The sequence below is a fragment of the Xiphias gladius genome, chromosome 23 (genome assembly GCF_016859285.1).
Source record: "Xiphias gladius isolate SHS-SW01 ecotype Sanya breed wild chromosome 23, ASM1685928v1, whole genome shotgun sequence".
Classification (NCBI taxonomy): Eukaryota; Metazoa; Chordata; class Actinopteri; order Istiophoriformes; family Xiphiidae; genus Xiphias; species Xiphias gladius.
Window position 1 is genome coordinate 1 of NC_053422.1, and position 230,000 is coordinate 230,000.

The 230,000-nt window shown below is 40.5% G+C and overlaps 12 protein-coding genes and 1 long non-coding RNA gene across 22 annotated transcripts; 7 read left to right on the top strand and 6 right to left on the bottom strand.

Moving 5' to 3' along the window:
- Positions 1 to 6,095: 6,095 nt before the first annotated feature.
- On the top strand, positions 6,096 to 20,240 carry polr2b (RNA polymerase II subunit B). Its single transcript, XM_040119883.1, has 25 exons — positions 6,096 to 6,265; positions 7,023 to 7,095; positions 7,629 to 7,779; positions 8,253 to 8,365; positions 8,483 to 8,702; positions 11,590 to 11,748; positions 11,991 to 12,155; positions 12,296 to 12,492; positions 12,715 to 12,834; positions 13,641 to 13,827; positions 14,243 to 14,386; positions 14,606 to 14,745; positions 15,686 to 15,797; positions 15,994 to 16,148; positions 16,451 to 16,649; positions 16,795 to 16,963; positions 17,342 to 17,438; positions 17,525 to 17,619; positions 17,781 to 18,031; positions 18,220 to 18,309; positions 18,436 to 18,543; positions 18,759 to 18,872; positions 19,293 to 19,453; positions 19,675 to 19,870; positions 19,993 to 20,240. The coding sequence occupies exons 1-25, from the start codon at positions 6,247 to 6,249 to the stop codon at positions 20,080 to 20,082; spliced, it is 3,525 nt and encodes a 1,174-aa protein (XP_039975817.1). The 5' UTR covers positions 6,096 to 6,246; the 3' UTR covers positions 20,083 to 20,240.
- A 767-nt stretch (positions 20,241 to 21,007) lies between these two features.
- Positions 21,008 to 31,296, bottom strand: igfbp7 (insulin-like growth factor binding protein 7). The gene is made up of 5 exons (XM_040119014.1): positions 30,772 to 31,296; positions 30,184 to 30,293; positions 24,926 to 25,033; positions 24,147 to 24,273; positions 21,008 to 21,540 (listed from the first exon to the last, which is right to left on the bottom strand). Exons 1-5 carry the CDS (start codon positions 31,208 to 31,210, stop codon positions 21,518 to 21,520), a joined length of 807 nt encoding a protein of 268 aa, XP_039974948.1. The 5' UTR covers positions 31,211 to 31,296; the 3' UTR covers positions 21,008 to 21,517.
- A 3,985-nt stretch (positions 31,297 to 35,281) lies between these two features.
- On the top strand, positions 35,282 to 42,372 carry LOC120785235. The gene is made up of 3 exons (XR_005706574.1): positions 35,282 to 35,410; positions 38,738 to 38,783; positions 41,365 to 42,372. It is a non-coding gene; the product is annotated as an uncharacterized LOC120785235 (long non-coding RNA).
- On the bottom strand, positions 37,784 to 49,392 carry LOC120785233 (cytochrome c oxidase assembly protein COX18, mitochondrial). 2 transcript variants are annotated; one of them, XM_040119772.1, is made up of 7 exons: positions 49,199 to 49,392; positions 43,583 to 43,914; positions 40,118 to 40,218; positions 39,830 to 39,984; positions 39,584 to 39,699; positions 39,400 to 39,507; positions 37,784 to 38,077 (listed from the first exon to the last, which is right to left on the bottom strand). In XM_040119772.1, exons 2-7 carry the CDS (start codon positions 43,880 to 43,882, stop codon positions 37,916 to 37,918), a joined length of 942 nt encoding a protein of 313 aa, XP_039975706.1. In that variant the 5' UTR covers positions 43,883 to 43,914; positions 49,199 to 49,392; the 3' UTR covers positions 37,784 to 37,915. The 2 variants fall into 2 exon arrangements, with proteins under 2 accessions (XP_039975706.1, XP_039975704.1); XM_040119770.1 differs by having other exon boundaries at positions 43,478 to 43,914; positions 49,199 to 49,390.
- A 1,815-nt stretch (positions 49,393 to 51,207) lies between these two features.
- selenot2 (selenoprotein T, 2) lies at positions 51,208 to 54,392 on the top strand. Its single transcript, XM_040119773.1, has 6 exons — positions 51,208 to 51,471; positions 52,554 to 52,664; positions 52,820 to 52,946; positions 53,031 to 53,118; positions 53,372 to 53,507; positions 53,887 to 54,392. Exons 1-5 carry the CDS (start codon positions 51,266 to 51,268, stop codon positions 53,491 to 53,493), a joined length of 654 nt encoding a protein of 217 aa, XP_039975707.1. The 5' UTR covers positions 51,208 to 51,265; the 3' UTR covers positions 53,494 to 53,507; positions 53,887 to 54,392.
- A 12,159-nt stretch (positions 54,393 to 66,551) lies between these two features.
- On the top strand, positions 66,552 to 71,946 carry rnf4 (ring finger protein 4). Its single transcript, XM_040119149.1, has 8 exons — positions 66,552 to 66,762; positions 67,223 to 67,283; positions 70,127 to 70,334; positions 70,640 to 70,719; positions 70,913 to 70,925; positions 71,008 to 71,122; positions 71,318 to 71,369; positions 71,487 to 71,946. Exons 2-8 carry the CDS (start codon positions 67,272 to 67,274, stop codon positions 71,634 to 71,636), a joined length of 630 nt encoding a protein of 209 aa, XP_039975083.1. The 5' UTR covers positions 66,552 to 66,762; positions 67,223 to 67,271; the 3' UTR covers positions 71,637 to 71,946.
- A 4,023-nt stretch (positions 71,947 to 75,969) lies between these two features.
- Positions 75,970 to 81,487, top strand: sqstm1 (sequestosome 1). 2 transcript variants are annotated; one of them, XM_040119758.1, is made up of 8 exons: positions 75,970 to 76,403; positions 77,018 to 77,113; positions 77,689 to 77,969; positions 78,655 to 78,811; positions 78,954 to 79,022; positions 79,411 to 79,592; positions 80,786 to 81,005; positions 81,090 to 81,487. In XM_040119758.1, exons 1-8 carry the CDS (start codon positions 76,235 to 76,237, stop codon positions 81,251 to 81,253), a joined length of 1,338 nt encoding a protein of 445 aa, XP_039975692.1. In that variant the 5' UTR covers positions 75,970 to 76,234; the 3' UTR covers positions 81,254 to 81,487. The 2 variants fall into 2 exon arrangements, with proteins under 2 accessions (XP_039975692.1, XP_039975693.1); XM_040119759.1 differs by having other exon boundaries at positions 79,411 to 79,547.
- Positions 81,488 to 81,696: 209 nt separating this feature from the next.
- Positions 81,697 to 91,460, bottom strand: LOC120785229 (MRN complex interacting protein). Of its 3 annotated transcripts, XM_040119763.1 has the most exons (8): positions 91,293 to 91,460; positions 86,478 to 86,537; positions 85,313 to 85,419; positions 85,125 to 85,179; positions 84,850 to 84,974; positions 84,532 to 84,562; positions 83,845 to 83,993; positions 81,697 to 83,796 (listed from the first exon to the last, which is right to left on the bottom strand). In XM_040119763.1, exons 1-8 carry the CDS (start codon positions 91,350 to 91,352, stop codon positions 83,487 to 83,489), a joined length of 897 nt encoding a protein of 298 aa, XP_039975697.1. In that variant the 5' UTR covers positions 91,353 to 91,460; the 3' UTR covers positions 81,697 to 83,486. The 3 variants fall into 3 exon arrangements, with proteins under 3 accessions (XP_039975697.1, XP_039975694.1, XP_039975695.1); XM_040119760.1 differs by having other exon boundaries at positions 81,697 to 83,993; positions 91,293 to 91,458; XM_040119761.1 differs by having other exon boundaries at positions 81,697 to 83,993; positions 86,478 to 86,587; positions 91,293 to 91,423.
- A 1,017-nt stretch (positions 91,461 to 92,477) lies between these two features.
- LOC120785163 (TBC1 domain family member 9B) lies at positions 92,478 to 114,428 on the bottom strand. 2 transcript variants are annotated; one of them, XM_040119602.1, is made up of 23 exons: positions 114,311 to 114,428; positions 111,799 to 111,909; positions 111,442 to 111,560; positions 111,129 to 111,360; positions 110,008 to 110,266; positions 109,410 to 109,617; positions 108,904 to 109,101; positions 108,443 to 108,589; positions 104,786 to 104,936; positions 104,466 to 104,680; positions 103,849 to 103,966; positions 103,050 to 103,252; positions 101,470 to 101,552; positions 100,764 to 100,893; positions 100,273 to 100,371; positions 100,043 to 100,111; positions 98,349 to 98,589; positions 97,884 to 97,949; positions 97,261 to 97,329; positions 97,041 to 97,094; positions 95,152 to 95,196; positions 94,643 to 94,740; positions 92,478 to 94,564 (listed from the first exon to the last, which is right to left on the bottom strand). In XM_040119602.1, exons 1-23 carry the CDS (start codon positions 114,426 to 114,428, stop codon positions 93,947 to 93,949), a joined length of 3,651 nt encoding a protein of 1,216 aa, XP_039975536.1. In that variant the 3' UTR covers positions 92,478 to 93,946. The 2 variants fall into 2 exon arrangements, with proteins under 2 accessions (XP_039975536.1, XP_039975535.1); XM_040119601.1 differs by having other exon boundaries at positions 92,478 to 94,570.
- A 3,305-nt stretch (positions 114,429 to 117,733) lies between these two features.
- Positions 117,734 to 149,469, bottom strand: rnf130 (ring finger protein 130). 3 transcript variants are annotated; one of them, XM_040119756.1, is made up of 10 exons: positions 149,227 to 149,469; positions 148,542 to 149,069; positions 146,192 to 146,501; positions 133,872 to 134,063; positions 129,734 to 129,984; positions 127,576 to 127,647; positions 126,472 to 126,554; positions 126,121 to 126,217; positions 125,413 to 125,599; positions 117,734 to 122,260 (listed from the first exon to the last, which is right to left on the bottom strand). In XM_040119756.1, exons 3-10 carry the CDS (start codon positions 146,469 to 146,471, stop codon positions 122,148 to 122,150), a joined length of 1,275 nt encoding a protein of 424 aa, XP_039975690.1. In that variant the 5' UTR covers positions 146,472 to 146,501; positions 148,542 to 149,069; positions 149,227 to 149,469; the 3' UTR covers positions 117,734 to 122,147. The 3 variants fall into 3 exon arrangements, with proteins under 3 accessions (XP_039975690.1, XP_039975691.1, XP_039975689.1); XM_040119757.1 differs by lacking the exon at positions 148,542 to 149,069; XM_040119755.1 differs by having other exon boundaries at positions 148,542 to 149,469.
- A 5,953-nt stretch (positions 149,470 to 155,422) lies between these two features.
- si:ch211-132p1.2 (proteinase-activated receptor 4) lies at positions 155,423 to 161,736 on the top strand. The gene is made up of 2 exons (XM_040119148.1): positions 155,423 to 155,817; positions 158,765 to 161,736. Exons 1-2 carry the CDS (start codon positions 155,712 to 155,714, stop codon positions 159,826 to 159,828), a joined length of 1,170 nt encoding a protein of 389 aa, XP_039975082.1. The 5' UTR covers positions 155,423 to 155,711; the 3' UTR covers positions 159,829 to 161,736.
- A 3,199-nt stretch (positions 161,737 to 164,935) lies between these two features.
- Positions 164,936 to 190,835, top strand: tbc1d2 (TBC1 domain family, member 2). Of its 3 annotated transcripts, none has more exons than XM_040120344.1 (17): positions 164,936 to 164,978; positions 168,239 to 169,358; positions 169,659 to 169,767; positions 173,469 to 173,589; positions 173,877 to 173,986; positions 174,852 to 175,102; positions 176,331 to 176,600; positions 177,614 to 177,742; positions 178,508 to 178,618; positions 178,776 to 178,948; positions 181,785 to 181,896; positions 183,207 to 183,407; positions 183,557 to 183,744; positions 184,001 to 184,121; positions 185,644 to 185,829; positions 188,085 to 188,206; positions 189,621 to 190,835. In XM_040120344.1, exons 2-17 carry the CDS (start codon positions 168,240 to 168,242, stop codon positions 189,820 to 189,822), a joined length of 3,525 nt encoding a protein of 1,174 aa, XP_039976278.1. In that variant the 5' UTR covers positions 164,936 to 164,978; position 168,239; the 3' UTR covers positions 189,823 to 190,835. The 3 variants fall into 3 exon arrangements, with proteins under 3 accessions (XP_039976278.1, XP_039976277.1, XP_039976279.1); XM_040120343.1 differs by having other exon boundaries at positions 164,937 to 164,978; positions 168,236 to 169,358; XM_040120345.1 differs by lacking the exons at positions 188,085 to 188,206; positions 189,621 to 190,835 and having other exon boundaries at positions 164,937 to 164,978; positions 168,236 to 169,358; positions 185,631 to 185,817.
- Positions 190,836 to 203,074: 12,239 nt separating this feature from the next.
- slc44a1b (solute carrier family 44 member 1b) lies at positions 203,075 to 228,858 on the bottom strand. Its single transcript, XM_040120538.1, has 15 exons — positions 228,820 to 228,858; positions 226,835 to 226,977; positions 220,150 to 220,286; positions 216,732 to 216,825; positions 216,481 to 216,650; positions 214,863 to 214,952; positions 214,615 to 214,763; positions 211,646 to 211,832; positions 210,955 to 211,123; positions 208,710 to 208,866; positions 208,500 to 208,583; positions 208,289 to 208,426; positions 206,897 to 207,133; positions 204,113 to 206,049; positions 203,075 to 203,848 (listed from the first exon to the last, which is right to left on the bottom strand). Exons 1-14 carry the CDS (start codon positions 228,856 to 228,858, stop codon positions 205,627 to 205,629), a joined length of 2,217 nt encoding a protein of 738 aa, XP_039976472.1. The 3' UTR covers positions 203,075 to 203,848; positions 204,113 to 205,626.
- Between the last annotated feature and the right edge of the window lie 1,142 nt (positions 228,859 to 230,000).

Here is a 230,000-nt window from a genome sequence, read left to right on the forward strand (position 1 = left end):
CATGCCACTAAATGCTAGTTAACTGTGTCCTGCTTTTCTGTCCAACTTTCTGTGTGGCGATTGGGCAGGGGGTTTCTAGGCAACACTCATTGTTGCTGGACAGAAGTCGAGGCAATAGCGGGAAATAAATAAGTAGGCTACGTAATCACAGTGGATCTAGCTAAACCAAGCTAAGTTAGCATCAATTTTTGGTGCAGAAAAGACCGCAACTACATCGCTCATATAACGCCAGCTCAAGTGAATTCAAGCAGTTCAGACACATTATAGCTCATTTAAAATCCATTTTCCTCAGACAAAACATTCCCAAGAGTGACATTTTGCTGTCTAGTGAAAACGTTCATATTCGGGATATTTGTCACTTACCAAGCCTCGAAACATCGTGCCACTAAATGCTAGTTAACTGTGTCCTGCTTTTCTGTCCAACTTTCTGTGTGGCGATTGGGCAGGGGGTTTCTAAGCAACACTCATTGTTGCTGGACAGAAGTCGAGGCAATAGCGGGAAATAAATAAGTAGGCTACGTAATCACAGTGGATCTAGCTAAACCAAGCTAAGTTAGCATCAATTTTTGGTGCAGAAAAGACCGCAACTACATCGCTCATATAACGCCAGCTCAAGTGAATTCAAGCAGTTCAGACACATTATAGCTCATTTAAAATCCATTTTCCTCAGACAAAACATTCCCAAGAGTGACATTTTGCTGTCTAATGAAAACGTTCATATCCGGGATATTTGTCACTTACCGAGCCTCGAAGCAAAATGCCACTAAATGCTGGTTAACTGTGTCCTGCTTTTCTGTTCAACTTTCTGTGTGGCGATTGGGCAGGGGGTTTCTAAGCAACACTCATTGTTGCTGGACAGAAGTCGAGGCAATAGCGGGAAATAAATAAGTAGGCTACGTAATCACAGTGGATCTAGCTAAACCAAGCTAAGTTAGCATCAATTTTTGGTGCAGAAAAGACCGCAACTTCATCGCTCATATAACGCCAGCTCAAGTGAATTCAAGCAGTTCAGACACATTATAACTCATTGAAAATCTATTTTCCTCAGACAAAACATTCCCAAGAGTGACATTTTGCTGTCTAATGAAAACGTTCATATCCGGGATATTTGTCACTTACCGAGCCTCGAAGCAAAATGCCACTAAATGCTGGTTAACTGTGTCCTGCTTTTCTGTCCAACTTTCTGTGTGGCGATTGGGCAGGGGGTTTCTAGGCAACACTCATTGTTGCTGGACAGAAGTCGAGGCAATAGCGGGAAATAAATAAGTAGGCTACGTAATCACAGTGGATCTAGCTAAACCAAGCTAAGTTAGCATCAATTTTTGGTGCAGAAAAGACCGCAACTACATCGCTCATATAACGCCAGCTCAAGTGAATTCAAGCAGTTCAGACACATTATAACTCATTGAAAATCTATTTTCCTCAGACAAAACATTCCCAAGAGTGACATTTTGCTGTCTAATGAAAACGTTCATATCCGGGATATTTGTCACTTACCGAGCCTCGAAGCAAAATGCCACTAAATGCTGGTTAACTGTGTCCTGCTTTTCTGTCCAACTTTCTGTGTGGCGATTGGGCAGGGGGTTTCTAGGCAACACTCATTGTTGCTGGACAGAAGCCGAGGCAATAGCGGGAAATAAATAAGTAGGCTACGTAATCACAGTGGATCTAGCTAAACCAAGCTAAGTTAGCATCAATTTTTGGTGCAGAAAAGACCGCAACTTCATCGCTCATATAACGCCAGCTCAAGTGAATTCAAGCAGTTCAGACACATTATAGCTCATTTAAAATCCATTTTCCTCTGAAAAAACATTCCCAAGAGGGACATTTTGCTGTCTAGTGAAAACGTTCATATTCGGGATATTTGTCACTTATCGAGCCTCGAAGCAAAATGCCACTAAATGCTGGTTAACTGTGTCCTGCTTTTCTGTCCAACTTTCTGTGTGGCGATTGGGCAGGGGGTTTCTAGGCAACACTCATTGTTGCTGGACAGAAGTCGAGGCAATAGCGGGAAATAAATAAGTAGGCTACGTAATCACAGTGGATCTAGCTAAACCAAGCTAAGTTAGCATCAGTTTTTGGTGCAGAAAAGACCGCAACTACATCGCTCATATAACGCCAGCTCAAGCAAATTCAAGCAGTTCAGACACATAATAGCTCATTGAAAAATATATTTTCCTCAGAAAATATACTGATATAATACTTACTTTCCAAGAGTAAAGTAGCTCTATAACGGATGCCCCACTTTTCCACTCTTTTATTTTAAATGGTTGCAGTGCAGTTCGATTTGATGAACTCTGAGAGGGGAGGGCATTGTGGTGCCCCTGCCAAGCAAAGTGCAAAGGCCAAATGTAGCAGGGAAAAATATTTAATAAAATGACACTGAATGCTTGTGTAGTGTCCCTCGCTTGTCTCAGCTTTCATTATTTGTTTTTGTTTTTCTGTCTTGTGTTTCTGTTATTTATTATATTTTCTAACTGAAAGTTATATTTTAATGTGGTTTTAAAAAGATGGCTGTAATTTAAATATAAATTAAGAATAGATCGCCAAGAAAAAGACATTCTTTTCAATGAATACGCGGTTCATTGAGACAAGCATAAAATAACACAAACACTGACTGAACAGAAACAATAATCACTGTTGTGTCATCATCTGCAGGTTACCATGAAGATGACACCATGTGCTTTCATTGGTCAGAACATCAGGCACATAAAGGTCCACTTGATGGTTTAATCTGTGTTATATTTTCAGTTTTATTCTCACATCAATTTGATTTTTCTCCTCACCTGCATAGTTCATTTTTATTCCCGGTTTGTCTTCACTTTTTCTGTTTGATTTCAATTTATTTTCTATTAAATCTTTGTCAGTTTGTGTTTAAGCTTTATTTCAGTTAAAGTCCGTGAATCTGAGGTAATACATGATAATGAACCTCTAAAGTATTTTCATAGTTTAGGATGATATCAGGTAATTTGAAGAACAGACATCAAATGCACTGTTATCATAATATTTATTGAATTTCCTTGCTCTTTTACCTAACCACCGCTAACAGACAGTGAACTGAAGAGTGCAGCTGCTTCATCATTGTTTGTGACTGAAATGAAGCTGAGTCATACTTACCGGTGTCCACCACAGACTGTAGATAGATAAGACTATAACTTTCACATGTGGGATCTGACAGGTGAGACTGTCACAATATGAACTCTTATGAACAATAAAATAAATAACCCAGGTAACCTTTGTAAACTTTTTTTTTTTCCTCTCAGCTGATTTGATGAATCATGACTGTTCATGTCCTATTAACTTCAACTCTTATATTAATCATTTAAGATTTGGTTCGTCAGTGAACTGAATGTTTGATCTGATTCTTTATTTGTCAAAAGAAATAAAAAAAGTTGTATTTTACTTGACAATTTATTTAATATTAAACTGGAGGCAAGACAGATTCATTTAATGTGTAAAACATTTTGTTTGTTGACTTAAGTTAAAGTTTTATTTCAGCTCAGAGACAATCAGTTGATTATATTCAGATCAACTGATTTCAATCTTAATTCCTCTTTGCTTTATATGTTTCATATTATTTTTCTGTGTTCCATGTTTAACATGCAATATAACGCTGTCCTGTGTGATGTCTTATACTAACATTAATATTCTCTTTTTATTATTGCTCTGCAGGCTTATAAATGATTTTTCAATTTTATTCTTTTATTCAGTTTTTAGGTTGACTCTGTAACATCTGTCCAGAGACTACAGATGGAAAAATCAGTATGTTTATTTATGTTAAATAAACCTAGAGATAAAGAAAATAATTCGATTTTATAGTCAAACAGACTGTGGGGCATGGTAAGAAGTTGATGATGTCTTCCACTCATTGATCTTGTTTTCAGACTTCTGGCAGCTGGACCTCCTGGCTTATTAAAAATCATTCACTGGCAGCTAGATTTGGTTGTTTCAACTAAAAGAAAGATCGTAGATGTTTTCACTTAATTCTGATAGGGCATTTTCACAGTGTGAAGCACAAAAAGGGTTAACATTGACATTGCTTTCCACCACTGGAGATTGGTTCGTTTAGGTGACACTATCGCTCAGTCTCAGAGCCTCCCCGAACTCCTCCCATATGAGGGTTTTTGTGTCCGGGACTGCTGCAGCTGCAGCCCTTGTGGCCTACCAGTACCTGTCTGCTGCTTAAGAAGACAGGTAGCCTGCCCAGAAAACCGCCTTCATTTTTACAGCTTCCCTTACCACCAGTGTCCACCAGCGGATTCTTGGGTTGCTGCCATGACAGGAACTAACAAACTTCTGACCACAACCCATAACAGCTGTGCCCACAATGGAGGCTTTAAACATGGCCCAGTCAGATTCCATGTCCCCAACCTCCCCAAGGATGTGTGCAAAGTTCTTCCAAAGGTGGGAGTTAAAGACCTCATAGGCAGGGGCCTCTACCAGACGTTCCCATTTCACCCTCACTACACGTTTATGTTTCCTGGGTTTGTCCGGCTGCCTCTGCCTCTATCTGATCCAACTCAGCACCAGGTGGTGATCCGTTGACAGCTCTGCTCCTCTATTTATCCAAGTGTCCAAGACATACAGCTGCAGATCAGATGATACAATGACAAAATTAATCTTGGGCGTAAGGTGTTGTGGTACCAAGTATACTTATGAACCACCTTATGCTCAAACATGGTGTTTCTTATTGCCAATCCATGGCTAGCACAGAAGCCCAACAGCAAAAGAACCCTCAGGTTAAGATCAGGCAGGCTATTCCTCCCAATCACCCCCCTCCGGATTTCTCTATTGTTGCCCACATGGGCGTTGAAGTCCCCCAGAACAACTACAGTCCCCAGGTTGTGCCCTTTCCAAGACCCTGCCCACAGACTCTAATAAGGCCATATATTCCAAACTGCTGTTAGGTGCATAAGCACAACAAATGCAAATTCAACACTTGGAATCAATTCCAGACCTTTCATCTATTTAATTTGCCATGAAACTCTGAGGGAACATGCCACACCTGGCTATGAACTGATTGTCAGTCAATTCTGTCCAATTACTTCCGAGCCTGTGAAAACGAAGGGATTATGTATAAAAATGGCTGTAATTCCTTAATGGTTACTACCATATTTTTGTTAATTGCCGGTTAATTTCAGATGATGAACAGCCTAACTACTGATCAATCAGATCACTGGAAACATGGTGACATCATTCTTACAGGATCCTGACAGGAAAAAAAGAGTTTACAATAAAGTAACAGATAATTAAGATCAATAGATATTTGCATATATCAGTAAAACCAGTTTGTTCGCCATGAAACCACATGTCCTACTTTAAAACACAGTTTATAACACTAACAGACTAACGAATGTGATTTTGATGACACTTTAGGTGAACACAGTCTTAATGAGCTCAGTCAGACTTTATCAGAAATTTTATTTCTTTACTTCAGGACCTTTTAGACAATCTGGACTCTTCTTCTGTACTTTAGAAGAAACTTTATTTGAACTGTCTTTAAAGGTATTATTACTTTATTACAGTCTGTCCATCATGAGTGAAAACCCAACAAAATGTCACTTAAGAAGATTTATAGATAATCCATTTATTTACATATTTTCAATACTCCCTGTAGATTACTGAGCATTTTGAGCTGACAGTATATAAAACACATATTTAATCATTGTCTCACTTATCCAAAGCCTTTCTTTTATATTATTACATTATTATTATTTGTGGCGTTTCTACTTCTGCCTCTTCTTCTCTTCTAGTCATGCGATCATATTGTTTATATTTCATCCGGTGTAAATCACTCTTTACTGCTGAAGTTACATCATTTACCTGCAGTTGTCTCTGTTTTATTATATGGTGGACTCTTCACTGGAGGTTCTGGTGATGTTTCATGACACAAGTAAACCAGTTCATAACCAGATTCATAACACAAGTTATTATCAAGATCACTGATGTTACAATCCCCTTCGTGAGTCAAAATTATGTATATTTAGATACGTGTATAACTATATGTGTACATTATTTACTTGTCTACAGTCTGTGACATTGGGTCGAGATAACAGCTGGTTCAGGTGAAAGCGGCAGTGTCGTGTTCCACACTGACGAGGGAAACGGTGCGTCATTTCTGCGTCCGGCCTCACTAATGAAGAAGAAGAGCTCGGAAGTAACATTCAATTTCCGGGGTACGCCGTTGGCCGCTCCTTCGTGTCGGAGTTTTCATTTAGTGGATTTTTGTATTTTCCGGAGATAAGCATGTACGATCAGGACGAAGGTGAGGAGTTATCACTTGCACAACCCGTTACAAAACTTTATCGACGCACAGCCTGGCTAAACTCTCTTAACACTAATGTTAGTTAGCTGTTAGCTGCTGATATTAGCATCTCCTCTGAAATCAGTTGAACACATGCTAACATCAGTAACATCCCAAAACACAGGCTAACGTCAGCGTCATCTGCTAACACCAACCCTCACAAACCAACATGCTAACAACAGCTAATGCGAACGGCGCGATGCTTTGTTTCAGGTAGCATGCTAACAGGCTAATCAGAAACTGCTGTGATTAATGGTTCAAAAAAAAAATGCACACGACCTCAATTAATACACACACACACACGTTAAAATACAGAAACACTTTAAAATACACACAAACACGTTAAACAATACACATTGTGTCTGATGAAAAAAGTACTCAGTACCAGATACTGCAGTAAAATGACAAATACTACTGTATAAGAGTACTGAATACATTATGACAAGTAAAGTGTTACTGCAGTAAAAGTACAGAAGTATTATCAGCAAAAAGTAATTCACGCTGCTACAATCAATATTTATCTGAATCAGGACTGTGATGTTTACGTGTCTGTTAGTTAAAACGTTAATGTTCGTTAATGTTCACACTGTTTAAAATTATCTTCAGTTTCAACAAACAGCAGAAGCAGAACAAATCTCTAAGCTGAGGGGTCAGCTGACAGACAATGATCAGTGGGAATATGTGTTGATTAGTGATATGTCTAATGTTTATTCGTCAGATAATCAATACGATGAAGATGATGATGAAATCACTCCAGATTTGTGGCAGGAAGCATGCTGGATCGTCATCAGGTAATCTGGATCTCACTTCACCTGTGTCGATGTACTGTAGAGAAAATCCTGATAATCATGAATAGTATTGATAGACACTTGAACAGATCATTAATAAAACGAGAAGCTGCGGACATGCTGTCAGTTAAATGGACTCTGCTGATGTTTGAAGCTTTTATACTAAAGTGACTGTCTTTAACTACTGTCGGTTAAATAGAACAGACTTTTATTTTATATATCTGTGATTCTGACATTTAGTTTCCTGCTTAAAACTTTTTTTGACAGACACTACCAACAGATAAGTGAAGATATAATTGATCAATAAAACAAACACATGAAACAACCCTCGCCATGGATCTGAACAGAAAAGAGTTTTTCTTACAGATCAGTTTGGTTCATTTATTGTCTGTTATTGTGTCCAGGTGAAAGTGGTGTTTAAAGGCCAACCAAGAATTAACAAGACTTCCTCTTCTCTTCCAGCTCATATTTTGACGAGCCTCTCTGTGGTTTCTTCCAGCGCTTATCTTGACGAGCCTCTCTCTGTTTTCTTCCAGCTCTTATTTTGATGAGAAGGGTCTGGTGCGACAGCAGCTGGATTCGTTCGATGAGTTCATCCAGATGTCAGTTCAGAGGATTGTGGAGGACGCTCCACCCATCGACCTGCAGGCTGAAGCCCAGCACACCTCAGGGGAGGTGGAGGAGCCGGTGAGCAGCAAGACATGACCCTTGACCTGGGCCTGGATCTAGATCAGGACCTGGTTTAGGGGCTTATAAAGTGTTTACAGGAAGTTGTTTTAGTTGTAGGTCGGTGTGGGAGGGTCCTGGTTTTATGATAACTAGTGCAGTACGGGTCAAGCTGGATTGTGACCTTTAACGATGTCATCAGTGACATCATCAAACGGTTTTGGTTTTGTCTAAATCGAAAGCGTGGTTACCATGGTAACAGCACGTGCAGCTAAAAATACATAGAGGAATCTTTCGATTTTTCTTGAGAAGCACTCATCCAAAAAATGTCAGTCGACACTGGACTTTCTTGGGTCCTCAGCAATACACCCATCAAGTTTTAAGTCGATGAGCGGTTTTCAAGAAATTGAAATACAAGCAGACAGATATTTCTCATTTTATTAGTAGGATTAAAGCTCCTGTGATATCACTCTGACCTCTATTTTGTGTTTCAGCCTCGTTACCTACTGAAGTTTGAGCAGATTTATCTGTCGAAGCCCACACACTGGGAGAGAGATGGAGCTCCTTCTCCCATGATGCCCAATGAAGCCCGACTACGAAACCTCACGTAGGTCTCACCTGGTCTGTCCACTCTCACCATGTCTCACCGGTTCTCCCCTGGTCTGTTCACTCTCACCTGGTCTCACCGGTTCTCTGTTGTTTCTGTGACATCCTGCCCCCCCAGGTACTCGGCCCCCCTTTACGTTGACATCACGAAGACCATAATAAAAGAGGGGGAGGACCAGCTGCAAACCCAGCACCAGAAGACCTTCATCGGTAAGATTCCCATCATGCTTCGCTCCACCTACTGCCTGTTGAGTGGCCTGACGGATCGAGACCTGTGCGAGCTCAACGAATGTCCGCTTGACCCCGGGGGTTATTTCATCATCAACGGTTCTGAGAAGGTATACTCTGACATCATGTTGTCCCATGTGACATCATCCAGAGGCTGCATGCTAAGCTAAGTCGACATTTGCTGGCTGTAGCTTCATATTTACTGTACAGACAGGAGAGTTGGACATCTCACCTGGCCTGTTCTCTCTGCATGAAACTGAACATCGAACTCTCAGACAGAAAGACCATATGAGGCTTTACCGAAATGTTGAACTGTTCCTTTAAAACTATTGCAAAGTTAAAAAAAAATGTAACACTCTGTGAAATCAGGAATAGGGTTAGGGTGTGGAAATGTTTACCTGTTGAGTTTCTCTAATGAAGTCTAGGATCAGAAACCTAAACTCTAATTTAAAGAGATTTAATTCAGGATTTAGAGATGGAGGCATTTGATTTGTACAAAGTTCTGGGGCCTCATTTATAAAACCGTGTGAGGAATCCAAACCAAAAGTTTATGTCCGCAAAAAAGACAGAAAAAATGTACGCCAAACAATAATCAGATTATAAAACTCCATTTATAAATCACAGCCAACTTGAAAATGTGTGCACTTCGGTGAGCCTCATATTCTGCCCACAGTTAACCATAAATGGTCAAGGCAAGTCCCTCATGAGAATTGATATACATGTTGTTCCTGTTGTTCAAACCAAACTAAACAAAGTTTGAGGGGCTGATGACTGCAACAGCTGTTAATGCAAAAAACAGGACGAAGTGCTCAGACATGGATTTGGATGCCTTCAATACTTTACTGTGCCATCAGTCTGGACTGGTCGGAGCAGGCACAGAGACAGAGGCAAAGCTCACCGCTAGGTATTTGCTATGCATCTGTATAGACATACAGTACATAAATGATGAGACAACGCACTGACTGTCTAAAAAAAACAAAACACAATATTTAAATCCAAAATCCAGTATATACAGATAGGTAGGTTAGTATTTGGACAGTGACAATTTTCATAATTTTGCCTCTGTACACCAACACAGTATTTGAAACAAAGCCATCAAGATGTGATTGAAGTGTAGGCGTCCAGCTTGAATACAACGGGTTTAACAAAAATATCACATTAACTGTTTTACTGAATTACAGCCATTTTTATACAGTCCCCCTCATTTTCAGAGGCTTAAAAGTAATTGGACAGTTGACTGACAATCAGTTTCATGGCTTGGTGGGCCCTTTTCCCTCGTTATTTGCTGAAAACTTAAGCAGATAAAAGGTCTGGAGTTGATTCCAAGTATTGAATTTGCATTTGGTAGCTGTTCATGGGACTCTAAATATATGCAGTCCAAACTAACCTATCAGACAGATGGCAGAAACTTTTGGAGTGGCCAAATCAACAATTTGGTACATTCATAAAAAGAAGTAATGCACTTGTGAGCTCAGAAACACCAAAAGGCCTGGAAGACCAGGAATGGCAACTGAAGTGATGATCACAGAATTCTTTCCTGGGTGAAGAAAAACCCTTCACAACATCTAGCCAGGTCAAGAACACTCTGGAGGAGGTAGGCGTATAATTGTCAAAGTCTACATTCAAGAGACGCCTCCATGAATTTAAATACAGGGGGTTCACCACATGGTGCAAACCACTGGTAACACTCAAGAACAGAAAGGCCAGGTTAGACTTCGCCAGAAAACATCTAAAAAAAACTGCCTATTTCTTGAACAAGATTCTTTGGACAGATGAAACCAAGATTAACTTGTACCAGAATGATGGAAAGAGAAGAGTCTGGATCATTAGCCGCTCCTATCCCTCTGCAAAGGATACGCTCTGTCAAACATGATGGAGGCAGTGTTATGGCATGGGCATGTATGCCTGCCAATGGAACCAAGTTACTGGTGTTTATTGATGATGTGACTGCTGATAGAAGTAGCAGGATGAATTGAAAGACCCAAAAACAAGCAGCAATTGAAGGTTGCTTCAGTAAAGGCCTGGCAAAGCATCTCAGTGAAGGAAACTCAGCATCTGGTGACGTTCATGGGTTCCAGACTTTAGGCAGTAATTGACTGCAAAGGATTTTCATCCAAGTATTAAAAATAATCCTTATATTTATAATTGTTAGTTTGTCCAGTTACTTTTGAGCCTATGAAAATGAGGGGGTATGTATAATAATGGCTGTAATTTCTAAAGAGTTAATGCAATATTTTTGAAAAACTTCTTGAATTAAAGCTGAAAGTCTACACTTCAATCACATCTTGATGGCTTCATTTCAAATCCATTCTGGTGCTGTACAGAGGCAAAATTATGAAAATTGTCTTGTTGTTCAAATATTTACGTACCTAACTGTAGGTGTTTCTCTCATTTTCACAGTTGAGAAATTTAGGTTTTGGGAAGGTATCAGGTAAGGTGCTTGAGAAGGCAGAGTGTTTTCATCATACGGTCTGACCCACGATCCTCTCCGCTGAACTCTTGAGGGTTTGGGAATGTGGAGTTGAGCCACAACAGCCGCTTAGTAGTTTAATAATAGTCTAATAATGAGTCACAAAGAGAAAAAAAAACAAAGGAGATTCTGAAATAATTAGTGTCTTACAATCACAAATGTAAAACAGCTGCAGCTTAATGTTTATCATATTGTGGAAATGATGATGATTGTTGGTTTGATATGAAGTGAAGGTACACCTTTGAAAAGGATCGAAATAAAATCTGACTTAAATTCACCACTTTACCATCTATGTCTACAAAATGTTCATACACCAATACAGGTGCGTAAATTTTCCCGTCTAGTTTGTATTTATAAATCCCAACATTTCCGTGGGAAGTTGAATGCACGTGTTTCACAGTTGGTTTAAATGAGCCCCTGATCTGTAAACTGGACTATTTTTGGTTTTCTGATCAGTAAAGTGGTGTGATGGTTGTTTTTTTTTTGTTGTTTGGTTGTTTTTTTTTTTTTTGGTTTTTTTTCTTCAGGTGCTGATTGCTCAGGAAAAGATGGCCACCAACACAGTATATGTCTTTGCCAAGAAGGACTCAAAGTACGCCTACACAGCTGAGTGTCGGTCCTGTTTGGAAAACTCATCCCGTCCCACCAGCACCATCTGGGTCAGCATGATGGCCAGAGGAGGACAGGTGAGTCTTCATTTTCAACAGGATACATAAGTCATTATTATTATTAAAACATTACCTTGATCTTTTTTAAATAATTGTGTTTCAGTAAATTTTATTTAAATCATCCAGTCTGTTAGTATGCCATTATTCAGATGTGACCGATTAATTGGTTGTCTCACTCAGGGAGTCAAGAAGTGTGCATTTCGTCAGAGAACGGATGTGATTGATTAACTTATTGATTACTGATTGCTTGTCTCTCTCAGGGAGTGAAGAAGAGTGCGATTGGTCAGAGGATCGTATCCACACTGCCATACATCAGACAGGAAGTTCCAATCATCATCGTCTTTCGAGCACTGGGCTTTGTGTCAGACAGAGACATCCTGGAACACATCATCTACGACTTTGACGACCCCGAGATGATGGAGATGGTCAGTCTGATTACTGGTTATTGGTCAGTTATTGATTGTGACTTTATCTGTTAACTGGTCAGGCAGTAAACCTGCAGGTAGTCAGCATTAGTCCCGCATATTGTGTTGTAATGTCACATATGTTGTCACTGTGTTTCAAGGTGAAGCCATCTCTGGACGAAGCTTTTGTGATCCAGGAGCAGAATGTGGCACTGAACTTTATTGGTTCCAGAGGAGCGAAACCCGGAGTGACAAAAGAACGAAGAATCAAATATGCCAAAGAAGTTCTGCAGAAAGAAATGCTACCACACGTCGGAGTCAGCGACTTCTGTGAGACCAAGAAGGCTTACTTCTTAGGGTGAGTCCCACCTGAGGTACCACTGTGATACACCTATACAGCTGAGAGACAGGTGATGTACAGGTGTGTGTGAGACCAAGGAGGCTTACCTCTTAGAGTGAATCCTCAGATAACAATACAGATGAGTTCCAGGTCATGTTCCAGGTATCAGTATCAGTGTGTAATCAGTGTGTAATCGGTGTGTATAAATGTGTATATGGCTGTGTATTATTGTGTCTTCAGGTACATGGTCCACAGGTTGCTGCTTGCTGCTCTCGGCAGACGGGAGCTGGATGACAGAGATCACTACGGCAACAAGAGGCTGGACCTTGCTGGGCCACTACTGGCTTTCCTGTTCAGAGGGTGGGGCTTCTCACTGTCTTCATCTCTGACCTTTAACAATGAGAAAACATATACACATATAAACACTCTTATACACATACACAGAACTGTGCAGAGATAAGGCCCTGTAGATGTTTAAGTTCTTCTCCATTATCAGTCCCATCAGGAGGCATCTGATTGGTCCCAGATTAATTCTGGAGCAGGTAATGAAGCCCAAACATACAGTCAGAGTCATGAAGAACCATCTTTATAGACATGAAGAACCAGTAGTGCTGCAACAGATGGTCTGGCTCCCACAGAGCCCTGATCTCACTGTCATGGACTCAGTCTGGGATTACATAAAGAGACAGAAGACACTGAGACAGACTAAATCCACAGAAGAACTGTGGCAAGTTCTCCATGATGCTTGGAACAACCTACCATCCAAGTCCCTGAAAAATGTGTGCAGGTGTACTGAGGAAAACTGGTGCTGTTTTAAAGGAAAAGGGGGGTCACAGCAAATACTGATCTGATTTAGGTTTTTCCTCTTTACTGCACTTTGTAGGAAGTTAATTGAGAAATGAAAACTATTCATTGCATATTTTTTGAAATCATCCTCTTTACTTTTAGTGTGTGAAACCTTTGCACAGTATTGTATGTGTGAGTGTGTATGGAGTGCTTTATTATTCCCCAAGGGAAATTACAGAATATACACAAACACACATCAGTATCTACTTGATTTTTTTTTTTTTAAATGTCCCGCATGTTTAATGAGGTGTTATCAGGTTTAATTGAGGTAAATTGACATAATAAACCTGTGTGAAACCTCTTTTCTTCTAATTTTTCAGCATGTTTAAGAACTTGCTGAAAGAGATCAGGATTTACGCTCAGAAGTTCATTGACAGAGGAAAAGACTTTAATCTGGAGCTCGCCATTAAAACCAGAATCATCTCAGACGGACTCAAATACTCGCTGGCCACAGGAAACTGGGGTGATGTCAAAAAAGCTCACCAGGCCCGAGCCGGAGTGTCACAGGTGAGAACAACTGCCTGCAGGTCTTTGTGTGAAACTTGTAAAGGAGCAGTGTAACGTTCATTCACCACACATGTTAAGTTTTTATCAGTTAAACTGAAGAGCATCAGTTTGCTGAAATAATGAAATCTTCAATCCAGAGAGTTGTCCTCACAGCTGAGCAGGTCGACCGCTACATGGGAGTGTTTTATTAAAGTTTTCTCACTGTGTTAGAGCTTATATTCAGATTTAATCAGGTCAATGTGTGCAGACAGACAGACGTTTTCAGATTACTCTTCATCATTAATATCATCTTTTTTTTTTCATTTGTTTATTATATATTACTATTATTGTTATAATTACCAATATACATCTTTGTGGTATTTGAATTATGCTGTGTTCTCTTTCCTTTCTCTTTTCTTTGATTTTCTGTTTGTAGGTGTTGAACCGTCTGACCTTTGCATCCACTCTGTCCCATCTCCGCCGAGTCAACTCTCCAATCGGCAGAGATGGCAAACTGGCAAAACCCCGACAACTGCACAACACACTATGGGGAATGGTGTGTCCAGCTGAGACACCCGAGGTAAAAGCACAAGACATGCAAATATCTGAAAATTAAGATATTCTGACAGCACAAGACCACCAGCAGTCTTAATCCAATTTAATTCAGGAGACAAGTGTAAATGTGCCACAAGGAATTTTGCAGCAGGTTTCTTGTGGGTACTTAAAAGATGAACTCCACCTGAGCTTCATTCATTGATCAGATTGATTAGTATATTGATGAACACACACTGTTTTTCAGGGTCACGCTGTGGGTCTGGTGAAGAATTTGGCCCTCATGGCTTACATCTCTGTGGGCTCTCAGCCGTCTCCCATCTTGGAGTTTCTGGAGGAGTGGAGTATGGAGAACCTGGAGGAAATCTCACCTGCTGCTATCGCAGAGTCAGTCACTTCAGTTTAATATTTTATAACTATCAGAAATAACAAATATCAGTAATGTCTGTCACTGACTGACTGGGTGATGAAGTTACACTATTGGTCTGCTGGTCGAGTGCTGGAGTTTCCCAGCTGGCCGCTTCTCTTTCTAAATTAATTGATGTGAAAAGTTTCTCTTACCTGATCAGGGGGACATTTACAAGCAGTGTTGCCAACATAGCACATTTGTTGCTATATTTACCAACTTTTCAGACCCTTTAGCTAATCTAGAGACTTTTTGGACAAACCTTGCCTACTTTCCGTAGAAGAGAGTCGCAGTCATAGTTGTAGTTTTAAGATCAGTTACCACTTCGCCTAGCTTCTCTTGAATTTCCTCTCTTATGTCGGCTAACCCTTTTTTTCAAATTCTCTGATTCTGTTTCGGAAACTGCCCAGTCCAGACTTCATCTCCATGGCCATCGTCTTTATGTCTGCAGCTCTGTATTTTTGCCATGTCCATTATTCTCTCCATGTTCCTCAGCCATGGCCCCCTCGGTTATTATTATGATACTCTTCTCCACTCTCTGGGCCATCTTTCCCTTGTCCTTCTTGTATTTTTCAACTTCTATTATTAATTAAGATAAAGTTAAAGAATACTTTTATTTAAATTGGGGATTAAACTCCAACCGACTGGGAGGGATTGTTTATGGGTCCATGTGCTTAAGCTCTCCGACAGAAGATTGACAGCATCACTTTGTCAGAATGAAAACAAAAATCTAGAATATGAAGAGTTTTTTTCTGTAAGCTTGGACTTTTTCAATAACTACTGCAGTTAGTTAGATTAATTATCATTAATCAATAATGAAACGTTCAATATTTAGATTACACTTAAACTGACCCGGTACTGCAACTGTGTGACTTATATGTGAGTCATATTTGGTTTTTATTCCTGTTTTCAATGCTTTAGTGCTACTAAGATCTTTGTGAACGGCTGCTGGGTCGGAATCCACAAAGATCCTGAACAGCTGATGAACACACTGAGAAAGCTCCGCAGACAGATGGACATTATCGTGTCTGAGGTAACTAAAACCATTCATTTCTAACTAAAAAAACTTGTGTTTACATACCCAACAGTTATATCCATACTATCAAACAGATCATCATGTCCATCATATGATTTGATGACAATAAGAAATATATAATCCGTCATCAGGTGTGTCCTTTAAACAGATAAATATCTCAGCCCATTGTTCCTGCTGGTTCTGAATGTTTCAGGTGTCGATGATCAGAGACATCAGAGAACGTGAGATCAGAATTTACACAGACGCCGGACGAATCTGCCGACCGCTACTGATTGTTGAGAAACAAAAACTACTGCTGAAGAGACGACACATCGACCAATTGAAGGAGAGAGAGTACAACAACTACAGGTGAGATAGGGAAAAACAACAACAGCAGGTGAGACAGTTTAAAGCTTAGATAGAAAACAACTACAGGAGAGACGAGCAAGTACAGTATGACAATTCCTCCCTTAGAATTTGTTGATTGTTCCCATACAGTTTTCTCGTTGTTGCCCTAAGGTTCGATAATTGTCCCCTTATAGTTTGCTGATTGTTCCCTCAGATTTTGCCAGATAATCGTGTAGATTTCATTGATGCCTCCTGAAGCATTTGTGGATGGTTCCAGTTAGTGTTCTGTTGGCTGACCAGTTGTTGTTTGTTGTTTGGGACAGCTGGCAGGACTTGGTGGCAAGCGGTGTGGTTGAGTATATCGACACTCTGGAGGAGGAGACGGTGATGCTCGCCATGACCCCTGATGACCTCCAGGAGAAAGGCGTGGCCTACTGCTCCACCTACACCCACTGTGAAATTCACCCATCCATGATCCTTGGAGTCTGTGCTTCCATCATCCCCTTCCCTGACCACAACCAGGTAAAAAATGAGGGAGGTTAGGTCTGAAGAAATAAATGGAAAATTAAATCCTGTGACGTGATAGTGAAGGATGATTATCTCTCTGTTATGTTTAAATTAACACTTTTCTCAGTGACATGTTAAAGTTTTGTTTGTTCTTTTTCAGTCTCCCAGAAACACGTACCAGTCTGCTATGGGTAAACAGGCCATGGGCGTCTACATCACCAACTTCCACGTACGAATGGACACACTGGCTCATGTGTTGTACTACCCTCAGAAACCTCTGGTCACCACCCGATCCATGGAGTACCTGCGCTTCAGAGAGCTGCCAGCAGGTAACACACACCAGTGCAGTCAGACCGATTAACGCAGAGCTGCCTGCAGGAAACTCGGACCTGAACAGTTGGACTGATAAATTAAACAGTTCAGAGAAATCCCAAAAGATTTCAGTAAGTTTCATATATAAAGAAACAGGTAAAGAGCCGTGATGCTCTTCAGGTGTTCAGATGTAGAAAATGAGGAATGAAATTGACATCAAGCCAGTTGTTTTCTTCTTACATCAACTTTAAGGTGAGATTCAATACTTATTTGAAACCAGGTGAGTTTATTTGTGTTAAGTCCGTGTTTTCAGTTAACCTGTTTGCCGTGCTCGCTGACTGGCAGGCAGGGCTCTTCCTTGTGTCTCTAATTTAAACATTCTTCATGTTTTTCAGGTATTAACTCCATCGTGGCGATTGCCTCTTACACAGGATATAACCAGGAGGACTCTGTGATCATGAACAGGTCGGCTGTGGATCGAGGCTTCTTCAGGTGAGTCTCTGCTGTTACTAACTACTACACCTCAGTGTTTGTTTCAGTCTGCAGTTTTTATTTAAAGCTGTTGTTTCATCCTGCAGGTCTGTTTTCTATCGGTCTTACAAAGAGCAGGAGTCAAAGAAGGGTTTTGATCAGGAGGAGATCTTTGAGAAGCCGACACGTGAAACCTGTCAGGGTGAGAACTGATTAAAAACTGAACATTTAAACAGAAAATCCGCTGATTGCTGTTAAGTTGTAGTCTAGTGGTTGCAGTATAGAATCACCTGTCAATCATCTCAGGTATGGTAGCAGCGTTCAGTCACAGATTGTAGTTGGACAAATTGAAATTGTCCTCAGGTATGAGACATGCCATCTACGACAAGCTTGATGACGATGGGCTGATTGCACCTGGAGTTCGTGTGTCCGGTGAGGATGTGATCATCGGGAAGACGGTGACTCTGCCAGAGAATGACGACGAGCTGGACAGCACCAACCGGCGCTACACCAAGAGGGACTGTAGCACCTTCCTGAGAACCAGCGAGACCGGCATTGTGGACCAGGTGATGGTGACCCTGAACCAAGAGGGCTACAAGTTCTGCAAGATCAGGGTGAGGGGACACAGCACCACACCTGACAGGACACAAAACACCTGTTACACCCGAGACACCTGAAACTACACCTGTGACATCTGAAGCAACACCTGACAGAACACCTGAGACACCTGACAGAACATCTGACACTGAGGCGATGACATTGGTTTTGAGTTTTTTTCTGACAAGCTTTCTGTCTCCTGCAGGTTCGTTCAGTCCGGATTCCTCAGATCGGAGACAAATTCGCCAGCCGACATGGACAGAAAGGAACCTGTGGGATCCAGTACAGACAGGAGGTAATTGGGAAGGGGATCGTCTGATTGAGCGTCTGTTTCTGATCATCTAATTGGTCATCTGGTTCTAGGCATATGTGAACTGAGTTTGCCTCTGACGTTTTGATGTTTGTGTGGTTTGTGTTGAAGGACATGCCGTTCACCTGTGAGGGAATCACACCTGACATCATCATCAATCCTCACGCTATCCCATCCAGAATGACAGTTGGCCATCTGATCGAATGTCTGCAGGGCAAGGTAGTAATCAATCATTATATCCTGTATTAATCAATAACTGTAACGCGAGCACCCTGATCACAAGGTTATAATCAGTTATTATATCATGGTAATAATCAGGATAATATGGTAACGATGAGTCTCTCTCTCTAAAAGTTTGAATAGTAATAATCATGAATAGTATCAATAAACAATCAAATGTATGTATTATACATTATTTATTTTTGTCATTTCAGGTGTCTGCAAACAAAGGAGAGATTGGCGACGCAACACCATTTAACGATGCCGTTAACGTACAGAAAGTGTCGAACCTGCTGTCTGAATACGGATACCACCTGAGAGGAAATGAGGTCAGTGTGAGGTCACAAGTTTTACTTCCTGTTAAATACATGAACCCTGTGTCTGTTAGAGTGTGATGACGTCACTGTGACATCACTGTAATGTCGGTTCAGGTCCTGAACTTTCAGGAATGATCATCATCATATTTAACGCAATTTAAAATCTTTAACAGAGACATTTGTTAAATTTAAGATGGATAACAGCAGACAGTACACCTGTCGAGGTGAGCCCCACCTCTCCCCCAGTGCATGCTGGGATACATTCTGTAAACAGTCAAATATATCACCTGAACAGGTTTCAAACTGCTGAACATGAACACGTCTGTCTGTCACTGATGATTGATTATTGATCTGTGATCAAGTTCTGTATAAGGGGTTCACGGGGAGGAAGTTGACACCTCTGCTGCAGACTGATTATTGATCTGTGATCAGGTTCTGTATAACGGGTTCACGGGGAGGAAGCTGACATCTCAGATCTTCATTGGTCCAACGTATTATCAGCGTCTGAAGCACATGGTGGATGACAAGATCCACTCAAGGGCCCGGGGCCCTGTCCAGATCCTCAACAGGCAGCCGATGGAGGGACGTTCACGGTGAGTGACACACCTATCTGAGTTACCTGTCTCCACTCACAGTGAGACACTCACACGGGGACTTTCAGGTGAGACAGACGGCCAGCAGAGCACAGATGGTGCCCGCTCCAGGTGCAACCAAGCTTCCACACTAACTGCTACTGTTTATGGCACCCGATTCCACAAACTCTGGCCCTCACCTGTCTCTCCTGCCTGTCTTTCTCTCACCTGTCTCTCCTCAGTGACGGCGGTCTGCGGTTCGGGGAAATGGAGCGTGACTGTCAAATCGCTCACGGAGCAGCTCAGTTCCTCAGGGAGCGTCTGTTCGAGGCGTCTGATCCATATCAAGTTCATGTATGCAACTTGTGTGGACTCATGGCCATTGCCAACACACGGACGCACACATACGAGTGTAGAGGCTGCCGCAACAAGACACAGGTAAATATGATCAATAACCAATCACAACGAGAAACAGATAAACATGATCAATAACACACAAAATCTGTGTTTATAGCTGTCTCTATCAGCCTCTCTTTTTGTCTCTCTCTGTTCGCTGCCAGATCTCTCTGGTCCGGATGCCGTACGCCTGTAAACTTCTCTTCCAGGAGTTGATGTCGATGAGCATCGCCCCTCGTATGATGACATCATAGAGTGGCTTGGCCAATCAGAGGCCTCCCTGCAGACTTTAAGTGTGACATCATCAGCAGGAAGTGAGAGTAGAAGTTTAGTTTGAGGTTTTTACAGTTTCATGTCGTCATCTCAATTTGTTTTTGTAAAAGTAAAATAAATCTGATTTTCTTCTAATGAAGTTTCTGGGTCACATGGGTCTGTTTCTGACTCCTCATTGGTTACACACAAACAAACAACATGTCAACAGACGGACAACAGACGTGTCAGACAAACATCAACAAATCGACAACACATCAACAACAGACAAACACGTCAACAGACAGACAATACATCAACAGAGGCTGGTACTACAAAGCAGGAATTGTGGTTAGCGAGGTAATTTCAGGTTTAACCCTGGGTTTTCAGGTTTATGGCGGTGATTCACTTCTTAAATACTTATTAGACTCACGACCAGGTTGTGGGAGAACTGATTCAGTTTAACTGCAGAATTTAAGTTTTGACACTTTATTTTACAAAAACATCACTAATAATTTATCAGGAGGTTTTCATGAAGGAACTCCTTAATACAAACAGTTATTAGCCATTGTTGAAATAGTAATGGTTGTAAGTATTATTACAGGTACAATTGAGACATGTTTAACTTACACAACAGGTTGACTGAAAATGAATTTTCATGATAAAAATTTAATTTTTCTGTTTTCAGTTCAACAAGTATGAAGAATAAAAGTTTCTCTCAAAGAAATTTAGACATTTTCTGAATATTTCATTAAAAAATGTTTCCAGAAAATTTCTCAGTAAGTGAAAATATTGGATATGGGATGAGTTTCACAAAATAAAAAATACGAACATTATTACTGTGAGACATTTTATTTTATTCAGAGAAAAACATGAAAATATTTTCAGTTTCCACCAAGAAACAAACTGAAGCTCAGAGAGAGAAAAGAGTTTAATGTTAGCGTGTTTCAGGTTTTTATTCCAACATGAAGCCGACACGTTAAATTTCCAGGAAACTTACACAGTGAAGCATCGGTGCTGTTATTATGGTGACCTGCATCAGTGATTTAATCTTCAAATCAGATTACAGTATTTCCAAAATAAAAGTGGGATTGATTTCAGTTGCTGCTCAGAGGGTGAAAACAATAAATGATGAAAAACATAAAACGTTAAAAGAAGAAATGTTCATTTTAACAAAAAGTTTGAAACCAGAAAGATGTGTTTTCTGTTGAAAGGAGGAACTGAATCTCACCTTTATAACAGAAACTGAATCATTAAACTCATAAACGACTAAACTACAAACTTTTAACTAAAATTAAAACAAAGTGTTTCAGAACCAAAGAAAGAAAATAAAGAAAGATCAGTTTTACTATCAGATATATTTCACTCAAAGTTAATTAAAAAAAAAGATCTTCAGCTATTTCCTGTGATGACCATCTTCATTGATCTCTGATCAGTTGATCACAGTTCATCTTCTTTCGTCACTGGAAGGAAATGATATAACCAGTAAGGATGGCTTAACGTTTATTATTTTTTAAATTATTACCTCCAACAAGGAGGTTCTGTTTTCACCTGTGTCTGTTTGTTTGTTTGTTTGTTTGTCAGCAGGATTACGGTAAAACTACTAAACCAATTTGCACCAAACTTGTTGGAGGGATGGGGCATGGACCAGGGAAGTACCCACTACATTTTGCTCCAGATCCGGTTTAAGGGACAGATCTAGATATTTTTTTTAATCAATTTCCTAAACGTTGAAAGGTAGCACATTTTTCCGACATTTTCGTCAGTTTCTCAGTAAATAATGTATGGATCTTGATGAAAAAACATGCATTTATGGTGTTTAGATTTATGAGTTTATACAATTTGGTGCAAATCCAGATCATTTTCCGATCTGGTGGAAGAAAATGCACAGTCTACTATTTATGACTTACTGTGTTTTATGACAAATCATTTATGTTATCAGACCACTTCCCTTTTCCTTTTATTTTTCTATTATAAGAGTTAGACATTGGTGTAGGATTGTTTGGCCTAGGCAGAGGTGTGTGCTCTACTGAGTGACGTTCTATTTCATTCCAGTGAATGTACCTCTCTTTGTGTGTGTGTGTGTGTGTGTGTGTGTGTGTGTGTGTGTGTGTGTGTGTGTGTGTGTGTGTGTGTGTGTGTGTGTGTGTGTGTGTGTGTGTGTGTGTGTGTGTGTGTGTGTAGGCTATAAGCATGTTGTGTTTGTTTGTGTTTGTGTTCAGACCTGTGAAAGCATTTACCAAACTCACCTGCTCACACCTGATGCAGTTTAGTTTGTTTTTATCAGTTTTATTTGTTTGGATTTCATGTCTCTTTCACTTTGATGTAGAAATCTGCTATTTACATAAACATCAGCACGAACCTTTTGAACCTGAACTTTAAAAAATCTCTTGGTTCTTTGAGGTTCTGCTTGTTTCAAGCTTCAGATAAACGTTATTAGAGAATTGAAGACACATGATGTGATTTTGAAGATTAAATTATTCTTTTGGTGAAAATAATTTTTCATTGCTGCGATAAAACATGTCCTGATGTATTAACACTGAATGAATTCAGCCTGAAAACCGGACAGAAACCTAAAATTTTCTTCAGTTGTTTGTTCAAATCAAAGTTAGGACATGTCGACTTAACTGTCATGAATCATTTCTAGAACTTAATCACCTGTAAGATCAGGTGTATTTACTCTCTGTTCTTCCCTTGTTTGAACTTGTATCTGGTCTTTGGTCAGCAGGTGAAACTGAATCCAAGTTCTGGTCTGAAAAGATGGTTTGAACATGTTAAATAATAACATAATGTTTAATCGGTGGGATGTTTGTTTAAATACACAGGTGATATTCTGACTCTGAAGGTGTGTAGCTCTGTAAACTCTAGATTGTTTTTACAGTGTGATAAATCTCCATTATGTTTAAAATATAACTACATTTGTCAGTAACGTTAGGGAGCGTTGGTATTTTCTAAATCAGCAGTGAGATATTTTTGTGACCGCTGCAGAGATATATTTTCTCTTAGAAATGAAATTATGAAAATTTTGTACCGTGGGTTTCTTTACCATCACTTCCTCTTCATCTGAAAGAGGAGAAACGGGAGCAGCATGATGTTTTTAGGGATCAGATACAGATCAGACCAGTCCTGAAGGACTGAACTGGATCAGGGAGCTGATCTGGACTCAGTCTCATGTTCTCTCTCAGTCTATTGACTCTTCATCTCATCTTTTCATCATTTGTTTATTTTTGATTGTTTATCACTTTAGTTTTTTTTTTTTATGTTGTTGTTATTACCATTCCAGAGGCCTTTACCAAGAAGCAGGATCTGTGGTTATCGAGCTAACTTCAGGTTTTCAGGGTTACAACGCTGGTTCACTTCTTACCGTGGTACATTGCCATGGTTACTAATGCTGCACACCTAACCTGCTCCGGAGCAGGTTATGTTCGAGATAACAGATCAACGTGTATAAAGGATCCGCCTACTGAACAATGAAATCTCTTGGAAAATGGCGTCACCATTCATAGAAGATCCCACGGAGCTCAGTGCACGGATAGTAAGAGGGTCTCTTAGGAGGGCAAGAGTGTTCAGAGACCGGCAAACCTCTTTGGCTTTCCTTGAATAGTTTTATATGAGCAACCCTCATTACTGCAGAGAGCCAGCTCCTACATACACACATGTAATTGTAATCAGGTCTATTTGTGTCCTAATGATGGGGCAGTGATATTATGAGCCTGTTAACTTACACATTCACACAGTCAGGTATTTTTTAGCCAGCTGTCCTACCTGCATTTGGCAGCTGCAGCTGTTGCTTTTAGCCTGGATTATGTGTTTAACTTCTTCGTATTTGTCTAATATTATAGTTTGCTCTTTGTTTGTAAAATATGCTGCTCTGGTACCAGTAGACGTGTCCATGTTTGCAATTGGTTGTATGCTGTAAACACTGCCCCTTTTGTGTTTTATGTATTGTCAGGTTCAGTGAAGCCAGAGAACGGAAAGATAACTTGTGTATGTTGAACTTGCTTCGTAATACAGGCCTCAGATGATAATGCTTGTTTATTTGTTGTTTGTTTGTCGATGATGTCGTTACCTGTCTTGATGATGATGTCATCGATGGACTGGACCAGATGAATGGCTCCCACAGCTGAAGCTTCACCTTTAGAGTTGGTGGCGTGACACTCATATGATCCTTCTTCTTCCTTGGTCAGAGGAGAGATCTGAAATAAAAACACAGCAGTTCATTCTGACTGGTCCAACAGACAGCTGGAGCCATGACGTCATACAATGTACAGTGCAGATATCTATGTGTATGATAATGTATAACACTTAGTGTTTGTTTGTCTTTATATATTGTGTACTGTATGTGTGTATATTATTATTCATGTTTATTAATGTGTATAGATTTTGTTTATATACGGTATATAAAGGTGTGTGTACTTTATAAAATGTATATCACTGTCCTATATGTGTAAGATTTTAATTAAGAAGACTAGAAGCTGTAATTTTTGCCAATAGGGCTTCTACAAAGTACTGAATTAAAGATCTGAATACTTTTGTGAATGAGAGCTTTCAGTTTTTGATTTTTAATAGCTTTGAAAAAATTTTAAAAACATGATTTCACTTTGTCATTATGGGTTATTTAATTTTATCAATTTAAAATTAAATCTACAACACAATAAAGTGTGGGTCTGAATACTTTCTGAAGCCATTGTATGTAATGTATAATGGATATATAATGTGTATATACAGTATGAAAATGTGTATATATACTACATTTATGTGTATATATAATATATATATAGTATATTAATATGTATATACCTGAATAATGTGTATATACAGTAAATATACATAATATTGATAACTAACCAACACCCAGCCGGTCACTTCATGTTTTTCCGGTCCTCCTCTGGTCTGAATTGCCAGATTGTCTCGGTCGCCAGGAAGAAGCTCCATCTTCTTCTTCCCACTGAGGACCTGAAGGAAGACACCCCAGATCATCATCTTGAAACATCCCCTTCCTTAGAGGTTTGTCTCTGACTTGTTTCTAATGTTTATTTTTGAAAGATAAAAGAACAGATTTAGTCCCAAACACACAGATGTATTCACTCACTGTGTATCTGTTGCTGTGTAAATTTTGTGTATTGTCAGACAATTTTGGTCCAAATTAAACTGTGATTTCATGTGATGTAAATTTCTTTATGTTTATTGATCTGAGATCAGCTCAGTTTTTAGACGTCAGTAAATCAGATGATCAGGCTGCATATGCTTCACAGAGAATCCGAAACAACATGTAGGTTACTCTGAATCTCGTCTTCTTGCAGAAACAAAAAATATAATCTGAGTTTTATTTAGTTAATTAATGAACTTAATCCCTGTTGGACTGGAGGGACGACCCACTGAGGAGCCCTGAGCCTAGGGTTTGACACCACTACTGCACTTTAAACAGATTGAATGTTTCTGAATAGTCAGATCAAAGTTTATCCTAAGTAACTGTTTAAATTAAAACCTCCTCTGAGTCTGTCTATCCATACAGAAGATCTGTCACCTGCTAGAGGCTAATGATGATGATGTCACTGTGTCTGTTCCTCACTTTGGTCCACAGATAGGTGTGTCTCATAAATCAAAGGATGAGAGAGAATCTGTCTCAGTAATCTGGATTTCAGTCTGTTGGTTTCAGGTAGTTTGATAAGTTTGTTTCCTTCAGACTCAGTCGACCTGTACAAACTCATCCTGATGACTGAACATTTTTCCGTCGTCCACTCCATATCTGACAGACTCAAAAACAGGCCGCAGCTTGCCATCCTGCAGTTGTTTGGAAAATTACTCGCAGTCCCATCTTCAGTTTTCTCTGCAAGTTCAAGACTCGGCAAACAGAGTCTAAAGCTGCTGACAGACACACTGACACCCAAACACACCTGAACACCTGAGGCAGGAGGCGACATATGAGCTCATCATCATTTCTACAATGTCTGACTGTTTTTAATCCTCTGAAGACACCAACAAAAATGAAAAATAAGTCTGAATAGTAATAAAACATTGATATTTCCTTACACTAACAACAGTGAAATGGAGGAGCTGGTTCAGAGTTTATATCAGTGTTATCATAATTATTGTTTCTGATTTCAGAGTTCACGTCATCATTTTACTGAGAAACTCTTATTTCTCTCTGACATATCCAACTAAAAAATACAGAGTCTGAAAACCAGGAAAACACGGAGTCTGTGGTTCACTATGATCAAACTCAGATATAATGGATATAATGTTATTTTATTAGTAGTATTAACAGTTTTAACCCTGACAGACCAACTGATGACAAACTTACCCCCATAAGTTTATTTATATTTAAAGAGTTAATTCTTTCATTATAAGTGATATCCCCACTTTTTTCCAACATTTTGGGAAGAAATTCAGGCATGTTCATACGATTATGGAAATGATGAAGATTTCTTTTTTCCGCTTTGTTGATTTTTAAGAAACAAAATGTTCTTGATATTGTTTCATACCTAAGCAGACATTTAAATTGATATTTGTAGCTGTGTTTTAATACACTCACCAAGCACTTTATTAGGAACACCTGTACACCTGCTTATTCATGCAAATATCAATTACATTACTAGTATTTCTGAAACTGCTGATCTCCTGGGGTTTTCACACACAATGGTTTCTATAGTTTACTCAGAGTGGTGTGATAAGCAAAAAAACACCCAGTGAGCAGCAGTTCTATCAACACGTCAAACCTTGAGGAGAATGGATTACAACAGCAGAAGTCTACGTCAGGTTCCACTCCTTTCAGCCAAGAACTCAAATCTGAGGCTGCAGTGGACACAGGCTCATCAACACTGTACAGATGAAGACTTGAAAACATAGCCTGGTCTGATGAATCTGTATATCTGCTGAGGCAGCAGATGGCAGGGTCAGAATCTGGCATCCACAGCATGAATTCATGGACCCAACCAGCCTTGTGTCAACAGTCCAGGCTGGTGGTGGTGTAATGGTGTGGGGAATGTTTTCTTGGCACGCTTTGGACTCTTAATACAAACCAATCCTTGTTTGAATGCCACAGCCTGTATGAGTATTGTTACTGACCATGTACATCCCTTTATGGCCACAATTTACTATCTTCTAATGGCTACTTCCAACAGGATGATGCTCCAGGTCACAAAGCAAAGTCATCTCAAACTGGTTTCATGATCATTGAAAGTAAGTTCAGTGAACTCAAGTGGCCTCCCCAGTCTCTAGATCTGAATCCACTAGAACACCTTTGGGATGTGGTAGAACAGGAAATTGAAAACATGAATGTGCAGCTGACAAATCTGCAGAAATAATGATGCAATCATATCAACATGGCCCAGAATCTCCGAGGAAAGTTTCCAACATCTTGTGGAATCCAGGCCACGAAGAACTGAGGCTGTTTTGAGAGCAAAAGGAGGAACTACCCAGTATTAGTGTGGTGTTCCTAATACGGAGCTCGTTTACTGTAAATATTGTGTTGTAAATATACTGTTTATAATCAGCAGAGTTCACTGACATTACGTTTCATTGGATGATAGAGGAGCTCCTGTCCTCTGATTGGCTGTTTTGTAAAGGTTAGAAACATCCTGTCTCAAAAAGATGCAGAAAAACTAGCCCATGCATTTGTTACCTATAGACTGGACTTCTGTAACTCCTTATTATAAGAATGTCCCAATTACTCTGTGAAAAGCCTTGAGTTGATCCAGAATGCTGCAGTGTCAGCACTGACAGGAATTAGGAAAAAAGATCAAATTTCTCCTGTGTTAGCATCGCTTCAAAATCTGGAATAGAATTTAAAATCCTCCTCCTCACCTACAAAGCACTTAATGGTCAGACACCATCATATCTTAGAGAAGATATGATGGTGCTTGAAAACAACAGTATACAAAGCTGTTCCTGGTCCCTCACCCCCAACCCCCTTCTCTTCTCTTCCCCATTTCTCTCCTCTCAACCCGACCGGTCGAGGTAGACGGTCCCCACCCTGAGTCCTTTTCTGTAGGAGGTTTCGTCCTGTTAAAGAGAGTTTTCATGGTGGGAACTGTTGGGTTACTCTCTCTAACATTTTCAGGTCTCGACCTCTGTAGAGTGCCTTGAGATAATGTATGTTATGATTTGGCGCTATATCAATAAAATTAAATTGAACTGAATATTTGGAGTCCAGCTGAGGTTCGGTCTGCAGGACGTTTTGGTTCTCTCTCAGACTAAAAATAAAACCTCCTCAATCATTCTTTTAAGTTCGACTGTGATTAATTTCCTGTTTTATAGTTTCAGGTTGAGTCTCTGCAGACTTTGATTGTTTCAACAAGCAGCAGAAGGAAACAGGAAATCAGCAGAAACAGGAAGACCCATGGAGAGTTGAGGCACTGAGGCTCCGAGAAATCACATCTCACATGTTTATGTTTATATATATATATATATATATATATATATATGTGTACAGTTAGGTCCATAAGTGTTTGGACAGCGATACAATTTTCCTAATTTCGCATCTGTACACCACCACAATGGGTTTGAAACAAAACCATCAAGATTTGATTGAACTGTAAGCGTCCAGCTTTAATACAAGGGGTTTAACAAAAATATCACATGAATTGTTTAGGAATTAAAGGCATTTTTATATATAGTCCCTCATTTTCATAGGCTCGAAAGTAATTGGACAATTGAGTTTCATAGCCAGGTGCGGCCTATTCCTGCGTTATTTCATGACAAATTAAGGAGATAGAAGGTCTTGAGTTGATTCAAATAAATTAAATTTGCATATGGTAGCCGTTCATGGGAACTCTCAATATGCGGTCAAAGGAGGTGTCGATGTAAATGAAGGAGGTCATCACTGGGCTGAAAAACAAAACTAACCTATCAGACAGATGGCAGAAACTTTTGGAGTGGCCAAATCAACAATTTGGTACATTCTTAAAAAGAAGTAATGCACTGGCGAGCGCAGCAACACCAAAAGGCCTTGAAGACCTCGGATGACAACTAAAGTAGATGTATACAGAATTCTTTCCCGGGTGAAGAAAAACCCTTCACAACATCTAGCCAGGTCAAGAACACTCTGGAGGAGGCAGGTGTATCATGGTCAAAGTCTACAATCAAGAGACATCTTCATGAAAGTAAATACAGAGGGTTCACCACAAGTCACAAACTACTGGTAACACTCAAGAACAGAAAGGCCAGGTTAGACTTTGCCAGAAAACATCTAAAAAAAACTGCCTATTTCTGGAACAACATTCTTTGGACAGATGAAACCAAGATTGACTTGTACCAGAATGATGGGAAGAGAAGAGTCTGGATCATTAGCCGCTCCTATCCTTCTGCAAAGGATACGCTCTGTCAAACATTATGGAGGCAGTTTTATGGCATGGGCATGTATGGCTGCCAATGGAACCAAGTCACTGGTGTTTATTGATGATGTGACTGCTGATAGAAGTAGCAGGATGAATTCTGAAGTGTATAGGGCTATACTATCAGCTCAGATTCAGCTAAACGCTACAAAACCGATATGACGGTGCTTCACAGTACAGATGGATAATGACCCAAAACATACTGCGAAAGCAACCCGAGAGCTTCTCCAGGCAAAGAAATGGAATATTCTGCAATGGCCAAGTCAGTCACCTGACCTCAACCCAACTGATCCTGGTTTTCACTTACTGACGACAAAACCGAGTGCAGAAAGACCCACAAACAAGCAGCAACTGAAGGTGGCTGCAGCAAAGTCCTGGCAAAGCACCTCAAGGGAGGAAACTCAGCATTTGGTGACGTCCATGGGTTCCAGACTCCAGGCAGTCATTGACTGCAAAGGATTTTTCTCCAAGTATTAAAAATAATCCTTATAATTATAATTATGTTAGTTTGTCCAATTACTTTTGAGCCTATGCAAATGAGGGAATAGGTATAAAAATGGCTGGAATTCTTAAACGGTTAATGTGATATTTTTATTAAAACTCTTTGAACTAAAGCTGAAAGTCTACACTTCAAACACATCTTGATGGCTTCATTTCAAATCCATCATGGTGGTATAAAGAGGCAAAATTACGAAAATCGTGTCACTGTCCAAATACTTATGGACCTAATTGTACAAATGACTGACTGATGAGCTGCTGAGACAAACTCACCTTCTTCCAGGTGAGGACAGGTGTGGGCACCCCCACCGCCTCACAGCTCAGGTACACCTGAGAGCCACTCACGTTGTAGACTTCACCTGGAGGAGTGACGATGACTGGGGCTGCAGACAGACAGACAGACAGACAGACAGGTCGGTGCCAGTCATAGTTAAATTACAAATAATTTACATGATGTTTGGTTGAGGAGAATCAGGATGAAACAGGATGAAACAGGTCGCAGGAATCTGTAAATCCTCAGTGACCTCAGAGGAATTCAGTTTGCTCTGAGCGGCTCAGTGAGGGTTTTCATGTAGAAAGGAATTCGGTGTTTTCAGAGGGATGAAGAAGGATTATCAGAGATCAGTCTCTGTTCCTGTCAGACCGTCAATGAGGCGGGAACACGTTGTCAAACACAAACAAATGTACAGTGTTCATTGATCAGTGATCAGTGATTCATCTCATCCATACTGCACACATGGTCATTGTCTCTCACCAGTCTCACCTGTAACCTGTGTCTCACCTGCGCATGATCTGTTGACCTGTAACCCGTAGTTACCTTGCCTGGCAACAGCAATACCCCCTGAATGATGTCAGTCTCACCTGTGGCGCAACGGCCCTTGTTCTGGATGTTGATGGGTTCGTTGCCCTCGGTCTGGGCTGTCAGGCTGGCGCTCTTCAGTGCGCATCCGCTCCTGTACGTCTGCCCGTCGGTCCCGCAGACCTCGTAGTTGGTTTTACAGACGCAAACTCCCAACTTGTTCTTCTTGTCCTCGTCGCTTTTGACGCACTCCAGTCCGGGGCCGCAGCGGCGCGCTGCCGCGCGGCGGCCGCCGCACAGCTCCCCCTCCGCAGCGGCGCAGACCGAGCAGCAGCCGCAGGAATCCAGCAGTGATCCGGCGGAACAGCCCTCCGCCGGGAGAGGAGCGCACTGAGCTGGGTCACACGGTCCGCAGCCTGGACCCGCCGAGACACGCACAGAGAACACCGGGAGGATCAAGAGGACCGGAACCAGACACAGAAAAATGATGAGAGACTTCATTATGGTCTGATGGAGATCTCTGACCTGGACTCTGGTCTGAACTCTGTAAAAGTTTCTTACAGTCTGAAGTCTGATCTGCAGACTATGAACTGTTAAAGCTGCTGACCCCGCCTCAAACCAAAAACCGATCCCAGACCTGCTGACAGTCACAGACCAGTTGTACGGAGGAACAAAATGGACCAAACAACTGGATTCTGCTACTGGCCCACTGCTGCTACTAATAATAATTACACAAATAAAAATAATGAATGAAAAGGTTGGAATGATAAAAAAAGTAAATCAAAATTAAAACCAGCGACTGAAGCTCCAGGATTTAAATTGAGTTGAGTGATGAGAATATTTCATGTTCAGTATCAGAACTGAATGGATGTCTCTGACTTCAGAGTTTTTTTTTACAAAAACAGCAGTAGTTTCTCTCTGATTCTCCGATTTTACAAACCCAGTCAATGACAGTTGATACTTTAATAACATAATATTAAATTAGCTTTAAATTGAATAATTTGACAGTCCTGCTGTTGATGTAATGTATTTTTTTTAGAGCTTCACAGGTAGGCAAGTAGAAAAAAAAAACCAGAATAACACATGTAACATCAGATTCAATCTTTACTTCAAACTGACGTCACCATGCCAGACGTTTTATGTCTTTTCATTAAATTTAAATTAAATTGAATTAAATCAAATCAGGGTCAGAATGAATTTTACACAGAATATCATCACAAACAGAACCAACAACTGTAATTTACCAACAGATCAGATTAGTTTAACAAGAAAATGTAAAACCAAACATATAAATATTTGTGTGGTAGATAAAAGAAGGATTCTGACTCCATTGACCCATAATCAGCAGTTTTATGGATTAATGTGGAAAACAAATATCAGATTGTTACCAGGTCACAGCAGAGGAGTTTCTTCTCATCACAGCCGTTGATCTGACTGATTGGATCTATGTGATTGAAGTGATGTGTTTAAATGACGTTTTGCTCAGCTGAAAAAAATGAAAAACTGCTGTTATTCATGTTTTATATGAGTCCATCCTCTAAGGTTACAAATAAACTAAGGATTCATTAAAAGTCATGTGATGATTTTTTTTTTCAAAGTGAGTCATTATAACGGTTTTGATTTTCATATTTTCTGTCTTTTTTATTCTTTAAATTTTCATGGCAGCAGGGAGCCTCCATATTTAACATCTCACCAGAGACTCAGTTTGATATGTAACAAACTGAGTCAATAAAAAAATTACTGACTGACTAATCATTGATTTCATACTTAAAGTTTATAATGTATTTGGTAGTTGATGGAGACATTTAGGAGACATTCAGGAGATATTTCAGAAAAATTTAGGAGACGTTTCAAAGATTGTTTCAGAGATGTTTGGGAAATGTTTCAGCAACATTATAGAGACACTTAGGAGATGGTTCAGAGATGTTTAGAGGACACTTCAGAGATCTTTTGGAGAAATTTAGGAGAGGTAAAGTAGTCAGAACACTAAGAACCAGGACATGAAGCACACAGTAAAGCAACATAATGTTTCTGGCAACTGAAAGGGGGAAAGACAAGGCTAGATATTAAACAGCCCCAGCTGTATTTAGGATTGGGTATTATGTGGAACATTTTGTAGGAAACTCGACTGATGGCCTGTATAGGTCTGGAACAGTGTTCTTAGACTGTTCCTTGAAAACTGTGACAGGATGGCAGGGAGGGAGATGGAAAGTGAAAATAGCAGCGTGGAGTTTAGTGAGGAAGATGGGAGGAGGGAGAGGGAGTGGGAAGAGGTGGTGAGAGGGAGTAAAGCCATGAGGGACAAATAGTCATAGGAGAAAGAAAAAAGCGTAGGTGGAGAGAAGAGGAGATGAGGAGAATGGCCCAAAGGCAGGATTTCTTAATGTAGTGATGAGATTTGAGGGGGAAGTGGGAGTAAAGAAGGTCAATCCGCCTAAGTTAGCAAAAATCATCAGAGGGCAAGTTTGAGCAGTGAAACATGAGTTTTACGATATGGAAACTTGGTAACTGGACCTAATACTGAAGGGCAAGAAGATGACTAGTGTTGGAATTAAGAAGGGCACTGGACAAAACAGGAAAGACGGCACCTGGTAAAGATTAAATATGTTTTAGCATGTTAAAATATCTAGCTGTACAAAGTTTGGAGAGATTATTGCGAAATGAGAGATTAATGTACCTCTTGGAGAATAGAGGTATGGTGGCTACGTATCAAAGGAGATTCAGCAAAGGAAGGAGCACTATGGACCCAGTGTCGTGTTGAGAGGATGAGATAAGGAAAGCCCAAGTAAATAAAGTGACAGTGGTTGCAGTGTTATTTGATGTTGAGAAAGCCCTTGATATGTTCTGGAGAGAGGCGCTTCTAATCAAAATACACTTAAGGGGAATCGTGAGGAAAATGTTAATTTGGGTTATGGACTTTTTAGATAAAGGAATTATTCAGGTGAAGATAGGGTGAGAGTTACGACCCAAGCCAAAATGCTGTAGAAAACAGGTGACTTCAGGGGCGTGGATAAAGCCCAACTTTATTTTCCATTATGAAAAACTATATATTTGTAAATATTCCAACTAATATGGCGAAGTCATTGTTTGCAGATGACAAGGGTTTGTGGAGAAGAGGGAGAAATGTTGAACATATAGTTAAGAAATTGCAAGATGGAATTAATTAAATTGGAAAATGGGGAACAAAATGGGCATTAAAATTTTCAGTAGAAAAAACAAAAGCTATGTTCCTCACAAGATAGAAATTCAGGGAATGTATGTTGAACCTTGATGGAAATAACTTTTTTTGGGAGTGTATTTTGATGCGAGATTAACATGAAGAGAGCATATTAGATATGTAGTTCATAAATGTAAAAAAAATGATAAATGTCATTAGGTGTCTTGCAGGATTGGATTGGGAAGCTAGTATTGAATCTTTGAAATATATTTATGTAGCCTTAATAAGATCAAGATTAGATGGAAATAGTTTATACGGATCAGCAGCAAAATCTGTGCCTGCAGGCCTGGATATTATGCAAGCTCGGGCTCTGTGTGTTTAGGAGCAGTCAGAACTTCCCCAGTGTGTGAACTCCAAAGTGAAGCAGGTGAAATGCAATTGTGGTTACATCGGAAACAGCTGGTGGCCAATAGGTCAATCTAAGGGGGCATGGAGATAGTCAGCCAGCCAAAGGGGTGCTGCAGATATGTTGGGAGAAAGTGAGGACACAAAAAAAAAGGTTTGGCTGGACAGGAGCGCAAATGGAAAAAATATGGTTGTATACAATGAAGAGTTTGGCGCCTGTTAGACCCCTCTGGATATTAGAAAATCCGTCTGTAGATTTGGAATGACTTCATATTAAACATAGTAATAGGGCCGTAGATTTACCAGGGAATACTATAGTTGTAGGGACCATAAATGTAAAGACAGTGTTCAGATTTTTACAGATGGAATCAAAAGATCCACAAACAGATGCAACAGGATCTGCAGTTGCGGTGCCCCGTTACAGAGTGGGATTCGATAAGGGAACATCTGATTGTTTGAATATTTATACTGTTGAACTGTATGCCATGTTGGTGCCATTAGAATGGACTGAAAAGGTTAGTTGCAGCAATATAATAACATGTAGTGATTCTGTGTTGGCCCTTGCAAGCATTAAGACAGGTATAGCCAGAAGTCACCTGGATCTGCATTACGAAATCTTGTTTGCTAATTCAAGAATAGTTGGGCAAGGGAAAAATATCACATTCATGTGTGTCTCAGCACATTCAGGAATCTTTGGAAACCATAGAGTAAACAAATTGGCAAAAGAAGCAGTCAAAAAAGAAATTGTTGAAATCAATATTAAATTATCAAAACCACAGGCCAAAGGCATTGTGTAGAAAAAGGTACATCAGCAGTGGCAACAGCACTGGAATAACGCAATAAAAGGGAGACATTTGCACTCAATTAGAATGTGGACACAGTGTTCAAGGGAGGAATTGTGTACTTAGTTTTTAAGGCTGGAGGAGAAGGACAGCTTTAAAATGAATGGATACTGAGGGAGAATAAAAAAACTGAAGGTGGCAGTAATGCAACATCACGGATGCCAACTGCCATACAATCTCGAAGAAGAAAAAGAAGAATAAGGTGGTGACCCCAGGGGGTCAATGTTGAGACTGAAGCTTCGGTCCTCCTTGATCGTCCAATCTTTGTGAAACTTTGTGAAATCTGTGTTAAGACCGGTAAGCTTAGACAACCTTGGTTTTCCTTTGAACATTTTGTAAATAATTCAGACACTTTGTATATAGAAGGGGGCAGTCGGGGTGAATCGCTGTTTTTGTTTCAACACTGTTTTGTTTAGCTGTGGGGGTCAGGGTTGGCAAATGTCTTTTTGTTTGTTTCTTTTGTTCACTTAGGGATTAGGTAGGACTCCTGTCTGGAAGATAGCTTTGTTTTGTTTATAGTTTTGGCCTGTGGTTCACCCTGAATTCCAGCCTCACTGCCTGTAAATAACACTCACTGTGTAGCAATTGATTGCTCACTTTTGCATTTATTTTTGCTCTCCACTTCTTGTCCTTATGTTGTGCCCTCAATCCCCCAGACTAGGGCATAACAGTACAAATAGAGACTAATTAAGTAAGGAGACAAAAGTCCACATATATCCAAGCGGCAAGTCAAAAAGAGATTGTGACAATAATATTACATTCAGTGGTTTTATTTCATTGATAGGTATTTGTACTATGTTGACTTCAAGGTTTTTGATCTCTGTGATACCTATTGAGCCTGTTTTTCATTGGGTTCAGGAAATTTACAAGTTACAGCTTGTAATGACTTGGTTTGTTTGATTGCAACATACCCTGAAGTATATAAAAGAGTGCAATCATAATTAATTTCATCATTAAGCAGTTTGAGGTGATAGTGAGATGATGGAGCCCTGCTCTACTGGAAAAGCCTCGAAGAAGCCAACTGTCACAAGACAGCTAAACTAAACTTCAGAAACAGTGCCGTGATCCCTTCAACTTGCATTCCAACAGCAAACAGAGTTGTTCAGTTGTTCAGACATAAATAAAGAGAAATCAAGGGACCTTACAACATGCACAAAGGTTTATCAAGCCTCGAAAGAAATGGTGTCCCCCATGAGTGATAAAGGACTCAGAATTCACTACTATTCACTACTGAAACAGAAAGTGATGAAGATACACAGTGACTGAATACAAAGAGTACTCCCCAACATCTGCAGCAACCCATTTTGAATTGTTTTTTAATATTACTAGCTGATGATGTCAGAGGTTAGTTAAGAAAAACTTGAAATTTGGAAATAATATATGTGTATTGAGCTAAGGAACTAAGATTAATTTTTTGTCCAGAAACACGGAACAAGATGACATTATCTAGTGTGCAACAAACCATTACAAGCTGTACCTGGCAAATGTCCTGAATCCAAAGAAAAAAAGGCTCAATACCTATCACACAAAGATAGAAAACCCGAAGTCAACATAGTACAAATATCTACCTTTGAAATAAAACCATTTTTCACACTTTTCACTGGATGGATACTACATCCAGTGAAAAGTGTGAAAAATTAGCTATTTTCAAAAAATTATTAAATGATGAAGGATTTATCTTTAAATCTTTTATATATCTAAAATAAATATCAGCACTTTCCCATAAAGTTTCAAGGAAATTAAATCAGTCCATGGGAAAATACACAGTCATCTTAAAAACATCTTACATCTTAAAAAACATCTTACAAAATGGGTTTTTCAGCTTTGAAGCTATATTTAGCAAGACCTGTAGCACTCAGATGCAGGACCAAATAAATTCTAGATAACCTTTCAGAGATATTTAGATGTTTCACAGATATTTCAGAGTTATTTAGGAGACATTTCACAGATATTAAAGAGACATTTTTCCAGCAGGATGCTGATTTTCAGCTCGTCAGTAGGAAAACAATAAACAGGAAATGTTCCAGAGCCAGCGGTCACATTTATTCTTCCTGTTATTGTTCAAACACTATTCATTTCAGTATTTACAGTATTCAACTGCACACATTATACACAGTTTCAAGTCATGTTTTGACATTTTAATACTGAATATCACAATATTATGAATGTTTATAACAAGTTACCAAGTTTGAATGTGTAAAAGTCTGAATGTAAAGAGACAAACTTAGTTTAAATTCCTGACCTTCAAACACAAACTAATCAAAGTGTAAAAAAATGAAATCATGCTCTTCATCACATTGTTTCATCATATCACTAATATCATCACAGTATTTGTTATTGAACATATAGATCAATAAACTGTGTCCACCAATATTTTTCTTCTGATTTTAACATGATAACCACTGAACAGCAGTAAAATATAACAAATGATCTCTTTATAACCACTGAGAGACGGAAAGACACACTGTTGTTGTGTACTTAATGTTTGTTAGTGTAAAAGTGGTTTAATGTATTTTTTCATTATCACAGTATAACTTGATCTGACCGTGTTTAGATTATTATTTAATTGGTTAGTTATTTATTTTATGCATCAATCTAGCAAACAAACCATGATAAAAACTGCTATCCATTAGCAGTTCGATTTTTAGCCCTGAGAAGTGTCTGCAGGTATTTTTTTCAGAATTCGTACAGAAAATCAATTTGAAACTATACAGTGAGAAGGACATGACCCCCACCCCACTCCACTGACAGCTGCTGAGGTTTGATGTGTTTGGGTGGGGAAACAGACACAATGAGATGATGCTATTTGCAGTATTTGTTGATGAATGCAGACAGCAGGTCTCTGTATGGAGAGTCCGATTGATGAGTTTGGAGTTTGAGAATTTTGTGGATCCAAGGAGAACGAAGGAGGAGGTTGTGACTGAATCCCAATAGACTGGAGGCAAACCAGTAAAGAGCCATGGACTGGGGGGGTTGACAGGAAAGGAGAAACAAAAAACAAAGTGATGTTAGAGAATGAAGGCTGCTGGAGGTTCTGAGTAAAGATCCACAGACACCACACAGGACAATCACTTCACTTAAAATAAAATAAAATAAAATAAAATACAAAATGAAATAATATAAAAATATAAATTAATAAAATGACATAATAAAACAAAAAAAGTATGATGAGTGGAGTCACTCACAGGGTGAAGTCTGGATCATCAACTGGTGATCAAACATTAAGTATTCATGTTTTACCAGCTTTAACAGCTGTTACTAATTAAGACTAAGAATAATCACAGCTCTTACTACTTTGAAGACTTGGAAGGAATTTAATAAAAGCTATTGATTGTATTTTTTTTCACAAGTAGCATATGAATTCTTGAATTATAGCCAAAAACATGTTTTGAGAGGTCACGGTGACCTTGACCTTTTACCACCAAATTCTAATCAGTTCAACCTTGAGTCCAAATTAACGTTTGTGCCAAATTTGAAGAAATTCCCTCAAGGTGTTCCTGAGATATCGCGTTCACGAGAATGAGGCGGATATACACTGCTGTCGCTTGCGCGGAAGGACACAAGGCAGGAAGTTTTTTTGTATTGTTCAGTCTTTCTGCTGAATTTTCACTATAAAACTTCCAGGAACATTTTCTGCTGGAGTGAACTGAGTGGCTGATGCAGTTAACTGGTAAGCCACTTGTAATGTTTTTTATTTTGAAAAAAGTCTTTTTGCCCAAAGTTCATAGCACAGTTGTCCAGCTTAACACAGTGAAATTGACTGCTTTGTGCAACAGATGAATTTGGACGTTTGTCTGAAGTCTGACTAGGAGTTTGATCTGAGCCAGAGTCAAAGTCTGTCTTTGTGAAACTGGCCCCATATCAGAGTGGATCAGGCCGGATGTAATCTGGACCAGCACAGGTCCTGATTCAGGTGTCAGTCACTGTAAAGACTTTTATCCTCTATCAGAAACATGTTTTCAGAGCTGCAGGTCCTGATCTCAGACAGATAAAACATGTCTGTATGTGTTTAATCACAAACACGTGATTGCTGAGAGGAATGTGTGAACAGATCTGAACATGAAACCTGCAGAATGAAAACTCTGCATTCCTTCTGCACCTGAACCTGGATTCGCTCGGAAACCTTCGGACTTTTTAAATCTGATGTTTCCACTTCACAGATGACGAACAAAAATATAAAAACCTGAGTCTGACAGGTGAAACATGAGACTCACGAGGCTGATACAGGAATTTGGGGGGGGGGTATTATTGAAGATAACACTTTAGTACAAATGTTAATGTCTCACAGAGGGGACTGTAGCAGCGATGGGGATCATCAGGACTGAGAATCCTCTGATGGAGTTCAACAACAGCTTCTGGAACCGACTCGGATTGACTCTTTGAAGAGAAAACACCTGAAGAACAAGAAGACAGGAAATTAGATAAATAACATCACAGGTCAGGTAATCACACACTTGCTGACAGACTGACCTCCACAATGAGCAGGTTGGTGAGTCCTAGGCAGACCGGCAGGATCCAGGTGGAGTCAGGTGAGGTGAGGTCAGGGAACCACAGAGTGCCCCCTGCTGCCAGATCACACTGCAACGCTGCACAAATAGTAAACAGGTTTAAATCCTGGTCCAGGACTGATCCGGAGTCAGCTCACCGTGTCATGAAATCCTGGACCACGACTGATCCAAGACTAATCCAGACTCTGGTCCAGACTCTGATCCTTACCGGACTGATCCAGGCTCAGGTTTCGGAGGGCCAGAGAAAGGCTGATCCAGAGGGGCAGCTGAACCCAGACCAAGAGACTGGCTTTGAAGGGGTGACAGTTGTCTCTTATGTAGAGCTGAGTAACAATACGACGCAGGTTCTTCTTGAACTGGAGCCTGAACAGAGAACAACAGAAACCACACAAAAACAGACAGAACAGGAGCGAAGAGTTGAGGAGATAAAGTAAATTCATCTAAAGAGAGAAGCTGCAGATAAAAACAGACTGACAGAGGTTTGTTTGTTTCTTACCGGCTCTGTTTGTTCGTCCAGCCTCTCTCTCTCGCTCGGACTGAAACTTCGTATCGAAGTCTCTTTGCCAACTCAGAGATCTCCCCCTGCAGCGCCTCCACCTGAACATCACCTGGAGGTTACTATGGTTATCGTGATGGAGGAATAGGTTACTGTGGTTACCGTACTGCTGGGCAATATGGACCAAAGATAATATCTTAGTATTTTTAGGCTGAATGACTGTCGCCGGTACAGAGCCATAATAAAAATAGGCCTATCCCTGAGAATGCTCCTGCAATTGTTGTCAGCAGCATAATGAAGTTTAACACAATCTGAGCATTGCAACCTGTTTACGACATTCTCTATAGATGACAAGATTTTGCTGCTCATCTGGTCTCTTTAATCCGAACCATCTCCAAATAATTACCAGCCGTGGCAGCGTGGTGGTGTGATCCCATCGCAAGGTGGTCTCTAGTTTAACCACTGCTTTTCTTTTTACAAACCAGGTCTTCTTCGGCAGTGTGGACAGGCGCTGTGTCTCCCTAGCCAATTTCCTTATCAGCCCCCCCAAAACCTAACCGAAACAGCGTTAAATTACACGCAAAAAGCATAAAATGTGTAGAATTGATAAACAAAATGTCCCTGAAAGTGACGTGTTATTTAAATGTAATCCCATCGTAACGCATAGCAGGAGAACTTGTGAGCGAGTGGGGGTGGGGTTGCGTGGACAGCGTGAGAGAGGAGAGATGCAAACACTTGCGCGGCTTTTTAGGAGAAACAGGTTATGTAACGTAACATCAAACTATATTGATATAAACGGTAATGTCTGATCCTGTATCTCGTTAGAAAATACAGTATATCGATATACCTTAAAAAGTCAATATACTGCCCAGCCCTAGGTTACCTTGATGGTAGGGGGGAACAGGAACAGATATTTAGGTGGCCATGAGGGTCTGTGTGAACTTTTCACATGCAGTCCAAAATGTCTGACTTTAGACTGAACACGCCAACAAACATGCAAACAGGATCAAGTATGCAGACAGAAAGTGTGGTATAAAGAGGTCAGTTTAAATGTTCTGGTTTAGATTACACGTGAAGAACAGGTTAGTGTGGTGAACTCAGAGGAAACATGTCACATGTGCTCCACATTTACTGTCTGAATTCTACATTTTTGCTTTATATAGAGCCTCAAACATGGCTGAAACTACAACTAAAATCAAACAAGTATGTCATTGTTAATTTCCTGTTTATTGGATCTGTGTCATCAGGAAGCCTGAACTCCAAACACTCAGACCACGTCCACATGAAGCCATCTAAATGTTTACAACTCGATCTTTGTCCAGACTAACAGAGTATCCAGGTGGTTCTACTAGAGAGCTCTGTCCACAGTCATACACCTGAACAAAAGAAAAACAGTTAAATCTCTTCTTCTCGTCCTCTTTTCAGTTAAAGAAAACATGGTGAGGAGTGAGACAGTCTGTTAAACCTGCATTCAGTCTCCTGTTCTCTGTGATTACCCTCATTGTGTTTTAATGCAGATCAATGCAACGTGTAGTTGTTCTCAATTACAGATTTTTCTGTTTCTGTTCTCAGATAATGAATCAGGATGAAACAGTGATTTAATCTCAAAAACAATACGTGTTAACCAACAGTCATTCCCAAGCTTGGATACAACTAAATCTATGATCGATCACAGACAAAGTTAGAGACAACAGAGCCTACAGTTTAGCATTAACACACTCTGGTTCTGGAAAAACTCAGTTTTAGTCTGGATGGAGGAAAAAGATGTTTACAAATGTAACCAGTTTAATGTGGACGTACTCTGAGGATTGAAGTCAGAGTAAATACCGTCTGACAAGAGGAGAACATCTGGAGGAGGAGCAGGAGGAGCAGGAGGAAGGAGGACAGCGGTCGTGGGAGAGTGTGGCTGATGTGCGCATTCCAGGAATATTTCATTCCTCCTAGGACAAACTGTTTGAACTCTGATCTGAGTTCAGATTTACAGACATGAGAGCAGCTGAAGAGCAGCAGAGCACTAATCTCAGTTTGTATGTTTACCTGTTCCTGTTTACATATTTACACATTTAAATATTATAGAACAGCACATAAAACATTATTATGATTTACTTTGAATTAAAGTGTTCCTCTGGTGTTATTCTATATCGGCCTTAGCATTAAATCTCATTTTCCGACTCAAACCAATAGTGTGTTACTTTCTGACTTCCCTCCTCTGTTTGTGGCTCTCAGCTCCAAGCACATTGGTTCCTACTGAAGATGTGTCTTTAAAAACACCTCACAAATGTATAGTTTCAACTTTAAAAAAGACTCAGTAATTTTCCTAAAACAGCTGCTCACTGTAGTTTTTAATAACACAAACAAGAGGAAACACTGCATTTGTTGGGGATTATTTTCAGTGGTGGATTAATCCACATATGGTGCTGTAGTGAGTATCTGGGGCAGCAAGACAGTTTGTGTGGGGCTGAGTCTAAACAAAATAAAGTGTGTGTGTTCATGTAATGAAATGTAATGTAATGTCACCCACTGTGGCTCAGTAATGTGTTTTTAAAAGTTTCTGAACAGCAATGGAGCTCTGCGGCTCAGAGGAAATAAGATATATAAGGCACTTGTTAGTGGGAGACCTTCAGTGTTGAGTCTGTGTGTGGGATTAAATACAGAATATCAGCAGAGTCATAATTGAAGTGCCAACATGAATTATAAAGTGAACATTTATCACTATGTTTGCATGTGATGTGGTGTGTGGATGCAGAGTGATAAAGCTGCTAACAAACATTCCAGGTCCTTGGTCACTGGTCCGCTTCATCTGATGGATTAACATCAACTTCTGAGGTCAGATGTATAAAAAGTGAACAAACATCTGGTCCCAAATATAAACTGATGTTTATATTATGTGCGTTATTATCATTATCATTAAGAGCTGTCTCTCTGTGGGTGGAGGTTCAGTCAGACATGTGGCAGCATGTTGCCCCCTGCAGGAAATGAAGCTCAGTACACTAATACTACAGTACCACTAACAACAACACTATGCGTTACAGTACCACTTACACTAACCGTAACAGTAAGAGTAACACCAACGGTAACACCAGCAGTACTAACACAAAACGTACCATTAACACCAACACAACCGTAACAGTAACACTAACACTAACACCAACGGTAACATCAAGTAACAGTAACAGTAGCAATAAAAGTAACAATAACAGTTACAGTTACACACTGGTACTTGACTCTGTACACTGGAAACTGAACCTGGACACAAACAGTGGTCCTGGACTCTGGTGTACTGGTATTGTAGACTGGTACTGATGCAAACTGTGAGGTGGATGTAAACAGAGCCATTTCCCCCCCCTCTCCAAAACTCACCTTAGAGATGATGACCAACTGGTAGGCGGCGAGCGGCAGAGTAACAAGCGTCCTGACTGACAACGTTGCCACGACAATACTCAGCCACCATGGCAACCCGCTCACCTGCTGCACGCTCACCAGGAAGTGTTCACACATGTGAACCGGAGCCGAGTCCACCAGGCCACTGTACCAGCCAGACACACCTGTACCACCTGCATCACCACCACCGACACCTGATGCAGTCCTGACAGGTGACCTGTGAGAGTAGACTGAGGGGAGTCCAAGAGACAGAGGCACAGACCAGGTCAGACCAGATGCAGGTGACTTCCTGTGGATCACAGCTGAACAGACTCTTCGAAGAGGAACCTGCAGGAGGCGGAGCTGCAGGAGGCCGGACATCACCGACCCCCCCACACTCAACATGGTGACCCCCCCGACCCCCTCCCTCAAAAGTCCTGAAACACAAAGAGACAAACAAGGTGGATTAGAAGAGTCCAGGATCCTGATACTGAATAAAACATACTGTCAGTGAAGAGCCCATTTACCAGAGTATTTCTTCATCCTGAACCTCAAAACAGACCATTACAGATTTGGATCTTAGACCACATGGACATTGAAACAGGGCTGATCAGGTAAAAACACCTGAGTTCTCATGTTTCAGACACAGTTTGTTTCAGTGATCAGGATCACAGTTTCACAGCACATAGCCAAAAGTATAAGGAAACTGGACCCTTGCACTCACAAGTGATTCCTATGCACATTAAACATACATTTGGCCACATGGTGTAACCACAGTCACACCTTTGGAGAGACAGAGTATTAGTGATGTGATGTATGATCCAGAGGCTCCGAAACTCGTGTCCAGTATGTTCGACCGTTTCTGCTGAAGGTTTGTATCGAGGCTTATATCGTTTTTCATCAGAATCACATGATCATTTCAACACAAGGTTCAAAACTCTCGGATTCTTTCAGTCATGGGCCACGTACTGCATCAGGCAGGCGGCTAAAGGATGGATCTGTCAACATTTTACTCTGTGTACTGCTTTTTAAACGAATCTTTTTATTACTATCTTTTTCATGTCATTTTCTCCTGTTTACAGATTTTCTAAATAGTGGCTCACATGTAACTATTTATATCAATGTGTTATTTTTAGTTTTTATTCTTCATGTATAACCCCTTGAATGTTATCTATCGATCTATCTATCTATCTATCTATCTATAAGTCATACCAAGTGATGACTATGATAATAATAACTACACTTTATGAAAAAGTAGAAAGACATATAAGCATGCTTTGTTCATTCAGTAGCAGAACTAACTGCTGCAACATATCATTAACAGAAAAGATTTGATATTTTGTGATTTGGCTCTTTATTATTTTTACCAGTTGGTATCACTAGTGAACACTGAGTTAAATGAGGTTTCAACTAATTAATATTTTGGTGATATAACTGGCTGCAAAGTGTCAGTGCTTCAGGAAAGCCCTGTTTCTCTTCCACTAGTGTATAAACACCTGAGTGATGTCAGTGAGTTACCTGAGCTTAAACTTGAACACATTAAACACTGAAGCTGAGGATGATCCAGGTCTGATTGGCGGCCTCACTTACAACCATTGTGTACACACAAAACGGGGCCTGGATAATACTTGCCACACAAAAGTTGGGATCCATAAAAACAAATTTGACCGGAGAATGTGCGAACCTGTACGGAAACTCTGACACTTGTATACAAACATTTTGGAGATGGGATATTGGCAGGCACATGGTGAGGTTGTGAATTCAAGCCAAATTGTACAAATTCACACATTTAATTTCACTTCATATCACATCACATTACTTATAGATCAACTTTATCAAACCAGCAGTGTTATTTGTGCTTGCGATAGTGAAAGATAAAGGCCCACTTAAATCTCAAATCAAAGCCCGCGCAATATTTCATATGCGCTGTCTCACAGTCGCATCCCCCACCCCCAGAGCGCAGAGGGGAGGGCCGGACTATATGCTGCTAACACTCGTGGTCAGCTGTTGAGCCACTGCAGCTGTTTAAATGCTCGGATGATGCCAGGATTTGGCAGGTGGCAGGATTCAGGAAAGTCTGGCTTCTGCCTTTCCCCGATATTAAGCCTGATTATACTGAGTCCCTCTCACCTCAACCATGTTAACTAGGCTAACTAGTTAAATTATCATTATCAGTTGTAGAAATCCACGGTAACATCAAATAGCATTTAAGAATTGTAGAACAGAGTGGCAATAGTATTTAATAACATCTTCTAATACTGTGCATATATCACCAACTATGATTTTACTTTTCATCTGGTCGCTGCAGTGAACATGACTGTGCTGTCAGGCGAACAGAGCCACTGGAGACCCGTGATGGCTTCCACACACTCTGCCTTCTACAGCCACCTCACCTGACACCACCTGCATTTATCATCAACTGAGACAATGAGAGAAACACCTATATGCTGAACTTTGGAGTTAAATACAGTGTTTATTGTGTTTTTTAAAATATTTACTATGTAAGTTCATCAGCTATGTACGTGTTTATAGCCTATAGATGCTTAACAAATATGAAGAGGTGAGCTTCAGTATCTCTGTGCATCCGCTGGTCAGTCCATACTTTGTTTAACCTCGGAAACTATCCTGTTTTGTTGTAGCCATCAGTCCTCAGATTTTGTGTCGTTCGTACCAGAGCCTGCATTCTCCGCAGGAACAATATATATATCGATATTTATGAGGGATTTGCATTGACCATTTATGGTCAATTGTGGGAGTGTTTTGGGCAGAGCATTGGCCCTGCCAAAGTGTGCACATTTTCAAGTTGATTGAGATTTATAAGGGAAATTGCATGCAGGTGTGTACACAGTTTTATAAGTCCGATTACTTTTTTGTGTACGCCACTTTCAGCTTTTGTGCACATGCACACTTTTAGTATGGATCCTACAAACTGTCAATCACCACACGATGCAGCCGCTTAGGTCTCTGTCCAACTAGATCCCCACCCCGACGCTGACATCAAACACATTCACATTATATCACAGCCAGATCTCAGTCTGTCGCACATCAAGGCTAAATTATGAATACTAATGATTTAACTGTCAAAGTAGCATGAAGCAAAGTTAAACCCTTTGGTACCAAGTGCAATGTGAGGATTTTTAAATCTCTATAGATCTGACAGATCAATAACTATCGCCTACTATGGTTTTGTGTATTCTGAATATTGATTAATGTTTGAGCGAGGGGTCTAATCAGCTGATTTAAACAGCACACTGATGTGTCTGTTATATGAATGTAGATGTTGATGTAAAATAAAAAGTGATGTGGAGTTTAAAAATCTGACAACGATCAAAGTTTACCTGCTTAACACATTAACTGTTTACCACGTTGCCAGTTTTACACTTTACCAGATTAACATGTTACCTTTTTAACACATTACCAGTTTTATGGAAAGCCAGCTAGCTCAGAAATACATTATTTTTAACACATAAACAAGAAGTAGACAACATGCAACAGTATTGTTAATGCGTTGTTTACCAGTCAACGGTTTGATTTTTCACACATCAACAACAGGTAACGTGTGATCTCAGACATCAATTTCATATAATGCCCGCTTGTCCAGTTTGAACAGGCAAGTGTCATAAATTCCCATTGATTGCTGAGCACTAGAGTTAAAAAACTTCTTTAAACATAGGGGTTGCCTGCCACTATTTAACATGCTAAGGATCCTCATTTCTTTCTCCTTTTCTTCCTTTTTTTTTGTAGCCTACAAAAGTAAAATGTTTGGATTGCAATTTTATGATTAAATTATTTACAGCAAGATAAAATTGCTTTCTTTTGCTCAACTGCTGCCCTTTTTTGATAAACAAACAAATTATTGGACATTCTATCTTTGACACCATTCATCAAACTTTAGCTCTCTACCATTAAAAATATTAACAATTGTGCGGGGAAAAGGATACAGCAGTTGTACGCTACTACCTTAATGTTGGTTTATGATACAGACTATTGTAATGAATATCTCGCTTTGGAAAACAACATACATTTTTTTTAGAACATTTTAATTTAATTTAGGGCTATGACCAGCAGAGGGCATGCTAGCCTTTACTCTTAATCCTGATGAAATGGTAAAATGACAGACAGGTTAACAAGAACGCCCAGATTATAACTAGGTACTTGGTGCAGGAACCCTATGAACATATTTTAAGATGAAATCCCATACGCCAACGAACAATTTTAATGTGCTGTCCCTCAGTCTTCCCCTTCAAGCCTGCCAATTTTTAAAAACAAGCTCTTGAAGCTTGGATGACTGCTTTCAAACATAATTTTTCTCCACACTGTTCAGATTAAGGGTAGCAATATTTCTCGAAAAGAATATTACATTGTTATAAAGAAATACAGTATCAAAGTTACTTTTTCTCAACAAAAATGCTTCGTTGTATGGCCCTTTGAACAGATAAATTCCCAAGCTCTTAGTTGGTGGGAAAGACCTCTCTGATTGTATATGTAATAATCACAAATTCAGAAAAATACTAACATCAGATCAGAGTTGTTTTCCCAAATCGACTCTTTTATGGAAACTAACTTTTCCAGATATCTCAGTAGAGAAATTCAGTCAGACCCTAGTAAGTCCCTCACTCCAAATAAAATAAAAGAAGTTCACATGAATATATTACATAGATACTGCCCTTGTAATAAATTATTACATACATTTAAAGGAGATATTTATCCAGTATGTTCTTTCTGTAAAACAGAAATGGAATCAATTTATCGCTTATTGTATGAATGTACTTTCTCAAGAGATCTGGGTTGAAGTTGCTCTATTGATAAGAGATTGACGCCAATATTAGAAGTTATGGTCTTGTTTCTTAATTTTAATACAGGCTCACAATCTACTAACAATGCTATCAAATTTAGTTGTCTTGTCGACAAATAGCTAGGGCTGTAGTAAACCAAAGAAAAAATGGACGACTGAAATTGTACCTTCTCTCAACCAATCGATCCGGGAAAAAACATCTGAACGTAATCTCTAGATGAACTAAACCGGCCGCAGTGCACTGAATGTACTCTACCTGGTGGCCTTATTTGCCAAAATGAACTAGAAATAAACAATCAAAGGTAGTATTTGGAGCATATTAAATCATTTTAACCTAATTATTTTATACTGAAATGTTAACAACAGACTCAGAGAGATGACCAGTGAGCACCTGCCCTGAAAATAGAACTATATCATCTGGTGATCCCTGCACAAGATCTACTGAGGAATATACACTCAAGGCCTCAAGCGTTAACAGGAAAGTTGACGGAGAATCCTAACGCAGACAAGTTAGCCTACCGTTTTTAGATGATCTGCCATATTGGTTGTTGAGCTTTGATATGAAAACTGCGTTTGCAAAATTTACGCTCGACTTTTATGTCATCTGTTTTAACAAAATGCAGCCACGCCTACGATATCTTTGGTGTGTCCAAAGTGGTCAAATGGCTCAGAATTATGTGAAACTGGTGTCTTACACGATGTTAACGTGTGAAAAATCAAAGCTTTAACAACGCTTAAACAACGCGATGTCTTTGTTGTCTACGTGTTGTTTACCTGTTAAAAAAGCTAGCTGGCTTTCCAAACCTGTTTCACACGTTACCTGTCAGACAGAGCACCATCATTAAACCAGCAGTTATTACAGAGCACAAACTGAACCAAACTCACTGACGATAATGCAAATGTGGGTAAATGAGACATGAACGAACCTGTGCGAAGTCAGCCGTCAGGTGACCTGTTCCCGGGTTTCAGAGGAGAATAAATTACTAAAACTCAGATTTTTATTTTTTATTCTTTCACCTTCATCCCTCCATCCACCAGCAGCACAGCGTCCCACACATATGACGGCACACTGTTTACCGCCGCGTGGCGAGTAAATGTGACGTCATACAGAGGTCGTCAAAAATAAGTCTGAAAAAAATGAAATATAATTAATCAGAAAAACTATAAACACAATTCACGCCTAAGATCAAAGACCAGCTAATCATCTGACAGACAGATTTACAGAAAACGTTAACTCACCCAAATCGAACCGGAAATAGGTTTTCATACTTTCACAATAAAAGCACGAAACACTAATGTGTAAACGCAGTTAGCAGCATGTCGGTTTATATGATATAAAACAAAAAAATCCATGTCTTATTAAATGCGTTTATTCTGTTTTTTGTGTCTGAACGTTACTGCTAATGGAACAAGCAAAAAGACTGATTTTTAAAATGATTTACAAAAATATTTTCATGTAATAACTTCATAAGGGAGACATTGTATTTTTTAAATGTGGTCTTTAGAAACAATTAAACAGAGCATTAGCACCTGGAATAGCGTGTGGTGAACATGTGATTTGGACAGAAGGACACCTCAAACAAAACAAAGACATTTAAAGCTATTAAATTATTAAGGGTATTCAAATTAGAACCCCAGAAGTGGAAGATGTATTGGGATCCTTTACTTCAGTAAAAGTAGTAAAACAATTAAAAAATACACAATTACAAGTAAATGTTTTACTTCAGCAGAAGTACAAAAGTCTTTCTACCGAAATTTTCTTAAATTATCAAAAGTAAAAGTACTCATTATGGGGCAGATTTAGATATATATCATTATATCGTTTAGTTATTATTATTATTTTATTTTTTATTCTTTCACCTTCATCCCTCCATCCACCAGCAGCACAGCGTCCCACACATATGACGGCACACTGTTTACCGCCGCGTGGCGAGTAAATGTGACGTCATACAGAGGTCGTCAAAATAAGTCTGAAAAAATGAAATATAATTAATCAGAAAAACTATAAACACAATTCACGCCTAAGATCAAAGACCAGCTAATCATCTGACAGACAGATTTACAGAAAACGTTAAGTCACCCAAATCGAACCGGAAATAGGTTTTCATACTTTCACAATAAAAGCACGAAACACTAATGTGTAAACGCAGTTAGCAGCATGTCGGTTTATATGATATAAAACAAAAAAATCCATGTCTTATTAAATGCGTTTATTCTGTTTTTTGTGTCTGAACGTTACTGCTAATGGAACAAGCAAAAAGACTGATTTTTAAAATGATTTACAAAAATATTGTCATGTAATAACTTCATAAGGGAGACATTGTATTTTTTAAATGTGGTCTTTAGAAACAATTAAACAGAGCATTAGCACCTGGAATAGCGTGTGGTGAACATGTGATTTGGACAGAAGGACACCTCAAACAAAACAAAGACATTTAAAGCTATTAAATTATTAAGGGTATTCAAATTAGAACCCCAGAAGTGGAAGATGTATTGGGATCCTTTACTTCAGTAAAAGTAGTAAAACAATTAAAAAATACACAATTACAAGTAAATGTTTTACTTCAGCAGAAGTACAAAAGTCTTTCTACCGAAATTTTCTTAAATTATCAAAAGTAAAAGTACTCATTATGGGGCAGATTTAGATATATATCATTATATCGTTTAGTTATTATTATTATTTTATTTTTTATTGTTATTTTATAATAATAATAAATGAATCTAGGAAGTAACCAGTAACTGCAGCTGTCAGATAAATGCAGTAAAAAGTTCGACATTTGCATATTTATACTCTAGTGCAGTACATGTATAAGGAAGCAGAAAATAATACTAATCAAATAAAGTGTAAGTACCTTAAAATTGCATAAAAGCGCAGTGCTGGAGTACAGGAGTACTGATTTACTGGAATCCTCGACAATCCTCCTTGTTCCTCTCTCATTTTGAGTTTTATTGTGAAGTTCGGACCCCCCTTCCCCTCCAGTCACACAGCAGACATGGCGGAGTACAGCCAGGCAGGCCTCCTGGCAGCTCTGCTCCTCTTCACGGCTCTCACGATCCGGGACGTTTACCTCGGTCGATCGAGCGTGCAGCGCGGACATCCACCGGCCGACAGCCCTGGCCTCTCCCCCGCGGACACAGAGCCCGGGAAAACCGCCAAGTCTTCCCTGTACACTGGGCCAGTTCTCAGGTTCCAGTACTGGTGAGTTCGTTAGCACGGAGGCTACGGGCTAACAGCTAACAGGCTAATAGCTTGTTAACACGTCAGATAGGTTCTATAAAGACTGAAACTGACTGGGACATAAAAGCTTTATAAATCTCTGTAATTTATAAAACATAATTTCTTTACGTGTTGTCTCCGGACAGTCTTTGATTGAAGCTAAAACAGTTCATGTGAGATAACAAACAGATGTGATTTAACTCCGGTCAGACTCACAGAGTAGCACTAATAAATTTGTTGTAAAGCAGAAAATTCCTACTTTACAGCACTTGGAACATCGAATGTTTGACTTTTTGGCCCAGAACTCAATTAACATGTGAAGCGATAATCAGAATACGGCAGATGAATTTCCTGTCTGTCGACCGATCTATTCATCAACTAATCATAGCAGATCTAGTTTTGTGTTTCTCAGAGCACAGATCTCAAAATCCAGACCCATCAGATTATGCCTTTTCAGTTTTTATGGCTAGTTCGATTTTCCAGTTATTTTAAAGATTTGGATAATGTGTAAAAACTGAAAAAATGTGATGATAGAGACAGAATCTACTCAGTCAGATTTAGATTGAGATATTTTGTTGGATCGATAATCAGCAAAGTGTCAGTTCAGATTTAACTTCATATTGTTTTGTTAAATTTTATTTCTTTTTCTTATACCTATTTTGTTTCTTCTTGTTTTTATTTATTTAACTAATTAACTTCATTAATTTAACTTGTTTTGCCTTGTTCTGTAATAAAATCTGTTTTCTGACTTGTACTAAGACTTTAATACAAACTTAAATGTCCTCCTCAAGACTGTAAACCTCCTACTTCTCAGAGACCACAACAGAGACATGTCCTCAGTGCACACTGAGTGTCCTCTCAGTGTCCATAGTGTCTTTAGTGTCTTCAGAGTCCTCTGTGTCTTCAGTTCAGATAATAGAATCAGTTCTATTGTTTCTCTATTTTAAACAATTTAAATATTGTCAATAGATGCTGTCTCCAGAAAGATCATGAATACAACAGTTTATTATGGCGGAGATCACCTGAGCTCACCTGACAGGTGTCACCTTATGGTATATTTTCAGTATCTCCTGAGGTTACAGCAAAGTGTTCCAGGAATACTCTCACACCATCAGCAAACTGTACCCGGACATCCGCATTGAGGGAGAAAACTACCCCCCAACCCCCTTCAACAGGTGAGCAGTGACATCACCATACTACCCCACTGTGTGTGTGTGTGTGTGTGTTGGGGGGAAGAGTGGTCTCTATGGGTAAACAACATGGATATGTCAGAACTTTTTTCTCCCTCTCACTCTCACTCCCTCCCTCTTTCTAACCCCCCCCCCCCCAGGTATGTTGGTAACCTGATCTCCTACCTGAAGCTCCTCTCCATCCTCCTGATTGTGTGCGGTCAAAACCCCTTCCTCCTCCTCGGCCTCCAGACTCCCAGAGCCTGGACCTGGAGTCAGGACAACAAGGTAGCTTTTACCACTGTTACCATGGCAACAGACAGCTGGTTACTATGGCAACAACTCTAACATCACATGACTGTGTTTACTCAGATCTTCTCCTGTCTCATGGCCTTCTTCTTCTGCAACATGATGGAGACTCACTTCCTGTCGACTGGAGCCTTTGAGGTCACTCTGAACGGTGAGTCTGATTGGTCCAAAACATCATGATGTCACTGAAAAGTGAGGCTGATTGGTCCAAAACATCATGACATCAGTCTGAACTGTAAGTCTGATTGGAGGAAGACAAGGAGTAGGTAGAGGTAGAGGTGGGGTTTGGTCCAGTAGATGCAGTTTTATCTGGAGCGATCTGGTAGGTGTAACGGTGGTTATCATCCCCTCTCTGACTTTAACTTCCTGGTGTAATGGTGATTATCATCCTCTCTGTCTCTCAGACGTCCCTGTGTGGTCAAAGCTTCAGTCGGGTTATGTCCCGAACATCCAGGAGATCTGTCAGATCCTCGACAACCACCTAAAGATGAACCAGGCGGATCACATGACCTTCTCCTCCACTTAAAGCTACACACACAGGTAAACACACAGGTAAACACACAGGTAAACGTCTGCAGCTAGACCATTGGTGTATCAGTCACAGTCATGTGATCTGTGATCTAATAAAAGACAACAGAGGGTTTAGTTTTCATTTCTCCTCATGTTGTTCTGAGCGGCAGAAACAATGGAATAAGAGTTGCTACCTGGTTACCATGGTGATCTACCTGGTTACCACAGTGATCTTCTTGGTTAAAACTAATCCAGCTTCATGACAATGTAATCCTGAGTTAAGACCAAACAGAACTAATAACATTGATCTGACTTTATGGTACAGACTTCAGGTCATGTGACCTTGTGTGACCTGTCTCTCTCTCACCCCTCTCTCACCTGTCTGACTCTTACGCCTGTCTCTCCTTAGCCGTGCTGTATTCAGGTGTCCCAGCACAGTGGGACGTTCAGCCGCTGGCATTCATGAAGGTCTGGCCCTAAAGCAGATTCTGTGGGGCCCGGCCGGATGTACCCCGCCACGAAATGAGCGCACCCTTTGCACCTGGTCACAGCTCAGCACTACAGTACCCACAATACACCTGTCAGCAGGTGGAGTCCGCTGTGCTCACAGACATGCTGAGGACTCTGCTGGTTTCTAACTGTTTTTTTTGGTTCAGGTTTATTTTATTTATTTAGTTTGAGGTTCAGTTTTGTCAGCAGGAACAATATTAAACTATGGTACCACTGTTAGCATCATGCTAATTAGCTGCCATCTGGACAGGAAGTACCAGACAGGAAGCAGAAATAAACAGAAATGTAATGAATAATTAAAATGCAGATAAATGTGTTCATTGTCAGTCTGCTATATTTGAATTAATGTCATCTTTGTTCAATCTGTAAAATGTCTGAAATAAAAATAAAAGTTTGAGTTTGTGACTTTGTCTTACAGCAAAAAAAACTTTGAATTCAACATGAAACCAATGTTAGGTTTTTAATGTGAAACTAGGAAATGATTGTGTTTTTACTTTAAAACTGATTAAAATAATTGAAATTAGACAGATTCAAATGATCACTGGGTTATTTTTTCAGTCCAGTTATTCATGACTTGCATGTTATTTATAGATAACATCTTTATATAAAAATAATTTCATATATTTGTGTTTTTAGCTTTCGATTTCTTTCTGCTGTTTGTTTCTACTAAATTCTACTTGTCTCTTGTTTCTGCAGCTCAAATATTTTTCTCTTCATCTTAAGTTCCCCGAAATATCCATAAGTAAATAATCAAGTTTTGAGAAGAACATCTGCAGTTATTTATTAAACAGTGATAAACTGATGAGTTTCATCAGGACAGTTTGATCAGATTTTATAGACAGAAAACTGGAAAGAAACGTTTTTTTTACTCCCCAATAGAGCTACTCATTTCAAAGCAGGAAACCACAGACAAATCTGTAAAATAAAAAATAAAGTGTTTAGCATAAAATGTTGTCATATAAAAGATAATCAATTAAAGAGAGGAGCTGATGAGAAAAAATGTTTTCACGGTCTTTAAAACCACGATGCTCATCCATGTTGCTGATATTTTTCAGTAACCTGAACTCAGAACAGATGATACTTGAAAACCTTATTTATATCAGTGCTGAGACACTGATGGATTTTTTGGAATAAAAGCTGACTGAACTCAGACTGAAAATGGAAAGTTTAGATTCATGTTTTCAGATTTAGAGATGAGTGGAGTTTAGTTTTTTTCTGCTCACAGTGATGAAAAATTTGAAACATTCAACAGTATCATGTTTTCGAAGTCTATTGGTCTGATGATCCACATAAAACACTGAAGGTAAAATACATTAGAACTATTTTCTACTGATAAAATACTTAAGATAAAAACTGCTGATACACAAACTAAGTAATAATGGTTATGTGTATTATCTTTATCAGATGTTTATTATTGCTAAACATTTCAATTTTGATTTTATTACTGATAAAGTAAAATCAGATTTTTATTTATCAGGTACATGTATTAATAATCGTCTAAACATTTTATTACTAACATTCATTATGTTTTTTTATTATTAGTACGAGAAAAAACCCGATAGTTATGTAAGCAGAGGTGACCTGATAAAAGTGAACACCTGTATGTGACAGGTACCCTGATGGTCATCCTCAAATTACAGCAGTTTGACCCAACTGATGAATCTGAAGTAAAGAGATGAAATGAGACAGACATCAAGAGCAGAACACCTGAAACACACAGGACAGGTAAATAATGTACACTTGTGTGTACATATATTTTTTATATTTCTGTTTTTTTTTATTATTATTATTATTTCAGGACAGGTTAGTTTTTTTCCAGGGGCCGGAGGTCTTTACTATGAATCAGGATCTGTGGTTATTGAGGTAACTTCAGGTTTATCTCTGGGTTTTCACGGTTACCACTATGGTTTTCTTCTTACCAGGGTACATCACCATGGTAAGGAGCAAGTTAACAGCCCAATACTGAACAATCAGTTCACTGGAAAACCAGAGTCATCATTCCTACAGGATCCTGACGGGACAAAAGAGTTTACAATTAAGTGACAACTAATAAAGAGCAACAGATATTTTTATAGATCAGTGGAGTCATTTTGCTGTTTGACGCTTTCCATGTGTCACTCTGGTTTGAAACACAGCTTCTAACAAACAGAGGGAGAGTTTATCACATCGAATAACTACATAACTATAATAGCTTCACTTTATTGAACAAAGATTACTTGATTTCTGACATGATCCCTGATAGTGTCGATGATTTTACTCTGATTCTATCACTGCAGCAATACGATTAGGAGAGTCTGATGGTAATGGAAATGAAAACTAAACCATCTGATGTCTTTTATTAGAAACATTATCCACACACTGTTAAATATTTCCCATGATTGATGAACATGCCAGTCAGATGGACCTCAGATATGAACTACTAGAAACCGTCTGTCATTAACTTTTTTTTCTTAAAAAAAACAAAAAACAAATTTTAAATCTGCATCAAATATTCGTAATAGTTTGTTCATCATCAAACAAAATGACAGAAATACTCAGTCAGCAAGAAACTTTGTAATAATTTCTGTACTTATATACTCTATATCCTTAGCCTGACTTTAATAATTTCTATAATAATTCATAATTTAATAATTGTACTTTATTCATGGTTCTGACAATGTTGCTTGTAATTTACACCTCTGTCTCTTTCACATGAACGTGCTCATAGCCAGACAGGAAAACACAGAGTTAACGGAGCCAGTTGATAACCAGCTTCCTGATACAAGTTATCCGGGACGGCCAGTGTTAGGTTCAGTGAAGCCAGATAATGAAAAGATATCCTGGATATGTTTAACTTCCTTCATAGTACGGCCCCCGGTCACAGATGAGTGTTTACCTGGTCGTAGGTTAGTTTTAACCTGGGGCCTGTACAGTGAAGTAAGTTAGGCAGAGCTTTTATACGCATTGATCTGTTATCTAGAACATTACATGCTCCAGAGCAGGTTAGGTGTGCAGCATAAGTTACCATGGCGATATACCCAAGTAAGAAGTGAACCCCCATGTTTACCCTGAAAACCCAGGGTTAAACCCGAAGTTACCTTAGTAGCCACGGATCCTGCTTCATAGTAAAGGCCCCAGTCACAGGTCAGTGTTTACCTGGTCACATTTTCTGCGGTGATGTTTGACGCTGCTTTTGTCTGAACAGAAGCTGCAGGATTCAAAAGGACAAGCTTGAGAAACACAAACAACACAACAGTTTGCTGCATGATTCACATTGCCTGCAGCTCACCCGAACATCTGAACACTTGAATTCCTGAAGATTTTACTCTTCCTGTGTAGTCAAATTTATAGAAGTAATGTGGTGTTTGGTAGGTGTGAGACTCTCACTTGTATTATTACTGCATGTGGTCAAGTCAAACATCGTCATAACATAACATAAGTAGGATCAGAGGAACAGGGAATCTGCAGTTTACCTGGTATGTCTGGACAGGTAAGGACAAGTGGAGACATGGTGGACAGGTGAGGACAGATGATGACAAAGATATTCTGGTGTGTGTGAATATTTAAAATCAAGTTTCCACTGTTACTCACCTGAGATTATCTGCTGCAGGTAATAAGTGTTGTTGCCATGAAAACAGGACTTGTTGGTGTTGTGGATTACCTGGGAGTTGTTGGCGTCTATTTCCTGTTTCCTGTTCTGTTCAGTCTGAACATTGAATTTAATTCTTAATATACAGCTCAAAACTTTATTTTTAAGTAGAATTTTTATGTGCTCACTGCTGAAACTTTGTGGTTAAAACATTAGCAATAAGTCAAACACTGAAAGAAATTAGAGTGGCAGTTAAAACAGAGCCACTGAAAGAAATTTCAGTTTAAGTGAATGAAGCTGAGGTGTTGGTTGAAATGAAAAGACTGAAATGAGTTTCCAAGTGTAGCTGATAAACGGAACAGGCGCCAGTTCAAGTGTACAGTATAAACTGTTGAAGCGTAAACACTGAAAGCAGGTGGAGTAAACTGTGTAAATGTGTGTGAATGGAGGAAGCGTTGGAGTTAGAAGAGCTGAAGAAGTTTCATTGTGAGGATCTGAGACCTGGAACGTTTTGAAGTGTCATCTGGAGAATAAAAATCCGGTTGGCAGTTGTTGACATAATGTTGAAAATGTGATACTGCGAGAGACAACGAGTTTGTCGATATGTTGAATCAAATATTATGTTTGGGGTGTGAGACACGTATGAAGTTCTCGTTTTTTAGAAAGTTGAACAGTTGAAGTTTTGAGTGCTTAGAGACGGAGTAATAACAAAGATATAAAACTAAAACTCTAAACTTTAGATTTCGGCCTTTGACTCTTAGTTGTGTCGCAAAGACAGAAAAGTTTTCAGGTGAACAGATGATGATGACTTGTCTCACCTGAATGTCACTTGCTTCCTCAGACTCAGACTGGGGTAAAGACAGGAGATGCTGACGAGCTGTGGAGCTCTGTCTCTGGGTAAACTCTGCTCACTGTCCCCCCTTGTCCTCTGGACTTCTGTCCTCTGAGACAGCCGAGTCAAACCGTCACTCTGATCTTCAGAGCTGGCTAAAACTGTCTGAACCTCTCCAGCTGAGAAAAGTTCACCTTCGTATGGAGGAGCACTGGGACATCTGAGGGCAGTACGAAGGTATTTTGTTAACTTTATAAAGTCGTGTGTGAGAAAGTTTCATTCTCGAAAAGGTTCCCCAACAGGAAAAAGAAAAACTTTGCAGAGCAGAGTCCTGCTGTCAGATATCAGCTGTCTGGAGACATGTTAAAGATGACTTCTCGCTCACCTGAAACTATTTAGAAATATTAATATTGCTGCTGCTAATACTGTGTCATCAGAGCAACATGAAGTTTAAACTGATTTGTCAGATTATTTTTTCAGTCTGACAAGAATAACACATTCACATTATGCAAGTTTAAATATTCAACACCTGGATGAATGACTTTCCTACCTGAAACAAACACAGGGCATCAGCAGACAGTACCTCGAGTTCACAGAGTCCAAACACCACAGGTCTGAATCTTCCTCCTCTCTTTCCCTCCCATAGACTCTGGGGGAGGCAGTCGGTCTGAAGATGACGGTATCCAACACTCTGATCCCATCAATCTTATCACTGTGATGAGTGTTCACCTGGTTTTCTTCCTCCTCACCTATTTGCCCCTCCCTCTCCTCTTCCCCTGGGGGGGGGGGGGTTTGAGCCTCAGGTGGTTCATAAGTGTATGTGTTACAAGACCACCTGAACACCTGAGATCAAAGGTCGACTATCAACTTTGTAATAATGTCATCACATCTGCGGCTGCACGTCTTGGAGAGGAGCAGAGGTGACAGCTGATCAACACGTCTTGGTGAAACAGGTATTGGGGAAAGCAGTCCCAGATGATCTGGTAAACCCAAATTAGTAGTGTGGATGAACTGGGAAAGTCTGGCAAGGCCTCTTTCAAATGAGGTCTTCAACTCCCACCTTCATTTCTGCTTCATCCCAGTGAATTTTGGGGACATGAAATCTGAGTAAACCATGTTCAAATCCTCCATTGTGGAGGAGAATGCTCAGAGTTGTGGCCAGAAGATTATCAGTTCCTGACTTGGTGTCAAACAGAGAACCTGCAGGTGGAAAACAGCAGTGAAGGAGGCCATCAATCTGAAGAAGGAAACCACACCAAACGGTTAGTCCAGGTGAATCCTTATGTAGCAGACAGGTATCAGGAGGTCTGAACAACTGCAGCTTCTGAGGAACAAAAACTCGGGTTTTGGAAGCGTTAAGAAGGCCACGGAGAAGGACTTTCAATTGGTCTCAGAGACGATCCGATAAACCATCAAAAGGGCGAGACAGGACTTTGTTCAGGCTGTTTTAAGCAGGGAGGAGAACTGCTGACCTGGACTGAGGATACTGTTGGATGGTGGAAGGAAACCCTTTGAGGAACTCCTGAAGCTGACTGACTTGTCCCCCATACAGGAGACAGGGCTTCAAGACTTGGGGGAAGACTTGTCCATTGACAGAGGTCAGAGGTTGTTTCAAAAGGTCTACAGTGGCACCAGGTGTGGAAAAGATTCACCCTGGGATACTGAAGAATCCAGACATTGTTGAACTGTCTTGGTTGACTCCTTACTGTTTCATGGAAGTTGGGGACAGTAACTCTGGAATAGAAGACCAGAGTAGTGGTTCACATTTTAAAGAAGGGGACCGGACCTCCAGCTAAGAGGGTATCACACTGATCAACCTCCCTGGGAAAACTTCTGTCACGCTGCTGAAAGGAGACTCTGGCTGATTGTTGAATCTCAGATTCACGAGGACTAATGTGCATTCTGTCCTGGTCCTGGATCACTGGATCAGCTGTTTACTCTTGAACTCACTACGTTGAAAGCTGAGTTCAAATATGTGTTCTCAGCAGGAAGTCAAACAGGTTCTAAGTGGGTTTTGGATTCCACTAGGGTGGATCCTGTCACAGATCTGAGACTGTTTACCTATCTGTCTGTTCACCCATCTATTTGTTTACCTGTTTGTTTACTTTTCTGTCTCTTTATCTGTCTGTCTCACCTGAGCGTGCTCAGTCTGGTGGTCAGAATCAGATCTGGATCAGATCCATCTTTCCTGGTCTGACCGATCAATCCTCCATCCAGACCTCTGCAATAGAAACACAAGAAATCTCACCAGTATGACCATAATGACGAGTAGAAGCAGAGTAGAACCTGAAACAGTCACATGACTCTTTAATGGTCACTTAAAAAAACACATAGATGTTCAGTTATATATTTCTCAGTCACTTGGGCAAGTCCGATATGGAGGCTTTGACAAAGTCAAGAAATTAAACTTTTCCTGTTTATTTTAACGTCATGGTTTTTGTGTTTTTAATTATTTAAATTTTAATGTTCAGTTTTTAGTCATTTTTAATTTTGAAAAATCATTTTAAGTAATTTTGCCCACCACCAAAAATAAAGCCACCTGATTGAATACTGGTGCCCCTTTCAGATTGATTAACAGGTCTGTTAATGCGGTGAGTAATAAAGCTTTAATAAAGTTTTCTGACAACGTTAACAGTTTAATTACATCATCACCTGACGTCCATTAGCAGAGCGTCCTGCTGATGTGGGGCAGAACTCAGCATCTTTGTGATGACAGTCACATCATGAAACGCCTCTGAGGTCCAAGGTCGAATCAGCACATTTTTCTACCTCCTGCAAAATAATATACGTGTATTGAGCCAAGGAACTAAGATTAATACAGTCCTGGTTAAAATTAATGGTACCTCTGAATTTTAAGTAAAGAATTTAGAATATGTTCAGAAATAAATGCAATTTTGTATAATCAAAATATTTTAATAAAATTTCCAAAGTAACTGATCAAAAAAAACTCTTTCATATAGTGAAATCAAACAAAAATACAAACATAAAATGTATGCTGCACACAATTATTGTCCCCTTTTGATGAATTTAAATTAGTTCCTCAAACAAATTAAAAAATAAATAAGACTCACCAGTGCTTTATTTTCACATGTACTGAATTAACCAATGAATAATGGTTTTACCCCAAAAAAGGGGCTGATTATTTCCAGTTTCTTTTTCACAATGGCAAAGACAAGAGGGCTGTTTGAGAGCATCAGAAATGACGTTATCAAAAAAAACGAACAATTCCAAAGGCTACAAGGCAATCGCCAAAGATCTTCAAGTCCCTGTTTCAACAGTTTCTAAAGAAGTTTCACAGTCATAAAAATGTTAAGACGCTTCCAGGATGTGGTGCTAAGAAGAAAACTCAATGAGAGAAGTCTGTGAAGGTTGATGCTGATTGTGGAAAAAAGTCCACACAAGACATCTAAACAGCTTCAGGCTGACCTTAATCAATCTGGAGTGGTGGTTTCATCTAGTTTGTAACAAACCAGTCCATTAGAAGCAGTAACTTGCAAATGTCCTGAACCCAAAGAAAAACAAGCTCAAAAGGCATCACAAAGAGATAGAAGACCCTGAGGTCAATTTACTACAAATATTTACCTATTAAATAAAACCACTGAATGTAATAGTACTGTCACTGAAAACTAGTCGACCAAATAACTTCTAGATGTGATAGAACTATATTAATACTACATAGAAACAAATTTTGGTTCCAAGAAAGTGAAAACTAGTGGAGATAATATTAAAAAAGGAAAGAGTCTTTGTTTGGGTAAAAAAATTAATTCAGTTACTGTAAAACTTTCAACTCTTTGCATGAATACATATTGTAAATTATCCTTAGGGTTTCTTGGTTGTTCAATACAAATTTCAATCCAACTTAGTGAAAAATAAGCAATTGTGAGGCTGAGAATACAAATACAAAGAATCACAGAAATTATTAAATTCAGCTCCAGGGGCTAAACTTCATAGATTCATAACTATAAAAGTATTTGGAATAGAGTTATAGGATTTTGCAGGGTCCCGTGAATTTAATAGAAGTTTTTACATGAATTTTTTTAAGACAATCCAGGACGTGAACTGGGAAAAGTTCTGAAATGTTGGTGAGTTGGCATGGAATGACCCCATATGAAAAGTGACCTCAGAACTTATGTTATGATTTGGCACTATGTAAATAAAATGGACTTGACTTAACTTGTTTTAACAAAGGTCGTTAGTACTACTATTACTGTTAGTACTACTACTTAAATCTATGAATTTAATGATTTAACCTGTCCACCAGGGAGACTTGTTTGTGACTTTACCGTCCTTTAGTTTTGAGTCAGTTTTTGTTTTCTTAGTTCTAACCAGGGATTTTTAAACATACTTATTCCTTTAAGATGATACTGTCTCCCTCTATTCACAATCACTACTGCAGTGCCCGTTCAAAATGTGCATTTTGGTAGGGCAACATTCCATGACGCCACACGATGTCTCATAAACTGTGACATTGTGCGCCAGAATCCAGGACTCGATTGTGATGTCGTAGAACCCTTTGTCAGTTGGATGGTTGTTGTTGTTGTTTTTTATTTCTGTATTTTTAATTTTCTTGAGAACCGCTCACCCAAAAAACTTCACAGTTAACACTGCACTTCCTTGGGTCCTCAGCATCATACCCCCCAAGGTTGAAGTTGATCGGATGAGATGTTGTCAAGAAAATCAAAATACAGACAGACAGACAGACAGCGATCTATCCATTTATTAGTAGGTTTATAGATAAATCTCAGTACTACATCCTACTGTAATACTTTAGATAATAAAGTTTTTCTAACATCTTTGAACCTGAATTATCTAAGTTTTACCTTCATTTATCTACCTAGGTTAGGGGGAGACATTAAGGTAAAAGACAGTAATGTGTTAAGATTTAAATAATTAAGTAATAAATTAACATGAAAGCATCTCTTATTATTTGCCCTGGACCGTGTTAAAATAAATGAACTGCTTTAATGCCATTCATGGGGAGAGAGAAACACAAGGTCTCTCTCTTACTGGTTAGGTTTAGAGTTAGTCAGTTGTCTGTTTTTCAGGTCAGAGTTCAAATTGACATTAGAGGGTCAACATGAGGAAATAACAACTCAAGTATTGTTCTTATTAGATGATAATAACAGATCTAAATGATTTATTATTCATTAATGCAGTCATTAGTTGACACTTATAAACTCTATAAACTGTGGGTGAATTAATATTATTAATTATTAATTATTAATATTATGAATTAATGTGTAAATTAATGGGAAAGTCACTTAAACCCCTTAAAATCTATTTTATTTGATAATTATGGATTTTTTTTAAAAATGGAAATGTTTTTAAGCAGTTTAGTTTGTGGTTTTAATAATCCCTGATATACACTAACAACCCCTTACCTAATTAAGTTGTCAAACAGGTACTTCCAATTAATTTGTAAATAAAGGAGAAAGTCATGTACCCCCTTCACTTAATTTGTTAATTAAGGGCTTTTCAGAGTAAGGCTCATTTTTAAGGTCTTTTGTGTTTGTCTTCTTTTGTGAAATTAAAGGATCGTAGGTGTTTGGTCAGAGCAAATAAGATGAAACTCATCAATTCATTTATACTGTAAGTGCCTACATTTTATAAACTGTGTAAATTATCAGAGGTTAAATGAACTGGAAAAAAAATCTAAAGAGTTCAGACCAGAGTCCAGATGGATAAACAACCTGAAAGTTGTTTAATTAATGTCTTATACCTGATGTATAAAGCACCAGCACCAACGATTTATTAGCCACTGAGAAAGTCATAACTGATAAACTCGTTATAAATATTGACTTATTAGAAAATGATACCAAAATTTATTATGACCAGGTTTAACATCAGTCTGATTCATCTGATGCTGACAAACATCAGATCTTTGATAAACTTCTATAAACCTGAACATCATCAAACTAAAACTCTGAGGAGATGAAAATCTGACAAAAACTTGAGGAGACAAACTTGTGTTTCAGATGTTGTGTCTCATGTTTCTGCAGTATGTGGACTCTGAGAACGAAATGTCTCTGAGTCCCAGGTTTAAGATTTCTAACGCTTCTATTCAAACTCTGTTAAACTGCCGGAGGACACAAGCTGAGACAGATACAGGAGCTGAGGAAGGATCGTCCCTTTATCTATAAAACCATTAACACCAGTCTCTCACTCCAAGTTTATCCTGTAAACAGAACTACACCTTTGCAGTTTAATCCACCTGTTCTTCATAAAGGCGACTGTCCTAATGTCTAATGTTTCTGTTGTTGGTGCCGTAGTGAAGTTTTCTGTGAAAGATTAATGTTATTTATTTATTATTTAGTTATTTACTGTTGGTGTGTTTCATATGTTTATTTTTCAGCTGTAGACGTCTCGTCATTGTTCTTTAATAACCACATTTAATATCATATCATACTGATCTAATTAAGATTAAGATTAAATTTAATTGTCCCAAAGGAAATTTGTCTTGGGCGTATACTGCATCTGCTGTTGAAAAAACAAATAACATAATACATAGTACATGCACATTTGTCATCCATATACACACGCAAACACACAAACACACAGCAAATCCACACACTCTTACACACTCTTACTAACCATTGTACATTCCCTTCATACAATGTATCTTCTTCCAGAATAAATAGGTACAGTGTTAAGATAAATAAATAATAAAAAAAAACAGCTTACATGGCTTTGACTAGCTTTTTGTTTAAAGCTTTGATGGATAGGGGGACAAAGGAGTTCTTAAAACCTTTCATCCTGCACTTGAGGATTCTAAAGCGTTAATGCCTGAGGGGAGAAGCTGGTACTCAGGGTGGACGACATTGGTGTGGTCGGAAATGTATTAATTCAGGATTTCAGCTGTACACCAAGGTTCCCAGGCATTGCAGCCTGGTTCGCAAACCAGGCTACTATGCCATTGAAAATTATGCTATCAACTACAGCATGGTAGAAGAGAAGAAACGCTTTCTGGTTAACACCAAAGGGGCCTCAATCTGCAGAAAAAGTCCAATCCCGTTTGAACCCTACAGCAGACATTATCTACCCGAAGTGGTGCACAGGGTGAATAGGACTGGTGAGCTAACGCACCCCTGAGGGGTGCAGTGCATCAAACAGGTTCCTGTTCACCGTGACCTGTTGGGTGTAAGAACCATTATTTCTATTGGGTCAGAAATGAATGGTACCGCTTGATAATGAATGAGTTGACATTCATCTGCTGCAGTGTCTTCAGGAGAACATGACGTTGCAAAGTATCAAAAGCTGAACTGAAATCCACAGACAAAAGTGTAGCATAGGTCCTGGGCTTCTCTAGATGTTTAGTCACTAGGTGGACCGTGCTGTTGATTGCATCATCAATTTGTTGCTGTCAGTAAATTAATATCAGCTGATATAAGCTGAACTGTCCCTTTAAACACTGAGCATCAATTTTTGTTAATTCTCAGTTATAATGATATAAATATACTCCAATAAAAATCACAGTAATAATTATCATCATCATCATCATCAGCATCATTACAAAAGTTTTTTCCGTCTTTGGTTTTTTGAACCACCTCCTGATTTTATTCATAACTGCTGAAATAATCTCTGCGTTTCTGTCTTTACTCTCTGACTCTCTGAGATTTTACCTGTACAGGTAGACTGGACGTGGGTGGGGCTTCACACAGTTCTGACCATATGTCTCTTTGTGCTTCTAATGTGACACCTGATCCAGGTACAGGTACAGGTACACAGTGTTCCTGTCAGGGAAAACATGTGAACTACTGCCCTCATCAATAACTGATAATCACATATGAATTACTGATGATCCCAGATCAATAAATGAAAATCAAACATCAATAACTGATAATTGCTGATCAATAACTGATCATCACACATCAATAATTGATAATCACACATGACTAACCGATTTTCACTCATCAATAACTGATAATTGCTGATCAATAACTGATCACCACACATCAATAACTGACAATCACTGATCTATAACTGATGATCATGAATCAAACTGATTCATCAGGTGAAAAACTGAAGTTAAGTACTGTTTTGTGTTAAATACTTTCACTACATTAAACTCAGAGTTGAATGAACTGAGGATCTGCTGCTGACTGCGACCAGACGTGGTTTGAATCTGTGCTTCACTGTACGGACTGAAGGGGGCGCCGACGCGCCTCTACGTCTCTAACTAACTTCCGTTAGAGAAGAAGAAGAAGAAGCCCCGGAAGCAGGCGATAGTAGCAGCCAGCGTTAGCATCAGCTGTTCGGCAGGAAAAAAATCAGTCAGGTGTTGTTATTCTGAGATTCTGATGTTTAGAACTACACACCTTAAAACTGCTGTGGAACTACACCTGCCAGTTGCTAATAGGAGAGGAAACACACTGACGGTAATATTAAAAAGCTAACTGCTAACTGTTACCGGTGTTTTGTCAAAATCTGTTTCCTTCCGAACTCTGAGACTTTAAACACCTGAGCACAGAGTTATCCCCACCTGTCACCTGCCACATGTACCTTACACTTAACGCACAGTACACCTTTTATACGGCGCAAAGAAACATTAAAAAGAAAGGGAACGGATTTTATTACAACACCTGTTACAGCTGCTGCTAGCTAACGGCGCCAGAGAGATGCGAACAGTTTTTATTTTGACAGTTTAACAGATTAAGTGTAAAGTGTTAGGATGGTTAGTCTGAAGCTATCTGATGCTAACTGAAACAAACTGTCTGATAAACTCTGAACTGCACTTTAATAATTTATAATCTGAAGAGTCGGTCTGAGGTTACAGTGATTTAATGCTGTGTGATTAGTCTCTCATTAACCCTGTCTGTCTCTGTTTCCTGTCCTCAGGGTCTGCAGAGTTCTCAGGGTCTTCAGAGTCCTCAGTGTCTCTGATGATATGAGCAGCTCTGTAAGTTGAATTCTTTTTCTCGCTTGCAGTTTGTAGTTTGATCTGCATCAGCTGAACATGTTTCATCACTTCATTTGTTCATCACTTCATTACTTCATCTGAATTGAATAATCTGTGATCTTTATCTAACCTTCAGTAAAGATCTCAGATCAGTGAACCAACATTAAAAGTTTAAACATCAGAGATGATGGGTCTTATCAATACTTCCCATCAGTCCAGTGCTTCATCAATAATCTTATGAGTTCTTTTTATTACTGTGCAAAGAAAACTCAAAAAAAATCTAGAAACAGGATTTATTAAAATGTATTTATAATTTTTATATAGAGCTAAATCAATTAGTTGATTAATTGATTAGTCAATCGACCCAAATTAATCAGCTACTATTCTAGCAATTGATTAATTGTCTGATTTGGTTCCATCTTCCTAAATGTTTTTTTGTTTTACGATAAACTGAAAATAAGACATCTTAAGATTTTTTACAACTTTCAAAACAAATCATCAGTTAATCAAGACAATCTGCAGGTTAATCAATAACGAGAACAAAATGTTATTTCTAGAGCATCACCAGTAATATGTACAGACACAATCCCAAAATGACCAGAAGAATATTTGCCTGGAAACATGTGACACTAACCTGTGTTTGTCTACAATTACCTGAGAGTCTAATAAGCTGTGGTTTCTTTCTGAACTGGAGGAAACTTCTCAACAGCTGTTTCACATGAGTTGCTGTGATCAAGGTTTTACAAGATGCACAGTAACCAGGGTAGTAAGCAACTAACCCTCTTCTTCATTACTTATCATTTTCTCAGTCAATTATATAATGTGTCCAAGGTGAACAAGGATGGAGATGATGCCGTCTGTACGAAAGTAACTAATGCTGAAGTCATTTTTTCACTCTGCTGATCTCAGTCCTGTGTGACATTTATTATATTACATTACAATAGTAATCTGTTAAATACCTGCAGATCTGACCTGAGATCAGTTGTACATTTCTCTGACAGTTCAAGCTTTTCACTGAGGGACTGACATCATCACATTAATCATTATGACTAACTGTCTCTGCATTTAATGGTAGACAGGTGACTGGTCTGTGTCATCTCTGTGAAGGTGAAATAGAATAATCACCAGTGTGCAAGAGATTTAAAATAAATGAGGATTATGGATTATAGATTTGATTTTAAATATTTTATCTATTTATAAACAGTGTTACAAGTAAAGTGTTGATCAGGCTGGTGCGTTTTATCACACAAACCCTTAATTATACATAAATCACCAGTTTACCAAGTAGCCCATCGATTGTCATGGAATCCCCTTCAGTTATGTATTGATTTTGAATTGATTATTGCAGCTGGTGATTATTCAAGAGAGATGATAAGATTAAACTTTATTGATTCCCAACAGGGGAAATTTGCTTGTTACAGCAGCTCAAAGGTAGAGGAAAAAAGAGTTGAGTGGGTGATAAATAAAAACTATATACACTTACCACATGAACAGATATGATCTGCTGGTAATACGCTTGGATATTGCACTGGAAATTAGGTAATTGCACAAAAAGGGAAAAAAAATGGTAAAAAGTGTTATTGCACAAGGGTGAAACATAAAATAAATATGATGATAAATAAATGAGAAAATGATAAATAAAGTAAGCCTAACCCTAACCCTAACCCTAAGTAGCTGTGGTTTTATAAGTAGTGGGTGATGGTGAAAGACACAACAACAATGCCACAGTGTGCTGCTGTTAAAAAGTCTGACTGCCATCGCTAGCGCTCCTTACAATGTGGGTGTAGCAGTCTATTGCTGAAGGACCTGTTTAAGGCCCCACAGTCTGATGCAGGGGATGAGAGATGTTGTCTAAGATGGATGACAACTTGGCTAACATCCTCCTCTCATCCACTTCCTCTCTAATCTAGAGGACAGTCCAGGGCAGAGCAAGTCCTCTTAGCCAGTTTATTGAGTCTTTTTTCTGTTTCCGTGCTTCAACCTCCCCAGCAGACCACTGTGTAGAAGACTGCTGATGCCACAACAGTGTAATAAAATATTCTTATCCTGCACCCTCCAAAGGACCTTAGTCTCCTCAGCAGATGGAGATGATTTTGTTCCTTTTTGTACAGGGCATCTGTGTTTTCTTCCTAGTCCAGTTTATTGTTTAGGTGAACACCCCGGTACTTGTACATTCCCTCCATCTTGATATCGATTCCCTGGAAGTTTCACTGGTGTAGTCTGGGGCATCTTCTTGCGGAAGTCTATCACCGTATCCACAGTCCACGCAGCCAGGTGGCAGTCTACTCCCACTCCCTCTAGCTTCCCCCTGAGCAGTGATGGCTGTATTGTTCTGAAGACCCTGGAAAAGTCAAAAACCATGACTCTTGCAGTGCTCCCAGGGTTCTCAAGGTGTGAGAAGGATCTGTGCAGTAGGTAGATGACTGTCTCATCCACCTCAATGCCCAGTTGATAGGCGAATTTCAGGGGGTCCAGCTTTGAGCTCACCTGGGGTCGAAGTCGGTTGAGCACGATCCTTTCCATGGTCTTCATCAAGTGAGAGCTTAAGGCCATCAGTCTGAAGTGGTTGGGCTCCCTGGGGTGCACAGTCTTCACTGGAACCACACAGGATGTTTTCCACAGGACTAGAGCTTTCTCCAGACTAAGAGTCAGATTGAAAATGTGCAGAACTAACATGCACTGTAACTGTTTAACGGATCTGAGCCTTTTTGATTTAATAAGATCAGACTTCTAGACAGATACCTGACCAGTCCTAAATAGTTTGGTGAACATGACTCCAGGTTACCTGATCAGGTGGACGAAGCCCTGCCCACAGCTGTGATGTTATCTCTGTGTGTGTTCAGGCTCAGAGGAAGAGGAGGACCACGGGGAGTCCTCTGGTTTCCAGACCCAGCACCAAGACCAGCAGATCGGCTAACGCTAGGAGGACGGCTAACGCTAATAGAGCAGCTAACAGGACGGCTAGCAGGACAGCTAGTGTAAGCAGGATGCCTGATGGTGACACTGCCCCCCGCACAGAGACCATCGATGTGATGGACAACACTGAGGACAGTCAGTACAGATCAATATTCTTCTCTTATTGATTAGTGTTGTCAGGATGAACCATTAATCAATAATAATACTCGTGATAAAACTGATTCAGATACATTGATACAGAGCCACAGTTCTGATCTGTGATCAGTAATCAATTACACAGTAGAAAATATTTTGAAATAAGTCTGTCCTTGAAACACCAAATAAACTGACCCAGGAGCAGCCTTAAAGTGATGTTCACAGAAATAAACTTTTATTTACTTGCTCACATAATCAATAACTGATGTATATGTGTTCAGATAATAAATAACTGATGTGTTCAGGTGTGGAGGAGGTGGTGGATCTGACCTGTGAAGGATCAGAAGCTGCTGTGGTTGACCTCACAAACAACGACTCAGTACTGGTAATATCATATATAACGTGTATATATGTGTGTGTATATATGTGTATGTATGTGTGTGTATATATGTATACGTATATGTATGTTGGTTAGTTAGTCAGTCAATCAGTATCTGTGTGTTCAGAGTTTAACAGTTTATGTTGTTGATGTAAAAACTGATTCTTCTTCTCCTGTTTCTGCTGCTGCTGTGATCCAGCTGGTGGACGAAGGTAAAACCTGTTTCAGACGACATGTTGTTATAAAGTTTATTTAAAGGGACAGTCCAACATCTGTCTGGGTGTCCTCCATCAGGTCCTCAGAACAGGCGAGTCCCAACAGGTGAGAGTTACATCGTCAGCAGTGATGAAGACGAGGACACACCCCCTGTCCTCAAGGCAGCCATGGTGTCCTCTGTACACACCTCCAGGTATTAGACTGATCCCACTCCCCTGCACACACTTCCAGGTATTACTGTTCCATCATAACATTATCTTTATATCAGAACCAGGTATTAGAGCCCAGTATTCTTCCACTAGTTTTGGGATCAGTCTGTTGTTACGGTAGAATGAGTAGAGTGTAAACTAACAGTAGACTCAGTAGAGTCCCCCTCTCTGTGTTTCAGGTCGACTCCGGGGATGGTCAGCTGTCCCGTCTGTCTGGACTCATATTCTGAGGTGAGACTAGCACACTTGATACACATCTGGAGAGCAGTTAGAGTCCTGCGCTCAACTTGGCTGGTTTGGACATAAGGTAGAATCCTGTGCTCTGATTGGCTGTTATTTCCTCCACAGATCATCGACAGCGGCCGATTGGTTGTTTCCACTAAATGTGGTCACGTGTTCTGCAGTCAGTGTCTAAGAGACGCTTTGACATCATCACACACCTGTCCTACCTGCAGGAAGAGACTCACCCACCGCCAGTACCATCCCCTCTACATCTGACATCACTTTGACATTACCACAAACCTTAACTGCTGTTGGACGACATATTTCCAGTAACATCATCAGATGTTTTTCGCTGCTCAAACTTTTTTATTATTTCAGGTTTTTTTTTTTTTTTTTTAAATCAGAAACATGAAACCTTGAGTCAGAGTTGATTGATTATTGCTTGATAATTGATATGTTTTCGTTCTTCAGTTTTCAACTCAGACTTGTGTTTACGTCTCTGATCGTCTCTTTAAATGTTAATTTTCTCATGCAATTCCTTCATGTGTAAAAGTAGAAATAAATTCTATTGATTTCTGTGAAAACAGTTTGTGTTTTATAGTTTTGATTCCGGTTGAAATGTCATCAGAAGAACCAATCATGGTTCACACATGTAACGTCTGATTTATATAACGCTGTAACACACAGCCAGTCCAATACATCTGAGCTCTGGTTTACACAGCAGATTACCGGGTAAACCAGTACTGGAAGAAGTGCTCAGATCTTCTACTAGTAAAAGTACTAATACCACAGAGTAGAAATACTCTTACAAGTAAAAGTCCTTCATTTAAAACTTTACTGAAGGTTCGTCATCAAAATAAACTTGAAATATCAAAAGTAAAAGAATTTGTTATGCAGATTAATGTATATTACTGGATTATAATCATTGATGCACTCATCACTTTAATGTTGTAGCTGGTGAAGGTGCAGCTGCTTTAATGACTTTATACTAATACTTTATACTAATACATCATTTATTTACAACTATATTTTTATTAATCATCTGAATCTGAAACCAGTAACTGCAGCTACCATATATAATGCAGTGCAGCAAACAGTACAATATATTGGAGTACAAGAAGAAAGTAGCAGAAAATGGAAATACTGAATTAATGCCCAAGTACCTCAACAGTGTGGTAAAGAACAGTGTTGAGGTACTTAGTTCCTTCGCTCTGTTGGACTCAAGTAGAAGCAGTGAGGAGGAGCTGCAGGTGGACTGAAATCTGTTCAGAGTATCTCAACTGTCTTTCTGTGTGAAATTTAAAAACTTAAGGCCCTGTTCAGACATGGCATTGACATGCTTTGAGGGTGATCTGATCGCAAGTGAACAGCTCTAAGTACAGGTGCAAATGCACCCAAGGAACATCGAGGAAACATTGAGATCTGATTGCTCAGACCGCATTTGGAGGTGGTCTGGGACACATATGGCCACATATGTTTAGCAGTGTGTATGTGAATGTGTCCTGGGCCACATTAAAGGACCACCTACTCAACTGACATCCTCTGCGTAAGCAGATGTACGTATTCATTCGTATACACATACAAGTCGTACAAATCTCGTAAACTGGCTTTGTCCACGACGTCTGAAATTTTCTAGAAGCCCATAGATAGATATTTTAAGTGTGTCAAACTAGAGTGATATATTGGTCAGCTGATAAAATCGGCCAGTATTGACTTATCACAGATACATTGGTATCAGTGTGTATGTTGTCCAATATGCGCCGATATGAAAACCTTTTTTTTTACATAACATAATGCAGAAAAAGATGCTTTGGGTAATTTATAAATTGTGTCGTTGCATAGTTTGTCCAACAGAGCGCGCTCCGACTCCACTGTATACAATACTCTCAGCACTGTCCGCAGCACATGTTGCAGAATAGCGACACAGTTGAGCAGACGGTGGTGCTGAGTCAGGGGGTGTCTTCCCGGTTAACTAGTTGTTAAATAGTTTACTAGTTTGTGAATTACATGGCTTGAAAGTTAATAATCAATGACCAGTGTAACCAGTATTACCCTAACACACACACACACACACACACATATATTTAAATATCAGCTGACGTATCGATTAATTTATTTTTTTTGTGACTGATCGGGCTCTAGGTCCTACATCTAGAACATGCCATGGAGAAGACCCACTCTGCATTGTTTTTTTATTTCTTCTTCTAATTTCCGGAAGACGAGGCACAGGAAGTGCATTGCTGCCTCCCGCCGGTTAAAATTAACGACACATTTGGTCTTTGGAAATAGAAACGATTTAATTGTTTATTTGCATATAGAGCGCGGAGGTGACGTCTGATCACAAGTCGTCACTAATGCCACGTGTGAACCGACGTCTTTACAGCGATCCACCTGTGATCGGATCGACTGAGACGCATGTTAATCCGGGTCTGAACAGGGCCTTATTTCCCACAGAAGTAACAAAGTTCTTTCTCTGAAAACAACTAACAGTCTTATAGGATTTGATAAGTAATCAATAGTTAGATTAGTCAGATGGAGATTGTTTGTAGTTTAAAAAGCGATCATCATATGAGGAAGTCAAAATGTGTTTACATGTATCAGTGATTAAAAAATATAGAAATTTATAATAAAACACTCTGAAAGAGGCTGCGATGTGTATTTCTACACTGTGGTACTGGTACTTTTACTGTAGTAAAGTACCTGAATATTTCATCTACCACTGCTGCTGTTCAGTTTGTTTTCATGTTGAGCTTCATCTTGTGACTCTGACTCACTGCAGACTTACGGGTCACAAGACTGATGACTCACTGTCACCTGACCCAAACACTGCTGCTGATTGGCTGCTGAGTGACGTAAACTTCTGGAAATATAGAGCTAAAAAAAAAAAGAAAAGAGTTCATATGTCCAAAAATAAACTAAAAATTACAGCTCATAGATCAGTGAATTACAGTCAGTGAAATGATCTGAAGCGTTTACATGCGAGAACAAGGCAGAAACAAAAATAAAAACACAAATGCGCAGTCAACAGGAGGATTAATGTAAGAAGCTCGTGTGCAGGAGCAATAAATGACTACAAAGAGTAAAGAAAAGTGAAGATGTATGTTCATGTTATTTCACTCAATCTCAGGTTTTAAAAGTATTTCAGGTCTTCAGTGATTTCTTGTGTAATTCTGTTTAATGAAATTGAAGAGCTGAGTATCATTAAACAGGGTTAGTTTTTGTTCCTAAAGATACATTTTATTTATTTTACACAAAATTAAAAGTCAGCAGCAAAAGAAAAATAAAAAAACAGACACAGAGAACAGAAAAATAACTTAGAAAAAACAGAATGCTATAAACTTTGTGAAAATTAGCATGAAAAACTAAAATAAGACATTTCAAATACAATATAGACCATGAAAAAATAGTACGAGTATGGACACAAAAAATATCACAAATGAAGTGATAAAATGAGAAAAAGATTAAAAAGATAAAATCCCAGTTTGTTTAAACAATTTAAAATATCACCATTAAATCACAAAACCTGTTAATATTCAGTTATATAATAACATTAATAATAATAATATTAATAATATCTGATGCCAGTGACACATTTATTGGTGGAGATCATCCATGTATAAGTCACAGTGTGTTAGAAACTTTAACACCTGGAAATTATGTTAAAAACAACATTATTAACAAACAAGGTGAAAGAGGTTTCCTTCAAAATAGGGTTAGGATTAGGGTTAGGTTAAAACCAATATTTGTTTATGAAAATAGTTGCTTTGTTGACTAACTAATTGATTAATTGATTAATGGTAATCTCTTAAAGGATAATGACTTTGTTCACAGAAGAAATTAAATGGTGGACTTCAAAGATAAACTTGTGACATTTTATATATTGTGGATCCTCTTTTGATTTTTAGGAAGTATCACCCACACCAGCAAGTCAAACCACAAACTTAATTTCAGTGTTTATAATGCCACTTTTAGTTTATATCAGGACACCCTGAAACTGAGTCAGAACAACAGGTCATATAAACTGTATCATATAAAAACCCTCAAACACAATAACAAAATGTATGACTTATTTTTATATCAGCCTTAGCAGATAGCATACATCCCGTTTCCCCGTGTCTTTAATGTAAATTCTACTTTATCCATTAGACTATATTAAAAAAATTATTATGTTTTTTTTTGTTTGTTGAATTGATAGTTTAATGAATCGAAAAGTTTATTGTGACAACAGCATGACAGAGCTAGATTTAGTGAACTCTGATAAAGTGTTAGAACTCTATTAAACTTGTCTGTTTACATGTCAGGCTCTATGGAAACACATTATATTTAGATGTTTAATCCTAAAACTTTACATATAAATGTTTAATATCATTCAAAGATTTAAACATGAGTAGTTAGCCATCTTGTCTCAATACGGTGATTCAGCGGTATTGTTTCTCATTCTGAACTTTATACAGAATCAATCTGATTGGTCCACAGACAGCGGGGAAATCCCCTCATTGGAATGTGCTTAGTCATTCCTCGGCTTCTCATTGGTCGACTGGGCGGGGCTCCGTGAGGACAACCAATTAGGGGCTTTGTCAATATTTACGTCTCCAGACAACTGTGACGTTTGTTGCGGAAGTAAACATAAACTAAACTGAGAGGATTTACCGCTGCGTCACAAAGTTTCTCACTTTGTTTCAGAGCCTGTAAAAGTGTGCGATTTCTTCCCGGAGTCTAGTTCATTGTGAGCGGTCAGCGCAGAGTCCGAGTGTTCAGTGTTTGGCTTAGTTTGGTCCGGTTCGGAGTTTTGTAAAAGTGTGTGTTTTCAGCTCGGGATTTGGTTCGGTTTGGTCCGGTCCAGAGTGTGTAGTGTACCTAGTTCCCACAGCAGGATGTCAGTGACGGTGAAGGCCTACCTGTTGGGAAAAGATGAGTCGGTGAAAGAGATCCGGAGGTTCGCGGTGGATCAGGATGTTTCCTGCAGCTTCGAGTACCTGAGCAGGAAAACCGCAGGAGTCTTTAATAACCTGAAAAACAACGGGTTTAACATGTATTACAGAGGTAAGATATTTAAATTATTATATAACAATAATCTGAAAGACAACAAGGGTGAAGACGGACCAACATGTGAGTGTGTTCAGGGCAGAAACAGTATTAGATTTATTTTCTTTACTCTGGTCAGTAAAATTAAACTGACTCCTCTGGACAAAAAGGATTTAAATTTTATATAATGCTATATATATATATATACTAAAGTCATCATCACATGTTGGTGTACAAATATTATAAAACTATATAATAGCTCTAACATCATGCTATTATTGTAATGATCTAGAATAATAATTATCTTTTTATCTTAATTTAAATTTCTCCTAAAACACATTGTAGAATTAGATTCTCATGAATTGCTCTGATTTTGTTTTTAAATGACATTTTATTTACGAAATTATCCTTTATTATAGTCTGTTTATGTACATATTCACAATACACTGTATATTTCTTTGTTTGATGTTTTCTGTAAAGGACTTTTAAACTTTTTTGGAAGGTACGACAAACTTATTATCGTTATGAATATTAAACAGAATAATCCGGATATTTTAGACAGACTAAAGTATTTCTTTATTATATTGGAGTGGAGAGGATACTGTATAATGATGATGATGATTATGATTCAGATGAAGATGGAGACCTGGTGGCGTTTTCCTCTGATGATGAACTGATGATGGGTCTGGCCTGTATGAAGGACGACACCTTCCGCCTCTTCATCAAAGGTACATGATCCACACACCTGAAACTCACCTGGACCTCACCTTCCTTCATGTTCATGTCTGTTTGAGTTAAAGATGTCTTGGATGTTCAGGATTATTACACTTTTACTTGCTTATGTACAACATATATGATATATTATTTATTATTATTATTATATACAGAATTTAAGTGTTTTCACTCTATTCCCAACGCCAATTTTAAGTCAGTGCTTTTTATTTATCTGCAGTGAAAATTAAAAGCGGTAATACAATTGTGTGTTTAAATTCCCTTCTTTTATTTTGAAAGTCATATAATGAAGAATTTTTATTCAAGAAAAATTGTGATATTGTGTTTTTATAAATAGAAGGTCACACAAACAAGTAAACAGGAAAATATTGTTTTCCTTGAAATATTCTGACTTTTTTGGTGAATATCAGATGGTGCTCGGTCGTATCGGATGAATATTATTAATTATAGATAACAATAGTATTATTATTATTTTTTATCACCAGTTAATATTCTGGTTTAATCTAGAAAATAAAAAACAAACTGCACTTTTTCTGTTTGTTTCTAATAAAGTTTTATTGAACTCTTCTAGAGAAGAAGGAGCACCGTCGGGACTTTCCTCTCCACGCCTTCCCCCCCTTCACCTTCGGCCCCCCTCTTCCTACTCCACCTGGAGCTCCTCAGCCCCCGACCCCTCACCTGGCCCCATCCCCCGCTCTGCACCCTAACGTTACCTGTGACGGCTGTGATGGTCCGGTGTTGGGAACTCGCTTCAAGTGTTCGGTTTGTCCGAACTATGACCTGTGCTCCACCTGCCAAGCCCGAGGGATGCACACTGAGCACGCTCTTCTGCCCATCTGGCACCCGTTGCAGGTGAGGGGCATCATGGGAAGGAAAAGGGCAGGGGGGGCAACAGTAACCACCAGAGGGCAGCAGCTGATATTATGATTTTAAATAATAGCAGCTGCTACAAACACAGTTAATCACAGTATTAATATAAAAATTTACATATTTTGAATATTATCTATCTCTTTTGGACATTAATTAAATTTGTTTATCAACTTCAGTTATGTACAGCTTCAGACACAAACACAGCAAACTGAGACTTTATCTCCTCGGTCTGTGAGCTTCTACCGACATTTAATTTTGTCTGTTTTTACTGTAATATTAACTTTAAATCAAAAAATCGAGAATCAAGTCAAACAGAAAACAAGGTCAATTCATAATAAAAACCTGCTATCCAGTCTGACTTCCTGCACAGATTTTTCAAATTAAAAGCCTTGCAGCAGCTGTCCAGCTACAGTAGTGACGTCATGATGGGGACATGTTTTCTAAAAATCAGTGTGAGCAAATGAGAGGAAATAAAAACATTCAAACTGTCACAGCCCTGAAACTGTAGAATTGATCACTGTTCATCCAGACTGCTGAGTCTCTAACAGGTGATCTCACCTCCGGTGACCTCATTTTACCTCATAGTACCACTTTTATTCAGCCCTGTTCTGTGACTGCCAGGAGATGATGTTTTCTAGTGTAAATATACTTCTCCGTCTGTCAACAGTGGTTTCCTCGGGGGAAGTGGATGAAGAGGATGAGACACTGCATGTGGAACCAGAACCTGAACCTGAACCAGACTCAGACCAACAATCATGACCAGGAACAGGAACAGGACCAGGACCAGGACCAGGCTGGATCCTCCAGACCTGCAGCTGACTCTGGTCAGTGTCAGGAACTGTGATCTGTCTAATCTGATTGTACTTAACCATCTAATCAATAATCAATAACTTAATGTTGTGACTGATGACCTCTGAACTCTGTTCACTAATGACATCATCAGTGACCTCTGATGTCTGTCCACAGCCTCCCAAGCCAACGTGGACTTCCTGAAGAACATTGGGGAAGGCGTGGCAGCCATGCTGAGCCCGCTGGGTGAGTGATAACACTGTTCACAACTGAGATTGATGAAGCATTCTGATTGGCTGTCACTCAGGAAGTGATGGTGCCCTTTCCAAAGTAACAGCGCAGTTTTAAGGAGTGTTACTCCATTAATCTGTTTTAGTCAGTTTAATGAGTACTACTTTACTATTTTAAATCCAGTTTGTTTTGTATTCAGAAACATAATTAGTTTTATTTTAATTATTTAAATTAAGACAGGAAATTATTCTGCTGCTTGTCACATGACAATAAGATGAAACTGAAATAGATATAAACAGGTTTTACAGACTAAACAGTTAATTGGGAAAATAACTGATTATTGATAATGACATTAAATGTTATTCGTTACCTGGCCTCAAACAGGAAGTGATGTCATGTGCAGGTATCGATGTGGACATCGATGTGGAGCATGAGGGGCAGAGGACAAAGGTGACCCCTCCCTGTCAGAGCGGGGGGGTGGAGGCCGACGTGGAGATGGATGGAGGCGGCAGTGAGGGTGGAGCCAGCGAGGGCTCAAAGGTCAGCTCATCTTCATCATCATCACCATCATCAGAAACAGCTGAGGTACGGGCCGGGTTGGACTAACGTGAGGGGCCGCGGGGCACAGACATGTTGTTAACTGAATAAATGATCAGTTGATTAATCCATTACATAAAATTAATTGGCAACAACTTTGACAATTGACAAATTATTTATGTCATTTTTTTTAATTTTTTAATATAAAAAATATAATATTCACCTGCTCCAGCTTCTTTAATATGAATCTTTGCTTGTTTCTCAGTTTTCTGCAACAGTAAACTCAACATGTTTGACATAAATATAAAACTTCTAAAAATACCAGACTCAATGTGTGAACATCAGTGCAGAGAAGTAGAGCGATGCACAGCAGAGTCACCGAGCTGGATCCAAACAGAAAGGAGTCTGTACGACCTTCTGGTGATTTCCGTTAACTGTTCAGATCAAAGTGTTTTACAGTCAGTTCACACAGGAAAACTCTCTGAGAGGAATTCATACCTGAAATTAAGAGTGAAAAGAAATTAAACATAACAATAATAATAATAATAATTATTATTATTATTATTATTAATTATTATTATTATTATTATTATTATTATTATCATAATCTAACTGGAAATGGAGAAATCTCTGTCTGTCCAACCGCTCACCCGATTGACTTAGTGATTTCATGGGTTATACTGAGGTGTTTTTTTTTTTCTTTCCCTCCAATATTTTTTCAACCTTAATTCATGTAAATGGGATAGACAAAATATTAGGAACATCTCTCAGTATAACCCAGTACAGTTGGACAGCAGCACAAATTACAGGTTCCAAAATGACCATTAAGATCAACATCCTCTTTCAAACAGATTCAATAAAAACTGATCATTATTATCCTCCTGAAGGAGGGTTTATTGCAGCTGTGTTGTATCAAACTGCATTAGTTTTATCTAGATGCACCTCATCAGTTGGCAAGTGAGTATGTGTCACAGCAATGCTTTCGAATTTGTGGTCCAGCATTTTCTGATCAGGTATCTAACAAACAGGGTCCATTATTATAATAATTATTATTAATGTCATAACAAAGCAGTGGAAATTAGATGATGATGATGATGATGATGATAGAATACCATGGAAACACAGGTTTTTGTTCAGAGATAATCCTGTGAACTCAAATTAGCCAGGTGTGAACATGACCCAGGTCTACCTGCGACTAAAATAACCAGTATGTAACCAGACTGTGACTGTGTGGTCTTCAGGTGAGCAGAGAATCTGATGAAGAGTGGACTCACCTGAGCTCCAGAGAGGTCGATCCCTCGACTGGAGAACTGCAATCCCTCCAGCCCAGGGACCAGGACCAGGACCAGGACCAGGACCAGGACCAGGACCCCCCCTCAGGAGGACACCAGGGGCTTCCGGGGGACCAGCAGGGTCCAACAGGTCTGAGGGAGGCAGCTCTGTACCCCCACCTGCCTCAAGGTAAGACCACATCCTGCACCTGAGTCTGAGCTGTTTGAGACTTTATGATGTCCCTGCTGACTTCTCCTGTCCCCCCCCCCCCAGAGGCAGACCCCCACCTGGTGGAGTCCCTGTCCCTCATGCTGTCTATGGGTTTCACTGATGAGGGGGGGTGGTTGACTCGACTCCTTCAGGCCAAAAACTTCGACATCGGAGCCGCACTCGATGCCATTCAGTACGCCAAACAGCCCCGCCCACACCAGCCCTGATGATGTCATCACTGACATCATCACCTAAACTAAACCAGTGACATAACCAGAGATCATTTATACTGTTTCCTTTTAAACTGAGACTATCTGTCACCTTATTGTTTTCATTAATCAGTTCTTTCAATCAATACTTTAACCCATCGATTAGTGTTTGTACTGCTTAATTATCTTTATTAGTCACTGACATGTTTCTGTTTTCTGTTAATCTGAACAATAAAGACATGAAGAACTGAACAGCTGTAATTTTCTTAAACTCAACGTTGAACTGATGCGCAGTCGTCTGTGTTATTGATCAGTTCTAAAGTAATCAGATCAATAAATGAAATGATGAAATATTTCATCATTTCAACTAGAACTGAATCTGTGTTTCCTCAGGTCCACAGTGTCATAACATTACATCATACAGAGATTAAACGATTACTCAACAGGAAATTAATCAGATGTTATTTTGATAATCGATTTATTTAGTCAGTTTTCAAACAAAATAGAAAATATGTGTGAGAAATAGTTTTTCTCCCGGTCATCTATGATATTTAGAGCTGCAACAATTAATCAATTCAAAGAAACTTAACTTTAACTATTCTGCTGATCGATTAACTGAGAGTCATTTTTCAGTTCTGATGGTTCTAGGTTCTCAGATGTGTTTTTGCTTTTCTCGGTTTTAATAAGGAATGACAGGAAAGTAAACTGAAGATTTTTGGGTTTTAGTTCTTGATCAAAAAAAACAAAATAATTGATGATGCGACCTTGTATCCTTGGATACAGTGACAGGAATTTTCAACAGTTTTCTGATGTTCTATAGACCAAATGATTAATTGCCAAAATAACTAATAATAAAATAACATATTTGGGTCTTGGACTGTTGATAGAATGAAAAATGCAAATGGAAGACATTGCCTCAGCCTCTGTGAAATTATGTTCCACATTTTCCACTATTGTCTGATGTTTTTTTTTTAGACTGAAGAACTACTGGATCAATAAAGAAAATAATCGTTATCCGCAGCTTTGATATGAACATCATGTCTGTATCAGTGTAGCTGATGTAAAGAAGATAATTACTGACTTACTGTTAATCAGCTCTGATTCACTGCTGCTGTTCATATGTTGTTCTAATCCCAGTTTTGTTTTTTTAAATCTGAGCTGCAACTGAACAGTATTTTCTTTGATTAAGCCGTTGATTATTTAATCAATCAGAGTCAAGTGTGACATCTTCAAATGATTAGTCTAAAACTCAAAGATCTTCACCTTACTTAGATAAAATCAGAAAAACTGAACATCTGAGACACTGGATGAGTTTTTTCATTTTAAAAAATTACTTTAACAATTAATCAATCAGCAGAATAGGACAGTCAGCTGATTTATTTTGCTCAGATTTTTAAAGTTCCTTCCACTCATGTGATGTTCAATCTTCCCTTTGATTGAAGTCTGTTCGTTTTTATTTCCGTCTGCTGAAGGATGACTGTTTCTCTGTTCTCACCTTTCACACCTGGATGTATGAGATGATTGGAAGATAATCCTGGTCACAGTGAAGTAGGGATTAACAGTATGTACAGACTGACAGAGAAACTGTTTTAATGTGTAACTGATGAGTAAAAATTAATGAGTAGCTGCAGGTTTAAGGATTTTAAACAAGTAAATGTTGTGAAATACCACATGACACAAATGATTATTCAAAGCACAGAGTATTTTTATAGATCCTCAAACATCGATATCAGTATCGTTCGGGTTGCACTGAAGACTAAAAGGTTTCAAAACAGAAGTTGGAGCAGCTGCAGATGTTTACTGTCTGACAAACAGGAAACTTGACCACAGCTTCAGATAATGGATTATTAACATTATCCATTAATCTGCTGATTAACCAGCAGTCGTTTATCTGAAAAACTTCAGGAAATGATTAAAAGTGACATCTTCAGGTTTTGTTTTGTCCAGAACCCAGAGATTCAGTTACTAAGACAGTAGCCCAAAAATATTCACATTTGAGAAAACCGGAGAATTTGACATTCTCTCTTTAAAAAAGGCTCAGAAAAAAATACATATTAACAGGCAAATGGTTGCAGATCTAAACTGAACACGACAGAGGTTCAGATAAAAAAGATTCTCACTGTAGAATAAACTGAACGTTTCAGTCACTGTTAAACTGTCCTGTTAGTTTCAGTGTTTCTTTATGACCTGTTTGTTCGTTTATAACCTCAGCAGGATAAATCAAAGGAACGATTTTACCTCCCACACGGGTTTAAACCCTCTGTTCTGACAGAAACTCCTCGTCGTCAAAGCTGAACTCATCTCCGATCTCAAACATGGACAAAACAGGACGCAGAGGGGGGGCGCTGCTGATGGCGTCACCACAGGACAGAGAGGTAGCTCCACCAATCGGTTGACTCCTCCCACTGAAAGAAGGCTCCTCCCCCTCCTGCACCTGACAGCCAGTACTGAGGAAACGAGTCCACCTGGAGACTGGACCACTAGTCTGGCTGGGAGGATTAATTCTCTTCATGCTGGGAGGACTGGTGCTTGCCAGATTAAAAGGACTGGACCGGTTCAGACCGGGAGGACTGGTGTGGGTCAGACTGGGCATACTGGAAAGGTTCAGATTCTGAGCACCGGTGTGGGTCAGACTGGACTGGATCGGACTGGTCGGACTGGATTTAATCATACTGGGAGGACTGGTGTGTGTCAGACTGGTGCTTCTGGTTGTGGCTGATGGTCTAACAGGTTTCCTCATCAGACTGGAGCAGTTTGACTGCAGAGAGAAGCAGGAGAAGGTTTGGTTCTTTAAAAGGAACAGTCCAATGTAAATAAGTCTGTATGTAACACGTACATAAAAAAAACATGACAGATCATTTTAAAAATTAAAAAAAGAGGATCATCAACACTTTAAGCAAAAACTGGTTTATGGTGTTTGAAGGTGTGGGTGATCCGAGTCATGTGGGTTTTCGGATTAATTAGATCACAGAGTCAAGTCTCAGTGATGACCTTGTGTATGCTCAATTTTTTCATTACAATAATAAAATAAGAAGGTTTAAGTTCAGTCCACATCAGTCCAGAATCATCGTATTTACATAAAGTCATGAAATAAATGTAGAATTGTTTCTGTTGATCATTAAATCCACACAATTCACAGGTGTTGCTTCTGTTCAGTTTTAAGTTGTACTAATTTAGTTGGTGACTCAGACCAGCTTCAACTCACCTATACTCACCTGTACCTGACTGTTCTGCGACTGTTCTCACCTGTACTCAGAGACTTAAAGTTTAAGTTGTTGGTGATGTCAGCAGGTTACCTGCTCAGGTGTGTCTGTTCTCTTCCTCTTCCTGTCAGACACAGAGGGTTAAAGGTCAGAGGTCTCTTTTTTTTAAATGAAGTCTTGAACTCAGTTACACAGAGTAATTATTAGCCCTTCAATACAAAACTCAGGGCTGCAAAGACCACAGCACCACCTCTCCTGGTTCATGTTATCAATCAACTATCGATCAGTTATCTATCAGACCTGCTCTGTGTCTCACCTGTCTGTCTCTAAAGATGTGTTTTTTATAAACCTGTTAACTGACCGGTAGGTGGGTGGAGCCTCTAACAACATACACACTCTCTGAGGTCACACCTGTCGGTCACATTGTTGACATGGAGCATCAAAACATTCTCCTCCTCTGACTGTGCCTCCTCAGGTGTGTCCATGTATTTGCTCCAGCGGCTCAGCTGAGTCTGTCTCCCCTGTTTCTCTGTCACCTGTAGACAGTCAGAGGAGAAAGCTGAACTTTAAAAACATTTACAACCTTTTACACCTGTGTCGTATTATGAAATTAAAAAAAACTGAAATTAAAAGACTTCAGAACATTTCGTGTGGTTGTGTGCGCACACACACGTGTGTGTTCTCACCTGGTTGTCTCTCTCCTGCTCGGTTTCTTCTTCTCCATCTGCCACCGCCTGTTCCCTGTTAACAAACATCAGCATTCACATTAGGAGTTGGAGACAGGTAAGAACACCTGATTGTCAGGTGAGAACACTGATGTGTATCTGATGGGACTCAAAGAAGCTTCATTGAATCTGGGACGTAATGTGGTTACCATAGCAACCGGTTGTGGTGCTCCTGCGCCCCCATCATGTCTCCTCTCATGGCGTTCAGTTTCTGAACGTGACGTCTGCAGTCAGCCCCGGAGCCCCGCCCAAACTCCTGTCAATCAATCAATCAATCAATCAAGCGATCACTCATTCACTCATCTCTTGTGACCAACAAGAGGCGTGTGGCTGTGTATTTATCTGCAGAGATGCTGCTCTCTGCCTGTATTTTCTTATTATCTTCTCATTTTGATGTGATCTGGACATTTTTGGGCGTCAGCCTTTGGGCAGTGGGAGTGTAGCCCCAGCCAATAACAGTGCGCGGGGTGTGAGGGCGTGACTCTATAAAACTGTAGCGACCAGGTCGCGTCGCTGTCTCCAGCTCTCCTCTGCTCTCATTCTGTGTCACGGATGTATAAAGAGCTGCAGGTCTGTGTCTGTCTGACCGAGACCGGGGCTATGCACACGCACGCACTCACGCACACTCTAGCTAGCCCGACCCCGGCCACTCGCTCTCTCTCGCTGGTTGAGCCAGGGAGGAGGGGCTAACGTTGACTGGTGTGTTTACAAACAACCCCCAGATCCTTGCTAGTGGACCTTTAAAATTGAATTGGTTTTTAACAGTTTGATAGTTGGTGAAGTTTCTGTCTCCACCGAGTGGTACATACACAAACTACATCTGATGTCTCTGAGTTTATTAAAAACACACTGCATGTCTCCCCCTTCTTATTGATTAACCTGATGGACTGATTGATTACCTAGTTTTTTCGGGACTGAGCAAAGCTGCTTCCATCAGGTCTGTTTCCAACCTGACTGTTTCCCATTGATTTATTTATGGTGGCCCACCACATTTTGATTTTGTGTTTTGTTTTACTATTCCAAATGGGTAAAATCATATTTCATTGTAGAGTTGTGTGCATCTCTCTCTCTCTCTATTATTGATTAATCAATAACGTCGATGAATAATGAGCTTTAGTCTGTTCAGATAATGGTGCAGTTCCACTGGTTTTTGCACCTCCTGATACAGATTACACACCCTGTATACACAACATATGATGAATGGTTTCTGATTGTCTGTTCCCTGTGAAGTAAACACATCAGTAAAAATACACTGTACTGTGATTCAGTTCATTCCTGTTTAATGTGTTTAAAGAATAAAAGTTATATTCTGACCTTGAGCAGCGATTGTTTCTCTCCACACACTTTACACCTCCACCTGTTCACCTTCTTCACCTGACAGACAGAACATAGGGCAAACACACAAAGGCTCTCTGCAGTCATGCCTTCAGAATAAAAAACAAATCAGACAAAAAACACACTAGTATTAAAAACATGTCACTCAACATTTCTCAGGACTTTTAATTTGAGAAAGTTAGGAGCAAATAGTACCTCACCCTGTTTTTAAAGAGTCTGACACAAGATGAAAATAAACAGTCTGTGAAAACCTCAGACCTCCTGCTGGTCTTTATACAGCACATCATGTTTTTTTTAAATTTATAATGAACATCAGGTTTTTATTTATGTTTTTTAAATTCGGGTTATTATTTTTAACAAACTTCAGTTTTTTATTTTTTTAATAAACATAAGGTTTTTATTTTTTATAACCTATGAGGTTTTTAGTTTTAATAAGCAACGGGTTTTTCTTTTTAATCAGTTTTAAGAGAAGCTGTGTCACTGAACTCTGACTGAAGTCACCGAATGTTAGTTTTTTGTGTTTGTGTTGTGAACGTGTTAAATCAGCCTGTGAACTATTTGACTGAAGGACTGTGAACCTGATCTCATTATAAACAGTTTGAGACCCTTCATTCAGGTTAGGAGGGTCACAGCCACACCACAACACTACACACCGCACACAACAACACAACACAAGACACTGCACACAACACTACACGCTGCACCAGTGTTTCCCATACATAAGCTCTACTTGGGCGGCCCGTCCAGGTGGATTACAACCCATTCGAGTAGATAAAAATCACTCAAGCCCTTTTCAGATGTGGCATGAACATGAGTCTCAAGTGATCCGATCACAGGTGGACAGCTCTAAGTACGTCAGTTCACACCTGGCACTGAGAATAAGTCTCCACGTGTCCTAGTCTGCCTGAAATTAAAAGAAGAAGAAGAACAAGAAGAAATCAATACGATAAGGACTGGGTCTATTCCTTGGCATGTTCCAGACAAACCAAATCACCCAAGATGTTTGATGCACTTGTAATATCTCTCTATGGGCTTTCTGACATTTTCAAACGTCATGGACAAAGCCAGTTTACGAGATTTGTACGACTTGCATTTGTTTGCGAATGAATACGTACATCCGCTTATGCAGAGTACGTCAGTTGAGTAGGCCATCTTTATATGTGGCCCAGGAGACATTCACGTACACGTACACGTACACGTACACACTGCTAAAAGAATGTGGCCCAAAATGCGGCCCAGACCACCGACAAATGTGGTCTCAGCTATCGGATCTCAATGTGTCCTGGGTCCATTCACACCTGTGCTGAGAGCGGAGCAGACTCTAGTTCCTTTAATGTGTGCAGCAAGATGTTGCAGATCTTTCATTAGTCCGTTGTATTAATTGCAATATTCTGCACTACAGTCTGCTGTGGCAGCAGCATCAGAGCCAATGACACCAGCAAACAGAACATAATGATTAGGAAGGCTGGCCCTGTGCTGGGGACTTTTCTGGAGCCCAGAGAGTTGGTTGTTGAGAGGAGGATGCTGCACAAACTGTTGAACATCATGGAGAACATCTTGTTGTATCCCCTCCACCACCTGCTGGTCAAACAGCGAAGCACTGTCCGTCAGAGACTTCTTCAGCTCTGCTACAGGAAGTCAATCCTGCCAGCTGCCATGACTCAATGATTACAATGATTCTCTTCTGTGTTGGGAGGGGGGACTCTGAATAGTTTCTCCTTGTTAAGGACTGCTCACCTAGACTTTTTATTTATCACAGCTGTTATAGATCAGAGCAATCTGATCCTTCAATGTTTGTGTGGCTCTATATACTAAGCTCTGGAAAAAATTAAGAGACCACTGCAAAATGATCAGTCTCTCTGATTTACTATTTATAGGTATGTGTTTATAGGTATTTCGTGGAATAACCCTGATTTTCAATCACAGCTTTCATGCGTCTTGGCATGCTCTCCACCAGTCTTTCACATTGCTGTTGGGTGACTTGATGCCACTCCTGGCGTAAAAATTCAAGCAGCTCAGCTTTGTTTGATGGCTTGTGACCATCCATCTTCCTCTTGATCACATTCCAGAGGTTTTCAATGGGGTTCAGGTCCGGAGATTGGGCTGGCCATGACAGGGTCTTGATCTGGTGGTCCTTCATCCACACCTTGATTGACCTAGCTGTGTGGCATAGAGCATTGTCCTGCTGGAAAAACCAATCCTCAGAGTTGGGGAACATTCTCAGAGCAGAAGGAAGCAAGTTTTCTTCCAGGATAACCTTTTGCATGTCTTGATTCATGCGTCCTTCGCAACGACGCATCTGCCCGATTCCAGCCTTGCTGAAGCACCCCCAGATCATCACCGATCCTCCACCAAATTTCACAGTGGTTGCGAGACACTGTGGCTTGAAGGCTTCTCCAGGTCTCCGTCTAACCATTAGACGAACAGGTGCTAGGCAAAGCTGAAAAATGGACTCATCAGAGAATTTGACCTTACTCCAGTCCTCTATGGTCCAATCCCTATGGTATTTTGCAAACCTCAGCCTGGCTCTTCTTTGCTTCTCATTGATGAACGGCTTTTTTCTAGCTTTACACGACTTTAGCCCTGCCCCTAGGAGCCTGGTTCGAAACGTCCTCGTCGTGCACTTCACCCCAGCTGCCATTTGCCATTCTTTTTGTAGGTCACTTGATGTCATCCTAGGGTTGCTGAGTGACATTCAAATGAGTTGACTGTCATCCCGGTCAGTGGAGAGTCGTTTTCGCCCTCTGCCGGTCTGTAGCTTTGTTGTCACCAATGTCTGCTGCTTTACCTTGTTCTTATGAACCGCGGTCTTAGAAATTTTAAGGTTGGAAGTAACCTGACGCTCACTGTATCCCTCTGCCAGTAAAGCCAGAATTGAACCCTTCTTTTCCTCACTCAGAACTTTTCTTTCGGCATGGTCAATAGTTATTATTTGATTCTATTTACTTTTAAGGTACTACTAGCACTGTTTTTTTTGCCATCCAGCTGGTCCTATTGCAAGAGGATAGAGATGACCACAGCAGTGGTTTTTATACTTTTCCTCGTTAAATAAGATTTGGTTCAGGTGATCACCTAATCGGTACTTCATTAAGTAGAATGAGGTGTGCTTGTGTTGGAATTCAACAGATACTGGAATGGAATGGCTGTCATACATGTAGAGATGCTGATTTCGGAAAAATTTGCAGTGGTCTCTGAATTTTTGCCAGAGCTGTATATATGCACCCAACTGCACTAATAAACTGTGTGTTATATGATATTATCACCATTGTACAGTGTATATTCAGGGAACAGTATTGCTATGGGTCTATCGCTAGCCTCAATTTTTGCTATTATTTATAAATCTATTTTCTTTTTATACTTTAGTCTATTTAGTTATTGTTTAAAATTTAGTCTTCAACCTTATTGTTTGTTACCTACCTCATTGTTTTTGTGATTTATGTGAAGGGGCTGCTGCAATACTGCAGTTTCCTTTTGGGATCAATAAAGTAAGAATCTATCTATCTTGCTTTTTTATACATGTGGACTGTGTATGCATGCAGCAGGTTGCAGTTGGTCCCTCTCGTTTTCTTATTACTTACTTTTTTACCTTTCTTCTTTTGTCATACTATTAATTTTTACTAATACTTATTTCAGCTGCGCCCTCTCTAAATATGCTAGCAGTGAGAGTTCTGGTCTAAGTTTTTCATCATGGAATTACTTTGTAGTGATTGTGGTGTAGTGGGACCAACTGATCGCACTGAAACCGACTGTCATGGCAACCAGCACAACGGACAGCCCCGCAGAAATCAGGAGGACACACAGAGGATGCCGAGGAGGAATGATGAGGCGAGAGAAGAGAGCTGAGTCAAAACAACAGAGACTGATGGAGAAGAGGAGATATGAGCCGTATCTCCCTTCTACCATCATTGGCATTTTGAGATCGCTGGACCATGAGATGGATGACCTAGTGGCCCTAGTGAGGAATCGGAGGGACTGTTATGCGTTTCACAGAGACATGGCTACAGGAAGACACTCTGCTGCTTTTATTAACAACAGATGGTGCCACCCTGGTCACATCAGCATAAGGGAACATTTCTGCAGCCCAGGCATTGAACTGTTAGCCGTGGGGCTATGTCCATAGTACATACCCAGGAAGTACTGACACGCCATCGTTGTTGTTGTTGTTGTTTACCCCCCCTCCAACCTGGCAACCGTATGTGACGTCATCCACTCTTTTACCACCAGACTCCAGACTCTGCACCCCAGTGTCTCTTCATCATCTCCAAGGACTTCAATCATGTGAAACTGGACACTTTTTGTACATTTGCATTTGTACATTTTTCTGTTCACTTACTGAGTATTTATTATCATTACTATTTTATACAAGTTTTTACTTTTATACTTTTTGCTTTCTCTTTCCTAACCTAAAGTTTTTCTGATTCTGATCTTTCTGTCTATCAGGGTTTGTTTTTTAATCAATATGTTTATATCATACTGATTGATCAATGATCAGTTCTATACCTGCTGTGTTGAGTAAAGTTTTGTAAAAAAAAAAAAAAAAAAAAAAAGGATCTAAATTAGTCTCATTTGTCATATTATCTCTATATTTATCTGTTATTTTAAACGTTTTCACATCAACGACATTAAACATACTCCCAGCACCTGTTAGCCTGTTAGCCTGTTAGCCTGTTAGCTTAGCATTCGCGTCTTGGGTGAGAGATTAAACGTCTACGAGAGCTACAACCGAGTCGAGGCTGCCGGGCCCGGATGACTGATAATCCTCACAGACTGTTTACTCTGTGTGTAGTGTGTTACCTGTTGAACCTGGAAAACCTCACATCTGAAACACCTGACCACGTGAAATTCCTGAGCCATGGTGCACAGGTTATAATCGCATCCAGTCCTGGTTCTGGTCCTGACGGTCCTGCTCTGGCTGATTTTTCCCGGGTCTGTTTTGAAGCGCGATGACTCGTCACAGTCACGCAATAGTGGCAGCAGTGAGCGTGTCACGTCAGAGCGCCCCCTGCAGGCCGGAGGAACTTTATGTTTCGATATCATGTCAGTTTTTTGTCTCAGCTTCTATGTGACGTCCCTAATCGATAAAACTGATGAGCTGCTACTGAGACACCGAGACTCCTAATTAAACCTACAAACAGCGACACAAGGGACAAACTCCACACAGCAGCCAATTATTAAATTAATTAAATATTAAATAAATAAATATTAATTTAATCATTCAGTTTACATCACGGCCTGTTCAATGTTTATTTTAAGAAACTTTTATATTTTAGAGTTAAATAAGTTTCAAATAGTTTTCAAAAGCTGACAAGTTTAATGTAACATTTTATTAATTTAAATGTTACAACCAAATAATAATATTGTGCTGTTGATCAGTTTTTTTATCATCTCTGTACTTAGAGAGAAAACAGAAACTTCAGTTTATTTTGTATTATTTGTTTATCAGCTGTTTAAAAACTGTCCATCTAAACTAAAATTAATATTCATTCCATGTGAGAAACTTTATTCTCAATGTGCTGATTTGTCTGTAGAAAAATACTGAGACCTGCTGTGACTGACAATTAATCGGAGTAATTAATAAATCTACTACAGTCCAGGAACCTCCCTCAGTAGTTTTCACTCATAATTGTAGATAAATACAGAAAACCGCTGAACCTGTAAAATAAAATGTGACCAAATTTAAAATATTAATGCATAACTACATCTAAAAATACAAAGAAAGAAAAAAAACAGTTGCAGGTGATTTTACTTTTACATTCCGTCCCATTTATGTTCATAAAACAGCAAATACTAAACTCAGTTTAGGGTGTGACCAAAATCTCTAGAACAGAAACACTGACAGGGTGAAAACATTAGATTAGAACATTTATGATATAATATCATATCATATCATATAATCAGTAATAAATCAGTTTTCATGTGAAATGAGCAGAAACTAAAACTTTGTTTAAATCAGTAATCATGACACCACAGAGGAAGAAAGGGATTTCCTGCAGCATTTATTAGAACAACAGAATACAGATTAATAACTAATCAATATGAATGGATTTAAAAGCAGGTTGGTAAATAAATACAGAGAAGATGTCAGAGAAAAAAAGGAATAAAAAACCTGAAACATCCTCTGACATCATCATTCAATAGGAAGTAAACAGGAGTGATGTCATCACACAGGTAGATAAACAAACAAGGCTTCAGTGACGCCAAAATAAAAGTCGACAGGTGTGACTTCACCTGGTGAAACAGATAAATGAGTTTATTCAGTAATACCTCATGATTTAATTAATACAGTTAATATATGTGAATTGTACAGAAACGGAAACATTAAAACATTAAAGAAGTTTATTTTATTTCCTCTAAATGAACTGTCAAGTACCTTATTTATGTTAGTCTTTTATTTTCTTAAAATCAACAAAAAAAACTCTCCCAGTTCGGTTCTGCCTTGTTTCCAAAATAAATCAACTCATTTAGACCAGTTTCTGAAATAAACTTGACCACTTGTATCATCAGGTGAGAGGACCCAGGATCACCTCTTTACAGGTCAGTTTGTCTTCATGTTGGATCAGAAGATTCACAGAAACTTAACTGAAACAAGTTTGTATGAGAAACAAGTTGAGATTTTCCCTCTGAACTGTCAGATTATTTAATAAGGAGATGTTAGGACTCGATTACTGACAGACACGATTATATGAAAAGTTTTCTCAGCATTCAGAGCTTCTGATGTAAAAGATTCTGACTTTTAAATTGTGGGAAAACAATTGTTCAACATGAGAAAAAACACCATTTTGGACTTTGGGGCTTCTGTAGTTGTGTTAGCATACTGTTTACCTGCTTAACCTCCCTGTCTGTTAGTGGCTGCTAGTTTTCAGCTGAATAGTTTATCCTGCAGAGACTTTATATATGTCTTTCCTGCACACACAAGACCAATATATCAATACCAGATCAATACCAGATCAATAGGCCAGTTTAAAAAACTGAGGGGATGATTTCAGTCTCCGTGTGATGTGAAGAGTAAAATCTGAATCTGGACCAGAGTCTGGTCCTCGAATGTGGTCTGATTTAGTCCAGAATCAGCCTGAAAGAAGAGGGTCTGTCACATTACAGGTCAGTCAGTGAGATCACAGGTTATTTACATCACAAAATAATAATCAGAGTGATTATGTGTTTCTCTGTGTCTCTGCAGGACCGACCAGCCAATCAGTCTGTCTGCTGCTGAAAACAGAGTGACGTAATCAGAGACACTCCAATCAGGAGCTAACGTCATCATAAACAGCCTGATCAATAAGCCGATTGATTTTGAATCAAGGATCTGCTCTCAAGGAGAGTCCCTGCTGAAACAAACACAGGTAAAAGCCAGGTAGAAAGGTAAAGGTGCATCAGGTGAGGCACACAGACAGGTAAAGGTAAGTCAGGCGGACAGATATAGATGAGTCTGGTGGACAGGTAAATGTGAGTCAGACGGAGTGGTGGGTGAGTTCATGGTCGGAGGCGGAGCTTGTCTGACGCTCCACTGCCCGCTGGGCCTTACAGGCAGCCATCTTGTTCTGGATGTCCCCCTTCCTCTCGAAGTAGTCGACGAGCGGCGGCTCCGTGAGCAGCGACGCCAGCACCTGCTCAAAGGTGATCGACCAATCTATATCCAGGACGCTTCCCCGCCTCTGATCGCCACCAATAAGCACAGTGTCGTCGGCGATGTCCTCACACTGCAGTGAGCCGGAGCTCACCACAGAGTAAGACGACACCGACGTGTCGTCTTTGGTTTCCTCGTCAGACGTCTGTGGAGCTGCTGGCTCCAGCTGGGCATCGGCCAGAGCCTGGCACACCTGAGACTCACCTGACACCCCCTCACCAGGCCCCTCCTCCCTCTGAGGGTCATAGGGTGGGGCGTGGATGAGGGGCGGAGCCTGTGCAGCAGCAGCAGTCTCGGTCTTCTTGGTCCCATTGTTGAACTTCTTGCCGACCTCTCCAATGCGCAGCAGCAGACTGGCCACGGTGGCGATAGAGTGATAGAGCTCCTGCTCCAGAGGCTCCTCACTGAACATGTTGTACAGAGTCTTACACAACTCTATGAACTGCTCCTACACAGACAGGGACAGGTTAACTCCCACTGTTATGCTTACAACTGATCTTACACCTAACCAGGTCCTCACCTGGTTCATCCGGGGCAGGTCTTTGATGGTCTCTCTCTTGGGCTCCTTCTCTTTGGCCCACATCCTCAGGTAGTACTTGTAGTCTTTCAGCTTCTCCTCTGCAACAACAGCGGGTCACAGGTCACAGGTCAAAGGTCACAGGTCACAGGCACCAGGTCAGAGGTCAGGAGACTTTGTCCCATAAAGAGTAACTACACAGCAGCTGAAAATCTTGGAAACTTTGCTACTGAGTCTCACGTTAGTAATTAAAGTCACGATTACTCTGCTAGTACACTCTAATAAGGTACAAACTACATAATCAACCAAAATTGAGTTAAAACCAGAAGAAAATATTCTACTGGATAGAAAATATGGTCAGGATTCATGTGGACCTGATCCACGTCGGACCTGGTTCTCTAACGGACTCTGTTTTAGTCTTGCTCACTCCAACATAAACGGTCACAGACTGAAAGATTGAGATCATTGAACATTTCAACTGTACAGGACTGTCAACGGGGTGGGGCATTTACCTTTCTTCTCCTCATTTTCTCCTCCTCCATCCTTCCACTCCTCACCTGTTCACAGAGAAAAATCATCATCATGACTGTAAGAGTAACAAAAACAATGATGTTGTTAAAATCTTAGTTTGACTAGTTATCTCTGATAGTGAAAGTGATTAAACTGTTAGTTAAAGTAACAGACATCAGATTAAAATCAGTGTTGATCAGGACTTTTCCCGCTCTGGCATGTCAGTACACAACAGCTAATGAGCTGGTAATGTATAGTGCTATACTTATTCTGCCAAAATGATGTCATGGTAAATATGTCATTACAGTTGCAGTCAGTTCATTGGAAACACGTCTCATTTTCACTGAATATATTATACCAATAATTTGTCTCAGCAGTTTTAAACTCAGACACGATACCTTTTCAGAATTAACACTAATCCCCTGAGCTACTGTCTCAAACGGCTGGATACAACTGGTAACATTAGAGGGGTTATCAGACCAGTAGAGAAACAGTAGAAACTAGACTGGCACTCAGTAGAGGGCACAGTGCACAAGGTGAAAAATGCCCTGTCTCGCAAGGTTAAGGAAAGTGTTAAAAAATCTTGGATCTGCCCCTTTAAGCAGATCTGCACCAAAATCTAACAGGTTCTTCCCTGGACCATGTCCCATCCCTTCACCAAGTGTGGTGCATATCGGTTCAGTAGTTTTTGCATAATCCTGCTGACAAATAAACTGAATGTAAAGGATCCTTATGAAACATCTTCATGTGTTTCTGGTAAAAAAAAAAAATATTTTTTAAACCCTCAAAAACTGAAATCGACATCCACCTTAAAAATTCTGCATCAGTCGGGCACTATTCAGATTCTATTCAAGGCAGACTGAAAGTCCTTCTCCAGTTGTTGATCATCTGACAGCTCTGCTCCTCTCTATGTCCAAGACATACAGCTGCAGACCTGATGATGTGATTACAAAGTTGATAATAAACCTTTGACCTCAGGTGTTCTTGTACCAGGTACATTTATGAACCACTTGATGCTCAAACATGATGTTCGTTATGTACAATCCATGACCAACACAAAGGTCTAACAAGAAGACATCACTCAGGTTCAGATTAGGCTGTTCCTCCTGATCACCTCCCACCAGGTTTCTCCATCATTGTTCAGGTGAGAGTGGAAGCCCCCCAGCTGAACTTTGGGATTCCCAGGTGGTGCCCTCTTCAGGTCCCCACCCAGAGAGTCTAGGAAGAAGAGCCTCCCTCTGAGCAACTCTCAGTATCATAGAGACCTTTCATATTCTGAGAAAACTCTGGCACAGTTTAGTTTGCTCACTGCAGCTGGAGGAGAGAGTCCAGCCTCCATCCAGGAGTTTGGTTCCAGACCTGGTACTTTGTGGAGAGGTGAACCCACCTATATGTAGTTGGCACTGCTCCACCTCAGGAAGCAGTTGTGTTGTTTGTAGTTTTTCCACTGAGCTCTGTGAGTCACTTAATACAGAGGCTCTGGACCAGAGGCCCACGACCTCCTGGATCCCTAAACCACAGGCCAGTAGACCTATTCAGTATTAATCCATGCTGCTTTAATATCACTTTGACCCAAAAACGTGTGAAGCCTGTAGCTTGTGATGCTACAGTGACTTCCTGTTTACATCACTGATTACTCATGATTGGACAGCTCTACAGATGTTTCCTAGCAACAAATGTATATGTCACCAATAGTGTAAGCTGATTCACTAGGTTAGAACTAGTTACTGAGAACATTCACACAAACAGTGATGGGTTTATGAAGGGCTGCTTTCACACAGTCCGGGTTAGGAACACCTGCTTAGACATCACTGACTGTGGGCGGGGCCAGAGGCCCATCAAGTCTGAAAGCAGAGCAACAGCAGGTTTCCTCAAACCACAAAACACAAACCTGATGTCACTTCCTGCTGCCCCAAAATGTCCAGATCAGACAAGAAGGAAGATTCTGAAGGGAAACACATGAAGAACAAGAAAAAGAAGAAGAAGAAGAAGAAGAAGAAGAAGAAGAAGAAGAAGAAGAAGAAGAAGTGTGAGAAGAAACACTCAGATCTGTTAATGAAAAGATTTTTCATGCAAACAGACAGTAGTTAACTATGTTTCTCAATTTTCACCTTGTGGTTCATCCTCAGTGAAGAAATGTGTCGCCTCCAGAGCAGACTCTGCCTCCTCAGGACACAGAGCTGAAACAAACAAACAAATAGACAGACAGACAAAATACACAAACAAATTAAACCAATAAACAATATAATACAAACAAATAAATAAACACAAGAGGAAGTTATCAAGAACCAAAAAACCCACTGTTTTTTATAGTAAAGGCTCCAGAAAATCTTCTGTATTTATTGTTTAGTTTTAGACTGTTTTGTTGGGTGTAACTGACCTTGTTGTTTGTGTAAGGTCAAAATAAATTTCAGTTTAGCTTCACCTGCTGCTCTGCAGTAAAACAACCACAATTGCTTTAACTCTGAGTTTCTATAACGCTGGCATAGGGACTGTTGATATGCAGACAGGGTCACAGCAGAAGAAGACGTGCACACTAGTCGTGAATATACAAATAAACTGTTGAAAATTGGTGGTTTGACAAGTTTGACATTTAGGAATTAATGTGTTCATGAGACAAAGTGAGTTCTTTCGGGGCTGGGATGTGGGTGTCACTGGTAAGACTATCATGTTTGATCCTGACCCTGTTCCCTCCGCACACAGTAAAATGTTCAGGTGAGCTGTCAGGTGTTACCTGGTGGGAGGTGGAGCTTGTACAAGAGTTTGAGTTTCTCTGTCATGTCTCCATGATACATCCCACCTGCAGACACACAACACAGATACACAGTGAGAGAACACACCCACACTGAACATCACAACTCTGACACAGCAAACCTAAATGTTCTGATCCTTCGAATATCTGCAGATACTGACACACAAACAGGACCTCAAGTCCTCTGGAGGGACTAGAACCAGAACTGGATTTAATATGTTGTTTGTATGTCATCCATTCATCTGTGTGTGTGTTGTTGTGTCCACTCTGAGTTAGTGTGTGTTATTGTGTCCACTCCAAGTGTGTTTTTGTGTCCACTCCGAGTGTGTTTTTGTGTCCACTCTGAGTGTGTGTGTGTGTGTGTGTGTGTGTGTGTGTGTGTGTGTGTGTGTGTGTGTGTGTGTGTGTGTGTGTGTGTGTGTGTGTGTGTGTGTGTTCTGGACTCACTGAGTCCAGTGATGAACTCTTTGAAGTTGACCAGTCCGTCCTGGTTCTGGTCCAGGAGTCTGAAGAGACGGGCTGACAGAGTGGGGGTGTGGCCTCCACAGATCCAAGGGGCAAGGGCAGTGAAGAGCTGGGTGAACTGAGCCGGGTCGATGCGGTACTGCTCCAAGTACGGCAGACTCGGATCGTGACGCTCAGCCGCAGAGCTGCTCGAGCCCCAGTAACAGCTAGTCATGTGTTTGGACTGAAGGGGTCCAGAACAAAATAGAGCGGGGTCAAACTGTGATCATACACGACTGAAACAAGCTGACAGAAACACCTGGAGGACCGGACTGAGGATCAGGTTTACTACACACAGGACATACTGATGCCACCCACCCCAAAAAACAACATGTCCTCCTTCAGTTTTCTGTTTCAGTGACTAAATTCAGTGGCAATAGTTTCTAATCGGAGTCTGCTCCACTTACTACAGTCTGGCCACATACCGGCTCACCTAACCTACGTGCCTAAGTAATGTTGCAAAAATCAGGCAAATCCTGTCTCAAAAAGATGCAGAAAAACTAATCCATGCCTTTGTTACCTCTAGGCTGGATTATTGTAATTCCTTATTATCATGCTGCCCTTGCAAATCTCTAAATACTCTCCGGTTGATGCAGAATGCTGCCAAGCGAGTACCCTCTCCACATTTAAGAGTCGGCTTAAAACCGTTCTTTTTGATAGAGTTTACAGTCACGGCTGCTCAGGCTTGGCTTGAACCATCTCTTAGTTCTGCTGCTATAGGCCTCGACTGCCGGTTGATTTCCCACGATGCACCGAGCTCCTCTCTCTTCCTGTATTTCTGCCTCTGGTGTTGCAGAGTCTGGATCTGTGACTGCAAACCACCTACTGCCCCATGATCCTGCTCAACACCCACCTCTTCTATTATTATCGTTAGTTTTATTATTAGTCTTATTATTCTGTTTATACATCCTTATGTGGAACCTGCACTGTGCTATGTTCTCTTTCCTCCTGCTCTCTCTTTCTCTGTCACTTTGACATATAAATGAACGTCCATTACATTCAAGCCTTCGCCAAACGAGTTCACAGATTGATGATTAAGCCTATCAGCGCCAGGTAAATCTCTCTGTATTTCACTGAATAATGGAGTTTTGAATTGGGCGTCTTGTGGCAACATTCTCACGCTGCGCACCAGTAGCAATGTGTTTTATGTCAACGGGTAAGTTTACTGGTTGATAGACAAGTTTCTATGTCATAAAGAGGGGGACAACCATAGCAACGGAGGCGGCTAGGAGCTAGGAGTTTATGCCAGAATAAATCTAGGAAGCGTCCAAGAAAAGTTTCTGATGCTCCAGATAAAAGGAAACTCTGCGTTCAGAGGAAGAATTACAGTCTAAAAAGAGAGCGATCGACATTGAGGACAAAGACAGATTATTATTGGTGCGGCTTTTCTTGGTTGGAAAGCGCTGACAGAAGAGAAGGGACTGAGGACAGACATGGATGTCGTCTTACTGCTCTTGGACAGGTCAGCATTTGTATATTTGGAGTATGTGATGTAGCTATTACATTTACTCTGCCTAAATAATGAATTATTGTCTTTGAACTGTGGAAGTTTCTCTATCTGACCATAGGTATAAATTTTTTAATTATGATGAGAACAAGCTTTTGTTTTGCAGTGTGCCCAGTCTGTTTGTTCTGACCTTAAAGAGACAGTAGAGTTCCTCCAGCTCTTCAATACTGAAGGCCGACTCTGTCATCATCGCCCTCACCTGCGTGCACACGCAAACACACACACACACACACACACACACACACACACACACACACACACACACACACACACACACACACACACACACACACACACGTGTAAACACTCCATCTGCATTAGCATGTTAGCATGAGTGTGCAGCACGCTAAAATCACCCACCACGCTCCTCTTGGCCGTGTCCTCCAGCGACTGGATGACCTTTAACCTCTGTTTGAACCTCATCTGCTCAATAATGTCAGAGCGCAGGCTACCGAACTTCTGCTCAGAGAAGAACAAACTGGGATTACCTTAAAACACTTCCAGGAATTAGACCAAGACAACAAAGGAACAGGAATTAGACAGAAACAATGCAGTTGAGGGAATTAGAAAGTGACAGTGCAGTTACAGGAATTAGCACAGACATATTCATAGTGTGTTCCGTTGTTTTGAAGGTGCTGGACTGTTTATTAAACCAGTTCAGATTTTCATCACTATGCATAAAATATACATATTTCCATAGATAATCAATATAACACCTTAATTAATACGTTTGGGCCATAAATTCAAATGTGAGGGCGACAGTCTCACCTGTAGGTTGCACCACACAGTGATAATAACAGTGACAGTGAATGAGGGTGAGAAATCATGATATGTCATCGGTCCAGTCTGACCTCATAGGACGATTTGATGAGGTCGAAGATGTCAATCTCAGGTGGAGGGTCGTCTCCGCTCGTCAGCAGGGCGTGCAGGTGAGGGATGGGTGGAGTCACCGTCTGTTTATTCACAACGTTATCCAGGTACCTGAACAACCACACACACACACAAAAAAACTTAATTTCATATGTGTTTTTATTTACTTATTATATTGTTGGAAAGATTCTTACCCTTTATGCTCATGACTGTGTAATCACCTCGTATTGACCTCGTATTATTACTTGTGTGAGAATCTGTACAACTATCTCATGACAACAGAGGCTGCGCCCAGGGGAGGACGTGAATACCAGAGAGGAACAGGGCACTCTTGTTCCTCTCCTCGAGGCCATCTCACTTGTCTATTCCTGTATGATAAGCAAATAACTTTCTTCACCATGTGTGTGATATATGTCAGCGAGAATGCAAGCTTCTGTCTATCTGGCACTATAAAAGTCTGAACTCTGTATTTTTGAACATTTGCACTGCAGGCTCTCTGTATGTAACCTGTCCCCTTGCCGCAAGAATAAACAACCTACTCTTTTGAATTTCAGACGGTGTTCCTGAGTTTGTTTTAGAATTTTCCTATCATATATTCACTTATTTCATACTTACAAGCCTACCTGCCCAGCCTGAACTCCAGTCTTACTATTACCTGTCTATTCTGGACTCCAGTCTGACTCCTACCTGCCCAAGATGGTCATAGCTTCTCCCTCGTCACTGCAGGACAGCAGGGCGTCCATGTTGTCATGAAGAACAGCCAGTGCCACCTGCAGAGAGAGAGGAAGTAGTTTAGTTACAGGTGGCTGAGGTCAGAGGTCAGAGGTGAAAAGAGATGTACCCTGACACTAAATAAACAGCCTGACAAAACTGTACTGACAGGTATTAGTGAAACTAAACCACCGTCACTGTACGTACTCTGTACACTGAGAAGTGCACAAGTTATCATACACAATTATCGTATGCTTCAATCCACTGTTTTTACTCTTATTGGTTTATTTCCTGCGTGGTCCACGTCTTCATACAGTGTTTTGTTTTTATTCGTTATTATCTATTTATAATTCATGTTGAATATTTCAGCTGTACACTAGTCAATCAGTACCTGGAAGATGATATCGCAGAAGAAACAGTTGATCAATAAGATGACAGTCAGTTAACAGTCAGTCAGTAACCAGTAGGGATGGGAATCAACCTCCGACCTTATCATTTCCTTTTATTGACACCGTAGCTGTGCATTGCGAGACAATGACGTCAAACATGTGTCTTCGCTGCTGGAGACTCGCAACAAGAAAGAGTCATAGCGGAGAGGAAGAAACGGTCAAAAGCGTGGTAGCGTTTTAAACACATATGCTCCACGTGGGCAGCCCACCCAGGTAGATTAAGACCCACCCAGGTAGATAAAATTACTCAATTTCAACTTAGGTTAATCTTTCCTTAGAATGCTTTCTTTCACTCTTTTCAAACTAACTCATTTTTGGCCCAACGCCTGTCTGAGCTGCGTGCGCTGCAGTTACTGACTGGTGACTAGAGGCCTCTCTGTGTGTAGCTGCGCAGTTAGCATGTACCAATAGCCTGCACGTGGGCCATTTAGGGCACATCAATAAATTGTAGCTACAGAAAACAACCTGGGTTACACTCTCTCCCTCTAAAGTCTCTGCAAGCACATAGGTCACACCCCACGCTGCCGACCATCACAAGTAAATTACTGTGGGAAACACTGTGTGGCTTCATTTCACGGAGAAAGGTGACGACAGTGCTAGTTGTAATGTCTATAAAATGGGAACTTCAAGGAACAGTGGAAACACCAGCAATATGCTGAAACATTTTTCTGCGCAACATGGGCTTAAATTCCAGGAATGCCATGTGTTTGAGACTCTCCACACAAGTGCCACTACTTCCGACCCGAGCAGCAAGTAAATATCCTGTTTTATAATGACATTAGTGCAACGTAAGCAGGCTTAGCAGATTTTTTCTTTGACTAAGAAAATCTAAATGAAAACAAATGCTGTACAAATGTTCTCTAAGAGACTCAGAGATAATAAAACACTTGCGTTGACGCTGAAAACCTGTAGAGGCCTACTTTTTCCGAAACAGAAAATGGATCAGGAATCATTACAGGAATTGATAAAGAATCAGACCGATAAGCAGAATCGATAATGGCATTGATATCAATAAATTCTTATTAATTCCCATCCCAAAAACCATTCAGGAACCAGTCAGTAACCACTTAACAGTCAGTAGCCAGTCAGTAACCGGTGGGTCAGTACCTGGAAGATGACCTTGATGCCCTCATAGAAGAAGCAGTCGACCAATAGGACGGCGCTGTCGAACGGCATCACAGACAGGAAGAGGGTGAGGAACCAGGACAGGCTGATGGTGGAGATGACTCCCAGCTCCTGCATGTGTTCATACAGCAGGGGGAGGAAGGCCCGAGTCAGCTCCTCAAACACCCCCTGATCCACCAGAGCTCCTGCAAGAACCGAGACCACATCAGACTGGGACAGCGTCCTCTGTGGCTGCACTAGTTTATCTTTGTTCAGATTAAACTTTCCAGTAAAGTATGTGCAGTATTAATTCATTTTTTTCGTGAGCCAGGGTTTTAGAAAGACTGACAAAAGAAACTGTCCATGAGATGGTTCTTCAGGAGCGATTCCCATATAAGCTGTCTCCATCAAAGTACAGGTGTAGAGGTGGTCGAGGACTACAAGTATCTGGGGTTCACCTGAGTTAGTCTGTACAACTCATCTTCACCGCTGCACAGGACATAGGACACTGACCCTTACACTGGCAACGGACTGGACACTAAGCACTAGCACTGTACAGTGTAGACTGACACTGGATACAGGTTTCCAGCACTGGATGCCGACACTACTGACTGACAACTGGACACTAGACACTGACACTGGCACTGGGCATTGGGTACTGATGCTAGACACCGACACTGGGCACTAAACACTGGATTATTGTAAGGGCACACTTTTGTCACTTGGCTTTGGCACCAGATACTGACACTAGACCCAGACACTGACACTAGGTCAGAGGTCACAGCAGCAGACTATTACTGACCTACAACTCTGGTGTTGTAGTAGTCGGGCAGCATCCGCTCACACAGCGCCACCAACAGCCAGAAGGCTTCTTCCTCCGTACAGTAGAGCAGCAAGACGGAGGTGACGATGTTCATGGCCTGGAGGGGGAGGAGAGAATATGAGTCCGTTTTTATTAATACTATTAGTGAACAGTATTTAACTTAAGATGCAGGGGGTGTGGCCCACCTAACTGACAACATATGTGTGTAACTACCAGCCATGCCCCCCATTTTCTCTGTAATTTGGTGTTTTTAAATGTCAGTCACTACCGACTATACATATTACAACTTATACTGAAATTTATTCAGTTCTATTTAATATTTATTGCAATTACATGGCTGCATCCGATATCAGGGTTGTATTTCATTTATGTTACATTTTTTTTATATTAAACCGGTTCTGGTTTATAATTTATTCTATTTTATCTTTTATTTAAATTACCTTGCAGTATCCGATGCTGGGTTTTTATTTTATTTTATATATTTTACCTGGCAGTATCTGATGCCGGGGTTTTATTTTATTTTATTTCATTTCATTTTATATACTTTACCTGGTGGTATCAAATACTGGGGTTTTATTTTATTTTATATATTTTACCTGGCAGTATCCGATGCCGGGGTTGCGGTGGGCATAGGCGGTGAGAACGCGGCGCAGCGCGGCGATGCCTGTCTCGTTCTGGAAAGCTCTGTGTTCGGGCATCGATCGATGGAGGTCGCGCTCAATCTCCTCTGTTGCCAATGAACACAGCCCCATGGCCTGCTCCACAAGGTCGCCATAGTAACCAGGGTGAGTCGCCATCTCATTCTGCGCTCCTGGACAGACAGGTAAACAGGTGCATACACAAGAGTTCAGTTTATCTGTGGGACAAGAGAACAGCAGACCAAGCTCTCCTTTCAGGTGAATGAATGAACACTGACCAGAGAACAGCAGCCACAGCTCTCCTCTGAGGCGCTCTGGGATCCCGTTGAGGACAAGTTCTCTTGTTCTGGAGGTTCGGTACATGCAGACACCTCGACCAAACTCTGAAAAGTGGATGTTCCATGCCTCCTCCTTCATTTTCTCCTTCATCTGCAGGAAGGAAGGGGGAAGAAGAGGAAGAAGTAAGGGAGGATTTACCTCTACATTCTGACACAGGAACTTTAAAATGTTGTAGCTTCATCTTACATATATCAGTTTGGATCAATGACCTGTCAAAGCCCAAGAAATCTAAACAAAGCCAAGCAACGTCTGCTGGTATCTAACAGTACCCCTCTGTACTCCAATTTATCTAACAGTAGTCCCTGGCATCTAAAATTACTCCTCAGTACCTAATGTTATTACAAGGTATCTGATGGTACTCCTTGATATCTCATAGTACTCCACAGTATCTAACAGTAATGATAATCCTCATTCATCATCTATTAGTACCAGTGACTACAAGTGCTGGTTCTCGGCAGACCCAGCTGTGTTGTGTTGGGACTTGGACTCGTGGCATTGAGTCCCAGGTCTCCCACAGCGTTTCGGTGGTATCTTACAGTACCAGAACTCTGCGGACTGTTATCTTACTGTAACATAACAGTCCTGGTACTCCTCAGTATTTATTAGTACTGGTTATGCTCAGTACCTGACAGTACCACTCCAACTCAGTATCTAAAAGTGCTGGGACTGACAGTACTGGTACTCCTCAGTATCTACCAGTACCAACTCTATACACCAGTGCCTCAGTGGGCTCCTGCCCATCTCTCTCCATCGCCACGGATGAAGTCTTCTTCACTGACCGACATCCCCCTCCCCCATCAACGCTCGCTATTGGAGATTCAATCGTGAGGAACATTAAGAAAAAATCTGCAGCGACTTTTTGCTTTCGAGGCACTAAGGTGACTGATATTATGGAAAAGATTCCCATCATCCTGGCCGTCACCCATTCGCCCAGGCTGTTGTCCTTCATGTTTGCTGTAATGACATTCCCAAACAGAATTCTGAAATACTAAAAAGGGACTTCGCCAAACTCCTTGACTCTTTCACGGTCCATAGTAAACAACTCAGTGTCTCTGGTCCCCTCTTCCCACTCAACCTTTAGCCGCACTCTGAGCTTCCACACCTGGCTGCAGTTAACCTGTGCTGCCCGCAATTTAACTTTTGTGGACAATTTTAATCTGTTCTGGAAACACCCAGCATCCGTCATGATGGTATTCACCACAATGGCCTGGGCTCACGCACTCTAACCGGCAACTTATTTTACACAATCTTGAACTCTCCCTCGCCCTGACTACCCGCCATCACAGGTCCACTTTCTGGTCGCTTTTCGTCTACACCAGCAAACCTCTCCCTCCCGCATAAACCACACTAGCTCCCCCTTGTGGTTAGGACTGCCTACTACCCAGGAGAGAACAACAACCTTCTCAAATACAATAGTCAGTGTCCAGACAACAAAGATAAGTGGGTCAGAGTAAAATTTTCCAATCCTACAAATATGATTCAAATCCCACCCACCCCCACCCCACCCCCAACCAAACAGCAGCTTTTACCAGAATTTTCTGAATTTCTATCCACCATTGTCCTCAATCATGAAAGCAATAATTTTGTAGATTATAATATCCACGTCGATCACCCATCTAACCATTTTGCTATTTAATTCCTAAACATTACTGATTTACTCAATCCCATGCAGCATGTCTCTGGTTCAACTCATAAGCAAGGCGACACCCTTGACCTGGTTTTTACTCTTGGCCTGACTATAAACTCCCTCTCATTGATCGACCTTACCTCCGATCATAAATGTTTTCTATTTGACTCCTGCATCCAGGCAACTTCTCCAATTCAGAAGAGACCAGTATATTCCTGCATTTTTAATAACCAGTCTGCTTCAAGGTCTTCACCTATTTTCTCTGATTTATATAACAGCCCTATTCAAGTTCCAACATTAACGATCCGTTCGATAATTTCAGTAACCTGCCACCTTGATATCTTACCCCCTAAATTCTTCACACAGGTCCCACCTGTCATTTGCCCTGCAGTGCTCACTATCATAAACATGTCCCTCACCTCTGGTTATGTCCCCAATCAATTGACGACAGCTATTGTCCAGCCCCTTCTAAACAAACCCGGCCTGGATCCATCCGTTTTGAAGAATTTTATACCCATCTTAAAATGTCCTTTCATTTCCAAAACACTGGAAAAACTTGACACTGAGTAGCTTCTTCAAGTTGTCGAAGGGAATTACATCTTCGATAAATTTTAGTGAACCTGCTTTGATATGAGCCACCAATGACATCTTTGTGCAGGCTGATAGGGGGAACACTCCACCTTGGTCTTACTCGAGGCAAGTGCTGCCTTTGATATCAAAATTCCCTCCGTCGTCATTAATTGACTAAATACATGCGTTGGTATCTCAGGGGAAGCTCTAGAGTGTTTTTTGTCATATTTGTCAGGTAGACGTTTTCAGTGTCTGTGGGTAACAATGTGTCCTCATCTGCTCCGCTGTTATATGGGTTGCCCCAGGGCTCAGTCCTCGGTCCTATTCTTTTGTCTTTGTGTAGGTTTCCTCTGGGTCAGATAATAAGTCGCATTGGGTGTTTATCCTATCATCGTTAGGCGGACGACACTCTGCTATATGTTTCAGAAAACGAGATGATTTGAGCAGGCTAGACACTCTCCACAACTTTTTAGCCGCGATAAAAGACCGGATGTATCTCAGCTTCTTATCATTGGCCCTGAAAATACTTCAAATGGCATTTTTCAGCATATTGGCCCACTTGCCTTCTATGTCAAAACTAACGCTAGGAATCGTGGTGTGACGTTTGACTTTAAATTGAGATTCCAACACCATGTCAACAAATTGGTTCAATCCTGGGGGTTTTTTTCAAGTCAGGAAAATTGAAAAAAACACAACCCTCTTATTTGCCTCTGACTTATAACGTATCATTCGTGCCTTCATTTTTCCCTCCTTGACTACTGCAATGCCCTTTTCACCCACCCTAGTCAAGCTGCCCCACCACATCTTCAGCTTGTACAAAATGCAGCAGCTATGCTATTTACTAAGACTGGCCATAGATCGCACATCACTCTTACTTTAGCCCAACTGGATTGGCTGCCAGTGAAATTCAGGATTGATATTCAGAGTCATTTAATCACTTATAAGGCCCTACACGGTTTAGCTCCTGCCGAGCGGTGGCCTAGCTTAATCCAACCAAAACCCGTTGGCCATACCGCATACCACACTAAAAACAAAAGGCTGCACTTCTGCTGCCCTGGAACCCAGACTTTGGAAAAATCTCCCCCTTCCCATTATATCAGCTGAGTCAGATGACTGTTTTAAACAACATCTAAAACCCCACTTTTTTAGGATGGCCTCGTTACAACTTTCGATAACTGCTCTGGGTGGGGACTGTAAGCTTTCTGCCTTCATATGCGTTATATCTGTATGTATTTTTGAATGCGATGTCGATGGTAAGCACTTTGTAACCTGTCTTAAAAAAGGTGCTATATAAATTAAGTTTTACTTACTTGCTTACTAACAGTACTCTATGATATCTAACAGTACCAGTACTCCATGTCGAATCCAGTATCTAAAAGGTGCTGTGACTTGAACTCACGGCTTTCGGTCCGAGATCCTCTGGAGCATCTCGGTGGTAAAGCTGCAGCAGACCCTGGCTGGCTGTGGGCAGACCGGGGTGGTAATGTCGCCCCCTGTGGACAGACTCAGATCCTGCAGATGAGGAAGAGGGGACGCTGGAGGATGCCTGAAGACACACCAAAAAAGTGAGAATAAAACTTGAACTATATCACTGTGAGGATTCCTCTCTCTAACCCTAAACCTCTGACAACGTCTGAAACCAGCCAACAATCAGCAGCTGAAGTTGACTCAGTCACTGTGAAAAATGATCTGATACTCAGCTGACAACAGTTACACCATTCAGCCACACGGTGGCAGTATAACTACACACTTCACACAGTAAATAACTTCCAATCTATCTGATGTAGAATCTATCTGAATCGAGTTTCCCATTAATGATTTTGGTTGCAGCAGATCTGACCCTCTACATTAGTGACATACCGAATGACCAATCAAAGACAGCGGGTTGGTATCGCCCCATGAGCTGTCAGGCGTTCGCTGCAGGAAGTCGGAGATGCGTTGGACCAGGAAATCTCTGTCTTTGAGGTTGGCAAACAGGAAGTTCATTTTGTTCTTCGTGCTGATGGAGACTGGACATGGCAGGACGCTACTGCTGTCTGCTTTTTCCACAATAGACACCTGAGAAACAGAGGATCATAGGTAAAATCCCAAGTCTGGTCTGAAAACCAGAGTTTTATAAGACTGACTGGAGGTTCTGTTGGGTTTAAGATGTTTAGGTTCTTCAGAGGACATCATCCATCTGACAGGAGAATCTTCAGCCAGTACTGATGTGAAGGTGTTGTTACATTTGTTGAGGCCATTGTTAAAATTTCCTCCAGCTGCCACCAGATGTTCCTCAGTAGTTATATTCAATTGACAGCAGCTTTAACCTCACCTCGAGTAAAAAGTCTGAGTGTATGAAAACTGACCTGGTACTACTTGTTTACCTCTCTGAGTGGTATGATGAGCTGACACAGGTCTTCTTCTCTGCTGTTAAAACAGATGTAGTTGTTGGAGATGAACAGCTGTCCAACCACATGCATCTTAGCGAACGGCGTCCACAGTGTGCAGTCCGTGTGTCCGTCCAGACGCTCGTCCTGCATCAGTCGAAACATTGTCCGATACCGCTCGTTCTTTGCCCGGGCGTCCAGATCCCTGCAGCATCGAAACAGACAGGAAACAGCTGATCAAACATCAACAACAGAGAGATCCAGACTGAGAGACAGTCACAGTTAGTTTGATGGTCCAGGTGGAGAAAACTGAAGGCTGCATCATAAACATCATTACTGTTGATACAAAACAGAGATCAGTTTGTCTATGTACATTTATTAAAATTTATCATCTGGCAGGAAACTGCACTCTGTTTTGCACACGTACATTCGGTATGCCTGAGGAGTATTGTGCTGTTTATTTAGCTTTGTAGGGATTTAGTGTCACAAACAATGTTAGTATCAGTCCTTTATTTGTTAAACATGTCCACCTTAGTTTAATCAGGTAAACTCTGTAAGCTTGATATAGGTGCATGGTTACTGAGCAGAGTGAGACCTCTTGAGTGCAGAGACATTCTTGAGTGTCTTGCAAGGTTTGGGCAGCGAGCGGTCGGCGGCAAAAGCTTCATTATCAAGCAGCTGACGCATGGCGATGTTGGCGAGCTGCTCCATCAGCTTGAAGGTGTCATTGATGTTAAGGAACATGGAGAAGAAATGTTCAGTGTGACGAGTGCTGACGCGAATGCTCTCTGGAAACACGAGGGTAGCATCTTTCTCCAGCTGAGTCACCTCCGTCCACTGCACCACCAGAGTCACTGAGGGTGGGGGGTGGGGGGGTGAATGGGGAAAGAAGTGGAGATTAAACTCATAAGTATATGAATGTAAAATAAAACATTAATGAGTGGCACGCTTTGATTGAGTGTGCGTAATGTACCCCCTGGTAAAAACAGAAGTGCCTTCAGATAACTACACAGGTATCCCTTTGCGACTGCAGAAGAACGTCCTGGTACAAACAAAAGTACCTTAATGTAAAAACAGACGTACCTTCACAGTGACTACAGAAGTACCCTGTGGTAAAAACAGAAATACCCCTGATAACCACAGAAGTACCTCCTGGTACAATCGGAAGTACCTCCTGGTCACTACAGAAGTGCCCCCTGACAGGTGTGTTCAGGTAAAACAGGGTGTTTAGTTACTCTTTAACAAAGACAGTTTGTTGTATTTTAAAACTGTAGAAACAAAATAAAGATTAGACACCATCTTGAAATCACAGCAGCTGCGACACATGTCAACATGTTGACGTGCTGACCCTGGAGTACTCAGTAGTCATTACTACATTATTACACAAGTACTCGTTACTAATTTCTACATTATTACAAGAGTACTCAGTAGTCATTACTAAAGTTTTGTGACTGTAACTTGCATAGTTGTGACATTATCGTGGTGACAAATCTGTCCACAGACAGACGGACACCTAAAACTTGCCTCTGTGGTAGTTCCCCGGTGGCTGTCCTGGAGACACCTACTGTAGCGTACTGTAGTGTACTGTACCTTTTTTTTTTTACCAGCTGCCACGCTGTCGCAGCTGGTAAAAATAAAGCGATTCCTCTTTCCCATTGTACAGACTGTACAATAAATTACATCATTAAATTCTGGACTATGATTGCCTGGTCGTACCCTCCTTGCCCAGCAGGAAGGAGTAGAAGCACAGATGGTTGACAGACAGGTAAAGCCAGCCCTGCCGCGGGACTCTTCCCTTCCAGTAGCTGCAGGAGTAATAATTCACCAGCTTCTCCTCATCAGGCATCCCGAACAGCCTCCTCATCTTCAGCTCCGCCTCCCGAAACTTCCCACAGTCCTCCTCCTGTTCCTCCCCCTGCTTCAGCCGGTTCTCCTCTGCGATTATACCCTGCAGGAAGTGACATCACTCACTCACAGGTACACACAGGTAGAGAAACAGTCTGAGGGGGACAAACAGGAAGTTACATACAGAGATCTTCCCTTTGACAAAGGTGGTGACGTCTTCATCATTGTCGAAGATGGAGATGGTCTGCAGCAGGTTGGACTCCAGCCAATCCCAGTGCTCCGTTATCTCCTTCCTGGATGAGCCTGCAAGACACAGCCGAGGGTCTGCAAAAATTCAGCCAATCCCAATGCTCCCAGTCCAGTAGAGTCCAATCCAGTCCAATACAGTACAATAGAGTCGGGTCCAGTCCAGCCCAGCCCAGTACAGTACAGTTCTGTTTAGTAGAGTCCAGTCCAGTCCGCTACAGCCCAGTCCAGTAGTGTCCAGTCCAGTCCATTACAGTACAGCAGAGTCCAGTCCAGTACAGCCAAGATGACTCACCACAGGCGATGTTCCAGTAGATCTGAGAGTCTGCAGTCTGTAGCAGGATCCTGTATGGAGCCACTCTGGCACTCGAGTCAAGAACCACATCCAGAGTCCCAACAAGGAGACCTGCACACAGGAAGACATGTACACAGGTAAACCAGGAGACCTGCACAGAGAGAGACAGGTACACAGGTACACCAGGAGACCTGCACACAAAGAGAAGGGTACACAGGTAAACCAGGAGACCTGCACAGAGACAGGTACATAGGTACACCGGTGACTGGGAGACCTGCACACAGGAACACAATTAGACTTCTTACTGACTCTAACCTGTCTGACTCAATCCCGGGAGTGTGGACTCTGGATCTAATAAAGTATTTCATAGTCTGTTTCCCCCTCACTTTTACCTGAGCCCAACCAGTTATCTCTGTGACGGTTAACCATAATCTACCAGAGGGGTTAAGGCAACGACAACATCACCTCTATAATGTTTATAATATAATGTTTAATATAATGTATTGTTTCCACTCACCTTTACACAGTAAATTTAATCTCGTGTTAATATGTTCATGTTCAACATTCCAACATGTTCAACATGTAAATATGTTCATTTCCAACATGTTAATGCATTCATGTTCAATGTGTTAATGCATTCATGTTCAACATTCCAACATATTCAACATGTTTATGTGTTCATGCTCAACATGTTCATGTGTTCATGTTCAACATGTTAATGCATTCATGTTCAATATGTTCATGTGTTCATGATCAATATGTTCATGTGTTCATGTTCAACATGTTCATATGTTCATTTCCAACTTCGTAATGCATTAATTTCCAACATGTTAATTCGTTCATATTCAACATGTTTATGTGTTCATGCTCAACATGTTCATGTGTTCATGTTCAACATGTTAATGCATTCATGTTCAATATGTTAATGCGTTAATTTCTGACATGTTAATGCATTCATTTCCAATATGTTCATGTGTTCATGTTCAACATTCCAACATATTCAACATGTTTATGTGTTCATGCTCAACATGTTCATGTGTTCATGTTCAACATGTTAATGCATTCATGTTCAATATGTTAATGCGTTAATTTCTGACATGTTAATGCATTAATTTCCAACATGTTAATGCATTAATTTCCAACATGTTCATGTGTTCATGATCAATATGTTCATGTGTTCATGTTCAACATGTTCATATGTTCATTTCCAACTTCGTAATGCATTAATTTCCAACATGTTAATTCGTTCATGTTCAACATGTTAATGTGTCAATTTCCAACATGTTAATGGGTTCATGTTCAACATGTTCATGTGTTCATGTTCAATATGTTAATGTGTTCATGTTCAACATGTTAATGCATTCATGTTCAACATGTTCATGTGTGGATTTCCAACATGTTAATTCGTTCATGTTCAACATGTTCATGTGTTCATGTTCAATATTTTAATTTGTTCATGTTCAACATGTTCAATTAATAATGTGTCATTGTTCAACATGTTAATGTGTTCATGTTCAATATTTTAATGTGTTCATGTTCAACATGTTCATGTGTTCATGTTCAACATGTTCATGTGTTCATGTTCAACATGTTAATGTGTTCATGTTCAATATGTTAATGTGTTCATTTCCAACATGTTAATGTGTTCATGTCCAACATGTTCATGGGTTCATGTTCAACATGTTCATGTGTTCATGTTCAACATGTTAATGTGTTCATGTTCAACATGTTAATGTGTTCATGTTCAATATTTTAATGTGTTCATGTTCAACATGTTAATGTGTTCATGTTCAACATGTTCATGTGCTCATGTTCAATGTTAATGCATTAATTTCAAACATGGAAAATTCCAGAGGTGGTGTCAGAGACAGCAAGGAGCAGCAGTAAAATTTAATAGAACAGAACAATGTCAATTGTGTGTTGTGTTCAGGGTCAGTCAGCAGATTCTGAAACTTTAACCAACATTCTGACAGTTCAATAACAATCAAGAGTAATAATGTATTAGGTTTATTATTGTTTTGTAAATCAGTGGTAGAAAGTAACTGAGTAAAGTTTGAGATACTTGATTGTTTCATTGTACTGCAGTACATGTATCTGACAGGTCACTTTACAAACCAGACCTGTGATAAGTAATGAACCGGGGGACCAGCTGCTGAACTATGAATCATGGACTTCATATTTCTGCAGTATCTCTGGACTGGATTTTTATTCAGGACCAGAACCCCTGATACACAGTGGACCTGGGCCCCTGGGGGGTCTGGGTGATCTGAGAGTAATCCGGCCTTGATTTACAGATCTGGAGTGGACAACAGTGTCTACAATACAGACCCTGTAATACACCCCCCCCACACACACACACACACACACACACACACACACACACACACACACACACACACACACACACACACACACACACACACACACACACACACACACACACACACACCCCACCCCCCTTAGTGGACTGTAGGGAATCATACAGAAGTGGACATTATACAGCAGTACTCACCGGAGAGCCCCCCCCCGCGGCCGTGCCCCCTCCTCCTCTGCAGGATGAAGAACGGGTTGGCCCGCTCAGAGACCCACAAAGCTCCGGCCAGCAGCACCTCCTCCGGCTGGATCCACATCTCAGCCTCTGCCGGGTACACAACGGGAGTTACTGCCCCCCTCCGGGAAACACCGGGAGATACTGCCCCCCCGCCGTGAAACACTGGGACAAAGCGTCGGCTCCGTCTGATTCAGACAAACAGAGACCTGATGTTGTTTTCACTCGGTCAGATGACTGTACATCACTTCCGGGTCTGACGACTCAGGATACGCCCTCTGCGCAAGCTGCGTCATGACATCACAGAAGGAGAAAAAAATTTAAAATAAAAACAATTCTGCTTTTTTTTCCTACTTCGGTAACAGTACTTCATGTAGTTAAAGTACCAGTAGTAAAAGTACTTCATGTAGTTCCAGTATCAGTAGTAAAAGTACTTCATGTTGTTCCAGTATCACAGTAAAAGTACTTCATATCATTAAAGTATCACAGTAAAAGTACTTCCTTTAGTTAAAGTATCAAAGTAAAAGTACTTCATGTAGTTAAAGTACCAGTAGTAAAAGTACTTCATGTAGTTCCAGTATCAGTAATAAAAGTACTTCATGTAGTTCCATTATCAGTAGTAGAAGTACTTCATGTAGTTAAAGTACCAGTAGTAAAAGTACTTCATGTAGTTCCAGTATCGGAGTAAAAGTACTTCATATCATTAAAGTATCACAGTGAAAGTATTTAAAGTAATTCCAATATCACAGTAAAAGTACTTCCTGTAGTTCCATTATCCCAGTAAAAGTACTTCATGTAATTCCAGTATCACAGTAAAAGTACTTCTTTTAGTTAAAGTATCAAAGTAAAAGTACTTCCTGTAGTTAAAGTATCACAGTAAAAGTCCTTCACGTTGCTCCAGTATCACAATAAAAGTACTTCATGTAGCTCCAATATCGGAGTAAAAGTACTTCATCTAGTTCCAGTATCACAGTAAAAGTACTTCCTGTAGTTCCAGTATCGGAGTAAGAGTACTTCATCTAGTTCCAGTATCACAGTAAAAGTACTTCCTCTAGTTCCAGTATCGGAGTAAAAGTACTTCCTCTAGTTCCAGTATCGGAGTAAGAGTACTTCCTGTAGTTCCAATATCACAGTAAAATTACTTCCTGTAGTTCCAGTATCACAGTAAAAGTACTTCATGTAGTTCCAGTATCACAGTAAAAGTACTTCATGTAATTCCAGTATCACAGTAAAGGTACTTCATGTCATTAAAGTATCACAGTAAAAGTACTTCATGTAGTTCCAGTGTCACAGTAAAGTACTTCCTGTAGTTCCAGTATCACAGTAAAAGTACCTCCTGTAGTCACAGTATCACAGTAAAAGTACCTCCTGTAGTTCCAGTATCACAGTAAAAGTACTTCCTGTAGTTCAGGAAGTACAGTTCACTGTGCAGGGACCTGTGTCCTGTGACTGGTCTCTGATTCTCTCTGACGTGACCAGATCGTTGATCCTGAGTCACGGAGGCTTCGGCGGCGTTTTACTGGTGGAGCTGCTCCAGGTGGAGCTGCTTTTAGCTACGTCACAGACAGGGAGAGAGTTCAGTCCACTGGTTCCCAACCTGGGGGTCGGGCCCAAGGTTGGGAGACAAAAGAAGATGTGTTTGATCTGATGTGTTTCTTCTCCATAAAGTCTACGACAAACTGACACGTACTGTTTTGTCTGTGATTAACAGACTTTAACGTTCCTCCACTGGTTCCGGTTCTGTAAACTCACACAGAACCTCAGTTCTAACAGGAATGTTTATTTCATCCTCTACCCACACTGACTTTCTGTTTGCCTTTAAACTGTCTGGTTATCACAGTCTTTCAAAATTATAAATCTCATTTTTATTCTTGTAAAATACCACATCCATAAATTTAAATTCCTTGTTTGCACTGCAGAGGCTGGATCAGGACCTATAACACCGTCAATATGTTCTTATTGATTTCATATTCATCTGATGGATTTATTCTCTTTGATTTGATGTTGATTAGTGTTAACCACTCGATGGACGGACGGACGAATAGATAGATAGATAGTTAGATACATAATTAGAAAGATTTTGAAACTGACTTGATATTGACTAATGAAACGATTTGTATTTACGCTTTGGTGACAAAGTCCTGGTTTGTTACATAGGTCCCTGTTTGATTTACAGGTCCTGGCTTGTTACAGAGGTTCACATTCAGGGAAAATCCCTCGTTGCAACTAATTTCATAAGTGATTCATAATTTTTTGAGCAAAATGCCAAATATTGAAAAGTTCCAACTTCTAAAATCTGTTTTTCTGTTTTCTATCAACAACTGAATCTTTGGCTTTTCGACAAAATAAACACCTGGAGACGTCATTAAGAGCTCTGAAAAACTGACATTTTTATTATTTTATGTTTTATTGGCTAAATGTTTGAATGAGAAAATAATCACCAAATTACTTCATAATGAATAGTGGGTAAACTGGCTGTAACTATACAAAGATGATTATCTAGGTTGGTAGAGTTACACAAGTAAAATACAGTACTGTACAGTCATTACTGTACTTTATGTCACGTATGGACATGTACATAATCCGTAAAGTACATGTACTGTACGTTTATACACATCTCCTTTTTCTGTTCTTTTATACCAAATTGTTTGTGATTAGTTACGGGGTGAAATTCAGTCAATTTCAGTTTCAATTATACTTACGTCTGTTTGAGTCAACGCCATCTAGTGGCTGGAATGGATGAGCCCTTGGGAGATATGGGGAGGTGATGCTACCTGGAGGTTGGGGCCGGAGCAGGAAGAGGCAGTCCTTGACCTCACATCCTCATGTCCAGGCTGCTGCAGACACTGCTCCTGCTTTGTTTCAGAAAATCCTTGGTTTATCTTTGCAATCCTTATTTTCAGTTAAGTTTTGAACTCCTGAGCGTTGTATTCATTGATCATTTTTTAATAAATAGCGTTTTTTCTTTTGGACATCATTCCGTGGACCTTGAATTGTTCTGGATGTGGAGAGTCATACATTTTGCTCAGCAACCACAGTGGCTATCAGTACGACAAGAAATAAATAACCACTGCATAAATTGAGTCTGCGTGTTAAAGGTAATGATGAGAATTTAATGACATTTAATGACATTTAGTGAAACTAAATGACACTTTAATGACATTAATTACATTTAGTGACATTCAATGAAAGTAAATGACACTTTAATTACATTTAATGACATTTAGTGACACTTAAATGACAGTTAATGGCATTTAGTGACACTAATTACATTTAGTGACACTTAAATGACATTTAGTGACACTTAAATGAGACTTAAATGACATTTATGGACACTTTAATAACATTTAATGACATTTAGTGAAACTAAATGACACTTTAATAACATTTAATGAAATTTAATGCACTTTTATGACATTTTAAGGACATTTTGTGACATTTTAATGACATTTAATGACATTTAATGATGCTTTGACATTTAAAGCTGAGGCAGTAAAGACACTGAACTGAAAGCATCACACAAATCAATCTTCATCTTTATCATCATCATCATCATCATCGGTACCATGTGACACACAGGAAAGAGACAGAAACAGAAGCTGAGCGTCCTGAAGGACTATCAGACACCATCAGGACATGTTCAGGTCACTTCAGAGATAATATTGATCGATCAGTCAGGTTATAGATTGTATAATGCTGTTTATATCTGATTATTACACGCTGAGTAATTCAGAAGCTGTTTAATACACTTAAAAGGAGCAGTCCGTCACTTCAGGAAACCTTCTGCTGGACAAACACAAACATAAAGAAGAGGAGACATGTCAGTAGCTGTTTCTTGACCAAAAAGTGAAGGCTTGGACTCACAGTTGGTCAACCTGCCAGAGTTTTTAAGACATGTTGGCACAATGTTGGTCTGGTGACAGCCAAGGGTAAATCCTAACATCTACATACATAATGGTCTGTGTTATTGTGCTGACCTCAGTGATGTTATTGGGCTGGAGCAGCTGATATAATATTAGATTTACTTCGGAGATGACTTGATTTTACTGATGTTTATTGTTATGATTGACAAAATTGAATTAATGGTAAACTAAATACTATGTACATTATATTTCCTGGTTTAAGATGTTATAATAACACTTCACATACTGCCTCAGCAGCTGTTTAACCTGCTGAAGAGAGAAAACTATGGGCTCAAATTAGGGTCAAAAAGATTTTTGACTTATAAAGTGATGTTCAAATAATAATTCCAAAGGTTGTAGTTGAAAATCAATATTTGTAAACCTGTAAAATAAATCTGCTTGAGAAATTCAAGTTTATACATGTGTAGAAAATATTTGTATTTCTTAAAAAAAAAGACAATAGGATCTATGAACAAATGATATCAGTGGTGAGGTTACACAAAGACACAGTAAAAAAAAGTACTTTTGTGAACATCTGTGTACAGATACAAAGCACAAAACTGCGACCCAGGTGGGTTTACTGATGCGTTAGAAAATAATGGTAAACATTTAATGTGCTGTGTATGTATGCAAACACACCTGGGTCACCCAAGAGCCTGCGCCGTCATCCATCGTGAAAATTTACTACATCTTTCACCACCTGTGGCGGAGATCAAGGCAATGGAACCACCTGTCCTCTGATTGGACTCTGCTTGTGATTGGATTGTCATTGGCCAGTCAGAGTCAGGTGTAAAGACAGGGCCAAATTCTTCACACACATTGTGGGAACTTTGAGTGTTTTAGGTTTTCCACAGTTTTCTGATTTGTATCTGTACACAGATGTTCACAAAAGCACTTCTTTTTTCACAGCATCTTGCAGATGCAGATTAATTTTACAGGTTTAAAGACGTTGATTTATAGCTACAAACTTTGGAATTATTTGTGACCATCACTTTAAAATCTCAGAATCTTTTTGGTCCTAATTTGAGCCCAGAGAAAAATGTGAAGTTTGTTGTCCACAACCTGAACCCACTGAAAGAGATTAGTTGATTAATTGACAGAAAATTAATTTTCAACTATTTTGATAGCTGATTAATCAGTGAAGTACATTTTGAAGCCAAAATGTCAGATATTTAATGTTGTCAGTTTCTCCAGTGTCAGATTTTCAGTTTTCCTCTGTTTTCTGTTTCAGCAACTGAAGATCTTTGGGTCTTGGACAAAACACATCTGAAGACGTCATTGAGATTCAGAAAACTGTAACAGACTGGAGCTCTTTTAATGACCTCATCTCGCTGTGTCCTCTTCTTCTGTGAGGGTTTAATGGCAGCAACTGGAGAATCAGCTCAACCAGCTGTTGATCAGCTCATATTCACACAGCAGCGGTGGAGGAAGACAAGACTTCACATCATGTTTTACTTCGGAGCATTTACTGTTAAAACTTGTGTTAAATGTGAATGGAAACTGGACTACCAAGCATCTTACACTGGGCTACAAGGAGTTAAAACAAAATGACTTTTTATTTTTAAGTGACTCAGCTCTTTTCTCATTGGCTGTCAGACCTGTGGGCCCCAGATGTGACGTCTGCAGATGTGTTGACTCAACTGTCGACTTAACACCGCTCACTAGCTGGTTACATAACAAGATAAAAATGAGACAGACTTGAAGTTGAAGTTGTTCTTTTGATAGAGCTATGCTAACAGTTTCCCCCCTGCTTCCAGTCTTTGTGCTAAGCTAGGCTAACCACATCTTGTAACTGTCTCTGATGTAGCCAAAATTCATCATTTCATCTGAATCTGGAGAAGGAAACAAGAGGGTTCAATAAATGTTTACTGTTCCTTTAAATTTGTAAATTTAATAAGGGTCAAATTATCCAGGACAGTTCCCAGAGGAACTCCATGTCACTGAACAGAGAACAGGAGGTTTACTGAAATGTTGGACTGTTCCTTTAAATCTAATGTCTCTTTGTTCTACAGAGAAACATGTTTTTTTTGCTACAGGGGAGTTAACACTGTTAAAGTTCACATGATTGTTTCCTCCAGAAGATCAGGATCAGGGTCCAGGTCCAGGTCCTCTTATGGGTCCGGTTCCAGTCTGATCGGTCAGTATTTACAGGAGTTCTGATCCAGGTCCGGGTCTTCAGATAGACTCCAGATTCTGACTGTCCACAAGTTTCAGTTAGTGATGTAATAATCAGTCAGCCAATCAGGAGGTCCACAGTTTTGACTGACTGAAAGCAGAACAGGGAACACTGAATGGAACTTTTTCTGGATTCAGGTTCTTTGGGTCTGTTTTGGTTCTGGCCCAGCTACTGTCAGGTCTGTTTAGGTTTATGTGAGGCAGACTCAGGTATAGATCTTTGGACCCATTTTCGAGGAACGCAAGAACGCTTTCAAAACATCAGGAACCGTCTCAGCAACCTGTATAAGATTTAAAAAGTTTTTTGAAAATGCAAGAACCTCTTAAAGACCTCAAAAAATGTTCCCAGAACCTTTTAGGAGCTCAGAAAACCTTTTTTTTTTTTAGGAGCCTTTTTCATGAGCAACAGAACCCTTTTAAGACTTCAAGAACCTTTCAATTAACCTTTTGTAGGCACTCAGGAACTTTTATAAGAAAGTTTTTAGGAACTTGGAATTTTTTCAAGATCTCAAAATCCTCTTTAAATACCTCATAAACGTTTCCAGAATCTTTTTGGGCACTTGGGAAAATTTCCACAAACCCAAACCCCTTCTAAGGAATTCAAGAACCTTTTCAGGAAACTCTACAAATACTTTCCACAATCGCAAGAACATTTTCAAGGGCTAAGAAACTTTTCCAGGGAGCATTTTAGGGAATCAGGAACTTTTTTCCAGAACCCAAGAACCCTCTTAGGCACTCAGAAACATTTCAAGGAACTTTTCAGGATCTGAAGAACGTTTCCAGGAACATATTAGCCACTCAGAAAGTTTTCCAAGAACCCTGAGCCCTTTTAGGATCCAATTAACGTTTCAGAGGACCTTTTTAGGAGCTTGGGAACTCTTCCAGGATAGCATCTGGGAAATCAGAAAGGTATTGAGGAACTCACACACTTAATCAGGAACCAAAGAAAGTTTTGGAAATTTTCCAGGATCTTTAAGGAACTTATATAGTTCCTTGAAGCTCCCAGGAACCTCTTCAAGAATCCAGGAAATTTTGGAGGGACCTTTTAGTAACCCAAGAACCATTTTAACGGAAGACAGGGACCTTGTTCAGAACTCAGGAACTATTCCAGGAGACGTAAGAAGCCCAAGAACTTTTCCAGTGACTCAGGAACCTTTTTGAGAAACCAAGACCTTTTCAAGAACCATTTAAGAAATACAGGAAGTTTTCCAAGGACCCAAGTACTTCTTTAGATGCTTAGGAACCTTTTGAGAAAACCTTTCAGGAACTCAGGAATCCAGAACACCAGGGACCCTTTTCCAGGAACATGAGAGCGCTTTTAAGGGACTACACAACTTTTCCAGGAACCCAGGAACTTTTTTAGGAACTCAACAACAACACCTCCAGTTCTACCAGTGGAACCTTCTCTGGGTGATTTTTGAAAACATCTTTTTAACGAATTGTCCTGATTACCAGCTCCGGTTCATCCAGTTTTACTTCTTCTGGGGAAAATAAAAACATGAGTGTCAAGCTAACGTGTCTAAACTGAGACCAGGATCCAGACCAGGATCCAGACTTCAGAGTCCATGTTTGGTCTGAAGAAAGTCTGATGGAATAAATGCTCAAAAGTCCATCGAGGTTGTCGATATCAGACTCATCCCAAAAGGAAACACTTCCTCCCTCCTTCCCCTCAGCTGGTGGAGAGTGGTAGTGGTGGTGGGGGGTTGTAACCATGACGACAGGCCTCAGGACTTGTTGTCGTCATAGAGGTCCAGCGAGGCCTGGATATCCGGCAGCTCCATCTCACAGACAACAGTGCGAGGAGACATTGAGTTCCTGTTGAAGAAGTGACCGCCACCTGAAGAGAGAGGACAAAAACACATTAATTTATCATGAAAATAAATACAACTTAAGATGAATTATTTACTAAAACCAGCTCCACACAGTCAGGGTCCATATCAGTAGTTTTAGGGTTTTTTTCATGTTTACTAGTTATAGGAGGGTTAGTACTGATTTGCAGAGCTGAAACAATTAGTCAAATAATCAATCAGTCGATTGACAGAAAAATAATCAGCAACTATTTTGATAATCGATTTATTTTTTATATAATATTTCAAGCAAAAATAAATAAATATTCTGTAGTTCCAGCTTTTAAATTGTGAAGATTTGTGTCGTGTGAGTGATATCCAATCTGGGCATCAGGACCCCTCCTATTCATGAGATGCATTAAGGGAAAAGTTAAGAAAAATAAACAAAGTTCTTCTACATAAATTTGAATTCTTGTCACCAATCTTTTATTTTTTGTGAACAACTTCATAGTTTTACATCTTTAAAGGTTTAAAAGTTTCACTTGTAAAAACAGAGCACAAATGGGATTCACATGGACCACAGGTAAAGCTGTGGTGGCGAATGAAACTTCATCTTCATTCTGTACAAATCTGAAGGAGGCGGACACAGTGATCACAACATAACAATATGCATCATATTAGTCATATAAAAATACATTGACAAAAATAAATTTCTAGAAAAACATTCTTAGAAAAATAACAGCAATATTTTACTTTTGAAAAGTTGTCAAATCCCATTCGGATCTTTTCTAAACCCTCCGTAATGTTAACAGTTTCTTCAAATTGTTAAACCTTTTAATATTTGATTTAATCTGAATGTTTTAAAATAAAGAGATTTATTTATTTAGGCAGAGGATTGTGAGGTGACTGGTTCAAAATAATTCAGCTTTCCACAGAAACATTACCAATGAAAATTGTCTTATGACAGTGTTAAGTTGCTCTGTGACAGTGCAACTACAGCCTTGACCTCGTTCTGATTTATGGCATCGAAATTGAACATTAAATAGTCTTTCCACAGAATCCTCTTTTGTCGGACCATTATTTAATAACTTTTGAATTCCTATTACTGAACTACACAACATTAGGCAAAAATGTCTTTACCAGATTTCTATCTGATAGTACTGTAGCTAAATTTTAGGCACTGATTCCATCAGCACTTAATTCACTGCCATGTTTCAATATAACAGAGGACTCCTATGATAACTTTAGTCCCCCCAAAATTGACCATCTTGTTGATAGTGCTACAGGCTCAATGAGAATGACATTTGACTCTACTGGCCCTCTAAGAAAGAAGATAATCAAACAAAGGAGGTTATCTCCATGGTTTAACTCCCAAACCCACATATTAAAGCAATCTACGCGGAAACTTGAAAGGATATGGCGGTCTACTAAACTGGAAGAATACCGCTTAGCCTGGCATGATAGTCTTAAAACATATAGCGAGGGCCTCTGTAATGCCAGAGCAGCCTATTACTCATCTTTAATAGAGGAAAATAAAATCAACCCTAGGTTTCTTTTCAGCGCTCTAGCCAGGCTGACAGAGTCATAGCTCTATGGATCCATGTATTCCTATAGCTCTCAGTAGTGACGACTTCATTAGCTTCTTTAATGATAAAATTCTAACTACTAGAGACTAAATTCACCACTTCCTGCCCTCAACCGATTTATCTTACCTTATCTCCCATCGACCTTCACCAACTAACTTCAACAATGACTTCATCTAAACCATCAACCTGTCTCTTAGACCCCATCGCAACTGGGCTGCTTAAGGAAGTTTTACCCTTAGTTGGCTCTTCTTTACTAGATATAATCAATTAATATTAATTGACAATGTACCGCAGTCCTTTAAAACAGCTGTAATTAAACCTCTTCTTAAAAAACCGACCTTTGATCCAGATGTTTTAGCCAACTATAAACACATATCTAACCTTCCCTTTCTCTCGAAGATCCTTGAAAAACCGTCGCCAACCAGTTGTGTGACTTTCTACATAATAATAGTTTATCTGAAGATTCAAAGCTGGTTTTAACTCCTATTTATCAGATCGATTTCAGTTTGTGCATGTTAACGATAAATCCTCCATATACGCAAAAGTTAGTCACGGAGTCCCACAAGGTTCTGTGCTTGGACCAGTTCTGTTTACCTTATATATGCTTCCTTTAGGCAATATTATTAGGAAACGCTCCATTCCAGATGATACCCAAGTGTAATTGTAATTCCTTATTATCAGGCTGTCCTACCAAGTCTCTAAATACTCTCCGGCTGATCCAGAACGCTGCAGCACCAGTACTGACAGGTACCAGGAAAAGAGATCACATTTCTCCTGTGTCAGTTTCTTTACATTGGCTCCCTGTAAAATCCAGAATAGAATTTAAAATCCTCCTCCTCACCTACAAAGCCCTTAATGGTCAGGAACCATCGTATCTTAAAGAGCTCATAGTTCCTATTACCCCAGTAGAACACTGCGCTCCCCGAACGCAGGCTCGCTCTTGGTTCTTACAGTCTCCAAAAGTAGACTGGGAGGCAGAGCCCTCAGTTATCAGGCTCCTCCACTGTGGAACCATCTTCAGGTTTGGATCCAGGAGGCAGACACCCTCTCCAGGTTTAAGAGCTGGCTTAAAACCTTCCTTTTGATAAAGCTTACAGTCAGGACTGCCTCAGGCTTGTCTTGAACCATCCCCGAGTTGTGGTGCTATAGGCCTAAACTGCCGGAGGAATTCCCATGATGCACTGAGCTCCTCTCTCCTCCTCTTCCTCTCCATCTGTGCGCATTCATATCCCATCAATGCTCGGTACTAACTCAAGTTCTTCTCTCTCCCATAGTTTTGCGCTTTCTCGTCTCTCTCCTCTCTCCTTCTGTCTCTTTCTGCAGGCATTTCTGCCTCTGATGATGCAGAGTCTGGATCTGTGACTGTACTACTGCTCCATGATCCTGCTCAACGCCCATTGCTTCAATTATTAGGATTATTATTATAATTATTATTACACATCTTTATGTATCTTTCCTCCTACTCTCTCTCTTTCTCTCCCCCTCCCTGATTTGACCTGACTTGACATGTAAAGTCGTCTTTTAACTGTTTAAAGTTAGAGTAAATTGCTGATGTCTGTGTCAGGACTGTGTTGAAGGTCTTGATGTTATTGTGTAGAGTCGTGCTGCATTCTTACTGGTTACAGCGATGGTGATGTCAGCAGGTGTTCTTGGCGTGGTCTCAGGGTGGAGGGGAGTGAGCGGCTCCAGGCTGATGGACGGCTGGTTGCTGTCGCCCAGCGGTGCTCTCTGGCTGCCAGATGCCTGACTGACACCGAGACGCTCCACATCCAACACCACGCTGTCCACACAGGGAAGACTGGTCTAAGGACAGAGGATAGTCATTAACAGTTGTTATACAGAAACACCAGGAGCCTCAATTATAACCGCTGTTTTTGTACAAAACAGGGATTGAAACATGTGTACACCACTTCCCAAGGAAACATTGAGATTTATAAAAACAAACTTGATGGGAGAATGTGTGCACGTGTACAAGAACATTTTGTGGACACAAGTGGTGAACTGAAGCCAGATTGTATGATGATACTTCTCAAAGGTTGAAGTTCACTTCATATCAAACCAACAATCAAACATCATATCCCCAATGTGATAAACGTTAAACTGTAGCAGTGTTATATACCCACATCTGAACCATTTACATCTGTGACTCATTATTAGACTATAATTAAACTACTGAGCGCTTGTTGTGGCTCATTTGCACATTCCCAAACCCTCAGTGGTCATTGGAGAGGGTAGGGCCACCAAAATTTTGTTGGGATCCTATGCACAGTTTTATAAATGAGGCCTCTGGTCTGTTCCTGTTGTTTACATCAGCGGTGACTCACCATGATGCCGAGAGCTTTGAGTATGTTGAGTTTACACATTGGACAGGTGCAGTGTTCGTTCAGCCACGGGTCCACACACACTTTATGGAAGACATGTCTGCACAGACACAGAGACATGTTTCATCTAAGGAGATTTTAATCACCAAACCATCACTACTACATCTTAAAACATAAATATGTCTGAAACTAGTGACCTCAGGGAGTCTGAGTTGGATCATTCTGTGTGATACCGGTCTGACTGGTGATTCTGGTGTTATCATTACATTTATATACACTTATGATAAAGTCCAGTAAATTATTACAGTCTGAGAACCCGGTGGAAACAGTCTCTGTTGGTGTTTTCAGACTCACTTGCAGGGCAGAATTCGAACCACATCGTTCAGCTGGTACGCCTCAATACACACCGCACAGTGGTTAAAGTCTGGATCAGTTTCCTACAACACACACACAACAACATAGTATAGACACAGAGGGAAGAGGTCATGCTAACATGACAGCTGAACATCAACAACTTTACTCTCCAAACACGTTGTCTCATTGTGCTGGTTTTGAGTCTCTGTGAGGTGGCGTTAAGTCTCTGTAGTGGTCTTGTGTCTCTTGCTGGTGGTTTTGAGTCTCTTTGTGGTAGTTTTGCATCTCTTAATGGCATGTTTGTGCCTCTTTGTGGTGGTTTTGTCTCTGTGTTGTGATTTTGTCTCTGATTGGGGGTTTTCTGTCTCTGAGTCTCTGTGTGCAGGCTTTGTGTCTCTTTGCGGTGGTTTTGATTCTCTTAGTGGTGGCTTTGTCCCTTGGTGCTGCTTTTGTCCCTTTGTGGTGGCTTTGTCTCTGTGTGGTGGTTTTGAGTCTCTGTGTGGTGGTTTTGAGTCTCTGTGTGGTGGTTTTGAGTCTTTGTGTCCTGGTTTGGTCTGGTTGGAGTCAGTGTCTTTTGCAGGTTTGAACATATGAATGATTGTGTATCTTGTTAAAATTCCTCTCAGCTGTTTTCCTGCAGCAACTCATCAGATTTATTTTCCTCTCTGTCCTGTTTATATCCCCTCTCCATCTTCCCGTGACCTTTGACCTTTGTTTCACATTGGATGTCCATCACTGTCTCACCTGCAGCCTGAAGGTCAACAACATAAACAGCTGAATCCTCTGGGTCCCACTGCCCGCCAGGTATTAGCGCTGCAGTGCACTAGTGTTACACTGACAACAAAACTAAAAGGCTTAACAAGGACTATTCAGAAATCAAAGACTGATTTAATGTTGATGGCCTGAGTGATCCTTCTCAAGTTTCTGTCAGCAGCTGATTGATGATCTCAGAGCTGATTAACTTCTGCTAAACTGAAGAAACAACACCTGAGCAGCTGGCAACATCTGTCAAAACCAGGAGACACCAATGAGGACACGTGTGGACATAAAGACATCTCAGTTGCAGCAACAGAAACCACACAGGGTCTCAGTGTCAGTGTTTACCTTGTCTCCTTTCTTCACTGTCCTCGTCGTCAACTTCCCGATGGCTTTCTTCGCTGCATCACCAAGACGACGCTGAGAGACACAGAGAACAGAGTGTTATGCGTCAATGTATTTGTTCCTCTCTCCTCATGTCTTGTAATAAAGTCTGATCCAGGACATTTTCCACAACTCTTCAATACATCTTTCTCAAAAACACTTAGATTTACAACCACCTCACATCTCTTCACCACATAGACTCCTGTTTCACCAATTTGACAATTTACATTCATGTTTTTCAAATATGTACTTCTGTAAGAGCCAAAGCGAGGAGGGAAATCTTCAGATCATTTAAGGTCTTATTTTAAAACAAACTCTCAGATTCACTTTGATGGTCAGATCATTTTCATCTTCACAAACATCAGACAACAGAGCAAATATCATAAAGGCTTTAACATGGTTTTTATAATCCTTTTTTTCTCATGTCATACCATTTTATCCGTGTGTATAAACATGTTGTGTATTCTGTTTAGATAAAGGTAATCAATAAGCCCACTGGAGCTCCGTTCCATGCTCATTCATGTTCACTGTTGTTGGTGTCTGTGATTTGAACCTGTGAAAATAAACTCAGACTCAGACTGAACACACACATGTGCTATCAGAGAGTAACGTGATTCAGATCAATGTGCTCCTGTTACAGCTTCAGGTTTACTGTGAAGGACGGAGACAAACACAAAGAAAGGACAGGGATGAAGGTGAAGACCGAGGACACGCTCCAGGACATAGAGTCCTTCAGTCTAATTGTCATTTGTAAACTTGGAGGAACAGGTTAGCCTATCTTAGCACAGGGGGACACTGCAAGCCTCTGTTAGCCTTGTTTTAAGGGTTAGGACAGTGGAAGGTCGTTCACTCACAATGACGTGTCTGATGTTGTAGCAGACCGTTAAAGAAAAGTAGTTGTTCACAGTGTAAAACATCCTGACTACAGTATTCAGAGTACTACCACTGCAGTCTGTATGAGACGCTCCAGGTGACTACAGGGCTCCGTTGATGATGGTCTGTGATGGAGCTGTGTGTGATTTCATTTACACGTGGACAGAACAGACTAATCAAGTGTTGAGGACAAAGTTTCTCTTCACTCTGGATTTAAATCTTTCTTTAAACAACATCCTAGATGTTAGTGACCATCACACTGGTTTATGTTCCACCACCAGTCTCAATTATTTTCAATTTGTCTCAACAGGGCTGTTTTGTCTCTAAATGCTACAATACCAGGATCCTCAGCTGCTGTTGCCATGGAGAAGACGTCAGTCAAGTGTGAATCGGAGCCACAGTGAACTCAAAACACATCACCATGGTTACTGAATTCACCCACAGTTGACCCAAAATTTAACAGTGAACTGGTTTCAGCCAAAGATTATAAAATCAGTTTTCTCAGCAATTTACTCTTGAGCTTTCACCTGCTCTGTGATTGGCTGTTTGTCAGTGAAATGCCCCCTGGGAGCCGTAGTTGACTTCTCTCCTTCAGTTTAAATGTCAACAGCTTCTTTAGTGTTGACTTTTATCACAGAAGCAGATATTTTCTGACACCGTTGTTTAGTCCTGATGAATGAAGGAGGAGAGTTTAAACTGATCTGTTTACTGCAGGAACCGGGAGGTGAAGTGAAGGATGTTCTGCATCAGGAGGAGGAGGAGGGAGGAAGAGGATGGGAGACAGAGTTCTGAGAGGAAGGTTAGATTACACTGTGGGGGAAGGAGAAAGGGGGAGGTGACTACCCAGTGCGCCATAAAACTCCCAGCAGAGATTCACCTCATTGAATATTAATGATTCATCTAAACAGGAGGAGTGGGAGGAGGGAAGGGCGTGGGGGGAGGATATTAGCCTGTAATCCTGGATAATAAGCACGTTAGCTGTATATTGTCCTGTTAGCGTGTTAACTGTCTATTAGCCTGTTAGCTGTAATATTAGCCTGTTAGCGTGTTAACTGTCTATTAGCCTGATGACCGTATATTACCCTATTAGCATGTTAGCCTGTTAGCTGTATATTGGCCTGTTAGCCCGTTGACTGTATATTACCCTGTTAGCATGTTAGCTGTATATTAGCCTGTTAGCATGTTATCTATATATAAGCCTTTTGACATGTTAACTGTATATTAGCCTGTTAGCTTGTTAGCCTGTTACCTGGCTGCGGTCCCTGGCACTGGTGTAGCGGATCTTCTGGATGAAGTAGAAGATGAGCCAGGCTGAAGAGATGATCATGAGGACAATGAAGGAGATGGAGACGAAGACCAGCGAACCTCGGTTGATGTTCTTGGTGGGACCACGTTGACCCACCACCACTGAGACCAGGACCGTCAGGTTCCTCTCCAGGTGAGCCAGGATCTCTTTACCATACACCTCTGTGATCATAACTGCCACTGTTTCACCAGTACCTGCACACAGAACCAGGACAGGAAACAGAATCAGAGCCAGAACCAGGACAAGGATCAGGACTAGAAAAGAGCCAGGATCAGGAGCAAGATCAGACCCAGAACAAGGACCAGGACCAGGACCAGGACAAGAACAAGGACCGGCACAAGGAAATATTAACCAAATCCAGTTTTGAAAATTAATTTCTACACACTGGGTTCAGGTCTCTTTCAGATCTGGTCCACATACACTTTTCTACTTACTGGAGTTTAATGAGCTGCTTCTCTAAACACATGTGCCTCAATTAAGTACCACGAATCTAATCACACAATAAGTAATCAGATTAATAGTGAAATTATCAGATTAACCCATGACATCATCAGATTACTGGAAAAGTAATCAGATTATACAATAGGTAATTATGTTACTCATGAGATGATCAGATTATGCATGAGGTAAACAGATAAACCAAGAAATTAAGAAGTAAAGATGAACTTTACTTGAGAGGTTTCTGATCTGGTCGAAAGGTTTAAACTCTGAAAAGATTTTAACAAACCAGCCCTGATCAACACATTCTGCTTTGGTATTCTACCTCATGAGTAATCAGATTACTGGTAGGTAATCAGGTTACTGTGAAGTAATCAGATTCGCCCAACAAGTAATCAATAATCAGACACACCTATAGTATTACTCTTGACAGACACAGATGTTACTCAAAAAGTCACCAGACTTGGCCAATAAGTAATCAGATTACTTTAAGAAAACATCAGCAGAATAAGTGACCAGATTTAAAGTAATCAATTTCAGATGAAGTCACATTACACACAATGTAATTGGATTACAGAATAATTAAAGCTGACTACCCACGAAGTAACAAGATTGCAATATGAGTAATCAGATTAAAAATAAGTAATATGATTAGATGTGAACGCGTTATGTCATAAGAGTAATTAAATAGAATTACAGGATTACACAAGAGCTAATAAGATTATCCGATAGGTAATCTGATTACTTAGTAAACTAAATCAGGCTAGTCGTTTCACAGTAATTAAATTACAGCAGTTTTATTAGTTGTTAGTTGTGTTTTAAAACAGCAGATGAAACTCTGTAATACTCTAGTCTTCTGAAGAACCAAGGTTTCAGGTTCCAGAATTAATTGTCATTCTCTCCATTTTCTACACTCAAGGTTTTTCTCAATACAGAGTTCACAGACTTCAGACTTGTGTACCTGGGAGTTCAACTTGTCAGGTCCAAATCTACAGTCCAAACTCCCGAGGACAGGAGGACCCAGTACAATCAGTTTCTAACTGAGACATCAGCTCAGTTTCAACTCACATGTAATCAGCTTTACCTGACTGTACTATGACACAATCATCTTGACTCAAAGCTCCACTAACAGAAGAACAAAATAACCTCACTGACAGTGAGATAAAAGACAGGCCCGATATCTGATCTGTGATGTAGATTAAAAAAATAGAACTAAATGTACCACAGCCCATTCTGCCTCTGCTCATGTACTTATACAGATGCTGATGTAAATGTGTTTGATTGAACATCTGCAGGGTCCAAAGCTCCACAGAGCAGCTGTGATGTTAAATTGTCCTGTAAATACACGAAGCAACTACAGACCATCTTGCAATGGGATCACATCAGTCACGACAGCCGTCAAAATGTTGACGTTCCGTCTCTTGAAATGGACCAAACCCATCTTCAAACTCAGCCTTCACGTTGATCTCAACTACACACCTGTTAAGTTTTTGACTGTATCTTTCACAGTTGTGATGCTATCGTGGTGACAAATGTGTCCACAGACTGACAGACGGTCAGACAGTCAGACATTCAGACATTCAGACACAGACAGACAGACACAGACAAATGAAAATATAAAAACCACCAGACAGCTCCTTTAAACCAGAGCTTTGATTTCATAAGCAAGAGTTTGAAGAGGCTGAGAGATAAGGAATCTGTAGCTGCAGGTGAGACGTGTTCAGACAACACCTGGATAAAAGGTCCAGCCTTCACCTCAGGGTTCGGTTTCTGATAGAAAGAAGCTGGGAGAGTCAGTCATCACCAACAACAATATAAACCACAGACTCCAGATGTGTGTGAGGAGGACAGACGTCTCTGCGATTAAACTTCTGATGGAGGTCCAGTTAAAACATGCTGAGACAGGAGAAAATAAAAGTTTCCATCCATTAAAATCCATGTTTCAGTTGATCCCTGGCCTGTGTTTCCACAGCAGCAGCTCACGTTCATGAGGTGAAAACGCTGTTGTCTCTTTACTAATCTGGGGACAGTTTTCCTCTCTGACAGAAAGTGTGTGAATGTGGTGTTTATGGTTTGGCCTAAATGGATCCATCACCGTTTTCATTTCATCATAAATACTTAAAATGTGACATTTTACAAATAAATGTGTCATAAAATGACGCACTGTAGTCCAGCTCATCCCTAACACAAAACTCCTCTAACAGCTACAGGATGAATCTTATTTTATCAAAAATCAAATCAACTCAGTGAAATTACTCCTCATGTCTGTGTGAAATATGTGGTATAAGAACTACAGTTCCCATGATGCCACATTACAGTCCATTTAGTATGTTGATGAGAACAGACTCGCACACGCTGATGTTTTTATTACATTTGATTTTCTCCACTCTTCATTATTTCACTGCATTCCTTTCTTCGTTTTGTCAAGAACTTTGAGCTGCAGCTCGTGTATGAAGGATCTTAAAATAAAGATCATTATCATTATTATTTATTCTCTACTCCAAATTACTAGTTTCCATCTCTGACATTCAGCATCTCTGTCTCTCTCTCTCACACAGAAACACACACACACACACACACACACACACACACACACACACACACACACACACACACACACACACATATATATATATATATATACAGTGTGAGGTCACAGTGACCTCATCAATTAATGACACGTTCCTGTCTATATTTAGAAGCCAACATCGATTGGCAGGAAGTAACTGCTCACACACACCTTCATCCACCTCCTCCTCCCCCTCCTCTCTGAGGGGCTCAATCACAACATTTAAAGGAACAGCTAGCTGTTTCCCCCCCATTTTCAGTCTCTATGCTAAGCTAAGCAGCTGCTGTATAGACATGAAAGTGGTATTGATCTGGACATCTGTAATGACGAACCTACAGAGAATTATCAGCTGAATCTGTTTGATAACAAGTTCAACATATCATCTTAAAAGGTGACGACATGTCAATGTTGGTTTCACTACTTGTTTCTGCTCTAAATAGAAGGTGCAGGTTTCAAACTGTACTATTTACCAGTAGATAATGATCTAATTAAGGTAATAATACTGGATTTTAAGTGAATCTTTAACAGATAAATTAATGGATTGTAACAGACAGTATTTGTGGGTTTTTAATGATCTAAGGATTTAATGATTATCTCTATGGTGTAGAGGCATTTTAAATGGCAAAAACCACATTTTCATCAGAGCCACCTCCTAATTTAAACAGGCCATAACTTTTTCACTTAGGGTGAAAATTCAGTGATGTCTGTCATGATATTTGTTAATGTTTAGGGACCTTAAAAAACCCTTAAACTGTGGAGTGTAGCTTTTACAAGCCCCCGATCAAACTTAAGTATCCTCACATTTGAGGTGAATCCCTATATTTGTGCTTTGATTAAAAAGACGACATTTATATATTTATATATATTATAAAAAAGGTACAAATAATTTAGCCCAAATCTTGGTAAACCAATGAAATATCTGAAAAGTGTCTTAAGCTTCAGTCAGGCAGGATCAACATTACAGGGGGACGTGTGGTGTTTTAACACCATCTGCTCTGGGCATTGGTTTTAACCTCCCTGAGTCGAGATTTAACAACAGTTTGTTAGCTGAGGAAAGTTAAACATGTCTCTGACCTTCGTGTCCCATCTTGACCGTCTTGTCGGTGGAGTTGTTGTAGATAAGGACGGCCGTGGCGTTGTAGGCAGCCGCCTTCAGGATCTTCTCTTTAAAGGTGCAGTTTCCTCTCTGCAACAGCGCCACCCAGTGGACACTCCGAGGAGGAACCAGGAAACGAGTGTTGGGGTCGCAGCCCTGTCGGTCCACAACTGTGGAGACACACCATTACCGTGGTTAATGCATTAACAACCGCTTCATTACAAATACAACACTACAGCCGATACGTTGAGATAACGATGCGGTAATCGATTAACCATTTAAGACATTCTTGAGCACAAACGCTGAACGTTTGATAGTCCCATCTTCTCAGATGCGAGGATCTGATGCTTTTCTGTGTCACATGTCTCAGGGAACTGAATCTCTCTGGGTCTAGGACCGATGGTGGGACAGATCTGAAGACAACACACTGGACTCTGACAAATTTTCCTGCCATTTTGTTTAACCCATCCATTGATTGATAAAATAATCAGCAGACTAATGGATAAAGAAAATAATCGTTAGTTGCAGTCCAAGTTTAACACGCTCTTAGTTTAAAGGAGCGTTCTGCATATTTTAAAATTCTGTTCTACGTTACTTTATTAGCAGCATTAATGATCAATAAATAAGGGAGAAAATGTTCACGAGGAACATTTGTGAAAGATCTCAGCTCAAATAAAAATTCACGAACTCCCTAAGAGACAGGGGCTAACGTGTCTCCTTCCTCAGACACGTTAGCCCCTAAGCTTGTCTTCTCAGGCAGAAAGTCCTAACAGAATGTTTTTAACCTGAAACTCAGACAAATGACACATAAATTATAATTATATGAATATATTGGTCAGCTAATTTCAGATGTCTCAGTAGCAGAGTCTCTGTGGTCTGATCAGTAACAAGAAACAATTTTGGTTTGTACACTCAGGATCATTTTTTAATGTTACATGTTTATGTTTTAACAAAAATACTGTCAACTGATACTGCAGCTGTAAAGGGTCTGTGTGGTTATTTGGTCTGAGTAGGATGGCTGAGTCTGAGTTCAGATCAGCTCGAACACATCAGACCGAGAGAGAAAACATGTCTACTGTCTGCTGTCTCACTTTAATCTGTCCTCAGCAGATCAGACAAAAAGAAACATATCCCAGATCAGAGGGGGAACCTCCTCAGACTGATGTTCGTGTTTAAAGATCCTCATAACCGCACCATTACTGTCCCAGCATGCTCTGCTCTCCGCCCGGGTCACTCACTCAGTCTGACTGTGATTACAATCAGAGCTCATTATCGATGAATCTACCGATCATTTTCTCAACAAATCGAGTAAATCGCTCAGTCTGTGAAACAACAGAACAGTGAAACATGTCCATCACATTTCACAGGGACCTCATTAAATGTCTTGTTTGGTCCAAAACCTAAAAAATGTAATATGTGACAAAGAAAAGCAGCAAATTGTCATGTGAACCTGGAACCAGAACCAGATGTTTGGTGAATCTTTTAAGTCAGATACCAATCATTAAAATAACTGCCGATTAATTTTCTGTTGATTGACTAATTGTTGCAGCAATCTGTTGACATCACTGATGACATCACAACAAACAGCTGACACAATCATCTTAATGATAAAAAATAAAAAATAAAATCCTCTCACCACTTAGAGGGTCCACAACAAACTTTTAACCTCAAACTTTCATCCAACATGAACCAGTGCTGAAAAGTTACTAAGTACATTTACTCCAGTTACTTGTCGAATATTTCCATTTTATGTGACTTTATACTTTTGCTGCACTACTAGGGCTGGGTGATATAGACCAAAAGTTATATCTCTGTATCTTTAGCCTGAACGGCGATACACAATATACATCTCGTTATTTTCTACGAAGTGGGCTAAAGGTTCATTTGAAAAACCACATGTGAGAAGTCACAAGCACTTTCATGAAAACAGACTGTGATCCAAAAAAAAAATACAAAGCCAGGGTTTCCTTCCCTGTTTGAAAATATACAGATGCAAAACATGTAAATGAAAAATGATATAACAGAAATAGCCTATACTAAATAAAAGTAGGTTGATACAATGTTTCCCACAGGATGAGACTTTACTTGTGGTGGTGGGTGGCGCGGCGTGTGACCAATGAGCACGCAGAGACTCATGCACTTTAGAGGGGGAACGTGTCCAGATGTCCCCTAAACGTCACATGTGCAAACTAGCCGTAGACGCTATAATTTACCGATGTTCCTTAAACACCTCACAGGCAGCTGCAAACAGAGAGGCCTCTAGTCCCCAGTCAGTTACTGCAGCGCACACAGCTCAGACAAGTGTCTGTCCAAAAATTAGTTAGTTTGAAAAGAGTGAAATGAGGCATTCTAATGAAAGATTTACATCTGTGGGAAGTGATTGATTTCATCTACCTGGGCGGGCTACAATCTGTGAGAATGCTCCTTCAGGTGTTTTCAACAACAATTTACATTTTCATTTAGTCGTTTGGCAACGCTTTAATCCAAAGCGACTCACAGGTGAGGGACAGCACTAAAGCTTCTGTACAGTAGGAGAACTTGAAGTAAGAACTAAGTGCTAAATCTGTTCACTATGACAAAGTGCAAGGAGATCAGGTAAAGAAGAGCACCGACAGTGCACAGTAAGTGCTAGTCAGGCATGTTAGGGTTTTAGAGGTGTTAGAAGAGAAGGTGCTGTCGGAAGAGATGAATCTTCAAGAGGTTCTTGAAGATAGAGAAGGATGCCCCTGCATCTGATAAGAACACCATCAGGAAACCGCAAACGAGAACATTCTGGACTGTGATTACCTTGTGTGCAGAGATTGCAATGCCGGACGACGTTCCTTGGAGGAACGCAGTGACCGAGAAGGAGCATAAGCCTGTACGACTGAGTTCAGGTAGATGGGTGCAGACCCACAAGTCACTCTGTATTGGAGCATTACTGACTTCAATTTGATATAGTCGATATACCGCCCAGCCCTGTGCACGACATTTATCTGACAGCAGAGTTGTTGGTTATAAAACACAATGCATTTTAAATCAAAACATCTTCCTCTGATCTGGGCATTTGAATCTAAAACTGGGTTTTTCAAAATGTATTTTCTTATTAAAAATTAAAGAGTTTTAGAAATATTTCAACCCTGATTTCAAAATAAATCAACTTTTTCTCTCGGATTTATTCTCTCCTGTTTCAATAATCAGAAAAAAAGTCATCATGTTGCTTTAAATGAAAAACAAAATTTAGAACTCAGACAGAAATGTTTTTTCTAAAATCAAGATTTTTACAGATTAAACAGCCAAACACTTAAATAAATCACATCAGCTCTACCACATTTATTTGAGAATATGTTTGTGTTTTGACTTTGAATTCACGACTTTTACTGTCAATAAAGTATTTTTACAGTGTGGTATCAAAATTTTATTGAAGTTAAGGATCTGTCTTTAACGTCCTCACAGTGATAGAAATCTGAACATCTACAATTAAATTTCCACAGGACAAACTCCATCTACTGAGGAAGATCATGCGATAGGATTGAAAGCTGAGTGCACTGTGTGTGTGTGTGTGTGTGTGTGTGTGCGTGAGAGTGTTGGAAGATGTGGAATACAGCCTTCATTTACATCATGATAACTATTGATTGACTGATGTGAAAAAGTTTGACCGCTCAGAGGCAGAGCTTGTTTCTCAGAGTTTGCTTGAGTTAAATATTCTTGCACTGTGGAAAACACACATTTTAATAAATCGTGTTTCTATATGATGTTAAGTTCAGCTGCAATAAGAAATCTGTTAAAAGAGCAGTCTGTAGAGTCTACAGGTATAAACAGACTGAAACAACATCAGGCCTATAAACTGCAACAAAAGATAATGTTCATTATCGATTAATCTGCCAATAATTTTATTGATCTATCAATCCATTTGTTTGGTCCGCTGAATATTAAATAATATACAAATTTCCGAAACCGCAAACAAAAATTCAAAAGTTGTGGCCTGCAAGACAATTATTTTCATTCTTGATTAACCTGCTGGTTACTTTCTACCCATAGAGATAAATGCTGCCTTCAAATGGAACTCGTGAGCTCGTAGTTAACTCTGTACAACTAAAATTGCAATATATTAATTAGCATAGCATTTTAATAGCATCCAACAAAAAATGAACTTCCATGGCCTCCACCACTTCTGAAAACGCCAGCAAACACATCACAACTTGTGAACTTGGAGCTTTCAGAAATTCCAAGGTCCAAGGTCATGAATACCACAAGAGGGGGGATTATTGAAGTGGTTGCATCTTAATTTTGTGTAAATTGACTGATCGTTCAGCACCGAACAAAACAGAAAATGAAATTTACATCTAATATAATGATATTTTTTATTCAATTTTAAGGGTTTGACAGAATCTAATGGCTTAAATGGCGATAATATGTCCTTACAATACAACCTTTCTGGTGTGAAACCATCAGAATGATGAGCTGCAGCTGTAACAGATATTAAAGCTCAGTCCCTCAGTGTTTCCGTGTTTGTGAGCTTCAATCAGATGCTGCAGACAGTCAAAGCTACGTCCAGCAGCTGCAGTGTCCTTGGACCGTCTGACTGTAATCTGACACTTCAGAGCAGAGACACTCTGACCTTCAACAGTCTGAAAACCTCCGCAGTGTCTCAGCACCACACACACTACAATTGCCACATCTGCTATATCCACAATATCAACAACTTCCACTACAACGTCCATAAAAAACCACACCTCCCACATCCACTAAATACACTTTACCCACAACATCCACTTCAACAGCCTGAACAGAGTCTGAAAACCTCAGTCTCTCAACACAACACACACTCCATCTGCTACATACACATCAACAACAAGATACAGATACAGGACAGAGATGCAGAGAAACAAAACGGGACACAAAACCGCCCCAAAGCAACACAAAACCACCATGAGACAAAAAATTACTACAGAGACAAAAAAATAACAAAGAAACAAAACAATGACCATAATGAAATCCAAAATGGAAGTAAAATGACCACAAAGTGACAAAAAACTACCAAACTGGGGCACAAAATGACCACGTATGGACATAAAACCACCACAAAGAGACTCACAACCACCAAAAAGAGATGCAAAACCACCACAAATAGACTCAAAGCCACCTAAAAGAGATGCAAAAACCACTACAAAGAGACGTAAAACTGGGGGTTTTACGTCTCAAGGAAGGAGATTCAATACCAACACAAACGGGGGCGCAAGATAGAGAGAGCAGGAGGAAAAAGAACATGCTGGAACACAACCGCAAAACTGTAAGGTAACCGATTCAAGATGAATTTTCCTCGCTCAAGACCAAAATTCAGCTGGCAATTGCACCGGTAAGAGCTGAATTAGATGTATGGAAGATACAACTCATTGCTCATGAAGAAGGCTTACACTCACTGGCTGCCGGGATAGACTCTATGGAAGCTCAGCTAGCTAAACACGATGCTAAATTACAAATGAAAACAGATGATCTGAAGAGTAGAGGGAAACGCTGCAACCTACGGAGTGCCAGAAGGTGCCGTGCAGGGCAAGCCTCCTACTTTTGTCCACCATGCCTCACAAGTTGTTCAATGGACTTGGCAGGCTGGAGAATCCCTCGGTACTTGACCGTTCTCATCATGTACCCACTCCAGAGCCAAAAGACAGAGGATGCCAATACTTCTTCCTTTGCAGAGTTCACCTTTTTCAAGTATGGGAGGAAGTACTGTAACAGTCATGCCAGAAAGACAAGCTGACCTACAATGGCAACCAGATAGTTATCGCAGCGCAGATCTGGACAAGCGCAGGATGGCATACAATGCAGTGAAAACTCTGCTTCGCAAGGCAAACAGACAACTACTTTTTTTTTTTCAGTGATCACATTAAAATACAGAGCGTGATACTGAAAGAAAATTGCGGCTCATGTAAGGGGCTCTCTTTTTTTCACGACTTCATTCCCTATCATGGTTGAACAGCTGTTCCGTTCATTGGACCTTGTGAGATCATCACCTGAGATTTTCTCACAGCAGGTTTTGCTTGTCTTGTTCACCTGCTTCCTTGGTTCAACTTCAGTAGACTACTAAATGAATGTATCTGTTCAAAGCATCTCATATCTGTTCTCTTAGAGTGTATTGCTCACAAGGTAGTGTGTGTGTGTGTGTGTGTATATATATAAAAAAAATATGGATGTATATGCGCATATGCAAAAATATGTGTTTGGATGTTAAGCTTTAGCTGTGAGCTATCCCTTTTACAATTCCATTTTGTGCTTAGCTGTTTTTTTTCAGTTGAATACTTATTCTGATTTAATAATGATTAAATTAACTTGTTAGACCATTAACTTGTTAGACTCTGAGTTTATGGCAGTTACAGTAAAGCCTGTTAAGCTTCGGGAAGTACACCGTTTGTATAAGGAATATGTGTTGAATGTTTACTATTTTTCTTGTGTTCTAGGGTTTTAAATTCTTTTTCTTTTTTTTTCCTTCTCATGTCCTTTTCTCATGGTTTCTGCCATTTTTACTCCAGAGTACTGCACAATCTCACAAACTGTTACAATGGATATACCCATTGTAAGACCTTAATTTATAATCAATTTGCACTTCTTTCAGTAAATCTTTCAGTTTTGGCAGTGATTACAGCCTCCAGTCTTCTTGAGTGGGACAGGACGAGCTTTGCACACCTGGATTTGGGGATTTTCTGCCGTTTTTCTCTGCAGATACTCTCAAACTCTATCAGGTTGGATGGGGACTGGCGGTGGACAGTCATTTTCAGGTCTCTCCAGAGAAGTTTGATTGGCTTCTAGTCAGGGCTCTGGCTGGACCACTCAAGGACATTCACTGAGTTGTCCCTAAGCCACACCTGCGTTGTCTTGGTTGTGTGCTTAGGTTCATTGTCCTGTTGAAAGGTGAACCTTCAGCCCAGTCTGAGGTCCTGAGTGCTCTGGACCAGGTTTTCATTAAGGATATCTCTGTTACTGTGCTCCATTCAGTTTTCCCTCAGCTCTGACCAGTCTCCCTGTCCTTGCTGCTGAAAAACACCCCCACAGCATGATGCTGCCCCCACCATACTTCACTGTTGGGATGGTATTGGGCAGGTGATGAGCGGTACCTGTTTTCCTCCAAACATGATGCTTAGATCTGAGGCCAAACAGTTCAATCTTGGTTTCATCAGACCAGAGAATCATGTTTCTCGCAGTCTCAGAGACCTTCAGGTGCTTTTTTGAAAACTCCAAGCAGTTTTCATGTGTCTTTCACTGAGGAGAAGCTTCCGTTTGGCCACTCTGCCATAAAGCCCAGATCAGTGGAGTGCTGCAGTGGTGTTTTTCCTTCTGGAAGTTTCTTCCATCTCCACACAGGATCTCTGGAGCTCAGCCAGAGTGACCATCAGGTTCTTGGTCACCCCTCTTGCAAAGGCGCTTCTCTCCTGATTGCTCAGTTTGGCTGGGCAGCAACTCTAGGAAGAGTCCTAATTGTTCCACACTTCTTCCATTGAAGAATTATGGAAACCACTCTGCTCTTGGGAACCTTCAATGCAGCAGAAATTTTTTTTGTAGCCTTCCCCAGATCGGTGGCTCGACACAATCTTGTCTCTGAGCTCTGCAGGCAGTTCCTTCAACCTCATGGCTTGGTTTTTGCTCCAATATGTATTGTCAGCTGTGAGACCTGATATAGACAGGTGTGTGCCTTTCCAATCAAGGTGTAGCAACATCTATGATCAAGAGAAATGGGAGGCACCTGACCTAAATATTGAATGTCATAGCAAAGGGTCTGAATACTCATGTTTGCTTTGTCATTATGGGGTATTGAGTATAGATTGATAAGGGAAAAAATGCACGATCCATGCAGTTAAAAAAATGTGCATTGGCTCTGAAGTCACCTCCTCCCATCAGCCAGGCGGTACTCTTTGTTTTCCCCCGTAAACCAGTCCTACTCACACACTGACTGCTTTTTTGTTGACAAGTGAATTTTCCCAATGGTTAAAAGCTGCTCATATAATTCTATAATATCAGATCATTGCCCTTTACTCATGGAGCTGTGCTTTCAAACTCAACCTTCTCCCTCTCAATCTTGGAGATTTAACACATAATTACTATCAGACAAAACCTTAATTAAATACATTTCTTCAGAAATGTACATATTCCCAGAAAATTTTTTGGGGGAAATATAAGTTGAAGTACTATCTGGGAAAGTCTTAAAACATTTATCTGTGGAAAAATAATCTCTAATAGCTCCTTCAAGAACAAACAAAGAAGTTTACTGGAGTTGACTGATATGATTTTAAACTTGGATCAGCACCATTCTAATTCTGCAGATTTATATAAACAGAGATTATGTTTACAAAAAGAATGAAATCTTCTCTCCACTAAACAGACTGAACAGATGGTTTTAAAATCAAAAAGTTTGGTTCATTAGCATAGCGAAAGAGCATCCAAAATCCTTGCTCACCAATCGTGGCGCTCAGAGAACTCACAAGTAATATCTCAAATCAAAAATGAATTTGGCCACTTGACCCATGATTTCACTGAAATCAACAAAACATTTCCTATTTTTATAGTAAAATTTATGAATCCAAATCCTGTCAGAACATTAAACTGCTTGATAAATTTTTCAGCTTGATGAACAGATTACAGCTATTGAAATTGAAGAAGCAATTAAAACATTGCAAGTAGGGAAATCTCCACAGCCTCCCTGTTGAATTTTATAGAACCTTTAACAAAAATCTTACTTCAGTTTTAAAAGAAATGTACAATGAATCCTTAATATCCAGTGCTCTGCCTCCAACGCTAAATCAAACTACAATGTCCTGAAACACCTGAAAAAACTGCGGTGAACGCCACCGCAGTAAAATCACAAGATCAAACTGGGTTTATTAAAGGAAGGCACTTTTTTTTTAATATATGGAGATTGTTTCAAATCTTATACACTGTCTCGGCTCTGAGGCACATAAAGGAGTACTCAGAGCTAGAGAGGAACATAAACTGTCCTTATATGCGGATGACCTCCTGCTCTATATTTCTGATCCTCTGGGATCGCTACCATGTTTTCAGTATACTCAACCTCTATGGAGAAATTTCAGTCTATAAATTAAACCTTCACAAGAGTGAGCTGCTTCCTACTAATGCCGTAGCAAAGAATCTTTCTTTTCAAAACTTTGGTTTGGGACCAACATCTGGCTATATCACTTACCTGTGGATCAATATTCTACAATTACATAACAAACTCTTTCACATTAATTTTACTATCTAACTATTAATGGAGCGACAACCGCTCTTTCGATCGACTTCAAACTTCCCATGTGTGTTGCTGAAGACCCAAGGACGAGCAGTGTTGACTGTGAAGGTTTTTGGATGAGCGGGTCTCAAGAAACATTAAATGACAGTTAGGGCTGGGGTGACTCATCCACGCAGCCGACAACACTGATTAGGACAATGGCGCATCTCAGCGAGATAATCTGTGCTGCTGTTGAACTGTACTGGGTTATACTGAGAGGTGTTCCTAATATTTTGTCAACCTTAATTCATATAAATGGGATCGTCAAAATATTATGAAAATTCTGCTAGCTCAACATTATCTGCTCTCATTACCTGCTCTCGTGAAATTACATTTACTCATTTAGTCATTTGACATGCCCCATACCTGTGGAACTCACTTCATACAAAAATAACCCAACACCTGAAAATTCCTTCAGGATCTGGGTACAGTTTAGGAAAAAAATCTGGACCTGTATCAATGCCCCTTTCAGAACCGACAGATCAAAATCATCTTTCCATCCATCACTGCAGGTCTCGGTTTTTAGAATCCGGAGGACAAAGGGTATTAAGTCTTTCAAAAATCTATGTATAGATGGTACTTTTGCCTCATTCACCCAGTTGAAACAGAATCCTACTAACAACCAGTTTGTTACGTATTTACGGGTCAAAAAATTTGCTCAAACTAATCTGGTACAGTTCCCTTATCCACCAAAATAAAACCATGTTAGACAATATTCTGGCCATAAACCCACTTGGAAAGGGTGTGGTTACTTAGATATATGAGATAATTTCATCAAAATTGCAGCTGAATTAGAACGGGATTGAATGGGATTCAATTCTGAACAGGGTCGACTCCTCATCTATCTGCGCACGACAACGACTCCTACAATTTAAAGTTCTCCATTGTCTTCACTATACTAAGGAGAAATTAGACAAGATTTTAATGTGAACCCCATGTGTGCTAGGTGCAAAAATCAAATAGAGACTCTTATCCACACTTTTTGGACCAGCCCCCAACTCTGTAAATATTGGGGAGATGTATTCAAAACTCTCTCAAAGGTGTCTGAGATCCCACCAAATCAATCTCGGCTAATAGCAATATTTGGAGTGGTTGCTGAAAACCTTCCAGAAATATAAACTAAATGCTATTGCCTTTGTGTCTCTGATTGCTAGACAACTTATCCTTCTTAAGTGGAATGATGAGGCACCACCCACCCATACTCACTGGATTAAAGATCTAATAAAGTTTTTGCAACTAGACAAAGTTAGATCGAATCTGAGGGGATCTGCAGACAAATTTTATAAGACCTGGCCGCCATTAATTTCACACATGAAGAACTGCAAACTAGATATAACATTTAGAGGATGATTGTGTCTGGACTTGAGTGTTGCTGAAATGTGCAGCAAATTTGATAGAAATATATCTGTCGCAGGTAGCTATGGCACAAGGTGAGCTGGGTGACTATAGTTTTTATTTTACTTCCTTTTCCCTCCCTTTTTTCTTTTTTTTCCCTTGTCTCCATTATCAGCAATATTATACATATTTCATTCATTCTGTTTTTCAAAATTTCCTCCTATGTATTGATAATTCACTTGATTACATTTTTATTTATTTACTCACTTTTTTTCTTTTGTCCTGGGGTGGGGATGGGGTGTATTTGCTCTGTTGCTTTGTCAGTTTGGTTGACATGTTCACCATTGCAACGGTCGTGCATATTGGACTGCCAAATGTAATTTTTGTGTTACTTTCTTTCTTTAAGATAAAAACTCTCAGAAATAAAGAGATGCAAAACCTCCACAAAGAGACCCAAAATGACTAGAGACAAAAAATAATAACAAGAAGACACAAAACGACTACAGAAACAAAAAATGGCTACAGAGAGACAACAAGTAACCACAAAGAAACGCAAATTCAACACAGAGACTCAAAATGAATAGAAACAAAAAATGACTACAGAGAGACAAAAAGAAACCACAAAATGACGAAAAACAACACAAAGAGACACAAAACAACTGCAAAGACAAAAATTTCATTTAATTTTGGCTGGACTCAACACTGATTGACTAATTGATGATTCTATTAGACACAAGCGGTGGTTTGTTTCCAAAGTGCACTGCATTTATGTGAATGCAGACCTTCGTTTTTAATTATTGAGAGATGGGTGCAGCTAATGTCAGATTTGTCTTCTCTCTGCTACTTTTCCATCATGAAATGTATCATACAACTTAGATGTTGTGTTCACTGAAACAACAGGTTAACATGTGAGCTCTACAACATCCAGTCCCCATTTTGTATTTCTATTTATTCATTTGTTACTTTTATTGATCTTTTTCACTTACATGGAGTCAGTTGAGTTGAGGTGTGAATCTGCCGTTAATGTAAAGATCAGACTCTGCAGAGGGAAACCTTCAAAGTTTGTTTAAAGGTTTTAAATGTCAGTAATCTGTGACTCCAGCAGTTTGGGCTTTGTTTAACTCATCGCTCCAACAATCTTCTGACTGGACTGAACTCAAGAGTTTCCTCTCATACAGACACATGATGCTGGACATTCACTGAGTCTGTTCGTCGTCTTATCCGAACACCCCTGGAGCTGTCTTTCCTCTGCTTTAGAGCTAAGACAATTAGTCGGTTACTGATTACTCAATCAACAGAAAATCAATCAGCAACTATTTTGACAATCAAATCATTGTTTCAGTCATTTGCAAGCAAATATTCTCTGGTTCCAGCTTCTCACGTGTGGGGATTTAATGTTTGTCTCTGTCATATATAAAACTGAATCTCTTTGGGATCAGGACTGTTGGTCGGACAAAACAAGACATATGAAGACATCACCTTGTTACCTTGTTGTGTCTTCAAGTTTGTGTTGTGTCTTCAAGTTTGTGTTGTGTCCTCAAGTGTATGTTGTGTCCTCAAGTGTATGTTGTGTCCTAAAGTGTATGTTGTTTCCTCTGCTGGGTGTTGTGTCCTCTGGTGGGTGTTGTGTGCTCTGGTGGGTGTTGTGTGCTCTGGTGGGTGTTGTGTCCTAAAATGTATGTTGTGTCCTCAAGTGTGTGTCTTTGTCACCTCCATGATACGGTGCAGGTGTTATGACAATGCCCCTGGTGTCCACTTTTGGAGAGTTCTGTCCATATGTCCCGTCGTCGCTGCTCATCATGTGAACTGTGTTTCCTCGTCCATCCAGCACTGTAGCGTTCACTGTGGCACCCACATACTCCTCTGACACCATGCTCCTGTCCGAGCGAGCCGCCGACACAGAGCCTGTCTGGACCAGGACCTGGAGCAAAACTAGGACCAGGACCAGGACCAGCGAGATAGGGAGAGGGGTCAACCTCGGAGAAGTCATGTCGTCCTCTCAGCCCTCTTTACATCCAAACTGTGAGGAAACAAAAAAAAAAAAAAATCTTTCACACCAGGACAACTCCTACAACAACCACATCCTATCCTCCAGAGGACTGCAGTGTCCAGCTGTCTCTTGTATGTCTTAATGCCCCTTTTTCCTAAAAACCACCTGTCAATTTATGAGACAAATATATTTCATAAACTGACATTAAACATAGATGTGTCTGTCTTTCATCTAAGTCCTCCAACTTTCTCCCGTATGTCTTTGTAAGGTCTCCATATGTCTTCGTGTCTCTGTTTGTCCTCAAAATCTGTTCTTAATTTCTATTTATGTCCTCTCTATGTCCACCAAACCTCTCCTTTATGTCTCTTTGCTTTCAAAAGGCTGATGTTTCTTTGTCTCTTAATATTTTGGCCTTTGCCCTTAATGTCTATTTATGTTCTGAAAATGTCTTAATGTGTCCTCCAACATTTCAGCGTCACTTTATCCTAAAAAGCTGTTTTTGTCATTTATATCATTTATATTAGACATCTTTTCCTCCAGTCCAATTTTGTCCCTGAGTGTCCTCTTTGTGTCTTTGTATGTAATGTTCTCTTTATGTCTCCTTTTATCATAAAATATGTTAATGTCTCTTTGTCATCCAGTCTTTAAGTGTCTGTCCTCCATATTTTTAATTTCTAATGAGTTTGTCCTTAAAAGCATGTCTTTATGTCCTCAAAAATATTTAGTTTGTCTCTCCCTAAAAATGTCCAGTCTTGTCTGAATATCTTCTTTGTCTCTGTATGTCCCCCGAACGTCTTCATTATGTCTTCTTATACCCTAATAATGTCTTAATGTCTCTTGTCCTGCAACATTTCAGTGTCTGCCTTCAAACTATAAATGGAGAATCTCTGTATGTCTGTCCTTTGATCTTCTTGACGACCGCTCATCCGATGGACTTCAAACTTGGCGGCTGTGTTACTGGGGACCTGAGGAAGTGCAGTGTGGACTGTGAAGGTTTTTGGATGAGCAGTTCTCTGGAAAGCTTCAAACATCACTTATCTACTTGTCACTCGACGTGAAGAAAAAGGCGGCACTACTCTAAGACGGCAGGACAATTTCAGGTAAGATTCTATGCTATATTGTGTTTTGATTGGACGTTTCAAAACTTTCATTGGTTAACGTTGTATTTACTGTGCTTTTCACTTGCACACCACTTCGTTTGAGTGCATGGATCCAAGGGCACAGTTTACAAATCTTAGGGCATGGACCATGAATCCACAAGCATGACTTATTAACAGTCTACACAGATTTCTAAACCCAGTCTATACATTTGCACATGGAACTCAACTGCGATGGCGTTTTCTGCGCCGTCACCCAGACGCTATTGGAGCAGCCAACTCCAGCAGAGACACACTGACAACACAGACTGCAGCCCGGAAAGGTTTCCTTGGTATTCTAAGTCCCCTACACTTATTGAGTGCATTTACATGTATGCTCCTGGTTATAATTGGCTTCCTGGAGTATCCTGGTTATGTTCTGTGCATGTAAACAGCTCATCCGAGTTTCAGAAACCTGGATAAGACCTTATCCCGGTTTTGAGAAACCTAGATATACAACCTGGAGTACTCCAATAGAAACCAGGATACTGTGGCATGTCAACTCCTTATCCAGGTTTCTGAGCCCTCTCATAGTGGCTAAGATGGTGAGAAGTCAAGACACACCTGTACATAGACGATAAGAAACCTGGATACTGTTATGATCATGTAAAAGGGATATGAATAATCAAATTTTTCATGTTTCATGTGAACATCATATCCTGAATGAGATTAAAACCAGGAAGTTCTATATCCAGGATACTAATGAACATATAAACGGGGTCATCTAAGAAGCTGGATTAACGCAGGCCAAGCAATCAGCCCTTACCGACAGACACATTTTGAACAGACATAGTATATTTAATTTCTAAAGTTATTTTATGTCCTCAAAGGATTTTCTTAAGTCTCTTTGTCTTATTTGTCTTCAAAGCTCTTACTTTTTTCTTTAAATCTACCAAATTTCTCTATTGGTTTTAATGTCCTCCAGTTTCTTTACCTTATAACCTCCTTTTTTTTGTCCCCGTATGTCTTCTTTATGTCTCTGTACGCCCCCCGATGTTTTATGTCATAAAAATGTCTTAATGTCTTTGTCCCCAATATTTCTCCAATATGTCAGTGTCTTCTCTTCATACTTTTATTTCTTAAGTCAGTACATGTCCGTGAAAGCATGTCTTAATGTCCTCCAAAAGCAACTTCTTGATGTCTGCCCCCTCAAAATGTTCTGTTTTCTCACTGAATGTCTTCTTTATGTCCTCCAGAGGTTTTATTTACATCTCTGAATGTCCTCCTCGGATCTTCTTTATGTCCTCCAGAGGTTTTGTTTATGTCTCTGTATGTCCTCCTCAGATCCTCTTTATGTCTCAGCATGTGTTTCCTGTCGTCTTTGCAGCCAGTCAAACCCTGGGTTCAGACTGTCAGGTGCGGGACATAACGTGTGAGGACATCAGGACGGTGCTGTGTGTTGGAACATGGAGCATCATCACCAGGCCAACATCTGGACCCTCACACCGTCATGTCTTCAGTCCTGAAACCCCACCGTTCGTTAAAACACGCTCTGCATTCAGAAATCCGTTTATCGAATGCTCATTTTAAGCCACAGCAGTGAATCCAGGACCATGACTCAGTGTTTAAACGCCGTCTGAACGCGGCGCTGGCAGCCGCTTCACTCCGCTTTGTCTTACCGTCTGCAGGCGGACAGACAGGCAGGCTCCAGGTCTACCGACCCCGGCCTGCCTACACTCTCCTCCCACACTCTCTCCCGCTGATATCCCGGGGAATGTCCGGCAGGGCTCGCTGGCTTTTCGGGGGGTGGATCCTGCAGATTGTTGGTGTTTTATTCCGGTTTTCTTCCTGGTGGCTGCTGGACGCTGCGAAGGCTCGAGCCCCGTCTCTCGCTCTCTCAGTTTGGGGCGCACTGCGCAGACTCAGAGCCATGGCGCGGGGAGGCGGTAGACAGGGCGCGTGTGTAATACCTTCGTGTTTAGGTAGCTGAGATTTCGACTAACTGTCGCGATACCTTCCGAGAGACCGTCCAGCTGTCTGTCTGTCCACTTATCTGTCTTCCGGGATCAGCAATAGGTTATGAATTATTGCTTTATTTACCAATAACTAACAATGTGACAGTTAATATAATGTAACTAACTGATGATCGATAATGTTTGTTGAACTTCAGTAGCAGAATACCTACATGTATATACATTCATACACACACACACAGCACATTCAGAAAGTATTCAGACGCCTTGAATTTCTTCACCTTTTATCACATTTTGTTATTTTGCACCCGTATTCTAAAATCACTTGATTTCATTTTTTTCCCGTCATAAATCTACAGTCAATACCCCATAATGACCAAGCGCTTGAAGGAACTGCCTGCAGAGCTCAGAGACAAGATTAATGTGTCGAGCCACCGATCTGGGGAAGGCTACAAAAAAATTTCTGCTGCATTGAAGGTTCCCAAGAGCACAGTGGTTTCCATAGTTCTTCAATGGAAGAAGTGTGGAACAATTAGGACTCTTCATGGAGCTGCTGCCCAGCCAAACTGAGCAATTGGGAGAGAAGGGCCTTGGCAAGAGAGGTGACCATGAACCTGATGGTCACTCTGGCTGAGCTCCAGAGATCCTGTGTGGAGATGGAAGAAACTTCCAGAAGGAAAAACAACACTGCAGCACTCCACTGATCTGGGCTTTATGGCAGAGTGGCCAAACGGAAGCTTCTCCTCAGTGAAAGACACATGAAAACTGCTTGGAGTTTTCAAAAAAGCACCTGAAGGTCTCTGAGACTGCGAGAAACATGATTCTCTGGTCCGATGAAACCAAGATTGAACTGTTTGACCTCAGATCTAAGCATCATGTTTGGAGGAAAACAGGTACCGCTCATCACCTGCCCAATACCATCCCAACAGTGAAGCATGGTGGGGGCAGCATCATGCTGTGGGGGTGTTTTTCAGCAGCAAGGACAGGGAGACTGGTCAGAGCTGAGGGAAAACTGAATGGAGCACAGTAACAGAGATATCCTTAATGAAAACCTGGTCCAGAGCACTCAGGACCTCAGACTGGGCTGAAGGTTCACCTTCCAACAGGACAATGATCCTAGGCACACAACCAAGACAACGCAGGTGTGGCTTAGGGACAACTCAGTGAATGTCCTTGAGTGGTCCAGCCAGAGCCCTGACTAGAAGCCAATCAAACTTCTCTGGAGAGACCTGAAAATGACTGTCCACCGCCAGTCCCCATCCAACCTAACAGAGCTTGAGAGTATCTGCAGAGAAAAACGGCAGAAAATCCCCAAATCCAGGTGTGCAAAGCTCGTCCTGTCCTACTCAGGAAGACTGGAGGCTGTAATCACTGCCAAGAGTGCTTCAACTAAGTACTTAGTAAAGTGTCTGAATACTTATGTCAATGTCATATTCCGTTTTTCCTTTTTTAAAAGTTGCAAAAAATTCTAAAATTCTGTTTTGGCTTTGTCATTATGGGGTATTGAATGTAGATTAATGAAGGAAAAAATGAATTTAAATTATTTTAGCATAAGGCTGCAACATAACAAAATGTGAAAAAAGTGATTGAGTCTGAAAACTTTCTGAATGCACTGTATAATTATTATTAATGGCTTCCAACTGATCTATGAAGCATTAATAAATGATTTCAGTGGATTATTAATGTGATTCAGTGGAATATATATATTCAATTGAAGACCTGACCTCAGCTACAGGCTATACAAAGAAAAATATCTGCTACCACTTTCTAATGAGGCTCCATTTATAAAGGCTTTATTAGCTGTAATGAATAGATTTTTAATGGTTAATAAATCATTCACTAATTCTTTATAGATCAGTTATAATAACAGTAATAAGAACAGCGTTCATGTTGCCAGGTTGTGGAAGATTCTCCTCATACAGACCCTTTGTCTTTTTATCTCCCTAATTAATCAGGGAGACGTCTCCAGTGGACTGTTTGACCACTTGTCTTCTGGAGCAGCTGCAGGACATCTGGACCAAAAATCAATTTAGAAACTAATTATTAACATTAACAACTGCAGACTTATTATGGTTGAACCGTTTATTATCTTACACATAGAATCTGACTCTCTGTTGATCTGTGTGCAAAACTCTCTAGTAAGTCATCAGGTCTGCAGTTTTGAATGTTAATAATCTGTCTCTAAATGGATTTTGTTCCAGATGTACTGCAGCTGTTTTCCAGAAGATCGGTGTTAAAATTAGCTGATAACTGATCTATAAAGCATTAGTGAGTGATGTATGAACCATTAATAAATACATTTAGCGCTTATGAAGCATTTATAAATGCTGTCTTATTACATAGTTATACAGAAAATCTTTGTTAATCAAGTCACCTTCAAACAAAGAGGATGTCCCTAACCTGCAGATGGATCATTCAGACTTTCTTTGAACAAAATCCATCATCTGTCCGGGACAGCGTGTGGCAAATACAAGAACAGAACTGCTGATTATTTGATTGTTGGGCAGAATTTTGGGGAGATGTGTATGCAATGATGCAAACATAAAAGACATGAGAACAGATGGAATATTGGACTCGGAGGAGAAAACAGAGAGTTTTAATGAGGAGCTCAGAGTAGGATCAGGAGGAGGTGATGTTAACTGGTCAGGATTGACATCTGGTGGAATCAGTCTGCAAATGCAGCACCAGGGTCACTTCAGTCTTTGTATTGAATTTGTTCTGTGAGTTCATGAGGTCAGTTTGAATCTGATTTAGCAGCTGCCGATCTGTACTTAACTGAAGAAATAATATCTAATAAATAATCCTAAACAACACCACTATTAAGGATTCGTATCACTCTGCTCCCCTTGCAGGTCCTGTAGGTCGTGTGACCACACCCTACTACCTATTGAGTTCATACAAAACACCACCTGCTTTTACCTCCCTTCTCTGGATTGGTCGTTTTTCCCATTTTGTCACCTTTTGTACATTTAATAAAATCAACTGTTTTTTGCATCTGAAGAGTCTCTTCTAGTGTTGTTGTCACTGTGTGGGTGTTTTTTCTCTTATGATATGGGACTTGTATCGAAGATCAACCAGCACAGCAGAACCGTACTGTGGACACACAAACTTGCTGAGAAAAGTTGTCAACAGTTGAACTTTTAATCATAAAAATTGGCTGTCAAGTTTGTGCACTTGCTAGTTGATGATGTGACAATATAAAAGATAATTCTCAGGTAGCCATAGGCCCACACATAGATGACTAAAGACCAAGGTCACTCCAACAAAAACTTTCAGATCTTCTGTGCAGCCGGAACTGAACATCTATAGCAATGACTATAAACCAGATGCAATCAGAGCCTTGGCCATAATGAATATGCATCTGTTGGACTGGTTGATTTGCTTTTTTGTAAACTGAGGTAAACCCAACCTTCATTCCCCTTCACCTAATGTGTTGGCACAACACGAGAGAGAGAAACTCTATGTGTGAGTAGCTTGTGGCAGTCTGCAGCTGAAGTGAGTGAATTATGGACCGAAAGGAAGTAAAGAGAGGAGTAGCTGGTGAGGTGGGACTGAAGGTCAGACCAGTGTTTCTCATTTGAATGCTGCCATCAGATGCTACTGTTGTTGCACATCAGATCTAATTTTTGAACTTGATACCTTCATATTTCATGCACCTCACTTCTTTCACCATAGTGCAGTCCATATTTCATTTCAAATTTTTATCACATTTCGTAACTATCATACAGTAAATGTCTGTAAATAGATTTTAATTTCATTTTTGTTTTGTGTCATTATTTATCATTACCTTCCTTTCGCTGTTTTTATTGTTATTCTTCTATGTTGCATTTGCGGGGCAAATGCCACAATACATTCTTCATTCTCACATGCTTGGATAATAAAAACAGATTCTGAAATTACTGACCTTTTGAACTTCTTCAGTGGCCAGTGAAACATCCCAAAGGACCTCTGGAACCCCCTTAATGGCCAGCTAGAATTGTCTCATTGTTACCGATATGACATTGAGAACCAATTAAACACCCACAGAACCTCCATAATGAACACAAATTCTTCCGATCAACAGGTGAAGCCACACACATGACATAGACCCAGAGTTGGATGTACAATAGAAATATAATTGCTTGGTCTCAAGAAATGAACATGGATGGAGGATGAGGGTTCTGGCAAGCAAGTGCAGAGATTAGAGGGGAGCTGGTGGCTGGTAGGGCAGAGCTGAGTTGGGGATGAAGGCTGGGTGGCGAGCCCTGCCGGATGACTGACCGGCAGGCAGGGAGCTGAAGAGGGGAGCAGGCAAGGTAGCGAGTTGAGGAAAAGCAGGGTTGGTTAGGGTGGATAGCAATGTTGTGAGCGTGACAGGAAGAGGGATGAGCAGTCAAGCAGGCAGGCATGCGGTGATCCAAACTGGCTGAAATAATGATCTACTGAACAGTGGATGAATAACTGGGATAGATAAACTGCTGGGCTGATGTGTAGATGGATTGCAGCTCTGCAGGCTGATTGGCAATCAGGGAGCCAGGAGAGGGTGAGGAGCGCCACGCCCACAACACAGACACACATACACAAACCTACACAAAGAGAGAGACAGACAGGGGGGAAGGGAAAACACCAGAAACAAAAGGAATTAACTGGAGTCATGGCTGCGAACGTGACACAAATACACCCAAAGGACCTCTAGAACCTCATCCTTGGCCACTATAACATCCATACAGATGCCTAGAAACTCCTCAGTGACCATTAGAACCCCCTAACGGACCTCTAGAACTGCCTAAGCAATTATAAGAAGCACCCAATGACGCCTAGAACCTCCTCAATGAGCACAGAAAACACCCAAAGGTCCTTAAGGACCTCTAGAACATCTGACAGGACACTTGTGTAGAACCACAGCTGGACTGAGATGTGCTGAAGTCCACAGTGTCTGATTCACATCAGACCATTAGTCAGGACCTATAGGTTTATTCATTTCTCTGATATTTTTAAATTCTGTCAGTTTCTGTCGTCATGGCGACAGCAGCATTCAAACAGTCTGCCGCAGATGAATAACAACACAGATATTACTGTGTTTCAGAGACAGGAAACCTGCTTATCGGCTGCTGTACAGACAGGAAGCCACAGAGATGGAATGACACGAATGTTTTCCATGCAACCACTTACCAAACTCCATGTGGTCGGCAGAATCTCTTTCTGTCTTCAAAAATCACTTGAAAACCTACCCCTGTCTTCCTTTCTTCCTGTCTTCCTTTCTTTCTCTTATATTCTCTCTCTATTCGTCGATCCTACTCCTACTCTTTCTCCAAATTAGATTAATAAACGGGTAAATACGTTTGTCATCTGCTATTCACTAACACCTTCATGCACCTGCAACCTTGTGTGTTTCGTGTGTAAGTGTTGAGGTCTTCTTCGTGATCTGCTGCAGCTGGATAGAGATTTTATATTTATGTCAGATGAATAGATGTAAATGTAAACTCAAACAAACTACTAGAGCTACCACTGCAATCAACAAGTAACAACAAGTAACAACTACAATCAATTACAATCAGCTACAAATGACAAACAACTACAAACAACTTGGACAGTCACTGTTCAGGGACGGGTTTTGGTGAACAGTCAGTTCGAGAGAGACAGGTCAGTCACATTTCCTGTTTGAGGAAGCTGAAAATGTTAAATGTTTCCATCTGTCTGAATCACACAGCCGCAAACACAACAGGACTTCTGTGCTTGCGAAGCCACAATGGATCCCCAACACCTGTTTTTAAAATCACAGCTAAATGTCTGACTCTGACCTTCGTCCTAATCTGAAACCTCCAACTGACATTTAAGGAGTCGAAAACCAGACAACATGTCCTCACTGCTGAGGTCTAATACTCTGGTCCTCAAAAAACATAGACACGCTGGACTCACACAGACATCTGGAATGCGTCAGAGGAGGGGACTCGACATCTGCATGTCTGAGATCAGATAACAGGCAGACCGCCGAGCGTCTCAGCCCTTCTACTGCTGATACTACAACCACTGCTACTACTCTACCACAACTGGCGCTTCTGCGACTGCTGTGAAACCGCAGGACTGTTAGAGGAAGGGGAAGACAGTTGCTGCTGCTGCAGCAGAAAAACAGAGATAGGAGCAGAGGTGTTGGAAAGAAGAAGAGAACAGCAGGAGCAGAAAAGGTGTAAGCAGTGTACGAAAAGAAGAAGATGAGGGTGTTTTTCGGGACTCTGGTCTCCGTCTCTCTGCTGTCGTTGGTCTGCAGCGTTTCTCCGTCTTCTCGGCCTGCAGACGAATGCTCCGGGATGTCTCTCCGTAAGTTTTCCTCTCTTCTTCCTATGAACACACGGAGAGGTAGAGACAGGTCTGATTCCCAGCAGGTTCACATCAGGACCTGTTTTTATTGGTCGTCTTCTCAGAGGGATTCAGCGTTTAAACATGAAACGACCGTCAGACTCGTGTGTGTATGTTTGCGTTTCTCTTTCTTGGTGAGAATCCCGGTGACTTTTAGTTCCTATGGAAAAAGCTGACGTTTTAGTAAAGTGAGGACTAATAAAGTAGAGACATGTTATTAAAGAGAGGACGTTGTATAAGAGTGAAGACATTTTATTGAGGTGAGGACGTTTTAATAAAGTGAGGATGTTGTATTAAATTGAGGACATTTTATTAATGAGAGGACGTTTTATATACAGTATTTTACAACTGCTTGAGCGCCATTTTGAAAATGGCTCATTTGTCAAAACACTATACATAATTCAAAGAACCAAACACAAAAGTAGCAGAACAAATAAGATCTTTTCCAAAATGATAAAGTTCATTCAAAACTATACGATAATTTAAATGCTCTACATGAAAAGTGCCCTGAGATGACCTCTGTTAGGATTTGGTTGCTATATAAATAAAATTGACTTGAATTGTTTGAACCAGAACCTGCTGTGCTCAAAATAATCATTAGAAGAGATTTCCGCTCTTCTAATGATATAGTCTGGGTTTGGATTTTTCATTGACATTCTTAAAGTACATGAATATATTGACCAAACATAATACACAAGACCAGTACTGCACAATGATAAAATATGTCTTTCTCTCTAAATTGTAAAATCAGTCAATACATACATTCATTTCCAAAGGTTGCATTTTGCACTGAAAATCACAACAGTGCAGCGGCATTCATTTTTAAACTATTTATTATTTTTGCCAGACATTGGAGCGTTTTGTAAATATGCAAATACTCTATATTTTTTATAAAAGCAGTTTGTGTTTTGTGTAAGCGCTTTCCCACACAGATCCATGGCTGAATCTTTAAGTTTTGTTCAAACGATATTCTGTTTATTTCATTTATTTTTAGGTTGTCGTCTTCACTAATGCATCAGAAAATAACTTTGGATGTGAATATTAATATATGTGTAGCCTGAATATTATGATTAAAACACTTGCTTGGAAATCTGCTGTCTTCGATTCGTTGTTAAGGAACTTATAGAGATATAATGGTGAAGTAACGAGGGACTACTCAGCAGCAACTCCATTTAATGTATCACTTGACTTACCAAAGCAATACAAACTGTAAAAATAACCAAATAATGCTGATGATTTTCACATTAGTTTATGGTACAGTTCTGTAGTAATGTCTTGCAAATTACCTTCTAAGAAAGTCTAATAAGTGTCTAACTGGTTTCTAATTAGCGTTTAATTTGTTATAATGGTGTCTAAGTATAGTATATTTTGGTTCAAATATGGAATTATATGAGGTGTCAGCATAATTTAGGTGTATTGTGTGTAAATAGGGTATGACTGTTTGTTTACTGTCTAATAAAGAACATATAACCTGCAGCTTTTATCTAATTTGATACAAAGTACGGCTCATTTCATCTTATTAGTGCACCGCAAAATAAAGGTGGCCAGCGGTCTGATATAGTGCATATAGTACATTACATTGTACCGAGTTCACTGTACACAGTGGAGAAAAGTCGTTTTTCACCTGCGCTCTTGTTGAAATGTCCGAGTTACTGTTGCAGCAGTATATCTGCTGAGGTAGGGCTGAACTCTGTCCAGCCTATCTCAGTGTCAACTCACCGCAAAGTTTGCTCGAATCTCATCTGATAAATTTGTTCCTCGTTTTCTTTGTCCACATCCTCATCCAGATGTACCTCTACCTCTTCCTATTCTTCTTCCTCTCTCTACTTCTCTTGCTCCACAGTGTCACCCTCTCATCCTCACCTCACTCTTCCTCTTCCTCTTGCTACAACGTTGCCTTCCTTTTTTTTTTTGAGGACAGGTAAACTCACCTGTTTGCTTTTTATAGTGCTCGTGCCCGATTGGAGAGTTTACAATGAAGTACCTGAGTGCCTGTACACCTGACGGTCATGTTTGATCGGTTGGTTCGTATTGCTGTTTTGAAAGGCAGTGCCTTGAAATGGCAAAGAAGTGACATCATGTTAGATTTCTGTGTGAGGCTGGGAATGTGCTTGTAGATGTGCAGTTCTGGGCTGAGGTTTTGCTCCTCGCGTGTCCGGTTTCACTAACTGTTATTTTTCATTTTGTAAGCATTCGGAAACCAAACTGTAAAGAAAGTCACAGACATGGAGGTGGAGTTGAGAAACCCTCAGCTGCAGACGTTCTTGCCCACGCGAATTCCTTTATCAGAACATGCATGTCTGACGAAAACACAATCTAAACATCTGGCAAAAGAAAAAAAAGTGTGTTTGGTGGGAAGTGAATCAGGATGTTTTGGGTGGATATCCCAGAAAGGCGAGCCAGTGTTTTAGAAGCTGCCACTCGAAACATCCTGGCATCATGGTTGATATTTCAGCAGCGCTAGAGTATGATCTGCTCTACCACCGACTCACAGCTGCAGAGTAAATGATAACTGTTAAAAATGAATGGAATTTTGGAATAATTAGTGTCTTACTACAAACGCAACAAATCCAAAGTTTGTTCTTATATATCCAAACTTCTCCACGGGAAGAATTTGACCTGTTTTTTGTCTAAACTGTTTTTAAACTCTCAGAACCTCATTTTAAATTTGGGGCTATTGTGTCTAAAATCACCGACAAAATAATATGACATGTATTTTAATTTCATGCAATTCCTGATTATGAATGAAAGTGTCACATTTACTTAAATCAGGTCAGTTGCAGCCACTAGAGTCCACCAGAGGGCGACTAGGCCCAATTAAAAACTTTCTTAATCTAAATTACATATAATTACTTTTCTGGTCTCTGCAGGTCTACAGACAGACTGATGTGTGCTCTGGTCTTTGCAGGTCTACGGGCGTTCAAGCTGATGACCACGTGTAACTTCACCACTCTGAAGGAGAAGCAGCTGAAGGAGATCCAGGCTCCGACCACCAACCTGTACCTGCCGATCCTGTACCTGCTGGCCTTCATTGTGGGTCTCCCCTCCAACCTGCTGGCTCTGTGGGTTCTGGTGTTCAGGACCAAACCGCAGCCATCCACCACGCTGCTGATTAACCTGACGGCCGCTGACTGCCTGCTGCTGCTGGTGCTGCCATTTCGTATTGTGTACCACTTCAGGGGGAACCACTGGGAGCTGGGCGAGCCGTTCTGCCGCGTCGTCATAGCGATGTTTTACGGCAACATGTACGGGTCTGTGTTGTGTCTGGCACTTGTGGCTCTGGACCGATACATCGCTTTGGTTCACCCATTTGGCGCCAAGACGCTGCGCAGCCAGCGGACGTCCCTGTACATGACGGTGGCGGTGTGGGCTGTGGTGCTGGCCGCCATGCTGCCGCTGCTGGTGTCGCAGCAGACCTACGTGCTGGATGAGCTGCGGATCACCACCTGCCACGACGCACTGCCCGAGGAGGAGCAGGAGAACTACTTCCTGCCGTACTTCGCTTCCTTGTTCTCTGTCTGCTTCCTGCTACCCTTCGTGGTTGTCCTGTTCTGCCACGGCGCCGTGCTGCGCACCCTGTTGGCTGAGGGGAAGCGCTACGGTCACGCCGTCCGGGTGACGGTGCTGGTCCTGCTGGTCTTCATCGGGTGTCTGCTTCCCAGCAACATCCTCCTCCTCCTCACCTACGCTGACAACTTGCCAGACGGAGACGGCGAGGACATCTACGTCCCGTACATGGTTAGCTTAGCAGTTAGCACCTTCAACAGCTGCATCGACCCCTTCATCTTCTACTACGTGTCGGGGGAGTTCAGGGAGAAGGCCAGGAGCACTCTGTGCTGTCGCAGCGTCTCCGGAGACAGAGCGTCCTCTCTGGGGAACAATGTGTCGTACTCCTCATCATCATCTGGTTTGAGGTCAAAGGTCACCCTGCTGTCTAAATCCAGTCAGCGGGGGATGTCGGAGACGGTGTGAGGACGCGTCAGAACCACAGGTCTTTCTCAGTCTGAAACCATGTGAATCGTCATCAGTCATGGGCCTGTTCACGTTCAGATGAGCTGAAGAGGTGTCACTCTGCCTGTTATCAGGATACTTTTGACGAGTATCCCAGCATGCATTTCACACCAACCAGCCATGATTTTGAGTCAAACTCAGAGCTGTTTCCATTTTCCTCGTCGAAGCTGTTTTTATGACACTTTATTAAGTTCTGACATTTCTTTCAGGCGAGACAGTTTAGATCTCTCAGATGTTCAGTTTATGAAAATAAATTCACTCTGATGTTTTCAGAGACATGAGGACCGACCATTCATCTCAGCAGCAAACAGGCCGACTCCTGGGTTGAGCTTTCAGTCAGAGTCCATGGTCATCCTCCTCTGGACAACAGTTTTGATATGTGATCTAATTCCTTCTGGAAGATAACGTTTGGTGTCAGAGTGTGAAATAGAGCTGTGAGGTTGGACTTGATGTACTCTTTTCCGAGAAAAGCCTCACGTTTACCTGTCACCAGGACAAAGTGACGGTCACATGACTGCTGATATCATCACAGCTGTCACTCAAACATCTGTGAACGTCTCATCTGACATGGATCACTTCTCCTTTAACCTGAGAACATAATCCATGATACGAAGGCATTATTGATCCCTGATGACTTGATCCATTGCGATAAAAATCAGTTGATATCTGATATCATCCTCGCTTTATGATTATTACTTTTGTTTATTTACACATGAATAAAAATGAGAAAGAAAATAAGCGTGAAGAGAAGATTAGTTCTGCTCCGGTGTGTATCTCTGAATACTCTGCTGAACCCAGTGCAGAGTATTAAACCTGTTTCCTACAGAAATCAGCCTGTTTTGAAATTTCCCCAAAAATGTCATATTTATTTTGAATAATAAACCTTAAAGGTGGAGTCAGTGATTCTTATCCAGCACACTTTTTGTCAGATTCAGTGAATATGTCCTCCCGGTCCATTAGCTGTCCGTTCTCTGTGTGTGCTGAAAAAAATATCAGGTGTTCCTACACAGCCTTGGTTCTGTAAACGGGAAACAGACAAAGTGGGTTGGACCAAGTCACACAACACTATTCCAGCCAATCAGCAACAGGGGTTGCTCATGCTTGTGCACAGAACAAGGAAAAGAAGAAGAGGGGAGACGGTGGGAAAGGGGGCGGCGGGAGCGAAAGGCGGTAAATCTGGCACATGCTAATGGATAGTGCCAATTTAAGGATTAATGGGGAGGAGCAGGAGCAGGAGCAGTTTGCGCTTCTGTCACCGCCAGACCATGTAAAGTTTCGAGTTCTGAAATAAAATATATCTTCAGTTATAAAACAAGAGCTATCCTTTAAATTCATTCACAGATTTGTTTGCCTTCTAGTCATCATCTTACAAGATTTGTTAAAACCACTGATACCTTTTCTTTTGTGAGTGTCACTCACTTTTTTACTGTCAGTGCTGTAGAAGTGTTTGGAAGGATCTAATTGCTGTTGTAATTCCGAAAGTTATCTTTCTCTCTTTCTGAAATGGGAAAATGTTTTTTCTGGCTTCTTTGACCAAAGCAGGAATAATAAAGACAAATTCTATGATCAATCTGATCATACATATGGAAAAATTGTATTTCCACAAGTGTAAATGCTCTGACAGCAAAGCCCTTTTTCCTGCTTTGGTTAATAAGATTAAAAACTACATCTGTATTATTTCTTACAATGTGAATAGAAAAGCTGTCAAAATGTAATGCATCTGTTTGTCTTTTGGTCCTTTTATGTAAATATGTGTCTTCTTGGTAAAACCTCCGCAGCCTAAACACTGGCTCTACTTTATTTTGCTGTCTGCTTCTGTAACCTTAATTTTGCTTGGTGTTATACGCATCTGTTTGCTTGTTCTGAGTTTTCCAATAAAAATTGGTGGAAAATTTTTTTTCCCAATATTTATGTCATGGTCTGAATATTGAGTTAGTAGAGGAGACATATCGTGACATGAAGCAAGACTCAGCATCACAGTTTAACATGTTTCTATGGTGGACGTCCACATTGTTAGCCACTGAAAAGCAGATAAAGCAGATATCCAGACTGAAGACCAGCTCAGTAACTACAGGCCGCTGTTACCTACTGCAGATCCCATTGTGAGTCTGAGTCGGAGCCACTGCTTTAATCTTTAACAATGTCTAGTTTTTTATAATGTGATCATCTGTATACTTGTACTTCACATTTCAGTTAACAATCAGTCATTTTACTTTTATTGAAGTATTTTTTATCTCCAGTATTGTGCAGTTGCATCCGTTACAGAGTAAACACAAAACTTTCTGATAAACTGGATGAAATGAAAGAAAAAATAAATCAGCATCTGCAGCAGAGAAGAAGCTGCTGGCGAGTCTGAGCTTCAGGAGATACTCTGGAAATTATACAATAATAAAAGTTGGAGCCTCTTGGAGAATGTGTTGGCAGATATGGAGTCAAAGACTCAGGGCAGGAAGGGTTTCCCCAAGTCACTGAGTTTATTTTAGGAAGAGTAATGGACTGACATACATGCCACTAACAAGAGGTCTCATCTGTGTGTGGTCTACAAAAGAGAATAACAATACAGATATACAGTATAATTACAAAATATGGGAATGAACATTACATTTAAAACTATATACTGTGGCTCTTTGATCCACAAACAACCATCTTTACACTCAGCTTCGAAGATGTTCAGAGAAACATAGAAGAAACTCCCTTTGCGAGTACCGAAATTACTGCCCATGAACTATGACTACTGTTACTCTATGTTACTGTTTGTAAAAAAAAACACGGTGCAGGTATTCGAGGTTAACAACTGTAGCACACACATAAAAAAAAGTGACATAAACTAGCACCAGGCAGACACTGACAGTCATTATCCCACATACTGTACATGTTCTACTGCTTCACTCTGCTGACGCTGCACTGAGGAAGGAGCTTGTATGTTTCTCATTAATCAGTTGTAAACACATGCTGCAAAGTCCCTGTATAAAGAAAAGGAATGTATTCTCTGTGTGGCTCTGTGGTGCAGACAGTTCACATCACTGTCACATTCACTCAGAGTATATTTTAACTGGCCTACTCTTTGCTTTTATTTAAGAATATTTTTACACAAGTCATTTTACTTGAAACTGAGTGAGATTTCCATAAAGGAACTTTATTCTGTGGTGGAGAAAGTATTCAGATCCTTACTTAAGTGAAAGTAACATGGAGCATTTTTACAATTAAAAGTCCTGCCTAAATAAAAGTATACAAGTATAATCAGGAAAATGCATTTAAAGTATTAAAAGTAAAAGCACTCACTGCAATTGAATCTCCTCTGGCTGTTATAGTATTAAATATCATATCATGAGATTATTATCACTGATGCATTAATGTGTAAACAGTATTTTGCGGTTTTAGCAGCTCAAGTTGGAGCTGTTTGACTGTAACTATCTATATTTCAATGTGGCTTGATCTCCTGATGATTTTCTTGATTAATCAGTTTGATTGTTAAAAACTAGAGACTCCTTCAAAATGCTTGTTTTGACCAACCAACAGTCAACACCTCAAAAATATTAAATCTAGATGAAAATTGGCAACTCGTTTTCTTTCATTTGGCTAATCAATGAATTAGATTATCCTTTCATGTCAACTTGTATATATTGTTAGGTACCATAGTTTAACCTATAAGAAAATATAATCTCTTTTATCAACTCTTCGTATGTTTTATACGTAAAAAACTTAATCTGTAAAGTACAACCGTCAGATAAATTTCCAGCAGTAAAAAGTACAATATTTCCCTTGAAAAGTACGGCGGTGGAAGTCGAAAGTATCATACAATGGAATTACTCAAGTAAAGTACAAGTACCTTGTAGTTTATTTGATGGTGTTGATGATGTGAAGAGGATGAAGGAGACTCCGCTGACACTGCCTTGATTGCATATAAAGGTTTATTATAAAGAAGAACAGCGTCAAGTCAAGCATCTGCAGATCTGCTTGTGAGAGGGTGTGAAGCCAATGAACCATCTCTGGAAACCAGCCTTGGTCACCGACTCTTAAATAGGACAGTTGTTTTCCTAAAACATATGGTTTTAGTTACAAAGCATTACCTGCCTTTGGGATCTGCAAGACCCCTTCTGAGGACCTTTGACCTATGGCCTCTGAGCCATATCTCTATTTTCACACATGGTTTATATTCTACATATATGACCATACACCTCAACCTCAAAACAGTACTCAAAGTACTTGAGTAAATGTACTTATATAGGATGAGTACAGAGGCTAAAAACTCACATGTGACGGTGTTAAAGAAATCTGAGCACATCCGGAGAAAATCAGATCTGATGTTATCAATGGGAAAATGTGGTTTTATTTTGAAACGCTAGTTTTAAAACCAGCCCTTATTTTGAAATAAACAATACAGGAAGTTGTGTGTGTTATCGTGGTTCTGTGGTAACCTGTTGAGCAGAAAGGAGCGTAACCGGCTGGAGGGAAGGATCAGGAAAAGAAAAGAGAAGAAATCGGGATAAAGCGATAAACTATCCGCAGAAGAAGAAGAAGAAAACAAAAGGAAGAAGAAGAAAAAAATAACAAGAAGACAACTGTGACTCTGAGCCGAATTTGTTTTCTTCACTCTGAGTCAAACAGCTGCTGTAGCTGCCAAGCAAACAGGATTCGGACCCAGCCAGGTGTGTTCAGGCCACGCCCCTTCAGGTAAGCGCCCAGGCGTGTTTCTGCACAGGTTAGGACACGGTGAGACTAACTCAGTACATTTAGTCCAGTACTGTACTTGAGCAAATGTTTGCTTTATTTCTTTATCCTTTAACTGCATCTTTGGTAACTGAGTATCTGACAAGAGTACTAGGAAACCAGGTCAAAACCTCGCATGTGGCTGGACCTTACCTGTCTGCTTCTCTCCTGCTCTCTGTGTTCACATATACAGTCATTTAATACATCTGAATAATTCCCAATAAAGCTGCTCTCATCTACATGTTTTCTGTTGTCAGACGACGGAACAGGTATGAAACAGTGACTGAAACGTGGCCCATTGAGACGACATGTTAACCAGCTGTCACTTCCAAGACGTTTTCAAGCTGCTGCTGCTAAAATCCTGGTTTTATAACCGTGACGTCGTCTGACAGAGTCAAATGGTAAATGGACTGCACTTATATCGCGCTTTTCTTGTCTTATCGACCACTCAAAGTCCTATACAGTTTGGAAAGACCGACCTCACGCTTGCGGGGGAAATACTGGCGACTCTCTTCTACGGAAAGTATCTGAGGTTTGTCCAGAAAGTCGCTAGATTTGTCTCCTGGTGTTTTTGTGAAGAAAAGTCGCTAAAGGGTCTGAAAAGTCAGTAAATCTAGCGACAAAGGTACTAAGTTGGCAACACTGCCTGTAAACGCCCCCTGGTGACATGTGTCCATGTTTGAGTGCACACGACAGGATAACAGCTGTGGAGAAGCCGAGAGTACACACACTTATATGTGTTCACGACAACAAAGCTGTGTTTGCACACACAGTCCCACTGTGTGATGAAACGGCTGCAACAGAGAAGAGAGAAACTGAAGTTGGCATTGATCTTATTGACGCTAGAATCGATCTTCACAGTGATGTAGTATCTGTAGTATTGATATTTTGGGATCGACCCGATCGCCCCTACTGGCCTCACTGTTGCCGTCCAGCCAAAAACCTCTGAGGGGCTCGTAAATACAGTGGAGTTCTACAGTTAAATTACCAGTGGTGGAGGAAGTACTCAGATCCTTTACTTCAATAAAAGTACCAATACAATAAAATAAAAATACTCCACCACAGGTAAAAGCCCTGCATGAAAAATGTGAATAAATACATAAAAGTACACACGTATTCTCAACTTCATAGAGTTAAAATATCAGCAGCAAAAGTACACTAGTATAATACTCATGGACTGAACTTTTGCCACTGTGTGTGTGTGTGTGTGTGTGTGTGTGTGTGTGTGTGTGTGTGTGTGTGTGTGTGTGTGTGTGTGTGTGAATGGGCTCATTGACTGTAAGCACCTTTTTCTGAAACAATGAAGTATTTCATCACTTCCTCTCAGACTACCGGTGTTATGCTGTGTTCTGTGCATGTTTCTTTCAGTACTGTACTGAATACCGGTATTTGTTACCAAACATGGTGCATTAAAACCAGTTACCGGTTTTAATGCTGTGGCTGAATGATGTGTATACACACACACACACACACATATATATCTATATGTATGTGTGTGTGTGTGTGTGTGTGTGTGTGTGTGTGTGTGTGTGCACAAAGAGATTCCAAATATTTTCTATACAAATGAATTTAAATGCTAGTGAACAACCCTGTTATAAACACTGACTTTGTAACACAGTCTAGTACAATACCACCACTAAGGTTTACACAATCACAGGATAAAATCAACACCTGAAATCTTATTTGAATGCAGTTTGCTGATGTTTGACTAAAATGATTCTTGGTTTTGACTTGTCCCCAACTGCCTGTGACTCGTCCTTGTCCATCTTGTCTCTGAATCATTCTTGACTGTTCTCTGACTAGTCCCTAACTGTTCTTCAACCTTTCCCTGACTTGTGAACAAATGTTTGTAAATAGGGACTTTCCTGTTTTAATCTGTGTCTTCGCTGTTTTCTTATTGACTAAACAAATAATCAATCAAGAAACTTGATGCCAATAAAATTATGGCGTCAGTCCGAACCTCTAACTGATCGGTCAACAAAAAATTAGTGGAAAAAGAGAGTTTGTGTGATGAGCGGATGAGTGTGTGTGGGTTGGTGATCTTGTACCTCTACCTTTGTGAGGACCAGTATGAATCTCAGTGAGGAGTGGCGACATTTTGCAAAGTGAGGACGTTTTGTTTGTTTCGTCAGATCTTCAAAGATCTGTTTGAAGGTTTCAGACTTCATTTCAGGGTTCAGGTTAGAATCAGGGCAGGGGGTGGAGGGGTTACGCTCCCCTGGATCTGTGGCACTTCCTGTCATTATGTCTCATTATTGTGGAGATAATTTCCCCTGAACCTTCAGAGTTTGTGTTCAGTGTGACAAAAGAGCAACAACTCAGGTTCTCCACTACATTAAAACTATCAACGCCACAGTATTTAAATGCAGTTTTACAAGTAAAAATCCAAGTAAAAATTATTTAGGAATATTTATTCACAATGTCTTTATTTTTGTCAGGAAATATGAAAATCTGAAGTGCAGTTACACTTTATTATTTAAAAATGACAGAAATCAGGTCTTAAAAGATGTTAAAAGACAGTATTATAGTACAGTACAGTATTAATACCGCAGTATTTCTTTAGACTCAGTGTATTTTCTGTGACATTATTTAGTACAATTAAAAGCTAAAAACATCAAAATCACATACAGTATAACAGTAGATATTCATTGTCATGCTGTAATAATTATAATCAGCTTTTAGTCAACATAAACTTCAGCTTCAGTGTATTTAAAGTGCAAATCATGCACAGTCTCTGCACACTTTATAAGTAAAAAAAAAAACTGGCATCAGAAGCACACACGCAGGGCAGAGTCCCAAACATTCAGGCAATAATGTCAACATAACAACTGGACCGAGTTAAGGAATTCAACAAGAAGTTCGTAGTGCAGCAGAACAGAATCAGGGTAACTAGGTTTCAAAGAAGCATGAGAAGATGTGATTTCAGCCTGGAGTTGAATATGCAGTGGAAGTTTATTCCAAAGAAGAAGAACTCAATGGGCAAAGGCTCTATCTCCAAAGTAGTTATTCTCAAATGTAAGAACAGTTACATAAGAAGCATCAAGAGAATGTAAAGCACGTGATGGCGTATACGGAGTAATGCATTTACATGTTCGTTTACGTTTACTAATTTGGCGATGCTTTTATCCAAAGCGACTTACGAGTGAGGGACAAAACTAAAGCTTCAGATATATTAAGAGGACTGGAGATGTGGGACGATGCTGATCCATGTGAAGCTCTATAAGTCAAGAGGAGGATTTTATGTTGGTAGCCAAACAAAGATGTGAGGATAGGTGTTATGGTTTGGCCAGAGAAAAGCACATTACTGCAGTTGATTCTGGATGTTACTGTATAAAAGCATGCGTGAGGATTTCAGCAGTGATGTAGGTGAGACGAGGATCAAAAGCTATCCCCAAATACTTGACTGTAAGGCTCTGGGAAATTGTGCAGCATCATGATTAAGGAAAAAATGCATTTAGTCTGGATTTCACCGTCTCAATGAAAACTACATAAAAAATTGAAATAAATAATAAATAAAATGAAAGAAATTATGACGAATGACCTTACAGCCACAGTCTGATGATTTATAGCTGAAACTTATGTCTCCTCACAAACATCGTTAAAGTTTCTTTCTTCCCGTCGTCTTCCTCCTCTTCTCTGTTCTCTTTTCTTTTTTTAGCAGGATGGATGGAAGTGGCCCAGCAGGAAATCCCAGTGCTGCCTCGTCCCGCTTGTTTCCTGCCCAAGCTGACGAGGAGACTCTGCAAGCAGCTGAGGAAGACCAGCAGAGCACAGAGTCAGGCAGTCTGTCTGGGTCCCAGAAACACCAGAGTCCAGCAGAGAAGCACCACAGTCCTGCAGAGACCCAAAAGACTGAAGAGGAACCAGACCAGCCGGATATCATCAAACACACAAACCACCAGGATCCTCCGACAGGAAAACAGATACCAAAAAATTCTCCTGCTCCAAGACCAGGTAAATCATCTCCAACCAAACCAGATCAACCAAAACAAGATCCTCTTCCTACAGAGCAACAAAAACTGGGAAATACTTCTACAACAGAAAAACAGAAAACAAAAGATTCACCCTCTCCAAAAGATCTACCAAAACCACACCAACCTTCCCCAACCAAACCAGATCCTCTTTGTACAGATCTAAAGAAACCAGGAGATATTTTTTGCCTAACACATGAACAAAAATCAGATAACTCTCAGGAACACCAAACCCAGAATGGTCTTAGTCTTACAAACCAGAAAACTGAAGAGGACCCCCCCAATCCCACGAAGGATTTAACTTTTTACAGGTTGTCATTCGATAAACAAAACCAGGACGAGCTCGAGCTCCACATCCCTGAGTCGAAAGACCAGCAGAACCACCAACATCCACCACCTCCTCCTCCTCCTCCTAACCTTAACACCCAGCAGACTCCCCAGAACCACCTGTCTCCTCAGGTTTTGTCTTTGTCAGTCCATCCGACCGAAGCATCGACCCTGGCTCTGCCGGCTTCGCCCCTCACCATCGAAGCATACTGTGACCAGGTTCAGCCCTGTCCTGCAGTTTCTTCTTCAGGTGAGCCCAAACTATGCGGCTTCCTGCAGAAGCAAGGGGGGCCCCTGAGGGCCTGGAAGCAGCGATGGTTCACCTACGAGGAGAAGAAGAACCAGCTGTTCTACTACCGTACGCCGCAGGATGTGACGCCACTCGGCCGGGTGGAGCTCAGCGGCGCCACCTTCACCTACCCACTGAAGGCCGAGAGGGGCACCTTCCACATCAAGACACTGGAACGCACCTTCATACTCAAGGTAGGGGGGCATGTAGACCAGGACTGTCTCATTCAAAGTATGGAGACAGGCCTGAAAGGTTCCCATTCAACATTTTAATGAAGCAGCCGTGTGCTGCTTTTTAATGGAGGTTTTGAAGTTAACCAGATGTACATAGTCAACCAGTTAGGCGTCATTGCTGAATTGTTTTCTCTTGTAAAACTGAAACATAAATCTCACCTGGAGTTTTATGGTTTAATGGTAGCGACTTGAGAATCAGCTCAACCAGCTGCTGTGTTGGAGGAAAACAAGACTTCACTCACGTTTAACCCCCCCCCCCAGGCTGTGACCCAGGAACTGATGCTCTATTGGCTGCAGCAGCTGCAGGTGAAACGCTGGCAACACAGACAGACATCCACCTGTCCAGAAACTACAAGCAACAGCACTGCAGGTAAGAAACAAACAGCCACAGTCAGCTGTGCTTCTCTTGGTTTAATTAGTTACTTGATGAGTTAAATATTTATTTTCAGTCGCAGTCATCTGTCAGTTACTACTGGTTTTACTGTGTAACTAAGCCTTTTGAGACTCATCCAGTTATGTCACCTCCTCGTGGCCTTTTCTTTGGGGGGATGGGGGATTTCCAGGATGTGGGCGGGTCCTATGGTAACCCCCCCATCCCCTCCTCCCAGGGTGAGTTTGGAAATCCATCCTCCAGGCAAGGGAGTGGTTCAGGATTACAAATCACACAGACTGACTCACTCTTCTCCACAACACTGTCAGACACTGAAGTCTAATAAATGTTGTTGTTGTTAGAATCATTCTGACCAACAGTCCGATAGGACAGATCATGAGTCTGCGACTAACAGACAAACTACATTTGCCTTCTGCTTCGAGGGATTAATTGATGTTTCACCAGAGAAAAGGCTTTTAGGATGATTACTGTCTTCTCCTTGGACTAACAGAATCTCAGGGAAAGTTTCCCAACAGGGCAAGTGTCAAAGGCTGGCAACCTCTGTAAATAAAAAACCATCCTGATGTTTTAGCTCTTCAACTCTTAACACCAGCTTCTTCGCAGAGTCATAACTCAGTCAGATCTGAAGACACAGACATGAAACACGTGTTGGTATCGTTCAGTGTAACTTCCACCTCCTGAGGACATCATGATCTCTGATGTCCCTCTAGAATAAAACTCCAGAAATCCACTTAGAAACCAGAGAAAACGAGGCTGCAGAACTTCATTCAGAATCTTCATGTTTTTAGGTTTTCTTCAGTATCACAGTGATCCAGTGAAAGCTGTCCATACATCCATGGCTACAATGCAAACAGGAGCTGATCACAGCTGATTCAGCAGCTTTTACTGGAGACAGTTTGACTAAATATGAACAAATATAAACACAACAGAACATCTGATGAGCTTTTACAAGATGTTACTCTCCAGATGGTTTTATTTTTTTCTGTTGTCATGTTGGTTCCCAGATAGACCTATATGTCGGTGTTAGCATGTTTCCATTTATCAGATTAGCAAATACTTCTCTGAGGTCCTCCATTTTCACACAAATGTTGAAGGAAAAAAATTAGAGATCCAAAGACGTGGCTCTGGCAAAATTTAAACAGGAGGTAAATGCGCAATTATGATCTAATATGAAAGCTGCTTTAGTCCTTCTGTTTTATTTCTAGGTAGTTTATAGTTTCTGTTCAGGTCTATAAAAATCCATCTGCAGAGAGAAAATCCTTCACAGTGAATCCCCCACCTGTCCCCTACATGGCCTCCACCTGTCTCTCTGTGACAATCAGAAAACTAGCTCAGTCTGCCGGTAACAACCTCTCTGATGTATCAGTGTTAAACTGGTGTCACTGTTTAGACTATCTGGTTAAACTAGTGACAGAGGACAGGTCGGCCATTTCTGCAGCAGGACCAGAGGACTTCAGAAACTGTTGGTCTGCTCCTTTAATGTGTGTAACTGTGTTTAATGAGCATGGCGGGGCAGCAGAAAACAGGATGTGATATGTTTCAAACAATCTTTGATGTTGCTCTGTGGAACTGAGGATCATTTCCTGTTGTTAGTTTGGCTTCAGAAACCAGTAAATCTACCAGTAACTCAGTTACTCAACCGCTGACTCAAACAGTAACTCGACCGGTAACCCGACCAATAATTCGACCACTAACCCTGTAACTCTACCAGTGATTTTGCCAGTGACTCTACGGGTGACTCAACCAGTAACTCAACCAATGACTCAACCAGTGAGTTACTCCCCCATTTCTCTCTGAGAGGAGAGAAATGGGGGAGAGAGGAGAAGGGGGTGGGGGTCGGGGGACCAGGAACAGCGGTATATACTGTTGTTTTAAAGTACTGTCAGACTGGTTGGTAATAATAGTGATACTTGTATGTGTAATAATGTCATTAATAATAATAGCAGCAATGATAACAGCACCAATTAATAACAATAATAATAATAACATTAATAATGCTGATCATGAGTGTTGAGTAGTAGTGGCAGATCCAGATCCTGCAGCTCCAGAGTCAGAGAGACCTGCAGAATGAGGACAGGGAGGAGATATCTCCTTAAGATATGATGGTTCCTGACCATTAAGGGCTTTGTAGGTGAGGAGGAGGATTTTAAATTCTATTCTGGATTTTACAGTGATGCTATTACAGGAGAAATGTGATCTCTTTTCCTAGTTCCTGTCAGTACTGGTGCTGCAGCGTTCTGGATTAGCTCGAGGCTTTTCACAGTAAAAATTTATATTACAAACACCTGTTAGTATAATGCAATACTTTTCAACAGAACCACAAACCGCAGACTCCAGTGTGATCACACAGTCTAATCAACACCTCTAACACAGCTTGAACACAAACTGAGTATTATAACCTGCACGAAGGAGGATTTATTGCAGGACTTTCAGATCAGACTGCTTTAGTTTTAGCTAGGTGTTCCTAATAAACTGCCAAACGAGGGTTAGCACATGCTATGACGAACAACAGCTGTCCTGAATGATATTCATGTCAGAACTTCATTCAGTTTTCTTTGTTTTTGTTGTGAAAGCGATTATAGATGGTTCAGGTCAAGTTTCCTCTCAGTGTGAATTTAATGACAGATCACAGAAAGGTACAACATAAAAGAGTCTGAGAGAATACCGTAAATCTGATGAACAAAGACATGAACCGTGACAGTCTTTATATTCTTCATGTTGTTCTTTGGGTCAACAATCAGCTGTTTGTCAGTCTGAGTTTGGTGCTGCAGTCGAAGCCGCTCACACGGTTCTCAGGGATTCTTCCCCGTCCTGACTTTTTCAACACTTTCAGGTTTACAGCAGACAGAGTCCTTCAAGAACCAACAAACCTGAATTATTCTGACTTTTGGTTTTTATTGTGTTTGGACAACAGTTCATATAAACTGCTTGAATTTTAACCAGACTGACAGTGTAAAGTGCAGCCAGCTCCCCCTACAGGCTGCAGAGTTCATTACAAACATCATGCTGGTCATTTACCTGTTCACAGAGTGTAGTGGAGTTAAACAGGTAAAGTTTGTCCTGGGGGTGGCGCTACAGGACAGATCGTGGAGTTATTATTATCTAAAGGGTTCATCCTCTGAGGAGCAGGAAGGAGATCTTTTATTTATAATATGATATCTATTTTATAAAATCTTGTTTGAAATACAATGAAAACAAATCTGGTAAAATTGATGTAAAAATGAAATTAAAAAATGATAGAGGTTGAACGTATGCTCAATAAATTATTAATAAAAATAGTAATAATTAATGAATTAATGAATTACAAAATTACAAAATAAGGGAAAGTAAATGAAAAATAACTGATTTATTACATATTAAATATTACAAAAATCATATATGTATAATATTGTGTAAAATATTATTGAAAAAAAATAGAAATAGAATTAACATAAATAATACAACATAAGTATTATTAAAGGATTTAACATACTAATTAACAAAATATTATAAATAATAATAAAATACAGAAATCCCATCAGATATCTGAGGTGATGAAGGTTTCAGTGTGAAGGGCTTATATTCAGGTGTCATCAGACTGAAATCAACTTTTTTTGATGTTTGATGTTCTTGTTTCTATTGTTGGTTTCTTTAAAAATAGGAAAAAAAAACCCACTGAAAATTGTTTCCTGTTTCTGCAGATGACTTCCTGCCGGTGTTGAAGAGCCCTCTGGGTCTGGTGGGAGAGGAGGCGGCAAACGTACCATCACAAGGAACGCCGCTCGCCAACATGTCAATAAAACATCCGCTCATCGAGCTCCAGTGAGTGATCTCAGCTTTTCGTTTACAGCTGGTGATCTGTGAAGTCCAAAGAGTTAAATACCACTAAAGAGTATGAAGAACAGAGTTCGACATGTTTTAGAGATTTTCTCTTCTGTTCAGACATCATTGCATCTTTTAAATATCAGAGCTGTTCGTAGAGATGTAAAGCCCGATGAAGACACTTTGTCATTCTGACAAGGGTAAAAGTACGACTACATTTCTCATGAGCCTCGGTTCGTCATGTTGTTGGTGATTATAAAGACCAAATTAATTTGCTCTGTGTACAGAAACTCTGTCCACAGTCTTCGTAAGAGATCGTCTCAGGAGTGGAGTCAGAGTGTGTTTCATGTGGAAGCTCCTCCGTGGATTCCCCCGACCCCTGCAGACACCAACACCAGTACGTACTGGTAGCACGTACTGTACTAAATGTACAGTACTACAGTAATACAGCACTAACTGCAAAGGCTTGTAACTGTGTTGCAGTTATACCAAACCAGGAAAAACATAATCCGTTTGATGTTGAATGTTATTAGGTTAATTTGAAAATAATACAAATAATTCCTAATTTCTGTAAATTTACTAAACTAACCGTTACTCTTGTGACTTGATTCAGGACTTACGTCTCATGACGTGGGTCATTACTTGGGACTCAATTGAGGACTTGTTGATCTTGACTTAGGACATGACTTGGGACTTACAGTGCCTGTGTGGATGTTGGATCTCAACTGGGAGTTACCTTTCTTGACTCGAGACATGACTGAACTTCATGTGTCTTGATTTGGGACTAGTGTACCTTGATAAGGGTCTTGACTTGGGACTTGACTTGGAACTTGAAGTGGTACCAACCTGTCTTGACCTTGGACTTGTTCTTGTTGATTAGGACTTGGTACTCAGGACCTAGACCTGAGATTTCACTTATAAAATCTGAAATTCAAGACTTACCTGTCTCGACTTTGGATTTGACCTGGGACTTTTTGATCATGACTTGGAAACTTGTTGATCTGGACTTTGGACTAGATTTGGGCCTTGTTGATCTTGACTTGGGACTTTGATCGACACTTGTCGATCTTGACTTCTGAGCTATATTGGTACCAGTTGATCTTGACTCTGGACTTGATTGGGGACTTGTTAATCTTGACTCGGGAGAATATCAGTATTGTCTTGTAAATCGCTTCTCAGGTCCGTGGACTTTCTTCTGTGTTTTATGACATGCAGATACGTCTCATACATTTATCTGATGTTTCCCATGGTGGTCTCTCCAGCTTCCAGGACTCCTATTGAGCCTCTGGCCCCATCCACTCCCCTCCAATTGGCTGATCCAGGAGGTCAGGTGTTCCCACCGGAGGGCAGGGAATCCCCATCCCTGTTCGACAGTCGGAGCAGGAAAACGAAAAATCGCAGCTCGTCCACCATGCCGGTCCTCCGCAGAGACACTCTGTCCTCGTCCTCAGACCGTACATCTCGCCTCCAGCAGGAGAAACAGATGCTGATGGAGGAGGTCAAAGCTCAGAAGGTGATCAGTCACTCAGTGATAACATAATTAATGGTTTATTGATCAGGTTAAAACATTGATGATTGTGGTGGTATTCATTCATGTACAGGATGAAAATGTCACGAACACACACACTGTATTTTATTTTGACTCAGTCCCACACACACACACACACACACACACACACACACACACACACACACACACACACACACACACACACACTCTGTCCTGCTGCCACAAATAATCACCATTGTACCAAACATGGAAATCCAGTAGAAGGATTACTTTGTTAAACTTTTTCCAATGAACTTTCACATTAAAATTGTCATGATTTGAGATTTTTAAGTTTGTCCTTTTTTAAGGTTCAAGCTGTTCGGTCATGTCTACATCCATGACCATATACAGTCAGGTCAAGCCATCAAGATTTGGTTGAAGTGTAGACTTCCAGCTTTAATTCAAGGGGTTTAACTAAAATATCACATTAACCGTTTAGGAATTACGGTCATTTTTATATACAGTCCCTCATTTTCAGAGGCTCAAAAGTAATTGGACAAACCAACATAATTATAAATATAAGGATTATTTTAATACTTGGATGAAAATCATTTGCAATCAATGACTGCCTGAAGTCTGGACCCCATGGACGTCACCAGATGCTGATTTTCCTCCCTTGAGATGCTCTGCCAGGCCTTTACTGCAGCCGCCTTCAGTTGCTGCTTGTCTTTGGGTCTTTCTGCACTCGGTTTTGAAGAAGGCGTCTCTTGATTGTAGACTTTTAACAATGACACGCCTGCCTCCTCCAGAGTGTTGTTGACCTGACCAGATGTTGTGAAGGGTTTTTCTTCACTGGGAAAGAATTCTGCGACCATCCACTTCAGTTGTCTTCCGTGGTCTTCCGGACCTTTTGTTGCTGCTGAACTCACTTGTCCGTTCCTTCTTTTTAAGAACGAACCAAATTGTTGATTTGGCCGCTATCAAAGCTTCCTCCGTCTGTCTGACAGGTTTGTTTTGAGGTTAAAGAGGCAAAAGTATGAAAATTGTGTCATTGTCCAAATACTTATGGACCTCAGTGATTACAGAGAAAAATGAGAGAAAATTTTCACCTCTCAACAGTGAAAAACTACAACATAGACATGCTGCTTCAATTATCAACAAATCTGCTACTCTTAGTGACTTCCTCCAAATGATCAATAATAATGATAGTTATAATGATAACAATACTGTGATGGTACTGTGTCCTTTCCAGGAGTTGGTGTGGATCCTCCACAAAGCCTTGGAGGCGGCTCAGCTGGAGAAGCGAACCTGTGCCGAGTTTTTGGCAGAGAAGGGTGAGCAGGAGCGTCTGGAGCTGCTGCGACACCGTGAGCGGCAGGCGGCTGACCTGCGAGGCCGGCTGGAGGAGGCGAAGACCGAGGCGGAGGTAATGAAGAGGAGTCTGACTCAGAGAGACGCACAACTGGCTGAGCTGCAGGAGAACATCAGGATGCTGATGGAGAAGAACAACGCCAAGCAGGAGGTGAGATCACTATAGGTGAACTACAAACACCTGCTTATTGATCTCTGTCATTTACTGTCAAATTTTATCTCTGCAACAAATAAACACTTTTATTGTCCCTCTGTCGATGGTCTCCCGTGTCAAACTGCTTCCTACTGGTTACTGAGGTTTTTAGTCTCTTTTCATTTTTATGGTTTTATGGTTTTGTGTGTTAGTCATTGGAGAGCCTAAAGCAAGACTTCTATAACCTCGGATTTGCTGTACTGCTCACACTACAAGACCTTTTTTGTCTCAGACAGCTTTCATGTTGACATGAGGGAGCACACGCTAAACAACTGATCTTAGATCAGGTATACTGGTTAGAAGATTATTCCAGTTGGAGCAAATGATCAGAATATTCAACAAAACCACATGAGAAGTGACTGTGGGTGAGATTACAACAGATTATTTCTGTCTCAGACACTTGATGTGTCTGTATCAAACAGAAGAGCCGGTAAACACAGCACAGAATGGATTTACACAAACCACAAAGAAAGCTATGGTGGAAAAAGCATGAATGGATTCACCGGCAGAAATCTCAACGACATTGGACAGAGTGAGAGCACTAAAAGTGATTTTATAAAGAATCAGGAAAAAAACATAACATGAAAATGTTTTGGGGTTGTGGTTTGTGTTGTGATACACCCGAGTTTTAACTTGACATTCAGTTAATTGTAAAATCACTACAATAAGATCATTTTCTGACTTTACCTCAGTGTTGCACTGAGACATTCGATTTATCCCCTCCACAGGTTTGGATGGTTTGTGTATATTTTAGATTCAATAAAGTAATTTCTACCAGCGCACGTTCAGGGTCCACGCGAGGGTTTTTGTCTCAGATCAGAAGTTTTAGTCTGCAGTAGACTTCAGTCGATGTGATCCAATGTTTAACATCAAAAAATGTTTGTTGCTGCAGTGCAGAGTGATGGTGAAGGTTTCCTTCCAGCAGTAGTTCACAAACATTGACTGAAGTGACTCCTGTTGTTTGCTTTCAGGTGATCATAAAGCTGGCTGATCAGGTGACCGCTGGTCTGTCTGACTCGTGGCGCTCGGGATCGTCCTCTGCAGTTGGTCTGGATTCTCAGACCTTCAAACAGCTTCAGCAGGAGATCGAGAACCTGAAGGTGAAGTGAACTGAAGCCCCTGAGTGCGCTGAAACTCTTTAAACTTCATGAACAATGCAAACAAAATATGCACGATACACATGGGTACTGTCCACAGTTCATACGGTAGGCCAGCACAAATATGTTTGCAATTTTTACATCCGTGAGACAATGAATTTATATGTCAAAAATAACAAACATTTGATGGATCTAACATGACGGTTGTTCAGATCTGTGTTTTCTTTTTCATACAACCATAATTTGATGACTTTAGGTTTTTGTTATTCAGACTTCAGTGAAAAACCTGAAAAGACAAACTGTACATATGAATTTTTTACACAGCAGAAGCTGAAGTGTTAATGAACACTGTAAGCTCTGCTTACATCCTTGCACCAGATTAATATTAACTGTGAGTAAACATTCATTGATGGGTTTATATGAAAACAACAAGCGATATGTTCACACATTACTTAAACTGATACTGGCCTCAAAAATCCAGTATCGATTGGGTTCTTCAGTAATCTGTAATCCAGTATCAATCAGGTTCTACATGAATCCTTAATCCAGTATCAATCAGGTTCTACATGAATCCTTAATCCAGTATCAATCAGGTTCTACATGAATCCTTAATCCAGTATCAGTCAGGTTCTACAGTAATCTGTAATGCGGTATCAGTCAGGTTCTATATGCATCTGTAGTCCAGTATCAGACGGGTTGCACAGTAATCTGGATCAACTGTTAAATCTCTCTGCGTTCCTGATTGTGTTTCTGTGTCCACTCCTTCAGGACGACATTGGCGCGTATAAAACCCAGAACAAATTTCTAAACTCTGAAATCTACCAGCTGACCAAACTGTGGAGGAACAGCTCGGAGCAGGAGAAGAGTCTGATGGTGAAGGTGGGTCCAACTGGTAGCACTGGGACCCAGTTTCATCACTTTGAATCCCTCTATTCTCCTGGTGTTTTTCTTCTTTTTCTGTGGTGAGAGGGGCTTGTTGTTTGGGGTTTGACACTCAGCTTTAACTTTCTGTCTCCTGCCCTCTGATTGGGCGCAGTGTGCCTACCTGGAGGCCAATAACTGTCAGGTGGAGAGCCGTTACCTGGGCGTCCTGCGGAGGCTGCAGGAGAGCAAATCTCTGGATCCGGTCCAGCGTGCGGCCGTCCAGAAGATGATCGAGGACGCTCTGAAAGGAGAGTCGAAGAGCGTCATCAAGCTCAACACGGCCAGGTACAACCACCTGAGCAGCAGGTTGGACAGAATAACAGGAACACCTCACTCTCAGCCTGCTCTAAAACTAATCTGGGTACAACACAAAAGACAACAGAGGGGCGTTTTAATTCTGTTGGGTTTCTTTCTTTAGATATTTAAAACTGAGACCTAAGTTCATAAAACTAGTAATAATTAGTCCTTTTCATTTAAGATTCAATTAATTTTAACCATTCAGCAAAAACCAGACTCTGTCTGATCCGGCCAATGGTGGAGAACAATCCCTGAAGATAAATCCTGCCAGTGCGGGTCCAAATATTTGTCTGGATATATTTACGTGGTGGCGGGAGACACCCGTTTCTTAATAAGCACAGCAGGTTAGTGAAACCACTCTCCAGTACGTTTGATTATTTGTTTTCAAAGAGGAGAAACTAGAGAACAGTCCCCATACTTGCCTCCTTTCCACACCTCCAACAGCAATCATCATCCTTGAGTTCTTACACTGGTGTAAAATAACACCTGTGTGTAATCTTCTAGTGCATCTCTAACTGACCAGCAACACCAGACACTGGAATGAAGATCTCTGTCCCAGAGTTTTTTTAAAAGTTCACAGTCACTATAAAGATTGTTTGACATCATGTGATTTTGGGCTGATTGTAAACTCCTAGAGCTTGTTAGTTAAGGTGCAGCTCCTAATCTGATAGGCCTAAATAAATCACTGACTTTACTAAAACTCTTAGATAATTTTCCCCCCTTTTGGATTCATATATTGTTCCATATTGAGTGATATGTAACAGACTATGAGCTTTTGTCCATGTCTCTCTGGAAAGCTCCAAAATCAGATTGGTATTCATGTTGGGTCCAACAGCAATATAGTTCATTTTCTATCAATATACTCCAAAAATACTGTAAGACCACTGGACTTCCAGTGGTACGGTAGAGCACCTTGGACACCTGAGTTGTGAGCTACCTTACACCAACACAATAAACTCCACCAAAACTCGAGAATTAAACGCAGAGGGACCCAGGACCTTTGAACATGAGTGGAGGTTCAACGAAAAGGAAGAACAAAAGAAACCCGGACAGCCAAGGTAAAGAAATTAACCATTCAGTTAATGAGAAGAACATGCTAACACCTGAAGCTCAGTTCAGACCAGTTTGGATGACTTTAGCAAACAAATTCAAGTCCTGCAAAATAACCTGCAAACAGACCTGAAAGCGTTTAGGACCAAATCATAATCCATATGAGAGACGAACTGACAGAACTCAAGGAAGACATTGACCAGAAATATGCAGAAATTACCACAGAGACAGGGAGAGCAAAATGAGAAGACAGATACGGCTTTGATACACACTTGAGAAATTGAGCTGTGGTGCTCCGAAGCAAATTGTGCACTGCAGGAAAAAATGGAAAGGACAATGACTAGATGACTTGGAATTGAGGTCCAGACGGACTCATTTACGAATATATGGCATACAGGAGGATGCAGAGTCGAAGAGTGACTCGGTTGCGCTGTTTATGTACTAATGGCTCCAAAAAGAGTTTTCAATAGATACAGATCCAGCGTTCCCACAGAGCCCAAAGCAGGTCAACCTCCAAGGTCAGCTGTCCTCAACCTTCAGCAGTTTACCGATGGAGATGATATTGAAAAAAGCCTGGGAGAAGAAAACAGTCAAACTCGGTGGAAACAGGATCTATATGGACCACGACTTCTCCATGAGGATGCTGCAACAATGTAAAGCCTATACAGACATCACGAAGACTCTAAAGGGGGAAGACATTAGTTTCCAGACACCTCTCAACAAGATGCACATCCACTGGGCTAGCGGAGTGAAAACGTTCAGTTAGGTCCATAAGTATTTGGAAAGTGACACAAATTTCGGTGACTTCACCTCTGTTCACCAACACAGTGGATTTGAAATGAAGCCGTAAAGATGTGACTGAAGTGTAGACTTTCAGCTTTAATTCAAAGGGTTCACAAAAATCACATGAACTGTCTAGGAATTAAAGCCATTTTTATTCATAGTCCCTCATCTTCAGAGGCTCAAAAGTTAAAAAGAGGAAGAATATTTTGTAAAAGGCTGGAAAATGGTTAACATATAAATCAAAAAAGGCATAAATATTAATGTTGTCTCAATAGAATGTAGACCTGTTCCTCCCTACAGGCTCTGTAGGCTCTGCCCACAGTCTGCCCCCCTTTTTTTTAACCTTTTTTTACCCTCTGTAACTAGGGAAAATATAAAAAGAAAAACAATAAAGATAAAGTTTACCAAAATACACAGGGCTAGTAGTACACAGTCAAATACAACAACATTGCCTGTATCATATTATCAAAGACCTGTAGTTTCGGGTAGCCATGAGGAAGGACTTCCACTGCCTTGTACTGACGTCCAGTGGTTGAATAGGAGAATGATGGAATATGATGAAGGAGGGGATCAATTCTGAAGCAGCATACCGACCTGTTTCAATATGAAGAGGCAGAATACCAGCTCTTCTCTGGGCACAGATACAATGTTTTTACTTTGAATAATTAGAAACAACATCCTCTCAGTAAAATAATCCTGTTGTCCGGTCATATCTACACTTATTACACACCTAAGATTCTGACCACAAATTGCCCCTGATGGTTGTGCCATCAGTATGTGTGAATGTGTTTGTGAATGGGTCATTGTGGGCTGTAGTGTAAAGCACTTTTAGGGGTCGATAAGACTAGAAAAGCGCTATGTAAGTGGAGTCCATTTACCATTTACCTCCTCCCTCCTCTTCAACCCATACTTAGGACACAAGTTATACATGTTATTCATTTTGTGGTATATCCGTGAATATGTGGAAAACACTGCTGCGTTATATCCACAGGGATCACGATGAGTACGGCTTTAAAATCATCCCGGATTACGAGGTGGAGGACATGAAGCTACTGGCAAAGATCCAGGCGCTGGAGATCCGCTCACACAACCTGCTGCACCAGGTCTGAACTCTCAGCTGGACGCGTGTAGACTCCAGGCTCTCATTTACACTGGGGATGGAGGGGGGTCATGTCCCCCTCACTTTTATTGTTTCAATTTGGTTTAAACCCTAAGACCTCTCTCAGTCTCTTCTGACTGTCCAGCTGCTGAAATCCAGATCAGGACAGTAGGCTTTACCTCTCAGGCTGCATACAGAATAGAGTCATGCTGCTGAAATTGCACTTTGAGATCTTGGCGGACAGTAGTATACATGTTGGGCAGCGGACAATGAATCAAGTGCAACATGTGGTAAAAAGGGAAGTGATGTCAGAAACAGCCCCTGAAGGCTGAGAGGAAGCCTGCAGACACTGCTCAGGGCTGGAAAAATACTGCGTTTTTTTTTTAAATTTATCTATTTTTTATTATATGATATAAAGCATGATATAATGATGTTGAAAATGATATGAACACAGTTCATAGATCTTAAATGTAGGAAATAACAATCATTCACACAATGATTTTTTTTCTTTTTTGGAAAAAATTTTGACTTTTTGCATTTGGAAAAGAAGACAAAGGAAAGGAAGGATTTCTTATGATTTCATTATGATTCAGATTCTACACATAATTAATGATTTTTATTTTATGAATAACTACAGTTACAGAAAAGGGCTTCAACTAATCATTATTTTAATTTTTGATTGATCTACTGATCATTTTCTCAACTGATCGATTATTTGTTTGGTCTTTAAAATGTCATATAATATGGAGCAATCTTAGTTTTCACAATCAGAATTCCCAAAGACCAACATTACATCTTCAAAGTCACTTTTTTCATTAGAACCAGGACCAAGAGTCTGAAACCCGAAGATATTCAGTGTATTTTTCCAGAAGATGAAGTAAACAGAAAGTTTTCACGTACGAAGCTGGTGCCAGAGCACGTTTGACATTATGGCTTAAAAAAAGACTAATGTATAATAGTCTTTATATTAACAACATTAACAGTGTTAATATAGAGTCGCCTTTAGTGCTGTCAATCCTGTCAATCAATAAATATTACAAATCAATAAACATGGTAATATTACAGTAAGTTTCCACAGCAGCCAGCCACCAGATCGGCTGACCAATCAGTGAATAGATCAGCAGCTGGCAGGTGAATAAACTTCCTCTTAGGATGCACCTGTTTTTCCTCGTCTCCTCCGAGACTCATTAGAGCGATCAGAACCTCCTCGATGATGGGGGACCTCGATCAGTTTCTGGGCCACAGGCTGGAGGAGCGAGGAAGCAGAATCGGCGGAATGAACTTCACCCTCTATGTCTATGGTTTTCACTGCAGGAGGGGGTAGAGCGCCCCCTGTTGAGCCGCTGGGCTCAGTACCTGGCTGCCAGGTCGGATAATGACCTCTGTCCCTCACCGGAGCTCAAAGGTCTGCTGCGTGGTGGCGTCCCTCAGGAGTACCGGCAGAGAGTGTGGCGCTGGGTGGTCCGAGCCAGAACCAGGACGATCAGAGACCGCCACCCACAACACTACCAGCAGGTAGAAGTGTACTGAGAACTCCCAATCACACCTGTCCACAGTGTCATGTGTCACATCTGTATGTAGGTTGCTTTAATATCCCCACTATCCTGTTCTGAAACAAACAGAACACGAGTGGAACTTGTTGTTAACCGCTGTCGTGTTTCCAGCTGTGCGAGAAGAGTCACACATCTCCTCATCCAGCCTCCAGACAGATCCAACTGGACCTACACCGCACCCTGACAACCAATCAGCACTTCTCCTCACCCTCCAGCCCTGCCCTCCAGCAGCTCCGCCGCATCCTATTGGCCTTCTCCTGGCAGAACCCTGCCATTGGCTACTGCCAGGGACTCAACAGGTACACACAGATGCAGTACATGTACACGTTTGTACTTTACACGTGAAGAATCTCAGTGACATTGTTCAATCCCCAGCTCCCAACACTTCAATCAAACGTCCAGAGACCAGACGAAATGTCCTCACTTTACATAAATGTTAAAACTGGACTGGAGGATGTCTGGAGGAGATGGACTTTGTTTCTCTGTCATTAACCCGATGCAGAATCTCTGTCATGTGATCACGTGACATATCATGTGACAGGTCATGTGTTTCAGGTTGGCGGCTATCGCTCTGCTGATCCTCCAGAGTGAAGAAGATGCGTTCTGGTGTCTGGTGGCTGTGGTGGAAGCCATCATGCCTCAGGACTACTATACCAAGAACCTGGTGGCCTCTCAGGTCAGGAATCACACTCAGATATTCACCTGGTCTCTTCTTCTGTCCTCTCTTCATCTCGTTTCTGTTCGCCTGTCTGCAAAATTCAAATGAACCAATTTTGTATAATCAGAATATTTAATAAAATGTCCAAAGTTACTGAACAAAAAATCAAAAAACGAAACTTGCATAACAGATTGATCCAGGTCAGCCTGAGGCTCCTCAGATGTCTTGCTTGGTGTTTTTTTCCACAATCAGCATCAACCTTCACAGACTTCTCTCATTGAGTTTTCTTCTTAGCACCACATCCTGGAAGCATCTTAACATTTTTATGACTGTGAAACTTCTTTAGAAACTGTTGAAACAGGGACTTGAAGATCTTTGGCGATTGCCTTGTAGCCTTTGGAATTGTTGGGTTTTTTTGATAACGTCATTTCTGATGCTCTCGAACAGCCCTCTTGTCTTTGCCATTGTGAAAAAGAAACTGGAAACAATCAGCCCCTTTTTATGCGGTAAAACCATTATTCATTGGTTACTTCAGTACATGTGAAAATAAAGCACTGGTGAGTCTTATTTATTTTTTAATTTGTTTGAGGAACTAATTTAAATTCATCAACAGGTGGAAATAGTTGTGTTCAGCATACATTTTATGTTTGTATGTTTGTTTGATTTCACTATATGAAGGCATTTTTTTGTTCAGTTACTTTAGACATTTAAATAAAAAATTCGGATTTTACAAAGTTAATTTTCAGTTATTTCTGAAGATATTCTAAATTCTGTACTTAAAATTCAGGGGTACCAATAATTTTAAGCAGGACTGTATGTGTTGTTGTGTGATGTCTAAGGACAGATTTTACATTTTACATGTTCAGATCCAAGTCTCCATTTATTTTCTCTATTATTAGCAGTTCTATTAGCAGCTCTTTTCAGGAAATGAAAGAAAACTGAATGAAACACTGAATTCACTAAATCAGAAACAAACAAGTTGACATGAAATATTTTGTTAAAACAGTATTTTCTGTAACTGTTTACTTACTTACTTACTTTACAACCCAAAAACATTGCCTCCGGCCACGGCTGTTGCTGGCATGGTGGCGTTATGTTTTCGAGTCGTCCGTCCGTTTGTCCGTCCGTCCAATTCTCGTGAACTCGATATCTCAGCAACGCCTTGAGGAAATTTCTTCAAATTTGGTGCTAACATCCCCTTGGACAAAAAAAAAAAAGAACTGGTCAGAATTTGGAGGTCAAAGGTCAAGGTCACTGTGACCTCACAAAACACATTTTTGGCCATAACTGCAGAATTCATACGCTCAACTTAAACTCCTTCAAAGGCTTCACTACATATATCGTGTGGGTCTGGACAGACATGGATACATTTGGAGGTGGTATAAAATGCGATTCCAATCAGATCTCTACAGACGCGTCTCAATCTGGACAATCTGACCGCTCTAATCGGATCTCAAAATGTCTTGAGTTTTAACAACCACAACCAGGGATCATTTTTATCGATTGATCAGCCTTATTAATTGACAGTGTCTGTGCTCAGGCAGACCAGCGGGTGCTGAAGGACTTCCTGGCAGAGAAGCTTCCCCGGCTGGCAGCTCACTTTGAGGAATACAGCATCGACGTGTCTCTGATTACCTTCAACTGGTTCCTGGTGGTTTATGTGGAGAGTCTGCCCAGCGACATCCTGCTGCCGCTCTGGGACGCCTTCCTGTACGAGGGAACCAAGGTACCCAACACCCAAACACACCTCCACAGTAATACAGTCAAAAAAACCTAAAAACTCAGAGAAAAGACCTGCACACTATAAAAAATAAAATTCAGTTTGATCTTTTTCCCTTCGTGGCTGGATGGACAGTTGCTTTTCACAGAGCCTGGGGAGGTGTCATGAAGATAAATAGACATATTTGTGTGTATAATTTAATAATTTTTGTACATTTTAGCCGACGCCCCCCCCCATGTCATCACGCCTTCCGGTTGCCTTCACTCTCTCATTGTGGATCTGCTTTGATTTTGATCTCGGATTGAGATCTGTTAATGATTTTGACTTGTTGACTTTGTACTGATTTTGACTGTTAATGATAAGTTCCCTAAAGCTCAACTTCAGCCTTCTGGAGGCTTCACAAATGTCTTCCTTGTTTTCTTCTTCATGCTGACTGAATGACTGCCCTCTATAGGAGGGGAGGAGGCAAAATATGGTATTAAATCCAGAGCACCAATTACTGAATTGAGACCAATAAGTAGTTTTTTCCCTCCATGACTTATGCCAGACTCCGCAGCTTTTGAATTGATGATGTAGATATATGATTAAAGAGCATTTAAAAAAAAAAAAAAGCTTGAACAGAGTTACAGTTCATTCAGAAAGTATCCAGACCCCTTCGCTGTTTTCACGTTATGTTGCATCTTATACTGAAATCGTTGAAATTCATTTTTTCACTCATCAGTCTTCACTCAACATCCCATAACGAAAAAGCAAAAACAGAATTTTAGAATTTTTCGCAAATGTATTAAATAGGAAAAACTGAAATATCCCATTGACATAAGTATTCAGGCAATTTGCTATGACACTTGACATTTAGCTCAGGTGCCTCCCATTTCTCTTAATGATCTTTAACATGTTGCTACACCTTGATTGGAGTCCAACTGTAGTAAATTCAATTGATTGGACATGATTTGGAAAGGCACACACATGTCTATATAAGGTCTCACAGCCGATAATGCCTGTCAGAGCAAAAACCAAGCCATGAGTTTGAAGGAACTGCCTGCAGAGCTCAGAGACAGGATTAATGTGGCGAGGCACAGATCTGGGGAAGGCTACAAAAAATTTCTGCTGCTTTGAAGGTTCCTATGAGTGTTCCCATCAGTGGTCTCCATAATTCTTCAATGGAAGAAGTGTGGAACAATTAGGACTCTTCATGGAGCTGCTGCCCAGCCAAACTGAGCAATTGGGAGAGAAGGGCCTTGGCAAGAGAGGTGACCAAGAACCTGATGGTCACTCTAGCTGAGCTCCAGAGATCCTGTGTGGAGATGGAAGAAACTTCCAGAAGGAAAAACAACACTGCAGCACTCCACTGATCTGGGCTTTATGGCAGAGTGGCCAAACGGAAGCTTCTCCTCAGTGAAAGACACATGAAAACTGCTTGGAGTTTTCAAAAAAGCACCTGAAGGTCTCTGAGACTGCGAGAAACATGATTCTCTGGTCCAATGAAACCAAGATTGAACTGTTTGGCCTCAATCTGCAAAAGTTGATTGATTGAGGGGAAAAAATGAATTTAAACGATTTTAGCATAAGATGCAACAAAACAAAATGTGGAAAAATTGAGGAAGTCTGAAAACTTTCTGAATGCACTGTAGATTAAGACGATTTGCTAAGTCTGTAGATCTGATTTTGTTTTATTTCTTTCTTGGACCACTTCCTGTCAATCTTGTAACTCTGATTTTATTAGATCCTGTACCCAATTCAGTTCAATCCAAACTTTATTGACAAAGAAAAAGTTGAAAACATTCCACAATGATCAGACATTTACATACATATAAACACTTACATACCTATGGAAATAAAGTTCACTTAAATGCTTACTCGAAGTACTATCATCAAAATGCCCTGAAAGTCTCAAAAAGTTCTCATCATGCATGTTAGAAGTACTCATTAGAAGATTTTAGCTAGCTGAGGCAGAGCTAATTTCCACTTCTTTGTACAGCGGAGCAGTTTAATCTGCAAACCTCACAATTAATTCAAGTAATTTATCTCTGTAAATGAGTCCTAAAGACACAAATAATAAATCTGAGTGACCACGTTCTACCTGTTTTAGTTTAGATCACCTTGTTTAAAACTGTTTGTAGAAATGAGAGTCTGTATGTTGAAAGAATGAAAAGAATAAGGCCGGTTGCTGAGCGCGAATTACGAAACATGATTTTATTATTATATTTGTCATAATTTAGAGAAATGTGTTTCTTGGATGTTACCTGTGTTTTGTGCTGCAGGTGATCTTCAGGTACGCTCTGGCTCTCTTCAAATACAAAGAGGACGACATCCTGAAGATCCACGACAGCGTCGAGATCTACCAGTACCTGCGCTTCTTCACCAAGACCATCTCTGATGGCAGGTAGGGACTCACCTGGTCCGGGATGAACTCTGATATCATCATAGAACACTGTGCTCCCAGAACACAGGCTTACTTGTGGTTCTTAGTCTCCAAAAGTAGACTGGGAGGCAGAGCCTTCAGTCATCAGGCTCCTCTATTGTGGAACCTTCTTCTAGACTGGGTCCTGGAGGCAAATTCCCTCTCCACGTTTATGATTCGGCTTAAAACCTTCCTTTTTGATCTTTGGTCTAGACCCGCTCTGTATGAAAACTGCCCTGAGAAAACCTCTGCTATGGTTTGACACTACATAATTAAAATTGACTTGAATTATTTGTGTCCGTGCTGACGCTACCGTGTTTCATCTTGTTCATGTCTTATTATCGTGACAGACGTTTTTATGTTTAATGTGTGTCCTCTGTGCTGTGAAGCTGCCACCTGGTGGTCACTAATGACCTGACGGTTGGAGACCTGAAGCTCAGACTAAAGCTGTGTCTCAGATCCAGACTACACACTAACTGTAATCGGGTTTAGAAATCAGTCGGTGCGCAACTAAAAATCTCATATTTTTGAATGAACTGTTGACGGACACTTTTCTCCCACAACGTCGTGTACAAAAAAAAAAAAAACAGGTGGTTGAAAATTCTCTCCTCCATTTCCTTTGTGCAGTGTCCATCAACAGCATCAACATAAATCCACCATGTTTAGTCTGAATTATGAATTATGTTTGTGTCAAGTAAACTTCAGTTACTGCTCCACTGTGATCACACTACAGACCAAATACCAGCTGGGAGTCAGATGTTAGTTAGTCTGCCATGTTGTAATGTCCCAGATCCAGACTACACTATGAGCATGATGTATTGTGTCACTTGCGGGTCGTAAACTGTTCATGTTTCAAACTGTCAGGTTAAATTTTTTTTTTTTTTGTAAATGGGAACCATCCGTATGGTGTCTGGAACTGGACAGACACTTAGAAATGTTTCTGCAAGACACATTTCATTGCACTCAGAAAAAAAGGAAACTAGATTATGTCAAGATCCGAAACGATTAGTCGATCAGCAGAAAATAATCTGGGAGTATTTTAATAATTTATTACTCATTTTACTAATTTTTCAAACAAAAATACTGGACGTGATGGTTCCAGTTGTGAGGATTTGCTGCTTTTCTGTGTCTGATGTGAAATTAACATCCTTGGATTTTAACTATTGGTTGGACAAAAACAGACAATTTACATGACATTGGGCTTCCAGAAATCTGAATTGGCTTTTTTCATTATTTTCTTTTTTTTTTTTCTGACATTTCATAGATTAAACAATTAATTGAGAAAATAATGGAAAAATGAATCGCCAGTGAAAATAATCAGTAGTTGTTGCAGGTTGGAATCGTTTCCCATCGTGTGGATAAATCTGTTAAATATTGTTGTTGTTTGTTCATGCAGGAGGCTGACCAGCATCGCCTTCAGCGACATGAACCCGTTCCCCGGTCGCCTGCTGAAGAACCGGCGCGCGCTTCACCTGGAGCGCCTGCAGGGGGAGCTGCGAGAGCTGGAGGAGCAGCAAAGGGAGTTCGTAACAGAGAGCGCCGAACATAAAGACAAAGAGCTCGACACTATGGTCAGCGAGGACGACGACGAACTCTGATCTCACAGTGGGGTTTATCTCCTGAAGCTGTTCGTCTGATGACAGTCGGTCCGATGCTCGCAGCTGATTTTTACCAAAATATCAGAGTTTTGGTTCGTTAGTAGCAGCTTGTTGCACCAACTGAGCCAATGTTGACTGTATAAGTGTAAAGTCAACACAGTTAGTTTGAAACTACACTCACCACTTTGGCCAGCTGCACCATCTGTACTCACACTGCACCAAAACGAGTCGACTGTAACCCAGCAACAGAGACATTACAGTGCAGTGTTTGGATGACATGGGAAGCAAAGACGCTGATAGCGACTGAAAAGACGAGAACTACAATAGACTTGAAGTTACAATAAATGATGCTATTGCATGTAAACTAGCAAACTGATAGATGTGTTGACAATGAAATATATTAGTGGTGAAATATATTAATAAAAATTTAAATCTATATCTGATGAAAAATATAAATGCTTCTGGTCAAAGTGGCCATTATCCACTGAAGTAAATAAACATGTTTATTATAATAAAACTCTGTTCCAACTCTGTTCTATATGTTTTAATTTACTCTGCGTATCTGTTTGAAAGCTGGTGTTTTTTACTTTTTATTCAACAATTCTGCCTGGAAGCCTTCGGACCGATATTCAGAATATATTAAAACATACAGTAAAGATCTGGAATGGAGTTTATAATATTATACATATTTATATTTAATTGAATCCTAATTAATCTATGGAGATGTATTTATATTTTTCATTTGATATTAATTCAGTTTTTTAAATTATTTCATCACTTATTTATTTCATTGTCTATTTCATTAATATAATTACGACCATCTATTCTTCAATAGTATCGTACAGCAATATGATCATAAATAATATCAATAAAAGTCTGTGGAAAACTTTCATCTTGGTTAAAAGTTGTTGCTGAAGTTAACACTGTCAACAGTTAAAAGTTTCTGTTACAAACAAGCAGGTGGTGACATTGATAATTCCCATCTCCAGTGAACGCAGCGTAAATCACCTGATAAATAAATCAACCGTTAAGTGTACTCAGTACAACATTATTACAGGACTACTCAGTAGTCATTACTACATTATTACCTGAGTACTCAGTAGTCATTACTACTATTATTACACAAGAACTCAGTAGTCATTACTACATTATTACATAAGTACTCAGTAGTCATTACTGCATTATTACCTGAGTACTCAGTGGTCATTACTACATTATTACACGAGTACTCAGTAGTCATTACTACATTATTACAGTAGTACTCAGTACTCATTACTACGTTATTACAGTAGTACTCAGTACTCATTAATACATTATTACCTGAGTACTCAGTAGTCATTACTACATTATTACCTGAGTACTCAGTAGTCATTACTACTATTATTACCTGAGTACTCAGTAGTCATTACTACATTATTACACGAGTACTCAGTAGTCATTACTACATTATTACAGTAGTACTCAGTACTCATTACTACGTTATTACAGTAGTACTCAGTACTCATTAATACATTATTACCTGAGTACTCAGTAGTCATTACTACATTATTACCTGAGTACTCAGTAGTCATTACTACTATTATTACACGAGTACTCAGTAGTCATTACTACATTATTACAAGAGTACTCAGTAGTCATTACTACATTATTACAAGAGTACTCAGTAGTCATTACTACATTATTACCTGAGTACTCAGTAGTCATTACTACTATTATTACACGAGTACTCAGTAGTCATTACTGCATTATTACAGTAGTACTCAGTAGTCACTACTACATTATTAGAGTAGTACTCAGTAGTGACTACTACATTATTACAGTAGTACTCAGTACTCATGGGTTGGACCACACCCATCTTTGAACTGTGCCTTCATGTTGATCTCAACTACAGACCTGTGCAGTTTCTGACTGTGTCTTTCACAGTTGTGATGCTATTGCGGTGAAAACATCTATTTATAGACAGACAGAGACAGACATGTACACCAGTTGTGTGCAGTAACTTTTCCAAAACGAGCAGAGCTGAGGAACCAGCTTTGTGTTCTGCTCCAGGGCTGAAGTTGGCTGAGTTGGGAGCTGTTCAAAGTTTTTAAACTAAGTTGGAACTTACACACAGCTGGTGAAACACTGGGCAGGTCTGAACCTGCTAAAAATGTAGTTAAAAACTGCATAAATTCAGCACACTGTGTCTGAGATGATTGTGTTCACTTCTTTTTATTACATTTTGTACCTGAAGACACTGAACTGTGACATTCTGTCTGCATGAAACCGTCAGCTAAACACCTGATGATAAACTGAAAGATTTACACTGTTTAAATGTTACACTCCTTTTTTTTTACAGAACTATTGTCATATTTTTCATTTCTGTCTGCTTGTATGAGGACGTTTTTCAGCCTATTAAGGTTAAAGTTTTATTTGACCTGCTGGATTAAAATAGTTTTGTTGGCATATTGTGTTCAACAGGAAGCAGTACTCCTATTAAACATTGCTCAGACAGGAGTTAATTTTCTTACGTAATCAGTGCAACTTGGATTTGTTGTTTAATCAGCACCAACAACGAATGGCACCACTTTCGAATTACCTAATTAACGGATTTATTAATGGCTAATAAATTATTTACTAAGGTTGTGGAAAATCCTCGGTCAGCAGACACTTTGTCCTTTTCATCTCTTTAATTCTTGAGGGAGACGTCTGCAAGCGTCTGATTTTCCACAACTTTGATTTATTAGCCATTAATAAATCCATTAATTACAGCTTATAAAGCTTTTATTAATGGAGCCTCATCAGAAAGTGGTGCCCAGTTCATGTGTGGATTTTAACGTAATTGTAAGTTAGCTAGCACCGTACCCACCAAACAGCTGTGTTTATATTCAGGTCTCAGACTAAAACTGAGCACATGGTTCAGTTTAGTAGTTTGTTAGTTTCTATTTCCTGCTCATGCCATTTGGTCAGTCCCATATGAAATTACTGGCCACTAACCATAATCGAACATTAACAAAAATTCTTCTTGTAATTCAACTTCAAGAACAGAAATGTTGCTGACCTGATTTTTGTTCAAATAAGTCTTTCTTCCTCATAGACTTTCTCCAATTAACAGGCTAATTTAAATGTTTGGCAGTTGAATAGCCAACCCAGTCTTTGTGCATCTTCTATATTTAAAAAAATCACTTTTATTTCATTTTATGAATTTGCTCGCTCAGTTTAGTAATCCATTTGCACTGATTTCCAAATCAATATTTTTGTTTCCACCACATTACCTCCAGGCTCTCTGTACAGTCATAAAGATGTGGTTGGGTCTTCGCCTCAGTTCGCACTGAACAGAGAGAAGTCGTGTCTGTTAGCTTTATTTTATACGCAGTCTTGTCATGTCTTAAACTCACTTTCGTTTAGTCTGGAAACCACCATTAGCTCCATGCTAACTGTCTCACTTTGATTTTTATTACACCCCACTTGACTTTCTAATGGTGATAAAAAGTTTGATATAACCTTCGACTAGTTAACGTTGTTATTTCATTAACAGGAGATGCTAGCCGCAGCTATCTAAAAATTACCAAGTGAGAGAAAAGCACTAATGCTAACATAAGCTAACATGAGCTCCTTAACTTTGGCTAGCTGAAGTGTTGGTAAAGCTTTTTGCCTCATAAGATGCCGACTAATGGTCATGAGTAACTTAACTCTGCTGTCTTTCATCAACCACAGCGAGTCCATTTTCACTCTAAAAGTTCGCCAGTGTTGTGAATTGTTATTTTCTCACAGCAATTTTCTTACACCTTTTTCTACGAGTGCACTACTACTTAATTTTGTATTCTTGTTCAAATTTGTCTTTTTCTGTTGTTCTTGTGGTTTGGACATTAATATTTTGTAGTTTAAATTGCATTTAAACTACTTATTGCATTTGATTTTCTTGATTTAATGTTCACATCGTTTTCAAACTGCTGGCCATGATGCACTTGTTAATTTAGCTTGCTAGCTAGCCAAAATATATAGCTGTTGCTTGATGATAAAGTGTTTTAAACAACAATGACGGGAAATTTATTTTCACTGTAACACTAACGCTAACACAAACAATAATGGGAAGCAAATCATTTTGCATCCAAAACAGTGCCTGAGGAGAAAAAAGGTTTAGAAAACAAACAGTTCTGACGGATTTTAATCCAAGTAGCAGGGATCGGACACGCAACCCGCCCAGTTAGCGGCAGCTAGCATCCTGTTCAGTGGAGCAGTTAATGTCATGAATTTGGATTTCAGATCAAGTAAAACTATCAGTGTGCCAGATTTTCTGTTTTTCCTTTGTTTTCCATCACTGTAACTGACTCTCTTTGGGTTTTTGACAGGTTGGTCAGACAAGACGTTTGAAGACGTCACCTTGGACTCTGGGAAACTGAGATGGACATCTTCTATTTTCAGACAACATAAAGGCAATTTGATTAAATATATAAATAATCAAAAGGTTAATCAATAATGTAAATAATCATTAGTTGCTGCCCTGATTTTGTTACGAAAAAAAAGGTTTCAGGTTAAAATGGAATAATTTGGTAGAAAAATGTCATTATAGCTTGACAAACATTTTGTAATAATGTGAGTAAGGTCTCGATAAAACATATTTTGTAGCTGTAATGTAAAACTGAGCAATTTTTTTTTCATGCTGGCAAAAATACAGTTCCATTTGAAGGTGTTCAGAAAGCAAATGATAACAAGCAGAGATTTAAATTTTCCATTTTATTATTTTTCTTAAAAAACAAATATACATAAGAAATGATAAATATAAAAAAAAAATCAACCCATAACAAAAGAAAAAGTTTTTCAGTGTTACAAACAACTTCTTACTGCAGAGAAAACCTAAACACTAGTGTTACACCTGACAGTTAAACTCGTGTTCGCCTAAAATCTTAACGTGTTCTTTTTGCTATGTCGCCGTCCCTTGTGTGAAGAAAAAATTTAAGAATCACCTTTATCAGGAAACTCAGAGTTTTTAGTCCCATGAATCTAACAGCAGATTATTCACACCGTAGGAAGATGACGTGTTGTGATACAGAGCAGAAAAACATGGACATGCACCTGGTTCTGATTCAGCTTTTCTACAACGTCGGCCCTTCATCCAATCAGGGCTGAATGAAGCTGGACAACAGTCCTCAGGTTGTAGGTGTCTCATTTAAAACACAGTAACCATGACAACCAAAAACTGAAATTAGAAACGTGACAAGTGAATGCAGAATTAATTACGCTCCAATCGATTGATATTTGTTCGGATTTAAAATTGACAGATCAGAAAATAAGTGAAGCAGATAAAGAAACATCACTCACTGGGCTGTCATTTTTTCAGAAGATTATGTTTGACCGAAAGAGAACTAACTAAAAGTTTGTTGAATAAATTCAAAACAACCCCACAGCTTAATGCTGTAAAACTGATGTAGTTTAGTTATTCGAGATGCCTTCGCTGCCTCACTGAGCGACAAACAGGTGGCTTCAGATTTGCTGTGGGGTTAGCATTAATATAAATTGTATAAAAATGATTGTTACAGCAAATAGCCTTTACAAAACATCAAAACTTAATGGAAAAAAGGATTTCTATTGAATCAATCAGCAAATCCACTCAGGGTGAAGGAAAGAGTGAATCTTTCATTTAAGGTTCAACTTTGGTGAATTTTGGCACAGGACACACTTTGACCTTATTTGTTGACATCATTTGTTTGAATTAATTCGAACACGTGAAGTAATAAACTACACGGTGTTGTAGAATTGTCGTTTTATATGCTTGCGACCTGTTAGCACTTTGCAAGTACTAACAAGTAACTCTTTGTTGTGGTTCTAGCATTTACACGAGGGAGTGAATCTTGTGAATTGATACTGTTGATGATTTCTTGACATCATTTGTTTGAATTCGTCTGGACACACAAATTAACAGCCTAGACAGGTGTCACACTTTGACCATACTCATTGATTGGAGCGTCCTTAACCCACAGCTCACCTGTCGACCCTACAGTTTGAGCAGGCGTTGCTTCTCCTCTGCGTGCTGATTGGTTGGATTTAGTAAATTAAGCAGATTATTGCTCAGCAGGTGACAGAGGAGCTGAAAACTTTCATTCCAACAATCAGAGAATAATTGATCACAGGTTTGATCATTAAAATCAGCAGCTGAAGTCAAATCACCTTGCTGGAGTTTTGCTGGTTCATATTTCTTATAAATTATAAATCATATTTTCTCATCATCTGTGTGTTGTAAAAATCTGTGAACTCAACCATGATGGAAAAATACATTTAATTAAGTTCACTTCAATGAACCTGAACGTCAGGCACTGAAATTAAAGTCGTGAAGCCAAAAGTTTGAGTACGTCTGTTGATAAAACAACAGAAAACAGAGCCGTTACTTTTGACACCACCAGATATGATAGAAAATTATTTTTTCTGGTGTGTACTAAAATTTTTTTAATTCTAATTTTATTTTTTATTTCTGCCGTATTAGACAACTTGGTATATTAGGCCTTTAGTGGAAAAACAGGGTGAAAACTTTCTGGTTTAATCCCCCCAGAAATTTGATTATTGAAGAGCTGTTCGACACTGACGTAATTTACACGTCGGAGAGTAGATAAAAGTTAACAGTGCTGAGGTTTTTACAGTGAAACTATCTGTTCTGTAAAGTTTGTTGGTAAGACTTTATTTTACAGTTCCATAATACAGTCCAAGTTATTTCCAAATAATCTCCTAAGAAATTCCCTGGAGTAAGTAAAAAAGACTGATCAGTTGATACAATAACAGTCATTTTTAAATGCTAAGCTAGCACAACCTTGAGACTTTTCTTCAGAGGACAGCAGCCGAGCCGAACACGTGAAATGTGAAATGTTTCTACAAACATAATCAGCATAAAGTTTCCAGTAATAAATGAATGAGTAATAAATATTCACTGAGGTTTAAATTGCTTTAATAGAAATTCACCTGGAAGTCAACAATAAACTCGACACAACTTTACTGAACTCAAATAACCATCTCAGAACTTTGTCTCTTCACGGTTCTTTCTAGGAAACTTTCAAGAAATTATTAGGCAACTAATAATTTAATGGAACTGTAAAATAAAGTGTGAGCTTCTCTTAAATGGATGTGTTTAACAGTCAAAACCTGAAGTATATCCACATCTAAAATCCAAATCAGTTTCTTTAAATCCAGTCGGTCCCCAGAGAGAGAACAAATTACAACATCGACAGTATGAATAACTAAAGCTGCCGGTGAAAAAATTCATTGGTAAAATGGGAGAAAGTTTTGTCAGAAATCCTCTGCTCTGTAAATAATGTGAACCAGGTGAACAGGAGACAGTTGCAGCAGCGGTTGGTAACCTTATCTTCATTTGGACGTCAGTCGTTACTAAGTGGAGTTTAATTATCACTAAGCTAAAACCGGTTGCACCACACAAATTAGTTCTTACATAGGGATTACTAGTAGTGACGGTGAGATGAAGCTTCATGAAGCACTGCACCATTTCAGCGAAGTCGTTCGAGAGAAGGTTAATTTCTTGATGCTTCATGTTAACAGTACGACATCTACTTGCCAGAAAGTAAAATATGAACAAATACTGAACTGAAATGTGAAAACCGAGTAGTCACCGTGCAATGCAAGCAAAGAACACGTGTAACGGAAAATGATTTGGGAAAATCAATGTATTCATTTCTATTAGGAAATAATAATTTTTCCACTGTGTCCGGACCAAGAGGATTCATTTCTTTGAGAACCATCTTTCACCGGGGACAGATGAGGCTGGGGCCTAAAACTCGCTGGTAAACTCATCTCTGTCTCTCCCAGTATCGCATTGGGTCCCTCAGCCGTCCAGTTACTGGGAGAAACAAGATCAAACTGGTGGATCACGGTGAGACCATCAGTGTTACAGAGCACAAACTATGAAAACCCAGAACTCTTATATAAACAGTCAGTTGTAGCTCCACAGCTCCAACCGCCGCCAAAAGCTGTCACTTGGCACGGACAGGAAGTGAGGCTTCACACGTCACCGGCTACTTCATGCGTCTAAAATCATCAGCGCTATACTCGACACACACTTTGAAGCCTCGACCTATCACATAAATTCACTAGTTACTAGATATTTACACACAGTAAGTGCAGGTGGAACTATTGTGTAGCTAACTGAGCTAACTGACGGAGTCGATGTTAGCTTACTAATATCTGACCCATTTAGAGTGAAGAGTAAATGAGGTAACACGTTTCTTGATCAAAATGCTAACAATGTAAACTAGGATGATTTACAAACATTTCACAAAAACAACACTCTTTTCCTCTAATTACAAGACATGGTAATAACGTTAGCTAGAGTAAACAGCATTGGTTACGTTAGCTTCATCAGATATTTCCCACTCATTCCAAACTGTATCCGACTTGTAACTCTCGAACAGATCTCTCCGTGTATGCAGATATGAATAATACAAAGTCCTAACGTACATTTACATATGAGGTGCAGTTAACTTTAATAATCTTTCCCTCCGTAAAAGTTGCAGTTATGTTGTAGCTCGGGATGCTACAGTGACTTCGTGTTCACTACACGGCTGATTGCTTTTGATTGGATGGCTCCAAAGATGTTTCTTACTTGCTAAAACATTTAATGCATTTCATTGGTGCAACCTGATTTAGCCAATAAGTAGTTTAAAACTAACGCATAGTTACTAAGAACTTAGAAAGGAAATTTACTAAGTTCAAACATAATGAAGGATTAATAAACAGCTGCTGCAACACAGTCCTGGAGTCTAACGAACATATGACTTTATACTTTATAGACCTAAAACAATCAGTTGATTAACTGATTTGTCAATGGACAAACATTTTATTTTGATGTTTTATTAACTGTTTAAGTCATTTCAGCAACTGTTGATTTTTTTCTCTTGATTTACTTCCTAACAATTTCCAAGAAGTTTCCTGGAAAAAGAACCGTGTCATTTAGTAATTATTAGGGAAAATAATGACAGCGAATAACTGGTACACTTCCAACTAATTCCAATTAATTGTTGTGTAACCCAAAAAGCCTTTAGCTAGAGCACGACAGGTAGGAATAATTTTGCCCTCTCTGTTTTCTGTCGCAGTAAACTGAACCTCTCTGAGTTTTGGACCGTTGGTTGGACAGAACGACATCTGAAGACGTCGCCTCGGTCTCTGAGAAACCGAGATGGACAATTTTTTTTTAAACCAATAATCAGTTTCGTCATATTTATCCGATGTTGGAAAGAAACTCTTCAGTTCCTGCAGTCAGCAGGTTAAATCTGCCTGGCGACCAGGGTCACATGATCCAAAATAAATGTTTATAAATGAGTCTGAGAAGCAGATTTAATGATTTGTTTCTGTTTTTTTTTTTTCTTTTTCGGGACGTTTGAACATGAATAATTGTGTGTGTGTGTATGTGTGTTAATATCTGAGCTACAAACACTTAATCTAAAATACTTTACAGCTACTTTAAACACGTCAGTGTTGAATGAACTCCATCTTTAGTGCAATTAGTTAACATGCTCGGAGCATCGAGTCCTGTGACCACTGACTCACTGTATCAATAAGTTTATAACATACATGCTCTTTATATGTCAAAGCTAAATCTCGTTGTGAGGTCCGGAGTTTCTGCACACAAGTAAACTACGTGAAGAGTTGTTCTCCACAATAATGTGATTTATGTGAATTTGTGTCTGCTTCTCTGGGGGTTTGATCATTTTAAACAGCTCTCAGGTCAGCTGCAGGGTAAGATTTCTGGAGGAGAAGCTGTTCAGTCTGTATTCGTGCTGCTGAAACTCTCGGACTAGTTTATCTTTTGAAGGGAAAAAGGTGTTTGGCTGACAGAAGGTCTATGATGGGAACAGTCACAGCCTGAAACCGTCACACACACATCACTGCTGCCGGGCTGAGCAAATCAGCTGCACCCGTTACATCTCAGGAAAGTAAAATGAAGTTTAAAACTGCACAGAACAGTGTTCAGAATCGGAGCGGCAAGGCTTTCTTCAGATCGAAACAGAAACACATCATTGAATATTATAAGAACAAACTGACTCCATCACAGCTCTTTAAACCATCAGACTGAGGCTGCATCCAAACATCCAGACCTCTGGACTCAAATTTAAACCGAATTTCCAGAAAACGCTTCAAAGTAAAACGTGAGTCAAGTCTTGTTTCCCTCCGCTGCTGCTTTGTGAACATAAGCTGATAAACAGCTGGTGGAGCTGATTCTCCAGTCGCTGCCGTTAAACCACCACAGAAGAAGAGGACGCGGTGAGACGAGGTCATTAAAAGAGCTGCAGTCAAAGCTCAGACGATAGAAAACCACGTGGAGAAGATGATGGAAATCTGACGTTTCTGTTGGTTTCATGAGTTAATGTGAGGAAGGTTCCAGTCCTGTCATCGCACACTGCATGCACAAAGTGAAAATACGAAGAATAACAGGTGGCTGGAAACACACTCAGTGGCAGTTGGTGCATGTTATGTGCAGGCCTGCTGCGTAAGAGAGGACAGTTACTCGGTAGATGGACAAAAACTTCGTAGACTATAATAAACGAGTCCAAATTATTCAGCCTGCGAAAATCCCGCATGCAAAATATCAAACCTCACTACATAATTAACAACTAACACATCAAAAATAAAAACTGCAAGTGTCTTCAACAATAGATATGGTACATTATTCTTTTGAATATTATTTCTTTCTTGCATATCACTACTATGAACTCACAATGAACTACGGTCAATCTTCCAAGCGAAGTCTGGTAACGTCCGCACCCCAAACAGAAAGACACAAGTCCACAGAAAGTCCATGAGGCTCCTTGTGGACTTGATGAGGTACCAGTCTGCAGGTGCAGTAAAGTCTGGACATTTCAAACTGCTGCAGGCTTTAGTGCAACTGCACCATATTTATTTTTGAAGACTTGAAGATTTATTTTTGTTTTGATGTATAGAGAGTTGAAGGCAGGACGTTACCGCAGTGCTAGCCTCTGTAACTCAGCACAATCGTTCTGCTTTTCTTTCATTGGTCTTCATTAAAAAAATAAAGCACGTTCCTGGGGTTCACTTCCCATATTCTGAGACAAATCAGCTCCACCACAGGAGGCGCTATAAGAAACCGAAATCTTTGTGATTTTATCAAAGATAAAGGATTACTTTTTGAGCACGGAAGAAACTACAGCTCTAATGAAATAGAACTACAATCCCTACAGTGCGGCTACTTGCATCAGCATAACTTGTTTCATCCATATCCATAAAACTCACCAACATCTCTTCGCTCCTCCGTCGGAGCTAACTGACTCGCTCATGGACGTCACGTTTAGCCCGCAAACGTTTTGGGCTGATGGGAAACTGTGTTCGTTAAACATCACTAAACAAATTTGAATTCTCAACAAATAACGGTAAAGCTACCGTCCTCATCTAAACACAGGAAGCAAGCCTCAAGACATACTACTGAGAAAGGCTGTGTTCAAACGCTGAGTTTTTAGTTACTGGTATGAGGAGGCTTTGAACAAAGTTTACGGCTTTACGTCCGGATTTACAGGTGTAACGATGCGTACGCGTATTACTGGGGAAAGGACATTTGCTCAGCGCGGTGAACCAAATAATTCCCAATAACTGAATTAACAATGCAGTTTCGTTGAGTCTATGTCTAGGACAAGTCTAGAGGGTGAACATTTGGATTCAGCGTGACACACAGCTCAACCTGCAGGGCAACAAGACAACAAGGCAACAGGTTGGAAAACCAGGACGAGCAACAGACCACGAGTTGCCTCAGCAGCACCGTTGCCTTCATTACGTCAAATCTACCGAATAAGATTTAGTCGCCAAGATTTGATTTCTGCTCGTTGATGATGTGTTGCCTGTCACTGGAAGCGTTGCCCAGACATGTGTGACAGAACAACTCAAAAGGTTCTCTTACTGGCTTTTCTCTGAGCTTTCAATGGCATCTCCCAGTCCTGTGAAATGCAGAAGCCGAGGACTGTAAGTGGAAACTGATTTGAGACAATTTGGTCACACAAACTAATCCCAAAATTGAGACAGCCTTTCCCGCTCAGGTTGCCCAATCAGTTGTCTTGTTGGACAGTTGGACAATGAGAGAGGTTGAACGTTAAACCTCAGGCAGTCGAGTTGTTGGCGTGTTCGACAGCAAAATGTAAACCTGGAACGTGTTGAACAATCAGAAGCAGGAAGACTTGTTGTTGTTGATGGGGTCACATGATGCCGTTTGTTTTATTGCTGACTGTCTGAACTCAGCTGTCACCTCCACAGGAAGCTCCGCCCACACACATACCACCTTCTTCTTCTCTGGATTTTCTCCTTGTGGTGGAGGTTTTCGGCCATGAAGAGGAGATCGAGCTCCAGGACAGGAAGTTTGATCCAGGTGACGGTTCGTGGAGACGAAAACAATCGGACTGTCCGACCGTCATCTTCGTCACAGATCAGCTGACAGGACGCGGACACCCCTCACAACGAAACATTATGACCCCCCCCAATCATGTCCTCCATCATCACTGTGACTCTGCTGCCCCCGTGTGGACGGGAGGTCAGCGACCTCTGATGGAAACTGAGGTGGAGTCTGCCACAGGCGTCACACTGCGAGCAACACGTCAACGCAACATCGGGTCTGATAAAGCTGAGCAACTTTCAGCAGGTTTTCATCAGCTGCATGCAACCAATCAGATTTCTGATTTCTAGATTTTTCAGATTTTGTTTCTGTGGCAACGGATCTGCTGATGTTTAACTTGCTGATGGTACATGTGATTGAGATCTGACAATGAACTGTAAAAAAACATTTCCGTGAGGTTTCACCAGATTTTATGAGGCTGTTTTATACAGTTAATGAATTCTGTAGTACGAACTCAAGTACTGTTACTAAGTACAATTTTCAGGTCCTTGTACTTTACTTGAGTATTTTCATTTTCTGCTATAATTACTAATATTTATAATATTGTATTTTTTACTGCTCTACATTGATCTGACAGGTACTTTACAGATTCAGATTACAAAATATAATCCACAAATAAATGATGGTGTATTATTATACGTTAAACTGCCCAGCAGTGTATAAGTTATTCAAATGAGCTCCACATTGAAGTGATGAACACATGAAATCAATAATTATAATCCATTAATATAAACATAGATTATTCTGAAATGCTCCATTCTGCATAATGAGTACTTTGACTTTTTGTACTTTAAATATGTTCTGATGCTAATACTTTTGTACTTTTGCTGAAGTACAATTTTGAATGCAGGACTTTTACTTGTAATAGAGTACTTCTACACTGCGGCATTACTACGTTTACTTCAGTGAAGGCGTGGAGTACTTCTTCTACCACTGACTCCTCCTCCTTATCTCAACGCTGGAGATCCTGACTTTAAATGGAATGATTTCTTTATTTTATATTTTTATTTTACTATTTGTTTTGCTGGAGTCACATCTAGTGGATGTTTACTCGTAAATCGCTAATCCGTCAGGTGTATTGATCAAAGTGCTCGCAGCGTGTCCCGTCAGTCTCTCACATACAGATAAAACCAGATCGGCTGCAGCAGAATCTTCCTGACCTTAGACCTCTGTCCTCTGATCTCATCCAACAATCGGCTTCATGGCTCCTGTTCCACCTGTGCACAGACTCTGCCCCTCCGATGGCTTCGAAGTGCTCCCGATCCAACATGGAGTCCAGGTGGAGCGTGTGTCAGTGACCCAGGTCGTCTCCACAACAAAAAACATTCAGAAAAACAAAACGTGGCTTCACTGAAAAACTGTTAGGAACTGAAGTGTGAGCAATGAGTTCAGAGTGAGACCAGATGCTTCGGTTTTATAAAAACGACATCACTACGAAAAAATGCATCAGCCGGTTTAAAATCTGCAGCGCTTCAATATAAAGTGCTTCATTACATTGTTACGTTTTTACAGTTTCTTATTAAAATATCGTTTTCCCTGGAGTGAAACCATAGTAAACATGTTACACGTTGGTAAAAATAAACTTTTGGAATGTCTCTCTTTTTTTCAAGAAGTCCCATTGGCTGATTTTGGTCAAGCTGAACTCGTCCCCGGAGCCTGAAACAGAAAACGAGTCCACGTGGTTAAAAGTTTCACAGATCTCCACGATGATCACACACACAGGATGGATGATGACAGGTGGTTGTGAAGGTAATGCAGGTGAGAGCAGAGCATCATGGGTTGTCAGGTGTTTGAAACCAGTAGGCCGAGCATCAGTCAGACCAGTCAGCAGGACAAAAGCAGGGTTTTAGAAACACTGAGGTCACGAGTCCACCATCGCACAAGACACTAGGTTTTTCATATTTAAACTAATCACTTAACTGTTACGTGTACTTTATGGTCTCACTTCCCGTCACCATGGACAGATGATGAGACGACGGGCCCCTGAAATCAGACACGTAAAAGGCCCCCGACCCATAATACATAGGAGCAAGACCGCCTGACTGAAAGAGACACAAAAAACAACTTTGATGTAGACTTGAGTCTCTCTGTTGTTGTGAAACCACGAAGCTGAAGTCGAGCCTGATTCTCTCCTCATCCCCCTTTATCCCTTCTCAGAAAATTTAGACCAGACACCAAAAATCAAGTCTCAGCAGTTTTCTTTTTGTATTTTTCACATTTATTCTTCAGTTAACTTGAACTAAATTTCATTTCCCTACATCAGTAGATCCAAACGCAGGTCAGGAACCACTGGGCAACATGGAGGTCTAAAGGCTGTTTCTACACTTTCTCCACACTACCAGGAATCAAAGGTGGGGTAATAATAAATCCTTTATTTACTTATTTTTGTTATTTTGGCTGAAAAGGGGCCAAATTTAAAACAGAGTCCGTGTAAATATACTGGAATACTGGAATTATCCAAAACCAGTATATTTTAATTTCAGATTGTTAACTCTCCAGGACATGACCTCAGGTCTGGAAATGATTGAAAACGTCATCTGGAGAAGCTAGGACCCAGCAGACACTTTAATCAAAGTCATTTTTACACAACCTCCCCAAAGATGATTTTTTCCCCCCATCTTGTCAGCACAAGATAAATAACTTTGACTTCAGGAGCATTTTGAATTTGCTTCTGATGACTCACAGAGGAGGAGATCGTCAGGAGGTGGGTCTGTTGGTAACGCCATGGAAACCAGCGCGAAGACCACAGCGAGGCAGACTCACAAACAGCCTTGTTTTACCTCATGAAGGGAAGAACCCGAAATAGTCAACACTGCATCTCAGAGGCTTCAGAGTCCGGATCGCATGATCAATACTGTCCTGCATTTCTACCGATCAGCTTAGTCTGCTGGTAGATCGATAGGGCAGCAACAGGTCAGCAAACAGAGCGCCCTCTGCTGGACCGCCAGGTGAACTACATCAACTGTAGAGACTGTAGATGGTACATGTTAAATTCAAAACCAGACAATTACTGCTCCGACCCAAGTTTGAATTTTAAATAAGAAGCGACAGGAGCTGAACTCGGTCATCTGCTGTTTATGTTTAGACCAGAATCTGGATCCGAAACCTGACCTTGACTTTTTTATGTGCCGGGTCCTTCTTTTCCATAAAGCACCACAGTGAGAAAATAAGGCCAAACAAAAAAACAAACACAGCGGCAGAGTAAAAACACACCGAAAACGTAGAAAGATACAAAAGTAAAAAATAAATTACAAACAGAAAGTCAACGAAGAGTTTGGTCCCAGGTGGTCAGGAGTAAGTGATGATGATGATGATGATGATGATGATGATGATGATGGGTTAGCATGCATCAGTGTTCAACCAATCAGCATGCTCAGGACTGTGTGTGTTTGTTAGCATGCAACAGTTAGCATGTGCTCGTTAGTAGACGTCTGTTAGCACGCGGTGGACACGGCGGCTGATTTGGCAGTGTTGGCGGAGGGGGCAGGGTTTGGCGTGTGCATCAGGCTGACGAACAGGAAGAGGGTGGAGGTGGGCAGGTAGATGCAGAGGAAGAGGACGACGTCCTCGCTGAGACAGAGGACGAAGCCGCTCTGCTCCATCAGCACCCAGTCCACCAGCACCCCCACCAGCAGGTAGTACACCTGGAACTCCTGAAGCTCCTCCCACTCCCCTCCAGCCTCTTCCGTCCCTGCCCCAACCTCCTCTGATGAGCTCTTCTGCCTGGCCACGCCCCCTCCACCTCCGCTGTCACTCACCATGGGCTTCATCTCCGCCCCCTCAGACACCGCCTCCTTCACCCGGCTACGCCCACGCTCCACTGCCCGCTCCAAACGCCGGCTGCTCTCCACGAACTCCTGGGTGGGGGTAGGGGCAAGTCCAAATTGAACAGGTGGGACAAGGAAAGGAGACAGAGAGACAGGCGGAGTCAGGACTCAAATACCCACAATTCTCTGTGAAGCCACAGGTGCAGCATTAACAGGAATGTAGAATTAATTGGAATTAAATGTAAAAAAAAAAAAAATCGCATTCACGATTCTGGTGGTTTTAGAGTTTTTTAAAGGCTGCGTCTGGCTGATCCACAGTCAGTCAGTCTGCTCTGAAGGCTTTAACTCTGAGCGACCTGCCCGACCAACAACAACTGTAAAATCCGCATCTTCCATTAAATCCCTTCTGAAAACATGTTTGTATTGAATCAGAGTAACTTCCTTTATAACCTGAATCAGTCTGGATGCGTCTGAATTTGTGTATTTATGTGGTATTATCATTATTTATTCACATCATGATAAAATAATAATGAAACCATGAACAGCGATAACATCCTCAGCCCCCTGCTTCCTGTTACATCGTGTACCATCGTTTGAAACACACAATGATCCTTTGTCACTTCAGCTTCTACTCTGTCCATACTGTCATTAGAGTGAAACTGTTGTTAGAGTGGTCTGAACCTGTTTACACATGGTGTCACAGTTTACGGCAACGTCAGCTTATTTCAGCTCAGGGAGTCAGATGAGATTCAGACAAATTAAATGTGTGTTTAAAAACAGATGTTGGAACTTCAACCTTTTCCCTCTAACAACGCAACCCCTCTGCCGCCGGTGGACCTTGGTGGTAAAGACATGCCTCCGTACCACCAGGTTTCTGCAGGATGTTTGAAGCCTGAGCTTCATTCAGTATCAAATGTTCGGCCTGCCGCTGTCTCACCATCAGAGCTTTGTCCATGAAGAACTCCTTCCCCGGAGTGCCATCGTTGTACTTGGTGTCGATTGCAAAGCAGAGGAAGAGGACGTCCACCACGATCTCAAAGATGGACAGGAAGCAGTGAGCCACCAGGAAGGAGAAGAGACACACGATGATGAGGGGCAGCAGCCACTCGGCATAATCTCGCTGGTAGTTCAGGAGGAGGACGCCAGCGAACGCCGTCGACGTCACGATCAGGATCTGAGGACAGATTTAAACGGCTCAGCGGTCTGGAGGTTTCGGGACAGAGATGTCTTTACTCAGCAGAATGCGACGTGTAAAAAGAAAAATATTCATGTAAAGAATAAAAAGATGTTGATCACCGAGACAACTCAGCATCTACTGCTCAGATCAACATCCAGTGTCTTGATCTCATCCAATAATAATATTAATCTAGTGTTTGTACATGACATCCAGTAGATGTGTAGGTATAAGGAAAAACTAAGTCTCAGCCTAAAATGAAGGACCCTCCCCTCCTTCCAAAAGCACCTGTAGCTTCGAGAAGTTCATCCACTCCAGTTTTTGTCATGTAAAAACTTAAAAACTGAAGTTATGAAGTTTTAATGATGCAGAAGTTGTTGTACAGACCTGAGAGGACTCCTCTTAGCACCGAGTCAGACTTAGGACTAGAGGGGATCAGGTCTTTGCTGTCAGGACTCTGGCTCGACCTGTTTGAGGAGCTTGGACTCACCAAGTCATATTAAACACTTGTTAAAACTCCTTTTCATCAGTTAGCCTATGAATGGTTCTTGTCTGTGAGGCCTGACATGTAATTATATATTTTCTACGCTGCACATTTGAGACTTTTTTCTTTAAACTTTTTTCTTTACCTGTATCTCTGTTTTTATTATCTGTTCCTGTAAATTACTTTGAAAAATTGGTTTTGGAAACATGGGGCTGGGATATGCCACAGTCACATGTTCATCTGATGTCCATCTGATGGACAGTGTGGTAAACAGACTCTGACTCTGGTGCGCTGGAAACAGACCTTCCTTATGGCTTCACAATAAAAGCCTCAGTCTGACTCTCCCGTGGAGCAGGAAGTGATAGCTTTGAAAGATCAGTACCCGAACACAGCTCCAGCAAAGAGTCTGGACCCGTCAGAGACCGAATCAACACGTTTGATTATCACTGTTGTAGATCCGAATGGCTGCAAGATCTTTCCTCTATCGCCACCACCAGGTTTAACCCCACGACTGTTCAGAGTCTAAGACCAGATAAATCATCAGGATGTTTGTGACTGTGATGAACTCTGCAGCCTGTAAAGGACTTGACACTGTCAGTCTGGTTCTTTGCTGGATCTCAAGGACCAGAATCAGTTCGGACCTGGGAGAAAACCAGTTAAATCCACCTCACCTTCCCCAGGAAGAGCACAAAGTCTCCGATAGCATTGATTGTGGCGACGCGCAGAGCATTTTCCACCAGGATCACAAAGGCGTCGCGTGCAGACGTGCAGAAACTGGTGCTGTTGATGGCTGTGGCTGCATATGCATTCTGGGAAACAAAAACCCAGGTGAGACAGTTGAGAGCGTGATATTTAAAACAAGAGGAGTGGGTTGTTTCTTACCTGATTGAGATAGTTGAGGCACTTCTCCAAACACCACAGACAGCAGATACAAGTTTTCAGCAGACATCGAGCGCACACGTTCTCCTGAAACAGTCGGATCAATCGGAAGGAACATGAAACACGATGACGATGATCAGACCTGCAGCGTCAGTGTGTGAAGTTTTCCTCTCTGTGTATCAGCAGCTTGGTGTTAATAACGTTTATTTGTACCTTTCCTTTGAGCTGGTTGTGGATGTACATGAGGATGAGTCGGGGGATCTTGACCAGTGTGATGATGAAGGATCCTTTAGCGACGGTGCCCAGATGATACCGGACCAGCCTCAGGACTGAAGACAAGATCGGGGTCACCGGGAGTCGGTTCTTGTCCCTGAAACACAAAGTCCTCATTAATCTGGTTTGTTCCTCAGAGATCCTGATGAGTTGGAGGCCCAGTCTCTCTCACACAGAGCTGCTAGACTTTCTAAATAATGAGACATCACTTCCCATCAGCCCTGTGGTTTTCTTTCTCCCTCCTTCTCCTGTCCTCACAGAGGATAAACATGGTGACTGTGACTCCCAACACAAACTTAGTTTATTTCATCGCTTAAATCTGATAATTATTTAGTAGAGTGAATCCATTTTTTTAATGATTTTTCTGCAGGGGTTGGATTTACTTCTTTTACCTTCTAGAATCTACTAAACTAAACTCAACAAGCGTGTAACAGATATGAAAACATTAAAGCCTGTTCGATTTGTTATAGTGTACCGTGCTCCAGGACCATACTTTTTATCTGAGTCTTTATCAAGTTTAGTCCGTAGTACAGATAAAATAATTATAGTAGGTGATTTTAATTTTCATGTGGACGTTGATAATGAGCCTTAGAACTGCGTTTATCTCATTGTTAGACTCAGTTGGCTTCGCTCAGATTGTAAATAAACCTACTCACTGTTTTAACCCCACTCTGGACGTCGTTCTGACAAATAGCATCGAAACTGAACATTAAATAGTCTTTCCACAGAATCCTCTTTTGTCGGACCATTATTTAATAACTTTTGAATTCCTATTACTGAACTACACAACATTAGGCAAAAATGTCTTTACCAGATTTCTATCTGATAGTACTGTAGCTAAATTTAAGGCACTGATTCCATCAGCACTTAATTCACTGCCATGTTTCAATATAACAGAGGACTCCTATGCTAACTTTAGTCCCCTCCAAATTGACCATCTTGTTGATAGTGCTGCAGGCTCAATGAGAATGACACTTGACTCTACTGGCCCTCTAAGAAAGAAGATAATAAAACAAAGGAGGTTATCTCCATGGTTTAACTCTCAAACCCACATATTAAAGCAAACTACATCTACTGTCTCTTAGACCCCGTCCCAACTGGGCTGCTTAAGGAAGTTTTACCCTTAGTTAGCAACTCTTTACTAGATATAATCAATTAATATTAACTGACTATGTATGTTCTTAAAAAACCTACCTTTGATCCAGATGTTTTAGCCAACTATAAACACATATCTAACCTTCCCTTTCTCTCTAAGATCCTTGAGAAACTGTCGCCAACCAGTTGTGTGACTTTCTACATAATAATAGTTTATCTGAAGATTCAAAGCTGGTTTTAAGTCCTATTTATCAGAACAATAAATCTTCCATATACGCAAAAGATAGTCACGGAGTTCCACAAAGTTCTGTGCTTGGACCAGTTCTGTTCACCTTATATATGCTTCCTTTAGGCAATATTATGAGGAAACGCTCCATTCCAGATGATACCCAAGTGTACCTTTCAATGAAGCATGATGAAACCAATCAGTTGGCTAAACTTCAAGCTTGCCTTAAGGACGTAAAGACCGGGATGACCAGCAACTTTCTGCTGTTTAACTCAGACAAAACTGAAGTTATTGTTCTCGGCCCCCAACACCTCAGAAACACATCATCTAATGATGTAGTTTCTCTAGATGGCTTTGCCCCTGGCCTCCAGCACCCCCGTTAGGAATCTCAAAGTTCTCTTTGATCAGGATACGTCCTTTAACTCTCACATAAAACAAACTTCAAGGACTGCCTCTTTTCACCTACGTAGCATTGTAAAAATCAGGCAGAACGTGTCTCAAAAAGATGCTGAAAAACTAGTCCCTGCCTTTGTTACTTCTAGGCTGGATTATTGTGATTCCTCATATCAGGCTGTCCCACCAAGTCTCTAAATACTCTCTGGCTGATCCAGAACGCTGCAGCACGAGTACTGACAGGAACCAGGAAAAGGGATCACATTTCTCCTGTGTCAGCTGTTTTGCATTGGCTCCCTGTAAAATCCAGAATACAATTTTAAATCCTCCTCCTCACCTACAAAGCCCTTAATGGTCACGTAGTGGTAAAATGTGGTTTATCAGTCTGGTTCGGTGTTCGGCTTAATATCAAACCGGCCCATGTCTACACAGGTGTGTAACTGTAACACACCTGTGGTGTGGAGGACTCACCTGGTGAAGTAGTATGTGACCACAGCTCCAGCCACAGTCATCTGCTGACAGGCCAGGATGAACTCACTGATCCAGACCAGACCCACAGCGTGGTACCAGGTCAGGTACTGAAGAGGACCCGTGAGTCTGAACTCTGTCAGCCCCGTCTCCTCATTCTGGACTGGGTTTCCTGCAGAGCCACAGCAGACCGGGACCACATAGACCAGGACCCAGAGGGGACAAAGAGACAAAGCAGAATATCAGGTGGAGAGAGAAAAACTGATACCAAGTCTATAAATGAGAGCAGGTCATGCTGTTCACCAGCAGAGGGCCGAATGCTTCCCCTGCACAGTCTGAATGCTGTCTGCAGGGTTTTCAGATTCTTAGACTGAAGATGAACCGTTTTCTTTGACTCAGGATCTGCCTTCACTGGTTTTACGGTCTGTTACGGTCTCAAACATCAACATCACAGCATTTAAGATTTATCATCAAACGAAACTTTCCTCTTTGTTTTTCTGATTTTTCTCTGATCCTTATTTCCTGTCTTATACTCAACTGTTTTACCTATTCGAGTCTAAGAATGTTTTAAATGAAAAAAAATCAGAGAACCAGTGTTTTTCCAGTAAACCAGTACAACGACAATTCCTGCAGAAATGATCCAAATGTGTTGTAATATTCGTAATATTTGTGACATCTGAGGGTTCAGACTGACCAGTGGTTCCCAGGAAGAGCAGGACCAGTATCCAGTAGATCCAGAAGAGCAGGAGAGCGAGGAAGGTGACGAAGGGCTGCAGGGTGAGGAGGGGGAGGTGGATGAAGACTTTTCCCGCCACATGGAACAGAGCGATGGTCAGAGCCACTCGTTTCCTCATGAACAGCATCAGCAGCAGCAGGATGATCTGAAACAGAGAGAAAAACTGAGAGTGAGGGCAGCGCAGCAGATCAGTGAGGGGATTCAAACATCAGACTGAGCTGAAACCACCACCGAGCAAAGATGTAGGAGGTGAACCAAGGTTTTCAGCACAGGTTGTTAAAGGATCCTTCTGTAAAACATCAGTCTCATCTTTGCGCTTTTGTCCAAAACTTTCAACAGGATTTTAGAAAAACTGAGGTAAAGATTTAGAGAAGTGAAGTGTGAGGATTATTATTATTTATCTTCTAAGGTTCATGTTTCTCACCTTCAGTGTTGGTGACTGACGTTTTAAACTAAACTCGCTAACTCGTCTGTTGATGATTTAACTCCCGTTTCAATCGTTAAAACAAGGATCAACAAATGTGTCCGAAAATATCTGCTCCTCTGATAAAAGTCAACACCAAAGGAGCTGTGGACATTTAAAACTGAAGGAGAGAAGTCAACTACGACTCCCAGGGTGCAATCACAAAGCAGCCGGAAGCTTGAGAGTGAACTGTTGAGAAAGCTGATTGTACAATCTGCAACTGAGACAAGTTCACTGTTAAATTCTGGGTCAACTGCGGGTGAATTCAGTAACCATGGTGACGCGTTTTGTGCTATGAATCACTGCTGGACTGTGGTCACCTGCTGACGTGAGGTTTCCTCAGGTGTCCTGTGAGGTGATGACTATCGTACCACTGCCCACACGCCTGTATCATCACAGACCTTTACCATGTAGTTATGAGGTTTCCTGCCAACACTCTCATGTGTATAATGTGAATAGCGCTGGAGAGCTCACACATCCCTGGGGGGTGTGGGCCTGTGCTACTAGGTGTGGGGTCCGAGATGGCACTGATTTACATTTACATACTGCACCCATCAGCTAGAAAAGAAGCACAATTAATTAAAACATATCAACACTCATCTGCCTCAGTCTCTCATCAATAAACAATCCTGGATTTTGTTGTGTCTGTAGTAGAAAAAAACAATGAGTCAAAGTGTAAATACTTCAATTCAATTTCAGTTTTTTCCTTTTTATTACATTTGAAAAAATGTTTAAAATTCGGTTTTGGCTTTCGTCATTATGGGGTACTGAGTTTAGTTTAAATGGTCTTAGCATCAGGCTGCATTATAACAAAATGTGAAAAAACAGTGAAGGGGTCTGAATGCTTGCAGTGTATATTTATTGTATTTTCTTACACTATATTGTGTTATATTGTATTATTGCATTATATATTACATTTCCATATTAAACAAATACTAAGCATCTTTACTAGATCATATTATATATTATTTTGGTGTGTGCTGTTATAGTCTATGCTATCATATTACTTTAACATGAACTATACTTTGCTGCTGCTGAACAGACCACTTTTTCACTTTGTTTAAAAACAGTGCTGCACTGTCAGTTTAATGTGAAACACTGGTGGTGGGTATTCTGTTTATTACTTGCCTTCTAACTTTGACTTTAATTTCTCTCGTATAGTTTCTCTATGTATTTCTACTGTTAGTTTGATTTAATATACTTGTAATAATTTATTTCTTTCATTTTCCACCTGAATCAGCCTGTGTGTGTCCTCTTCCTCTGCACCCATCTCCTGTGGAGTACCACAAGGATCCATATTAGGCCCCATGATATTTTCCCTGAATCTGCCTCCTTCTAGGTCTATATTAAGAAAGCATAACATCTCCTATCACTGTTATGCATACGACGCCCAGCTGAACCGCCCAGTGAAATTTAGTAATCCATTCAGTGTTGACTCTTTTAAATTGGGCCGAGGATGTAAAATCCTAGGTGACAAAAAGCTTCCTTCAGCTAAACCAGACTAAAACTGAGTAATCTTCAGCCCTGCAGACAATCCCGCATCCAAAATCTTGGGCCTCTCTCATTGAACATAAAGTCCTACTTAAGAAACCTCTGTGCTCTCTTCGATTCTGGTTTAAAATTTGATAAACAAATCAATTCAGTTATCAGCACTGGCTTCTTCCATCTTAGATCACTTGCAAAATTAAAATCATTCCTGTCTGTTGAAGATTTGAAGACCATAGTTCAGGTCTGTGTTTCCTCTCGCATCAACTGCTGCAGTTCTCTCCCCACAGGAATCAGTCAGTCAGCCCTGTCTCACCTGCAGCTGGTTCAAAATGCAGCAGCCAGACTCCTCACTCATATCTCCCCTGTACTGGTGTGCTGGCCTCTCTTCAATGGCTACCACAATTTGTTTTTTTTAAAGCACTGCATGGACTGACAGCCGGTTACATGTCTGAACTCCTCATCAGACCCCTCACATCTGCTGACCAATCACAGCTCTTTATTCAACGCACCCAGTTGAAAAGCCAAGGGGATCGAGCATTTTCAGTTGTTGGCCCTAAATTAAAATAAAGGGATGTCTGTAAAGACCGTCTAAAGACGCTCATCATGAAGACATGACTGACCACACTGTTTTTTATTTGTTTGTTTATATTTCTTCTCTGTGTAATGCTGTTGTGTTTATGATTCTATCCAGATATTCTTTGCTTTTATTAATTTACTTATATCCTCTTATTTATGTCTATAATTCCATCTCTTTGTGAGGTTCTTTGGTCAACGTCTGCTGTTTTTAAATGTGCTCTATAAATTAACTGACTCAGCTCGTCTTCATCGTGCAGTTTTCAGCCCTGCAGCTTCCCTTCTTCTCCGAGATCATTTACATTTTTTCTTTTTAGGAAAAATGCTCTATTGACGATCCCCCCGCCCCCAAACACACACACACACACACTCTAAAGTAACTAACAGTAGCAGTTTTACATACGGTGAAGACGGTGGCGGCGACAGCGTAGACAAGCAGCGCCTGTCCATTGTCTCTGCTGATCTCCACCTCCTCCTTCACCACTTTAGAGGAGGTGTCGTTTCCGTACAGCCGGTGGTCGATATAGAGCCACCAGAGGACGCTGGTCCCCGCTGACACAACAAACACAGAGCTGAGGTTTAATACTGAACAACACCATTTTAGAAAGATCAATGTAAAAATGCATTTTGGTTGACAGGAAGTGACCTCACCGAGGGATCCGAGGACGACCAGCGAGGTGAGGATCCAGACAAGGACGGCGGAGATGTACCGAATGATCACCATGAGGATCATCGAGAGGACTGAAAGAGAGAGGTCAGAGGCCAGGGTCAGAAAAATCCCATCACAAATATTAATGTCGGATGAACACGATGGAGAATCGTTAACCAGTGAACCAGAGCAGCTCAGCCTGCTCACACCAGAACTGAGGTAAGGCTCCTGGTCAACCTCAACGATGGTGTCACTTTAATTCACGTCTCAGCGCGTAAGATGGTCCAAGAAAGTCCGAGGCTGTGGTGACTGTGATGACTGTGATGACTGTGATGATTGTGGTGACTGTGATGATTGTGGTGACTGTGATGATTGTGGTGACTGTGATGACTGGTATGACTGTGGTGACTGTGGTGACTGTGGTGACTGTGGTGACTGTGGTGACTGGTGACTGTGATGATTGTGGTGACTGGTGACTGTGGTGACTGTGATGATTGTGATGACTGGTGACTGTGGTGACTGTGGTGACTGTGGTGACTGTGGTGACTGTGATGATTGTGGTGACTGTGATGATTGTGGTGACTGTGGTGACTGTGGTGACTGGTGTGACTGTGGTGACTGTGATGATTGTGGTGACTGGTGACTGTGGTGACTGTGATGATTGTGATGACTGTGGTGACTGTGGTGACTGTGGTGACTGTAATGATTGTGGTGACTGTGATGATTGTGATGACTGGTATGACTGTGGTGACTGTGGTGACTGTGGTGACTGTGATGATTGTGATGACTGGTATGACTGTGGTGACTGTGATGACTGGTATGACTGTGGTGACTGTAATGATTGTGGTGACTGTGATGATTGTGGTGACTGTGATGATTGTGGTGACTGTGATGACTGGTATGACTGTGGTGACTGGTGACTGTGGTGACTGTGATGATTGTGGTGACTGTGATGACTGGTATGACTGTGGTGACTGGTGACTGTGGTGACTGTGATGATTGTGGTGACTGGTGTTACTGTATTGACTGTGCAGGTGGGAATGTGCAGGTGGGAATGTGATCAAACTTTTTCTGAGATAAATGATATCAGTGCTAAAATACAGTTAAGTGACTCATTTCTAATCATGAATTAGTCCATGAGCACGTAGAGCCAGACATGCTCATCAATGAGGAGAAGTCTGGTATTAATTAGTTGACGTATTAAAAAAACTAAGTAAGGTTATTAAAAACAAGTTTACCTTAAATGAACATTTTCTTTACTCTAGGCACAGCGAGGGCTCTGAATATCAGTGTTATGTTAGAAGAAAAAACTTGTCAGTCTAAAAATTTAGATTTATTGTGCTCTTCACATTAGCATTTGTCAAATTAATATTTTTTGTAAGATCACGTTGTCTCATTAAAAACTTTACGATATGGAACGGATTTCATAAAAAGACAGATTGTTAATCCACCATTTAGGCCACTGCAAAAACTGATTTTTGTTCCAAATGACGAATCTAACGTGGAACCACAAGACGACTTCATACTTTCCATCCACTAAAGATCCTACAGCTGAAGTGTGCAAACACTGTGAAATGAAGGATGATCTAACGTCAGTGCCGATATGGAGCTGATCCTCACCCAGAGCGAGCACACACAGTCCAACGATGATCTCTTTACTGGCAGCGACGCCGGCGATCAGTCGGTGCAGAACGCTGTTATCGCCCACAAACGTCACCACGGCCTCCGCAAACTTCGCATAACAGGAAATATCCACTGGAGTGCAGCGGTTAAACACCGGTAACGGCTTACTGAGGAGAGAGGTCAGAGGTCAGGGCACACACAAAGAACACAGTGATCCAGAGGTTTCTGAGCTAAAGAGCTGGACGTACCTGGGTGGAACAGGAAGTTTGGGACACTTAGAGAACCTCTCAGGTAGACCGGGATATTTATGACCCGCTAACTCGTAGGAACAAAGCTCAGAGCCTGAAACACAAACAGAGACACACGGACACATTAGGCTCCACCCTCACAGCTGCTGACAGGTCAGCTGTTTTTTCTCCTGAACCAATCGCAGAGCTCCAATCAGATTCACCTCTAACACTAAGTCAGTTACACTGAGCTGCTACAGTTATTAAAAGAAGCTGAGGCTGCAGAACTTCATTCAGAATCTTCATGTTTTTAAGTTTCCTTCAGTATCACAGTGACCCAGTGACAGTTGTCTGCACATCCACGGCTACACTGAGAACAGGAGCTGATCACAGCTGATTCGGCAGCTTTTAATTGGACCGTTTGACTGAATGGAAACAGATACAGGCTAAAAACACGGGGCTCAGGTTGTAGCTCACAGCTACTGTAACTCACTGACTCCAGGGTTAAAAGGCTGTTGTAGTAGAAGCCCATGTGTTCTCACCAACCTACCTTGTATCAGTAAAAGCTAGATATCTGGCTGAATAAAGTGAAGATAGTTTTATTTAACAGCCTCAGACTGCTTGTTCAGGTGTGACAGATAAACTGGTTCCTGTGTAAATCTGTAACAGTGGCTCCCTTCATAAACTACGTGGCTGCCAGAGGAGCACTGAGGTCACCTGATCAAACGTCTCTGTCACGTTACAACACTGATCCGAGTCAGAGCTGATGGAGGACAAGCGGAGCACAGTGGCACCAACCATACGACAGAACAACAGGGCTTAATGCTGCCTTTGTGACAGTGACTATGTGTTACTGTGTGTTACTGTGTTACTGCGTGTGTGTTGCTGTGTGTGGACAGTACTGTATACTGATGGTGTTTCTGCAGACATTAAATCATCATTGTGACGTGACGGCGAGCGTTAGGCCAACTGCTGACATCAATGCCTCCTTTATAACCAACAAACCAACCAACCAACCAACCAACCAACCAACCACACACACACACACACACACACACACACACACACACACACACACACACACACACACACACACACACACACTCATAAATCCTAACCCTGATCTCACCAGGGCCGTATCTATCAAACTGCTAAAAGTTAGATGTTTAGACTGAAGTGAAAGAGAAATAATGAACCAAGACCAGGTCAAAACCTCATATGTGGCTGGACCTTTGCCTGTCTGCTTCTCTCCTGCTCTCTGTGTTCACATATACAGTCATTTAATACATCTGAATAATTCCCAATAAAGCTGCTCTCATCTACATGTTTTACCGTTTCTGTTGTCAGACGACGGAACAGGTATGAAACAGTGACTGAAACGTGGCCCATTGAGACGACATGTTAACCAGCTGTCACTTCCCAGACGTTTCCGAGCTGCTGCTCTGCTGCTAAAATCCTGGTTTTATAACCACGACGTCGTCTGACAGAGTCACCAGACACATGAGCTAAAGACGACGGCTGTGCTGTGATTTCAGCTACATTTACCTGTAAAATGATCAGTTAGAGAGAAAGTTAGAAGCTCATTCAGTTGAATGAGACATATAGAGACGTGTGTCTGTGGAGGGAAAGCCCAACCTTGCACTCGCGGAGCAACACTGACGCCTGTCTTCTACGGAAAGTAGCTAAGGTTTGTCCAGAAAGTTGCTAGATTTGTCTCTGGGTGCTTTTGTGAAAAAACGCAGCTAAAAGGGTAACTGACCACGCCAATTCATTTTGAAAGAGTAACGACCAATGGTATCACTTAGTCGCTCACTCACTCACTCACTCACAGAAATTCCTGTTTATAAGGCTGACCCTGCTGTTGTGTCCCAGCCAAATATGTATATGTAGTAAAAATAAAAAGTTACAAGTAAAAATCCTGCACTTTTACTCACAAACTTCAGAATAAAAACTATTGATCAAGCTAGTTCTGACTCTAGAAGTCTGTTGAATGTCAGAGCGCTGCAGAGTCTGTGAAGCTGGTTCAGAGTAGATCCTCCATGGCTGCAGCACAAAAACAGTCTCTGATCACAATAATAATAATAATAAATATAGCTGCAGGTGGTGATTCCGGGTTCAAACCTTTTTGCGTTCAACAGAGGGAAGCAGCTCAGTCGGCTAAAACTAAAGCCGCGAGCAGAAGCAGGTGGGTTTCAGGCTTCATAAAGAGAAAAGTCCCTTCAGCCAGTTTAATTCTGTTTAATGAAGGACTGAGACCAATCACATACTGGTTTCACCATCACAAAGCCTGCAGTATTTCAATAACTTAACACTCAAAGCTCCGCCATTTGTCCCCCCATCACTCGGCGTGTATGTTCAGGAGATGGGTGTCTCCGGAGACTTTAAACAGGACTGCTCAAAGGCATCTCGTGTTATGAGCAAACGTATGATAGGCCACGTCCACATGCACCAAACAATATGTTACTTCAGATTTTGGTCCCAGAGCATGCACACCGAAATTGTTGAAATTTGTCCACTGGGTTTTGAGGTACATGTTTATTTGTGGCGCCCCCTATGGGCCGGGCTCAAAATGCGTCAGCGGGCCTATTCCCAAACAGGGAATGGCTTGAAGATATGTTCCCAGCTTTATGATGTTATGACTAATCGTTAATGTATTATGGCCAATTTTCTGCTAAGCCCCGCACCTTGTGAAGTCTATTGGTCAATATCGTAAAAAACTAAAAAAAAGATATCAACAAGCTTTATGCAGATTTTATTAGCCTGGTCCAATAAAAAATTTGCCAGCAATCAGACCTACGGTTTAGGAGGAGATGTCAAACAATGTGTTTTTCAAAAAATTGTAAATGGCAGAAAATCCATCATGGTGGACTTTTAAGGTCAAACGGGCTTTTTTGTAGAGTACACCGAGCTGGATTTGGGTTTGAAATGTTCGTGGCCTTTCTAAAAGTTTAGGGCCTAAATTACAGTGCCACCATCTGGCCGGTTGGGCTCAAGCACTTGCACATCATTTCCAGGTACTGGGCCAAGTTTCATGGATTTAGCTCATTTCAGCACGCAGCAATTTGAGCCGATTCGGCAAAAGAAAATAAAAAAATACTAATAATGACAATGATAATAGCAACAATAATAGTAATAATTATAATAATCTTCGTCATCATAATTAACCAACACAAAAACAATAAGGTTCTGCCCCTTTGGGGTGAGATCAGTTGAGAGTTGGCTGTAAGTCAGAGGAAGTCACCGATAAATGTGTCTTATTGCTCAAACTCAGACAACAGCTGTTTTACTCTGAGCCTCCCCCACTTTAAAACATGGAGGAGGCTCCGTTTGTCCCTCTGGTCACCGCTGGAAGACACAGAGCGCACTCTCCTGGTCCAGTCTGTCCTGACATCACCTGTTCAGGTGCGTTATGAGTCATGTGACAAAGTGAGGACCTCACCATTGAGCATGGCGAACCTCTTCAGGTCCTGGTAGGTCTTCAGCTCCTCTGTGGGACAGAGAGAGACACACAGAGCCATGGACTTGATTTTCCTCTGAACGATGTCGATGTTACAGGGATCCAGGAAGAAGACAAACCTGCAGCAGACAGAAAGCACAGGGAGTCACTAAAAGTCACTGGTCAGACGGGTAATAGAAAGTTGAACGTGGAGCTCCAAATGGCTTTAATCAGTCCTTCAGATTAAGAGCGTGCAATCATCACCTTCAGAAGACTTTTCTCAGACTGACTTGTCTATAAACTGAAAAGTACCCGCTACACCTGGTATGTGGTGGGTTACCTGTACTATAAAATAGAGCTGCAACTAATCATTTTCATTATCGATTAATCTGTTGGTGATGTCTTCTTTTGTTCAACCAACAGTCCAATAGCAAAAAATATTCAGTTTACTGTGACAGAAAATGGAGAGAAGCAGCACACGTTCACATCGCAGAAGCTTAAGTCAGAGATTTTGGCAGTTTTTGCCTGAAACAATTAACTGATTATCAAAATAGTCGCCAATAAATGGATTAATCGACCAATCACAGCAGCTCTACAGTAAGAGCTAAGACGGTGAGCTCAGGAATCATCGGTATAATGTGAAACATCTGTGCAGGAAGTGAGAGGAAAGACAACAAAATGAAGGACTGACAATAATCAGTGAAACTATATTAGTGTCACATGAAAAATAACATCACACTGAATTAATCTAGAATTCGGATACAGGATTCATCAGCAGTTAAACATGGAGCAATGACTCTGCTGCACTAACACAGTAACACTGACAGATAATAAGATACGGTAGCTGTTGGTCAACTGCAGATTTGCAGGTAAAAGTTCACAATCAGACTCGACTGGATTTATGCTGCATTCACTACACATCCTTTAAATCGTAATTACAAGCAGCAGAGTCCAAAAAACTGTTCACGTTAGTGTCCAATACGCAATTCACAGTCAGAGATCTGGTGAATCTCTGACAGCAATGACGTCTCCCACCTGCAAGAAGAACCACAGTCAACAAACTGTCGGCAGAAAGGCTGCAAATGCACCAAAGAAAAATCCAACTTTAACACTGATACAAACCATCCAGCTCGTTTTACAGCAGCTGTTGGTTTGTGGTTTCACTCGGTAACGAAGTGCTAAAAACACGTAACAACAACAGCAGCTCAGTTATTCTGTTGATCTGCTGAGACTACACGGTCGGCTCATTACACGGATGCAGCATCCCATGCGTAAAAGTCCTGAATGCAGTGATTTGTGGATATGCAAAGGCCCCTGCCCCTCCCACATAGGACCCTCAGACTGGAGACCAACAAGGCTGTGTCATTTGTGGTTGCTTGGTGTCCCTCTGTAGTATTTGATGGACTTTCCAACAATAAATATACTGACCCCGTGAGTGCCTGGGCCTGTGCCCTGTAGGCCCTGACCAGTGATCCATTCAGTGGTTTCACTGGAGTTCACAGTGAAATTTCACCACTGTAACAGTTGCTGTGGCTGAGCCTGCAGACGAAGCCACAATAATGTAAATAAGCCAGATCGAAGCAGACCATGTACTTTAGAGCTGCAGTGAATCAGATTACTAAAAATCACTTGACCTGCATTGAACCTGGTTTTCTTGGGTCTCGGAGCACTTCCCCATTCTGCCCAGGCTGGTAATCCAGGCTTGAGATCTGTTCAGGGGAGTTTGAAGTGTTCTGAGTAAAAATAGAGGAAATCTGAGCAGAATGTTAGAATCCCGACGTGGGAGAGAAAAAAAAAACAAAGAGTCTGCAGTAAAATCCTCCACACTGTAGAATCCTCTCCTACAGCTCCAAGAATCTGTGATCATAGCTGATCACACACCCTCAGTATGCTAATGAGATCACCTGAGACCACCAAGTCTTCAACCCACAGTCCAGACATAGGTAAACTCAATTCAATTATAAGTCAAGTCAGTTTTATTTATATAGCGCTAATATCATAACAGGGGTTATCTCAGCACACTTTTCGTACAGAGCAGGTCTAGAAGGGACTCTTTATAGTTATATTTACAGAGACCCAACATTCCCCCATAAGCAAACACCTGGTCACAGCAGCAAGAAAAAACTCACTTTTAACAGGTAGAAACCTTGAAATGAACCTGGTTCGTGGTGGGCGGCCTGCTGCCCCGACTGGATGGGTTTAAAGAAGATCAGGGAGATTGCTAATTGTAGCAGTAGGTGCTTTGCAGTTACAGATCCAGACTCTGCAGCACCAGGGGCAGAAATACCTGCAGAAAGCGACAGGAGGAGAGAGGAGCTTGGTGCATCATGGGTTGTCCCCTGGCAGTCTAGGCCTATAGCAGCAGAACTAAGAGATGGTTCAAGCCAACACTGAGCCAGCCCTGATTGTAAGCTTTATCAAAAAGGATGGTTTTAAGCCTCCTTAAGACTCTTAAACGTGGAGAGGGTGTCTGCCTCCTGGACCCAAACTGGAAAATGGTTCCACAGTAGAGGAGCCTGATAACTGAAGGATCTGCCTCCCACTCTACTTTTGGAGACTCTAGGAACCACAAGCAAGCCTGCGTTCTGGGAGCACGGTGTTCTAGTGGGGTAATAGGGATTATGAAGGTGAGGAGGAGGATTTAAAATTGTATTCTGGATTTTACAGGGAGCCAATGCAAAAAAGCTGACACAGGAGAAATGTGATCTCTTTTCCTGGTTCCTGTCAGTACTCGTGCTGCAGCGTTCTGGATCAGCCAGAGAGTATTTAGAGACTTGGTGGGACAGCCTGATATAAGGAATCACAATAATCCAGCCTAGAAGTAACAAAGGCAGGGACTAGTTTTTCAGCATCTTTTTGAGACACGTTCTGCCTGATTTTTACAATGCTACGTAGGTGAAAAGAGGCAGTCCTTGAAGTTTGTTTTATGTGAGAGTTAAAGGACGTATCCTGATCAAAGAGAACTTTGAGATTCCTAACGGGGGTGCTGGAGGCCAGGGGCAAAGCCATCTAGAGAAACTACATCATTAGATGATGTGTTTCTGAGGTGTTGGGGGCCGAGAACAATAACTTCAGTTTTGTCTGAGTTAAACAGCAGAAAGTTGCTGGTCATCCCGGTCTTTACGTCCTTAAGGCAAGCTTGAAGTTTAGCCAACTGATTGGTTTCATCATGCTTCATTGAAAGGTACACTTGGGTATCATCTGGAATGGAGCGTTTCCTCATAATATTGCCTAAAGGAAGCATATATAAGGTGAACAGAACTGGTCCAAGCACAGAACTTTGTGGAACTCCGTGACTATCTTTTGCGTATATGGAAGATTTATTGTTCTGATAAATAGGACTTAAAACCAGCTTTGAATCTTCAGATAAACTATTATTATGTAGAAAGTCACACAACTGGTTGGCGACAGTTTCTCAAGGATCTTAGAGAGAAAGGGAAGGTTAGATATGTGTTTATAGTTGGCTAAAACATCTGGATCAAAGGTAGGTTTTTTAAGAACATACATAGTCAGTTAATATTAATTGATTATATCTAGTAAAGAGTTGCTAACTAAGGGTAAAACTTCCTTAAGCAGCCCAGTTGGGACGGGGTCTAAGAGACAGTAGATGTAGTTTGCTTTAATATGTGGGTTTGAGAGTTAAACCATGGAGATAACCTCCTTTGTTTTATTATCTTCTTTCTTAGAGGGCCAGTAGAGTCAAGTGTCATTCTCATTGAGCCTGCAGCACTATCAACAAGATGGTCAATTTGGAGGGGACTAAAGTTAGCATAGGAGTCCTCTGTTATATTGAAACATGGCAGTGAATTAAGTGCTGATGGAATCAGTGCCTTAAATTTAGCTACAGTACTATCAGATAGAAATCTGGTAAAGACATTTTTGCCTAATGTTGTGTAGTTCAGTAATAGGAATTCAAAAGTTATTAAATAATGGTCCGACAAAAGAGGATTCTGTGGAAAGACTATTTAATGTTCAGTTTCGATGCTATTTGTCAGAACGACGTCCAGAGTGTGGTTAAAACAGTGAGTAGGTTTATTTACAATCGGAGCGAAGCCAACTGAGTCTAACAATGAGATAAACGCAGTTCTAAGGCTCATTATCAACGTCCACATGAAAATTAAAATCACCTACTATAATTATTTTATCTGTACTAAGGACTAAACTTGATAAAAACTATGAGAATTTAGATAAAAATTCAGAGTATGGTCCAGGAGCCAGTACACTATAAAAAATAGAACAGGCTTTAATGTTTTCCATGATGGATGTGAGAGACTAAGAACCAGGCTTTCGACTGAGTTATAATTGAGTTTGGGTTTAGATTTGATTATTAGGCTTGAGTTGAAAATGGCTGCAACTCTGACTCCTCGGCGGGTGCCTGGAGGACTGTGAGTATTAATATGACTGGGGGGAGTGGATTAATTAAGGCAAACATATTGATCATGACACAGCCAGATTTCAGTGAGACTAAAAAAAAGCTGCAAAAAAAGTTTTAATATAGCTGCATATCGGACATCATGTGCACCAATACCTGTATATCTGAGATAGGTCAATAACGGCTGATGTCGGGCGCGCTCTAGTATGAAAAACCCCATCCCTGGTTTGAATTTGGCCAGGCACTTTTGTTGTATCTCTCTCTCCCTCGTTTCCTGTCATGTCTCCACTATCGTTATCTGAAAACATTAATCCAGCTGTCTACACAGGCTGCTTAAAGGCTTGTGTTGTACTTGCACATTTTGTGTGCAAACACAACCGAAAGTGTACTTTTTTCTAACGTTATATGTGCGAAATTCCACTGACTGCGCACTGGACTCTGAGTGCTGCCAAAACACAGGTGACCTACATTCAGCAGTGCACCTGATTGCCTCCTGTGTGATGGAGGACTGAAGCTGCTCTGGTAACAACTGGAGTTCAGACTCCGGGTGAATCATTTGGACTGTAGCTGTCTAGAAGTGATAAGTTCTCATCAGACTGAAAACGGTCTGATGAGAACTTATTAACTCCAGGTGAAGGTAGATTCAGAGACAGATGTGGACAGAGGTGTCCTGTAGTCCAGATGTGATTGTCCCAGTCTGATGATGTGACACAGCAGAGTCACTGTACAGTGACACAGCTGGTACTGACTCTCTCTGATGCTCTGTCTCACACCCTTCTGTCAGCGTTGCCTGCTGTTCGAATTCTATTCTATTCTATTTTAAATTCACTTATAAAACTAGAAATAAAGGCCTGGACACTTCCTATACATACTATGATATACTAAGACATAAATGAAATAAGAGCTGCAACAATGTGTCAATTAATCAATAAGTCGATCAACAGGAAATTTATCTTCAGCTATTTTGATAATCGATTAATAGTTTGTCATTTTTCAAGCAAAGAGGTCATATTTCCTGGTTTCAGCTTTTAAAACGTGAGGATTTGATGCTTGTCTTCTCAAATAAATTAGAGATTCGATCTCTGAGTGTTGCATAATTGGTAAACTGAAAACTTGTGAACAGCATTTTTTTCATCTTTTTATTTTATTCCATAGACTAAATGACTAATCGAGAAAATAATCAGCGGATTATTTGCAGCTCGAAAAAAATGTAGCGGCCTCAGACTGTAATTTACCTTCAAATGACTTTTAATATGAAATCATCTGTGTGCGTTTTAGTTGCTCAGACTGACTGAACACTTCAGTTAATAAACAGAATAATAAAAAGATTAATCAATAATCAAACTGTCTATTGACATCTGAACTGACTGATCTGTGCTGGGAATAAAAGTAGGGCTGAACACTCGAATCCATATTTTAACAGCTGCTTGTGTTTCTGCAGGTAAAAATAGGCCGAGTGTATGTGTGTTTGTGTTCAGTCTGTGTGTTCAGTTTTCGTGTTGAGTGTGTGTCAGCTTGTGTGTGTGTGTCAGCAGGTCTGCTCATGAGTCACAGCTCTGAACAGTCTGTCAGCACAATCAACACAGCAGACTCCCACAGGACCTTGAACGCACCGTGTGTTCAAGCGCAATGCTGAGCCAGTTAAACCCTGACACTACAACAGTACTACGGTAATACTACAGTAATATAGTAACACTACACTAACACAGCTGACAACCAGTTTATACCACACAGTCAAATAAATTATCAAATTATTACTGAAGTACACAACACGCACACCACACAAGGACACTACACAGTACTGCACAGAACCAGGCTGTGCACTACTACGTAACCATAGAAAAACTATTTTAGAATGATAAAACAAATTAATACGCCAATACACAACCAGTAATACCAGTAAAACAACAAATACCACAAAAATATGCAACAAATAATACATTAATACACAACAAAATACTACTGAGATGCCACCACTATACACTAAAAAATACAACCTTTATCCACTAAAAATACCACAAATATGAAACACAGTAATACAAAACAAAATAAAACCAAAATACGCTGAAAATACCACCATTACTCTACCACTGCTATACACAAAAAAACACCACACTGTAATACAGTAAAATTACCAGTTATATACTCAAATACTACAATTATACACTAATTTACTCCCCTTATACACTCAAAAATACCACTGTTACACCACCGACACCACCACCACCACCTCCATGTAACCTACCAAACACCACAGTAAGACACAGCACAGTGGGCAAACACAGCATCAGTGACCTAATATAGAACCAGACTCACTTCCTGTCGGTGTGGTCGAGGCCACTCAGCCTGACGCCTTCGATCTGTTCGTTGCGTCGACCGCAGGTGTTGCCGTAGCTGTCATATCCAAGGACGAGGCGAGCAGCGCCGCCGGTGACGATGGTGAAGCCGCAGATGCCGCCCTACATGACACAAAAACACTAACGTTAGTGAGGAAGCCGACTTAACGACAAAAACTGTCCAAACACAAGAACCAGAATCATTTTGATGATTAATTCTCTCATTGTTTTTTATATACTGCTAATACGTTTACGTTCCAGCATCAGTAGTGTTTGAATCAACTCTGCATTGGGAGGAACATCTCTGAGTTGAGAGCCAGAAGAAATCAGAGAATCAAAGGAACATAACCTGTGTCATGCTGAATCTGGATCTGGGGAAATGTAGAGTCAATGCATGAGAAGCAGTGGTTCACTTTCAAAGTTCAACTGATGCTGGATCGGCGGTGTATAGCATCAGACAGGAAGAGGACTGATGACTCATTTAAAGAAAGGTGATACAGTTACCTGATCATGTTTAGATCGACATCAACTAAATTTTTTTCCATTTGTTAACACAAAATCATTGCATTATCATCTAATAAAGTAGTTGTGTCTAACGTGATCAACCAGATTCCTACTTCCAATCTAAATACATCAGTTCATTTTAAGACAAGATACTTTACTAATCCCTTTGAGTGTGTGTGTGTATATATATATATATTTAATAAATCCCCCGATCCCGCCTCTATTGATGTTGTACTTAGTGCCTGTTCTTGTGCTGCCATGATTAGTGCTTCCGTGCCGTCCTTCAGTCCAGCCTTTCCCAGCCACTGGTAGGATTTCTTGATATCAGCCACTTCTTCTATCTGTCGGTGGTACATGCCGTGTAGGGGCTTGTCCATCCATAATGGTTCCTCCTCCTCCTCTGCATCATCGGGTTTCTGCTGCCTGAGGTATTCACTTAGCAGTTCATCTTTAGGGGCCATATGTATATATATATAGTGGGCCAACTCTTTCCTTTGTATATATCGATCTAAAATATCGATCTAAAATCCAAGCAGTCGTAGAGGAGCTGAGCTCAGCAACACCTTGCACTCCGTTTTAGTCTGTTTGACAAAGGAATGTAACCCGGCAAATAAATGAAGAATTAAGGAGTTACTTTACGTAGGCAGCACAGATGCTGCTGAGCCTTCCTCAGAAGAACATCTGTATTTTCACTAAATCTCAAACTGTCGTCACACATAGCTCCCAAGTACCTGTGGGTCTGGATGTTTACCTCACAAATTCTTTTCGGAGGACAGGTTATGTGTTTCTGTGAAATGATCATTTATTTATTTTTAGGCATATTTAAATCTAAAAAAGATTTATTGCACCAGTCGACAAAACGCCAGTATTCCCTCTCTTTTAGCTCTGTTTTTAGTCTCCACCAGCTCCTGAGGGAAACATCTGGCTCTTTAGCTGCTAAATGCTCCACCATTTTCACCAGCTGGTCTCTGACTGTGTCTGTCTGCTGTTTGCTGCTGAGCAGGTAGTGGACAGTGGCTTTTTAGAGCTTTTATTGTGAAAACAGTGAAACTGAACCAGACAGGAAATGTGCTGCAAAACCAAAACTAGGAACTAAAAGAGGCTAAAAAGTATCGCAGAGCTGCGGAGATGGCGAACCTCTGTGAACCTCTACTGCTTCATACTTTCATCTACAGACGTAGCTTGAACTTTAAACTGGTCACAAGACTTGGAACTGTTGAACTACCATTCAGCATTTTGGTATCATCACAGTTTTTGAATGATCACAGTTTAGCTTTTTTTCAGTCCTGATCCTACGGATGAGGGTCAGGGCCAATGCGAAAAACAAACCGACTTTAACCTCAGAATTCTGAGTCTAATTTCTCTTCAGGTGATGTTGGTGGAGTTTGTCTCTTAATCGTGAATATTCACAAATACATTTTTTGTTAAGTCAGGAAAGGAAAGAGTTGGCCCACAACAAACCTGGAGTTCTGAGGTGAGTTTGGGAATCCAGTTTTCCATCACATCGCAAGATCCTGGAGTCCAAGGTGATGTCCTCAAACATCTTATTTTGTCCAAAACCCTAAATTATCGCATTCACAGTGGTGTAAATGTAGGTTTCTGCTGTACTTCAGAAGCCTCGAACCAGTGAATGTTTCGCATTTTTTCTTGAAAAATTTCTAACGATTACTTTATTATCAAACTGCTGTAGTTGCAAATTATTTTCTGTGTATTGACTAATGGATTAATCAACTAATTGCTGCACTTCAGTATCAGACTCTACCAGTGATTCTGTTTATGATTCCCTGAAGTTTCCTGCAGGATTCCTGTGAAACACTGATACAGATCAGTGACACCGATACATTATGAAGTCTGCTAGTCAGCATCAGTGTTCACAGCCACCACAAGCAGGAAACGATTCCTTAGATGATGATTCAAATATGCATACATAACCATTATTTTCTCAATTAATCGTTTGTCTAGTAAATGTCAGCAAATGTTAAAACCAGTTTTGAAAATAACAATGTCCTGAAGCTCAACACGATGCCTTCAAATGTCTTGTTTTGTCCAACACTCAGAGATTCAGTTACTGTGACACAGAACAGATAAAAACTGAAAACCTGAGAGGATCCTCGTCTTTTTTAGATTTATACTTTTATGTATCTTAAACAATCAATTGATTATCAAAGGAGTTGCTGATTAATTTTCTCTTGATCGACTAATCCTTTCAGCTCTGCTGTACTTCAGTGGTGGAAAGTAACTAAGTACAATTACTTTCAGCACTCAGTACTGTACTTAAGTCCACTTTTGAGGTACTTCACTTGAGTATTTGGATTCTCTGCTACTTTTTACTTCCACTCGACCACATTTCAGAGGGAGATGTTGTACTTTTTACTGCGCTGCATTTCTCTGAAGGCTGCTGCTCCTTTACAGATTCAGATTAAAAGCATATGATGAGTTCATAAAGAACAGTGTTGAAGGTGAAGTCTGTGGCTTGTCTTCAGATCCACCACAGAGACATGTCTCCTCTAACCCTCTCACATGCTCTCATTTCAATCCCCGTTCAAATGGTCAATATTTCACTTCCAAAACCTGAATCCGGATCGCTGAATCCGAACCGTGTTTCTTCTTCTGTCCTCTCCCGTGAATCATCCGACGACTCC

Coding starts and splice junctions, on each gene's coding strand:
- polr2b (XM_040119883.1), top strand. Junction 14,746..15,685: donor TCACCTGCTGCTATCGCAGA/GTCAGTCACTTC, acceptor TCAATGCTTTAG/TGCTACTAAGATCTTTGTGA. Junction 19,871..19,992: donor GCTGCCGCAACAAGACACAG/GTAAATATGATC, acceptor GTTCGCTGCCAG/ATCTCTCTGGTCCGGATGCC.
- igfbp7 (XM_040119014.1), bottom strand. CDS start 31,210: ATGAAGTCTCTCATCATTTTTCTGTGTCTGGTTCCGGTCCTCTTGATC. Junction 30,294..30,771: donor CAAGGGCCGTTGCGCCACAG/GTGAGACTGACA, acceptor GTCTGTCTGCAG/CCCCAGTCATCGTCACTCCT. Junction 21,541..24,146: donor TGACATCATCATCAAGACAG/GTAACGACATCA, acceptor ATTTCCTTCCAG/TGACGAAAGAAGATGAACTG.
- LOC120785233 (XM_040119770.1), bottom strand. CDS start 43,882: ATGTTGAGTGTGGGGGGGTCGGTGATGTCCGGCCTCCTGCAGCTCCGC. Junction 39,700..39,829: donor CCTGAGCCTGGATCAGTCCG/GTAAGGATCAGA, acceptor CTATTTGTGCAG/CGTTGCAGTGTGATCTGGCA. Junction 39,508..39,583: donor CCAACCTGCTCATTGTGGAG/GTCAGTCTGTCA, acceptor CTTGTTCTTCAG/GTGTTTTCTCTTCAAAGAGT.
- rnf4 (XM_040119149.1), top strand. Junction 71,123..71,317: donor TCCTCTGTACACACCTCCAG/GTATTAGACTGA, acceptor TCTGTGTTTCAG/GTCGACTCCGGGGATGGTCA. Junction 71,370..71,486: donor GTCTGGACTCATATTCTGAG/GTGAGACTAGCA, acceptor TTTCCTCCACAG/ATCATCGACAGCGGCCGATT.
- sqstm1 (XM_040119758.1), top strand. CDS start 76,235: ATGTCAGTGACGGTGAAGGCCTACCTGTTGGGAAAAGATGAGTCGGTG. Junction 77,970..78,654: donor CCATCTGGCACCCGTTGCAG/GTGAGGGGCATC, acceptor GTCTGTCAACAG/TGGTTTCCTCGGGGGAAGTG. Junction 79,023..79,410: donor AGCCATGCTGAGCCCGCTGG/GTGAGTGATAAC, acceptor TGTCATGTGCAG/GTATCGATGTGGACATCGAT.
- LOC120785229 (XM_040119760.1), bottom strand. CDS start 91,352: ATGGCTCAGGAATTTCACGTGGTCAGGTGTTTCAGATGTGAGGTTTTC. Junction 85,180..85,312: donor CACCACAACCGGTTGCTATG/GTAACCACATTA, acceptor GTTTGTTAACAG/GGAACAGGCGGTGGCAGATG. Junction 84,563..84,849: donor GTCAACAATGTGACCGACAG/GTGTGACCTCAG, acceptor TGTGTCTGACAG/GAAGAGGAAGAGAACAGACA.
- LOC120785163 (XM_040119601.1), bottom strand. CDS start 114,428: ATGTGGATCCAGCCGGAGGAGGTGCTGCTGGCCGGAGCTTTGTGGGTC. Junction 111,361..111,441: donor TTGTCAAAGGGAAGATCTCT/GTATGTAACTTC, acceptor CACTTCCTGCAG/GGTATAATCGCAGAGGAGAA. Junction 101,553..103,049: donor GCATCAAGGTCATCTTCCAG/GTACTGACCCAC, acceptor CTCTCTCTGCAG/GTGGCACTGGCTGTTCTTCA.
- rnf130 (XM_040119757.1), bottom strand. CDS start 146,471: ATGACTTCTCCGAGGTTGACCCCTCTCCCTATCTCGCTGGTCCTGGTC. Junction 127,648..129,733: donor GTGCCAGGGACCGCAGCCAG/GTAACAGGCTAA, acceptor TGTGTCTCTCAG/CGTCGTCTTGGTGATGCAGC. Junction 125,600..126,120: donor TCAAAGCTCTCGGCATCATG/GTGAGTCACCGC, acceptor CTCTGTCCTTAG/ACCAGTCTTCCCTGTGTGGA.
- si:ch211-132p1.2 (XM_040119148.1), top strand. CDS start 155,712: ATGAGGGTGTTTTTCGGGACTCTGGTCTCCGTCTCTCTGCTGTCGTTG. Junction 155,818..158,764: donor ATGCTCCGGGATGTCTCTCC/GTAAGTTTTCCT, acceptor TGGTCTTTGCAG/GTCTACGGGCGTTCAAGCTG.
- tbc1d2 (XM_040120344.1), top strand. CDS start 168,240: ATGGATGGAAGTGGCCCAGCAGGAAATCCCAGTGCTGCCTCGTCCCGC. Junction 173,590..173,876: donor CATCCGCTCATCGAGCTCCA/GTGAGTGATCTC, acceptor CTCTGTGTACAG/AAACTCTGTCCACAGTCTTC. Junction 185,830..188,084: donor TCCTGTACGAGGGAACCAAG/GTACCCAACACC, acceptor TTTGTGCTGCAG/GTGATCTTCAGGTACGCTCT.
- slc44a1b (XM_040120538.1), bottom strand. CDS start 228,858: ATGGAAAACTGGATTCCCAAACTCACCTCAGAACTCCAG. Junction 211,833..214,614: donor TCGCCGCCACCGTCTTCACC/GTATGTAAAACT, acceptor TCTCTGTTTCAG/ATCATCCTGCTGCTGCTGAT. Junction 208,867..210,954: donor GTCACATACTACTTCACCAG/GTGAGTCCTCCA, acceptor TTTGTGTTTCAG/GGACAAGAACCGACTCCCGG.